The 243793-nt window shown below is 48.5% G+C and overlaps 10 protein-coding genes and 2 pseudogenes across 18 annotated transcripts; 8 read left to right on the top strand and 4 right to left on the bottom strand.

Annotated features, from left to right (window-relative positions):
- Window positions 1–262: 262 nt before the first annotated feature.
- MED1 (mediator complex subunit 1) lies at window positions 263–27679 on the bottom strand. Its single transcript, XM_016202284.2, has 17 exons — window positions 27436–27679; window positions 25043–25149; window positions 21019–21097; window positions 18910–18964; window positions 18669–18801; window positions 17934–17962; window positions 14993–15064; window positions 14104–14178; window positions 13426–13499; window positions 12774–12863; window positions 11701–11812; window positions 10844–10968; window positions 10481–10599; window positions 9276–9477; window positions 7345–7440; window positions 7121–7226; window positions 263–5742 (listed from the first exon to the last, which is right to left on the bottom strand). The coding sequence occupies exons 1-17, from the start codon at window positions 27458–27460 to the stop codon at window positions 2514–2516; spliced, it is 4728 nt and encodes a 1575-aa protein (XP_016057770.1). The 5' UTR covers window positions 27461–27679; the 3' UTR covers window positions 263–2513.
- A 6152-nt stretch (window positions 27680–33831) lies between these two features.
- On the top strand, window positions 33832–105769 carry CDK12 (cyclin dependent kinase 12). Of its 5 annotated transcripts, XR_001602416.2 has the most exons (18): window positions 33832–35422; window positions 39839–40717; window positions 48366–48542; window positions 50109–50248; window positions 50798–50968; window positions 54838–55027; window positions 60547–60603; window positions 60921–61022; window positions 66240–66317; window positions 67536–67652; window positions 68122–68253; window positions 69712–69923; window positions 71337–71789; window positions 88450–88558; window positions 88998–89139; window positions 92672–92769; window positions 96250–96902; window positions 105636–105769. XR_001602416.2 is itself a non-coding variant. In XM_016202281.2 (14 exons), the coding sequence occupies exons 1-14, from the start codon at window positions 34374–34376 to the stop codon at window positions 76586–76588; spliced, it is 4443 nt and encodes a 1480-aa protein (XP_016057767.1). In that variant the 5' UTR covers window positions 33835–34373; the 3' UTR covers window positions 76589–78544. The 5 variants fall into 5 exon arrangements, 2 of the variants coding, with proteins under 2 accessions (XP_016057767.1, XP_087682269.1); XR_015715871.1 differs by lacking the exon at window positions 96250–96902; XR_001602415.2 differs by lacking the exons at window positions 88998–89139; window positions 105636–105769 and having other exon boundaries at window positions 96250–102183.
- A 6758-nt stretch (window positions 105770–112527) lies between these two features.
- LOC107528948 (small ribosomal subunit protein eS1 pseudogene) lies at window positions 112528–119379 on the top strand (annotated as a pseudogene).
- A 1675-nt stretch (window positions 119380–121054) lies between these two features.
- On the top strand, window positions 121055–121907 carry LOC107528947 (large ribosomal subunit protein eL18 pseudogene; annotated as a pseudogene).
- A 13583-nt stretch (window positions 121908–135490) lies between these two features.
- NEUROD2 (neuronal differentiation 2) lies at window positions 135491–136636 on the bottom strand. Its single transcript, XM_016202200.2, has one exon. The coding sequence runs from the start codon at window positions 136634–136636 to the stop codon at window positions 135491–135493; it is 1146 nt and encodes a 381-aa protein (XP_016057686.2).
- Window positions 136637–156323: 19687 nt separating this feature from the next.
- PPP1R1B (protein phosphatase 1 regulatory inhibitor subunit 1B) lies at window positions 156324–165376 on the top strand. Its single transcript, XM_016202225.2, has 7 exons — window positions 156324–156509; window positions 158220–158280; window positions 158594–158616; window positions 159045–159120; window positions 162328–162531; window positions 164359–164478; window positions 164566–165376. Exons 1-7 carry the CDS (start codon window positions 156429–156431, stop codon window positions 164613–164615), a joined length of 615 nt encoding a protein of 204 aa, XP_016057711.2. The 5' UTR covers window positions 156324–156428; the 3' UTR covers window positions 164616–165376.
- A 578-nt stretch (window positions 165377–165954) lies between these two features.
- On the top strand, window positions 165955–186270 carry STARD3 (StAR related lipid transfer domain containing 3). Of its 2 annotated transcripts, none has more exons than XM_016202278.2 (15): window positions 165955–166039; window positions 177188–177460; window positions 180135–180212; window positions 180580–180657; window positions 180775–180828; window positions 181201–181318; window positions 181520–181618; window positions 181834–181889; window positions 182283–182375; window positions 183007–183069; window positions 183216–183311; window positions 183644–183723; window positions 183816–183920; window positions 185006–185099; window positions 185540–186270. In XM_016202278.2, exons 2-15 carry the CDS (start codon window positions 177239–177241, stop codon window positions 185642–185644), a joined length of 1341 nt encoding a protein of 446 aa, XP_016057764.1. In that variant the 5' UTR covers window positions 165955–166039; window positions 177188–177238; the 3' UTR covers window positions 185645–186270. The 2 variants fall into 2 exon arrangements, with proteins under 2 accessions (XP_016057764.1, XP_016057765.1); XM_016202279.2 differs by having other exon boundaries at window positions 165994–166039; window positions 177329–177460.
- A 103-nt stretch (window positions 186271–186373) lies between these two features.
- On the top strand, window positions 186374–189036 carry TCAP (titin-cap). Its single transcript, XM_016202280.2, has 2 exons — window positions 186374–188182; window positions 188409–189036. Exons 1-2 carry the CDS (start codon window positions 187971–187973, stop codon window positions 188800–188802), a joined length of 606 nt encoding a protein of 201 aa, XP_016057766.1. The 5' UTR covers window positions 186374–187970; the 3' UTR covers window positions 188803–189036.
- Window positions 189037–191044: 2008 nt separating this feature from the next.
- On the top strand, window positions 191045–192482 carry PNMT (phenylethanolamine N-methyltransferase). Its single transcript, XM_016202224.2, has 3 exons — window positions 191045–191246; window positions 191732–191939; window positions 192041–192482. Exons 1-3 carry the CDS (start codon window positions 191045–191047, stop codon window positions 192480–192482), a joined length of 852 nt encoding a protein of 283 aa, XP_016057710.2.
- A 1542-nt stretch (window positions 192483–194024) lies between these two features.
- On the bottom strand, window positions 194025–206235 carry PGAP3 (post-GPI attachment to proteins phospholipase 3). Of its 3 annotated transcripts, XM_016202272.2 has the most exons (8): window positions 206025–206235; window positions 204727–204824; window positions 203782–203934; window positions 196953–197015; window positions 196294–196355; window positions 195883–196019; window positions 195427–195631; window positions 194025–195249 (listed from the first exon to the last, which is right to left on the bottom strand). In XM_016202272.2, exons 1-8 carry the CDS (start codon window positions 206203–206205, stop codon window positions 195198–195200), a joined length of 951 nt encoding a protein of 316 aa, XP_016057758.1. In that variant the 5' UTR covers window positions 206206–206235; the 3' UTR covers window positions 194025–195197. The 3 variants fall into 3 exon arrangements, with proteins under 3 accessions (XP_016057758.1, XP_016057759.2, XP_087682268.1); XM_016202273.2 differs by lacking the exon at window positions 195883–196019; XM_087826142.1 differs by lacking the exon at window positions 195883–196019 and having other exon boundaries at window positions 195129–195249; window positions 195427–195533.
- Window positions 206236–216007: 9772 nt separating this feature from the next.
- On the top strand, window positions 216008–238446 carry ERBB2 (erb-b2 receptor tyrosine kinase 2). Its single transcript, XM_087826141.1, has 27 exons — window positions 216008–216134; window positions 222455–222606; window positions 223450–223663; window positions 224026–224160; window positions 224685–224753; window positions 224940–225055; window positions 225183–225324; window positions 225939–226058; window positions 226366–226492; window positions 228254–228327; window positions 228411–228501; window positions 228719–228918; window positions 229285–229417; window positions 229504–229594; window positions 230310–230470; window positions 232437–232484; window positions 233776–233914; window positions 234002–234124; window positions 234417–234515; window positions 234789–234974; window positions 235104–235259; window positions 235373–235448; window positions 235764–235910; window positions 236270–236367; window positions 236572–236760; window positions 237047–237299; window positions 237419–238446. Exons 1-27 carry the CDS (start codon window positions 216062–216064, stop codon window positions 237787–237789), a joined length of 3783 nt encoding a protein of 1260 aa, XP_087682267.1. The 5' UTR covers window positions 216008–216061; the 3' UTR covers window positions 237790–238446.
- Window positions 238447–238951: 505 nt separating this feature from the next.
- MIEN1 (migration and invasion enhancer 1) lies at window positions 238952–240270 on the bottom strand. Of its 2 annotated transcripts, XM_016202271.2 has the most exons (4): window positions 240182–240270; window positions 239983–240080; window positions 239488–239564; window positions 238952–239404 (listed from the first exon to the last, which is right to left on the bottom strand). In XM_016202271.2, the coding sequence occupies exons 1-4, from the start codon at window positions 240268–240270 to the stop codon at window positions 239321–239323; spliced, it is 348 nt and encodes a 115-aa protein (XP_016057757.1). In that variant the 3' UTR covers window positions 238952–239320. The 2 variants fall into 2 exon arrangements, with proteins under 2 accessions (XP_016057757.1, XP_016057756.2); XM_016202270.2 differs by having other exon boundaries at window positions 238952–239564.
- Window positions 240271–243793: the final 3523 nt, after the last annotated feature.

Genomic DNA, 243793 nt, shown 5'->3' with positions numbered 1-243793 from the left:
TTCATGTACATCAGAGCAGGCTTTAACCAAGGACCCCTAACATGAAGCCAAAAGACAGAAGAGGAATCAAGTCAAACAAAGAATACATAAGACACCAGCAGCAGAAGACAGGTAGAAGTTGACTTCATGTCCTTGCCGTCTTTTGAAACAGGAGAATGAGTACACCTAGACAGGAGGGAGGTGTCCCAGGCTTGGTTTATTCTGCCTCTTCTCCTCCACCCTGTGGAGAAATGCAGTGCTCCCTGGTTCTCAGGCAGGGTGAAGCAGTTTAGCCCCGGCTCCCTGTTAAGCAAGTTCAGATGCTGGGTCAGTGTGTGGGGTGTGCCCATCGACAATTCAGGGGCTTATCCTTCATCCAGATCCTAACTCGGGATCCTTTGATCTGGGATGAAGACAGAAAGAGAGAAAAAGCTTCCCAGTTTACTCATTTTGGTATTTGTTGGCTCTGCTTGGGGGAGCTGAGCCCCTGATACTATGCAGTACATTCCCCATAAAGTATTCCCCACCCAAAACAAACTTAAAACACCATGTAACTTTTTTTTTTTTTTTCCTGCAGAAACCAATGGGATAGGATTCAAAACTAGGTGAGAAACTTGTGAGAAATCCAACCTGGTTGTATGTCTGAGAGGCTGCTACTGTATCAGCATCACAAGATAAAGCACTCTGGTATCACCTTGCCCATGTCCTCCTTAGTGTCACCCAAGACATTTGACTCTGATACGGTAACCGATAACTTTTCTTGCTCCACTTTGCAATGTTTCGTTTCCTACTTCTTATTACCTTGGGACACAAAAGTGGCAGAGTTGTTGAGAGCTGATGACCAGAAAAGGGAGAACACTAGAGGAAATCAGAGACAGTCAGGAAAGAAGCCAAAGCTGATTTTCCAACTCTATATGCTAACTCCAACCTGCAGAAAGAGCTGAATATAGAAATCTTCTTCAATATCTGATGAAGTCACTCCATTTATAACACACATACACAAATGAATCACCTGGCTTTTTTTTTTTTTTTTTTTAATCCAGAAGAGTTGTGCTGGGGACTGTGCCCCGTCCTGCTGATACAGATCCTGAATGGAATCATCAGGAATGGCACAGTGCAGGTGTCAAAAATCAAAGTAAGGCCGCAGAATTTTGAGAGGACCCTCCAAATACTGAGAACTTGTGTTGCACTCAAATGGTCTCCTGGATTTTTATATTTATGAGAAGGGCTTCTTATTGATGTCCCCCAGAATCCAGACTCAGACCTATTCCTCCAAAAAGGTCCAATTGTGTTGCTACACAGTAGCAAGGGTTTATCTTCATGCCCACCTAGCATTCCAGGCCCCCTTACTTGAAGTGAGCTTGAAATTGTTTTAAGTGAACTATGGCTGCAAATTTTTTACTGTTTTACCTAAGGGAGCATGAGTGATTAAAGTCTGGACTCCTTGTGAAGAGAAAGGAGTCCAGCTCTCAGGAATGGCATCTGTTCTCCTACAAACAAAATGCTGGGGTGTGGACTTTTGGCACATTGTGGAAATAGGAGAACTACTAATTCTGCAATGGTTTTCATGCCACTGGGTCAGGGAGGCTGTCCCACATTAAACTTTACTGCATCTGAAAACATGTTTACATCTCAAAAAGCCAGCCCAGCTTTTGTGTAAAGGAAAGAGAGACTATAAATCAATACCTCCACAGGGAGGTACCTCCTAATAGTCCTATGATGTCTGAATCCAATGAAAAACCTCCTAAAGCAAAAAATACCATTTTGGTTTTTCTCCTTAACTTCAAAGGTGGGCTGGGACTAATTTGCTTGGGCTTGATGCTACATTACCAGCACAAGCTGCAAGCTCCCTACAACCAAATAAGCCTTGCTCTTCTACCTCCCATCATTTTGAACCCTGAACCTCATAGAATTAGAAAGAAATACTGTATAAAAACAGATAAAGGGTTAAAATATTACAAATAAATAGCTAAAATTATCTTCCCTCCCCCAAACACTCCTAAGAAACAGACACCAAACATTACTTAAGTGTCCAAAGTAACCAAAGTCCTTCATTTGCCCATGCCTCAAATGGACAACTACCCAAACAAAGGTGAACAACCTTCATGCAAATGCATCAAGGAATGTATTGCTTTTTCACTTTCTGCCCAGCCCTTTTCATACATGCACTAAAACTGAGTTTAAAACATGGCCTAAAAATGGAAAACGGGAGAAAAAATATATATGAATATTTCCCACAAAACTGTTTCCCGCCCTTCCCTCTCCCTGTGCCCCTCCCACCCACTCCCTTTCATAAGTATTTTAACTTTTTTTTCTGGCAAAGGAACAGTGATTCTTAGTAATCAAACCCTAGACTCAAACTTATGATCTCTTTAGTAGGGTCTGGCTATGCCTTTCTAAATTCACCCAGCTGTCAAAGACATGTCATTTAACATTCTTAAATACAACCTGTCTGACTCATCCCTTATGGTGGTTTGCCTATAAACTTAGTAGTTTTTCTCTGGCCATGTTTTTTATCTTAAAAAGTAAGGTTCCTAGTTGCCAATCAGAGCCACATCCATAAGATCATCATCTTCCTCCCCAATCATAAAGTCAGGGCTGAGCCTCGAGGGCCTATCTGTAGATAAGATTGTATTACTTGTCATAGACAAGGACTGGTCTGAAGAGATGGGTGATTTAGACCAACTCTCTGGCTTGATGCTATGAGATTTTTTCTTGTCTCGGTCTTTATCCCGATCCCGATCTTTGTCTTTTACTTTCTTCTTTTCCTTTTTGTGCTTCTTATGCTTCTCTGTGCTGTATTCTGGAAGTGGTCGGATGCCATCATCTGAGCTGGGACTGTTCTGATAAGATTTCTCTGCTATGGAGGAGCCTGACTCACTTTCACTGTCCAGATTCTGGGGGGTATATGCTGGTGACTTACTATGGCTGGGAGAGCCACGCTCATGCTTTGGAGTGGAACCACTAATGAGTGGAGAGCCATAGTTTTTGGAAGAGGCCATCTGAGGCCTAAGCCCTTCTCCACTACTTTCCCCAGGTTTCTGCAAAGTCACTTTGGCTTTAATGCTGGGGGATCCCCCATCATGCTTGCTGATGATAATTTTTGCCACACCCGTGCTCCCCACATTTTTTGACTCTGAAGTCTTCTTAGATGAATCCACTGAGCCCCCCGAGGTGGAAACCTTTGATTTATCTTTATCACTTTTCTCACGCTTGCCCTGAAACTCTCCTCCTGACATGTTATGTTTGGAGGACATAGGATGGCTAGAAGAATTTGTGCTCACTCCCATCTGGCCATCCATTGGGTCTTCACCTCCAGGGCCACTGGTGACAACCCCATGCTTCAGTTTATCTATGACAGCTGTTAAGGACGGCTTCTTATTTCTGCTGGGAGATTTCCCTTTGGAACTCCCATGCTGGTTCTGAGAGGATGACATGGAAGAGCCACTTGAGGAAAAGGAAGATGTACAAGAATTAGATGATGGGGGAGTTTTCAATGAGCCTGAGGATCCTAATCCTGAAGATGACTTCATGCCAGTGCTTGAACCAGTTCCAGACATATGAGAACCACCAGAACCTGAACTGATAGGGGACTTGGCTTTAGAGGATGGGGGAGTCCCAGGAACAGGCTTCATTGGAGAGGCAAGCTTATCAGAGCCTCCAGGTGGCCTTGAATGAGAAGGGGATATGTTTGGTTTACTTAAAGAAGGATTCATAAGTGAGGATGGCTTCCCTTGAAGTTTCATCTTGGTGCTGCTGGAACCACTGCTCAGTCCATGCTTGGTAATGGGAGAGGAACCTGGCTTCCCCCCAGACTGTGATGAATTTTTGGACTGGCTAGACCCAGAAGGCCCTTGGCTAGAATATATACTGCTACTTAACTTAGAACTTGATGAACCTTCAGATTTACTGCTTTTCATCTTGCCTGAGTTGGAAGCAGATGAGGAAGAGGAGGAGGAAGAATGACTATGGTGGCTTTTACTGCCTGAGGAAGACACAGAACCACTACTAGTATACTGACTGTGTGAAGAGGGCTTGCCCACCATCACAGTTCCCTTAGGAATCTGAATAGTGATTTTGGGAATGGGTGGTGTGGCAACGCCTGGAGGAGTCTGAGATCTTCCTGAACTGCCTGGAGATTTGGATCCACCTGTACTGGTAGGTGGAGTGAATGGTCGGTTAGAAGAACTATGAGATGGAGACTTTCCCTCATTGTCTGCCTTCTTCCGCTTTGGAGGCTTATCTTTGCTTTTGCCATCATTAGAAGGGGTCCGACTGCGCTTCCCTGGTTTGCTATCTACTCCTGGCCCTGACAGACTACTATTACTGGTGCCATTGCCTTCCTTTACTCTCTTTTGAGTCTTGTCTTTCCCTAAGTCCCCAGTAGTCAATAAAGGACTCTGGCTACCACTGTGATGCTCCATAAGATCTGCAGAACCCAAAGCCTTACCAGCCACTGCTATAATACTGAAATCAACTGTGTCAGCTTGGCTATTGCCTTTAAACTTAGTCTCCCCATTATCACCTCCAAGCATTGGCACCCCCAAAGTATTTAGTGCCTGAGATGCAAATCCTTTGAAATCATCATTATCTCCACTTTGGCTGCTTTCATCAAAGTATTCTTCTCCAAAACCACTTTGGCTCTGACTGTTCAACAAATCAGGATTGAAATCTACTCCATCAGAAAAAAAATGATTGGTAGGAGAGTCGCTACTGGGGCTTCCAGCAGCATCTGCAATAAGGTCAGCTGGATCAGTGTATGGATTTTCATTATTATTAGTTTGAAAGACATCAGGGTCAAAGAGGGCACTCTGAGAATGCCCAGAGCTTGAAGAATCTCGAACAGGGGTGCCAATGGGTGGGCAATCGTCACTAGTGCTGGGAAGCTTAGAGGCTTCTTCTGCAATGTCTGAAAGGATATCAGTTACATCTGGGCCAATGCTGTCTGAACTGGATAATCGGACCATCCTTTGAATACTGGGTTGGGGATGAGGTACTGGTTGTGGGTAAGTTGTCGGGGGAGTGCTACACTGGCTTGGAGCTGGAGTGATATGTGGTGTATCCAGTGTGTCAGCTGTCATATTGACATCAAAGATAGGGTTCTGTGAGTCAACATCCATTGAAAATAGCTCCCTCTGAAAGTCATCTTCAGTCTGGTGCTTGGGTTTTTCAGGTGGTAATCTTGATGACTTCTTCTTCTTCGTCTTGTTGCTTCCCGAGCACATTTCCATCCGGGGTGAGCCGGAAGAGGAGTTCTGCCTTTCTAAAGGACTGCATCCATAAAGGGTTGAAAAATCCTGGGCAGGATTATCTTTAAGAAGGTTCATGAGCATCGGGTGATTCTTGGTGTTGCCGGCCATCGAAGAGACAGGTGGCGGCGTGTGATGAGGAGGGGTCGGACTCGAGCCAATGGTAGACCCCCCGTTCCCTGTGATTTGCAACAAACTGGTAAGAATTGGGTTCTGAGACACCTTGCTGAAGTCCTCCCCATGGCCCACCGACTCATGCCGATCTTTGATGCTCATGCTCATATTAAACAAGGTGGTAATGGGACCCCCCGGAAAGGTGTTGGTTGGTGTAGTGGTACCACTCATTGGGTTGTTGCCTGTGGTCATGCCATACCCTGGGCTGCTAGCCGGGGGCAGGTTCTTTTTCACCATGTCTTCAACTGTCTCTGCAATGAGGGACAGTGCTGGGGTGTCGGCCTGAATGGTTTCAGCCTTCCTCCGAATAGCCCTCATCGTCACAGGGATGGACATACATCTGTAAGATAAGGTGGAAAAAACAAGGTTAACATTGCACTAGCTGCTGAATGAAAACAAGTTTTCATTAGAGAAAACAGGCTTTAATTTTTCCTGAGATTTAGATATGTCCTCAGAGGTTTGCAGTAATGCAGTTTTCAGGTAAGGCAAATAACCCAAAATGCAGGAACAGTTCTATGAAATGCCACAGCTTCGGATAAATTTACTCAAAAAAATCTGGACTGGTAGGCAATCGTCAGCCTCTTTTGAAGTACCACCAAAAACTAACCATAAAGAAGAGTCCAAATAATAAGATAGTATAATGAACTAAAATAAAACTGGTAATAATTAGTAACAAAATGCCCTCCTTTTGGAGCTTGACATGTGATTAATGGGATATATGCTGTATCTTAACTAATGAACCACTAGAAAGTCTCTTGACCCATCAAGTTTAAACCTTAATGGCTTAGATCACTCCAAAACAACACTGTGAAAAGTGCTACTACTGGTATGAAATCTTGTATTTTAAAGCAAAGCACTTTCTATCTTATAAATTTATGTTTTAAACCTATGTTTGAAAACATTTTGCTCTAAAACATGTCGGCAACCTTTCTTAAAGGATCAGTTAGTAATGGTTTAGGCTTTTGAAGATCATATAGTTTCTGTCGAACTACCCTGCCATCTTATCTCAAAAGCCACCATAGATAATATGTAAATGAACAGATATGGCTGTGTTCCAATAAAATTTATTTACAAAACAAGTCCACTAGTATCTTCTCAAGAAAATCTTAAAACTACACTTAATTTTTTTTTAATATATCTTTATTAATTTCAGAGAGAGGCAGGGAGAGGGGGAGAGAGAGAGAGAAAAACATCAATGATGAGAGTCACTGATCAGCTGCCTCCTGCACACCCCGCTGGGGATCGAGCCCCCAAAACCTGGGCAAGTGCCTTGACCAGGAATCGAACCGCAATCTCCTGGATCATAGGTCAGTGCTCAACTGCTGAGCCATGCCAGCTGGGCTTTAAACTACATTTATTGTTTCTGGAAAGCAGACTGGCTTAAGTATCTTCCCACATAGGGCGATTGACGTTAGATATGTTAAAACATATGTAACAGAGAGGATAAGTGAAAAAGGACCTACATCTTATTTCAGCTCTTTCCCTCTTATAAGAACCCTAATGCCGGGCCTGAAGTTACCTACCTTACTTCCTATTACTCTAAAAATGATATTTTAAAAACCAAAGCTCATGTTGCTTTTGAATTCAAAAGCAGAAAAGGGTCAATTCAAAGTAGTGACTAAACGCTTTCCTCCTAAGTTTCCAATTCACTCTAATACTGAAAAAAAATCCCTTATACACCTCTTACTGGGACTCTGATGGAAAAGGGCCAGTGCTACCTTTGAACAACTTTGGCAATGAAGTCATCTGTGCAGATGAGTGCATCTGACAGCCCCTTGTAGAGTTTACAGCTCACATGTGTTGAGTCCTGCACATCCATTACCACTGAAAGACAAAATATATAGGAGGTATTTCAGTTAGATTCAGCTTCTGACTTTTCAAAAAGAGATAAAGGAACCAAAGTGCTATCCTGAAAGAGGTGGTAGGCACCCATACAACTCACCACACACCAGGGAGTCATTCACAGGGTGTTGAAAAGATACACTGAAACGGGACTCTGAGAGGGGACACACTTCAAATTGGAGGAGCCCAGGAGAATCTAAAAGGCAAAGAAAATATCGTAAGATAACCAAATACAAGAGGTGAGACAAGTAAATAATAATCCCTAAGTGTAAAGAATGAAATTCTTTCTTACCCTTGGAAACTAAATCCCACACCTACTATATCATCCACAGGTAATAGAATCTACCAGTTTATGTTATAAATACTTCAAAGAACTAAATTTCAGTTTTCTAAAATGAAGGCATTTAATCCCTAAATTGTTAAAGACCTTGACAAATATAAACACCCTGCCTTAAAAGTAAATTCTAAATATAAATCTGGCCAAGAGTAATTTCTTATTCTGTTTGATAAGCAGACATCCAGAACCACTGCCATAAACCCTGCTTTCTATCAGTGTTTGCAGCTGTTAGCTGTGCAACCCATAATCTGGTGAGCAGGGATATAGGGCTACAATCTAAAATGACATAGTTATGCCAAATATACACATATCTGTCATATGTTCCTAAGCAAAACACTCTGGCAGCCCAGAAACAAAGATCACATACTTTCTTGGCAGAAAGCATCTCTACAGGACTAACTTCATAACTACCTTACAAAAACTCATTTTTAGCCGGGCCAGGCATGTCTTAGCAGTTGACCGTCAGCCTAGGACCCAAGAGATCACAGTTTGATTCCTGGTCAGGGCACATGCCCAGGTTTCAGGCTTGAACCCAGTCAGGGGCGTGCAGGAAGCAACAGATCAATGACATTCTCATCATTGATGTTTCTATCTCTCTTTCTCCCTCTCCCTTCCTCTCTCTGAAATCAATAAAGATAGATTTTTAAAAACAAAACAAAAAACTCATTTTTAGATGCCCTGAAGCTATTTGGAGAATTCTCCTAGGATTCAAATACATGAAATAGAAGGGCCACAGGCACACTTGCGTACGCTCTCTATAATTTCTCATTTCTAACATAATTCTTATTCCCATAAAAAATAACTCCTGATTTACCTTTCCTGTTCCTTTTTGCCTAGCATTTGCACTGATACATCTCTATAACTGAAGTGCTTTACAACTAACGTAAAAAATAACTGGCTAACTACAGCAGCCAAAATTCACATCAAAGCTTCTAATAGCACTGTTTCAAAAGCACCAGCATTCCAGAATCCTGGGAGAAAAAGAAAAGGGCACAGGTCTCAACCCTTCTTAAACTATATGATTAAGTTCTCCAAAGAATGGGGGGAGGAAATATACTCAGGACTAAATGCACCGTCCTAACAACCTAAAATTTAGATATCAAGAAGTCCTCTCTTCCTACAGCATCCCAAGTTCTACCTTATATTCTACTGCAGGGTTCAGGCCCTTAGCTACCCAATTATATCATTGTATGCAGAGAAAGACTAAGTCCATAGCAACGCCCCCCACACAAAATAAAAACAGTGGTCTCCAAATGCCAATTCATAGATTTGTTCCATCGAATTATTTGTGGAGCTTACAATAGATTACCAATGCCTCCCACTGAGGTTCTAATTCAGTTCATGTGGGTGTGGAAACCAAATATATGTATTTTTAAAAGTTCCATAGGTTATATGATGGGCTACCAAATTAGAAAACCACTGCCCAGCCAGGTGTGGCTAAGTGGTTGAGCATCAACCTAGGATCCAGGAGATCCGAGGTTCGATTTCCAGTCAGGACATATGCCCAGGTTATGGGCTTGATCCTCAGTCTGGGGCATGCAGGAGGCAGCCAATCAATGATGACTCATCACTGATGTTTCAACTCTCTCTCTCCCTCTCCCTTCATCTCTCTGAAATCAATAAAGATATATTTAAAAAAGAAAAGAAAACCATTGGAGTTATCAGCTTAAGTATATCAAAAGGAAAGACAGTACCTTCTTTCAGAATAGTTCTTTTGACACAGCTTCCAATTAGGGTATTATAGGCCACTTGGTGTCTGATCAGATTTAGGATAAGAGGAACCCGGCCGGGGTGCTGAAAGGTGATTTTGCTAACAAGGGTTCCCTGTAGACTTCTGCCATCTGGAAGAGGAGCATCCTTGTTGAGGAAATAGCAGTGCTGCTGACCTGGAAGAGCCTAGGTAAAAAGAGCAAAGGAAATGAATGCTATTTACTCACCCATTATACTCCAACCACAAACTATGCAAAAAAAGCAAAACAAAACAAAACAAAACCCTGAACCTCAAAACTCAGTAACAGAACTCTACTGAATTATTTGGTCAGCTGTTATAAATGCTAATTACTCACTTGGCTGAAAAGACCCTTTTTTTGTAAATGTTCTGCTAGTGGTTTTATAACCTAGCTAACATAAAAATTACCTCAGAAATCTGTATAAAAGAGGGTCCAGAATACTAAGTGAAAAAATCTATATTTTTAATGAAGTACTCTATATATTTATAATGCAGCCAGAATTTGGGACTACTACTTAATCTAGACTATCATCATTCCAATAAATTCAAGTATAGATGAGGTTTTGGAACCTTCCTTAATTCATTCCAACACTTCCTTTTTTTTAAAAATATTTTTATTGATTTTTAGAGAGAGGGGGAGAGAAACATTGATGTAAGAGCTAAACATAAACTGGCTGCCTCCTGCACGCCCCCTACAGGGGATCAAGCTCAAAACCTTGGCGTGTGCCCAGATCAGGAATTGAACCAGCAACCTTTTGGACGGAGCATGGAACAACACCCAACGAACTGAGCCACACTGGCCATGGCATTTGAGAACTTCCTTCTCTGTATGTACCTGAATGAAGGACCTTTCCAGATTATAAGCTCATGGCACTTAAAAAATTGAACAAGAATACTTAATAATCTACTTATAAACTTGTAAAAGTTCAGAATACCATTAATAGGCTTTCATCTGAAATTTCAACAATGAAATTTATGTTCTTTCCTGAGTTAGCTCATGCTCTTTCTTCAGTATGTTCCAGAGATTTCTGTAATGTCCTGCCTGTCTGAGTAAATAGAATATGATCCAGCAGTCCAAAAGAATGTTACTTGACCTCAGTAATCCTATAAGGAAAGATTCTCATTTTGGGTACAAACATAACCTAAAACAGTCCATAAAGCCTTACTTACAGCATAAAATCGCATGTTGTGATTCAAAGGTATGGGGTCAGGATCCTTTGACAGCTCAAACTGAGTGATCAGTTCATAGAGGGGTACATAAGTTGGTTGAGTTTCAAACAATGGAATTCCTGGAGGGAAAAGGATCAATATAATGATCACAGTAAGTTCAAAACATTGACACCTCAGTTTTCCCTTCATGACTTCTACTTTGTCCATTTATTCAAAAAGTACTTCAGTACCAAGTACAATAACATCTATACCCATCAGTACTTTTTTGAGGCCTTAAAGACCGAAAGAGGTCCAAAATAATCTGAATTTGAAGTTTGCTTTTCACATTTATAACAGGATTAGCTCCTGATACTTAAAACTCACCTGTGCAGTTCTGAAGTTTCTGAACAAATGCTCTAGATACTGGGATTGGCTGGGGAAATTTCAAGAAGAAACACGCAGGAAGATCAACACTGTTGGCACTGGTGATTGAGGAGAAAGAGGGGGTCCTTCAAACAAAAGAAGGGAGGGTTGGATTTTGACTTGAAATGAAAATTAAAAATCTAAACACCCATTCTTACACGTCTGCATCACATTAACACATACTCACAAAGCCTATCAAAACTCACTTCCCCCAATTCTGAAACATCTTATCTGTTAACCCTAAAGAATTTAATCAAACCTCTATCCTGAGGCATGTTCTCTAGTTATCACTCCAGCATAACTGCAAACCAACATAAGTCCAATGAGAAAAAAAGGAGCAATTATTAAACCAGAAGAATTAGCACTGTTGGCTTTTCTCTCTCTCTCAGGACAGAGACTGTGTTCTATGAGCAGACTTCAGAGAGGAACATTAAAATAGGCATTGAGCCCAACCAGCGTAGCTCAGTGGTTGAGCATTGACCTATGATCCTAAAGATCCCGGTTTGATTCCTGGTCAGGGCACATGCCAGGGTTGCAGGCTCGACCCCCAGTACGGGGTGTGCAGGAGGCAGCCAATCAATGACTCTCATCATTGATGTTTCTCTCTCTTCCTCTCTGAAATCAATATAGACATAGTTTTAAATGAATAAATAAATAAAATAGACATTGAAAAAAGAAATTAAATGAATAAAACAAAAGGCCAATCTCTAGAAAGTCAAGTGAGGGAAGAGCCAAGTGAAAGTAATACTTGTTTCATACTGGGATTGAAGGTGAAAAAATGGACTTTGCTACCCTAGAATTAATTATGTTTAACTTACCATTTGTTGTCAACTGGATGTGACCCCATAATTAATGGTGCAATTGGGAGTTTATACATAGCAGATGTTCCTTCAATTGTCACTGATGCATTCATGCCCAACGATCGAGGAACTGGGAATAGAAAAGAAAAAGGGTATTCTCCAAAGTAACACAAATTATAAGGATCTTAGCATTAAAAAAACAGGCTAACTTCTGCATGATTTGTTAGCCATATTTTGTTTATCAGATACTGTAATATTTGTATAACTTAGAAATGCTAGAAGTTACTTTTCTAACCAACCAGCATTTCTCTCTGTAAATAAAACAAAATACAGGAAACAATGCAGTTCAAGGGGGAAAAATATTTTAAAGGCTCATTACTGATATTTGCTTATTTTCTCCAACTTCAGAATGAATTTAAATAGAATTATGATTATAGGATAATCAATGATTAAAGTTAAGTTACAAGAGGACCAAATAAGGTATTAGGCCATTTCTCATTTTGTTTTAGTGTATTAAAGTGCAAATAGAAAATAACATCCATTATTCTAATTCTTTAGTAAGTTGGCCAATTTCTTCACCTTTAAAGTAATGATTAAAGGAGATTATTTGCCCTGGCTGGTTTGGCTCAGTGGTTAGAGTGTCAGCGCACAGACTGAAGGGTCCTGGGTTCAATTCCGGCCAAGGGCATACACATGGGTTGCAAGCAATCGATGTGTCTCACATCGATGTCTGTCTCTCTCTCCCTTCCACTCTCTCTGAAAAGCAATGTAAAAAATATCCTCAGGTGAGGATTATAAATAAAGGGGATTATTTCAAGTCAGGGTGGTTTATATCTTTTCATTCACTGATTTACTTATTCAACAGTATTTATTAAGCTTTTATTATGTATGTGTATATATATGTATGGAGATATGTACGCATATGTGTGTGTGTATGTGTGACTGTATCAGGTGCAAACTTCAACAGGGATGGCAAACTTATTATGGAGTAGCAAACCAGAAAGTACAAGCAAGCCCAGGCATTCAAACTTTTAAAGATATTTTTTAAATGCTGAACAAAACCTTCAGTTGCTTTACAGTTAAAGTCTTACCATTATTCTCATGCAAAATGATGGGAGATGTAGTCTTATCATCCAGCAGGTCAGAAGGAGAGGCATAGTACTTCAAATTCATTAAATGACCTATGAAAAATAAAACTTATCACTACATCTTTATCAGGTAAATTATAAAGAAAGAAAAACATTCCCATTTCTATAAACTTATATACAAGGAAATAGTTTCACAAATATGAAAACTCATGCTCCAAAGTAGCTTATGAAATATGACAAAAGCATAAGTATTGATTATAGTGGCAACAATTTACTTCACAATTAAAAAATAAAATGAAGGGAAGGCAGGTGTTAATACCTTAGAAATGACTGATAATTTTCTCCCTCTACTTATAAACCCAAGGTGAAATTTTAAGTAATGACCCCTCAACTAAAATTAGACGTGCCCGGCTGGGTGTGGCTCAGCGGTTGAGCATCGACCTAGGATCCAGGAGATCGAGGTTCGATTCCCAGTCAGGGCACATGCCCAGGCTGCGGGTTCGATCCCCAATGACTCTCTCATCATTGATGTTTCTGTCTGTCTCTCTCTCCCTCTCCTTTCCTCTCTCTGAAATCAATAAAGATATAAAATAAATTAATTAAATAAATAAATAAAATTAGACATTTTTCTAAATAAGCAAAATAGATCACATACCCCCACTTCTTGGAGTGAGATAGCCAACACTTCCATGAAGAATCTTATCTAAGGGACCAGCATTGGTTGCTTTCCTGCAAGACAAATGATCTATGTTTGCTTGTATTTAAAGCCTGAAGGTACTAGTGCCATTGTGAAAATTAGTTCAGCTCTTAAAAGACTTATAATAATGACTCTGTCTTATAATTGGGCATATACCAATTGTATTTTACCTTCAAAGTGAAAGGATTACTTCCAAATATACAGCAATATATAATGTGGCAAAGAAAAATTACAACTAGACTATTATTTATTAGATAGGAGGCCAGGTTTAGCAAGACTTCAAATAAAACCTAGGGAATACCAACCAACTCAGGGATACTCACACTCAGAAAATGGAATGCAATCATCATTTGGGAAGTGAGAGAGACAAGATGTATAATATAGGTAAAATATAGATGTATAATAATATACATCTATCATATAGATATATACAGGGTGGGGCAAAAGTAGGTTTACAGTTGTGAGTACACAAAAACAGTTTATTCGTGTAGTATTTATTATTGTATTATTTTCCATACAAACTATTGTAAACCTACGTTTGCCCAACTCTGTATAATAGGACCCTAGTAATGCCCTATATAAAAAAACTTTAAGAACAAGGTACTCATATAGAATTGACACCTTAGTCAGTCTTACCAATACATGACTGCCATTTTAGATAGATCCTGTTCTAAGGATTGGAGAGCCAAGTACATTTTAGTCTTCAGTTTGCTAGAAAGTAAATGAAGAGAACAAGAGATAAATCATTAAAAATATATATATACCCACACACACACACATTAAAGGATACAGAAAGCCTAGAGGGCAAGTCTGTATTGGAGGCAACTAAACTATCCATTATAAAAACTTTTTTTAAAATGTTTTTTTTTAAAACCCATAGTTATATTCCTAGTGCCAAAGGTTCAACTAAATGTATATGCCTGAAAACCCATGCATTTGTGCTATTTTAATAGTGCTTGAAGTAAAACAGCCCATCTTCTGCAAGTTCATCTATGTTGTTCCTTAGGCATTCTATCTTTGCTTAAATTGTTGAAGGATGGTGTTTTTGTATTTGAGTATAATGGACGTTCTAACATGATAGAGGCAATGCATTATTGTGTAGCCACAGTTTTCTGGAGAAATCAATATTTTATGAACAGTATTTCAGATCTTAAATGTGTTTCTAAATTTAAAAGAAAAAAAAATCCATAGTGATCTATCAAAGCTAATTTTTATCTCTATTTAAAAGAGGCAAGCAGGTTAACAGAATCCCAAGTAGGATAAAAGTAAAAATGACAAGCCAGTTCTACAACAACTAATTTCTTTTAGCCCAGAAATCAGTATGTTAAAGACGTCTCAAGGATTATAGTCTCATTTAGCATGATAATGCATTAATGCAGATATTTAAAATACCTTTAAAAAACAGAGTTGGAAGCTGAGTTGTCAGCAGTATTAGAAATCACAAATGAGATAGGGCAAAAGGCTTGGCAAATTTCTAAGCAAGAGACAGTTTTTTCCAACAAAAGCAAAAAATATAAATACTTACTTGTCTCCTGGAAGGTTATAAAGATTAACAAGACCCTTAAGGTGCTTAGAAAATTCATCAAAATTTTTTTCCCTATAAGGAGTTCAGGAAAGAGGGGAGAGGGAGGAGAATAAAACATATCATTACTACTCAATCTTAACAGCAAAGTACCAAAAATCATGGCTATATAAAACTAATTTTCATAATTTGCTCTACTCTTTTTCCCCCAGCCAGGTTTCTAGAATCAATCAAAAGTAGCAAAAGAAAATGAAAAGTTTTCTTTTTTCTGGAGGTGCTAATAAGACATTTTATTTATTATTTATTTATTTTTTTAATCCTCACTCGAGGATTTTTTCCACTGATTTTGAGAGAGAGTGGAAGGGAGGGAGAGAGAGAGAGAAAAACAAACATAGATGTGAGAGAGACACATTGACTGGTCGCCACCCGCATCCACTCAGACCGGGGCTGGGGATCGAATCTGCAATCCAGGTATGTGCCCTTGACAGGGAATTGAATCGATGATCCTTCCTTTCCCAGTTGATGCTCAAACCACTGAGCCCACTAGCCAGAGCAAATCAGACATTTTAAATAAGTCACTTCCTTTTCCTCTTAATACATAACTGAGATGACAAAATGTCATGAGGAAAAATCACATTTGATTGGAGAGGAAATGCAAGTAAATAAATTGAGAATATAGAACAATTGTGGGTATGTGAAAACATAAGAACAGTGAGAATAAATGAGCACTAGGAGAGAGAGAGATGGATGACCTAGAGAAAAAGGCATGGGTACTGTGGAGGCAAATCACATGTTTCCAAGTTCCTATGACTAGATCTACCCCAGGAAAAAAAAAACTAGTACTATCATGACTCCTGACTTTCCAGAACCAAATAGTCAGGCTTGGATTCTTAATCAAATAGGCTTTTGTGGGCAGGCTTAGGAATCCAACACAATTCAACAATTCTTAACTCTGTATCTCTTTTCAAACTTAAAAAAAAAAAGTCTCTTGAAAGCTAAATTGCTCTGACCATGTCAGATACTTGGTCAGGCATTTATTGAACACTTACTGCTAGAAGTGCTATGAAGACAGTAAAAAGAAACAGGAGCAGCAGCAAAATATGCTCAGTACCTTAAAATTACAATCTATACAAAATGACTAAAAATATCAGGTATAAAGGCTAACATTTTTTCTGAGGTTCCCCTTCCAAACATGCTCACAAATTAACTTTATTTTATTATTTTCATTTTTTTATTTACTGATTTTAGAGGAAGGGAGAAAAACACCAATTTGTTGTTCCACTTATTGAGGCATTCATTGGTTGCTTCTTGTATATGCCCAGATAGGTGATCAAACCCACAACCTTACCCTGGCCGGTGTTGCTCCATGGTTAGAGCATCGGCCCTGGAACTGAAGGGTCATAGGTTCGATTTCCGGTCAAGGGTATGTACCTGGGTTGCAGGTTCAATCCCCGGCCCTAGTTGAGGTGCATGCAGGAAGCAACCAATCAATGTGCCTCTATCACACTGATGTTTCTCTCTCTCCTCCTCTCTCTCTCACCCCCTTCCTTCCCTCCCTTCCACTCTCTCTAAAAATCAATGGAAAAAATATCCTTGGGTGAGGATTAACAAAAAACCATACACAAAAAACCCCCTGCAACCTTGGCATATTGGGACAATGATCTAACCAACTGAGCAACCTGGCGAAGGCACAAGTTAACTTTAGAACACACTAGTTCATAAGTTGGAGCAGTCTCCTACTCCAGATTAGAACCAGAAATACTGGCTTGATGGACCAATGTCCACCTTGCTGGACAAAGGTGATAATATAGCTTTGCTAGACTTATTGATTTAATTAAATCATAAAAAGGTTATTTTTATGTTGCACTGCAATTTTTTTAAAGCTGGTTCAAATTTGGTGCATTTGGCTATAAGCACATTAAACTGATCACTGAAAAACCTGAGTGTAAAACTTAGTTCCTCAATATTACCACCCTTTCTAAGACATGTCCATGTGGCATCTGAGAACTTCACTATATTTATTTATTTGTTTTTACTTATTGATTTGAAAGAGAAGGAGGAAGAGAAAGAGAAACATCAATTTGTTGTTCCACTTTATTTATGCATTCACTGATTGATTCTTTTATGTGCCCTGACTGAGGATCGAACCCACAACTGTGGCACATCAGGTCGATGGTTTAACCAACAGAACTATCCAGCCAGGGCAACTTCACTATATTTAAAACATAAAATTGATGTAATGACTTTCTCAAATTCCTAGAAAGTTAATTCTGGGTTTAAATTTAAGTATGGAAATTTCTACTCAATTTCAAAGGGAAAAGATAAGCCAGGAGGAAAAAACCATCCACTGCTGAAAGAGATTCTTTAAGCCTAGCACTATACTATGATGGGAGTTTATCACACATATGCCTTAAATGTAAAACAATTTTTCTCAAAATTAAAGTGAAAAGTTATTTTTATAGTATAGACTCAATTTTCTCAAGCCTTCTCTGATTCAATAATTAGATGCTATTTATTTTTGTCCCAGAATTCCAAAGGCTAGGGAAGTAGTCCTCAAACAAGAGTGATTTTTGACAATACCTAGAGATTTTTTTCTCCCCTGGATATTTTTGATTGTTGCAACACAGGAGATACTACTGGCAACTAGTGGAGAGACACCAAGGATGCTGTTAAACACCCTACATGCACAGGGCAACCCACTAGAGCAAAGTACTTTCCAATCCAAATTGTCAATACTGCCAAAGTTGAGAAACCCTGAGCTAGACTGAGTAGGGTAAGAAATCAAACTAAGTCAAGTCTGAAAGTCAACAAGTATAGACTCTGAAAAATCTTGACCCAAGAAAATAAATTTGTTCCTCAGGAAGGTAACTTTTGACGGGCCTCAAAACCTAGCTATAAAGAACATCACTGTCTGCCAATATTAGGGACTGTGTCACTTGCTTACCTTAGCTGCTGTACAAGCTCTGGACAGCTCTGAAATTAAAGAAATTGTGTTAAAACTTTAAATTACTTTAAGACCTTTGAACACACCAAGAATTTTTCTCTTATTAGCAGCACATGCTTTGTAACAAAAACATTAAAACTTCTATAGAAGGTCCTTATTATTAAGATATCAAAAAACATCTTCTTCCTACTTAGTAAACCATGGGATTGGGGCAGGAAATTAAAGATCAAAATATATAAAATAGTTTATAAAAGCATCAGCTTTCAGTAGTTTGTTTAAAACATCAGGACCTCTCTTTAACACAACCCTTGGAATCCATATCCAATTAATTGGTTACACACATTTTAGATTCATCTCTTTTACAGGATTTTTCAGAGACATCAGCTATATACAAGAGTATCTGTCCATCTTGATTATAAGTTCTTTGAGGGTAGGAACTTTGTTATTTATCTCTGAAACCCCAGCACCTATTGTTCAATTGCAGCTCATTTGTTTATATGAAATGAAAAGGGTTCCTCTGGTGGTTCCACTTGTCAAAGCTTTTGAATGATGTTAGAGATGGACCCATGTTTCTCTAAATTCCAGGCTATAGCTACTGATGTAGCCCATCACATCACCTCTACAGTGGCTCATGAAAAAATCTAAACCCAAACTATTTCAAACCCCAACAATTCATTTTAAAATTAATGCCTAAGTAAACCCCACAGATTCCAGTGAAATATCAACAACACATACCACAGGATTCTCCCCATGGTGAGCCACTTTTACATCACAAAGCTGTCCTGCAGGATCTAACTGCACTTCCACATAGAACATATCTGACGTGATGTAACATTCAGTGCCACTGGCACTGAGATGAGAGCCCAGTCTAGCAGGAACAAATCAAAACAAAAATTAATAGGAGACACATAAATAAAGCCACCCAAAGTCAACACTAAGTTAAACATTTCTGCCTACAGATAGTCTGTCTACTTACCCATTCTGTCTTGCTATAGATTCCAAACGGTCAGTCATTGCTGGTAAAGATGTTACTATGAAAGGGTGAAAAAAGGAAATCACAAAGGACACTCCAAATAACTTAAATTTTATTCTTCAAAGACAGAAACACCCTGAGGATTCTATCCATCCTTTCAAAGTGATAAACACATTCAATAGTTCGAATGCTTATAATTTGCACAAAGGTCATTGGTAAGGGTTAGCTGTGACCTACGCAGTAAAAAAGAGCCCTAGCTGCTTTGGCTCAGTGGTTAGAACATCAGCCCGTGGACTGAAGGGTCCCAGGTTCAATTCCGGCCAAGGGCACATATATCGGTTGCAGGCTTGATCCCTGGCACTGGTTGGTGCGCAAGCTGGAGGCAACCAATCGATTTGTCTCCTTCACATCAATGTTTCTCTCTCTCTCTCTCCCCCCCTCCTTCCCCCGCTTCCACTCTCTCTGAAAAGCAATGGAAAAAATATCCTCAGGTGAGGATTAAAAAAAAAAAAAGAGTAAAAATAAAACACCTATTTGAGCTCTGGCTGGTGTAGCCCAATTAGTTGGAGCATCGTGCAGTACAACAAAAGGTGGTGGATTTGATTCCCAGTCAGGCACATATGGGGGCAACCTATCGATGTTTACGGATGTTTCTCTCCCTTCCTCTCTCTAAAATCAATATTTTAAGAAGTATTTTAAAAAACTATTGGACTGTTCTGTTCTCCCTTTTCACTACTCAACTGGAACAAGTTAGCTTTAATTTAAAGACGACACAGTTATCTCCTAATGCTTGAATAAGGAAGATTAACATCAAAACCAACATAAAAACAGGCACTCTCCCTCTCAGGCATGCATCTCCTAAACTTTTAAGGTCCCCACGAGACTTGCAACCAGGGGAGCAATGGGCAGGTAACCCCCTGAACTTATCTCCAAGGCCCCTTTTCTCTGACTTCCCAGTGAGCCAAAGCAGCCCCACCTAGGCTCATTTCTTTCCTATAACACTTCTAGAGAACAAAAGCAGCCCCACCTAGGCTCTCCTGTTGCTTCTTCTGTCCTAAGCCCTTCCTTGTTTCACTGTCCCCAGCTTTAATAAATGCACTCTCAAAATAAAATAAATAAAATAAATACTCAAGTGTTTATAGTGGCAATATTTATAATAGCCAAAAGGTGGAAATAGCCCATGTGTTCATCAATGGATGAATAAAAATGTGGTATACACACACATTAAAATATTATTTAGCTTTCTTAAAAAGGAAAGAAATTCTGATACATCCTACAAAATGGATGACCCTTGAAAACATTATGCTAAATGAAATAAACCAGTCACAAAAGGAAAAATACTTTATGATTTCACCAATATGAGTAATCAAAATCTTAGAGTAGTCAAATTTTTACAGACAGAAATTAGGATGGTATTTGCCAGGAGCTGGGGAGAGGGGGAAATGAGAAGTTATTGTTTAATGGTACACAGTTTCAATTTGGGAAGACGAAAAAGATCTGGAGATGGATGGTGACAACAATTGCACAACAATGTAAATGTACTTAATGCCAATGAACTGTACATTTAAAAATAGTTCAAATGGTAAGTTTTATGTTATATATATTTATCACAATGGGGGGAAAAACAATATTCAGCTGAGTAAGTTTCATTTATGGTTAATCAGAATAAAATCTGTTTTTACTTTCATTTATCCCAAAAACACATTAAGAGGTAGTTACAAGCACGAATAATCAAGCTCATGATTTAAATTTTGTTTGCTTTCCTGAAAACATTGTCCATAAACATAGTAAAAATCTTTTAGCATTAAAATGTCCATCTTCTTATTGAGATTAAAAGAAAACGTGTAAAGAAAAAAAACCAGAACTTTCCCCTGCTATCTATAGTTAAGCTTCATCAATTATCTTTTGAGTCTCTACCAACCTCTAAAATAGGATCAAAATAAATGTTTCAAAAGTTCAAGAGCTCGTATCAATTCCATAATGAAAGCAAAACCAACTTTCTAGCATAGAAAGTTGACATATCTCAAATTATATTTCTAGTGTAAGTATAAAATAGTCTTTCTTAAACAGGGTTTTTTAAGAAATCAGCGTATTTCAAAGATGATTACAAACCTTTGAGAGCTTTTTGCAATGTCTCCAAACAGCTGACCAAATGTTGGTGTCCTCCAGAACTCATCACAACCCTCTTCTCCTGTATTAAGTGGGAAAACATTTGAGGTAAAAAATAAACCAAGCCAACAATCTTTCAGATAAACATATATATTATCCTAGCAGTAATACTTCAGGATACTCTATAGACTATATCCTACAGTCTATATACTATATATTTTCTATGTACTCTAGATAGTCAAAAGACTTTTTAAAAATACATTCTTAACTGTTAATCTGACCATCCAGCCAAAGGGGGAAAGTTCATATAGTACATGGATATATCCATATCTATATCCATGAAAGTAGGAAAAGGTATTCCCAGATCCAAAATAGGATAACTTTGCCCTGGACAGATAGCTCAGTTGGTTAGAGCGTTGTCTCGTATACCAAAGGTTATGGGTTCAATTCCCAGTCAGGGCACACACCTAGATTGCAGGTTTGGTCCTCAGTTGGGGTGCATACAAGATGCAACCAATCTACGTTTCTCCCTCACATCGATGTTTCTCTCTCTTTCTAAAAATCAATAAAAAACCAATCCTCGGGTGAGAATTAAAAATAACAACAAAATGAAGTAATAAAACCTTCAGGGAAAAATTAGGGAGAATCAAAATGTAATAAATGAGACCAGCCTCCTATAGAAGTAACTACATCCTATGATTTACTCAGTTAAATAGGGTGGCTCATAAGATTTTGGCACTTCCCAAATTAATCTAAGAAATACAACCACACTGTAGTCAAAGTAGGTTGACTCTAAGAAACAGATTATGTAGTCCAGAAAAGGGATTCCCAAAGAGAAAAAAAAAAATTGGTATAGAATTTTTTTTTTTTAGATGTTTTTATTGATTTGAGAGAAAGAAGAGGGAGGGAAAGAGAGAGAGAGAAACATCAATGATGAGAGTCATCGATTGGCTGCCTCCTGCACACCCCCTACCAGGGATTGAGCCCACAACCCAGGCATGTGCCCTGACTAGGAATCGAACTGTGACCTCCTGATTCATAGGTCGACACACAACCACTGAGCAATGAGGGCCGGGCTAGCATCAATTTTATAACCCCATCCAGGGAAGAAGCTTTTCTCTGCACAACATTCCAATCCCCAGAAATGTGAACAGTTTTATGATATAAGGATAGTTTTTCAGGCTTTTCCATGTCCTAAACCCATATCTTTTTTTTTTAATATATCTTTATTGATTTCAGAGAAAGGAAGGAAGAGGGAGAGAGAGAAAGAGAGAAACATCAATGATGAGAGAGTCATCATTGATCGGCTGCCTCCTGCATGCCTTTAACTGGGGACTGAACCTGCAACCCGGGCATGTACCCTGACCAGGAATCGAACAGTGATCTCCTGGATCCTAGGTCCATGCTCAACCACTGAGCCACACCCGACCCAGCATCTCTCTTTAATCTAATTCCAACCTCACAAAACAAACATATGATTAATTAATAATCTTGCTTCCCTTGTACCTTGAATAGGCAAGGGGATGCTAGGGACAATGGATACCAATATTTTGGTAACTGGAAAGAAAGAACCTCTGTTGTAAATAAATAAATTGGCATTGAGATTTGGTTAGTATGTCAGTTGTTGAAAACAATTCAAAGTCTTGACATACCAATAAAATCAGGTTTCTGAATCTGCAAAAGTGAAAAGTAGACAACAGAAGTTATGGTGACCAAACCAAGGCACTGGTATACCAAAAAAAGGGGGGGAGGGGTGTCTTAGTAGCCACCTGAAATTCCTCTATCTTATGATATCTCTCTAATGACAATATTACTTATATAGAACATATTTCAAACTAGAATACGGCTGCCTAATAGTATAAAAAATGACAACCTCTGAGTTCCCAGACTGTAAAAATTACCATTCTTTTATTTAAAACATTTAAAAATATATTTTTTTATTGATTTTTAGAGAGAGAGGAAGGGAGGGAGACAGAAAGAGAAACATCGATGTGAGAGCGTAACAGCGATTGGCTCCCTCCTGCATGCCCCCTTCCAGGGATGAGCCAGCAAACCGCAACCTGGGCATGTGCCCAGACTGGGAATCCAACCGGCAACCTTTTAGTGCATGGGACGAGGCCCACTCAACTGAGCCACACTGGCCAGGGCAATTTAAAACATTTTTAATACCTTTTAAGTACAAAACCCCGAGACAGACTATGTACATACGTTTGTAGAATTTACAGTTACAAAAATATTTTAGCAATGCGACACTTTAACATCCATTATCTGATCTGATCCTTACAACAGAACTGTATCACGTCCTCGAATAACTTCCTCTCATTATGTTGATGAGAAAACAAAAATAGATTCCTGGCTAGGACCACTGTCTGTGTGGAATTTGCACATTCTACCCATATGTCTGTGTGGGTTTTCTCTGGGTTCCCACCCATGTCCCAAAGACATACACATTAAGTTAACTGCCATGTCTAAAGTGTCCCAATCTGATGGAGTGTGTGTGCATGTGTGTGTGTGTATATGTGTGTTTACCCTGCAATGGAATGACATGCTATCCTGCATGGGTTCCCACCTTGACCCCTGAGCTGCCAGGATAGGCTCTGGCCACTCAAGACCCTGAACTGGAACAAGCAGGTTGGAAATAATTATCTTACTTGTTTTTATTACTATTTCTTAAATGGATGTATAGCTCACATTTATTTTGATGTTTATTTTTATTTTTTGTTAATCCTCATCCAAGGATACTTTTTCCATTTATTTTAAGGCGGGGGGGAGACAGAGACATCTATGTGAGAGAGACACATCAATTGGTTGCCTCCCACATGTGCCCTGACCAGGGCCAGGGATCAAACCTACAACCCAGATACATGCCCTTGACCAGGAATCAAGCCCAAGACCCTCTGGTCCATGGGCTGATGCTCCAACCACTGAGCCAAACCAGCAACAGTTTATTTCAATGTTTAATATTAGAAGTGTTTTGGGTCTTTATTCAGAAGTTCAGTGATGTTTTTGTGACCAGAACTATGCCATAGGAACTTAACTCTTGTGTATATCAGTTAGCCTATGATAATACTGGTTTCACTATATATCATTTCACTTAAAGTTGCAGTTTCCAAGAACTTATAAATGTTAAGGACTTAATATATGTGGAAAAGCAAACTGCTATTGTGTGCCTCTACTTTCCGAATGAGTAAACAAACTCAGAGATATTAAATAATTTATCTAAGGTCATGTAAATAGTAAGGACTTGCATCAAGTCTAAAATATAGGTCTTTTGACAACAAATTCAGTTCCTTTGCTAGTGCTATACTGATCATTTTATACACTAACAAATCTAAACTGAACTTACTCTGAACCCAAAGTAAGATTTGGTGGGGAGGAGAAGGTACTTTCATTGAAGTATAACATATATACAGAAAAGCATACAAATCTGAAGAGATCCATGAATTATCACAAAGTAAACACACTACCAGGAGAACTCACAGAAGTAAAGTTTTCCTACAACACTTAACTAACACGGAATCATATGGGTGAACTTTTAACATCCAGCCCCCCACCCTCCCCAACTCCCTTGTCTTTCATTTAACTAAAGTTTCGACATATTGGTGAATGACTCAGGAAGGAAGAGTACTACTGTAGAAAAAGAGGTTGACAGAGTGAACAAGTGAAACTAATTAAGAATGAATTGCAAACTCAGCTGCTAGATAGACAGATACAAAGAAAGTACTATCACATTAGTATCAGGAGTTTGACAAGAAGTGAAGAATAAATGTCTCTATTGCAGTCTATTATATATGTCTGTTATTGGTGTATTTCTTAGCACCTTTGCCTAAAGTACCCAGTGTACTATAACTCATGATTAATACAATTTTATAAATATATCTTCTTCTTAGGTAGACTCTTAAGTATATGGTGGCTATCAACTTTATGAAAAGTAAAACCAAAGGCACTATAGTAGCTAGTTTGAAAATTTTGACAGAGGGAGCTTAGCTTTTTAAATAGTTATCAAAGCACACACCACAATCCTCACCATGACTTGACGCACAAGCTTAATGGTTTCACTCCAAGGTCTATTTTGGTTAAATTTCGCATGGAGCCGTTCCAAGAGAGAACTCATCTTACTCAGCTTTTCCGACTCTACGATATAAATCAGAAAACACTGTTAGAAACTCTTCTTTCAAGACCTTACAGTTTTCATTTTTTTTAAAATCCTCACCCAAGGATATTTTTTTCCATTGTTTTTCAGAGAGAATGGAAGGGAGAGAGAGAGAGAATCATAGATGTGAGAGAGACACATCAATTGGCTGTCTCCTGCACACCCCCCGGCCTGGGCCGGGGATCAAGCCTGCAAGGACGTAAGTGCTCATGGCCAGAACTGAACCTGGGACCCTTCAGTCTGAGGGCCGACACTCTGACCACTGAGCCAAACAGGCTAGGGCCCCTTACAGTTTTTCTTGCAAACAACCCCCGACCCACATCATCCTGATAAGAACTCGGTTAAAATATTTTTCAATATCATTTACTTCAAAACATGAAAAGAATTTATTTTTAATGACAAGAAGACACATAAATTATGGGTCTAACCTAATGAACACCACAGAATGGGACTGCTTTCTATTCAAACTTTTAATAAGAACCACCTCTAATCATGTTTTAAGATCAGGACTACAATTTAGTGACAAAATCATTTCATATGTATGAAATCCCTTGATGAGATATGTAGAACCTACATTTGAATATGGCCTTACTATGGTTAGCTGGTTTTCAATGTGAAAATAAATACAGACTTTCTTAATCTTTTTACATAATTTTAAGAGATCAATTTACAAATATTATCAAGAAAAAAGGCTTTGTCATTCATATTTCTCCTATTTGAATTCAAACTAAAACTATATAGACAGGGAAGATGTCAATATCTAAGGATTAGTTTCCAGCAGAGGTAAGAGAAAGGCAGACTGGCTCCTGAACTAAGTGTGTGCACTAATCTTCTATGCCCTTAAACCCTCCTTTCATTCTTGTACTGCTATGTATGAGCAAGGACCTGTGCTACAAACTGCTGGCAATGCAAAAACACAATATGTCTGAGTTGATATCTGTGAAAGGGTGTGGATAAGTCAATGTGGAAATAAATAACCATCACACAGAGCAAAATGAGATATGCTCATATAGATACAGACGCAGCTGATCTCCCTATGGGGAACAGACAGGTGCCTTTCCCTTCCCCCTCTTCTTCCCCCCAGACCCCCGATTTTTGCCTTTCCCTCTCCTAAGATCCAAGGGCCCTTCTTCTGCTTCTGTAACTTGTTTCCTATGCCTAGCAGCCCAACTGGCTCATTTCTACTACTGTAACTTTCTAAACAAACTTTTTCTTATTAATTAGTTGCAAAATGTTACAGAAAAGGTGTCACTGAAAAATGAATAGAATGTCAGCAAAGTTGAGGCAGTGACATCTAAATCAAGATTCAAACTCCTTCCTCCAATGCCCTCATCTTCTGGAAAACTGGCTTGGGGGCTATTTCAGCCAGTTTATATTCTGGACACATTTCCGGGAATTCCCACTTTCAAGACTCATTCATTCAAGCACTATTTTATGTGCTGGGGGATATGGCAGTGAGCAAACTAGACAAAATTCCTGCTTCATTTCACACTCGTCATTCCTCTGCACCCAAGGAGTAAACCTTTTTTCCACCCTCTCCTTCAAAACACATCCTCCTCCTTTTCCTTGAGAAACCTGATGATAAATATCATTACATGAATGCTTAAATCAAACATTTTTTAAGCAACTATACAACGGTGAGTAAGGCAAGGTCCCTGATCTACAAAGCTCAGAATAAAGTGGAGAAGACAAGTAAAAAATAATACACTGGAGTGCATTAACTTTAGAGAATCAAAGTAAGGTTGCACAGAAAAGTTGTTTTTCAATTCAGAGTTAGTCCAGTTATTGAAAGGCTGAAAATCAACGCATTTTTAAAACTATACAATAGTACAAGACCTAAACACGGTGACGTTCTAGGGAACTGCGGCTTTTAATATCGTAAGTACCTAATCATTTCACTCATGCCCTAACATCCTCCAAAGTACTTTGACACAGCACTGAATTATTGTTCTTATGCCATTATTCAGACGTTTTAGATTCGCCTGGTCTTTCATAACCTTAGGATAAAAATGCCCTGAGGCCCAACTGATTGCCCACAGCTAAGCAGGAAACCTTCACAGAAGTTGGAGTCCCCATCACCACAAAGTCGGAGCTCTCCTCCACCAGGGAAAGCACAGTTAGAATCTAAAATTCACACAAATCCCGCCCCCTAGACTCTGTGCCCTGAGGAAAGTGGCCTCCGCAAAGGCATCAGACCCCAGCTTCTCTCACAGATTGGCTCCCCCCAGGTGTGTCGCGCCCCCCTGCCTTCCCCTTCAGTCACTCACCCTCGGTTTCCCCCTGAGCCTTCATCCTGACAGTGGGGAAGGCCTGAGTCCTACACAAGAGGATAAGCCCTTCCCCACCACTAAGGGGGCAATCAAGTTAGTCCGGGCTCCTAGGACGCAGGGCACCAGCAGTCCCTACTCTTCCCGGGAAGGCTCAGTCTGAAGTCCCTGGCGGCAAGAAGAGAAGGGTGCTCCCGGCCGCCGCCATCTTCCCCAACGGAACTTCCCAAAGATCGCGAGATTAACCGTGACCTGCGAGAGAGAAGAAAAGGGAGGGACGCCAAACTATCGCGAAAAGGGGTTAATGCTGTGATTCTCGCGAGAGTCTTCAAACCCAGCTTTTCCCGTAGCTTTCGGTTGTCTCAGACTTGCAGCAGTTAAGTATGCTGCTCGGCAGGTTTTAGCGATTGGCTCCTTTTCTGAGGCAGGCATTTCGTTTTGGCATTTAAGCAGTTTACAAGTTAAAATCCCCTGCTCTCTTTAAGGAAAAACTAGTTTTTCGACTAGTGGTATCAGGAATATTTTCTTTAAGATAATACGCTTTCTTGCCCTTGCTGGTTGCTCAAAAGTTAAGAGCACTCACCCGCAAACCCAAGGGTCACGGGTTCAATTCCCCGTCAGGGGCACGGCAGGGACCTGGGTTGCAGGTTAGATCCGGGGACCTGGCCCGGGGTGCCTGGGGGAGGAAACCAATGGATGTGTTTTTCTCACGCGGGTATTTCTCTCCCTGTCTCTCCCCCTTCCACTTTCTGAAGAGCAAAGGAAAAAGTGTCCTTGGGGGAGGATTAAAAACAAAAATTAAGTGTAGAAAGCACTTATCCAAGTGAGAATTTTCAAACATAACTTTTTAAAAAAATTATTAAAGCTGGGGACAGTGAAACAAGGAAGGGCTTAGGACAGAAAAAGCAACTGGAGAGAGCCTAGGTGGGGCTGCTTCTGCTCTCTAGAAATGCTATAGGAAGGAAATGAGCTTAGGTGGGGCTGCTTTGGCTCACTGGGAAGTCAGAGAAAAGGGGCCTTGGAGACAGGTTCAGGGGGTTAGCCCAGGCCAAACTGCTACTGCCCATTGCTCCCGTGGTTACGAGTCTCATGGGGACCCTGAGGGGGTGAAAAAAGGCATGGGCGTGCTTCTGAGAGGCAAAGCACCAATAGATCATATTTTATTTTATTTTTAATGTTTTTATTGACTTTTGGAGAGGAAGGGAGTGGGAGAGAGGGCAACACTGATAAGAGAGAATCATCAATTGGTTGCCTCCTGCACGCCCCTCACTGGGCAATTTCCCTGAAGGGGAATTGAACTAGTGACCTCTTGGTACATGGGAGGCCGCTGAACCACTGAGCCACACCGTGGGCTGGGCAATAGTTCATATTTTAACTGCTGATTCCTTTTTTGTTGTCAAACAAAGTGTCCTTCATTGAACAAGCATCTATGGAGTCCTAATACTTGTGTATTAGCAAGTGGTAATATAAACATGAAAAAACAGCCCCAGCCTTTGATTGGGTCATCTGATTTAGAGTTCTGAAAACACAACTGGTCACAATAATCATAGGTATTCAAAAAATTTTGTTAATTTATTATTATGGCAAAAGTAGCAATGTTAGATACACAGCTATGCTTTCTCATGGAAGTTCTCTGTACAGATAAACAATAATGTCCATACTAAATATAAGTAGAAAATTTTAAACGTTACAAAGCTTGAAAATAGAGTAAACTTTACCAAATTTGGGTCACAGAATAGAATAGAATAAGTTATAATTTAAAAATGCAAATGAAGTGACACTGTTGAAAATTTGTATTCAAAAAGCTAGGAGACATGTCATTAAATAAGAAATGCATAGGAACAATCTTCCTATATGGCAAGAAGGGAATAATGGGCAAATTTTAAATGACTAAGTTTTGAGGGTGACTTCAGAGGAGTCTTTTTTTTTTAAAAAATGTGTTTTTTATTGATTTCAGAGAGAGGAAGGGAAAGGGAGAGAAAGAAACATGGATGATGACAGAGAGTGATTGATCAGCAGCCTCCTGCACGCCCCCTACTAGGGATTGAGCCCACAGCAACCTGGGCTTGTGTCTTGACCAGGAATTGAACCAGGATCTCCTGGTTCATGGGTTGATCCTCAACCACTGAGCCATGCCAGCTGAGCCAAAGGACTCTTTAAACCTAAAATCTAAACTAACAAATTGGTTTGTAATGGATAAGAAATTATTGTAACTTTAGTTAAATATTTCCTTTGTGTACAGCCTAAAGAGAAGCTTTCTGACCTGCTTTGGGATTTACAGGGAAAGTATAGTAATCAGTTGACTGATCATCTTGGAGTTCATGGAGTTGCACTGACTTCCTGCACTGGGAAAAACTGCAAATAAACTAAATCGTGCAGTCGTGGAATTTCTGAGTTTAAGTTTTTCTGTACAATGAAGCAACCCTTATTTTACAAAAGTACTATTCTCACTAGTTGTTGGGCCAAACCATGCAGTTTAGGGTAGATTTTGTACTTTAAAATTTGGACACAACCTGAGGTTTCTTAGAACAGAATTTTTTCCAGCTTTATTGAGATATAATTGATATTACAATAGAATTTTATCCACCAAAACCAGAAAGTGTAGTGCAACAGAAGGAGTGCTGCCCTGGCTGGTGTTTTCAATGGTTAGAGCGTCAGCCCTCGGACCCCTGGGGTTGGCGGTTTGATTCCTGGTCGAGGGTGCGTACCTGGGTTGCAGGTTCGATCCCCAGCCTCAGTTGGGGCATGTGCAGAAGGCAGCCAGTTGATGTGTCTCTCACTTTTCTTTCTTTCTTTCTTTCTTTCTTTCTTTCTTTCTTTCTTTCTTTCTTTCTTTCTTTCTTTCTTTCTTTCTTCCTTCCTTCCTTCCTTCCTTCCTTCCTTCCTTCCTTCCTTCCTTCCTTCCTTCCTTCCTTCTTCTTTCTTTCTTTCTTTCTTTCTTTCTTTCTTTCTTTCTTTCTTTCTTTCTTTCTCTTTCTTTCTCTCCTTCTCTCCTTCTCTTCTTCTCTCCTTCTCTCCTCTCCTTCTCTCCTTCTCTCCTTCTCCCTCCCTCCCTCCCTCCCTCTCTCTCTCTCTTTCTTTCTCTCTCTCTCTTCCTCCTCCCTCCCTCCCTCTCTCTCTCTCTTTCTTTCTCTCTCTCTCTTTCTCCTCCCTCCCTCCCTCCCTCCCTCCCTCCCTCCCTCCCTCCCTCCCTCCCTCCCTCCCTCCCTCCCTCCCTCCCTCCCTCCCTCCCTCCCTCCCTCCCTCCCTTCTTTCTTTCTTTCTTTCTTTCTTTCTTTCTTTCTTTCTTTCTTTCTTTCTTTCTTTCTTTCTTTCTTTCTTTCTTTCTTTCTTCCTCTTTCTCTGTCGCTTCCTCCCACCCTTCCACTCTCTAATATGCAATGGAAAAATATCCTTGGGTAAGGATGAAAAAAAGAAGAAGAAGAAAAGAAAGAGTGCTGGCCTAGGATTAAAGAAAGAGTGTCCCTGCTCCTGATACTAACTACACTTAGTGTAAACATGCTCCAACTCCTGTGTGTCAGTTTCATCGGTAGATACATATAATAATATCCAACCTGGCCACCACACCAGGTTATTTATTTGTTCAGCTGATATTTGTTGACAGGCTAAAAAGACTTCTGTCGAAAATTGAAAAGTGCTATAAAAATATAAAAGGCCCTGACTGGTAGCTCAGTTGGAGCGTCATCCCCATATACCAAAGTTTTGGGTTCGATCCCTGGTCAGGGCACATACAGGAGTCAATCAATGAATGCATAAATAAGTGGAACAACAAATTGATGTTTCTCTCTCTCAATAAATTTTAAAAAAATTTAAATATAGAATATAAAAATTCAGTAAAAAACTTCATTCATTAGGGGATCTCTATTCTGCTTCAATAGGTAACAACCAGATAATTAATAATTATAAATATAATTAATGCTGTTTAATTTGAATGATGAATATTATTTTCAAGAATTTATTTGACACATTGCCATAATTCCTTCTGCCACCCCCACTTTTTCATTTTACTGTGGGTGTGTGGGTGTGGGTCAGTCACTTCATCTAATTGGCCCATTAAGCCATCTTCCATCATGTCAGACATTGGTGGGAGCCTTTATATCCAGGCCCTCTTGCAGCAATGATGGGAAGTTACCACACCTGAGTTCCAGTACTTAATTCTATCTTTTTCTTTTTCCTTTATTTTTCCTTGAAAGCATTAATTTGACTACTTCCATAGATGGTTAAAAAGTTGTCATGAAAATCTAGGTCTTTTTCATTTGTAATCAAGATTCACGAACTCAAACATTTAAGTAAAAACTTTTTTTAGTATCCATGTGACCAAAAGCAATAAGACTATTTTCAGGGAGTGATTTTGAGAATGGGTCTTTCTATCTTCATTTAGAATGTTTTCTTGCTCCTAATTTACTGGTTGATCTGCCCACCCTTGCATAAACAAATTATATCTACTCTTCTTGGGCCAACTTAAATGCCCTTTATAAAGTTTTCTCTTAACACTCCCAACCTCCTTTTGAACCTAGGCAGTACTCTGTATCATCCTTATGACATTTATCACCTTATATCTTATTGTATAAATATATTGTCTACATCCTTTTTAAGGGCCCTGAGTGGGCACTATCACACAGAGAAAGGCCTTAACACTTCACAGATAAATTCATTGAGGAAAAGAATTAATAAGTTTGGAAAAGTCACAACTTCCCTGTGCCTTAGTTACCTATCATACACAACCCTATTTCAGAGGGTTGTTATGAAGATGGAATGAATGAATGAATGTGTGGAGTTTCAAAAAGTGAAAAATGAGCCCGCCTGCCATGGCTCAGTGGTTGAGCATCCACCTATGATCCAGGAGATAGTAGTCCAATTCCTGGATAGGGCACATGCCCGGTTTTCAGGGCTCGATCCCCAGTGGGGGACATGAAGGAGACAGCTGATCAATGACTCTCTCATCATTAATGTTTCTCTCTTTCTCTCTTCCTCTCCCTTCCTCTCCCTGAAATCTTATTAGGCATATTTTTTTTTACAAAGTAAAAAATGAGCCCTACCTGGTTTGCTCAGTGGTTAGAGCGTCAGCCTGAGAACTGAAGGGTTCTGGGTTTGATTCTGACCAAGGGCACATACCTTGGTTGCAGGCTCAATCCCCAGCCCGGGTCAGGGCAAGTGTAGGAGACAACCAATTGATGTGTCTCTCTCACATCGATGTTTCTCTCTCTCTCTCCCTCCCTCTCTGTCTCTTCCACTCTCTCTGAAAAGCAATGGAAAAAATATCCTCAGGTGAGGATTAAAAAAAAAAAGTAAAAAATGAGAGGCAGTGTAAGCTACTGTTTTTGTCTTGTGCATAAATATCATGCTTTTCTTGTTCATAATTATAATCTTCTGTGTGAAGGTAAAAGGCTAAATAACTTCAGAAGAGCCATAGATGATCCCAAGAAGTGATAAGCTTTCAGGTTCTTAGGTTTGAAGTAGACTGGGGAGAGTGCCACACAATGAAAGTGCTTGTGCTTTAGTGTCAGACATGAATTTGAATCTCATCCTTAGCACTTTCTGGACTAGCTTTGTTACTCTGAGTAAGTTATTTAACTTCTCTGAGTCTGGGCTTCCTTATCTGTAAAATAGGGATGAGGATATCACATTTTGCAGGGTAGTATGAGAATTAAAGATAATGCACTTAATATAAGTTGCAAGCATTGTTAATATTTAGGGACTTGGGTTGAAATATCCCCACATTTGCCGTGCCCTGTTGACAATATTTTTATCCCTACAGAACTCAAGGGGTTTGCTGCTTGAAGTGCTCTATTCAAGGAGGGGTGGTTTTATTTAGTTGCAACAAGTAGAGGAGACAGGAGATTCATATCCCAGGCTCTTGCCTCTCCCAGGGAAGGCTTAGCCATTGCTTATATTCACTATTTTGTCAATTACACTGTTGATTTCTTCTTGCAGTTGGCTGGTTGAGTTCCTGTCAATCTCATCCTGTTTACAGCTCGTTTGCAAAATACTGTCCTACATTTTAACAGCAAGAAAATCCTTTAGTAACAACCACTCAGACCTTGAGGTCCTTGTCCTATCCAACAATCCTAGTAGTTGAAAAAATTAGTTTGCGTTGGAGCCTGAGAGTATTTGTTCAAAGAGTTATCAATAAAGTTTTGAATAAAAAAAAATTCTCCTAGCTCCGTTTCCACAAAGCTGATCAAACGCAGAGCGAGGAGCTTATCGCGAGAAAATGGAAAATCGCGTTTCGTCCTCCGGCCCTGTTCTCGCGTTGTTTCATCAAGCAGTAGAGAGAAGTAAAAGGGAGCACGAAATACCGCGAGCTTAGTATTCTCGCGATATTTCCTGGGATTGCCCCTCCCCCTCTTCCAAGTGCCGTTTCGGTTTAACCTAGTGTGGGACTGAGTCTGTGTGAGGGAGCGGGTGAGTGTGGGGGGCATTGAGGTGAGGCGGAGGCAAGAAAAGGAGCTCCCTCAAGAGCGAAGGACAAAGGGGGTGTGAGGCACCTAGGCCGCGGAACCTGAGCGACAGGAAGCCACCCCGAGCCGGGCTACCGGGTAGGGTTAAGGCCCGCGCAGTCCTCACGGCTCCAGAGCCGGAGTCGGCCGCGCAGCCCCGGGCCGTCGGCTTCCTACTTCCTCGACCTCCCCGGCCCCGGGGCCTGAGGATTGGCGCAGCGCGGGGAGGAGGGCAAACAGACTTGAGCGGCTGCCGGTTGTCTCGAAACTCCACTGCTGAGGAACTCTCATTTCTTCCCTGGCTCCTTCACCCCCACCTCATGTAGGAGGGTGCCGACGAGTCGGGAGGGAGGAGGAGCCTGCGCTACGGTCCCTTCCCTCCCCACCCCCTTCTCGGGGCGCTTTGGTAGGCGTGGGGTTGGGGTTGGGGGGAGGGTGGGGGTTACTTTTTGGAGTGCTGGGGAACTTTTTCCCCTTTTTGAGGCCAGGGGGAAGGGGATGCCCAATCCAGAGAGACATGGGGGCAAGAAGGACGGGAGTGGAGGAGCTTCTGGAACTTTGCAGCCGTCATCAGGAGGTGGCAGCTCCAACAGCAGAGAGCGTCACCGCTTGGTGTCGAAGCACAAACGGCACAAGTCCAAGCACTCCAAAGACATGGGGTTGGTGACCCCCGAAGCAGCACCTTTGGGTACAATTATCAAACCTTTGGTGGAGTATGATGACATCAGCTCTGATTCAGATACCTTCTCTGACGACATGGCCTTCAAATTAGACAGGAGGGAGAATGATGAACGTCGTGGAACTGATCGGAGTGACCGCCTGCACAAACATCGTCACCACCAGCACAGACGTTCCCGGGACTTACTAAAAAGTAAACAGACGGAAAAAGAAAAAAACCAGGAAGTTTCCAGCAAGTCGGGATCGATGAAGGACCGGATATCAGGAAGCTCAAAGCGGTCGAATGAGGAGAATGATGACTATGGGAAGGCACAGATCTCCAAAAGCGGCAGCAACAAGGAATCCAGGTCATCCAAACTACACAAGGAAAAGGCTCGGAAAGAACGTGAGTTGAAGTCTGGGCACAAAGACCGGAGTAAAAGTCATCGGAAAAGGGAAACACCCAAAAGCTACAAAACAGTGGACAGCCCCAAACGGAGATCCAGGAGTCCCCACAGGAAATGGTCTGACAGCCCCAAGCAAGATGATAGCCCCTCGGGAGCTTCTTATGGCCAAGATTATGACCTTAGTCCCCCAAGATCTCACACCTCCAGCAATTATGACTCCTACAAGAAGAGTCCTGGAAGTACCTCAAGAAGGCAGTCAATTAGCCCACCTTACAAGGAGCCTTCAGCCTACCAGTCCAGCACCCGGTCACCCAGTCCCTACAGCAGACGACAGAGGTCTGTGAGTCCCTATAGCCGGAGACGTTCTTCCAGCTATGAAAGGAGTGGCTCTTACAGTGGGAGATCACCGAGTCCCTATGGTCGAAGGCGATCCAGCAGCCCTTTCACCAGCAAACGGTCTCTGAGTCGGAGTCCACTCCCCAGGTGAGTTATTTGTCTAACAGTCCTTTCTTTCTTAGGGTGGGTTATGAGGAACTGGCAGTTAGTAATGTTTTGTTGAAGTTCCCATTGTTCATTGACTAGAACCCTTTACTATTGGCTAATCATTCAAGTGAGTGACTGGTCTCCTCTTAACCCAGAATTTGAAAAGTGGAGAGTTAAACTGCTAAAGGTAGGTACTTCCAGTGACAGGATCTTCAGCTGTAAGCTGAAGAAAAATCATGCATAGAGTTGATACTGGTTTCCAAAACTTATCTAGCTATTTCTGTTGCTTTGTTTAAAAATTTTTAAAAACCGCTTGGTATTAGTGCTTGAGACCTCATTGAACCTGATTAGAGATGTAAGAAATTAGTTTTCATTTGAATTATCTTAAGGCTATTTGCCTAGGTCATCTACCATTTGTTCTGCCCACTGAGTGTTCAAACTTGTTAAATTCACTTATTTCCTAATTGACAATGTTTTAGTGTCTTACAGAAGACTCCTGTCTTTTCACAGATATTTCTAGTGGAAATTCAGCTGATTCATGCTTTTTCCCTTTGATGGTAGAGCCTAGCAGAAATTGGTTCCAGTGATAATTTGATTTTCTTTACAGCACCACCATTGACCTACCCTGTGACCACTGACAATTTTCAAAATCTTTCTCTAAAAAAAATGGTAATAGTGCCTTTACTGTGTTATTTTTGCAAGAAAGGCATGTTAGTTTGAAATTTAATTGTTGGAGTGAATTATCTACTGGAAACTGTTTTTCTTTGTAGGATGTACCTCCCTTTTTGTGGACTCACCTTTGTCCACAAGAGCAGAACATGGGCTTTGGAGTTATACCTGAATGGAGTCCTAATCTTGCTTTGTGTCCTTAGGCAAATAATTTTTCCACGCCTAGGTTTTTTTTATGTGTAAAATGGGAGTAATAACTACCAATTTCTAGAGTGGTGAGGATTAAGTTAGTAAATATGAAGTGCATAATACAGTGACTGGTACCTGAAGCCAATCAGTAACTTCTATAAGTAAGGAAAATGTTGAATACTACTAGTGAAATTATTCTAATTTGAAAAAACGCATGCATATCTTTAAATGTCAATGCGAGTAATTTTTGTTGATTTAAAGTTATAATTACTTATAAACTAGTTTGAATTGATCAAGCTTCTGAGTTCCTAGTTGTCAGGGTCTGAAATTCCTTAGTCTTTTCTTCCATTTTATTGTAATTTTCAAACACAGAAAAGTCCATACATGTACCACCTACATTCTACAATTAATATTTGCTATATATTTTATACGTATCCATCAATTCATCATTTGCTTTATTATTATTTTTTAACCCATTGCTTTTCAGAGAGAGTGGAAGGGGGAGAGAGAGAGAGAGAGAGAGAGAGAGAGAGATTGAGAATAAGAAAGAAAACATTGATGTGAGAGAGACACACCAATTGGTTGCCTCTTGCACTTACCCCGACCGGGACAGGGATCAGGCCTACAGCGGAGGTAGGAATCGAACTTGGAACCCCGTCAGTCCTCTGGCTGATGCTAACCACTGAACAAAACCAGTTAGGACCATCTTTTGTTTTGATTTATCTCAAAGTTGCTGACATCAGCATACTTCATTATAAATGCTTTAGTATATATATCATTAGCTAGAGGTCATCAGCTAATGAGGGGTAAAATTTATATACAGGGAAATGGATAAGTCTTAAGTGTACCATTTGTGAAGTTGTTTAGTTTTTTAAGGAACCCTAAGAAATGAAATATTCTCAGAATATTTGGGTTTTTTCCCTCTTTTGTTCTTTTTTTAAGTGAGAGTTTAGTGAAGCAGTAAAACAGAAAGTGGCTACTCCACAGACAGAGCAGTCAAATATTTGTTTTCTTGAGTAGTTTAATAAGGATGTTCTGAGAATTTTTATTGTTGTGGGGTTTGGGAATATAGAAGTGCATTGAGGTTAAAACACTAAAATGAGTTCCAGTAAGACCTACACTGCAGCTTTGCAATGATTCCTTTTGGAATCATAGCTGAAGTTTTTTCTTCCTCTATTTACTTAACTGGAACTAGTGCAGAAATGGTAAAAATAAGTCAAAGAATTGGAGACACCTTATGGTATTATAGGACACAAATATAAGCACTGCATAATAATCCTAGAGTCACACACACATTTTTAGTTGGTTTGTAGAGAGCATCATATGTTTGTATTGTGCATTATATATTTTTCCTTATATGTTGGAGTCCCAAACAGTAAGTACAGAACTTTAATCTTAGAGTCAGAGTAGAGGAACATACAGATCCCTTCTCTGGTGTTCTCTGTGTTTTTTCCTTGGTAGAGAGTCAAAATTAAGTAAGCAACATTGTTTTAAAAGACAAAATGCTTTGGCAGAAATGCAAGGTCTTTGTATTTACCAAATTAATAGTGATTAATAGTAGCAATTTCAGATGGGTGCAACCTAACTTAATTCAGAGGAAAAATATGTTTATTTTTTAAGACAATTTTTTTTATTGTTGCCTGAATTTACCTACTTGTTGTCTCCCCCCTTTTTTTTCCTTGAAGAGTGGATCTGGATCATAAAAATACCTTAAGTATATGGCCATTCAAATGTCCCATTGACAATAGGCTTGTGTTCAGAAATTCAAGGGCTTTTAGCAAAGTTTCTTAGGAAGATTTAGTCATGCTGAAAGATTATAGAAACAATGCTTTGTATAGCGTAGTCTCTGACACTACTTAGTGTTTGGGATTTTAGAAGTTTTTCCTGGGATAGAGGTGTTAGTTTTATCCCAGCTCTAATTTAATCTGAGAAAACCTCTTGTTTTAGCCAGTTTTTTACAAGAGAAGTATTTATTTTAAGGGTAAGTGGATATTTGGTGAACCCACTTAACTACTTTCAATAGTTTATATACTCATGTTTATATATATATATATGTGTGTATATATCTATATATATGTTGTTATTGTTGTTTTGAGTACTTTGATTCTAGTAATGACTATATTTTAACTAAGTTTTGGGGGCAAACTTCCAAAGAGCAGTATAAGAAAATCATGGCTAACATCATGTGAGTTGTTTCCCCTACACACATATGCTATTTATTTTGAAACTTTTGATTCATGTCAGTCTTACCAGTGATCAAAGATAAAGGGGGATATTGAAGATCTGGAATGGAAACAATTTACAATTTGTTTTAGATTCCTGGGCAAATTATGTTTTGTCCAGTTACAGTTTTAGTGCTAATTCTCCCCCCCATCCCCCTTACCTTAAAGCCTAAACACATTAGGCTTTATTAAAAAGCAAAAAGAATTAATGAGGGTTGGGTGTCAATTTAGAATAATATGCCTCATAGATTCTAAAATTTTACTTCCCGCCCAGCCAGGCGTGGCTCAGTTGTTGAGTGTCTACCTGGGATCCAGGCGATCGGAGTTCTATTCCTGGTCAGGGCACATGCCCGGGTTGTGGGCTCGATCAAGGACTCTCATCATTGATGTTTCTGTCTCTCTCTCTCCCTCTCCTTTCCTCTCTCTGAAATCAATAAAGATATATTTAAAAAATAAATAAATAAAAATGAAATTTTACTTCCCAATCCTTCTTTAATAATGAAAATAAATTGAACATGCAATAATACCTTGCTTTTTGAGTTCCTAAAAAGTTTATTAGAAATCATTTTATATTTGAAAGTACCAGAAGCCGTTATAGTTTTGAGAACTTCTAATTATTTGGTAAGACAGTTTCTCCAGTTTATAGTTTGTTAATTCCAACTTTTGTATCTTGGGGCTTTGTTTAGTAGAGGCACAACTTAATTATAAACTTGAGGATACAGGAACAAAATCTTTTCCTAGGATCTGTCAATTAAATAGTTCTCTAGTTAAAAGTTTAGATTTTGGCGAAGCATGCTAGTTACTTTTAATTTCTTGATTGATATAACCCACCTTTAGTATAAGGTTTGATTTTTTTCAATCATGTTTTCACTTTATCAGAAATTTAAACCAAAATTCTAAAAGTAAATATTATGACTATAGGTATTTTCTAACATGGGGAAAAATATCGATCTGTCTCCCTTCAGTTAAATAATTTTTAGTTTTATATGATTGAAGTATATTGTCATACAGGATTTAGTTATAATCTATTTCTTAAACTTTTTTAGAATAGTTTTAGATTTACAGAAAAATTGTGAAGATAGCGCAAAGAGTTCTTATATCCCCTGGTACCCAGCTTCTCCACTATTAACATCTTACATTAGTATGGTACATTTGTTATAATTAAACCAATTAATGAACCAATGTTGATTTATGATTATTTGATACCTAATTATTTTTAAGTTTGCTAACTTACTCAAAGTGGTTTTTTAAGTTACAGTTCTCCATAATTTAACTGATTTATTTTCCTTTGTTGCTATAGCCTATTCATTAAATTGCCGTTTTCTTTTTCCATTAGGAAATCCATGAAGTCTAGAAGTAGAAGTCCCGCATATTCAAGACACTCGTCCTCTCACAGTAAGAAGAAGAGATCCGGGTCACGCAGTCGACATTCCAGTATCTCACCTGTCAGGCTTCCATTGAACTCCAGCTTGGGAGCTGAACTCAGTAGGAAAAAGAAGGAAAGAGCAGCTGCTGCTGCTGCAAAAATGGATGGAAAGGAATCCAAGGGTTCACCTATTATTTTGGCTAGAAAAGAGAACAGTTCAGTAGAGGCTAAGGATTCAGGTTTGGAGTCTAAAAAGTTACCCAGAGGTTTAAAATTGGAAAAATCTGCCCCAGATACTGAACTGATGAATGTAACACATCTAAACACAGAAGCCAAAAATTCTTTAGATACAGGGAAAATAAAGGTGGATGAGAACTCTGAGAAGCATCCTGTTAAAGATTTGAAAGTACAGGGATCAAGAGACTCTAAACCCATGGCATTGAAGGAGGAGATTGTTACTCCAAAAGAGACAGAGACATCAGAAAAGGAGACCCTTCCACCTCTCCCCACAGTTACTTCTCCTCCACCTCCTTTACCAACTACTACCCCTCCACCTCAGACACCCCCTTTGCCACCTTTGCCTCCACTACCAGCTATGCCACAGCAACCACCTCTGCCTCCTCCCCAACCAGCATTTAGTCAGGTTCCTGCTTCTAGCACTCCAACTTTGCCCCCTTCTACTCACTCAAGGACATCTACTCTGTCCTCTCAGGCAAATTCTCAGCCCCCTGTACAGGTTTCTATGAAGACTCAAGTGTCTGTAACAGCTGCTATTCCACACCTAAAAACGTCAACGTTGCCTCCTCTGCCCCTCCCACCCTTATTACTTGGAGAAGATGACATGGATAGGTAAGTCCTATAGTTAACTGAGAAAACTTACTCTCTCAATCTAAGTATAATACATTTTTCTCAAACTTTGTTAAAACTGCTCTAATTCATTGCTATTTAGAATGCTTTTATGAATAGGAAATGCCTTTAATGTTCCGTTTTCAGTGGGAAAGTCCTTATTTATGACATTACTTAGGAAGAATTACAATTTGAGGCCCACTAACCCTTTTTCTCATAAGTTTATTTACTGATAAGGCTAATTTGGATTCAGATTCTTAAAAATCAATAGCACTTGTCAGATTTTTAGTTGAAAAATTTAATAGCTATAGAAAAATTAAAAGAATGATACAGTTAACACCCTTATACTTTTCACCTGGATCTACCAATGGTTAACTTTTGGCCATATTTCTTTAACTGTAGGTATTTGACACTTCTGAGTTCTTTAGTATGTCTCTAATAATAATATCAGTAACATAATATAAATAATATTAGATATCACCAGTGGTCCCCAAAATGTCTTTTATATATCTATTTTGTTTTTTGTTTTTTCTCCTGGTCGAGGAGAAAAATAAGCCAGATTTATTTCAAAAAGTTCTGCTTAAAAAAAATCAAATTATTCTGTAAGAAGCAGAAGAACAATATGTAGAATCGTTACTATTTAGAATATAAATTCACAATGGGGTGATGGGAAAAACTAATTTTAATGAGTCCTCTGAGTATTGAGAACTGATTAAGTGATTATGAAGCATGAATCTGATTTTATGGAAGACATTAGGAAATAAATTTAATTTCTTGGCAGGACTAGCTAGGCAAGTACCACCAAACATGATTTAGCAGTAACATATGCCATGACAGCATTTGTGTTACTGTTTTTTCTACTGAGGCCCTCTGATTTTCTAGGATATGAGTTTAGTTTACTGCATGGAATTTCTGTTGTAAGCACAAAAATAAGTACCACTTATCTTGCATCCTAGACCAGTTCTCAACCCTCCATTACTTTCCAAGTGACATAGGGGATTCAAACAGTGATACATTTCAGCCCTTTAGGTATATATTTTTCCTAACTACCCTCTGTGCCTTTTGGGAAGGTGTAAGTGCAATAAATCGGCAGGGGTGGGACATGACAATGAGTATTTAAAAAAATGGCTCCAGTACTGTTCATGGTAGTATATCTGATTTTTTTTTTAAATTCCACATGCTTTTTCTAATATTAATAGGTATTTATGAATTCTGCCACATCCTGAGAACTACAAAGGAAAATAACAACTGAAATTTATGTAGAAAAATTTGAGGTACACAATACATTTATAGATACAAACTATATGTTTTTATAGTTTTTGTTGGAAAAGGAACATAGTCAGTTTAACGTCATCTAAAAGGACCCTAGGCCATTATCTACCCACATATCTACCCACAAGAACCTCTTTTAAATATTAGTTTATGTAGTGGCTAGAACAGTATTAGTGTGGCGCTAAGAATCTTTATTTTGAAATGTTTATTTAGCTCACCAAATAACTATTGAATCTACCTACTATGGGTCAAGTAGAGTACAGATTTTCAGAGGTGGAATGATGTTGACAGATGGCACATAGGGATTTCTATATTTCAGATTGGGGATGAAAGGTAAAGTAAGACCCATTCAGTGCTTATTTAAGTATGTGTGGCTCTCTTTAAGAATGTGTATAAGAGAAAATAAAGTGAGCAAATTGTTTTTGTTATAGATCAATTTTGATTCTGAAAGTATAACTATATTTTATTTCATAGTCCAGTATAATTATTTTTAAAGGTATGATTATTAGTTGTTTTTCACATATAATACAAGTAAAGTATGAAAGGTAGAAAAATGGAAATGAAGATTTCTTTCACTATCAATTTTCTTTTTTCACTGTCAATTTTAAATTCAAGATGATTTTTTTGTCATATGTATGTGTATATATATATATATATGTGTGTGTGTATATATATACATATGCCACTCTATCCATGTACCAGCTATATCTATTTTTCATGTGAAAAAAAAATTTTTTAATCCTCACCTGAGGATATTTTTCCCATTGCTTTTCAGAGAGAGTGGAAGGGAGAGAGAGAGAAACATTGATGCGAGAGACATGTTGATTGGTTGCCTCCCGAATGTGTCCTGACCAGGGCTGGGGATTGAGCCTGCAACTGAAGTATGAGGTACTTGCCCTCGACCGGAATTGAACCTGAGACCCTTCAGTCTGCAGGTCAACACTCTAACCACTGAGCCAAACTGGCTAGGGCAGTACTTTTTATGTAAGAACACTTTTCAGGAAGAAATCTAAAAGTTTCATATGGGTCTCATATTCTTCTGTATTTTCTCATGTGAAATGGCAGCAGGTTAAATGTTGAGAATAGGATATACATCTTTTTATTGCCAGCGGTGCTTTAAACACAGAACACAGAATGTAATCAGTAGATAGTGGTTATTTGAATGCATAAGTAAAACTGCTGAAGGAGCCAGAGTCAGGGTTTGTGTAAAATGACACTGGGCATGTAGTTAAGTCATTTGGCACATGGATGACATAAAACTTCCATTTGTCTTCCTTTTTTTATTTGAATACATCTTTATTGATTTTAGAGAGAGGGAGGGGGAGAGAGAGAGAGAGAGAGAAACATCAGTGATGAGAGAGTCATTGATTGGCTGCCTCCTGCAGGCCCCCATACTGGGGATTGAGTCTGCAGCCCTGGGCATGTGCCCTGACTTGGAATTGAACTGTGATCTCCTAGATCCTAGGTCAAATCTCAACCGCTGAGCCACGCCTGGTCGGGCAGTATTTGTCATCTTTGAGTTAAAATCCTTTTGGGAAAAGAATAAAACTTTTCTTTCAAACATATAGATTGGGCAGGAGTATATTAACCCAGGTATCAAATGCAGGAGTGAATTTAACTAATGGTATTGTGTAAGCCTTTCTGATTCATGGTTTACATGACTTGGTTTCAAGAAACAAAGGCTGACCAGTCCAAGTGGCTCAGTTGGTTGAGCATTGTCCTGTGCACAGAAAGGTTGCCAGTTCGATACCAGGTCAGAGCACATTCCTGGGTTGTGGATTTGATCCCTGGTCAGGGCTCATACAGAAGGCAACTGATTGATGTTTCTCTCTCACATTGATGTCTCTCTCTTTCCTCCTCCTTCCCTCCCCTGACCCTTCTCTCTCAAGCATGTCCTCTGGTGAGGATTTAAAAAAAAAAAAAAGAAAAAAAAGCCCAGCCAGTGTGGCTCAGGTGGTTGAGCCTTGACCCAGGAATCAAGAGGTCATAGTTCCATTCCCCAGTCAGGTCACATGCTCAATCCCCAGTGGGGGGCTGTGTACGAGGCATCTGACCAGTGATACTTCTCTCTCATTGATGTTTCTATCTCTTTCCTTTCCTTTCCTTTCCTTCCTCTCTCTCTCAAAATAAAAATGGCCCTAGCTGGTTTGGCTCAGTGGTTAGAACGTCGGTCCTCGGACTGAAGGGTTCCAGGTTTGATTCTGTCCAAGGGCACATACTTTGGTTGCAGGCTCGACCCCAGGTTGGGGCACATAGGGAAGGCAACGAATCAATGTCTCTCTCTCATCGATGTTTCTCTCTCTTTCTCTCCCTCCCTCTCCCCTTTCCTCCCTCCACTCTGAAAAGCAATAAAAAAATATCCTCAGGTGAGGATTAAAAAAAAAACATTTTTAAAAAAAGCAAAGGCTGCCCGGCCAAGCATGGCTCAGCGGTTGAGCATCGACCTAGGATCCAGGCGATCGGGGTTCGATTCCCGGTCAAGGCACATGCCCAGGTTGTGGGCTCGATCTATCTGTCTCTCTCCCCCTCCTTTCCTCTCTCTGAAATCAATAAAGATATATTTAAAAAAAAAAAAAAAAAAAAAGCAAAGGCTGCCAAACACACACTTCAATATAGTATATTCTTCATGAACATAGCCATTCATGAGGATCTCTTGCTTTTAAAGAGATCATCTGACCTGGCCAGGCATGGCTCAGCGGTTGAGCATTGACCTGGGATCCAGGAGATTGGGGTTCAATTCCCAGTCAGGGCACATACTACCCGGGTTGCGGGCTAGGCAGCCGATCAATGACTCTTATTATTGATGTTTCTCTCTCTCTCTCTCTCTCCCTCCTTTCCTCTCTTTGAAATCAGTAAAGATATATTTAAAAAATTAGTAAATAAATAAATAGATCACCTGTGTACTCTTTAAACTTTTAGTTAACCACTAGGGTTTTTTAATTCTTTTTCTTTTTTTTGATAGCCTGGTTCATTTGGAGTTTATTAGACTTCTATAGAGTCTACACTGTTCTTAAAGGCTGTTTATTTAAAGTATTGAGCTCTTACAGAAAAGAAAGGATCTGTGTGAGCATTCACATTTGACTTAGGATTTTGTTAATAGAATGCTTGGTTCTAATTTTTAATGTATTTAACTCGAATTTTTTTTTTTTGAGAGAGAGACATCGATTTGTTGTTCCACCCATTGATGCATTCATGGGTCGATTCCTGTGTGTGCCCTGATGGGATCAAACCGGTAACCTTGGTGTATCAGGACAGTGCTCTCTAACCAGTTGAGCTACCCAGCCAGGGCTCAACTCAAATTTTTAATTGAAATTTATAAAAATAAATCACTTTTTAAACAACTTACTTTAAGAGGAAGAAGATAGATTATAAAGTTTATGCTATGGAATTTTTTAAATTATGAAGAAATTCATTTAAAAAAAATAGTTCATATGTAAATTCATACTTTCTTAACAATAATGACTTATTAGAGGTGTTTACATTGTACAGATTAAATCTCATTATTATAAATTTCTTTTAAAAAAAAAATATATCTTTATTGATTTCAGAGAGAGGAAGAGAGAGAGAGGTAGAAACATCAATGATGAGAGAGTCATTGATTGGCTGCAGCCTAAACCTGGGCATGTGCCCTGACCAGGAACCGAACCCCAATCTTCTGGATCCTAGGTCGACACTCAACCACTGAACCATGCCTGGCTGGGCCCGTTATTACGAATTTCAAGAGGCTATTAAACTTTGGGCAGTCCTGGAGCTTGGCAACTTTAAAAAAAATTATACATGACTGTTATGCAATATACTCACCATATGTGAGTTGTCTACAGGTATAAATGGGGAACCAGGAAGTACTGATATTAAGATAGTTCAGTACTAATTGGTACTGAATCTTTAAGTAATGACTTAGGTGTTCAGTATCTGCTTCCCTACGTTAGAACATCTCAATATCCGTATGTCCTGAGCACTATATAGAACCATATTTTACTGAGTGCCCTACACTAAAGGCTAACGACCGTAATGTTAAGCATTGCAATTTTATGGGCCATCATTCCAAGGTTTTTGGAACATTAGAATTTGTTGAAATAGCATTTGACCTCTATTCAATTTGTATGCCCTGAATTAATAGGGAGTACACATTCTGTTTCTTGAAAAAAACATCCTAATGTGATTTTTTTTCCAGAAGCAATGTACATTTTCACAGTAGCAAATTATATTTGAACCCGTAAAGTAAGCCTTAGAGAAAACAAGACCTAAATATAAAACGTAGATTAAACTTACATGAAATGATGATGAGGGAATTCAGATACAATACTTTGATTCTAGTGAAGCAGGACCAAGAAGTAATATATTTCTGAATCATGAGGAATTGAAAATATGTTGCTAACCACTATGCTGTACACCTGAAACTAATACAAAATAATATTGAATGTAAACTGTAATTGAAAAATAAAAATTTAAAAATAGTTTCTCAGGAATAAAAAAGAATTTCTGACATTAGTTGAGGAGTGAGGAATTTTCTTTACCTGAATGTCTTAAAAATTGGGGAAATTTAAAAAATCTATCTATTATATCCTGACTCAAGAGAGTTTCCTGGTAATAGGCTTTGTTCCCAGAGTAGAAAAATTGTAGTGCAAATTGTAATGTCATAAGTTCATCTCATTCAGTAATTTAACAAAGTTTCAGGTGATCATTTTGCACTCCATTTCTAATTGATATGAGTACAAACTAATCTAGATTTTATTCTGTCTGATTTACAAGAGATTAAAATGAAAATTGATAGGAAGTAGCTTTTGAGATGGTTTCACACACAAGGGGCAGCAGTATGCTTCAGAAAGTTACAATACAAGGGAGAGAACTGTTCTTTATGGTTCTGTGGAAGTATTCATGAAAGAATATCTTTCATCTTCTGAGATCTATTTTTAAGACTTCCATCCTCTATAGTTATCAACTGCATGTACCTGGCCTCCAGAAATTAGTATGTTAAACTGAACCAGCTTAATGGGAGTAACTATCCATAGGGCTTGTTTTCCAAAGAAAAGTATTGCTTAGAGTAGCAAAATTATAAGCCTGTCTAGGCACGGTGGAAAGCTGTTCAAAAGTAACTCAGAGCAATTTTTGTGAATGGAAATGTAGTGCTCAAGTCACAATCTGCTTTAAAAAGAAAAAGAGTATCTTTTTTATAATCACTTGTCAAAAAAGTGGAGGAAGCTTCTAATGTGGTTAGGACTCTCAGATCCTTTTCAACCTACTAATACTGTGATGGAATAGAAAAGGCTTACTGTCTAACATGGTTTTATTTGTAGGCATGAATTAGTATGCTGCACTGTCTTTTCTGAGGACATGCATGGCACAAAATCCTTCCTTTACTCATAAATTAAACTGATATAGTTTAAAATTTGGATCTCAAAACTGAGATTTCTAATCTATTCCAGAAAAGCCATCCTTTTTCCCCACTGACTATAATTTGTTGATTATCATGAGAGACCTGCTTCACCTGCTTTAACAATTCTGTAATAGTTGCTTGAACGTTTTCTCCTTAGATTTTTAGTTTGAGGGTTATTTATCCATTTTGGCAGATCAAGATATGGTTGCCTTTTGCTTCCAAACCAATAGAATAAGTCAGGATATTTTTCACTAGTCTTGATTTCCAGCTTAGCTTTTTTTCTTTTTCCAAGTTCTAAAATACTACTTCCTTTGTCCAAGTTCTTCCCACATCTTTAGCAATATAGCAGTGCTACATTGTTCAGCTTTCATTCCCATTTAAATTTTTGCTGGTTAAAATATAGAATAGGTTTGATAACTCCATGAGTTGTAGTGATACTTTGCAAATTTAAGATGAATACTTTCTGCATTTTATTTCATCTCAGTAAAAATCCAAATAGAATCTTGGGAAGGACATTAAAAGAAGGGGTTTGTTAAAGAACCTACAAGTAATAGTCCAAAATTTTTATTTTTTATTTTAAAATACATTTTTATTGATTTTTAGAGAGAGAAAGAGAAAGAGAATCATTGACATGAGAGAGAAACATTGATCAGTTGCCTTCCATATGCACCCTGACGGGGTATTGAACCCACAACCTGGACATGTGTCCGGACTAGGAATTGAACCGGCAACCTTTTTATTGCACAGGAGGATGCTCAACCAACTGAGCCACACTGGCCAGGGCTATTGTTTCTTTACTATACTATAGATTTCTTTTTGCAAAATCCAAGTATCTTTAACTTTACTAAACCTCTTTGTCTTACCTTGTGTTATGGGTTATTTTCCTTTAAGAGTAAAATCTTTGTAGTCTTTTAATAGTCAGACATTAAAATCTTTGAAAGTTTTATTTGCATATTCTTTAAGTAATTGTGATCTTTTCTTCTCTCCATCTTTATTGTTTAGTCCAAAAGAAACTCTGCCTTCAAAACCTTTAAAGAAAGAGAAGGAACAAAGGCCACGTCACTTACTCACGGACCTCCCTCTCCCTCCAGAGCTTCCTGGTGGGGATCCATCTCCCCCAGACTCTCCAGAACCAAAGGCAATCACACCACCTCAGCAACCATATAAAAAAAGACCAAAGTGAGTTTTTGGAGGGCCCTATCCTTAATTAGAGCTTTTATTACCGTGAAGAACCATGGGGCTTAAATTTCACACTTTGTTCTACGACCCACACCAGTAGGATCATAGAAGATTGGGCCTAATGTGTATCTATTATTTTATTTTAATGGATAAAAACCTACATAGGAGACCCATTCATCTGCATTCACAGATACCTAGCCGTGTTATTTTTTTAGAAAAGCAATAATTTCCCCAATTTGAATATACCACAAACTTTGATCCCATTGTATCTTTTGAGTTCATAATTAGAGTATCGAAGACCAAAAAAAAGCCCTTTTTCTCAGAGTGTGTCAACCATGTACCCATTAATTAATAGATGTGGGATTTTTTTTTTCTCCTTTAATTGCATAAATTACCATGCCATAAAATGTGGTGGAATCTGGGTTTGATCTTCTGATTGTTAGCATTCCTCTCTTTTTTTTTTTTTTTTAATATGTTTTTATTGATTTCAGTGAGGGAAAGGGAAGAGAGAGATAGAAACATCAGTGATGAGAGTCATTGATTGGCTGCCTCCTGTACGCCCCCTACTGGGGATTGAGTTTGCAACCCCGGGCATGTACCCTGACTGGGAATCGAACCCTGACTTTGTGGTTCATAGGTTGACAACCACTGAGCCACGCTGGCTGGGCTAGCCTTCCTCTCTTAAATTTTTTTTTTAATCCTCTCCGGAGGATATTTTTTCCATTGCTTTTCAGATAGAGTGGAAGACGGAGAGAGACATTAATGTGAGATAGACACATTGATTGGTTGCCTCCAGTACATGACCCAGCCAAGGCGGGGATCCAGCTTACAACCCAGGTACATGCCCTTGGCTGGAACTGAACCTGGGACCTTTCAGTCCTTGGACTGATGTTCTAACCACTGAGCCAAACCAGCTAGGACAGCATTCCTCTCTTAATAAAAAGTAACTTTTATTGAGCATGTATGTATTGTCAAAATTTTATTTATATACATATATATAATATATATGTATACATATATAATACATATATATATGTATACATAATATATATATCTTTATTGATTTCTGAGAGAGGAAGGGAGAGAGAGAGTTCAAACAGTAATGATAAGAGAGTTGTCATTGATCCACTGCCTCCTGCACGCCCCTGACTGGGGATCGAGTTTGCAACCTGGGCATTTGCTCTGAGTGGGAGTCAAACCACGATTTGGATCCTAGGCCAATGCTCAATCGTTGTGCCACGCCTGGCCGGGCCAAAGTTTTATATTTTTATTGTAAGCCTATAATGTAGGGATTCTTTTCCTATTCTATAGTTGAGGACGTGAATACTCGAGAAGTCAGAAACTAAGCAAATCTATTATGTCTTCCTGAAGTAAAAAAAAAATCTATGTTTTAGCTATTGTGAGAGACTGTTTAAACTATTTCATAATATTCAGTTCCTGCCTTTTTAATAAAGAAATTCATAAAAGATTCAGGAGTTAGTAAAATCATAAAAGAATTGTTTTCTTTGACAGTGCTGAATTTTTAAAATAACTTTTTATTTTTTATTTTTGGTTTGCCATTGTTAGAATTTGTTGTCCTCGTTATGGAGAAAGAAGACAAACAGAAAGTGATTGGGGGAAACGCTGTGTGGACAAGTTTGACATTATTGGGATTATTGGAGAGGGAACCTATGGCCAAGTTTATAAAGCCAAGGATAAAGACACAGGTAAATATTGCCACAAAATTCTAGATGTCACATTAAAAAGTTAGCAATACTGATGTCTTAACTGGATTTAGCAAAAGTAAATTTTGAGTCCCAATTTGGTCTCTAAAAGGTACTAAATAGACTGAAATTTTCCAAAAGAATAGTATAACTATTACAGTTTAAAACCCTCCTCTCTTTTGTTGTTTATTGTAAATGTTTTATAATAAGCTTGCTTGGAATTTAAGAGAGGATAAAGATAAAATGAGTAAGTTGCTCTTTGTTTGGTAAGGGGATTAGTCCTTGAAGTTAAAATGATGTCGTTGAATTATTGGTCCATTTTAATAACCAAAATTTTTAGGCCTAACTGAATATGGAATTTAAAATTTTAACTCTTAAAGAAATCAAAAATAAGGAACTTGGGGATTTGTTTTTTAAGATATAAAAGCATCTGTCATAAAGCATTAAAATAGGCATTAAGTCTTTCAGAGCAAGGGCATATATTGGTTGGTTCATGATGGTAGCCAAAAAAATGCTACTTGATGCTGTAACAGTTTGAATTGATTGTGACAGGAGAGCTAGTGGCCCTGAAGAAGGTGAGACTAGACAATGAGAAAGAAGGCTTCCCAATCACAGCCATTCGTGAGATCAAAATCCTTCGTCAGCTAATCCATCGAAGTGTTGTTAACATGAAGGAAATTGTCACAGATAAACAAGATGCACTGGATTTCAAGAAGGATAAAGGTACAAGCAAAGAACTATGTACTGGGTAGATTAGTACATCTTATTTTCCTTTCTTAGCTTGTTTGCCTGTTTGCATTGTTTAACAGTTTTTACTAAACTCCAGTTTCTTTCTTGAACCTATACCAAAATTAAGATGTTAGTTAGCAGATTGCTTTTTGCTGTATAGTACTTATTTATAAAATGTCCATTCTTCATTAGTGTACTCGTATACTTTTAGAAATTATTGTTAATTATTAAAATTAGAGTTTGTTGTACCACCTAAAGTCATTTTTTTTTACAAATTATAATAACAATAATGGAGATTAAACCCAGATTTATCAGTTACTTTTCACTTTTTAAATTTATTTTTAATGATAGTTTACAAACTATTATATTACTTTCAGGTGTACAACAAAGCAATTAGACATTCATATGCCTTATGAAGTGGTCACCGCAAGTTTAGTAACCAGCTGTCACCATACATAGCTATTACAATATTACTAGCTATATTCCCTATGCTGTACGTTATATCCTCGTAACTAATTTTACAGTCGTCAGTTTGTACTTCTTAATCCCCTTCACCTTTTTTGCCTATCTGCTCACCCCTCTCCTCTCTGACAACTATCATTTTGTTCTCTGTATCTATGAATTTGTTTCTTACTCTCATTTTTATATCATCCCTTCTGGTTACATCCATATTTTTATGTGCATCCCTATTTTTACGTAGTTCTGCACTGATACAGTTTAGAATTCAAAGCCAGTATTTCTAAATCTTTGGGTTTGTTTTCCTGGATTTGTAACTTTTGTCTGTTTGAGGGATAAAATTGTTTATTTCCATACTTATGTTTGAAGTAGCCTGTATATGACATCTAATCTAGATTTTTTTTTTTTAATATCCTCACTGAGGATATTTTTTCCATTGCTTTTCAGAGAGTGGAGGGGAGAAAGGGAGAGAGAGAGAAACATCAATTGGTTGCGTCCTGCACACACCCTGACCAGGCCCTGGGATTGAGCCTGCAACCGAGGTACATGCCCTTGGCTGGAATTGAACCAGGGACCCTTCAGTCCTCGGGCCGATGCTCTGCCCACTGAGCCAAACTGGCTAGGGCCTAATCTACTTGTACTGAAATAAATCTGAAGGTTTAGAGATGAGCAGCTGTGAAGAGATGACATCTGTGAATATAATCTGGAATGTTAGGAGAGAATATGATTGGGAGAAAAAGGGAAAGGGGATTAAGAATATACAAACTTCCAATTATAAAATAAGTCAGGGGGATGTAATGTACAGCATAGGGAATATAGTTAGTGGTATTGTATTAACTATGTGTTGTAGTGACCAATGATTACTAGACATACTGTGGTGGTTACTTCATAAAGTATATAAAAGTTGAATCTCACTATGTTGTGTACCTGAAGCTAATACAATATTGTATGTCAACTATAATTAAATATAAATTTTACAGCCCACCCGGCGTGGCTCAGCGGTTGATCATCGACCTTGATTGAGATCGAGGTTTGATTCCTGGTCAGGGCACATGCCTAGGTTTCAGGCTTGATCCCCAGCAGGGGGCGTGAAGGAGGCAGCCAATCAATGACTCTGTCATCATTGATGTTTCTCTCTCTCCCCCTCTCCCTTCATCTCTCTGAAATCAATAAAAATTAAAAAATTTACAAAAGGAGGATACCATTGAAGTACATAAATTTAGAATGTAATGGATAAAGTTAAGCTGGACTTATGTACAGAGCATCAGAGATACTAGCTCTAGGGGAGTAGTACCTCTTGAATTTGTTAGAAGTAGTTTTAAGGCAGTTAAAAGGGAATTCTGCCTATGTAACAATATTTAGATAAATTTATGAAAGTTAGATCTGATACTAGGTTTATTTCCTGGCATGTGTTAACTTTTTCTGATTATAAATATAGTACAGTGTATAGCTAGTTTCTGTAGGGATGCACAAGAAAATCTTAATTGATTGCTTCTGGAGAGATATTTTTCATCTATGCCGTTATGTACTATTCAAATAATTTACCATGTACTGTTTAAATTATTATTTTTAAATAATAAAATAATGGATGGATGAATGGATGGATGTAATGCATGCCCATTGTGGAAAAATAGAAAATATAGAAGAATAAGAAAAAGAAAATGGCAATCACTTCTCACAATCACTTCTTTCTCACTCCATACTAGTATACCACTATCCATAGAACAACTATAGTATAACATTACTGGGATCAAAGTATATTTAGTGTTTTATAACTTGTCTTAAGCAATTTCTCACATCATTAATGTACTTTAATGACTGTGCATAAAGATAGATGAATGCAAATTTACTTCACCAGTCCCTGTTGAGCAATTAGTTGCCAGTTTAAAAAAATATATACCAATACTGCATTGAGCATCTTTGTGCATAAATCTTTACATTTAGATTTATTTCTTTTTTTTAAAAAATATATCTTTATTGATTTCAGAGAGAGGAAAGGAGAGGGAGAGAGAGACAGAAACATCAATGATGAGAGAGTCATTGATCAAGCCCACAAGCCGGGCATGTGCCCTGACTGGGAATCGAACCCTGATCGACTGGATCCTAGGTCGACGCTCAACCGCTGAGCCACGCCCGGCCGGGCATAGATTTATTTCTTAATATAGTTTCTGAGAAGTAGAATTATTTGGTCAAAGGGATTTTCACATTTAATGTTAATTGCTTTTAAGAAAGAGAGTAATAATTTATGTCCCACCCGTGAGTGTCCATTCCACTTTATCTTTTCTAACACTGAGTATTATTTTTTCTTAAATTGTCATCTTGATAGGTGAGGTATGATATTATTTTGAATTGCATTTCTTATAGTACATCTGAGTTTTTTTCCATGTTTATTAATTTTACTTACTTTCTCTTTTTTGAGTTGTCCTTTGTCTACTTATCTTTTGCAGTTTTTGTATTTTTCTTGTTAATTTGTATAAGGTTGCAGCCAAATCTCTAAGATACTCCTTTAATGCAGTGGTTCTTAACTTTTTGGGGTCGTGACTGCTTTAAACATGGATCCAGTTTTCAAAAAAATACCTTTAAAATGTTGCATACTAGTTCTGAGAGTTCAAAGAGTACTTGAAGCCTACCCCCTAGATTGAGAATCCTTGCCTTTATGTTACTAGGAGACAGGCTTTTAAACTGGATAGATCATTGTCTCTAACTAGGTCTAGTATTTTTGTTACGATATTTGTCTCTATCATGCACCCTTTTGAAAGTGGCATGATAGTGTGGATTTCAAATATTTTTACAGTTCTCTTAAAGTGCTGCTTCTTTTTTATCTACTTCTAAATTTAGGGAGTTTAGTGAGATGATTCACCTTCTTTCAATTCTATGAATTTTATTAACAATTTCTACTAAATAGACTGTGTGCTGCCGCCCCCCCCCCCCCCCGCCATAATATGAGAGTCCTGTTAATGAAGGTAAAGACTTCTACAAAAGTAGTCATAGACAGTATATAGCAAATGGGCATAGTTGTCTGTTACAAATTCACTTTTAAAACTTTATTTATAAATAAACAGACAAGCAGACTGGATTTAGCCTAAGGTCTATAATTAGCCAATTGACTTACATCATAAAAGACTAGTAATAATACAACATGATCGGGCAGTTGTCCTCCTCAAGTCATAGTAGTCTAAAGAGCAGTGGACTAGGAGGCAGAAGATTAATTCAAATAGTAGTTCTGTTACTTGTTTTTAGAAAGGGCAAGTTATTCAACTACTCTGAATTTTAGTTTCTTCATCCATAAAAATAAGCATTTGTTCCAGAGAGCCTTATGGTCAGTTACAAAATTAGATTAAAATTTGAAGCATTGTCATTTCATAATCCTTTTTTCTATTTTTAATTTTTTCTTTTATCCTATGTAGGTGCCTTTTACCTTGTATTTGAGTATATGGACCATGACCTAATGGGATTGCTAGAATCTGGCTTGGTGCACTTTTCTGAGGATCATATCAAGTCATTCATGAAGCAGCTAATGGAGGGATTGGATTACTGTCATAAAAAGAATTTCCTGCATCGGGATATTAAGTGTTCTAACATTTTGCTGAACAACAGGTAATATAGTAAAACTAAATAAAGTTAAGCATTTTCTCTCTTCTGAGCCCCTTAGTTTCAGTTAGTTAACTGGAATTATAGGTAGACCAAATAATACAGGTATTTAAATACATATCTGGTGTTAGTACTTTAGGAACAACTTATGATAAGGGTGTCCTGATCAGTAGTCTCCAGACTCGGTGTTGATAAGGAATTAACAGAGGTAGGATTGTAAATTGCAAACATTTTAGGGGATCAACTCATATCCTATAGGAATATTCAGAGAGCTTTTTCCATAGTTAGTAAATAATATTGTTGTGGTCCTAGGCAAATTCCAACAGACATTGAATTCTTAGTGAAATTCTCCCTTGTTTAGTGGGAAGAAACGTGCCTGCTGGTTTAGGTGCTCTTGAGACTTTCTCAGTTACCAAGTTTCAGAGTAAACACAGATGTATAATTGGTGATTGACCTTTCTGACCAGCACTTTCATGTTTTAACTGTAGACAGACAATTTAGTGAGGAACAGCGCTAATTCTTCAGAAGTTTTTATCTGCTTTCTTCCTCTCTGGCTAATTGCCTAAACTTCATTGGTAATATCAGATGTATTATGCACAGTAGTCTTTGGTGATAGCCCTATCGAGGAATAAAAAGCAAGTTTGGTACTATTGAAATCAGACCAATGTTTGGTTCTTTAGGAACTAGGCTCTTTATAGCCATCTTTGTCTGATTCACCCATTGTTTTAAATATTTCTGTTCAATTAATATTTGACAAACATTACCTAGATAGGAATATGTGATGATTATGACATACTTTTTTGTCTTTGTGGAGTGGGGTGGCCAACCATCCAGGATTACCCAGGACTGTCCTGGTTTTAGTACTGAAAGTCGTGCATGGGGTAGGTGGTTGGTCACTAGAGAACTCTGAGTTTAGTATGGGAGTTAAACAAATAAATTGATCAGTTCAGTAAACATTTATTTTTTACTTATTTTTTAATGCATCTTTTATTGATTTCAGAGAGAGGAAGGGAGAGAGAGAGAGAGATAGAAACATCAATGATGAGAGAATCACTGATCACCTGCCTCCTGTACGCGCCTGCTTGGGATCAAGCCCACAACCCGGGCATATGCCCTGACTGGGAATTGAACCTCGATTTCCTGGATCCTAGGTTGATTTTCAACCGCTGAGCCATGCCCGGCCAGGCAGTAAACATTTATTAAGCCCATTTTTTTCCTTGAATTTGGAAGCATCTGGGAAGATGCAGTCTAGAGGAATGAATAGGAATTTATCGGAAAGACTGACAACAGAAGGATGAGTTTCTAGGCAAAAGAAATTGCATGGAGAAAAGTGCATAAATGTGAAAATAACATAGCATGTCTGGAAAACTAAAATGTCAGTGTTGCTAGTGCAAGAAGGGTAAAGCTGGACAGTTGCAAGAACCAATTTAAGGATCTTGTATAAGTCACTAAGGAGGTTAAACTTCATAGGTGACAGCCACTGAAGGATGTTGGTTCAGTTAATTCTTTGTTTTTAAATTACATAATTAAAGCATTATTTTAAATTTAAAAAATATGTAAGCTGTATATATTTGTCCTTAAATATCTTTATGAGACAAAACATGGTGTTAAGAGATTATTTCTTTTTGTTGCTATCTCCATGACCCACAATTCTCATTAATGCTGGACTTGGTTATTCTACATATGTAGTAGTAATGCTTCAAGAACTTGATGACGGCTATCCTCTTGTAGCTTTCTGGACTATAGTATTATCATACTTTCTTCTTTTCCTTTTGCTTCTTCATGGAGGATGTTTCAGGCCAGGGAATAACTGCAGTCCTGCTCGGTGTCCTTTCTGGTTGATGGGTCAGGCCCCTTCCTGTTCCTGCATTGCCACATTCAGGAAATTCAGGAAGCTAAGCGGGATGTAGGAGTCTCAGGGTCTAGTCTGATCCATCTAGCTTTTGCTCTTGTCCATTTAATTCTGTCTACACAGAGACTTCTGGGTGAGGTGACTTGGAGATAATGGTAAGGGGTCCTCAGCTGGACAAGAAAGAGAAAGCAGTTGATGAGAGAGGGAGGAGAGCAGGGCTAATAGGTCATGTGGGAGTTCCACACTAGCAACATACCTAGATTCAGGAGTTACCAAGCATGGAAAAGATGTTAGAAGATGGAACCTAAGGGAATGGTCAGAGAAAGAGGAAGAATATAAAGACTATCATGAATGCAAAATAGGCAAGTTTCATAAGTGAGTGGTCATACATGTCAGATGATGTAGGCAGATTATAAAACAAGAATATGAAAATTAAAAGGTCAGTGGTGACAGTGTGGTGTAAATGGGTGAGTAGCAGTTAATAGAAAGGTGACAGGTGTGTCTTTAATTTTTAAGTTTTATTTAAGAATGCAGAGGTTTGAGCATATTTAAGTGCTAATGGAAAAGACAATCAAGAAGTTGAAGATTCAGTAAAGATCCAAAACAATTTAAAAGAGTGATGTTTTAGAGGAGATGGGAATCAAGGTCACAGGTGGTAGTAGCCACAAGTGTAGGTGTTGATTATCCTTGAACAAGAGATTCACATACTTGTTCTGTAATTGAAGGAAAAGAATAAAGGAAAGTTATAGATGCAAAAAGTTTATAGGTAACCTAATTCCTGTTTTCAGTGAAGGTCATTTACTGACAGTGAGTGGGGAAGAGGGTGGATTAGGATAAATGCTAGGCGCTGGTGATATTTAGGTCTAGCCTATTTTTCCATAACTATGCCTATTGCCATTTTAACTTTCAGTCTACTATGTGTCTTGAGTCATGGATCATCTCAGGCTATCAGAGTAAGGATGCCAAGAAATTTGAGGAACCTGTTTTTTTGTCTCAATATAAAGCTCAAGTCAACTATTCCTTTCCGTTTTGCTTTTCTCAGAATTTGAGTATAAGTTGAACTTTATTTTTCTTCTTCTTCTTATTTTAAATATATCTTTATTGATTTCAGAGAGAGGAAAGGAGAGGGAGAGAGAGAGATAGAAACATCAATGATGAGAGAGTCATTGGTTGAGCCTGCAACCCGGGCATGTGCCCTGACCGGGAATCGATCCCTGATTGCCTGGATCCTAGGTCAATGCTCAACCGCTGAGCCATGCCCGGCCGGGCTATAAGTTGAACTTTAAAATATAATTATGTTTGGAGCAAGTAGGTAAGATGCCCATAATCTTCACTAGGAATGATTAGAGCTGATTTAATGTATACTTTTGTTGTTTCAGGCATACTTCGGAGATATTACTAGTTTGGTACCAGACCACAATAAAGCAAATATCGCAATAAAGCGAGTCATAAGAATTTTCTGGTTTCCCAGTGCATGTAAAAGTTATGTTTACACTACACCTGTAGTCTCTTGAGAGTGCAATATGTTTAAAAAATGTACATACCTGAATTTTAAAAGTACATTTTTTTTTTAATGTCTTTATTGATTTCAGAGAGAGGAAGGGAGAAGGAGAAACATCAATGATGAGAGAGTTATTGATTGGCTGCCTCCTGCATGCCCCCAGCTGGGGATCGAGTCTGTAACCCGGGCTTGTGCCCTGACTGGGAATTAAACCTCTATCTCCTGGATCATAGATCAATGCTCAACCACTGAGTCACACTGGGCAGGCTGAAAATACTTTGTTACTAAAAAATGCTAGCTATCATCTGAGCCTTCAGTGAGTCCTAATTTTTTTTGCTGTTGGAAGGTCTTGCTTCTATGTTGACAAAAGCACAATAAAGCAAACAGCAATAAAACATTATATGCTTGTAGGAGTTACTTTGTCTTACTGTTCTGTCCCATTGCTGATACTTTGCTCAGAGCACCTCATAGCATAGCCTCTTTTTCCTATCTCATCTTTCTGCCTGATCTGAGCTATCACACACCTGAGATAGCCCCAGTCCTTAAAAAAAAACAGCTGGCTGTTCATTCCCCAAGAGGTAACAAGCTGTAAATGTAAATAAATAGGCTATGTAAGAATTTAAATATGATTAATCTGAAATAATAAATGGTTTTGGAATAGTTTCCCAACATTTTGTGTTGACATTTATTAAAATATTACTTGACGTCACTATCAAAGACAAAATACTTAGCAGAGCGAAATGTGTGTGTGATCCCTTTAAGGGAGTGGTTCTCAGACAGCAGTGCTGGCATCACCTGTGGGCTTGTTAGAAATTCAGATTTTGACCCGGCCAGTGTTGCTCAGTGGTTGAGTGTCAACCTATGAACCAGGAGGCCACGGTTTGATTCCGGGTCAGGGCACATGCCCAGGTTGTGGGCTCGATCCCCAGTAGGGGGCATGCAGGAACAGCCAATCAATGACTTTCATCGTTGATGTTTCTCTCTCTCTCTCTCTTCCTTCCTCCCTCTGAAATCAATGAAAACATTAAAAAAAAAAAAAAAAATTCAAAGAAAGAAATTTTGGGGTTATGACTTACTGAATCAGCATCTGTGGCAGTGGAGCCCAGGATACTTTTAATAAACTTTCCAGGTGATTTTTTTTTTTTTTTTTTTCATATTAAAGTTTGAGCCCCGCGAGGCATGGCTTAGTGGTTGAGCATCGACCTAGGATCCAGGAGATTGAGGTTCGATTCCCAGTCAGGGCACATGCCTGGGCTGCGGGCTCGATCCCCAATGACTCTCTCATCATTGATGTTTCTGTCTCTCTCTCTTCCTCTCCTTTCCTCTCTCTGAAATCAATAAAGATATATTAAAAAAAAAAAAAGTTTGAGAATCCCTCTAAGGTCATAGTTGTATATTGTTATGGTGTAGGAAATGATGGCAATATGTTGGTAGAAGGCCTCATTCATCATAAAAAGCATTTATTCAGATCAAAGCTGTGTTCTTTGTTTGAAAAAAAAAATGTGATAGCCACAGTGTTTACTTTTTATTATGAAAAATGTCAAAGTACAAGAAAAAAAATTGAGACACTAATATAATTACATATACAATTAACATTTTATTGTACTTGCTTTTGTTTTTCTGCCTGAGTTATTTTAAAAACAAATTATGGACATCATTACATTTTAACCCTAAATACTCTAACAAAATTATTACCTATTATCTTCTAACACTCAGTCCATATATTTTTTCAGTTGTGTCAAAAATGTCTTTTGTATACCTAGTTTGTTCAAACCAGAATCAGTCAGGGATTATGAATTGGATTTAATTGTTAGACCTCTTAAATCTCTCTTATTCTAGAACAGCCATTTTCCGCCCAATAATATGTATTTAGTCTTGCAGGTTCTAGCCACTGTTGTTTGCCAAGAAATGAAGGAAATACTTAGTTGAGTCAAATCCAAAATGCAGTAGTTTTCCCCCCAAAAAACACCTATGGTTTGGTAAACCCTAAGGCTTTGTAAACTGAAGTAGTCAAAAGACAACCTGGCAGAGTGACCATTGAGAGGGAAACTAGGAGCTGAGGTTAAAATTAATTTTTGTAATTCCTTTAACTCCTAAATTAATGCTTGACTTTTAGGTATAATTTGGAGGTTGCTGCTGTTACTTATGAAAATAATTGTTTTTGTTTTACAGTGGGCAAATCAAACTAGCAGATTTTGGACTTGCTCGTCTCTATAACTCTGAAGAGAGGTGAGACATTTATCAAAATTACATGTGGAAAATAGGAAAGAATACTTTTTCTTCTTGGATATCCTGGTATCCTACAAGTTGTTACCACCTAGCTTATAGACAGTAAATTCTATCTAAATTCTTGGGTCAGCCTTAGACTGAAATAAATCAACCCAAATTGGAATGGAACTACTACTTTTGAACTATTAGGTTGCTACAGAGCTGTTTTGATAGTCCCATCTTCAATTAGCAACTATTTCTATTTGCATTTTATTGTACAAGTATTTTGCATCAGAAGCCATTGTAAATTTATGTCATGGTTGTTTTTCACATTTCAGTCGCCCTTATACAAACAAAGTCATTACTCTGTGGTACCGACCTCCAGAACTTCTGCTGGGAGAGGAGCGTTATACACCAGCCATAGATGTTTGGAGCTGTGGGTAAGGCTCCCTTTACTTTTTCTTTTTCTTTTCTTTTTTTCTTTTTTAAAGTCTTTATTGCTGAAAATATTACAGATATCCCTTTTTTAACCCCATTGATCCCCTCTACATCGCATCTACCTCACCCCCAGGCCTTCGCCATACCAATGTCTGTGTCCATGGGTTATGCTTATAAACATATAAGTTCTTTGATTAATTTCTCCCCACCCACTCCCCCATCCCCATCTTCCCCCTGAGATCCCTCAGTCTGTTCCATGCTTCTATGTCTCTGGATCTATTCTGTTCTTCAGTGTATTTCATTTATTACATCCCACATATAAGTGAGATCATGTGGTACTTGGCTTTCTCTGACTGGCTTATTTCACTTTTCTTTGTAACTCACACTTTGTTGAACTTGTACATTGGTTTTTGCAGCTTTTTTTTTTTTTTTTAGTTCAAAAGGATTGGGATAAACTTTTAGGCAGATTTCAGAGAAATTTGTTGGGTATTTCTTAATGTCAGAGATGCTTTTTAACATTTCACCAATTGTCTTTTTATTTCTTTTAACTTAGTTTGAATTGGGATCCAGAAACATTCAAATAAGATCCATAGATTGCAATTGATTATCTCAAGTCTTTTAATTATAGATTCTTCCTCTTATCTATCTTGGGTCCCTTTATCCCCCTTACAATTTCCTTAGAAGAAACTGGGTCATTTGTTCTATAGAGTTTCCCACAGTCTGGATTTTGCTGATTGTATCCTCATGATGGTATTTTTTAGCATGGTTCCCTATTCCTTTCATTTTCTGTAAATTGTAGGTGAATTCAGGTTTGATTCCCAATCACCCACTGACCCTGAAACTACAGTAGGTGGTTTTGAGTATTTCTGACAGATTATCTAGTGAATGGTACATCAGAGTTGGGGGTGGGAGGCAGTATGAACCTCTGTCCAGAGGACAGGCAATAAGTAGGTACATTGTCTCTAAAGAATTGGAAAACAATAAAATAATTCAGTACAGATTAGTCTGCTTTATATTTTCACCTTATACAGGCAATTCTAAACAATGTCTGATAAAATATTTATTTTTACTGTGGCAGATTTACACACATACACCACTTTACATAATATATAATTGTCTCTTTTTGAAATGGTATTGGCTATTAATGATCCACATCTGTTAATTCATTTGTGGTTGTTTTGTGATGGTGGTATTCTAATTATATCACTCCTTTCTGGAGTAAAGATAACATCTGTTTGGCTAACCTTAGTTACAAATGATATGGAAAAGGTAGGGATAAAAAGGTTGAATTCTTTTATTTACCATTTTCAATATAAAGAGGTGGTTTTCTAGCATTCCCTAAAGGTGACTGAAGAGAGGGTTTGTGGGGCTTGTTTTTAGTTTCATTACAAACTCGTGGAACTAAACATATTTGATGTATTTTAATCCATTATGGGTATTATCCTTAGTCCTGTTCAAACTGTCCAGTCTTTGGCCAGTGGGAGTTTATTCAGGTTAATTCTTGAGTCTTTTTGATACATTCATAGTAGCCTTTGATAGCCTTCCTTCTTTTCTGGTCCCAGGCTCATCCTGTTTATTTCCTGCTCCAGACCTGGTATCAGCCATTTCTCTAAGTAGTTTTAGTTCCTTTTTGTTGAAAATTATATTTACAATTTGTTTGTTAGAGGAGTGGACATTTTACATGGGCCATGTTCATTAATTGTTTCTTATGCTATATGACTTACGCATTCATAACACTGTCCTTGACCTGAATGCTTTAGGATTGCCAGTGGAGCATATCACTTTTCCCCATTCTTTCCCTCTATTAATTTCATTCTTTAAAAGGAACACTGCAGGGCTTTTATTTCAAAATTCAAAAGGGTGAGGGAGAAAGTGAGCATAATTTCTGTGGTATCTTAGCCAACTCAAATGAAGTTTTAGTTAAATATTACTGATTCAAGCTGGGTGTGTTTGTGTTCTGGACTGTTTGCCTTAACAGTATTAGCATTTAAATTGTCACCACTAGACTCTATAGGTAATGCCCCGTTAAGATGCAGGGTGGGGGTGTAGTTCATAGCTCTATTGTACTATTATTTCAGTTTCTGCAACCTGCCACCTTAGTGTAGTAGCAGAGTGTTGGTTACATAGTGATGTCTTTCCCACCAAAGGATTGGAAACTGAAATTTAAAAAACCACAAAAACAAAATTGGAAATTAAAATGATAGAAAATTCGACTTTCTTTAAAGCCCAGTGACTCATTGAATTGAGATTTTATTTTACTTTTGATGTGAACTTACTACTTTGGTGATCCATGGTAGTCTTCTCTGAAGATACTTTTGTAGGATATTCTTTTCAGAGAATTGCTGGAGCAGTTCAATTTGAAATTCTGGGGAGAAACTAGAAAGCCTAGGACAACAAATTATACCTGGAGTCTGAAAACCCAGCTGAGTTTGTTTGTTTTTTCTTTCAGCCTTTTATTTTATCGGTTGTGACAACACTATATTTGGAATTTGATTTGACACTTAATGTTGGAAACAGATTTAAACTTTATTTTACTTTTTTATCTCTGGATAAAGTTCAAGAGAATAAAGAAGTAAGAATTTGTCATTTGAGGTTAACAGATACTAATAGAAAAAAGTGCTAATAAATTTAAGAGCTAGGTTTGTTTTGTTTTCTCAAATTTTTTCTTTTTTTAAATATATCTTTATTGATTTCAGAGGAAAGGAAAGGAGAGGGAGAGAGAGAAAGAAACATCAGTGATGAGAGGGTCATTGATCGAGCCCACAACCGGGGCATGTGCCCTGACTAGGAATCGAACCCCAATCGCCTGGATCCCAGGTCGACACTCAACCGCTGAGCCACGCTCGGCCGGGCTGCTTTCTCAAATTTAATCAAGCTAAATAATTTCAAAGTGAAACTACATAAACATTGGTTTTATGAGTTTTTTGTTTTTTAATTCTCATTTGAAGGTATTTTTTTCCATTGCTTTTCAGAGAGAGTGGAAGGAAGAGAGAGAGAGAGAGAGAGAGAGAGAGAGGGGAACATCGATGTGAGAGAGACACATTGATTGGTTGACTCCTGCAAGTGCCCCGACCAGGGCCAGGGATCAAGCCTACAACTGAGGCACTTGCCTTTGTATGGAATCAAACCAGGGACCCTTCAGTCCACAGGCCAACTCTCTAGCCACTGAGCCAAACCAGCTAGGACCTCACCTTTTTTTTTTTTAATTCCCACCTGCGGATAGATTTGTTGTTGTTTTTTAAATCGATTTTAGAGAGAGAGGAAGGGGTAGAGACAGAGAGAAACATTGATGTGGGGGAGAAACATCAATCATTTGCCTCTCATATATGCCCCTACCAGGGTTTGAACCCACAACCTTTTGGTGCATGGGATGATGTTCCAACCAACTGAGCCACTTGGCCAGAGCGCCCCACTTTTTAAAAAATGAAATATTTCACACATACAAAAAAGTATAAAGTATTCATATAATTTTTTTCTTTTATCTTTAAGTTTATTTTGAAGTAATTTTAAATATACAGAAAAGTTACTAAAATAGTACAAAGAACTTTAGCCTTTATTCAGATTCACTAAGTTTTTTTTAACCTTTTACTTGTGGTATATAATAAACTGTATATATTTAAAGTATACATTTTGTATGTACCAGTGAAACCATTACCTCCAAGATTATATCACCTCCAAAAGTTTCCATGTGCTCCTTTGTAATCTCTCTCCTTTCCCCACTATCCCATTCCCAGGCAGTCACTGTTCTGCTTTCTATCACTATTGATTAATTTCCATTTCTAGAATTTTATATAAATGGAATCACATAATGTATGCCCTTTTTTCCTCTTGCATCTTTTACTCAGCATAATTATATTGAGATTCATTCATATATGAGTCATTAATTTTTAACATCTTGCCACATTTGCTTGTGTTATATATGTATATATATCATACAGTATACATTATATACATAGAATAAAATGCGTGTGTTGATAAATATACTACATATTTTTTTCCAGAACTATTTGAAAATAGTTGTATATATCATGCTCCTCTCCCTCTTAATATTTAATGTACATTTCCTAAGAACAAACATACTCTCTTAAATAATCAAATTATCAAATTTGTACAGTTGGTAAGTACAATTATCAAATTCAGGGAATTTAACATTGACACACTATTGTTATTTAATAGAGTACTTTAGCTTCTCATTTTGTCAGTACCCTAATAATGTCCTGGAAACAGTACCTCACCTGATAGAGGATCCAGTCCAGTATCATGTATTACATTTAGTTGCCATCCTTTAATCTGGAACAGTTCCTTAATATTTCTTTGTCTTTTGTGATATTTACATTTTTGAAGACTACAGACCACTTACTCAGTAGGTTTAGATTATGAATTTTTGGCTGGAATACTCCATAAGTGTTGTTCTCAGGTATCACATTTGTTTGCCTCTTAATGATGTTAATTTCGGTCATTTGGTTAAGATGCTGTCTGCCTGCCGCCACTAAATAGATAACTAGTTTTCCTGTTGTAATTAATAAATAATATGTGAAGGGAAATTTGAAGACTATAAATATGTCAACATAGTTTTGAAAGGCGTTTTCAAAATGATAAAGGTCAGACAGTAGACAGGTGAAGGCCTGGGGTAGGGTGGGAAATGGGTGGAGGAGGGCAAAGGAGGGGAAATGGGGGCATCTGTAATACTCTCAACAATAAAATAAATTTTAAAAAATGATAAAGTGTTTAAGCATAACGTATTTGAAAGTCCTATTGAAACTGATCTTGGCTGATGACAATAACTTTTTTTTTTTAAAACCGTGCCAAGAGGGCTGTAGTACAGTGTATATTCCATAGAGCAGATAAATGAACAATGCTAATATGTATTCTCTTTACAGGAACTGCTGAGCATCCTTGTAAAATTGAAGTGTGGGTGTTTTAGTCTTTAGTTATTTTCTTATTTACAATGGAATTGTTAGAAAAGGACTCTTGACTCCCTTTCTCTGCTTATATATAGACTGTCTTTTTATAGGTGGCAAGGGTTTGACCTGCTGGCAAATTTAAATCCTTTATACTGTCCATTTTCACAGCAAGAAATATTTTCTTTTACGGAACACACACACTGCAGTTTTGGGCTAATTTACAACATGGTATATATACCATAAAAGTTTATTGAGACACACTATAAATAGGCTCCAGGGATTTCTCTTCTGACCTCTCAATTTTACTCTTTCTAGATGCATCCTTGGGGAACTGTTCACAAAGAAGCCTATTTTTCAAGCCAATCTGGAACTGGCTCAGCTAGAACTGATCAGGTACAGCTGTGCATGTGCTCTGAGTGCCCAGGTGTGATAGGTAATCACATCTAATTTCTAACACTTTTCAGTCATTCTGCTAAGTGATTTTATGCTCCTTATGTCCAAGTAAGTTTCTCTTCACTCAATCAGGTTTACCATATTTTTTTATCATGTGTTACATATGTAAAGAAGTTGTTTTCCATCTACTTTTTAGGTCTCACTTTTCATGTTTTTTATTCTTCATATAAAAGCATTCCTTTTTCAGGATAGTTATTCCATTCTTAGGTTAGATTAAGATCAAATATACTCAGCACACATTTTATTGACCCTGTTTTGCAACAGTTCCCTTTCTCTGTTAAACTTTGGGATTCAGAGATAGGATAGGTCCCTGCCTTCAAAGAGCTCAGAGTTTAGTAAGTGATACAACATGTAAACAGATAACTATAAAATAGAACCCATAATAGAGGGTTTCAGGAAGGCCTGGGGTTGGGATAGAATTTGGGTGGTTTTATTCAATAAAATTAAAGGAAAGAATATAGCAGGCTAATGTGGACTTTTTATTTTTTATTTATTTTTTAAATATATCTTTATTGATTTCAAAGAGAGGGAGGGAGAGAGAGATAGAAACATCAGTGATGAGAGAGTCGTTATTGATCGGCTGCCTCCTGCACGCCCCTGCTGGGGATTGAGCCCGCAACCCGGGCATGTGCCCTGACCGGGAATTGAACCTCAGTCTCCTGGATCCTAGGTTGATGCTCAACCACAGCCACTGAGCCATGCCTGGCTGGGCTAATGTAGACTTTTTAAAAGGTGGTATATAACTAATTGATAGGCAGTAAACTCAATTTTCCATCAAAATTTTTAGTCTTAGGTTCTCTTCTGCCAGTTTTTCTTATAGGGACATTATAGGACCAGCTCAGTCCTTTGTAGTTAACACTAACTGAACAGAACAAAATTGGTAATAAAAATCTCTGTGGAGGATTAAAAACATGTTTTACAGAACCAAATATGTGGATCATTTTAGACTGTTGAGCGTATTTTCTCTTTATCTTGTAACCAGTTCTTTCTGTCCTATTCCTTCTGTCCTTAAAGTAGTGAGGTCAGATTTTCCTTTTTTGCATGCCCTCTAAAATTTAATAAGCCCTTGGGAGGTAATCATTTCTGCTTCTAGAATCTCCAGAATTCATGATGCTGACTCACTCACTTCCTTGTTCTTGCTTTCTGCTTTGTTTTCAGTCGACTCTGTGGTAGCCCTTGTCCAGCTGTGTGGCCGGATGTTATCAAGCTGCCTTACTTCAATACCATGAAACCGAAGAAGCAGTATAGAAGGCGTCTACGAGAAGAATTCTCTTTGTGAGTTTGGCAAAAATGTGCATCTATTTTCTGTGTTTGACTGGTGTTTGGTTTGGACTTGGCTTTTTCCTGGCTCAGGGAGTTAGTGTTGTCCCAATTTATTATGGCAACACACCATAGGAAAACATTTTACTTTTGAGCAAAGTTTTGTCTCAGCCTTTTGGTAATTTTCTCTTTTGAAGTCTTTAGATGGTAGAAAACCATTTTATTTTGAACAATATATAAATTTTTTCAGTCTTTTTGATCTTCACAAGAGGGAATGTAATTGCTGGCTTCATGTTTTCTACCTGTTATAGCCCTTCTTAAATCCTGTGTGGAAGAAAATCTGCTTGCTTGTTTAGCCAGCTTCCAACTTCCTTTCCACAATTTTACGTGGAACTGGAAATTCAGAGACTTTTGACACAAGGTTACAGGTTTAAGAACTGTGCGGTCATTGAGAACTTGTTCTTTCTTTTCTTCCTTTTCACAGCATTCCTTCAGCAGCACTTGATTTGCTGGACCAGATGCTGACACTAGATCCTAGCAAACGTTGCACAGCTGAGCAGACCCTACAGAGTGACTTCCTTAAAGATGTCGACCCTAGCAAAATGGATCCTCCAGAGTAAGTGCTGGTGGCCATGTAGTGACCCTAACCCCCACACCACCCTCACCTCCATCCCCAGGCCTAGGAGATGAGAAACTCAAAATAATAGATTTTTAAGAGGAACTGCAAGTGGCCATGTCCCAGATGGAGAGGTATCCTCAAATAGTATTATGATTGATAAGAGGTTTTATTGCTTTATGGGTTTTTTAAAAAAAACATGGGATAGATTTAGATATGATATTTATTCTAATTTGACTCAAGCTATCTTCTTGTGTTCCTGGATCCCCAGCAGATTGCCCTATAAAACCTCTTTGAAGGTATTTCTTCTAGTTTTTGCTCTTAACTATCCCATCTGTTTAAATCCTTTATGTCTATGGTGACCATGTATATCCCACACTTGCAAGGACAGTCCTAATTTTAAATAGTTTTTATCACTGTAAGGTCATATGTCCTGAGTTTTGATGTAGAAATTGTTGCCTTTGAATGTGTCTGTCTTGCATTAGAGTTTTATGAATTTCCTATATTCTCTAAGATCCTCAGAGGTTCTACATTCACATCTCACATTCTAGCAAATAAGTCTCTTCACATTTATCACTGACAGCATTGTAGCTTTTATGTCATAGTTTTTGGCATTTCTTTTTTACAGAAAGACTGTATCCTAAAGAAATGAATAGGATGTTAGTACATGAGTAGGTAGTAACTACAAATCTGATTGTTCCAAAGAAATTTACTGCACTAGAATTTTGATATGTTGAATGTGGCTTGAAATACATAAAGCTTTTTACTGAAATTTAGGAACTCTTGTAATAGTGAGCTTTTTGGCTATGGTAATCTTTATTGTAGTAAGATTTAACCTACTGGGATTATTTGCATTATCATGGGAAAGTTGGAAATATATTAAATATATTAAAATATCCTAATGAACCCCACAAATGAAAATATCCAGTCATGGAAATTCAGTGGGCAGAAAGAAGAATGAACCGGTTTTTTGGTCTTTTCTTCGTAGACCAAATAACACAAAAATTGATTTTACACAGAGAGAATTTAATCATGATATACTTAATGTTGTTCCAAAATTTAAATCACCACTTTGCCTGGACTTTTTGTAGCTATTAACAAGCCAGTCATCTGTGTGCTATTTGTTCCCAACTGAAACTTGACCAAAAGTTCTCTTTTACTCCTATTATACCAAACAAGAACAGTTATAAGACTTAACTGTTTGGCAGGAATATGGGCATTTTATAGCAGGTGTGTCTCTGGTATTAGCAAGATCCTCATTTCTCATTGTAGAAATCTTTTGAACTTCTGGACTTTTATTTCCTCAGACTGTTATGTGCCATAATTCCTTTTACACTGCTACTATTTATTTACTAACTTCTCTGGTTATTTTTATGTTTTCCTTATCCTTGCCATTTCCTCTATTTACTCACTACCACATTCCCACACACATTTCCCCTTTGCTTTGTCTTTTTTCAGCCTCCCCCACTGGCAGGATTGCCATGAATTATGGAGTAAGAAACGGCGACGACAGCGACAAAGTGGTGTTGTGGTAGAAGAGCCACCTCCATCCAAAGCCTCTCGGAAAGAAACTACCTCAGGGACAAGTGCTGAGCCTGTGAAGAATAGCAGCCCAGCACCACCTCAGCCTGCTCCTGGCAAGGTGGAGCCTGGGGCTGGGGATGCAATAGGTCAGTGCTGGCACAGAGACTTTGTGCTTCTTTAAGCACATTTTGGCAGTTTTTGAAGGTTAAATGCAAGGATGTGTGTGTATGTTTTAATTTTTAGCCACTGGAGCATTAATAAAGAGGTCGGTGTTCTCATTATAGGGAAAAGGAAATAAACCAAGTTTTGTACATGTAGTCTAGAAAGCCTACAATAGATTATTTTCCATTCCTACAATAAGGAATACTATATCTCAATTAGATCTGTGGCATAAATTAGTGAATTAGGTGAGCCAAATTTAATTTAAGGTTAGTTCATCGTGGATCTCTAATACACATAATTTGGAGCCCTGTATATGTTAGATTTGATAGGACCTTAGAATCCAATCATGTTAAATAACAATTGCTAAATGTAATTACTTCTATATACTGTTGTTTGATTTAAATATATTCAAAACTGAATAATAATGAACTATTATAACAAAGTAGTTCTCTTGTGGTAACTACAATTTTTCTAAACTACAGATATTCTTTCCTTGGCTCACTTTCCTGTTCCTGTCCACCTACACCAGTGGTTTTCAATGCTGGCTGCACATTAGAATCATCCAGGAAGCTTTAAAAATAAACACCCCTGAACAATTGCCAGATCTCTAGGGATGAGGCCTAAGCCTAGTAATTCTGATATACAGTAAGGGTTGATAATCACTGACTTTGAAAAATAAAGGTAAAATGAAGTAACCTTTACTCACAATATAGAGATGTTGAGTTAGTCCATGTATTTTTATTTTTATTTTTAGAACTTTTTAAAAAATACATTTTTATTGATTTTAGAGAGAGGGGAAGGTAGAGGGAGAGAGAGATAGAAACATTGATTGGCTGCCTACTTCCCACCCCCTACTGGGGATTGAGCCTGAAACCCGAGCATGTGCCCTTACCAGGAATCGAATTGTGACCTTCTGGTTCATGGATCAGCACTAACCATTTAACAACACTGGCTGGGCAAGTCCATGTATTTTTAAGCAGTAATATAAAGAGTATCAAATTGTGGCCCTTCTGGGTAGCTCAGCTGGTTGGAGTGTCCTGATACACCAGGGTTGTGGGTTCCATCTCTGGTTGGGGTATGTGCAGGAATCAACCAATGAGTGCATAGATGGGTGGAGCAGTAGATCGATCAGTGTCTGTCTCTCTCTCTTTCTCTCTCTCTTTTCTCTCCTCTCTTCTCTCCCTCCCCCTGTTTTTCCCTTTCCCTCCCTTTCCCTCTCTCAAATAAAAATGAAAAAGAGTAACAAATTGTGTCATGACGATTTGAGGCATGAAAAATGATTCGTTCAAAATGAAACTTCATTCACTGGATATTATAAGTTGCTATTGCCAAATGAAGAATGCAGAGGTCTTTGCCCTGCCTCATCCCCTTATATTGGCTTCACTCTCTCTCCACAGGCCTCGGTGACATCACACAGCAATTGAATCAAAGTGAATTGGCAGTATTATTGAACCTGCTGCAGAGCCAAACCGACCTGAGCATCCCTCAAATGGTACAGCTGCTTAACATCCACTCTAACCCTGAAATACAGCAGCAGCTGGAGGCCCTGAACCAATCTATCAGTGCCCTAACGGAAGCCACTTCCCAGCAGCAGGACTCAGAGCCCATGGCCCCAGAGGAGTCTGTGAAGGAGGCACTTCCTGCTCCAGTGGTCCAGCCTTCAGCAGAACAGAAGACCCCTGAAGCTTCAAGCACACCAGCTGACATGCAGAATATGTTGGCAGTTCTCTTGAGTCAGCTGATGAAAACCCAGGAGCCAGCAGGCAACCTGGAGGAAAACAACAGTGACAAGAACAGTGGGCTACAGGGGCCCCGAAGAACTCCCACAATGCCACAGGAGGAGGCAGCAGGTAAACAGACCGGTCATGAATCTCATTGAGCTCAGGTGCTGTTGATCCTCTTAAAAATCTCTTTAACATTTTCTTTTTCACATCAATGGCCTCGATTTCAGTTTTTCTGTAACCTAGTCTACAGGAGAACATACCAACAAGTGATGTATTTCTTGTCCGGCTTCTTTTATTTAAGTCTCAAAGCTTCTCAAAGCACCTTTCATATACTGATTGTTTTTCCATTTCTTAGGAGGTAGGTAAGTAAAGCCCCTGTGTTCTAACTCACAGAAACCACAACTGTAGCTAGTGATGTATTTGAACTACTGTGTGTATGGTGTCCAACTAGTACTAGCACTTGAAAATCTGCCTTCCAAACCATCAGATTGTGCAAATAGTCAGTGGTACTCTAGTGTAGTGGATGCTAGATAACCGGAGTCTTGCCTGAAAGGTACATTCAAGAAAACCCTAATAAAATATCATTAATCTCCTAAAGAATAATTTGGGAATATTTCTAAATAGATAGTTAACACCATACATTCCCTTTTCAAAAACTAATAGCGTATAAAAATGATTGCTTTAAAATATATGTTCCTGAAAGAGACAATTGAATGGATTTTAGATTAGGATATGAGCATTATGAAGAAAAAATCTTACAAATGGAAATATGTTTGTTATACCTTGATGTCACATGACTACAGCATGCAATTTATTAGAAGGAAAAGAAGTTTTTCTCATCAATTCTGATTCACAGTCTGTTTGCAAAAAATTATCTAAAAGTGTTTTCAACTCCTTGAAAATTTTTGCTGTCCGTGAAGACCCCATGAATTGGGGAATGAGAAGAGGTACAAGGGTTGAAGAGATTCACTAACCTTCAACTTCAGGGTCCTGCATTCACATTTCATATGGGATGTTGCAGAAAGTATATGCCTTATTTCCATTGTTATAGGGTCAAATATAGAAGCTATTTTTCATATGTAAAGCTTTTTAAAACTAGAAGGTAACATAAATAAAATTAACCCCCATGCTTTATAGATAGGGAAACTGCGATCCAGGAAGTTTAAATTAAAACAAAAATTAGCCTGTCTATGGTCCCACTGCTGGAACCATATTATTGGCAGAGCCAGAATTTAGAACTCATATACCCTTTTGATGTGTTTCTTATTTCACTTTGCTATTCTGTCATCCGATTTCAGTTGGCTCTAGGACATGGAATAACAGAGAAAGCTAATCTAGAATTAAAGCAGGCCTCTTTGTATCATCTCTCATACCACCACCACCACCCCAACAAAATCGACTATAATCAAAATTCCTGAAAGAAGTGGTTCAAATTAAATAGCATAGTGGTTGAAAGAAATTCACTCAATAATTGAGCCAACAAGCTGTCGGCCAAATGATGAAACTGAACTAAAATCAAGGCCTGGCCTATGGCCAAAAATTGTTGGATTTACTTTTCAGAGGAGAGTAAAGATGCCACACCCAATTATTATAGTCACCCCTGGATTAACCAGTTGGTGTCTCCTGTGTTTCTCCCATGCTGCCTCTTTCTGCCATTTTACTGTTCATCAGCACTTCCACCAGAGGGCAGACTAAATAAGCCAAAGAAGGTGAAAATCACTTTGGCTACTGTTGAGCTACTCTATACTTGTTGGGAAAGGGTTATGGTTGGAAACTGATGAGTCAAATAAAGTTTTTAAGTTACTTGTACATTTCATTAACACCTCCCTCCATTAGTACAGACTGTTAAGGATTGGCAATATTGTTAACACTAGATCTTACAACAGTATGATGTTTTAAATGTGATCTTTATTTTTCATTCCTTTAAGGAGTTTTATTAGCCCTGGCCGGGTGGCTCAGTTGGTTGGAGCATCGTCCCGTACACCAAAAGGTCCTGGGTTCAATTCCCGGTCAGGGTACATACCTAGGTTGCAGGTTTGATCCCCTGGTGGGGCGTGTACGGGAGACAACTGTTCAATGTTTCTCTTTCTCTCTCTCTCTCTCTCCCCTCCCCCCTTCCTCTCTAAAATCAATGAAAGCATGTCCTTGGGTGAGGATTAAAAACAAAAAGTTTTATTAACCTTACTTTAATAGTTTTTTACAATTCATCTGCTTTTACTACTTTGAAATAGTTGTCATCCTCTCATACATGTGAAAGATTTTACGCTAAAGAATTAGTTCTATTAAAACAACTAGGCTAGTTACATAAAAGACAAAGTTTAAATGTGAAAAGCAGTATACCTGGAAGAGTGTAAATTAGTTTTGCCCACTTTTGCAGTTGGATATTTTTAAAGTTGTTTTCCCTCAGCGTTAAAAAACAACAACAGCAACCTGGTGTTCCATTTCATGTATTGTCCAAAAAATACTTTAAAAAAAATAATTGGTACTGTGAAGTCTTTATGTAGCGAGATATGTATCACTGACAGCAAAAACTTTAAGTCTGTAGACATTTGTATGTAGTTCAGTTAGCTCTCCCTTTTCAGGATATCTACTTTTCAGGTTGTGAATTTTCCATAGCTAATTTTTTGTCCTTAAATTCATTTTTCCTTACCATCTAGTCAACCATCCAGTTTGTCAACAAGTTACTTGGGCAGGTACTGTATATAGGGTGACCAAGTTGTCCCTGTACAATCCTGGTTTAAAAGTGAAAGTTGGCAATTTAGGAATCCTCTCAGTCCTAGGTAAATTGGGACTATTGGTCACTCTAGTATGTTAGATATAGCATCTGACTTCATCCTTCCACTGCATAACTACAATTTTGTAGTGTTTTCAGAGTGCTTTGATCTGCACGCTAAGGGAATGCATACTTACTTTATTGGTTATCTTTGCAAAATATAATTGTGGTAAATATGCTACCTTAATACCTAATTATAACTAAAAACTACTTTTTGCTTGTCTGAGTAATGACTTTATATTACTAGCTCAGATAAATAAGAATTGACTATATAAACATTTCAAAATATGCTTTCTTAGGGGACAGAAAAATTGATCATTTGGAAGATATCCCAAAACATTAAGCCTTTTCTTCAGCAGGGTGACTTCCAACTCTCTAAATGCACTGTTTTGACTGTACTTGGTTTTATATGTTCTCAAACTAATGCCATTTTACATCTCTACTCTGCTGTCTTGGCAGGAGTTCATTTTCAGACAATGATTGGCATGCTTGGGCAAATTTAGCCAGCAGTGGGGGAAAAAGTCTGGGGAGTGGTTTGAAAAAGACAAAGATCTTTGGAAAGACAGAGTGTAGGATTAGTTTAATACATTTCTGAATACTCAGTTCTTGTTGCTATCTCCAAGATAAACAGATGTTTATCAACAGCTCATTTTGCATGACATTGCTATAGTAATTTTTCTCATAGCATGGAAAAAATGCAGGAGGTTGGAAAACAAAAAAGAAAATTATAGATTATTTTAGTCTTTATAATTGCTGTAACATAGGAAGCTGAATGACAGTATGGTGGTTAATATTCCATTCTTCAGAATGTGGTTATGGGGAGAGGGACTGAAGTTTGGAGAATCAAGTGTATATTTATACATGATGGTAATGAAAGGTTTTTTACTTTTATTTCATCTCTCTTGTATGTTCTTTAAGTTCTATTTCAGGTGTTAACCTTATTATTATTAAACATTCTGTAAAATGTGTTAGCTAATTCCATGCAAGGTCTCCTTTTGTACAGCAAGATTATGTCCTAGAAATGTGACCACAGCATGTGTATTGTTCCCTCTCATCTTCCTTCTTTCTCCTTTATTTTCATTAATGTTTTGATCCAACAGCAAAAAGGGGCGGGAAGGCTGCCAACAGCCTACATATTAGAACAGTTCCTTAAGGAAGGAAATGGAGGAAATCTCAGACAAAATCAGAACAATATTTGAAACATGATCTTTTTACACCAGCTGTTAGATCCAGAATGCAACTGTTTTGCTTTTAATCACTTGATTTTATTTATAAATTGAAATTTCCTGATCCCAAGATTTTATTCTTTATATATAATTTGGTTACTTGTATTGATATATGTTTATGTTGGGCAGTGTGTGTGTGTGTGTGTGTGTGTGTGTGTTTATAATCACATGTGATTTTTAAGATGGTGTTTAAAAGAAGTAACCCTTCCACAGCATGTCCTCCTCACATTCTTCCACCAGAGAAGAGGCCCCCTGAGCCCCCCGGACCTCCACCGCCGCCACCTCCACCCCCTCTGGTTGAAGGCGATCTTTCCAGCGCCCCCCAGGAGTTGAACCCAGCCGTGACAGCCGCCTTGCTGCAACTTTTATCCCAGCCTGAAGCAGAGCCTCCTGGCCACCTGCCACATGAGCACCAGGCCTTGAGACCAATGGAATACTCCACCCGACCCCATTCCAACAGGACTTATGGAAACACTGATGGGCCTGAAACAGGGTTCAGTGCCACTGACACTGATGAACGCAACTCTGGTCCAGCCTTGACAGAATCCTTGGCCCAGACCCTGGTGAAGAACAGGACCTTCTCAGGCTCTGTGAGCCACCTTGGGGAGTCCAGCAGTTACCAGGGTACAGGGTCAGTGCAGTTTCCAGGGGACCAGGACCTCCGTTTTGCCAGGGTCCCCTTAGCATTACACTCAGTGGTCGGGCAACCATTCCTGAAGGCTGAGGGAAGCAGCAACTCTGTGGCACATGCAGAGACCAAATTGCAAAACTATGGGGAGCTGGGGCCAGGAACCAGTGGAGCCAGCAGCTCAGGAGCAGGCCTTAACTGGGGGGGCCCAGCTCAGTCTTCTGCTTATGGAAAACTCTATCGGGGGCCTACAAGAGTCCCGCCAAGAGGGGGAAGAGGGAGAGGAGTTCCTTACTAACCCAGAGACTTCAGTGTCCTGAAAGATTACTTCCCTGTCCATCTTCTATCCAGTCCTCTGAACCTTTAATGAAATCATTTGCCAGAGCGAGGTAATCATCTGCATTTGGCTACTTCAAAGCTATCCATTGTATTCCTTGCTCACTTGCTACTAAGCAGGCGACATGATGTTGGCAGCATTTCCCCCCGGATGGGTTATAGCCAGAACATTTTCTTCAACTCTACCAAGTAAATATAAGTAGAGGATATGAAGAGGGTCATTAAATTGAAAAGTAAATGCTTTATTAGTTCATTGCCTGCACTTCTTGAGCAGAAGGAAAAAGAACAGTTTCAGTTTTGAAATGGCCCAGGAGAGGCTCTTTAGGTTTTTAAAGCTTTGGGGTTATTTTTTTATGTTTTTTTCCTTTTGGATTTATTTTTTTTGTTTTTTTGTTTTGTTTTAAAGAGAATAGTGTTCACAAAATTTGAGCTGCTCTTAGGCTGTTGCTGTAAGGGGAGAAGAGTGACTGGCTGATTTAAATAAACGTTTCCTTCCTCTCCACCTCATACTTTTGCTTTCAAGTAAACTCTTTTTCCCCCATTGAGCATCTTAAACATTCCTTTTTTCCAAATAAATTATTCATGCTTAAAGCTTGCTCTGCTTTGGCAAAAGATGTGCCCCTTCTCCCTGCATATGAAGCAGGTTGTAGCAAGTGGCATTCTTGAGCAAGAGGGAGACTTTACCCCATCTTTTCCCTTTTTTACCCCATCGTTACAGAGTTTTCTTTCTCTCTTTTTGAGGCATTTGTTTGGAAAAAAATTGTTGAGATGCCCAATAACCTGGGATAATTCTTTACCTTTTTTGAAATAAAGGAAAGGAAATTCAAACTCCTTTATTGTTCTCTGTAACTCTTCAATTCTATTTTTTTTTTTTTAAACCATGTTCTGATGGTGAAGTTGATTTCTAAATGCAGACAGCCCAGGCCATTGCTGCTGAGCTGGGGTTAGAGATGATGCCTTCATATCTAGAGGGCTAGTAAGAGCAGTTAGCATACTGTTTACACATATATTTTTATGTCAAGAAAAACCCCCAAACCTTTGAAAGAGCATTGTAGGATTTTCAAAGAGAAAAGAAACATTCTGAAAATACATGGAAATGTAACTTAGTTTAGGGTGGATATTTTTCTGAAGATATTTCAATACCTGAGACCTTTTTAAAAAATAATTTTGAAAGAGCAGACCATAAGAAAGAACAGTATTGACATAAACACACATCAGCATGTATATCCTGCCAATTCTTTTAGGGATTTTCCTCCGGAGAAACTTGGTTTTGGTAAAAGGGGTTAAAATGTGACTTCATGGCAAGAATTTTTCCTTATTATAAAAGAGGAAATGGAAAAGGGAAAGGCTTTCAGGGTGGGATAACTTGGGAGGCGTCTCATTCTGGCTTCCATTTCTATGTGAGTACCAGCATATAATGTGTTTTAAGAAACATACACATTTATATAAATTATCTGCACAGACTTAGACATTTGTGAAATGTAGGTTAGCTCCCTTTTTTACGAAGAAAAGGCAAATGTGCTTCAGCATCTTGAAGAATAGTTTCAGAACTAAAGTGAAGTTTCATGTTTCAATGCCAAGCTCTTATATTAAAAAATTAAAAACTACTTGTAAGAGAAAGATGCACTAATAAAAAACTTTAGAGAAATGAAAGAAGAACCCTCTTCAGATACTTACATGAAGATTATTTTTCCCTGTCACTGAAGTAGGTAGATTTCTGGTGTGTGTATTTCTTTATTATTCTCTGGGTTTTGGTCTGGCCTTGCCTTCAGGCCCAAATGTTGATTAGAAAGAACCTTCTAGCCATTTTGGCATTGATGGCTTTTTATACCAGTATGTCCAATTAGATTTACTAAGCTCACTGACGTGGTATTGGTAAATTGCATTAAAGTTCATCTGAACCTTTTTTTAAAAAAAAGATTTTTTATTGATTTTTCAGGGAGAGGGAGAAAGAAAAAAACATCAATGTGAGTGAAACATCGATTGGCTGCCTCTTGCACCCCATCCCACCCCACTCCATCCCCAGCTGGAGTTTGAGCCTACAATCTGGGCATGTGCCCTGACTGGGAATTGAACCGGCAACCCTTTGGTGCACGGATGATGCCCAACCAACTGAGCCACACTGGCCAGGGCACCTGAACCTTTTGTCTGTTGACTTCTTAGTCCTCAGACATGGGCCTTTGTATTTTAGAATATTTGAATTTAAGGCACTGAGCCCTACTTTCCCTTTTTTTTTTTTTTATTAAAAAACTCAAAAGTACCTATTCAGTGGGGAAAAAAAATGGTTTCCCATCAAATATGAATAAAATTCTCTATACATTTTAATTATACTTGGGTTATCAGCAGTCATCAATAATATTTTTCCTTCCCCTTCCAACCCCTTATTTTTAATTATGCCAAATATTCTAAATGATATACTTAGGTGTCCATTCATCCATCCCTGCTACTAGGGAAGGGGGTGAGTGTATGTGTGTGTGTATGTGTATGTATGATCTCATTCTCACCCCCAGACCCCCATTTTGGGAGTCTAACCTTTAAAATGAAAAAAAAAAGTTTGGTAATTTTGACTGTTTCTAAAAGCAGAGGAAAAAAGGAACTCACTTAAATATCCTGGAATCTGTGTGGAGGAAGAAAAGGTATTTGTTAATTTTTCAGCTGTGTTATCTATAAACATGATGGAAGTAAAGGTTTGGCAGAATTTCAACTTGACTATTAGAAAACTACAAATTCAAATAATATTCCTAAGTGGTTTTGTTTTAAGTATTGTACCATGAGAGATATTAAGTCCATTAAATACATTATTTTGAACAGATGAGAAATCTGATTCTGTTCATGAATGAGGCAAAACTGGTTTGACCATGGTTATTTTTGTGGTTTTGAAAACAAATTTGACCCAGTTTCCTTAGTTTTTTCAACTGTCTATAGGAATGATAAGGATTTGCAAATGACATCAGATCTCTATGTTGAAAAGCAGGGCAGTTAGCACAAATTTGTAAGTAGGACTTCTGTTAGCTTATGCCATAGACATCACCCAGTCACTTGTGTGTGTGTGTGTGTGTGTGTGTGTATATATATATATATATACACACACACAAGATACATCTATAGTTCTAGTACTAAAACGGTTACTAGCAGGTTTTGAGAGAGAAGGCTGCATCAGAGAAGTGTCAGGTGCCACCTCATTCTCCCTGACAGGTTTCTGACACTGTATTCCTTTCTCTCTCGTTTTTGCCCCCCATTGGGTGTACGTTGTTTATGTACAGATATTTTGTAATATATTAAATTTTTTCTTTGAGTTTATAAAAATGGAAAGTGGAGATTGGAAAATTAAATATTTCCTGTTACTATACCACTTTTGCTCCATTGCATTTACTTCTTAATCTGTACCCTCTGAGCAAATCCAATTAGGTATAAAAGGCATTTTTTCCCTCCACTTTATCTTAGGGGTTCTTTGTCTCAGAATTGCTGTAGGTTCATAAACTACCCAAAAAAAGTCCTCATGGTTTGAAGAGGTGCTTCAAAACACTAGACTAGGAATGAGAGAATTTGAAAAGTTGGGGAAAACTAAGGTGTGATTTTTTTTAAAGTAAAAAACAGTTACACAAGTAATGGTAGTCCTAGGCCATCAAAAAAGTTGAGCTTCATGTACCCTGACTCCTCCTGAAAGGAGAGGTAAGTGGTTTTGAGCTCAACTGTCATCAAGGGAAGTTAGTAAAAGGGAGTTTAGACTGAAGAATAGTCTCTTAAATCAGGACCACTACCACCAATCCTGACCAGTCCTATGTTACCATGAGTAAGGTCAGCATGGGAATTAGTCTTCTAGCTCTGTGTAGATTTCCTGATACTTTGCCAATCCGGGAAGTGAGTCAGAGTTGTTTATAAGGCTAAAATTCCTGTTGTCTCCAAAATCTTTACTATTTCCACTTGAGATGATTGCCTTCCCTTCTCTTTCATGGTTTAGGACACTGAGAACTAATTGTTTTCTTGGAGTATGTGTTGCATTCCTGCTAGTTATGATACAAGTAGGCAGAGAGCAGATAAAGCCCATCAAGAGACAGAAAGGAAGAGGGGAGATAGAGGTATCAGGAAATTAGGAATGGGGTGAGCAATTATACAAAGTTAAGGGGTACACCAGAACAAGAAAATTAGAAGTTGAATTTTCAAAAACTGCTGGTGATGAGGGTTGCCAGCTTGCTTTTGAATCCCCAAAGTTTAAGTAGTATGTTCCCGTGCCTGTGGGCTATCACGTTTATCCAGAGGAGAATGGAGAGCTCAAGATTGTTCCAATTCCTGGAATCCTATGTTCCTGGTTACCCTCCAGAGAAAAGGAATTCGTTTTCAGTCTTTACATAATTCAAGTTCATGACTGAGAGTGTGAACTTCAGCCTATTAGAGAATATTGCTTCCACTTCATAGCAATGGCAACCTTTTCAATTTTGGGCCTAAAGGCTGAGGACCTAACTAACTGGACTTGACTTTTTTTGTATTACACCCAAGGCTGTTTCTAACTAGAAACCATACAGTTCAGTGCCTAAATTTTTTAGGCACTATCTTTTCCCCAACTGGCATCCTTAATTGTATGGTATGGTTAATTCCTCAAGGAAGTTAATATTTTTGGTGCTGAACTGGGATTTCCATTGTTATTTAAGATTGCCCCATAGCTTGACTGTTTTGGGGGTATTGAGTTGCTTCTCTATTCACAACTTAGTCACCTGAAGGGCTAGGTGGAGTGGAAGTGGAGAGTTCCCTAAGTAAATATTGAACCATTCTTAGGCAGACATGGAACTGCTAAGTCTTCTGGTTGTCCTGAGAGGCAAGGTGAAAGTTCCTGGACTCTTGGGTTAATTTTACTGTCGAAGTGTAGCATTCCTTACAGCCTTAGGAATACTCTCAAGTTAGTTTACTCCAAGCCAGGGTTGAGACTGGGGAAAGTATGACACCTGAAGGAATTACTAGTGATACTCGACCACTCGTCACTATATGCAGCTGTCTCTCCATCTCCTGTCCACCTACTTTTTTCATTTGCTATTTTTCTCTCTCCTCCCTACTCACTACCCAACTCTCATGCTTCAGGCCTTACCAGAGGTATTGGTTGCTTAACTTGTCAGGGTGTTTAGAGTGATTACCGCTTCACAGTTTTGAAGGGTAATGAGAGGTCATTCAGAAGACAAATGGCTCTTCCAGATCCTCAACTTTCAGGGTGAAAGGTGAGGGAGAAAGCAAACTAACCATGCTTTTTTATTGCTCAGGCTGTGAAAGGAGCTTTTATGTTGTGTGGGGGATGAGAGATTTTTTCACTGGTCCAGGAAAGATGGAATCTCAACCTTCACTTCCTCCTCTTCCCTCAGATCCTGGGACTTGCTTTTGCTGCTGCCATTTCTAAGCTCAGTTGCAGATGGTGCCTGTGGGAAGTAAGGCTTGGTGAGAAGAGGGCCCTGCTCTCCATGAGAAAGCAGATGAGGGCTGCCTTGATGCCCTGATGATTAATCACTAGAGTGGCAAAACGCTTTAGCCCCTGAATTGTCTCATTATATCTCTATTTCAAAAATTAGTAGTGCAAGGTTGAGAGAAAGAGGCTGATAGGAAGTTAGTCTCGAATACTCTTGATGGTTAGTTGTTAGCGAAGCTTTCTGAATATATAGTCCTCAGCTGCAGCATACTTCTCTGGAATAAGAGGGTACAGCCATGATGTAAACGGACTTAGACATGGGCTCCATAGGACCTAGAAGTAGATGGGGTTTGGGATGTTTTGTTCTGCCATGGCTGTATACTGAAGGTAATGTTGATAGTTCTAAAGGAATGAAGGACATTTTATCCAGACCATCCCTGAGGAGGCAGCATGGAGGGACCTTTAAAAGGCTACAATATAACAGTCATAGCTAAGTAAAGAAGGAAGCCTGGGTCTTGGAGGAGGGTGCCTTTTCCTTACTTTAAAGAGCCTATCTGACCGGCTGTCTCCAGGAGAGGATCCTTCTCCCTCCTGTGTCTCAGAACTACAACACTGCCTAATTAGGGTACCCTTGGTGAGGATCAGCTTATAGGCAGACAACCCTCTTCACCAAGGTTAATGCAATTTTGAATGCTTTTGGCCATGGGGAAAAGAGCTTGAATTCAAAGACAGAAAGCTTAGGAGCCTGATCCCTTTTATAAATTCAGGAACTTCTGAGTTTGGCCTTGTATCAGTATTTGCAGTTTCTGTTGGGGGACCATAAGTTCTCATAAAATGAAGCAATATGAGAAGGAGATGGAAAGAAGGGGAGAACTAGACCAGTCTGCTGACTGAGCTGTAGAAAGAGACTTAGGGTATAACTGCTTTAAAAAAAAAAAAAAAAAAAAAGAGTGGTATAAGTGGAAGGAAGAAATGGTTGGGTTAGTGAAAGTTTGGGGATAATGCCTTAAAGGTTCACAGTTTCAGGGAGGCCCCGTGAAAGCACCACTGTGAGCAACAGTAGTGTTAACTTTATGGGTGGAGGTTGGACCTAGAACCCTTAGTCTGGGGGATGTTATGGAGACATTTTCCCTAGGGAACCTAGATTATATTAAGCAAATAACTTACATAGAGACATTTTGCTTAGTGCTGCTATCTACGTAGTTCAAGAGAGAAATTCAGGAATAAGGAGGGAATGATGTGGATGCATCACAGTAAAAAGCTGTTTGTATTTTTGGAGTTTTAAAACCCTCCTGCAAGTGTCATGGGGGTTTTTTGTTGTTGTTTTTGTATTTTTAGGTCAACCTAGAAACTAGTATTATCCTCTGCCCTTTGTTTTAGATCCAAGTGAAAGGCAGTACATAGAAGAGCAAACTAACCAGAATGTTAGAACTACAAAAGGACATTAGTTTAGTTCAGCACCATCTTTAGCCAGTGAAAAAACAGGCCCGGAAAGGAGAAACCTAAGGTGTTGGCAGGAAGAAGGGAGAACCAACAGGAACTAACATTGTCAGGAAACAATTTTGTGCTAAGAGCTTTGCTTTTATTACCTTGATTCTTAAGCACCTTGAAGCTAAGGGATGGAGAGATTAAAAAGCAGATTCATCTTACTATCCTGAACATCTGTAGGAGATCCAGGGGAGTGGCAGATCACTTTTTCCTGTCTAACCACATAGGGCCTAACTAGAGGAAGTGAAGAGTCAGGTTTAAGAGTGAGGTTAATTTAAGGAAGTACTAAATAGTTGAAAGAGACTCTTTAATAACTTCTCTATTCCTAGAGACCTTTCAAAAAATGTGATGGTCAGAAGTAGTCTAGAGGCAGAGAACAAGATTACTATTGGCTCTTGGATTGATTTGCATTCTATAAAATTAGGTCATGACCTGAGAATATACGATTAATCTTAGAAATAGGGAACAAAATGGGGCTTCTCATCATAAAGAGTCTTCAAAGAAAATAGAGTTTATATACTATGAATCAAGGAGATAACCAAATTCTTCTGGTGGCTGTGTTTGTTTTGTTTGTTTTGCAATACACTGAAGTCATGAAACAATTTGTAATTTTGAAAAGACTCAGTGCCAAGTTCAGTATTGGTAGGGGCAGGTGACAGCCTGAAAATGGACACTGAGAATAAGAAAGTATTCCTTGTAGTTGTTTGATATATACCCCCAAGAGTTATACCACAGGGGCTCTTTCAGTGGGGAGCAGTAAAGTCATTAGCCGAGGCATGTCCTGAGTACATGGCAACTTCTGGGGGGAAATTAGGGGAGGGCCCCACCTTTAGGAAGCTTCTGGGTCTAGGGTGAGATAAGTCTCATACCTGGGTGGGAAGTGGGGAGTTGGTATTTATTAAGTCAGATTATAAAATAAATTAGTAATGGGGATCCAAAGTAAAGGAATAATCGGAAAAAAATTGAGTTAACCAAAAAAGATTCTTTGAAGGTAATGAAGGTAGGGAACATGGAACAGAGAGAGAAGGTTATGGGGAAAACTTATGGAAGAAGGTTTTATCTTTGTTTTGTGCAGAGGGCGTGAATGGACTAGTCAGGGTGGTACGGGAAAGGAGTGTTAGGAAATGAAGTCAGAGGAACAATCTTTATAGCCAAATGAGGAATTTAAATTTGATTTGGTAAGTAGTAACAGCAGAGCATGATGAGATGGATATGATGTTGAAGACTTTTGCAGCTGTATTGGGTGAAGGAAGCAGGAAAGCTTGCCTAGGATATCATTTTTCTGGTTCAGATATAAAGCCCTGAGGGCCTGCACTAGAGTAAGACTAAATGAGAAGAAAGGAAGTGTGTCCATGGGAATTAGCAAGGCTTGATGATAGTTTGGATGTGAGGGGAGGGATAAAATATAGCCTGAAGATGATGACCCCAGGACATATTTATGCTGTTGCTGGTGATGAGAGCTTGGAAAGTGGTACCTGCTTTGTTGTTGAGTAGGAAGTGTTTACTTCCTACTTGACCACTTGATGAGATGTGTGTATGTTCAGTATTGCAGAGTCTAGGAGGGGGCATTCCCCCTGGAAAATAGTTGTGTACTTGATGTGTGCCTAGAGGATCACCTGCACTCTGCCCTTTTCAGGCTGGAAACCAGGTAAAAGAGTTGCTGGGATGTGCCCATAGACTTGAAGATGCTATCCCACTCCACATCTGGGAAAGAAAATACAGTTGTTGTTTTTTCCAGTTTCTTCCCCTTTAATGCTTTGAAAATGGGATGTGACTAGCCTGTGGCAGCATGTGCCTGTGGATGCACAATTCTCTGGCTTGATTCTTGGAAGGCCTTTTTCTGTCCCTCCCTGGGGGTCATTTGTATCTCTGGTTCCTGCTCCCAGAGCCATAAAGTGGGAGCCCCCATTTATTAATTGGGTTGGGACTGGGGAGGGGGTCGGCGGGGGACTCTTTAGTGCGGCAGGCGGGGGTCTTCCCGAATGAGCCCATTAGCCAGCCCCAATGGCAGCTGAAACGGGGCTGCAGCCAAGTCCTCTTCGTTTCAAAAACCCTCCATCGCCTGCAGCAGATCAGAACAAGGCCTGCGGGAGCCCTTACATCTGATTGCAGCTGTGAGGAAGGACAAAACAATTTATAGGAAGCCAAGTAGCTCCTGTCTCCACTGTCTCTTCCTTTCTGACTTTGGGGAGGGGGAAGACTGGGATCTGGTTTCCTCCTACCATAGCTTCTTACAAGGCATATATAGGCCTAGAGTAGAGAGAATGGGTATACGTGCATTGACTGGACATTTATGTTGATGCTCTGAATGTGTTTACACATGCCCACACTCAGTTGTATTGGATAAGCAGCCACTACTCATATGGGGCTCTCTAGGGCAAAGCCAAGTGTGTGCTCAGACTCTTAACTAGTTCAGGCTGTGTGTTGTGAGGGGCATGCTTATTATACCCTTTCCTGCCCGTTATACCTGCCTTGTTTCCTACCTGCTTTATCAAGATTCATGGTTAGAGTTAGATCACCGTCTTAATATCTTCATAATTGAAGGAGTTTGGCACTTAAAAGAAGGCCTCCCAACTCACTTATTTGTCCCCTAGTTAAGCTAGCATGAGGAAGACAGGCAGCTACAGGGGAGCTTCTTATTGCACTGGCCCAGAGAAAGGGTGCTAAGGGCAGGAATGTCTCACTTCCTGATGGAAAGATACTTATGTCTTTTCCCTTATAGAATTATAAATGGCCAGAGCTAGAAAGGGATCCTAGAGATCACCTAATTCAACCTCTCAGTTTACAGAGTTGGAAACTGAGGCTTAGGGAAGAGAAGTGCCTTGTCCACAGTTTCATAGTGAGGTAGGTAGTGGCAGCCAGCCAAGACTAGAATCCAAGAGGCCAGAATCTTAATCTGAGTATAGAGCCCCCAAGCTTTAAAATCACCAACTCCTGAGAGCCCTGAGCTTTCTTAGGAATGGAAGGTAGGGCTGTTAGATTTTGAGGGGAGAGGGGGAAAGGGAAATATGAAAAAATTAGCAGAAAAACTGAGAAGAGGCTTTATATGTTTTTACCTCAAAAACTAACATTTCAATGACATGCAAATTATACAAGTGTAATTTTTATTTAGAGTTAAGGGTTCTAGTTTATTGGGAAGCAAGTAGCAGCCATGGCCAAAGATCCTAATGCAATCAGAGTTACCCCAAGTTAGAGGAGCACTTTGCCACCATCTCTGGGGGTTGGATAGCCAGAAAAGATCCTCTGAGGCAATGTGAGGAATTTACCCTACATCTCCATTCAGGCTTCTTTGCATTACAATACAGCTATATTAAAAAGCAAAATCAGAAGGAAGGGGGAAACAAAACACATCTCACCTGCTGGGAAACTAAGGGGAGTCTCTGAATGAGATGGGGGGATTATAGAACTCTGAGTAAAATGGGATGTTCTCTTAAAGAGAAATTGGGGGTGGGGAACTTTATTATTTATGTAGAGTTTTGAGCTGTTGGTTTTCTCTCGCTGTGGTGCTCCACAGTGACCTAAGCCCTAAAGAGTGTGCTCAGTGGGCTCACAGGCACAGCAGGTTCTAAAGTCATCTTACTCTGATGCTGAGACTGCCTTCCCTTCTTTGGACCTCCCCTAGATATATCTATAAGTCCCTCCAAAGCTTATGCATCTGACCCTGGGAGTCACTGATGATCAGAGAGGGGAATGCTGAAGGGTCCCTAAACTGGAAGCAGAATCTTGGAGGGAGAAAGGCACCACTTGGCTACTTAGAGATAGAGTTATGTGACCAGGTCAGAGGGGCAGCAGGTCTGCAAGATGAACATTGCTGATGACAAATAAATAGATCCTAGTACAAAGCCTTTACATTTTCTCCATCACACCCTAACTGACAGCATAGGAGGAATGTGGAGTTGGTCCGCATGCAAATTTATCTTTACCTAGGGCAGCGATTTTCAACTGGTGTGCCGCAAGAATATTTAAAACATGCAATACCTGACTATTTAGTCAGGGGCACTGACCTCTTTCCCCTTAGATTGTTAAATTAAAAAATGATAACAGCCAACACAACAATTGCCATTGGTGTGAATGAATCAAAGTTATACCTATTTTATTTGTCAGATTGATAAAAAATATATTTTTTGGTGTGCTGCAGAATTTTAGTAATTAGTTTATGTGCCATGAAGTGAAAAGGCTTAAAAATCGGTGATCTAGGGAATGTATGATAGACCTGCGTACTATAACTCCATCGTGTCTGCTGTCCTGCAAACATCTTTTCTGTCTCACAGGAAATTTCTTTTTTTAATATCTTTATTGATTTCAGAGAGAGATAGAAACATCAGTGATAAGACAGTCACTGATCGGCTGCCTCCTGCACGCCCCCCACTGGGGATCGAGCCCGCAACCCGGGCATGTGCCCTGACCTGGAATCGAACCGCCATCTCCCAGATCCTAGGTTGATGCTCAACCGCTGAGCCACGCCCTGCCAGGCAGGACCTTTGCTTTTTTGCCTCCAAGTTCTTCTTGAAGAAGCAGTTTTGGACAAGAGAAACTTGAGTTCAAGCTGTTGATCTTATCTGAAACTAAAGGGCCTTCTCCAATCACCTTCTTGCATTAACTGCTTTCACCCTGAACCTTCATTGCCTTTTATAATTTGGAATTTCACAGCTTCTATTTCTATTGAATTCTTAATTTACCCCTTCAATATAGGAACCGTGGTTTTTACTTTATCAGACTGGGAACTAGTTCCCTGGAGGTAGGACTAAAACTCTCTCTGGGAAAATATTTAAGGTTCATGAATATTTCTGGGCTTCATGTTCAGGTTGGAGAAAATTGGAAGAATGGTGACTGTCATCATTACTGTAACCTACCAAAGCCATGCTCCTAGGTAAAAAACCAGAGACCCTCTTTGGTGTCTAGTCCCTTGTCTCATGTCTAATATATCCTGTCATTTTCTTTTACAGGTGGCCGTAGCAGCAGGAGGGATGGCCCCTGAGGAATTTTGTGATGTCCATCAGTCACCTGATACATGGAGCCCTAGAAAATTCAGTGTTTTTCACAGACTAAAGCCAGGTAGGGACCTAAGATTAATCAGAGGTCAGCTTTTGTAAGGGACTAACACATCACACACCACACACACACACACATTTTCCCAAAGATCTCCAGAGGTGTTTCCTTAGCTTTTTGTTTGACCCTATTATGGTATCCTACCTTCTGATTAACAATTTCTCCCTCCTGGCTAGAGCGGGTAACTCCCTTTATTAACATCGACAGTCATTTCATTTCTATTCTTTTCTCTTGGCCAGCTGTGCTAATGGATATTCCTCTACAGTGGGATGCTGATGTCAGTTACTCTCAGCTTTTCCTCTGCAACACCTGCTCCACTCACCCACTACCTCACATACACATAGCCCTGCCTTCTTCCCAAAAAGCTATTTTCTCTCCCTTTAAGTCAGGATAGGGCAATGCTGTCCCTTCTTACTACCTCTTATCAGCTTCTCTACCTCCTCAGGTTAGATGTGAGATCCACCTATCCAAACATTGTGCTAGACACCAAAAGTAGAAGCCTACAGGGTGCTTCTCTCCATCCTCAATGTCCAGAACTGGGCAGGTGACCAGCCTCCAGTACTTACCTCCACCCTTCCTGCTGCCAGGTAGGTGTGCTCCTCTCCCTGCTCACCAACCCCGAGTATTTCTCTCTGTTGTGAAATATCTTCAACAAGAGGAAGCCCTTAGTGACTCAGTTCTCTGCCTGCGTGGCTTCCGACCCTAATCTTTAGTGAGAACTTCCTGTTAAATCTCCATCCCCTTTCTGTGGTTCAGAACCATTTTTCCCATTTAGGGGTTGTGGGAAGAAGTGACCAGTAAGCAGATGGTATTTGACACTGGAGGGGAAACGTCTAAAACAGGCAGCCCTTCTTTTGGGGCTAGAAGTCTAAGCCCCAATTGTGCATTCTGCTCGGGGGCCTGGCATACTTAGAGAGTTTCTGGATCTTTTGAGGAAAGGTGTTTTATCTGTGAGGATAGGATCTCAGACTCTGAAGATTCTCTCTCTATTCATTCCCATGCCTCCTCAGGGAGTGGAGAATGGATTGCTGTAAGGCAGAATCCACCACTAGGTGATACTCTATCTTGAGCTCAGATAGTAGCTCTTGTCTGGTGCCTATAGAGAGTTGGCAGGGGTGCCAGAGCCTCGCCTGCCATTGGAGGTGACATCAGTTTACCCTTTTGACCTTAGGTCTCCTCTCTCAGCAGAGCCTCTTTCATGCCTGCAATCCAGACAGCACAAGCAGCAGGCTTAAACAGGTGCCAGCTCTGGGTAAGGGGCTCCCTCCCCTTATAGGTACATACCTTGAGTTGGAGTTAGGATGGGATAGATGGAGGGACAGGGCAGGTGTTAGAAAGCAGGAAATGCCCCTGGCAGTGGTCGAGCAATAAGTATGCATGGGGTACATTGATAGCACAGAGAACACCAACATTTATAACCCTGCCCACCTGTCTGTCAACCTGGCTGATGCCCCAAAGCTGCTGGGCCACTTGGGCAGCTGCAGTCTTGGTGTCTGCCACACGAGGGTGCTGCTGACCAATTAAAGCTCCTGCCCCTTAGCAGATAGGGTTTGGGCAATGAGGGCATCCTTTCCCAAGACAGAGAGAGGTCAGAAAGATCCCAAGAGAGCCTGAGACTGGGGCCTAAGAATCCAAAAGAATTATAAATACCACTTGTTCTTCCTTAAAAATGGCCTGCAACCCTGAACATTTTGCCCTAGTCACCTGATATCTCAGTAGTATGTCCCAGCTGAACTGGGGAAGCCCCCTAGCTCTAGGCACTGAACACCTTGCACAGGTGCTTCTCTCCCTCATGGTATAGCAGCCTTCAGCTGGCCACTCCAATCTCCCCGCCTCTAAGACAGTTACATTTTAGGCCAGAGGGTGAAAGTACCTGTGCTTTTCAGAGAGAAAAATCTCTTACAGTTGTTTTAAGAGAAGTATCTTTGTTAGTGAGAGAGTGTGGGAGAGAGGACCGAGAAGACAGAGAGTGGGAAAGTTCAGCCCCCAGAGCTCAAGATGGTCTGGTAGATGTTTGTAGCCTGAGTGGGTAGAGGATACCTCGGGACATTCCAGGGCTCTGGGCCAAAAATGGTGTCAAAAAAACAGGATGGGGAGGGAGGCCCATGAGCCTCATACTGACCTCATACTGTGTAATGGCTCTGCTAGGGATTCAGGTGGCCATGGAGCCCTTATGGGGATGAGGTACCCCACAGTTGATCCTCAGTCTCCATGAAGCTCTTCCAGGCTGAACAGGCTAAGGGAGATGACAGAGGTTCTCCTCCTCCCTCCTACCCCCATGCCCGAGGGCCCCTCCCCAGGAGGACAGCTTGATTAAACAGTCGGTGCTGCTGGAATTACTGCACAGCTGGCGCTCCCCCCAGCACCCCGAGCAGAGCAGCAGCGCAGATTAAAATCTCCAATTAGCGTTAAAGTGAAGTGAGGAGGTACTGAGGCTGCCAAGGAGGCCAGGCGGGGGCCCTGGGTCAGCAAACCACCCCCATTCCTGCCTGGATCCTGAGTGCCACCCTCAGTCATCCCTTCTTCCCTAGCTCCTCTCCCAACAGCTTTCATTAGCTTTGCATTGCCTGGGGCCAGAGGACTTTACCAGGAGTGGTAGGGACAGGGACAGGTGCTGACAAAATGCTGGGGACAGTAAGTATGGAAGAGAATGAGAGTTATCAGTGCTCGCCAAGCGAGATACCCTGCTCACAGCCTTCCAGGCAGCCAGGTCAAGGTGACTTCACACTACTGCTGTTCCTCTCTGCCTGAGAAAAGGCAAACGGAACATCTTTCCCAACCCTCTTACCTATAAGGTGTTAGTAGTAGTGCCAACACAAACCTTCATCCTTGTGTATTTTACCCTCTCTGACCCATTCGCTCCCACCCAAATTATGGCTCCTTCCTTCCTCCCTCCCTCCTTTCCTTTCTTTTCTCAGTTTTTCTGTGGGCAGGGGGAGGCACAGCCTGGCTTGGGAACATTGCCATGCCCTGCCACCTGGGTCCCAGCCGCCTCTTCTTTATCTTCTTTGCAGTGTGGGGAAGAGCAGCCACATGCCAAGAATGGAGGCCTCAGACTCTCCCAACCCCTGAACATCACACCCCCACCTAAGGGCCCTTTACCAGTTACACTTCTGCCCTCTACCCACCAAGCCCAGAAGGAAGGCAGCACAGCTAGCCATGCCCTTTGACTTCCCTCTGCCCCTTTAAGGGAAATGGAAGTAGGTACCCAGCTGACTGAACCTACTCACACCTCTAGAAATTAGACACTAGGGCACAGTGCCACCCTCCCAGGCTGGCACATGCTACCCTGGCAGAGGTTCAAATAGCACCCCCTCACCATACCCCCCCATGTCTTCCTCTTCTCTCTCCCTCGTTCTTCCTCTCTCTCTCTCTCTTTTTTTTCTCAGCTCAAAGCACAGCTGAGCCTTAAGGGGGGGCGGGGGACCAAGCTGGGGCAAGGGGGGTGGAGAGCTCCAATAGCACGTTTTCACCTGCCATTTAATTGGATGTATTTTTAATTAATGGGACCTCAGGGACCAACATGAGACAATCTGATCTCTGAATAGGGACAGGGGAGGGATTGGGTAAGGGAGGAGGATTGGGCCACTGGGTGCGGTTACCGGGAACCCAGGCCCATCAATCACTGGCCACTTTGCGTTCTGGCATGGAGAGTAGTGAGGTGGAGGAAGAGGGGAGGCACTGAGGAGAGGTGCCAGGATTTACCCCAACTGCCAGGAGCTTCCAAAAGGATGGAACTGTACCGGTTGACTCAGGTCTGGGGCCCAAAATTGCAGCCAGAATATTAGGTAAGGCTGTTTTCTTGCTCTTAGGGTTTTGTCCAAGTGGGCTTGTCCCAGTGAGTGCTATAACATGAAGTGAAAGGAAGGTGGGGACAGAGCTTTGAAGAGAGAGGACAAGAACTAGGGACCATGGAACCAGAGACTGTGGTGAGAGAGAGAGGAGAGGGGCAGGGTTCAGAGATATTTCTGTACAGTTAGACATGAAATAAGTGCCATGGAGATTACATCAGAACAGCATGCAAATGAGGCCTGGTGCCTTTGGGGTATGAATCATAGAACCTTACTGCTGCAAGGAAGAGAACTTGGAGCTCATCTTGCTGAACCCTTCATTTTGTAGATGTGGAAACAGAGACCAGGAGATGGGAAATCAGCTGAATCCTGTCCTGGTGTTGCTTTGTGTTCCTGGAGTTGGAGACTTCCTGGGAACAGGGAAAGGTAGGGAGGTAGGGTGTGGGGGGAAGTCAGGGGAAGAGTGTGGGCAGAATATCATTCTCTACTGCTTGGGGCCTCATGTCTCTGGACCCTGAGTCTTGGAAGCAACTCAGGGGAGTCAGGCAGGGGCACTACTCGGGGACATTTCCCTTATACAGCCTATTCTAAAGATTATCTCATGCATTCCCTTGCTTCCAGGCAGACAGATCCCACCCCACCCCCACTTCCATGGGATTTTACCATACTTTATAAGGTCCACAGAGAATGAAATGCACCAACTACCCCAGTTCCTTAACCTAGAAATAAATCCCCCAATGATGACTAAATATTGAGGGGTTTTTTGAGATTTTATCACAAGTTTCCCTGCTGTAATATAAGCTACTAGAGAAAATTAAGCTAAAAAAAAATCCTGAGGAGTGGTCTTATTCCTCTTGTCCATGTCTGAGCTGAGAACAGAGATGGAAATGAAACTCCAGGCTCTGAAAGCGGAGTCAGAATCACCCCCGTATTCATGCGGTGCCGTGGCCCCAGCACTCTCAGCCAGGCCCCGTCTGGCTCTGTGTGGTGTTGGCGCACACTGGAGAGAAGGGCACATTTCCCCATCTCCTGCTTCCTTCACTTTTCAGACTCAAGGGTTAAGAAGGGAGAGAAGGAGAAAAGGGACTTTCCTGCCAGGTTACCAAAGGTGGCATTTCCTGGCATCTTCATCCTTCCTCAAAAAATTTAACATTCTTTGTTCTGTGCTTCATGAGACTGAGTTGGGGTTAGGGCAAGGATGGGTAGAGAGCTTGGAAAGCAGTGTGGGTAGAAGCTTTGTCACACTCTCCAAGCCCGCGACACCTTTCCCCCACACCCAGAATTGTCCTCTCTTCTGTCTTAGTGCCCCATTTTATATCCTCAAAGGCCCTGGTCAAGAGCAGGATGTGCCTCTAAGTGTCCCCAGCCTCACCCTGCTCTGTTCTTAGACCCTCAGGGTCATCTTCTTGGCTCTCTGATTCTCCGCCTTCTCTACTGCCAACAAGATAAGAAAGGCCCTCTCGCATCCCTCTAAACAGTCCGGAAAGAATTCTTCTAGCTCCGCCACTGCTTCCGAGGACCTGCAGGGGTGGGGGTAGGGTAGGAGAACTGTGCCAGGGAGTTGCAAAGGAAGAGTCACTCGTCGGGGAGCTCAGGACGAAGCCTGAAAGTGAGGAGAAAAGAGGGAAAATTTGTGAACTGAGAGTCCTGTAGTCCCGCCTGTGGGGCTGGATGCCTAACACAGGGCAAGCTGTTCATATTGAATATTTTTCAGGGGATTTATTAGGTGGCTCCTGTTTACAGAGCCTGTTTCTCCTCCGAACCATAGAGCAGTGGAGAAGAGCATGCAGTGAAGAAAGTGGGGAGAGGATGTCACTCCTTGTCCACCCCTGCTCCAACATTGGAGGCATGTTGGGGGAGCTAAAGGGCCCTTAAAACATTCAGTCTAGATTCTGGACATTTCTCTAAGGAACAGGGTCTCCTTTCCTCCTTTCCCCCAAGCCCCACCAGTCCTGCCTCATATTACCAAAGTTTAGCCAAGAGTGCCAGGTCTTCAGCCCTGGAGTCAAGTCTGGAGCCAGCTCTGGATTCCAGAAGAAACCCTGAACCTTTGCAGGGAAAGAGGAATAGACTTAAAGTGGAACACAGAGGTAGCAGTACCGAGAATCCCCTGCACTCTGGAGAAAAGAGAATCATTGAGGGACTCAGTATTGGCCCAGGGTTTAGCTTTTGCTCTGGTAGGACCCTTTTCTTCCTCCCTCGGTGTGTCTCACTGGATGGAACAAGATCTGGATATCTGAACCTACCATTTTGACACCTTGGAGGTTGTCACGCAGATCCCCTCTAGCTCCCGGGGGAAGGGGAAGGAAGGCATCTCAGAGGTGGCAGTGCCATGATGTCCTCAGCACCCAGGGAGAGAGGTCAAGGAGAAACTGACCAGAGAGGGATCCAGGAGGAGATACCTGCTTCTGAAACAGCCTCCTTACCCCATTCTTTCCTGCGCCCCCTCTCACATGCCAACAAGGCTGTATGGCCAAGTGTGTCAGATCTCCTGGTAGGTAATCCTGCTTTCCGTGCAGGCAGCTGGCTCTTTGCTCATGCATAGAGCTCATGCCGAGGTCCCTTGCACTCCTTTGCTCACTCATTTCAAAGTGTACATGTGTTGCAGATTCCTAGAGATAAAGGAGGGGGCTCTACCCCTGTAAGTAGGAAGGTGGCGGGCTCTGGAGCCTTTCGGGTGCATATTTGCTTTGCTGGAAGAGTGAGGAGGGAGAAGGCTGCTGGCAGCTCAGCTGAGCTCAAGGTTTTGGTGACTCATAGTAGTGGGGGTGGCTCATGAAAACAACAGAGGGGAAGGGGGCCCAGGCCTGTTAGAGCTCTCTTTTGTCCATTTCTCCCCCACTCTGAGCTCTGTGGATAAAAGTCTCTTATCTGGATTGTGGGGCAAGGAGAGGTCAGCTATGAAGGAAGAGATGGAAATGGAAAAGAGAGCAGGGGAGGCTGAGCATCCTAGTACAAGGCTGCCCAGTGAGGAAACGATAGGAGAGGCCAATTATACTTGCTCTTACTGTAACCATTGGCTGCACAGAGGTGCTGGGCATCCACATGTGCTGGGGCAGCTCAGTGCTCCTGGGCACCTTCCAGAAGAGAAGCTTTCCAGGCAGACACAGCTCCTTCTCCCTGCCCTTACTTTCCTGCTCAGAGCTCTGGGTACCCAGCTGACACCACATGACTTAGGGATTTTTTTAAAAACTTTATTTGACACCACATGACTTAGGAATTTTTTTTTAAACTTTATTTATTTATTTATTTACTTATTTATTTATTTAAAATATATCTTTTTTTATTTCAGAGAGAGGAGGGAGAGGGAGAGAGAGAGTTGAAACATCAATGATGAGAGTCATCATTGACCGGCTGCCTCCTTCCTGCACACCCCCGACTGGGGATTGGGCCCACAACCCGGGCATGTGCCCTGACCGGGAATCAAACCGTGATCTCCTGGATCCTAGGTTGACGCTCAACCACTGAGCCACACCTGACAGGGCTAAAAACATTATTTTAAGACCAGTTGGTCTCTATACTCTCTTCCCTGGAAACAGGCACCATAGATCCTCAAAGGTGCTGATTCTCTCTCCCCTTACAGACCAGGTTGGCAGTGTGCATCTCCTCCATCCTTTCTGAATCGGGAGGATGATAGGGTACTTTATTTGAGATCACACCAGCAGGAAGGGACCAGAAGATGGACCAAGAGAACCAGCCATGCCTTTGACCACAGTCCCAGGGGCCTCCTTCTTTCAGCAAAGGGAAGCAGGGATCTTGGATACCAGTGTATCCAGATACATAATAATAAATACCCTCCCTCTAAACTGGGAAGGATTGGCTAAGCGGAAGGGACTTCTCCAATAGAGTCCGAGTACTCATTTGCCTGTTTCTGTTGCTTTCATTGCTGGTGGCTCTACTCTCCAGCTGGGGTGAGGGGCCCCCTGCTGAGATGCTCCTGAAGATTCAGAGACGGATTTGGTTGGAGAAAGAGACAGACCAGCTGCCCTTCATGTAGGAACATGGGACCAGCTCCACTTCCCCAGCTCTCCCTGACAGCATCAGGAGCCCAGGCCTCGGCTGGAATACCCGTAATAAAGCTCAGTCCTGAACTAAAGCAATAATTACCTGGCTCTGGTATAAAAGTGGTGCTGTGAGGGGGTGCACCAGCTGTGGTGAGATGTAAGAGTGAGTGAGTGAGTGAGTGAGTAATATAAGAATCACTCCTCAGTAGCACATGCCCTCCTCTTTCTCAAACCTCTCTCTCCTTGGCCCCCCTGTTTCTTCCACCTTCCTTCAGCCAACTCCACTCCTGGCCATTTTATCCCCTCCTGTCTAAGAAGACATGGTAAGTAGTTGTCTGTTTCCTGTCTATACTTTTCTCTCTCTCACTCTCCTTCTCTTCTCCCAACGCCCAGCCAAGAGTTAACCCATTTGAATTCTTTCCACCAGTGAATGCCATCAGGATCTGAACCCAGAGTCCCCCGCCTCTGCCACTCCCCTGACTCTGAGACTGCCACTCTGACTGAGACTGACTCGTCAACCCACGTCCTCCCACAAGTACAGCCAGGCCAGGACTGGTATGTCCACTGGTACCAAGGGCCCTGACCCGAAGCAGAGGGCAGCCCTAGGGGTGCTGTGGAGCCTGGCCCTAAATGCGTGTATGCCTGTGCATTGGGCACACTGGTTTATTAGTGTTATTTCAGCATTGTGATGCAGAGAGAGTAAGTGTAACAGCTGCTCCTTACTTGCAGTGTTTATTGTTACCTAGAGACAACCTCCTGGCTTTTTCCCAGCTCCCCCTCCCCCCCCAGCCCAGCCCCCTTCTTGCCAACAGTCCTACTCTCCCCACACTGATGGGAAATTTATAGCTTGCCCATACCATGCCTTTAACCCTCTCCTCTCCGTAGGGTAGATGGTAAGGGAAGCCAAAGAGAGCAGTGGGCATGCTTGGGCCCCAGCAGGTAGACTAGTGTATGGAGGAGGGAAGGACAGAGGGAGGGAGGGATGAGACCTCCCCTCTCCTGTCGATGTGTCCAGACTCAGGCCCCAGTTGTCCTCCTGCTTCTCATGTTGAGATAAAGAGCTTTCGACCCAGCCTTGGGATCCCAACATCCTCCTCACATGATTATTCTCTTTCTTCCCTGGGCATCTCTAAGGCCCCAGTTGACTGCCTGGTCCTGAGCAAGTCCAGCAAGGTAGTACTGAAACAGGATGAATAAATACTGAGTGGCAGAACCTCCACCCCCCCTCCTTTCTATAGAGATGTTATATGGAAACAGATACGCGGCTCCGACATGAGGAATACTGGCCAGACCTCCACAGCTAGGTAGATGTCAGGCATGAATCTGGCTGCTGAGCCTGGTGGGAAAAACTGCCCATGGTAACTTCACCCTGAGCCTGGCACTAAGGTCCTGAGGGACTCCCAGGCCATTCTTCAAGCTGCTCTCCTTGGTCTGACTAAGCTATTCCTTTCTGCTTTTCTTCCTGGTCCATTTTCTCCTGCTTATCTTTGGTTTGATACCTTGGGGCAGATCCAGGAGACCAAAGGGACTGAAGTTTCCTAGTCATGGCCTGAACAGAACTGGGGAAGGAGTGTTCCTCTCTCCCCTCCTGACTTAGGACCTTTCATGGAGGGACACTATGCCATATATTCACCATCTCCACTGCTAATGAGAGGGAAAAGGGTCATATTTTAGCAGAAAGGATAGAGGTCAGACATGGAAAAACTCGTGAATGTAAGACTTCAGAATGGGACTACTTCTCTTCAGAGATTTTGCTTCTGCCTGGATGGATTTAAGTCTGTGCCTACCCAAGGGGCATCAGAAGAACAGGGTTACTTTTCTGGTGCTCCTTCAGATGTGGGCCTCAGTGCAGGCTTCACACACTGCACCCCTCCTCAGTCCTTCTAGATGTAGTGTGTTAAGCGGCCAGCCTTGGGTCCCAGTGCTAGCGCTGCCATTTATCAGCTGCGCTATCTTAGTAAGTCACTTAACCTCTTTGAGCCCTACTTTCCTTGTCTGAAATGCAAATGAACAACCTCTTAAGATTGTGGAGAGAATGTAGTGAAATAATGAGTGTAAAGCACCTAGGACAGTGCTTGATACTCAGTAGGTGCTCATTCAACAGGGGGTGATGCAACAGAGTCTATTACGTTTATCGCGTCAGCAGGGCTGACATTGCTTCAAAGACTCCATGAGTCCCCTGAAATTATAGTCCAAATATGTGTATATATATATGCTGGGGAGAATGTCCATAGTTTTCTTCATGGTGTGGAGCCAGGGGTGACAGTCTCCGGAAAAGAAAATAGCCCCAATCCCTTGACTCAGACTCCCCAATGAGACAGTTCCCCATTCCCATTCCTCTCCAGCCAGGAGCACCTTAGGCAGTGTTCTGCCGGAAGTACATCTTTGTCTAGGGTGGAGCTGGGAGAAACAGACATTAGGATAGCAACACCTAATATTTGCCAGGCACTTTACACTTGTTAAGTACATTTACCTACATTAGCTCTTTTGACACCCATAACACCTCAGTAAAGTCCACTGCCATTTATTGAATGCCTACATTGTGCTGGGTGTATATTTTTAAAGTATGTTTCAAGTCTATAGAATATTTCATTACCTAGATATGTCATGATTTATAAGGCTCATCTCCTATTTTTAGTCTTTCAGGTACTTTTACTGTTCTAAATAATACCACAACAAACATCCTAACACATAAAACTTCATGGATTTTTTATAGTAAATTCCAAGAAGTGGAATTATTGGATCAACAGATACAAATACCCCCCCCCCCCCCGCATGCTTATGATCATTTTATTGGTGTGCCCTAATGAGAATAATATTTTTTAATCTTTCTCTTTGGAATTCTGCAATGGAAACACAAGGGCAGCCCCTTCTCCTTTCTATACCCAGCAGAGACATTAATAATCTATCATAGCTTTTTTTTTCCATTGAGGTAATTATAGATTCACATGCAGTTATAAGAAATATTACAGACATCCTTTGTACATTTTTCCTACTTTCATCCAGTAGTGACATTTTGCAGTACTACAGCATGTCACAACCGGAATATTGACATTGATACAATCCACCAATCTTTTTCAGATTTCCCGTTTTACTTGTTCATGTGTGTGTATGTATGTGTATTCTATGCAATTTTATTACCTGTGTAAATTTGTATATATCTACCACTACAGTCAAGATACTGAATAGTTTCAGTACCACAAGGATTCCTCATGCTACCCTTTTATAATCATGCCCACCTACCCCCTCCGCAATCCCTGGCAACCACTAATCTATCCTCTGCTTCTAAAATGTTGTCATTTCAAAAATAGGAGTCATACACTATGCAACTTTTTAGGATCAGCATTTTCTACTCAGCATAATCCCGTCCAAGTTTTTGTATGTATCAATAGTTTGGTCCTTTTCTTTATTCCATGGTGTGGAAGTACCACAGTTTAACCATTCACCTGTTAAAGAATACTTTAGCCCTGCCGGAGTAGCTTGGTGGGAGCGTTGGCTGTGCACTGAAAGGTTACCGGTTCAATTCCTGGTCAGGGCACATACCTGGGTTGTGGATTCCATCCGTGGTTGGGGCATGTACAAAAGGCAACCAATCGATGTTTCTCTCTCTCATGGGTCTTTCTTTCTCCCTTCCTCTCCCTAAGCATGTCCTCAGGTGAGGATTTAAAAAAAGAAAAAGAAAAAGAATGCTCTGTACTTTCACTTTGTACTCACTAGGAATTAATGAAGTAGCTCATTTTACTTGGTGTGCTGAGTGGTTTATATTCACAATTATTAAGCTTCTTAACCTTTTAGGTAGGGCACTGTTATTTCCATTTCATAGTTGAGGAAAATTGAGGCTCATAGTAAGTGATTTTCCCACTATCACATTCTATTAAATGGCAAAGAAGAGCCTGGAACCCAAGATAATAGGGCTCTTGCACTACACCAGGCTTTTCTCAGGCCTTTCTGAGGTTGCTGAGAAAAGGGTGTGGTGGAAGAGAGATGTTGGAGGTGGGAAGAACATTGGAGCAGCCTGGGTCGATTCAGGTCATCACAGCTAACTTTGGTTCATAGGTTAGAAGAGCAGCAGTGTCAAGGAGCGGGGACAGTAAGGCCCGTGTCCTTGAGATTGCTTCCACTTTGCCAGGGAAGAACAAGGCTAAAGTGGGTGGAGCCCATAGGCAATCTGCCCACAGACCTGCGGCCTGGAATGGGAAAGGGAGGATCCGACCTTTGGGTTGTCTATCAGAGAAGGAGTGGGCAAGATCCTCCTTGGAAACATGAAGTTGACTGTATCTCTGACAGGTCTAAGGAAATTGAGGCCCATGACAAAGAGTGAGCTCTCTATTCTGGAGGGGTAAGAGGTGTAGCACCTTTTTATTTGGTTGCGGTGAAGGGAACTACAGTTCACTTACACATGTATGACACCTTGGGCAGGCTCTGTGTCTGGAACATGGTACAGGGGGAAGCTAAAATGCCAGTCCAATGTTTAGTTCTGACTTAAATATTGCTCTTCCCCTCCAACTAAGTCAGAAGGAGTTGCAGAAATCAGTTGGTCTGTCCCTCAGCCTCTGGGCACTGGTTGAAGCTGACAGGTGGAAACCTAGAGTTGGCCCAGACATGATGGTGGTAGAGGTGCCAACTTGCAGGAGAGAAGGTTTGGCTCCTCTCTTGGGAGCTGTGTCTGGCCAAAGGCTGCCTCCTCCCCCCTCTTGCTGAAACCTGCTCTTTTATAGTTGATGTTACCATTGCTCCCTCCCTTGGCCTATTCCAGTGACAATTTTCCCTATCTACTTATGACTCCAGAGCCATATCACTCCATCTCCCTTGGCCAGTCAAAAATGGCACATGTTGTCCCAGTGGCACCACCATCCTTACCAAGTAATTCCAGCCATGAGAGGAAACACAGAGACCATCAGGATTTATAGGGACTGCATTGCATTGTTGAAACTACCAGAGATATCTATTCTGCATCTCTGTCTTTTGGTTGGAAGTTCTTAGACACAAGGGAGACCTCTCTTTACCAGCTCTTATCCCCGCTGAGATTTCCTAAGTGTCCTGACTGTGGCTAAGAGACAGCTATCTTCCCTTGGAACCGAGATGGTTTGCAACCGAAAATCTCAGGACCCCTGCTTACTCCCTTTCCTTGGATGCCTGTCTGTTCCAGGTCCCCTTCCCTGTTGCCACCACTCCCTTCCCATTCCTCCTTTCTCCTCTCTCTCTCTCTTTCTCTCTCTCTCAGCAAGTTTTTTATGTGATTACAGGCACTGCATGGTAATTAGTGCTAAACTCATTTGCACAACTACAGTTAATTGGCTACAACAATTAATTAATGTGTTGGAAATTTGGCACTGGAAAAAAAAAGTTTGTCATCAAAATAAGAGCAAAAAATTGTAGAGTAGGGTACCCATAAAAATTGAGGGCAGGCTTCAAAAGCCCAGCTGGGCCCCAAACTTCCGGCTGGCCTCAGATGCCTTCCCACTCTCAACTTCAGCATTTTCCTCTCTCCTCTCATTTTTTCCCTCTCCCTTTCCCCCTCTATTTCTCTTCCCTCTCTCTCTCTTTCTCTCTCTACAACTTAAGCAAACTCATTTCCCTGATAAAATATAGCATGACTAATGGCTAGAGCATGTAAAAATCATTGGGAAAATGTCCTTGGAAGACGAATGCATTTTCAGCAGAATAATTAACTTAATTAACAAATTCACATGCATATTCATCAGGCTATTAATGTCTTCTCGGCTCAGCTTGATGAACATTGCGGTAATAACCATCTCATTTACATACTGCATTCTACTGCGATCCAAAACAGAGACAACATACAGGCGTATACACACACACATACACTTGCACAAATACACACAACATGCCTGGGCTGCTCTGATTTCCAGGTTGGCTAGGAGCGTGTGTGCGTGTGTGTGCGCGTGTGTGTGCATGCGTGTGTGTGTGTGTGTGTGTGTGTGTGCACGTGTGTGTGCAGGAACCCCGACGGCGCGGTGTGATCTTTAGAGGGTCATGAGTGAGGGGCTGGGGTGTCCATATGTGGATGTCTAAGAGAACTTTAATTCATTCATTCTCTCCCTCGCCCTCTCCCTCCCTCCCTCGCTCTCTCTGCCTTTTTCCTTGTTTCCTTTCCTCTGTGTCATTTTCTTCTCCACCCCCCCCCCCCAGTGTCTCTAGGGAAAAACTTGGTATCTGTGCCAACTTTTTCCCCCCTCTCCTCCTCCCTCTCTCTCCTCCTTCCCTTCTTCCAACTGCTGCCAGCCGGCATCAGCACCGAATTGCCATCTCCTTGAGCTCTCTGCGGAGCAATCTCGGGGAGCAGCAAGGTGTGACGCGGGCTCTGCCGGCTTCGCAGCACCGCCTGCGGAAAGAGCGCAGGATGGCGGCGGAAGATTAAGAGAAATCGCGCGCGGGGCTCCGCTGCCATTGGCGTGTGCAAACGCCGAGGAGGAAGGGAGAGGGGGAGCGAGGGGGTGTAGGAAGGGCGGGGGTGGGGGGACCAGCAGCTGTCGGCCTAATTCTTCTAACACTCTGCTTGTGGTCATATTAGAAAAACAGATTATGCCCCTCGGTGCCACTCACTTATACTTGACATACGTTAATGCTCTGTATCTCCATTCTCGGGTCCTGACAACAGTGGACTTCAGGTCAAGGAGGACGGGGGTCTGGGTGGCCAAGGGGCACAAAAGACCCCACCCCCCTCATTCTCTCCTGACCTCCAACCCCAGCCTGTGCTGCATTAGCCCTTTAGAAAGCGATCCTGAACCCAGAAATTGTATCCGATGCCGCCATTCGGCCCTGCTTCGTGCAGCCCCTGAGGGGATCAGAGGTCAGGACACCTGGAAGCCCTTTCCCCTGAAAAGTCACTGCCCCTTCAGGCTTCATAGGTCCATTAGGGCGAAGTAGGACCGGCTTTGTGGCACCCCTTCCTCTAACCTTTCTATGGGCCCTCCTCCCCAAATTAGAAGTCGGGGGTTAGAGAAAGGGGTCCATGGTAGTGCTCCACGAGAGGGCTACAGAGCCATAAGCAAAACAAGGCCAGGGTTGTTTCTGGGTTGCTGTGGAAACCAGGTTCCCTCCTCCTGGCGGGAGGGAGGGCTGCCCGGGCCTTCCTCTTCCACCAGTCCTGAAGGCTTGCCAAGGCCTGGGAATGGGGCTGGTCTTGGAGGGCACACCCGCCATCCCCGCAGCCCTGCCGCCCGATCACAGCCCTTGGCTTCCGCCTTCCCTACTCTCTCACCCAAAATTCAGTCAAAGGAGGCTTTTCCTCTCAGTGCCTTGTCCTCTATGGAGACCTGTTGCTTAGCAACCACTAGTGCCTTCATCCTAATAACTTGCAGGGACCGAGAGATATAATATCTGTCTCTCTATTCAGTTCCCCTCCCCTGTCTATTTATATTTAATAACCGAAGCCCTGTCTTGGGCTCCCTTGGCACCTGTTTTAGAGTACTTTTAGAGAGAGTAAGCTGCACCCTGAAAAAAGTTACACCTGAGGAACAACAACTGGACAGGGAAGAGTGGGAGAAGAGACTGGAGTAGGTAGGAAGCTGTGGAATCCTATTTTTAAAAGTGTAGGTAGAGAGAGAGGGGAGAAAAAAGCATTTAGAACCTGAGAATGTCCACAGTGATCCCCAACAGCTTGTTCCAGGACCTGGGGTAGACCCCAACAGCTGCTTCCCGAACTGGCATCTCCACCCCCCACGCCCTGTGCTGCCCCTCCTTCCTCACAACGTTCAGTGTAGGGCGCTCTCACGTTTCTGCCTGTGGGAGCCCCATCCCTCTGGGGACGTCCAGTCTCCTAGGGTCTGTATGTTGGTATCCAGGAGGGGGTTCTGTGTCGATGTATGTCCAGCAAGGCCTGAGTATCTCCCAAAGTTTTTCAGTCAGTCAGGAAACCTGGGTCTGAGCCCCCCTTCTTACTCCCTGTGATCCTACTTATCCACTTAATCTATTCCTTGTTGCTCCATCTGAATAATAATAATAATAATAATAATAATAATAATAATAGTTACCTCCTTGGACATTAGTGGGATCAATTAAAAGTAATAGGTAAAAGGAAACACTCTGAAAACTGTCAAGTTTAACTAAAATATTATTTTAAGGTCTGGAAAAGGTCTGGCTGCTGGGAAGAGGGAGGCATCGTGAATCTAGTCTAGCCCTGGGCTTAGGAACGCCGTTAGGTTTTTGGCCAGAGGAGAATGATTCTTTGCCCTCTGGTTGGGGGTGAAAGCTATAAATCAAAATCAAACACAAAGCTGTCTAGGAAAAGTAGCACACAGTGTCCCCATCATCTCCCCCACCTCCAGACCCAAACCCTGACCTCCAGTCCTCAGTGGCCAAGACAAAAGCCCTGCCGACACCCCACCCTGAACCTTCCATCCTCCTGGGTCAGCACCTTCACTGCATCCATGCTAGCTCACAGACTGTACAATTTCACCCTTCATACCCCCCTTCTCAGCACCTCCTCCAACCCGAGCCTTCTGTGGGAGACAGATGGGGTGTCTGCGATGGAAAAGGCTCTGGGCTCTACGCCGCCTTGGGTGGGCAACCCCCCTCCCCATCTCCCCACTACTCCCCCTCTCCCTACCTAAGACACTCAGATTCACCCCGGGCAGCTTTGGGAGCTGCTGAGGATTCCAACTCTCTTCCTTTCTCAGACTCAGCCCCAGAAGCAGAGCCAGAATGGCATCTTTCTCCGAGACCTAGACCTCAGCCTCTCTTCGGGGAAGACCAATGCGAAGGAGAAATTAGGTTAGGGAATGGTAGGGCTCCACATGAAGGGACTAATGTAGAGAGGCAGGGAGAGGCCTAGTGTCCCTCACTGAGGACTTGATGGCTGGGATTTGGGGCCTGAGTTGACAGAGGAGGCTGAGCCTAAGCAGCTCCTTTGTTCTAGAAATCTGGGGTCCCTGGAGGGAGGCTTAGCTTGGAGAGGGGGAGAAAGGGAGCTAACATTACAGAGCACCAACTGTGAGCCAGGCATGATGCCAGAGCCTTTCCATACCTGTAGTCACAACTAGCAGGTGAGGAGTCAGGACGAATAGGTGCCTCATGAGCTCTCAGCATCTCTCGACACAGCTGACCGCCTCCTCCTCTGATCCTATGATGTCACTGCCAATTCTCCTACCACTCTGGCTGCTCTTTCTCTGTCTCCTTTGCAAGCCCATCCTCAACTCCTTAGACTCAGCCAATTCCCCTGATTATATACTTTCATGGTACTATATATCCTTTCAGAGCATTTAGCACAGTTACTTCACACTTACTTGTGCAGCCATTTGAATAATGATCCTATTTCCCCACCAGATGGAAAGTTCCATGAGGACAGTGACCACGTCTGTCTGTACTCACCACTGTGCGCCCAGTACCCAGCACAGTGCCTGGCATAAAGCAGCTGTTTGGTAAATATTTGTTGAATGAATAAATAAATGACAAAATGATATCTCTCTGGCCTAAACTCAGCTTCTTAGCCACTCCCTCCCCACAGAGCTAGCTCACCTCCAACGTGTGGGCCAGAGAACAGGGTGCCTGGGAGGTCATCTCATTCTCCTTGGAAAAAGCCATCAGGATAGGACTAGTCCAAGTTCCAGGATATGGGGCCTCTGCCCTCCTAAAACTTGGCCCTGCCTGCCCGTTCTCCAGCTTTTCCAGAGATTGAGAGAATTCAAAGTCCCAACAACTTCTCCCCATATTGGGGCCTGAAATCACTCGTGAGCTGGAAGGGAGGAGTTCCATCTGAGAAGGGTGTCCCTCTTTTTCTGCCTTAGCTGAGATTGCAGAAACCATCTGCTGCCACCCCTCTGTTTGCTTCTGTCCTCTCCCCTGGACTTCAGGGATGGGGATGGTTTGACCAAGTGGGAGGGATAGATGATAAGAGCGGGACAGGCTGCTTGTTTTTTGACAGGGCTGGTGATGAGCCTCAGCCAGGTGATTGGAGCAGAGGAACACAGGATCCAGCAGCCTCAAGTCCTTTGGGGCTGTACTCTAGACCATGGGAAGCAGGAGTAGACAAAACAACCTCTGGGAAGTGGCCAGCTTTCAGGCCAGGCCTTCATCTGACCTCAAACAATATTCCTGAGTATACAGGAAGTTAAAGTTAGGCCAGCTCCTTGCTCTCCCTGGCCACTCCCCATTCTAGCCATCTGCCAAGCCCAGAGCATCTCTCCCGCCCAGCTCAGCACCAATATCTAGTTCTCACAGCTGCCTCTCATCCAGGCCCCTTATCCTGATTGTGCCCCTCAGCACCCAGGTATCTGGGGTCATAGATCTGGAATCCACTCTAGACAGTGTTGCTCTCTCTGACCCTACCTGTTCGTTGGGCCCCTAATGAAGGAGGTCAGCTCAGGATGTGGGCCAAGTCCTTGTGTCCTCATCAAAGGCAACGTCTGTCTCTTCCAAGATGATAACCCTATGGGGAGGGGGATGAGACAGGCACAGGGGAGAAACCCCAATCCTGCCTAGGCCCTCACCCCAGATTCCACTGCAGGGACAGATTGAGGGGAAGGGCTGAGACAGCCACAGAGGCCTACACTCCTACACGCTCCTGCACAGGCCTTCATGCCTCTGAGCCCCTGAGTGTGTGGGCCCCTCCTGGGCTCACCCAGCTACCTGTGCTGCTGCTGCTGCCAAGCCGGCCTTCTTTTATTCATGCGTTGTTTTATTGCTGGCAAATGCTGCTGCTTGCCGCTGTTAGAGGCGTTCCTGCCAAATCCATCCCAACATCTTGGCCTGGCATCAGGGCGGCATGCTAATGTGGAAATTTAAAGAGCCGCTCAGCTTTAAATCAGAATTTTAAATGAGCAGCAGTGCTCCTGAGGGACCCGGGCAAAATCGAACAGTATCTGATCCACCCTTCCTACTCCCACTCCCATAGAATCACCCCACTTCCTCCCACCTCTCCCCTTGGACACAAGATGAAGGAGTGTCATGGGACATGGTAGGGGAAGAAGGAGCTACCAGGGCAGAGGAATTGGTGTAAGATTGAGTCATCTAAGCCAATAATGGGCTGGGATTCCCCCCACTGCTTGCTATCATGGGAAAATGGAGATAGGGACTCTCTACTCAAGGGAGTAGGGCTGGGGATGGTGAAACTGATGTGCCTACCCCATTTCCCATTTTACCCGAAAACAAGAAGAGAAGGCCCAGAGCAGAAAAGAGGGAAGGAAGGTGGAATTCCATGAAGACACTCATGTGCAACATGCAGTGTTGGGATATGTGCACAGAGCTGTGCATTAAGGTCAGGATGCTTGCTGAGGTGCCCTGTAGCACATGTACATGCAGCTCACACATCACCTATGCATGGAGAGGAGTTATTCACCTATGCAGGGCAGTCTTTCTTCCCATATCCAGGCCCCTGTCCTAACCAGAGCAAGCTGGTTTCTGCACATTGCTAGCCTGAACTGTGCTCCAGGTTTTTCCATAAATGCTAATGCACTAACATCCCCCAGCTCCTCACACCTACCCTGAGTCAGCTATGGTGGTGATGGAATCCTACAGCAACTCTGGGGCATCTGAGCTCATTTTGTGCATTGTCATGGCTACAGTATGGTGCCTTCTCTGGTGACCACCAGATGACAGGCTTAGACCTCTAATCTGGGAGAGGTATCCTTGGTTTCAGAGGGAAGAGGGGGCTAACGGGAGGTGAGAGAGGCAGAATCTGTGCCTGTCTGTGACCCCCTTTCCTCTTTACCTGTCCCCAGGAAACAGGTGACCCCTTATTATCAGAAAACATATATTGAGTGCCTACCCTCAAGGAGACAATGTGCTTAGTTTAGCACAGTGCCTCACAATTTTCTGTGCTGGGTTGATGACAGTCCCAGGAATCTGGATGCGCTTATCCCCATTGGAGGATCCACAGTAACTTGCATGGTAACCTCAACCTAACCAATGTTAAGCTGCCAGGCCAAAGAATACTCCCTGACCTTCCCCAGAATTTCCTCTCCCTCAAAGAAGGAGCCAGCTCCTTCACAGGCTGGTGTGGCTGCCAGCCAAGAGGCTTGGGGCAGGCCTGGGGCATGCAGCTGGCACCTGCCCACCAGATCCCCAAGGAGCACCTTCCTCCCCCACTCCATAGCCCCATTCAGATGGCCCCTGGGCTGCAGGGAGTCAGAGCTCACTGTTCCCCATTCCCAGAGTAAACCTCAAGCTGGAAAGCCCATCATCTTCCTTTCCACTGTGACCTGCTCCAAGGTCCTCCACCCAGGTACTTTTTCCAAGCAGGACCAAATGCTTAATACAGTAGGGGTTGCCCTGGGACTAGGTAGGGGGCCTTGAGGGGTGATGCCCTGGGCGGGAATGATGGGAGAAGTTACTGAGGTCAAGAGATGGATGAAGAAGAATCCAATGGGAGCGAGATGGAATGGGGGATGGGGGATGGGGGTAGGGACATGAAGTGAAGGAAGGGGCTGAGTGAATCTGCCTCCCATCTAATTAGCAACATGTAAATAATATGCAAATCACCCCCTCTTTGTTTAGAGACTAGAAGGTCTGTGCTTTTTGGAAGTAGGCTACAGAGGGACTACCAGGCAGTATCTCTGAGACCCTCAGACATGGGACACTCAGGCTCAACAGAGAGGCTGTGGTGCAGCCATCTGGTTCTAGCTTATTTCCTGGATGGACTCACTTTCTATAGGCCTCAGTTTCCCTATGTGCGGGATGGCAGGGCTGTACTGGATGGACTCCAAGTTCTGTCCAGTACTGACAGTCTAGGGTTCTCTGATCAGGGCCAGCACAGGGCAGAGGGATTAATTCCATCCTAGGGTGGAAGCTACGTGGCTCTCTTGCCCCTGCTGCCCATCTCAGCAGTTCTGTTATGATACCGCCACATCCCCATGCACCTGCCATCCCAAATGTGTGAGAAGTTTCCTGAAAGCAATGTTCTCTCCTACTCGGTGCCTTTACCCACACTGTGTTCTCTGCTTGGAATGCCCTTCCTGCTTTAGTCCCTTACCTGGATAACTCCTTCTCTAACTCCAACAGCCTTACCTACCTTCTTACCCTGCTACCTTCTGGACATCCCTATGCATTGTTTCCTTCTCTTATTTCTCACTAGACTGTGAACTCCTCAAGGGCAGGTACTAGGTTTTGTTCAGGATGAACTCTCTGCCCTGGCCGGTAGCTCAGTTGGTTACAGCGTTGTCTCAATACACCAAGGTTGTAGGTTCAATCCCTGGTCAGGGCACATACAAGAACCAACCAACGGTGCATAAATAAGTGGAACAACAAATCAATCAATTTATCTCTTATCTCTCTCCCCTCCCCTTTTCTCTCCCCAATCAATAATAATAATAAAAAGACAGAATCTCCAATGTAAGTGTATTAGTTTTCCAAGACTGCTGTCATAAATTACCACAACCTTGGTGGCTTAAAACAACAAATTTATTCTCTCACATTTCTGAAGGCCAGTAGTTCAACCTCAGTTTCACTGCACCGAAATTAAGATGTCAGCAGGACACTGCATGTTCTCTCTGGAGGCTCTAAGGGAGAATCTGTTCTTTCAGCTTCTAGGGGCTGCTGGCATTCCTTTGCTTGTAGCCACATCACCCCAATTTCTGCCTCTGTCTTAACATCTCCTTCTACTGTTCTGTGTGTATATAATGTCCCTCTGCCTCTCTCTTACAAGGATAGTTGTGGTGGCAGCCCAGCCAGATGATCCAGGCAGGGTAATCTCCCCATCTCAAGATTCTTAGCATAACAAATCTGCAAAGACCCTTTTCCCAGACAAGGTAACATTCACAGGTTCTGGGGATTAGGACGTGGACATATCTTTGGGAGCCATTAATAGACTATCAAAATAAGCAAAGACATCTTTAAATTTGTTAAGCATCTACCACTTGATAAGCATCTACCATGTGCCAGACACCATACATATGTTTTTCTCACTCCCTTTAAGTCTCCTAATAACCCTGACAGGTAGGTAATAATGCCTCTACTCTACAGAAGAGGAAACGGAATGAGGCTCAGAGAGATTGAGTCACCTGCTCAAGCTAACATAGCTGCTAAGGGACAGAGCCAGGATTTGAAACCAGATGGGCTTGGCTCCAAAGCCAGCATGCTTTTTGCCTCACCAATAGCCTCCAAGCCTACCCCAGGCCCTGGCACACATTTCTTACCTGAATGAATTTGCAGAAACAGAAACAGAGGTGGACAAGAGAAGGAAAGATGAGGCCCAGCCTTCCTAATGATATTGACTCAGGTTTTCTTTTGCCAAAGCCCTCTTACCACCCCATATAATCTTCCCCCACCACCTCTGACCCCTGGTTTAAGAAGCCTGGAATCTCCCCCAGTGTACAGCCCCATGCCAACTACTGCTGCCCAGAAGGGTGGCACAGTGCCTGGACTTCAGGCAGAAGATATCGAATCACAGGACCAGAGGGATCTCTGGAGGTCAACTCTTCTACTGCTCTGCCCATATATATATATATATACAGGCCTGCAGAACAGGGCAGACAGGTTCAGGGTAGTGGGCAGCAGAAGGAAAAATTAGCCATCTCTGCCTTTAGCTACCTTTTCTCCTCACTTCTTACACAATTTGTATTGGGAAGTCCTCACTCAGGTCTAACCTGCCAGACATCATGCTATAATGAAAGCTGGCCAGAGTCAGATTGTCCAAGACTGTCCAAAACATAAAACGAGATTTTGGCTAAGTACCCTCACCTCTCTGGGCCTCTAATTCTTCATCTTTAAAATGGGGTCGATAACGATGATAATGCCCACCTCACGGGGCTGTTGGGATAATAACACAGTCCAGGAAAGAAGCGTCTAACTCACGGCCTGGAGCAAGGGAGGTGCCGCAGGAATATTTTCTAACAGCCCCTCAGCCTTCCAGCCGAAGCCCCTTTATCCTGGGTAGCACAGGGCTTTGCTCACCTCTGCCAGTCTGGTCTGCCTTGCGCGCTAGACTGTGAACTCCTCTTGGCAGGACCTTGTTCATGTTTTAATCACCGCCCGTTCTCCTCCCCATTGTCTAGCCGGTGCTTGGGCACGTAGGCTCGATCTACATTTGACAAGCAAGTGAGGGTATCAGTCGGACCCGCAAGTCCCGAGAGGCGCAGAGCCTGACTCCCACCAACCCTTCCGGGCAGGACCCTTTCCCCTGGGGTCCGGGAGCCGGCCGCGGCGAGGAAGCGATGCTCTGCCGCTTTAAGATTCCTCTCGGGCGTCCCGGTTGCCAAGGCGCGGTTGCCAGGGGCCTGCGCGGAGCTGCGTCCGGCCTCCGCGCACCGGCTCCGCGCTTCCGCCGCTGCGGCCGCCACCGCCGCCGGGCCGCGCCGGGCTCCGCTCTTCCGAACCGTCTGGCGGACTTGGCACCGGCCCCGACTTCTCAGTGCCCCCGCGGTGCGTGGCAGGCTGCGGCTTCATTATCCTGATTGATTCCTCCTGCTCCCCGACACCGTGGGGGCCCCGGCCAAGGAAGGGGGGCCGGGGCGGCATCTGCGGGCCCCTTTCTAGGCCCTCGCCCCCAGCCGCTCCTTGGGCTGCCCCCTTGGTGTTCTGCTGCTGGCTGCCGGGCAGGGCAAGGAGGCAGGGCCAGGCCGGCCTTTGCCCCCACCCCTGCACCCCCAAACCCGACGGGTAGGGAGGGCGCCGAGAGGAGCGGACCTGCCTGGGCTCGGTGTTCGGGACCAACGCGCCAGCCCCGGGCTACCGACGCCGCGCGCGGGCTTGTGTCTCGGGGCCTGCCCTCTGCAAAGGCTTTGGGCCTTCCCCAGGAGGAAATGGAGGGCTTGGGGTGCGGAGGAAGCACAGTGATAGACCGAGACGTTCGGCAGAATAAGCCTTGGCCCAGGGGGAAAGGTGACATCTTTGAAGAACACGGATCACGTGGGCCAAGGCCCGGGGGCACCTGTCTTGTCACATGGCTCCTAGGTGGCCTTAGGTGCAGCTCTCTGGGGAAGCAGGGACAGGGTCTGTCAAAGCAAAAACAGGACACAGCAGGAGTTGAACTTAAAGGAAGGCCAGAGGCCCCTATAGTTAGAGAACCTGTCCCCAAACCTAGCAGGGGGTGGCCTGGCCACCAAGTCCCGGCCCCCCAGGAAACCAAGTACTGAGGTGAGGCCTCAGTGGAAAGAGCATCTGGGAACCAGGCCTGAGATCCTAGTTCTGCTACTTGGTTTCTGACCTGGGCAGGTCACTGACTATTCTTAGCCTTGGTTTATTCATCTGTGAAATGGAGTTAAGACCTCTCTGACAGTTGTCAATGGCTAAACGGGATAATGATGGCAGGGCCCCACCTAAGTTACCTGGCAAGAAGGAGAAAGCGAGGTGAGAAGCAGGCTTCTATCTCTGTTGCTGTGTTGGGTACCCTCCTCTCTCCTTGAAGGAGGTAAGTCTTCTCCGTATGCTTAAATCTCTTTAACTAGAAGATGACATGGAACCTTCCAGCCAGAGCTGCTTCCTTGTCAGGGCAGCGGGGCAAAACTGCTCTCAGCCTCATTGGGATGGCATGGATTTAATTTCTCAGTTCACATCAGGCTCTCCACCATTCCTATCTCTCTGGCACTTTGTGGGACCTTTCTTTCTACAAGTTCTAACAGTCTCTCTCTATTGCCTCAGCCCTTCCCTGTTCAATGGCCAGATCTGGGAAATTTCTCATATAGGCTTGGCCCTTTCGGCTAACTCCAACGTTTAGCTCCTGCCAGTCCTGGGAAAGAGGGAGCTGATGGAGAATTTGAGGCCAGTTTTTCCAGACCTGTGGCAATCGTGCTTGTGAATATGATCTGGGCCACTGAGGCAACTAAGTGTCTGTCTCTAGGTCTGTTTCCTCACCTGTGAGTTCATTAATTTATTCTTCCAACCCATATTTCCTGGGTGACCACACTGGGGCAGCATGGTGCACCCAGCAGGAACAACAGAGGGAGTGGGAAGAACTGCACTCTGAAGCCACCGGTCCTCTGGGGGAAAACAGACAGACACACGTGTCAGCCTCTTCAGTACAAGGGTATTTGCTGCAGGAGGACCTTCCGGATTCTAGAACATTCCACAATATTGTGATACTTTCCCCCTTTTTCCTGAACATAGCAAACTCTTGCCCTGGACTTTTCAGCCAGAGGCTAATTGCTTTCCTGGGAAAAAAGACAGATTATAAAATTTGAGTCTGGAGCTTTTGTTCATTCCATTTTGTTGGAATTATCTATTTTTATTACAATTATGCATTACTTTTATGTTAAAGGTAAAAACAATAAAAAACCATTTCCAGGGTTTTTTTGAGGGGGTGTCAGAGAGGATTTTTTTTTCCTCTGGTGACCAAAGGCAGGTGACCACTCATATCTAGACATGTCATGCCCTTGATTAATGTGGCCCTGTGAGTGGCTTCCTTAGTCTACCCACTGGGCTGGCTGCCCACCCACTCCTGGCTGGCCTGCTCCATCGTCAGCATCTATATGCCTGAACTCCCCTTCCTACTAATACAAACCACATGGGACCCTCGCTGTGGCGTCTCTAGGCAGAAGAGGGAGCCACAGCCGCCTAGTGGCTGCCAGGGAGGCTGGCAGGAAGGGGCATCTCCACCAGGCGTCTCCTGGGAAACAGTGAACTCCACAGAGAAGGGACATTTGGAAATAAAATTCCTGCCACTGTGTGTTTGTATGTGTGTTGGGACGGGAGAGGGAGTAAAGAAACCTCCTCAGCCCCCTCTGCTCTGCTCTCTTCAGGGAAAGCCTCTCTCAGCAGCTCTTCTCCCTCCCTCCCCAAACTCCAGCCCCCTCCCCAGAAACAGCATGCGCTCTGCTGGGACTGGGTAATAGCCTTCAGATTTATGAGGCAGGTAGAGAAGAGCACTGGACTGAGAGCCAGAGGCCAGTGTCCTTGGCTGCCCTGCCTCATCCTGTCGTTGGACAGTATACCTCCTTCCTGAGTTCTGGATTCTTCCTCTGTACAATGAGGATACGGGGTGAACTTTCCCGGTTATCCTTAGCACACTGGGGCTCCTCCACAGGGTCAAGATACAGTGGGGGCATTTTAGGTTATTTCCTGCACTTGGACCAGATGCCTGATAGGACCTAATGACTCCTTATGTGACCTTGACTGGTCACTTAAACCAGCCTCTGTCCTTCACCTGTACATTCATTCATCGGGCACTTGTGGGTGCTTATGGAGAGTGAAGTCTACACTTACAGGGTCCAGAGACTGCCCAGATTTCCATGAAAGAGGCACCTCAGCCCTCCCCATGCTGTCCTGTGCCAGAGGCCAGCTGCATGCCACATTCCTTCCATGATGACCCCTCACATGAAACTGGAGGGCCCTGGGACCTTCTTCCCTTCCCATAGGACCCAAAAACAACCTAAGATAGAGGCCATTGTGCCTCCTGGGGAATAGAGGTGGGAGTCCCTGCCTCCTCCCCTCTCACACCCACCTGGTTCCCTTTGCTCTCCCTTGCTGTTGAGGGGCCGAGCCCCCATTTCCAGCCTAATCCACCTTTCCCCTGTAAAATACGGGCTGCTTGAGTGAAAGCAAGTGGCTCTCTCCCAGCTGGAGTGCCCCTCCTCCTGACCTCACTTCCTAGATCGCCCCTTTCCAGGAGATCCCCCTTTCCAGGCAGAGTGGGGTTTGCTGAGAGAGCTCTCCATATAGCAGACAGCCCCCACAACTTTTGGAGGAGATACAGGAGCTCCAGGAAGAAGAGGGTGGGGGAGGGGGTGCTGCAGAGACCCTGGAGGCCCAGGCCTCCTTCAGGTGTCCTTTTAGGAGGAGACATTAACTGGCCCTCATGGTCTGATTTAACCTTGTGCCTTCTGAGCCTATGTCTGCTCTGGGAGACCAGCCAGGGGATTGGAGGTGGGAGAGAAGAAGGTGAAGGGGAGAGCAAGGGGAGGGAGAAGCAGCAGAAGTGGGGAAGGGAGTGAATGCCACCTTTATTGGGCACCTACTGTGTGCCAGGCTCTGTCCCAGTTTTACCTGGATTATCTCATCCAGTTCTCACCCCAGCCTTGTGTCAGTGTTATTATCTATCCTGCTCTGACACAGAAGGAAACTGAGACTCAGAGGTGTTATGTAACTTGCCCAAGGTCACACAGCTTGTCAGGAGTGAAGCCAGGATCCCAGCCCAGGTCTGTCTGCCTCCAGTGGGTTCTCTCTGCTGCCAGAAAGTCCTCCTGGAAAAGCAGGTCTGGGGTTGGGGTTTTCAGTCAGAGCTCATCAGGCTCCCCAGAGGCAAATCTATTGTCATCTGCCCTCCTCCTCCTCACCCATCTGCCAGGCAAGTCGCAGGTGAACCCCCTGCCAAGGCCCCTGCCCCAGCCCCAGGTGCTAGCTCGGCTTTGCCTGGCTCCTCGCCTCTCCCCCTGCCCCCAAGGTGGCTCTGAGGTCACCTCACACCCCAACGCCTTAAATTCTGCATTTCCAGGTCGCAGAGTGTGTAGGAAAAAGCAGGAAGAGAGAGGAGGTCACTTGAAGGTTGGAAGCAGGGGCTCCTGTCTTCAGCAAAAGATTGGGGGTCACGGTTATCTCCTTCAATTCAAATGAACCCTTTCCCTAACTCCCACCCCTCACCCCCAGAGACAGCCAGAGCTTTGCTTAGTTAATGAAATACAAAAGAAGGAATCAGGAGGTGGGGGTGGCTCGAGAGCTCTGGAAAGCAAGGGAGAGAGGAAAAGTTGGGCCTCTTCCAAAGAGTTAATGTTCCACAGTATGATCGATTAGGTGTCAGATGTAATTTCAAACCAATACAAGATGAATGGCATAATTTTCCCTCTCTCATTTTAGACAGAATTAAGAATCCATTAGCTAACACAAATTTTTGGCAAGTTTAATAGGAGCTCAAATCTACATTCAGAGGAAATGCTCCCCAAAGCGTGTTTCAAGCTTTTACTCCTCAGGCCCCTGGCCTCCAGCATCCTCCGGACCCTCCTAGGCCCTCTGTTGTCTGTCCGCGCCACGCAGCCCCCTCTCCCTTCCCCTGGTCTCTCTACAGGCTCCTCCTCAACCCAGCCCAAGATTAACTGGCCTGACCCCTCTCACAAAGGCCGGGCCTGCCCACCATTGTCTTCCAGTGGCAAAGGGTGGGGGAAAGGGGCGGAGGGGCTGGCAGTGGGCCCAGGAAAGGGGGGGGGAGGCTGCTGAATTGGCCCCAGGCTCCAGACAAACCCTAGGGAGAAGGGTGAATTGATTGGGGCTTTGGGGCTATTTGAGTCTCAGCTACTCCTCAGTTTCACCCCCAGATTAGTTCTTGTTCTTACACAAAGCATTACCTAGTTCATAAGGGGGACTAAACCCCCTTCTTTCTCTTAATTTACATACATTCACTCAGTGAACCTGAGAGAGGGGAAGAACAGCTGTCGGTCCATTTTATAGATGAGGAAATTGAGGCTCCAGGGAGTTGATTGGAGTCAGCTGCGTCCAAGGGTAGACCTCAGCTCTGCTACTTGCTTGCTTACTAGGGCCTTAAGGCATTTCCCTCAAGGTCTCAGTTTTCTCATCTGTAAACTGGGAAGAACATTAGTACCAGCTCATAGGATTATCCTAAGGGACAAATGAGAAAGCTCTTGATAAAGGAGAACCTTCATGACTGGCCATCCAGGCAGAGGTGCCAAATGTCCATTCTGCACCAGCCCCTACCCTCCTAGCTCACAGCCTGTGGGGGAGACAAATGTAAACTGAGCCCTGACCTGGAAGGAAGAGAAGCTGGAATAATAATCATGGCAGCGTACCCTTACTGGGCACTTTGTGCCAAGTGTGGGAGCAAATTCCTTACATATAGTAACTCATTTACTCCTCACACCCTTAGGAGGCAGATACTATTCATTTCACCCCACTTTCCGCATCAGGAAACAGGCACAGACAGATGAAGCATCTCGCCTGAGGTCACCCAGCTAGGTAGGGAGTGGCAGAATTAGAATTCCATCCCAGGCAGTCTGGGCCTGTGGCTTTTAACCTGACGCTAAGCAGAGGTAAAGGCTGGGATGGTGGAATGCCAGGCTGGGATGGGCCCTGCTCATCTCGGGAAGGCTTCGCCGAGGACAGAGGCTCGAATTAGTAGTTCACCGGGTGGGCAAGGAGAGAAAGAGCGCTCTAGGCAGTGAGAACAGCATGTGCAACGGCACCAAAAGAAGTCTCAGGCCCTGGCTCAGTCGGTTGAGTGTCATCCATGCACCAAAAGGTCACTGGTTCAATGCCCAGTCAGGGCACATGCCCAGGTTTCAGGCTCCATCCCCAAGAAGGGGCAGGCAGGAGGCAACTGATCCATCATCAATGTCTCTCTCTCTCTTTCTCTCTCTCTCCCTTCCTCTCTCTCTAAAAATAAAACAGCCCGGCCAGGCACCCAAGAGCTGGGCCCCAGGATGGGGCATTTATTGTCGGCCCCTAGAGAGTGGATGCCACATTTGAGATCCTTGATCTCAATACTTTTATTATTGAGTCTGTTCATTCATTTACTGATGCAGCATTTGTCTGTTGGGCACCAGGATGCACCTGGTCCTGTCCTAGGTGCCGGGAGCGCTACCATAAAGCCCACCCACAGGGGGCATGTGTGAATGTGGGTTAGGGGGTAGACGATGAACATAATAAATGTGTAACATACATAGCATGTTAGATGATGACATGTACTAAAGAGAAAAGTAAAGAGGGAGAGGGAAGGGGGTGCAGTTTTGGATGGGGCACCCAAGAGAAGCTTCTTAGATAACGTGATATTTTATTTTGGTTGCTTGTGACGAGAGGGCACGGGGGAAATGGGGAATGACTGCTAATGGGAATAGGTTTATTTTTGGGGTGGTGAAATGTTCAAAACTGATTGTGGTAATGGGCACACAGCTTCATGAATATACTAAAAAACATTGAGCCCTAGCCGGTTTCTCAGTGGTTAGAGCATCAGCCCTCAGACTGAAGGGTCTCAGGTTTGATTCCGGTTAAGGGCAGGCACCTCAGTTGCAGGCTCGATCCCAAGTTCAGTGGTCTGGGGGTGGTCGGGGTGCATGTGGGAGGCAGCCAATCGATGTGTCTCTTTTACATCGATGTTTTTTTTTCTCTCTCTCTCCCCCTCCACTCTCTCTGAAAAAGCAATGGAAAAATATCCTTGTGTGAGGGTTAAAAAATAATAATAACAACAAACATTGAATTGTACACTTTAAATGAGTGAATTATATATTTCTTAAAAAATTTATTGGGGTGATATTGGTTAATAAAATTAGATAAGTTTCCACTGTACTATTCTATAATACATCATCTGTATATTATATTGTGTGTTCAGAATTATAGCTTAATAAAGCTGTTATTTTGCCTTTTGGCTCTCTGAGCAGCACCGTGACCACAGTGGGCAAGAACAAGCGCCTTATGAAAGGCAGCAGAAAGGGATCCAAGAAGAAAGTGGTTGATCCATTTTTAAAGAACAGTTGGTATGGTGTGAAAGCACCAGCTATGTCCAATATAAGAAATATTGGGAAAACACTAGTCACGAGAACTCAAGGAAACAAAACCACATCGGATGGTCTCAGGGGTCTTGTTTTTGAAGTGAGCCTAGCTGATCTGCAGAATAAGTTGCATTTAGAAAATTTAAGCTAATTACCGAGGATGTTCAGGGAAAAGACTGCCTAATTTCCATGGCATGGATCTTACCCGTGACAAAAGGTGCTCCATGGTCCAAAAATGGCAGACCTTGACTGAAGCTCATGTTGATGTCAGGACTACGTACGGTTGTTTGCTTCGTCTATGCTGTCCTGGTTTTATTAAAAAACACAACAATCAGATTTAGAAGATCTCTTATGCTCTGCATCAACAGGTCCCCCAAATCTGGAAGAAGATGGTGGAAATCATGACCCGAGAGGTGCAGACAAACGACTAGAAAGAAGTGGTCAATAAACTGACTCCAGATAGCATTGGAAAACACATAGAAAAGGCTTGCTAATCTGTTTATCTGCTCCACGTCGTTTTTGTTAGAAAAGTCAGAATGCTGAAGAAGCTCAGGCTTGAACTGGGAAAACTCACAGAGCTTCACAGGGAAGGTCACAGTTCTGGAAAAGCTACTGAAGCGGAGACAGGTGCTAAAGGTGAACAAGCTGCTGGATATGAGGCCCCAGTCCAAGAATCTGTTAAAATTCAGACATTTAATAGTGACAAATAAAATATCCTATTTGTGATATTTAAAAAGATTTATAATAAAATAAAGCTGTTATTTTTTTAAAAAACCACTCTGGCTGTGGTACAAAAATAGACTGAAGGGGACCAAGGGCAGGACCTGTGGTCTCCAGGAGAGTCCCAGCAGCTCGGGCCAGGGCGGTAGCAGTGGGGTGGTGAGAAGTGCTCAGATGCTGGATTTATTCGGACGGCAGAACAGACAGACTTGCTTTTGAATCAGGTGTGGGGTGTAAAAGAGCATCGTCAAAGATGACTCCAGAGTTTTGGGCTTAGAAAACCACAAAAGTTGAGGAACTGGAGTCTCCTGGAGAAGCAGAGGGGTTGGCCTGAGGGCACCAGTCACCGAAGGCTGGGACTCTGAAAGGGGGCAATGTTATTAGTTAGGATCTAACACACTGGCCTTTTGATTCAAATTCTAACCCTGTTATATTGCAGACTTCTCGAAGACAGGTTTCCTCAGCCTGTCTTCAGGGAGCTGCAAAGGCTGATTGGGGCAGATCCGACTCATTTAAGGGGCTAGGAAAGCATTAGCTCCTTCCCTTTCCTCTTCCTTCCTGACCTGCCACCTGAAGGGGCTCTGAGCCAGGAGCCCAGGGGAGGGGAACATTGCAGACGAGGCCAGAAGGCTGCTGGGCTGGGGGCTCGGCGTTGCCCCCCGCTGTCTGCGTCCTGCGGTGGGGACAGAGGACAGCGAACACGCTAAGCTCCTGAGCCCGAACTGTGGGCAGCCTGGGTTTGCGCCTCTACCTTCTCTGCGGACGGGAGGGCTGACGCCTACACATTTGGGGTTGGCAGAAGACGATCTCTGAGCCAGTTCTCCCCAAACCAGTGGGAGATTCTAGGAAGTCTTTAATTACTGCCTCAGAGTGGATGCTAGGTTAATGCGATGATTCGAAAGGTATGTTTTTCAATTACATTTAACGGAAAGATTTATAGTCAAGTAAAATATAATTAGGAGGCTGCCAGCAGACAGGCCTCCTGAGAGGAAGAGGGAGCGATGAGAGGGACCCCTAATGGGGCAGGTTGGAGCCCAGGCTACAGGACCGGCTTGCCCACCCCCCTTGGACGACATCAAAGCACTCCTCAATCCAGCCAATTAACCCTCCACTAAGGAGCTGCTCCGAACTGGGCCCAGCGCTTTCCATGGGGACAGAACAAATCCCGTGGCCTCTACCCTCAGAGAGCTTACAGACCAGAGGAGAGGCAGACAAAGAACAAGTCACCAGTTAAGTCAATGGGATAACAGAAGCTGAACTAGAGAACAACAGGAAGCCCTCTGTGGGTAAAGGCATCAGAAAGGGCTCCTTGTGGGGTCAGGGGACAAACTGAGAACAGAGGAATGAAAGGAAGCAGCTGAGAAAAGAAAGGGAGGGAGGTGTGGGAACTGTCTGGGTCCAGAAAGCAGCCTGTCCCTGGGGTGGGGAGGTGATCTTAGGCTTGCAGGGTGGAAAGAAAGGCCAGTGAGGCTGGCCATGGAGAGGGAGGGGGGAGGGGGAGGGAGAGGCAGAAAATGACACTAGGGAGAGAGGCAGGGACCAGCTCCAGCTGGTAAGGAGTTTGGGTTTTATTCTGTGTGCTAAGGAAGCTGGTACAAGTTTAAATCAGGGAGTTAAAAGGCCCAGCTTATATTTTTAAAAGGTTACCCCAGATGCTGTGGGAGAATGAACCAGAGTGGGGCAAGGTGGGAGGTGAGGGCAGAGACTCAGATGAGAGGTGATGTGACCTGGCTTGGGGGGCATGAGAAAGGAGAGAAGAGCCTGGGCGTGGGGTACATCCTGGGGCACATCAGCGGTTCCTGGTGGGAGAGTAGTTGCGGAGAGGGAGAGAGGGAGACGCAAGGCTGATGTCCAGGTTTTTGGCTTGAGCAGCTAACCTGGTGCTGCCATCCATGGAAATGGGGAGGCCAAGAGAAGAAACAGGTGGGGAAAGTGCTGACTTGGGCCCGCAAGGGGCGCCATCGTGGGAGTTGACATTTTCCACAACAAAGACCAAAAGGTTCGGCACAAAGAGCCCAAGAGCCAGGACAACTACCTAAGGCTGTTGGTCAAGTTGTACAAGTTTCTGGCCAAACAAACCAATTCCACCATCAACCAAGTGGTGCCGAAGAGGTTGCTCATGAGCCGCACCAAGGCCAACTCTGTCCCTTTCCAGGATGATCCAGAAGATGAAGCTTCCTGGCCAGGTGGGCAAAACTGCTGTGGTTTGGGGACTATAACAGATGATGTGCATGTCCAGGAGGTGCCCAAACTGAAGGGGTGTGTTTTTTGTGTGAGCAGCAGTCCCCCAAGCCCCATCCTCAAGGCCAGGCACAAGATCCTCACCTTTGACCAGCTGGCCCTGGACTCCCCTAAGGGCTGTGGCACTGTCCTGCTTCTGTCCCTTGAAAGGGCTGAGAGATGTACAGGCATTCTGACAAGTTCCCCTCACAGTCACACCAAACCCTATGCAAGCTCCAAGGGCCGGAAGTTCAAGTGTGCAAGAGGCCAAGAGGCCAGCCAAGGCTATAAAAACTAACCCCAGGTCCTACTTTGTTATTTAAAAAATTTTTGACATTGAAAAAAAAAGGGAGTTCAGACTTGGAATGGAGGTCCCCCAGGGGCTTGCCTGGCCCTGAAGGATAGAGATCTGGATGTCCCACCACAAGGGGGTGCTCTCACCACCCCAGGCTTGCTTCCCAGTTTGTCCTTCAGTTTTACGCCTCTAACTTTCATTCCTCCTGCTGCACTTGGGAGCACAGGCCTCTCGAGGATGGAGAGAGAACTCTGTCATTCTCAGCTCCCTTTCACTGCCCAAATCCCCGAAATTCTGCCACCAAGTTCATACTGTACTTGTACTCACTGAGCACCCACTATGGGTCAGATACTGTGCTGGAAACTTTGGCTACTTCACCTAATCCTGCTAATCGCTCTTTCCATAATATTAATATAGCAATACTTACAGTGACCACTTAATGACAACTCTCTTCAGCTGGGCCCTTTACATAAATTGTCATATTTAAGTCTCACTGAGAAATAAACTGCCCAGGGTCACAAAGTCAGTTAGTATTGAGATGGGGATGAGCCATCTAGGATTTCTCCAGTATGCGAGACTCCCTCCCTCACACACGAGACTCTCTGGGGGGAAGAGGACCGCATGGGTGCTGGAAGGGGGAAGCCATGTGGTTGCCTTTCCCCTGCCCCGCACTCGGTCTTTCCCAGATGAAGCCCAGAGGCAGCATTATCTTCCCAGACTTCCCTGAGTGCAGAGGGCAGCCCTCCTGATGACAACCCCAGGGCCTGCGCTGTGCTGGAGAAACCGGCCCACTTTTAGGGAGGGAACAATGGTCATAGAAGCTACCAGTCCCTTAGTCTGGTTGCCTGGTATCACAGGAGGGAAATGCCCACCCAGGAAATGAGTGAGGGGTCCTGTTCTGTGACACAAAGGGGTGATTCTTGCCTCCCCCCTCCTCAGGATGGCTTAGGTGTTTACGTGTATGCGTGTGCATTTGTGCAGGAGCTGGGGTGCAAAAGGTGATTCGTATACGTGTGCAAGCCAGCACAGGCCCGCCTCCCGTGCATTTCCCTTGGTATGTGTGTGTGAGGTGAAGGTTGTTTGGTTCTCTGGGCCCTCACAGAGGCAAGTAACTTGTACATTTCTTCATGCACGTGCCTGTGAGCAGAGTTCACGCAGGATGGAAAGGGCCTGGCCCTAGAGTTGAATTCTGAGCTCAGCTCCCCACCTCTCCTCGCCTGTCTCCACCTCCCTGCATCCCCCCACCTCCTCCCATGCCGGGCAGCATGCCCTCAGCCTGTGCCGGCTGGCACACATGCCACATGGTGCCTGGCGCGTCTGGGCAAGGATGACGCCCCCAGGCCCGGCTGGGATACTAAGCCACCCGCTGCCTCCCCCACCTCCAGAACGGAGCGTCCCCATCCTGTCCCCTTTCTCAGCCAGGGACACAGGGAGCAGGCAGGGACACGGCACAGACAGACACAAACACACAGATGCAACTGGAGACGCCCACAGGCTGTGCCCCAGAGAGGCACAGGCACAGGCACGCCGGCTCAGTACACTCTCATACACACTCGCACGGTATTAGCACGCCCGAGAAACTCACGGGCAGGCACCGCTTGCACAGGTCCCGGCAGGAGCAGGGCCGTTAGGCTCCCACCCAGTCCCTTAGGCTCCCACCCAGTCCCTTAGGCTCCCACCCAGTCCCTTAGGCTCCCACCCAGTCCCTTAGGCAAACCCACCAGGGGTACCTTTTGGGGTGATGAAACCTGTCCATACTCCTTACAGCAGGTTGAGCCCTGGGCTAGGGGGTGGGTAAGAAAGAAGGAATGGAGGAGAGAGAAGAAAAGGGAGGGAGAAATTTCCAGAGAAAGGAGGGGAGTGGAGAGAGGGACAGAGACAGGGACCTGAGAGGATACCGAGGGGAACACTGGGAGGTGCGGATGGAAGATCATCTCAGCCTCCCCCATCCCTGCCAAAGAGCAGGCTCAGGGCCAAGGATTGATCCATCTTTGCCCTTCAGGGCCAAAAATGGGAAGAGTTTGGTAAGGGTGCCATGGCAGGTGAGGGATCCTGGATGTGTGGCTCCTGTTGGCCTCCAGTTGTCCCTTTTCGGGTGCCTCCTTGTCCAGGGGGACCTCAAAATAGTAGGGGAAGAAGACAGACCCCAGGAAAGCCTGTCATGAGCCTGCAAATAGCTCCCCATCTGATTTCTTATCCCAATTTGTGTTGGACAAGTGCACAGCAATGTTGATCTGGATTTGTTCTGGGGATTGCGGGGATTTAGTGACTGCCTAATTCTTACCCACAGGATTGGATTACGGGTTCCTATCTCCTTCTCTTGAGATGAAAGCTTCCCTCAGGTGGGGTTGCCTAGTATGAATGGCTCCCCCACCATCAGCCCCTTCGTTGTGAACTTTATGGAACATGAGTCAAACCTACACTCCTTGGGGGGGGGGGCAGTTCAAGGACCAAAGGGCTTGTCATATAACTAGGCAAGAGAGGATAAAGGGGAAGCTGAGAGAGAACAGAACGGGGGTGGGAGAGAATTGTGAAGATGAATGAAAGAAGGAAGGGGCGAGGAGGGCATTTGGAGAAAGAGGAAGGAGAGTGGAGGCGCAGATGGCAGGAGCAAGAGGGCATGAGTGGCCCAGACAGACTTCAGTGTCCAGGGAAAGGTCAGGGGAAATATGCCAGGTGCAGCAAATTCCTTCCCTTGACCTTTCGTGGGGCCCAGATTAGACTGGAAGCCCAGCCCGGTCCCCCAGCTGTTCAAAATAACATCCTGCACCCAGAGCTTCGGGCAGAAAGACCCTAGGGGCCAGCAGCTGCCCTCGCAAAGAAGGGGGGGTCAGCTGTAGTCAAGTCTGTGCACGTGGGTCCCTCATGGGTGGGGCGGGAAGAGTGGGTGCCTTTGGGGGATGTCTCCACCTATTTGTATGTGGGCAGCAGCAGGAAGAGGAAGCCCCGCGTGTGGGTGCTGGGTGGGGAGTAGATACTGGGTTGCCCGAGGGTGAGGAGCGGGCACAGGAGAAGAGAGGCGGAAGAGTGGCGTCAGTAGGAAAGGAAGGATGCTGGATCTATTAAAAAATTTCTCTCTTTTTATACCAAGAGAGAAGAAGCCAAGCCTAAAGCCTAGGACGCGAGCTGGGTATATGTGTCCCAGTGTCCTTGTCTGCAGTGGAATGAAAGTCCCAACTTCATGGGGCGGTCAAGGTGATTATCAACTTATGTAAATGCTTAAGTCAGTGACTGATGCCTAATGGGCTCCAAATACATGTTAGCTTCCATGTTGTTGGGTCTTGGTCTTGCACTGCGACCAGCTGGGAACTGCTTCTTCATGTTTAATGGACCTTCTTTTCTGGAGTACGGAGGGGAACCCATGGTAAAGGAAAGCAACAGGGCCTAGGGAGCAAGGCACCCACCAGGGGCTGTCAGGGGTGTTTTCCTGGATTCCTGCAAAGGCTGAATCCCTGGACCTGCATCCGCGCCTCCCAGCCCAGACTGGAGCCTCAGTGCTCCACCCTGATCAGTACGGGAGTGGACATGAGGGTCATTCCTTCTAGACTGTTCTCCCAACTATGACCCCTGCCCCCTTTCTACCTGTCCTGCTCCTTTCCTGTCCTGTTCCTTCTCAGGAATCTAGCTGGGAGGAAAGGAATTCCCTCACTACTGAGAGGGGCGGGGTGGCCCCACCCTGCACAGGCAGAACGAATGGTCTCGGCCTGGAGGTCAAGGCAGCGTGTGGGGGCTGGCGCAGGAGGGGTGAGGGGTGGCAGGGCAGCCCCGTGCCCTCCCATTCCCCCCAGCTCCTGTCTCATCACTGTCACCATTCAATCATAGCAGATGGGCTGCAGCTGTGAGCGCCAGCCCGGCACACAGGCTGGTCCCTGCCACTTGGGAGAAAAGGAAGAGAAAGGGAGGGAGGGAGGGAGGGAAGGAGGAATGAAGGGGGGGGGAGAGGAAAGGGAAGAAGAGGAGGAGGAGGGAAAGGAAGAGAGTGGAGGAAGAGAGAAATGGCTCCAAGAGAAAGGAGACTTGGTACCTCTCCTGCCTCTCACTTCCCAGCAGGAGAGCAGAGGCCAGGGCTGGGCTCACAAGCTGGGCAGTGCCAGGCGAGATGGGCATATGCCCTTGATTACTACCAGGACCGCAGGCCAAGCCTCCGCAGCCGCCACGGCCTCATAAATCAGTTTTTAAGTAGCAACCACATGGACATTTCCCAGCTGAGAGGCCTGGCCTCTGGCGGCCCAGCTAGGGCAGCCCTGGTGGTGGTGGGGGGGCAGGTGCCAAGCCAGGGCACAGGAGAGAGGCGGTCATGGAGGCTTGGTGGGAGGGGGGATGGCCAAACCGGGGGGCGGGGCTCCTGCCAACAGGGAGTGGTTGAGAAGGTGAGGAGTGGCTGGCAGTGGGTTCAGAGCCCCCTGTTGGGGCTCCCAGGCCCTGTGCGTTTCCGGAGGAGTGAGGTTGGCGTTGCTACGGGAGCTCCCTCCCCGCGCCCCCGCCCATGAAGGGCAGAGCCTGTGGCCCGGAGGGCGGTGCGTGCGCCCCTGCGCTCGGCCCCGCGCGCGCTCGCAGCTCCGGGTGGGTGGGAAGGAACCTCCCCGGACGCGGCGCGGCGCCGCGCAGACCGCGCCTCCAGTAAAACTGCTTGATGAACAGGTGCCTGCGTGTGAGGGGTGCGGGTTGTGTGCTCCCAGGAATGGGAGGGCCCCTGTCTGAGCGTGTGTGACCGTGGAGTCAGTGTGTGTGCACGTGTGGGGGTTCTCCGCGGGTGCTCCGGGGCGCTCTACTCCGACAGACATCCCTCCACACCCTCCTTTTCGGGGTCCCTGCTCTACACTCCCCTCCTCTGAGCCCCGCTTCTCCCCTCCTGAGGAGCCTCCAGCAGGACAGCAGGTCCTGAATCCCACACCCCAAACCCCACCCCACGCTCGGCGCCCCCTCCCCCCGGCTCTGCCCGCCAGCGCCGGTGGCTGTGCGAAGGGGAATGGGGGGGAGGGGTGCGGGAGTCCCGCCCCCCGAACTGCGGGCAGAGCCAGCGGGGTGGGGGCGCCCAGCCTTCTTGCGCCCGGTATCTCCTCCCCGGGTGAACAGATGTCTCGGAATTTTAGATGTGCTCCCCGCCCCTCCTCGCAGCAGCCCCCTCCCCCCCCAGCTGGCACTGGCTGCGGCGTGGCGCGCTCCCCTCGCCCGTCTCCGACGGCGGAACCGGCTGATGGATCTGGGAGCGCGCCGGGCCGGGAGGCGGGGGAGGCCCCGGGATGGGCCCAATCCCGAGGCTTGGGCGCCGGGAGAGCCGGGTGGGCGCCCCCGGACTCTCGCCTTCTCCGCTCCCTCCTGGCCTCCTTGGGCATCTCCTCAGCCCTGTCTGGTTTCCGCGCCCGAGATCTCGGGTCTCTGTCCCTCTCCGGGTCCGTCCCGCCCCACGACCCAGCCTGCAGACGCGTCTACGCGAACCCTCCGCTCAGACCCTCACACTTCGCCGCAGAAACTCCTCCTGGCAACTTCGGCGGAATTCTTCGCTCCAGAGGCCCCTTCCTCTGCATTCCGCGAGCCACCCACCCCCAGCTGGCCGCCTGCCTTCTCTCCCTAGAAACCCCGAGTTAATCCGGGAAGGGGGGGCAGGAGGGGAGAGGGGATCGAGATTAGGGAGGCCGAGGATACCAAGTCTCCCGGGCTGAGAGACACCCAAATTTTCTAATCACTGCTAATTAATGAACAATCCAATTCCGTGGACCCCCAACTCGGGGAAGGGGGCTGAGGGCAGGAGGGGGACTTGGCAGGGCTCGGCAGCAGGGGTGGTGCCAGGCGCCCTCCCCCCCACCCCCACCGCCAGCATTCCGAGGTAACAGGCATTTGTTACCCAGCGCGTGCCAGGAGCGATTGGCAGGTTCGAGTAGGCACAGTCATTCCGAACACAGATGTCCCTGCGTTCACTCTTCTGATATGAATTCTGTCAGCTCCGAATCTGAGGGAGATGAGCAGACAGCCGCACAGACAGAGTTACAGACAGACACAGACACAGACAGAGCAATTGTCTAGAGGACGCAGAGCTCCACGGGTATTTCTTTTTCTCCCCTGGAAAAAAATTAATGAAAGAAAAATAAGAGAGGCTGCCACTAATTTGGGGGGACATGTCTGAACCCCTGAGCGTGGTAAGGGCCTTCCCCTGGTTGCTTGCCCAGACTTTTACAGCCCCCCCCCACACACACACCCGCAGCCCCACAACACCCTCCCTGAACTTCAAGTTTGAGTCGTTGCAACCAGAGCCACCAAACTCTGGGAGGTCTGCTCCCTCACACAGGATCCAGAATCCGCAAATCCCTGCAAGTCCCAGGATGCCACCAAGGTGCAGGTGCCAGGGCTCTAGACTCTCAGAAATTTGAAATTCCAGAACTCCCACACCTGGGCAAACTGTGCCCAGCATCCAATGCTTGTATCACCCTCTCCGTCAGAGAGGAAAGTGGGTGTTGTCCGGTACCCCAGAATGGAGAGCCCCGCAAGCCTGGTCCTCGCCAGCTGTCCCCAGCCTTGGCAACCAGCCAAAAGCGCAGCGGTGCCCTTTGAATTCCGAATGCGAAAAGGTCAGGCCGCCTGACTCCTGGCCCTTCCCGGCTCCCGCCCAGCTGCAGCTCCCAGCCTGACCCGCACACCTGACCTGGCCGCGGCGCCCCGGGGGCTGCGCAGCGAGCTGGCTGGTCACCGGGCATCTGTGAGCGGGCTGGGCATGAGGCGCCGCTGGGGTTTGGTGTCCCTGGGCAGCCCTGCTGGTGGAAGGGAAGAGGCGGGCAAAGGGGGCAGACAGGCGCCAGCGTCGGAGGAGAGGGGCACAGAGGGCTTTGGGTTGTGGATTGTTGGGCTGAGTTTTTTAATCTTATTTTTTCTTTTTCTTTTTCTTCTTTTTTTTTTTTTAGAAAAAGCCCCCATCCTGTGTCATCATTTTTATGGGATCTGCAATTCTGGCAAAAATCTGTCTTTAATTTAGCTGTCCATATAAAAATCCTCACTGTGTAATAATGAACAGATGCCATGGAATTTAAGCTGGAGCTTCGGCTCCTCCCCGCCTTCCCCCCGCGCCTGGCACCGGGCACCGGGCACCGGCTGAGTGGCACAGACTGGCACCAACGCGCGAGCGAAGGGTGGGCAGGGGGCGACCTGGGCTCCGCGCCAGGGCGCTGAGGTGGCGAAGGGGTGTCCGGGCGCCGGGCTTGGCCAGGCGGGAGCCGTTTCGCGGCGGCACCAAGGGAGAACCGTCTGAGAGATTTTTCTGATTTGTAACAAAATGATCAGTAGTTAAGGGTTTGGGTTTGGTTTTGCTTAGGGGGTTTGTGGTTCTTCTCAGACTTTTTTTTTTTTTTTTAAAGCACCGCCCTTCCCCAAATATAAACCCAAACGTTTGCGGCGTTTTAATTGAGCTGTTTCAGCCCTCCCCCTGCGCGGCGCCCGCCCGGGCTTCGGAGCCCCGCGCGCGAGTTCGCCGCAAGCGGGACCGCTCCTCCTCCCGCCGGCCCGCGGCCTCCGCGGATCCCCGCGCGGCGCCTCCGGGGGCTCCCAGGCAGCTCCCGCCGGGCAGGGGCACCCTGTTGCCCTCCAGGAGCGAGGCCCCATGTGGCACCTGATTGGGGAGCGGGAGAGATGAGGGCAAGAGAGAAAACCCCACTCGCCCCACACCTATTCTCTCTTTTCCCCAAGGGGCAAGAAAAAAGTAGTCGAGTCCCATGTCCCCTGCTGCGCCCGCCTGCGGTCGAGAGGGCAGGCGTCCGCTTGGGACCCAGGGGCTGGATCTGAGCCCCCACCCCCATCCCTCGCCTTTAATGCGACTCTGGCGAGAACAGATGTCCCAAAGCGGGCGGACTGCCCAGACCCCGCCCAGCTGTGCCCTTGGCGAACACTTGGCTGAGGGTAGGAACTGGCATGCGGGTCCCCGAAAAGACTTGAGGGCTCCCTCTGCCCTGGCGGGACCTGACCTCGCAGCCTTGGCCTCCTCCGGGCCAGCGCAGCCTCCGGCGAGAGGCTGAATGGTCCCGGAAAGACCGGTTCCTAATTCAATTAATTCCGAAAAGAGGAAGGAGACGCGGACCGAGGTGGAGCGAGGCCGAGAGAAAGATTCGAGTAACCGAACACCACGCACACACTCCGGCTGTGGAACCTGCGGCCCCAGCCTGTCCGGGGAGACCGAGCTGCGCTTCTGCGCTGGGGCTGGCAGGCGAGTTGGCTGCGCTTCTGCGCTGGGGCTGGCAGGCGAGTTGAGTTGGCAGCGCCAGAACCACACCCGGCGCACATCTGGGCAGCTTCTCCACCCAGCGCAATGCCTCAGCTCCCTTGGCACAGCCAGCACCTAGGGGTTTCCTCACCCTCTCCCACCGGCGCCCCAGTTTCCCCGCCCCGCACTGGGGGGCTGAGGCCCCCAGAAACCCGTTGCTCTCCTGCTTGTCGGGGTTGGCAGGGCGCTCCTCTCTCTCTCGGTGCTTTAGGATGGAGAAAGTTGACCAGAGCAGAACAGCGCTCCTGAGGTGTCCCTGCCCTTTCTTACCACTTCTCACCCAGGAAAACTGTCCAGAATTTTTAAAGATGCAGGACAGAAGCCACTTCAGGATTTGGAAGGGGGGCAGGGTTTTAAGGTTTCTCACAGTCCAGGCGGTCCCCTCCCCTCTGGGCCTCTGGCCAGTGCCTGGGCACCCTGGTTCTAAACAAAGAAGAGCCTGAGAACCCTGTTTTGACGGCCCAGGCCTTTCTGCCCCTCCCCACACCTGGGAAACAGAAGCTTTCTCCTTTGAGCTCCTAGGAGCAGGTCAGGTGAGGAGTCCTGGGCTGACCTGTGGTACATGGGGGACCTGGGAGTGGAGGCCGAAGCCATTGCTGGCCAGGCCTGGCCCGCAGGTCCCTTTCTTCCCACTTTCCTTGACAACTAAACTATGGGATCTAGAACTATCCTTCAGTTTCAGTGTCCCCTCAAATCAACAGATTCCTCTGAGGATCAGGTAACTTTTGGGTTACAGATTCCAGGGGAAAAGAGAAAACAGAGGTCACCCAAGAGGGAACGAAATCTCTGACCTGTGTGGGAGATCCTTTCACCCACAGGTTCATGGACTTTCCCATAAAAGGAAATGGGGGGGGGGGAGAGAGAGAAACACAACCCAGTAGAGTCTAGGGAGTGTCGGGGCTTCCTCTGGCTCAGTTTACCGGGATCATACTCAGTGGTTTATTTATTGGGCTGAACTTCTGGGTGATGAAATCAGAGCTGGGGGTTCACTGGGAGTCAAGAGCATATGATGGAATTCATCTCTGGAATGGGGTTAGATGGAGAGGGAAGAAACAGCGGGGGCTTTTCCTCCCTTTCTCCCTGATGGACAAATGGCCTGGACTCAGAGACATCTCTGCTTCCCTGTCATTTCCAAACACCGGCCTCTAGATGGGGTGGGGAGATCAAGGGAAAGGCACCCTCCGGATAGACCCCGGGCCCCAGCCGTCAAGTTCGGCAGCCCAGGGGTTGGAGCTGAGCCAGCTGGTGCATGCCTGGAGATCCCCGCTGCTCAGGCTGGGGCAAGGAGGGCGTCTTTTCCTCGACTTCCCCCCTAGTCCCCTCCCTTCCACCACTCCGGCCCCTTTACACCCTCCCCCCACCTCCTTCTGTTCCTGGAGCTTCTCCTGTGTGTGCCCACCAGCCGGAGAGCATGCGGGAGAAAAAGGCCCGTGAGGGGGAGTTTGGGGCCTCACGTCTGCACGCATCTTCTTCTCGGGCTCGTCTCACCATCTCGCCGGGGAAGTTGAACTTCGGGAGGAGGGCAGTGGGAAGGCAGAGGGCAGCCGGAGTGCAGGGAGTGCGGGGGAAGGGTCAGGAACTGGGGAAAGGCCCAAGTACTCAGGATCCCCACCCCAAGAGGGGTCCAGGTGTCCACACCCACCAGAAGTGACCACGAACACAATGGCTCCAAAGTCATCAATATCCCTCAAAAGGAGCCAGAATCAGGCTTTGAAAACAGAACTGAGCCGTGGGGAGTAGCCTCAAGAGCAAAGCTTAGGAGCCTGTGTGGTCTGACCAGGGAGCCACGTGGAGGGAGCAGTTACTTCTAGCCCCAAGCCACCCGGATGCTGGAGGGTCATGGGAAACAGGCTGAGCAGGAGAGCAGCTCAGTTCACCTTGCTCCCAGGGCAGGCTAAGACTCAGGGCTCAGCGTGGATGCTGAGTTGCTTTTTTCTCCGGTTGCCCCTGGCAGGCCTTGCCCCATGCCACGAGCAGACCAGATTTGGGTCTAGGATGTGCCCCTTGCTCTCTCTTCCACTCAAGAAGTGGGGGAGAAGAAAGGTGGGTCAACTCCTTTCTCCCAAGAGTAGGGGTGATTCAGAGGTCGGTAAGGCCCCTTTGGATAACGACAGGGGCAGATTCTGGGGATGAAGGCCCGGTTCTTAATCGCACTCCCGAGAGGCGATTTTATGAGAATTCCAGAGAAGGCGGTGGATTTTTCAAAGCATTACTGTGAAACTCTCTGGAAAATGGGAAGCCCTCCGTTCAGAATTCCGGCAGGTCGTTGAACGGGCCTCACCCGGCTCGGTGCCCCCGGTGCTCCCGGGCTCCGCGGGCGCGGCCTCCCCCGCCGAGGGCAAGCGAGGCTGCGCAGGAGTCAGCACCGGCGCTCGGACAGCTCCCGGCGCAGGCCCCGCTCCGCCCGCAGCCGTCCAGGGGCGAAGGAGGGAGGGTGCCGTCTCTGCTGAGGGGACTGAGGGCTTGGGGGTGCCCATTTAGGGGAGCCACCCGGCTGAAGGTCAGCATCATCCGACCCACTCCTTTGCATGTAGGGTTGTCTCCTTTGGCTGTCTTTTCTTTTCCCCCTTTGTCAGGGCGCTGTCGTTTTGGGATCTTGGCTCCAACCTTTAAAAGCCTTAGCACGCCTGATCTCAAGCTCATACCCACGCTACAGCCTCCATTGCAGTCCTAAAACAAGCAACACTGTTTTTTAAAAAATAACTTAAGTAAGCAGCATTAGAGACAGTTGGGTTCCAGTGCTCCTGGGCCTATTCAGGCTTTGGGGTGGGGGTCTTTAGGATGTAGCCCCCTTTCCAAATATTCCAGGGGTCCAGTGGGCACTGGTGTCTGGGAGGGGGGAATCCTTTCAGGGAAATTAATTCACAGATGCCTCTTCCCCTGCGGCTCAGAGAAAGGGAATGGTGAGGTTACCTTGTCTGAGATGGGGAAGCGGCTAGGGCAGGACAGGCTCCTCTGAGGTGCCCTTCCTCCGCCTCCCTAGGTTGGGGACTTCCCTCTGTGAGGAGCTTCATCAGGTAGCAAAGAGGCTGGGTGCCAGTGGGGTTCCCACTGCCCTGTCAGGGGGAGCTCCTGGCTAGGTCAAGCTCCACTCTACCTAGTGGGTGGCTAGGCTTAGGCACCCTCATGGAGTTCTGGGGTGTCCCATCAACCTCACCAACACCCCTACAAACATCAACATCCCTGAGGCTAAAAATGACCCATTCCCTTGAGTCCACTGAAACACAAATTTATGACTGAAAAGATTTCCTCCATTAATATTTCATCCTTATGACCTTATAACTTTTTTATTTAAAAATGTCCCTGTCTGGCTTAAACGGTTGTCTGTTTACCCCTGCACACTTGTTTTTTGCAACAGTGGGCAGAGGGTTATAAAATAACAGGCTGCTCCCAACTCGGTCATTTTTCAGTGATGAAAAGATATTTTGTTTCCACGGAGGTGCCGGTGCATGTTTGGGACCTGAAGGAGTGTAAGGAGATTAGTGCAGTGCTTTGCGCTGGGGGCGCGTGTGTCTGTGTAAGGTCTGGGAGGGGCAGCGAGTGCAGCTGTTTCGGTGCCCAGTGGGTGGGTATGAGGGGGTTGGGAAGGTGGGAATCCTACCCAGGAATGTCCAGGGTCCCTGTACCTGGCCTCTGCACAGTCACTTGACCGTCTCCATCACCCAGAGCCCCAGCTCAATCCCTGGAATGAAACGAGGCCACCGTGAGAAACCGGTCCGGCTTTGCATCTCATTTACATAAATATTTATTAATCGTCATTAAACTGAACAGAAACACGCAATGCACTTCGGGTGTCCGACGGGAGTTTAATCTTCGATACAAGAGGAAGGTAACATTGCTGTGAGTGTGGGTGAACGTGTGGGTGTGTCGCCTGTGGGTTTGCATTTTGCACCGTGTGTTTGGATGCCTGGTCTCCTGCCCCCGGTGGGGAGAGGTTGTCCTTTTGCCCTTTTTGGGAAGCCTCCAGAAGGAGCCCTCAGCCCTCTCCCTGCCCACCTGCCAGCCTGAGCCAAGAGGACAACTCGGACAAGAACCCCTTCTCCAGCCACCGGCACTCCTGGGCCGCTGGCGCCCCCCGGGGCACAGTCGGGCGGGGCGGGGCTGCCCCCGGGTGTCGGCCTCCACCCCGGCCCCGGGAAGGGGCACAGGTGCCTGCGGGGAGGGAAGCCACGGAGCTCTCCTCGCCCTGCCCCCGGACGCCCGCGCCCGGCGCGTGTGTGCGTGCGGTGTGGTGTGCGTGTGTGTGTCTCTCATGCAAACCCTCCCTCCCCAAACCGACCCCCCCAACAGTTTGCCATTCCATACAAATTTGGAAACAGGTTTTTAAAAAACAGCGTGACGCACAACGGGGATGGGGCGGGGGGAGGGCAGTGGCACTGGGGCCCCAAATCTCCGAGTCACTGATTGTAAGAACCTGGGGAGGAGGAGCTGGCGGGCCGGCCCCACTTCACCAAAGTGCACAGATCCGCGCTGGGGCGGCGCGCCCCGGGCCGGGAGGGGCACCCGGGGCGGGCCGGGCCGCTAGGCTCAGTCAGAACCTCCTTGCATAGATATTTGTGTCTTTTTATTATTGGTAGTAGTATTTTTTGCCTTTTATTGCTTCTAAAAGTTCTTACTGCGTTTTCTCTCCGATCCGGACTTTGCGTTCGGCCTCCGTCGCCTCTTAGCTTTTTTTTTTCCTTTTTTTTTTTTTTGTATGTTTGTTTGTTTGTTTAAAAAAAGGGAAAGGGAAAAACTGATTCTAGTTACAAATTGTCTTGGCTTCTCTCTTTCCTCTCAATCCACACTCCCTCCCGCCAAAATTAAAATCACAAGACGCTGAGACTAAGGGTTGGGGGTGAGGGCGGCCCAGGTCCAGGCTCGGGCGCCCTGACTTCTGCCCGCTTCAGGAAAGGGGGAAGCCCGGCTCCTTTCTGCCTCGGCAGCTCGGTGTCTGTTTTAAAAGTAATAATAATTACTTTTCCTTCTCAGAGAGGGGGAAAACTATCCCGCAGCTCAGCTGCCCCCTCACCAACGCCTCGGGGCCTGCGGGAAAAGGGAACAGGAAACCCGAGTGAGCATTGAGGGTGGGGGGTCTCCAGGGTGCGCCCGAGGGAGGGTCCCTGGGAAAGAGGAGGAGGGAGCCCCTGGGGAGAGAGAAGGCGAGTCCCCTGGGGGAAGCGAGGCCCCTGGGAGCGCCACCCACTGTTAAGAGGACCTCGCTGCGGGAGAGAGCGGCGGGCCCGGCGGCCCGCACCCCGCGCCCGGCGCCAGGGTAGGTGGGGGTGCCCGTGCGCTCGGGGGGCTGGGGACAGGGGTGCGGGCAAAGGCAAAAGAAACGGAAAGGGGCGGGCGCGAGGTCTCAGTTATGGAAAAACGCGTTGAGCTCCTCGTACATGGGGCCCCGGTCGTGGTGAAGGTGCATATCGTAGGACAGGAGGTTCTCCGAGTGGACGCCCCCGCGCACCGCGGACGAGCCGAAGACCAGCCCGTGGCCCGCGGGCCGCGAGCCGGGCAGCGCTGAGTAGTGCATAGAGTAGTGGTAGCTCTTCTCGTGGTCGGGCGACGAGTCCTGCTTGAGCGAGAAGTTGCCGTTGAGACAGAGCGGGGGGCTGAGCGGGCCCTCGTACTCGGAGCTGTTGTAGTCCGGGCTCGCGCCGCCGCCCGCCGCCGCGTACAGAGTCTCGTAGGCGGCGCAGTAGCCGTGGGTCCGAAGGGCGTGCGCCGCGCCGCCGCCCAGGCCGCCCGCCGCCTGGCACTGAGCGCCCGCCAAGCGCGAGCACGGGTACGGGTAGGGATGCATGGCGAACGGGCCTCCGGAGCCGTGGAAGCGGCCCGTGCCGTCGGCGCCCTGCTCCGTGAGGAAGTTGCGGGAGTTGAGCTGCAGGCAGCCGGCCACCAGGTTGGTGGTGGGCTGCGACAGACCCTTGCACAGCGTCTGCACGTAGGACACCAGGTCGGGGCGTTTGCCCGAGCGCAGGATCTCCGAGAGCGCCCAGATGTAGTTCTTGGCCAGGCGCAGCGTCTCGATCTTGGACAGCTTCTGCGTCTTGGAGTAGCAGGGCACCACCTTGCGCAGGTTGTCCAGCGCCGCGTTCAGGTCGTGCATGCGGTTCCGCTCGCGCGCGTTCGCCTTCTGCCGCCGCAGCTTGGAGCGCTCCAGGCGCGCCTTGGTCATCTTTCGCTTCTTGGGCCCGCGCTTCTTGGGCCGCTCGCCCTCCGCCTCGTCCAGCCCTTCCTCCTCCTCCTCTTCCTCCTCCTCCTCGCCCCCCAGCTCGCCTTCCTCTTTGACCTCGGCCAGCGCGGCCTCCGGCACCTCCTCAGCTCGGAGAGGGACCGGCTTGGCCGCCCGGGCGGGCCCTGGAGCCCCGGGCCCCGGCGGCGGCGGGGGCTGCTGGGGCGCGTCGCCCTTGTCACTCCTCGGCTCGTCGTCGTCGCCGTCGCCCCAGCTGGCGAACTTGGGCACGTCGGAGAGGAGACCGGGTTCGCTGAACAGGCGGGTCAGCATGGTGCCTGAGGGCGCCCCGCGGGCGGGAAGGGGAGACATAGCACAGAGTGAGGGGCGCGCTGGGGTCACAACGCCTTCCCCCAGCCCAGCTCCCCGAAGTCTAGGGCAGGCTCCCTTCCAGGGGGCCCTGGGGGCCCACCTCCTCCGCCTGCCCCGCCCAGAGCCGGCCCGACCCGGCCCGCCCGCCCGCGCGCCCCGGATCTCGGCTCAGGCCCGGGCCCCGGCGCCGGGCCCCGGTTCCGCCCCGCGGCTGAACGGGGGGCCGCTCCCCACGCCCGGGGCTTCCCGAGGTCTGGCCAGGGACGCAGCAGGGGCTTTAGGGAGCAGATATCTTCGCCCGGGGACGCGGCGCGCTCTCCCCGGAAGCCGGCGCTCCCGCGGCGGCGAGGAAGGCTGGGCGGCCGCGGGTGGGGACGGCCGCCCGCGGCCCCGGCCCCGGCCCCGGCCCCTCGGCCCGGCCCCCGCCCCTCCCGCGGCTCTCACCCCCACGCTCCCTAATCCAATTTGCAACTTGGCCGCGCGCCGCCCTCCGCTCGGCCCCCACCCCCGCAGCCCGGGCTCCGGAGGCGGGAGGACCGGCTCCTCCAGCCGTGCGCCCCAGCTCCCGGGGCCGGCTCCGGGCGCCGGGGACGAGGGACCCGGCGTGGGGATGAGACTGGGGAAGGCGAGCCCCGTCCGTCTCCCCCGCGGTCAGGGACCCCCCTCCTCCCTTCGAACCGCCTCCCTCCCACATAGCTTTTCAGATCTCGTTGTATTTCGGGATCGATGGGGGAAAAATCCGAATTTGTTTGCTCCCCTCTCTCTCTCTTTTTTGGCTGCGGGGAAAGGTCGCAGGCTCCTCCGAGACAACCGCGGGGTGGTCCCATCTCAGCCTCTTCAGGTCCCCTCCAGGGTCCCGCTCCCCGCCCCCAGCCCAGCGCCGGCGGAGTCGGCTCCCTCCGCAGCCCCCGGAGCCGCAGCCCCTGGGGGACAGAGACCCCCGGGCGCCTCCGACGCCCACCCCGCGAGGGGGCATCTCCCAGGGAGGGGGCATTCGGGGCCCTTCTGCCGGCTGGAGCAGCCGCCCCCCTCCAGCCGGCGGGTCAGATCTAGCTGCCTTTCGGACAACTTACCTCGGAGAGGAGTCAAGGGGAGAGGGGAGGGGAGGGGGAGGGGGCGAGAGAGAGAGGGGGGAGAAGAGGGATCTTCTCGCTTATTTCATTGTTCCCCCATCTTCAGGGAGCGGGGGCAGCGGCTCCTCAAGGCGGCGGGCACCGGCGTCTTCAGAGCGCCATGCGAACCGCGGAGCGAGTGTGGCATCTCTACCAGGCGGGGTACCAGCCTCTATGCCAGGCCATATGGGCTTGGCACGTCACGGGCAGCAGCTATCACATGAGAGACGGTGATTGGCATGCGTCTGCATTGGGGGAGAGCCGGCTCCCCCGGGACCCGCCGCCATCTGTCACTCTCTACTCCAAAAAAAAAAAAAAAAAAAAAAATTAAATAAATAAAGGAAATAAATAAATATCTGTGCCGCCCTCCCCTCCCCGCCCAAAGCAGGGAAAGCAGGGATTGAGAGGGAGGTGGGAGGAGTTGCCCCCCCTTGGATATAGGGCCCCCCCACATGGGAACAATGGGGTGGCAAGACTGGAAATTGCGGGATTGTGGTGGCCCCAAATTCTGTGCTCCCTCCTGGGTCCTGCTCTGTCCATTTTTTCCCTTGCAGGCCCCCAAAGGTGGGTCAGGGACCAGACCCTCAAGTCTGGAAAAGGGACCTCTATGCTTGTCGTCCCCGCCCCCCCTCAGGAGAATCCCTCTGGCCACAAAAGGACAGCTGAGGCCCCCTCCCAGGGTGGGTGTGGGGGGTGTCCCTGGCCCAAGCCCCATAGGTAGATGTTGGCACCATGCCATCCCTCTTCCCTGTCTGCCCCTCCCCCACCCACCCTCACGCACACACAACATATGTGGCTGAACGAAATTCAAACCAAGGGAAAGACAGAGAAAAGAAAAGACTTGCCCGGATGTCTGTGCCTCTGCATGGGCGTGTGCGTGTCTGTGGGGACATGTGTATATATCTGTGGAGTCAGCCGATAGAAGAGGCTTCCTTGTGTGTTTGGGGGCATATTATGTTGGGGTGGAGTAGACAGGAATCCCTGGGATGAGCCTCTGCATCCACCATCTGGGGGTGGGGGCAAGGATCTCAGTCTGGATTCCTAACCCAGAAACCTCTCACTCCTCACCCGCCAACATCCCCACCCCCTGCTAGACAAGTGACCACCCCACCAGCATCTTTCTCTCCTGGCCTTCGGACTGGCTTATTTGGGGGGGGAGAGGGCTGGGCTGGGTATTACCTAAAGTTCTAGAAGACTCAAGCATTCTCCTCCCCCTACATAAAACAACACACACACACACCCTGAAAATACTAAAGCCAAGTCCAGCAGTCCTAAGAGTGACCAAGGGAAGGTGGGTCAGACAGTGTCTTGATAAAAAAGGTAGGAAATTGCTGTTTTATCTTACAGCTCACCTTTCAACCAACCCTCTCGCTGGCTCTCACTGGACCAGACACAGATGCAAATGGCAGGGGTTGAGGGAGGTAACTTTAGACACACACACACACCTGTTCCTTACTCTGTGGTGCAGAAAATTGATACACACCCCTACTCAGCTAGATACCTGTGTGTGAGCAGGTAATCATAGCTAGGTGTAGAGAGACCCTTGCCCACACCCTGATTCAAGCATTTGTGTTTCAGACCCACATTTCCTGTCCCTCTCCCCACCCTCCAGATTGCATATGCACACACAGCTTCAATTATCTATTAAGCACACACACACTTTGATGTCAACCATGTGCCAAGCGCTGTGGTGGTGCAAATACTTAGTTTTCTCCCTCTAGGAGCCTCTGGAGGATTTCTTGGGCTGGGAGGACACTGATCTGGTGCATGGTAGGATGAATTTGGTTCTAAATAGAGGCACGTAAATAGAGGCCTTGGAGAAAGGGGGCTGGTGCTGTCTTGAGGCTCTCAGAGGCACTCCATGGGAACCGAAAGGAGTCTCAGAAAGAACAGTCCCAACTCCTCCTTTCACAGAGCGGGGAACGGACTTGCCTAGGGACACACAAGTGGAGAGCAGAAGCCTGGGACTTGACTCCCAGCCCGGTGCTCCTTCCACAGCCCCACAATCTGCCTCTGTGGTCTCCCAGAACTAGAAGCTGATGGTGAGTTTCCTCCCGCTCATGGATCTTGGGCCTGGGAAGGTAGAATCCCACCTGTGGCAGATGGTCTGGGGCATTCTGGCCATGGCAGAGAGAGAGGCCAAAGGACAGGCCCCGGGGGGTGGGGGTGAGGGGCAGAGACTCAAGTATGCTGGCCAGGACCCCATCCAAGTTTGGGAACAGCCTCAAGAGCTTTACTGTCCCTTTATTGCAGGCAGAGTCTTCAATCCTGACACTCGGCCCTTCTCGAGGCCCCCAGTTGTATGGTAGTTTGGTCACCTGCACACGCTTTGGGCTCTGATTCCTGGCCAACCCCACTTACCAGCTTTAAAGAACACTGAACGCCTTGAGCAAGTTACAGTCTTGATTTCCCCATCTATAAAATGGGGATGATTATGCTACACCTCACAGAGCTGTTGTTAGTGCTAAATGGAATAAGACATGTAATGCGTTTCGCACAGGGCCAGCACTACAGTGAGCCTTCAGTAAATGCCAGCTCTCGTTTTTATTAAAGCACCTTGTAAATGGTAACATGCTTTACAGTATTAATTTCATGCACATACCCCCCCCCCACACACACACACACACATTTAGAATGCTTTGTCTGTGTAAGAACTGGGTTTTTGTTGAGTTAATGAGTGAATGAATGGATGAGTAAGTGAACGAGGCGTCCCCGGGGTAGGAGGATATCCCCTGCGCCTCCTTCGGATGGGACGCTGAGATGCGGGTCAGGCCTCCCAGGCGCCTGCCGGCCTTGCTGAGGAGGAGGGAGCCCCTGGGAGGCTCCCCTGTCCTTCCCGGCTCCTGTCAGGAGTGGGCTCAGCTCTGCGGGTCTGAGGAGCCCCCAGCCCCTCGGAGGGGGCTGCGGGCTGGGGGGGGGTGCCTGGGAGTAGGGGGACCGCCATCCCTGCCCGTTCCCTGCCCCTGTATTTTCTTCCTTCAGAAAAAATGGAACAAGTTTTTCTCACTCAACACATTTCAACTTTTTTTTTAGAAGATACAATAAAAACCCGGGGGGAAAGTGGAGCAGAGGGAGGTGTGGGATGGGCCCGCCTCAGACATGGCTGGAAAGAGGCGCCACGCACGTGTCCGCGGGCGCGGGCGCCGGGACACGCTCCTGTCTGCGCGCCCGGAGACGCAGCGACGGCGACAGAGACAGAAAGAGCCAGAAATGGAAGGAAGGAGAGGAAGGAGAAGGACACCCAGAGATGCCATCTGTTCCTCCCCCTGGCACTGGGGGAAGGGAGTTGGTGCGGGGCCTGGTCCCCGGGTCTCCGCGAGGGAAAGGGGGCCGGTGGTCACCTCGGCCGGGCCTGGAGACTCCCACTTCCGCGGCCCACCCGCGACCCCACGGGGGAGCTGGGCGCTGAGGGTCTCAGTTCCCATGGAGACACAGGCGGTCCCGGGGGAGGCCCCAGCCTGGGCACCTAAGATGGCTGCCTCCAGGGGCGGCGGCCATTTTGTGCAGCCCGGGTCCTGGGGGTGGGGCAGGGGCTGGGGGGCAGGGCAGGGGCTGGGGGGGCAGGCTGGGGGGGTATGGCAGGCCTGGGCGGGGGTTGGGAGGGTGGGGGGCAGGGTATGGCTGGGGGGGAGGGGGGAAGGCAGAGCAGGGCTGAGGGGGCATGCAGGGCTGGGTCCTGGGAGCTAGGCAGGGCCGGGTGGGGGGAGCAGGGCAGGGCAGGGCTGGGGGGGCAGGGCTGGGTGCAGGGCTGGGGGGGCAGGGCAGGGCTGGGTCCTGGGAGCAGGCAAGGGCGGGGGGGGGGGGGCAGGTCTGGGTGCAGGGCCGGGTGGGGGGAGCAGGGCAGGGCAGGGCTGGGGGGGGCAGGGCAGGGCTGGGGGGGCAGGGTTGGGGGCAGGGCGGGGGGGGGCAGGGCAGGGCAGGGCAGGGCTGGGGGGCAGGGTTGGCCGCAGAGGCGGGGAGGGAGGGGTAGGGCATTCCTCAGCAGTCTCGGGGAATCTCGCTCAGGGGACAGGATGATGTTCTGTAAATCCGCTCTCATTACACCCCTGCTCCACCAAAATAAATACAGGCACGCATAAATCTGCACAGGCTCCACGCCGTCCTGACGCCGGAGGACACCTAGCCAGACGCCGCCGCCACCAGGCCGCAACTGAGATGGGTGGGGGCGAGTGTGCTGGGGACGGAGACTCGATTTCCCCCCGAAGTGCCAAGACGGGGAGCAGGTGGATTAGGAGCGGGGGTCCATTCCCTGGCCGCAGCCGGAACTCCATCTCCTGGGCCGCCCCGGCCGAGGCGGGCAGACAGGAGATGAGGGTGGGAGCAGGGGGACGGGCGGCCTGTGCTCACCCCACTGCCGATTTGAGGGGAAGGGCAGGAATCTGGAGATCCTCTGAGGGCCTGTGCTCCTGGCATTAGCTGTGCTGTGGGGGAGAGGCAGGGGAGGGGCAGGCTGGCACTACCCAGACGGTGCCTGTTCCATCAGTTGGGGACGCTCGAAGCTTCCTCCTGAAGCAGCAGAGCACCTGCCACCCCCTTCCCCAGCCCCCTTCCCCACCTCAAGTCCTAAAGGACCTTGGGGGAGGGGGACCTGCCGCTTCTCCCTGGCTCTGGGGTGGGCACCTGCCCCGCTGCCCCCCCCCCCCCCCCCCCCGCCCGCTGCAGTGTGCTGGGGAGCGGCGGGCATGCCAGATGGCGTGGCTGAGAATGCGGCGACGTTGCCGGGAGGTGAGGGCTGGCACGGGTGATATGCGGCTGCGTGCCTTGTGGTGCCATGGGGGAGGGGGAGGGGGAGGACCAGTGAGGTGTAGCCCCCCTCCTCCCTGCTGACCTCCTGTCCTGACCTCCGGCACACTATCAGGATTCGCCTCCACTTCCTTTGCCTGTGCCCTGGGCTCTCACTCTGGCTCCAGGCCCCACCCAAAGGTGAGTGGGCACATGCCCATGGGGCCACGTGTGATGCTGAGATTCCTGGATCAGACTCCTGCTGCACCCTTGACCTTCTTTCCCCCAACCCAGGACAAAGGGTGACGGAGGAGACCTGCTAGTCCTTCAGCAAAGCCAGCCCCCTCAGGATTATTCCCTTGCTCCAAAAGTAGAGTGACCTTTGCCTCATAACCTTTGACTTCTGGCTTCTGAGACCCATTTTTCTGGTAGGAGCTCCTTTCCTGATGGGTACTTGTCCCTGAGTCTCCCTTTTGTCAAATGGTTCCTGGGTGGACACCTCCTCCTGAGAGCCTTCCCTGACCTCCCCAAGCGGTGCAACTTCAGCACTGCCACCCTCTGTTAAGAGGATCCATTACCCATCTGTCTCCCTGACTTGACCATGGTGGTGAACATATATATCTCAATAGTCCATTGTTTCACACAGGTTGTATTGAGTTGGTGCTCAATAAATGCTTGTTGCATTAATGCCTGGCTGGCTTAGAGGATTTGGGGTACTTCGCTGGAGAATCTCCTAAAGCAGTAAGGCCCAGGGTCCCAGTTCAAGCCCAGAGCCCCCTCTCCTGTCTTTTGTACAAATTTCAGTTTGGGAAGGTGGACTTGGGGTGTGTGTGTCACAGATCCATCCCAAAGTGGCCTGCCCCCCTGGTTCCTGCCCAGCTAGAGACCCCCTGTTTGGGCCCCCAACCTCTCAGCAGGCTCAGAGTCCCTCCCCTACCCCACTCCTACCCTGCATTGGGTAAAAGAACTCCCTGAGGGGAACGGTGCGGAGGTGCAGAGGTTCAGGGACACAGCTGAATCTCACTCAGGCTACCTTTTTCTTTGCTGATGCTACTCCTCAAAGCCATCCTCCAGTATCGCAGAACCCCTCTGTCTTATGGGCCTGGCTCACCTTCCTCCCTGGGAAGGCCTGACTTCCCACAGGCCCCCACTCCTCTGGTCTTACACAAGATCAAGGCTGCCCATCCTACCCTCCTTCCTGAAAGGCAAATCTGAACATGGTATTCTCCTACTCAGGCACCTCAAATGGCTCCCTATAACCCCTAGGATTAAGCCGTGGTCCTTAGGGACACCCCTGATCTGGCTGCTGTCCAACACTCCCTCAACACTTATCCCTGTCTTGAACTCTGCCCCTCAGATGCTCTAAACTCTGACTTTCACAGGCCTCATGCCTATGAGCCTTTGCTGAGAGTGTCCCCTCTGCCTGAGCTGTGCCCTCTCCCCTTTTCTCACCTTTTAAGCTGAAGCATCACCTCCTCTAGGAAGTCTCTCTGGGTTAGATGCCTCTTCTTTGCTCACCTCTTCAGAGGCACAGGTCATGACCTTTGACTCATGGGTCTCTCCAACCTGACAGCACATTCCTGGAAGGCAGGAACAAGACCCAGACCCCGGCACACAGAATATCTTCAACAAGTGGTTGTGGCACCAAAGGCCTCTCTTGCCACTTTGGAGGAGATGCGAGTTCTACCCCAGAAATTGAAGGCTGCAACCCAGGGCAGTACACCTGCCCCCAGGAAGCCCCTCCTCTGCCATCAGCCTCCCCCTCCCCCCAATCCCAGCACTGATGTGCAAGTCAGGCTTCCCTCCTGTAAAATGGGACTGCCTGTCATTGTGTTAAAGGAGCTAACAGGTGTGAAGATGCTGCCTTGGCCCACAGCCCTGTCCAGATGTGGCTGATTTCGCCTAATGCTCCTGATCAACTTTATTTTTTAAACTTGTTCCTGGAGTTCTGTTCATTGCCACTTTTTAAAAAATCCTCACCCGAGGATATTTTTTCCATTGCTTTTCAGAGAGAGTGGGAGAGAGAGACACACTGATGTAAGAGAGACACATCAATTGGTTGCCTCTCGCACGGGCCCCTGCCAGAGCTGGGGAGAGAGCCTGTAACCAACGTATGTGCCCTTGGTTGGAATTGAACCCCGGGACCCTTGAGTCCAAGGGCCAATGCTCTAACCACTGAGCAACTGGCCAGGGCCACGTCTTTGTTCTGCCTTTCTTGTCAGTTTTCCAAGTGAGCAGTTGGGATGTGCTGCCGCTGCCCCTCCAAGGGTCCACACCAGGAGGCAGTCAGACCAAGAGGGAGCTCAAGGTGCCCAAAGAGCTCTGGGCTTAGCAGGGTCTCGACCTTGGTCTAATCACATGACCCTCTGCTTTCTTATCTGTAAAATGGGCACAGTGACTCCTGCCTACCTGCTCATTTCCCTAGCACTGACAGGAGGACCAAAAGGACAGCCAGTTACGTAGTGCACTCAGGTTACATCCTGAGGGACAATGGGCACCTGATGGGGCACTGCAAGGCAGTGGGAAGAGCATAGGACAGGCATGTGTCCTGGGTTCTCCTCCCTCCAGGTGGCTCTGCTATGAACTCCCCTGCAACCTGGGCATCTCCTGGTTTCCTCCCCTGGAAATCAGAGCGAGGGACCTGAGCTGGGGGCTTCTGGGGGCCTGACTCTGGACAGTTCTCTGATGCTTCCCTTGAGCCTAGCATAGGTAAGGGGGCAGTGGGCACAGAGGACTCACAGCTGCAGTGGTGCTGGTGCTCATAGGAGGACAGTTCACATCAAGGGGACTGCCAGGACAGGAGGTCACAATTTGACCAGAGACCTCTTGTCTCAGCCCCTGGGAGATTGGAGCCCAAAATAGTGTGACTGAGACTTAGCCATTGCTTCCCTGCTTCGTGACTCTGAGGGGCCAAGGTGGGTATGGGGAAGAAAGGGAAGAGTCTAGGGGTGGGGGCATCAGGGACCAATGCCTCATTTTACAGAAACCAGAGCACAGAGAGGGGAAGCACCCTGCCTGGTGTCACACAATAAATGAGCTGGGACTAGAAATTAGGACTCTGATTCCCTCTTTGGGGTCCTCCTGTCCCTGCGGCTGCAGGGCTCTCTGTAATAATGTAGTATGTAATCCACAATGACAATGGCGAGCATTAGCCATGCCAGGCACTGAGCTTCACAGGCATCATCTCACTTCATTCTTGCCATGACCTTGAAGGTGGTATTACTATTTCCTCCACCTAAAGGCAAGGACATCGAAGCACAGAGAGGTTAAGGTTAAGGCCAAGGTCACACAGCTAGTAAGCGACAGAGCCTGATTTGAACCGAGCTCTGACTCAGAGTCTATATGCTCTTATTCATGATTACAAACTGTGTTCCTTTCTCCAAAACCCCCATGATCTCCACACTGTGGGACCAGCACACTCTGCAAAACAGAGGGAAGGAGCCTGCCCTGGGGAGCATTGGTGTACAAGGTTTGTCCTCTGTCTAGGTCCCCAAGTCACGGGAACCAATGCCCTGGCCGTGGTCTCTGCAGTTCTACTGATGGATGGGTGGAGGATCCCTCTATACACCCGGAGGACTAGTCACATTAAACATGCGGTTTCTCTGCTCTGCACCCCTCTTCCCTCAACTTCTTCAGAAGGTGTCCTCCTCAACACTGCAGACTCAGTGAGGTGCTTCCTCCACCAGGAAGTCCTCCCTGGTGTCCCCTAAGGAAATGTCACTTTCTTCTCTGGCCCCTGGGTTGAGCACTTGGGCTGGACAGGCCAGTTGGAACCCCAGCTTTACCGCTTGATCACGAGCCACCTGCCACACGGTTCTGTTCTTCTGCCTGCAGAACGGGAACGAGGAGCCCGACCTCACAGAATCTTTGCGAGGATTCCAAGCAAACCGTTGTCCTAGGAAGCACCTGGCACCAAGTGGGACCCTGCCACTCTCTCCTTCTACTCCTTGCCCTCCTCCTAGCTCGCTCCCGGTGTTCTGCTCACCACCCCCGCCGCGCGCCTGGCACGGAGCCCCGCGCGCCCCACCGCCCCGCCGGGCTCGCGGCCCGACTTCCCGCGCGCCGCGCTCCCCGGGCGCACGCCCGAGCCCCCCGAGGCCGCGCCGCCTCCCGGCCTCGCGCGCCCTCTCGCCCGGAGCCCGGCTGGAGCCGCTGGTGCCTCTAGGAAAGGGGTCCAGCAGCCAGCTCAGAGGCGGAGGCGGGGCGGGGAGGGGAAGGGGCGGGCCGGCGGGGGCGGGAAGAAAACGCTGCCCCTTTAAGGTGCCACCGCCGCGTGGCAGGGAAACAGCTTGTGCCAGCCCCATTCCGCTCGGCTCCGCTCGCTACAAGAAACACAATGCATAACAATCAGGCGCACGCTTGGAGCCCTGCCACGCGGCGCGGGCGGGGCGCGGGCGCGGGCGGGGCGGGGGCGCCGGGGTCTCGACCCGCGACCGGCGTCCGGCGGCCGCGGGCCTGCCCAGGCCTGACGCCACCTGCGCGGCCGCCGAGGTCCCCGCCGGGCGCCCCCGCCCCGCCCCGCTCGCCTCCCCTCCCAACCCGCCTTCGCGCTCCCTACAAAGTTCATTCCCACTAACTCTTTTCCAGGCCACTTCCCCCTCACATCTGACAATCCGGGGCCCCTCATTCTCCCAGTAATCACTCCACTGCACTAATTGCACATGCAAATATGCAAATGCGTATTAATTAATTACTATACTAATTAGTTCTGTGGTATTTGCGAGTAATAAATCATTGGATGGGAGCGAGGAAGCTGGAGACCTGGCCCATTTTCATTCTGCATAAAATTTTAATGGTCTCTCTGGCTGATCCGGGACGGCGGCGCGCGGAGAGGCTCTTAAAGGGCCAGTGGCGGCGGGCAGGGGCAGGGGCGGGGGCGGGGGCGGGGGCGGGGGCAGGGGCGGGGGCGGGGGCGGGGGCGGGGGCGGGGGCAGGGGCAGGGGCGGGGGCGGGGGCGGGGGCAGGGGCAGGGGCAGGGGCTGGGGCCGGAGCGGGGGCGGGGGCGGGGAGCTCCGGGCGACCCCGGCGGGGCGGGGCCTTGGGCGGACTTGAGAAGCGGCCCCAAACCCCGCTGAGGCGGTCTCCAGCCTGGGGTCGGCTTGCACCCGGCCCCTCCTGGGCTAAGTGTCCTTCTGTGTGGCTTCTAGGGAGAGAATTCGGCGGGTAGGAGGAGGCCAAGGTCGGTTTCTTTAAGAAAGGAAAGGGAGCAAGGAGCTGTGAGAGGCCCATGCCCAGGCCTTGGGGAAGGGGGGAGCAGGGAAATAGAAACGAAAACTCCACCTGCAGGATGGCGGAGTAAACTGAGGCACCCCGCGGGCCAAGTTTAGCTCTCACCCCTGCTTGTCCCAAGGGGAAGGAAGTTACTAGAATGTCCTGGGTGCCCCAGTCCTTTCTTGTCTCTGGTGGGGGCCACCAAGGCTGGGGGTGCCTCCAGCTTTCCCTTTCCACATGATCAAACTGCTGCCCCGCCCCCATGGGCACCAGCTGGCACCCTGGCAGAGCAGTCCCCGGCGTGAGTGGGCCCGGGGGACCCTGCTTTATTTCCAGGAGGTAGTCAGGACCTGGGTAGAGGGAGGAGGCTGGCTGCTTTGCAGGACCATTGACTCAGAGAGGCAGAGGGTTGTGCCCCCTGACTGTGCCCAAACCAGAATCTAAGGGGATGCCAGAGGTGGGAACACTGAGGAAGTGGAGGCTGTGGGCCTGCCCTGAGCCGAGATTCCCAGTTCCAGGGTCTCCAGTCTGGTTCTGCTCACCTCTGCCAGCCTCTGCCATCAGCAAGCCTGGGTGGAGCAAAGCCTAAAGGGCAGCAGTGCTCTAGTGGGGGCAGATAACAGTAACAACAATGAACAATACTATGAACCTGGGCAAACATTTATTTAGCCGGAGAACTATTAGGTGAGCTCTAGATGTCTCACAACCACACAGTGCCTAGGCTCCATTACAGTCCTCATTTTAGGGATGAAGAAACAGGAGCACAGGAAGGTTAAACCCAAGGTCACTCAGCTGGGAGTAGTGGAGGGGACTTTGAACCCAGACAGTCCAGCTCTGGAGACTTTCCACCACACTCTGCCACCTCTCTCTCCACCACCATGTCCTCAGCACCTGCTGAGAGCCAGGCCTGATGCTAAGAATTTCATAGGCAGTGTTGTTTTCAACCTTCACAACACCCAGGAGGTAGCTTCTAGGAGTCTCCCCATTGTAGAGCTGGGGAACCCAAGGCCCAAAGAGGTCGACTAAGTTGCTCTGGGCACACATTGGCCTGTGTGACAGAAGAGTCAGCAGGCTGTCTGATGTCTCTCCATCCGGATGGGCGATGGGCTTGGGGCAGGAAAGAGTCCTGGCAGCCCCTGATGACTAGAGAACAAGAGAAGAAGTGGACAGATTTCAATTAGACAGACTATGGGAAAACCTTAATTCTAAAGAGGTGGGGGCTTGCCCTGGCTGGTTTGGCTCAGTGGTTAGAACATCCGCCCACAGGCCAAAAGGTTGAGGGTTCGATTCCCTGTCAAGGGCACGTACCTCGGTTGCAGGTTCCCGGTCCCAGTTCAGGACATATGCAGAAGGCAACCAATCTATGTGTCTCTCTCACTTCAATGTTTCTCTCTCTCTCCCTCTCCCTCCCTCCTCTCTCGCTTCCACTCTCTCTAGAAATCAATGGGAAAAAATATCCTCTGGTGAGGATATAAAGGAGGTGGGGGCTCCAGGAGCTGGAGTATGTGTAAGCTTTCCCTTCTTTCCCAAGAAACAGGCTGGGGAAGGGCATGGCTACCAGAGTGGGGGTGTGTGTGTGAAGGCGTTGTGGGGGTGGTGGAAGAATGGCCTAGAATGAGAAAGCCCAATTAGAACCATATAACTCAGGAATCCTGGTTGGCTTTCTTGGTAATTTTGTCCCCAGCACTCCTACCTACCCCCTGAAAATCTCCTGAGCACCTCCACCCTAAGATTTACTACTTGGGGGACTCAGGAGATCTGGCAGGAGGATGAGAAGCTAACACTCCGTCACTTTGCTTGTTTGTTTGTTTTTTAAAATATATCTTTATTGATTTCAGAGAGAGGAAGGAAGAGGGAGAGAGAGAAACACCAATGATGAGAGAGTCATTGATCGGCTGCAGCCCGCAACCCGGGCATGTGCCCTGAATGGGAATCGAACCCTGATCTCCTTGATCCTAGGTCGATGCTTAACCGCTGAGCCACACCTGGCTGGGCACTCTGTCACTTTGTAAGCACTTCCTATGTGCCAGGCACTGTATATGCATAAACTTGTTTAATTTTCACAACTCTGTAATTATTATTCCTGTTTTATAAATGGAGACAGAGGAAGGAAAGAGAGGTTAAGTTACTTGCCCAAAGTCACACAGCTAGGAAGTGGGAGACTGGGATTTGAACCCCTGACCTGGTGTGCTTTACCATCCTGCTCCCCCTTTTCTTTGGAGCTCCTTGTGGCTACATGGGCATGGCAGGATTGACCTCTTGCCCAGAGGAGTCAAGGATCCCAGTACCAGCAGGCTTTCACTCTGGGTGCCTTTGGAATTTGCAGATGCAAAGAGAAAGAACATGCCTGTGGCCCTGGCTGGTGCGGCTCAGTTGGCTGAGTGTCATCCTGTGCACTGAGGATTGCTGGTTGGATTCCTGGTCAGGGCACATACCCGCATTGCGGGCTCAGGAGGCAGCAGATCGATGTTTCTCTCTCTCTCATCCCTTCCTTTCTCTATACCAAAAAAAAAATCTTAAAAAAAAAAAAGAACCTGCCATTCAAATGGCCACCACCCTGCGTGGATTTTCATGGTGAGTTCTCTATGTGGGAGTTGGCAAAGTGAATGTTCAGGAGGCCCAAATTCCTCCTCATTATCTTGGGGATGGGTGTGTGTGGGCATCTCCCCAGCATTCCTTGCCCCCCTCCCAGCCCACCCTTGAGAGAACAGCAGGGTCAGAGAGTTGGTTAGCATCTGTCAGGGGGACCACCCTGATATGGGAATTGAGATTCCAGTGCTCTCACGGATGAGCCCAGAGTCCCTCTATCTCCCAGTGGCTCAGGGAAACTTCTCTAGGGAATCTGTACACGCTCATCTCCCTAGAACTAAGGAAACCTTTGACACCCACCTTTTGGGCCTGGGAGTCCCAGTGCATGGAGGGTTGTAGGGCATTGGGAGGGGTGGCTTTTGGGCTACAACCCACTAGGTAAGAAAACCCATCCTCACTTCTCCACTCTACTGAAGCCCAAAGAAGCTGGGTTCATCAGGGTTTCCCCCACACCCACCCACTTTCTGGAAAAATGGGGGCAAGTTGGGGAGTTGGGGGAAGGAGGCAGGAGGGGAGGCTGCGGCTCTGAGCTTCTCCGTGCAGCCCTCGGGGCCGGGTGCCTGGGCAGGAGGAGGGGGCAGAGCAGCTGCTGGCGATTTATTAAGCAGTCACGGAAAAATTGGTTTATAAATTAACAGCTGTTTTAACTTTAGGGCCTCTTCTTCAGGGAATGGAAGCAGCCGACTGGACCGGGATTGGAGTGTGTGTGAGGCTGGCGGAGGGGGTGGGAGGCAGCGGACTCCGGCAGCTGGCATTCTTCGGGGGCAGCCTCAGCTGGCACCTCGGGGGGCACCAGGCAGTGGCCAGAGCAGGGGGCCTCCAGGTGCCCGCGGTTGAGGCTGCCCTCGCTGTGGGCTGCTGACTTGGTTGCTCTTCTCAACAACACCCCACCTGGGGGCGCTAGCGGGCACAGATGCCTCTGTACTCATGTGTGCCACCAGAGGGCAGCCTCGGCACATTGATTTCTGCTCCCCCCACCCTTCCTCCAACCCCAGATCCGTCCAAACTAGGCTGGGTGAGAGAGAAATCTGGTCCAATGCTGAGCAAGAGAGAAGGTCGGTTCAGTACATGCAAGCGATCTTCCACTTGCCCATCCTGAATGTATTCAAGGCAGCAGTAAAGAGTGAGAGCTCTGGGGTCGGACTGTCTGCGTTTGAACCCAGGTTCTGAGCCTCATTTGCCTCATCTGTAAAATGGAATGATACTAATGATTAAATGAGGTAATATATATATAAAGGACCTAGCCCAGTGCCCAGCAGAGTGTAAATGCTCCGTATATGTCACCCGTAATCAATTTCTTTGACTTATGTATTCATCCATTCATTCATTTCTCAATTCATCCCCTCTATAGCATGTAGTGCCTACTGTATTCTGGGCACTATGGCAGGCAGATGATGATGCCAAGACAGATGGTGGGAAGGATACATCTCAAAATAGTGTGCTAAAACTAATGATACACCCAGTGAGGGGAGAGGGGAGCTTGATTTGCATGGGGCAAAAGAGAATATTTGGGGGTGATAAAAATGTTCTATATCTGTATTGTGACAGTGGTCATATGTTATAATTTTTTCAAAAACTCATAGAAATGTGTATTTAAAATTGGTACATTTTATTGTATATAAATTCAAACTCAATAAAGTTGGTTTGTTTTAAAATAGCACCCAATGGGAAATTATTGAATGAGCAAAGGGATGCATAATGGGTGAATGAATGCGTGCGTGAATGAATGTCTCAGATGATTGTGTGCCTGTCCTGGTGCCACCATTGTCCCTGCTGAAAGTGCCCCCTGCCCGCTCCTCCCCAAAGGCAGGACTTGGAATGCTCCCCCCTTCCTGTCGCCCCATCACCACCACCAGGGACAGAGAAAGGTGCCCCAGTGCTCCCCAGCTTCTCTAAGTTGGCTTCCGGGGCTTCCTGGGGCCTCCCTTCCAGCTGCCACCTGCCAACCCAGCCAGCTGGGTTCAACTCAGTGGCGGCAAGGTCACGGGTGTGATGCCTAACTACAGACTCAACGAGCTAGCGGTGCAGCCGCCCAAACCCTAGCCGACTCCGCCACCTGCTGGCCCTTTTCGGACTGTGCCCCGGAGCTCCAGAGCAACCGGCACTTTTCTTGAAGACCTACCAGGAGCTGGGGCGTGTGTGTGTGTGTGTGTGTGTTTGTGTGTTCCTGCAATTGAGTCAGCTCTAACTCCTGGTGACCCTGTGAATGAGTGATGTCCACAGGGTCCTGTTCTCAACAGCCCTGCCCAGCTCCTGTAGACTCATGCTTATAGTTTCTTTTATGGAGTCAGTTCGTCTGGTATGTGGTCTTCCTCTCCCTGCTGTCTCCTATTCTCTTCTTATTGAATTGTCACAGCTATATATGAAGTGGGCTTTGAAACACAAGGACACTGGGGCCCAGAAAGGCTAAGAAATTTGTCTAAGGTCACGCAGTAAGTTATAGACCTAAGATTCTTCCTCAGGTCTGCCTAGCTCCCCAGTTTAGATTCTGTCCATGAGACTGTTTCTTGCTTGGGGGAAGGGATGCAATATTCTCGACTGTAGACTCTCCCCACCTCCCAGAAAGAGGGCAAAGGCCTCACACCATCCTCCAAAATTCACCTTCCAGAGACTGACTGTAGCCTCTCTTGCATGCCCAGCACTGTGGCAAGCACCAGACAATGATGTGAAAAGAAATTGTGTGCTCAAAGTAGTCAGGCCCTGGCCAGGGGGGCGCAGCTGGTTGGGCATCGGCCCATGCACCCAAAGGTTGCCAGTTCGATTCCCAGTAGGGGGCCTGCAAGAGGCAGCAATCGATGTTTCTCTCTCTTCCTCTCTCTCTAAAAAAAATCAGTAAAAAATCTTTTTTAAAAAATAGTGTGCTTAGACCTATGGTACATTAATAGGCACCTTGTGATAAAACTTTGTCAGTCCAAGTAGAAAGACCCAAAGTTCAACTGGAGTTATGTCAAACAAGGTCTTGAATTTGTTCCTTGGACCCAATCGCCTATGCTTCTAACTCAAGAATAATACCCGAAGAGTGGCATATTATTTTTATATCTCATTTGCATATGATTAATTCTAAGTCACAGAGAATGGAGGTCACCCTGGCCCCTTGCTTCTCAGCCCCTCTGGGATGTGCCTCACACCGCTGCCTCCCCCTGCTGGCTCCCCCACCCTCCCCAGCCCCTCTCCACTTCTTGCCCCTGCCCACACCTCCCCCAGCTCCCAGAAGTCCTGTTCCCTTCCTCTGTCACCCACGTAGCCCCCGCCACCTGGCCGCCCACCTGAAAAACTTTTCCTTAAGTTCTTGAGAAGTCGCGTAGGATCCAGGGAGAAAAATCAAAGTAATAAAACCTCATTTAATTCCTAACGGAGGGCAGAGCTGTGAGCTGCAATTATCCTAATGCTGCGCTATTTTTACTCTCTCCCCATCTCTGTCTCCTGCCTCTCTCCTTCGTGACGCTCTCTCTTTCTCCCTTTGTCTCTCCATCTCTCACATGTGTTTTCTCTGTCTCTTTTCACTTTTTTTCCTACCTGCCCCCCCCCCGTCTCTGTCATCCTTCCTTCCCTTCCTCCTCCTTCCTGTCTGTCTGTCCCTTGTGCTTGTACCTCTGTCAGCCAGGCTTGCCCACCCCTCTTAACCCCAGGGTTTAGCTGTGGGAGCCAGAAGAGCTGGGGAAGAGGGCATAGACCCTCTCCTCCATCCCTGAACGCTCCATCTTCCAGGCCTGGCTTCCCAGCTGCCCCAGCCTGGGTCAGGGGCACTTTTCCTGATCCAGGGCTTCCTAGAGCTTTACTCCTTTTGGCAGAACCTCCATAAACAAGTCCTCCCTGGTCAAATGAGCCTCAGTCCTTGTGGTCCCCAAGGTCATCTCCGCTCTGATGGGCTCCAAGGTGCAACTGGTGGTGATGCCTCCTTGTGCCTGACCTCTCATTACCTACCCAGCTGTCAGAGGACAGTTCTGTCCCCTTTATCCCACTCCAGGACCCTCCCGCCCTCCAGCACTGGAAGCCACAGGCCCCTCACCCTCACCATGGGCCAGTAGCCACTCAGATTACTGTCTGAGTGGCTGTCTGAGTGGTCATGTTCCTCCTGACTTTCAGAACCTCCTTATTTACCCTCCCAAGGCACTGCCAAACTGGTCTTTGCCACTCCCCACCACACCCCATCTGGAAGAGGGGTCTGGGCCAAGCCAGGGGCTGCCAGAGATGCCCACACCCCTGGGCCAGCAACCTGGCATCCGGCTATTTCCCAACAAGCATGTAAGTCAACAAACATAGCCGGACTTGAGCCAGGCCTGGCGTTGAGGGGTGTGGAGCTGAGTAGCCAGGGTTTTCAGCTCCCATGAGCAAAGCTCTGCTCTCCTGCCACCCTCTTCCTCACCCCGAGTGAACACTGACTCTGGGGCACAGCATCATGCCCTTGACCCCATTTCCACAGGTCTCCTCTGGCCTCCTGCTCCCCCCTTGCTCTGCCAAGGACCCAGCATGCTGGGGCTAGAGTGGAAATGTTGCTGGAGGTGGGGGGAGGGCTCCTGACTGATCCAGGCCTGAGTGTGACCAGGAGAGAACACAGCCAACACAAACAGAGCCTCGGGAACACGTGCAACGGACACATCTACGCACACTCCCTGTCAGCATTACAGGAGGCATTCAGACCCTCACCCACAGGCCCGCACAGGGAAACATGGGCTCCTGCGAAGACACCCAGGACCTGGACAGATACACAGGGACAATCCAACCCACAGGGCCAGCACATCCCCTTTGCCCCTCCTGAGACACACACAAACATCTTGAGAGAGAGAGAGAGGCTCACGCCTTGGAAATGAGCACACACCTCTCCTCTCAGCTCTGCTCCTGAATGCACCCAACTCACACACGTGATGGCACGTGTACAGGTACAGGCAGCCCCCCGACACCCTCAACTCTGTGCCCCTGGGCTGGTTCTGTCTCCCTCCCATTCGCTCTGGGGAGACAAGGAAGGCACGTGAATCCAGTGTACCTGGCAGAGGCTCACAGCCTCACCCCCTCTACTGCACAGGCTAGAGCTGTGGATACAGCTCCCCCACGCCCCTGCAAGCTGGCACACCCATGCCCATCACCCTGACAGCCTCTGACAACCTCCTCCACACCCACACCCTCCCTCACACACACGTAGTCCTCCCACACCCTGCCACTCACACTGCATCCCTGACACTCTGACACACTTACTCACAGACTAACATGCACTCACCCCCCCCCCCACACACACATTCCCCAGCTATAGGCACCGCAGGGCCGCTGGCACTCACACACTCCCTGCATGGTGACTGACACGTGTCCTCCCACGCACAACCCGCTCCTTCACGCTCACTCGATTTCCAGGACACCCCCATTCACAGCGTGACATGCTGGTGGCACTCTCTTCACGACCTCACAGGCCTCCCCGTGAAACTCCAAGAACCCCGGCCATGAAGGGGTTAAAGCCAGAGTCCCCGCGGCCCCTCAGCCTCCCCACATAATCCTCCCTGCTGGACTCCATCAATAATGCAGCTTCAAGTTCTGGGGAGACGGCAGGGGGCCCCCAACCTGCTCCCCGCCCCAGCCCTGGTGCCCCCCCCCCCCCCCGCGGCAGGGAAGAACACGCTTCTCGGTGCTCATTGGCTACTTTCTCCTGAGCCCTCCCACCAAGCCCCTGGGCGCCAGTCCCAGGTGAGGGGACGGGCTGGGGACCCCAAGGCTGGGGCAACAGGGGCGAGGCCGGGAGAGAGCGAGAGAGGCCGAGGCAGAGAGGCGCGGAGAGGTGGAGAGGGGGAAGTCGAGGAAGCGCGAGCGACGGGAGAGACGCTCAGAGACGCACCGAGAGCGAGCGAAGGGGGAGCGAGAGACACCGACCCCCGCGAGCCGGGGCCCGGGGCAGCGCGAGGGGACCCCGCGCCGGCTGAGCGGCGGGCGGGCCGGGGGCGGCGGGGCGGCGGCGACCCCTCCTCGGCGCGCTCGCCTCTCCGCGCGGTATTTTTATCGGTGCGCGCACGGCCCTCCCCTCCTCCCGCTCCTCGCCGCGCACAGCGCTGCGCCCGGAGCCGCGCGGGCGAGCCGAGCCGCGAGCGCCGCCCGGGACCGCAGTCGCGCACCCAGCCCCACCGACCGCCCCCGCCATGGACCCCAAGGACCGCAAGAAGATCCAGTTCTCCGTGCCCGCGCCCCCCAGCCAGCTGGACCCCCGCCAGGTGGAGATGGTAAGGGGGCCGCGCCCCACCCCCGGCGGCGCCCACACGCACCCCGGCCCCCCTGCGCTCCGGGCGCAGCGGGGTCCACGCCGGCCTGGAGGAATCGGGGTGATGGAGAGTCCCGAGCCGTTTCGACCCGGCGGGGCAGCGCCCAAAGTTCGCTGGAGACTCGTGCAACTTTTTCCCGGGGCCTCCATCCTGATCCCCGCGCCCGAGAATTCCAGGAGATGGGCGTCTGAGCGCCCGGGCAGACCATTCCAGGCGCACGGGGAGGGCGCCGTCCCCCTGACCCCCTGGTGTCCTCCTAACCCAGCCGCCACCGGGACCGCTGTGCCCCGGACCCAGCCAACACCGGTCAGATGTGACAAACCAAGTCCTCTGACCCGTAATTATTCGGAGCGGAGGCCCCAACTCCGCTGCCCCACGGCCCTCCCTCCCCCTCTAGTCCCACCCCGTCTGCTTCGCCTGGGGTCGCCAGAGCCTTGTTCTGACCTCCTGCTGTCAGACCCTGGACAGAGCCGCAACATGGGGGCGGGGGGACCAGTCGTCACTGAAGCCAGACCTGTTCACAGGGACAACTGAGGACTCTGGGCGAGCCTTTTTGGTGGCTGGGAGGCCTCCAAAGTTGGGGAGGGGGTGGGAGGAGGGAGAGGAGAAGAGGGCCCCGCCCCCCACAGCCTAGCTGGATTCACTTGTTGCTGAGTCGCAAGGGGCTCCCAACTGAGCAGTGGGAGCCGGGCCAAATCATTCGAGGGGGAGATAGGAGACCATTGGGGGGGGGGCGTGGCCTAAGCAGCTTTTGGTCTGCAGGGCAGTGTTGGGAGCCTGGCAGGGGAGGTGGCAGTTTCAGCTTAATTCACCTGGTTCTCTTTGTGCATTTCCCTGGAGCTCAGAGGGGACCTAATTAACTGACGGTCTGATTGCCAAGCTGGGGGGGTGCAGTTACTGGGAGTGCTCTGTGCCCCCTCCACCCCACACCCTTACTATTCAGCTTGGTTCATGTACCAAGGAGGGCAACTTTTAGGGGGTTTTTTTGTTTGTTTTTGTTTTTATGAGGATTGGGCTAAGAGTTCCACAGCCTGAGAGAGACTGCTAGGGGTGCCAAGAGCCAGGCCCCCAGAGATACCCCCCAGGCCCCTGTTGGTCTGTGGTTCAGGCCCACACCTGAGCCTCTGTGTGAGGTTGGAGGTGCCTGCAGTGCTCTGGCTCAGCCTCCCTCTGCAGCTGGATCCAGTTTCTCTGGAGCCCTTGAGCTGACCTTAGGGGCAGGGCCACGTGGGTGCCATGGCCCATTGGGGCACCTTCCACAGTCAGCTTCAGTTGCCAGGTCTGATGTTTTTAAAAAGTGGAAGAGAAAGGGCCTTATAGGGGAACAACAGAAAGGGAGATGCCCATTGTGGAGTAGCCGTGGAGTGGGATGGGCATGGGGTGGGAGTCAGCGACAGGTTTTTCTGTCATCCTTTCTCTGCCTTGGCATTGCTGTGTGGCCTTGAGCACTTTGCTGAAACTCTCTGAGCCTTGAGCTTTCACCTGAATAAAATGAGGGGGTTGGGTGAGCTGTAGAGTTCCTTTCAGCTCTGACAGGCTTTGATTCAGAGGTTCCCTGGGGACTCCAAAGCACCATTTGTTCCCTGCTGCCTGAGGAGGGGCAGCGGGGGTGGGGTGGGGAGAGGGGGCTGCAGGTGCCTGTCCTCCCCCCCTCTTTCTTCATCTCCATAGATCCGGCGCAGGAGACCAACCCCTGCCATGCTGTTCCGGCTCTCCGAGCACTCCTCACCAGGTGGGCCCCTTCCCTGTCCCAGCCCAGCCCTGGCCCCACCCTAACTCTGATGCCTTCTTGGGGCCCTTGCCAAAGTCCCAGGAGTAGGAGATGGAGCCGAAGAGGGGCAGGGAGTGGGTAAAGTTTGGGAGGCCAACTCTCCCTGGTTTCATTTATTGACAGGCACCTTCCAACACTAGGAAGGAAAGGGCACACTTTCCCTTTCTCCAGAGATTGACACTTTGGGGAAAGTAATTCAGATTCTTTCTCTTTTCCCCTTCTTTCCTCCTCCTCTTGGTTCCTCCTCCCTGCGTTCATTGACGGCCTCCCTCAGAGGAGGAGGCCTCCCCCCACCAGGTGAGTTTCCGGGGGCGGCTGGAGGAAGGGATATGGTGGGATGGCTGGGATTACTTCCCTACGAACACAGGGTACCACCCAGGAGGACACATTAGCATATCAATCAGCATATCCATCGGCACCTCTGGTGAGAGTGCCTGGTGCAGGGTGTCACGGGAGATCTTCCTCTGCTCTTATCTTTGCTCAGACTTGGGTGAGGCGTCCAGAATCTAGGGTCTCCTCCCTGAGCCAGGCCACAGCTTATGGAGGCCCTTCAAAGCAATGGGTGGCCTCAGCCTGGTGCAGGACCTGAGGGGCAGCAGCACCTAAACACATTAGCAGAGGCTAGACCAGTCTGCCCCGGTTGCTTTGGGTGAGGTGGAATGGAGGGAGCGGGGAAGTGAAGGGGCCTGTGGTGAGCCCATTTAACCTGGCACTTTTCCTGGCAGAGAGCCTCGGGAGAGGGGCACCACCTCAAATCGAAGAGATCCAATCCCTGTGCCTACACACCCCCTTCACTGAAAGGTACTATCTTCCCACCCACCCGTCAGCCTGGCTGTCCCTGCGACCCCTGGAACTGGGCTGACTTTGGGGGAGGGAGGTGACATGTTGCACTTTTGTCAGTGGGGAGGGGTTGTCTTGTGTTCCCCCAGTCCCTACTTAGAGACCAATTTGGTCCTAATTTGGTCTTGTGAAAAAGAAGGCACCCAGAGGCCAGGAAGGGTGGCTGTGGGGTTGAAAGAAAAGGGGTGGCTGCCTAAAATAACAAGCAGGCATCACTATAAGAGACTCAGTCGTGTACTTCCCTTATGCAAGTACAGCCGACCACCCCCCACCCCCCCAAAGGGCACCTCCTTCTCTGGGCTGCACCCCTTGCTCCCCTCTTCCATTCGCATAACATTTGCACAGGTCTGCACACTGGGTGCTTCTCCTTGCTTTTCCTTTCTGTGTTAAAAGGCAAATCATTTCTCTAGCACAACACCTAGTGTGTGCCAGGCTTCAGTGTGGGGCACTGGGCAAAATAAGTGAGATTTGGTTCCCCTGCTCCTGGGGCCCTTACCTCAAAGGGTCAGGGAGAGTGACAGAGGAGAGGACGTTTAAGCCTGGATTTGAAGGTTGAGTAAGAATTCAATGGGCAGGCAAGGCCCAGAGCATTCCAGGAAGAGAGGAGGGTGTGCGAAGGGGAGGAGGTGTAACATCCCTGGGGGCTTGAGGGGAGGCCTGGAGACTTGGCTTGAAGTGGGGAGCTGTGGGAGGTTCACCTGGAAGAGAAGGAGGGGCAGATGGGAGTGTGGAGCTGGTCTCTTCCTTACTAAGCCTTAGGGTGCCTTCCCACCCCCACCTCAACTCCTGCCTGAGGCTCTTGCTGCCTGGCCAGCCCCCTCCTCCCGCAGACCGAGGGAGGTAGGGAGACCTGAAGGGTGTGCCCAGAGCTCCCTCGTGGTGGGTTTAATGGGTTCCCAGCACTAGCCAAGGTCAACAGGTGCACCTGTCAGCCACTTGCCAGGGTTGGGAGCAGAGAGGAGAGGCCAGGAGGAGGGGCGAGATGGGCAGGGGCCCTTTCTCTTCCCTCAGGGCAGGAATATGAAAGGTCAACAAGCAGGCAGTGTGGTTGAGCACCTGGAAGGACTTCTCACCTGTAGGCATGTGGGGAAGGCTGACCCCTGAAGCGGCATTGGGGGTGGGTGGCAACTTCTGAAAAGAGAATACAAGAAGTCTCTCCTCCCTGCCCTGGGCTCTGGGGGCGGTGAGTGGACGTGAGGGAAAACGGCCCCTTGTGCTCTTGACTTCGAGCTTGAGGCAGAGGGCTGGGTGAAGACGATGGGCCAAGGCTTGCTGGGCACCCTGCAATGGCCAGAGGTGTGCCCCCCCACTGCCCCTTTGGGCTGCACCTAGGGGAGTCTGAGTGGGGAGAAGCAGGGTGGTTGGAGGGCCAGCAGAACACGGGGATTGGGGTCTGTACTGGGGACCTTTGAGTTCAATAAGGGAGACCTGGTGGGGGCAGGGTTCAGGGCCCCAGAGATGGAGATGGAGAATGAAGGGGACAGTGGGGAGGGCGAGGGGGAGACCCAAGAGAACCCTGAGAGGCACGAGGCGCTGTGCACGCGGGAGGCTCACGGGGTGCCAGATTGGCTCTGAGCACACCTATTGTTGTCACTGTGGCTCACGAACTGAACTCTCCTCCTCCAGTTAGGGGAGAGGGTGGCTGCTGGAGCTGCCACCTCCCCTTCTCCCTTCTCCCCTCCATCCAACCCTCAGAGGACCCTTCTGTACCTAAAGGGCACTGTTTTGTAGGCTCCGACCCCTTTCTGGGCAAGGGAGAGCGCCTGGCAGGGGCAGGGCTTGTAGGGGGAGACGCCAAGGGCCCCCGGGGGAGGGTGGACAACACTGAGTCTTGGCTTGAAGGAGCCTCCCCAAGGCCCAGCTCTCACACTTGGCTCAAGGTGAAGCTTTGCTGCGTCCCCAAGGCCAGGGCAGGGCGATTTATTGTGCTTTTATTGCCTGGGTAGCTTGCCCAGAGCCAGCGGGAGGCACCAGGCTGGGAGCTTGGGGCAGGGTGGGGCAGCGGGCACACACAATGCACCCTCTGTGCCTGTCCCCCAGTTGGCAGGACTTCGGTGCCCTGCTCACTGCACCGGAGGTTTCCAGCTTGGATCTACTCCTCTGGGCTTTCTGAGGGCGAGGGGCTGCCTGTAGACCAAGAAGTAGCTGTGGCAACCCCAGCCCTAAGCTCATCAGCATCTTGTCTGTGGGCTATGAGTTAAGTGACCTGAATGCTCTAAAATCCCACCAGCTGCTGTCCCCCTGTTGCCTCTGCCCCAGCCACTCCTCACAGTGTCCCTTCAGCCCCTGCCATTCCCCCAGAATTGCCCAGCCCTGGCCCCTTTCTCAGAATCGCCTGGTCCTTTCCATCTTTTGGAAATTTGTCTCCATCTGCCCACACGGTTCCCTTCCTAGGCCCTATCCCAGCAGGCCTTGGTGGTGTTGGGGGGTGGGTGGTGTTTGCCGCTTTCTAGGTCACCACAGAGGGAGCTGGAAGCCTGGGGATGTGGGTCAAGATTGTGGGGGCCGCGTTGAGCACACCGCATCCCCAGGCACAGACTTCACTGGCTGCAGACTATTAAGTCCGCAGTCTCAGAATTGTACCTACCTCTTAGAGACTGGAGAGTGCGTCTAAGATGGGGCAGTGCCAGGGGGTGTCGACCAAGCCAGGCAACAGAGTGATAGGGGTGGGCAGGATCAGGGTGAGCAGTGAGCCCTAAGCCAACTGGGCACTCCCCTAGAAATTGAAAGGGACAAATCCCCTGGGCTCTGGCCCAAGGGCTCTGTGCCTTTTGCCTGGGGCTGTAGCTGGTGAACACTATGTCCAGTACCAGGTCCTTAGAGAAGTAAGCTCCTCAGCCAGGGAATGTTAAGCTGTTGTTATGCCCGCCTGGTCTTGTCCGACTTGGTACCCTATGGCCTGGTGCCAGCCTCTAGGGGGCCAGCACCTTTGGACAGTTTAAGAGCTAAATATGATCAAGAGTCTACCCCCTGCTGCTTCAGCCCTGGCCTGGCCCCCAGCAAGCTGACCTGGAGCCTTCAGCTTTTGAACTAGACCCCTGAGGGGGGCTAGCTCTGCCTTAGGCCCATGGAAGGAGGCTGGGGGCCGGGCAGCATGCCTCTCGGGGAGCTCCGGGGGCTGCTTCCCGGGCCCGGCTGACCCTGCCTTCCTGGGTGCCCCTGTGGCAGCCGTGCAGCGCATCGCCGAGTCTCACCTGCAGTCCATCGGCAACCTGAGCGAGAACCAGGCCTCGGAGGAGGAAGACGAGCTTGGGGAGCTGCGGGAGCTGGGCTACCCAAGAGAGGAAGAGGAGGAGGAAGAGGAAGAAGAGGAGGAGGAGGAGGAGGAGGAGGACAGCCAGGCTGAAGTCCTAAAGGGCAGCAGGGGGCCTGGTAAGCTGGAGGGGCTGTGCAGCCTGGGTCCTACTGCCACGGGTCAGGTGGAGCCCTCCAGTGTCCTGGGACACCCCTCCCCAGTTCACAGTTTCTCACACATGCAAACTGCGATCACACTACAAGGGCCTTCCTATCCTTTCCCCCCACAGGCTGCCTCACACTCAGCGTCACCCGACACCCGGGCTGCTCCCATCCTTGACTCAGTCCGTCTCCCAATCAGGTTTTTCCTAATAATTCCTCTCTTCCCAAAGAATTAAGGCAAGGCCACAGGAATTTTGGGACTGGACCCAAGGAAGGACTTCCCATCCATGGCTGTGAGGGGATGCAAGGAGATGCAGGGGTAGAGGAGGAATAGTATCCGATGTCCCCATCGCTTGCATTTCTGAACGTAGGGTGTGGTCTCTGTTGGGAGGCAGAGGGGGCTGGCTGGTAAGTCCTCTCCAGGACTCAGTGACTGTTTCTCCTCTTTCATTTCCTAGGCTGGGGTGAGAGGGTGCCCTCTAGTGTCTTGATGGAGAATCTAGGATTCAAGAACTATCTGGTCCTCCACACCTCCAACCCCAGCTACCTGGGAAGAGAGGGACTACGGAGAGGACTAAGACCTGCTCAGAGAGCTACAGAGCCAGAGGCCCCAGATCCAACAATCTCCACAGACTGTCTCAAAGCCCAGAGAATTTCTAGGCAGGAAGATCTCAGACCTTCATGGCTGCTTGTCCCATGCCTGGCCTTAGAAGGCTGCACCACCTCTATTCCTCCTAGTGTACACAAAACTTTTTGGTCCCATTACTTACTTATTTGTTCATTTGTTTATTTATTTTAAAACTATATCTTTACTGATTTCAGGGAGAGGAAGGGAGAGGGAGAGAGAGAGACAGAACCATCAATGATGAGAGAGAGTCACTGATCGGCTGCCTCCTGCATGCCTCCCACTGGGGATCAAACCCGAAACCAGGGCATGTGTCCTGACCGGGAATTGAACCGCGATCTCCTTGATCATAGGTCAATGCTCAACTGCTGAGCCACGCCGGTTGGGCTGGTCCCATTATTTAAATATGTTTTTATTGATTTTAGAGAGAGGAAGGGAGAGGGAGAGAGATAGAAACATCGACATCAACATCGATTGGCTGCCTCCTGCATACCCCCTGCTGGGGATCGAGCTGGAAACAACCAGGGTATGTGCCCTGACTGGGAATCAAACCGGGACCTCCTGGTACGTAGGTTGACACTCAACCGCTGAACCACACCGGCTGGTCTGGTCCCATTATTTATGGGGATGAAAACAGTTGATCACCCCTGCTTGATGTGTCCATTCTTTACACCCCAATGAAATGTCTTGGGCCTCCTCTCTGCATTGGCTGCTAGGACATCAGTCATGGGAGTGAAAGCTCTAACTCTAAGAGTTAAGTCGACTCCCACTGAGACCCCCCAGAACAGGTAGAGAGGAGGTGAGAGGAGACTGTTGCCTCCAGAAAAGCAACAGGGCAGTGGATTGAATGACAAGAATACTAAGGAGCTATATAAATTGCCACCATTCCCAGAGTGGCTCCTGGGTGCCAGCGCTGGGCTGGGCAGGTCCCATTATTAACTAGTATCTTATTTAAGGTAATTGACACAATTTTCCTCTTACCATCCCCTTCAGAGAGGTAATAAACTGAATCATCTAAGTCGTATGGCTAGTCATTGGCAGAGCTTAGTCCAGTCCTCTCAGCTATACCATAATGGCTTCAGAAAGCTTAGCCTCAGCCATCAGACTCAACTCATGATCCAAGACAGTCAGATGGACACGGAGAGTCTGTGGTTTCATGCTTTTTTCCCTGTCCCCAGTTGGGCAGAAGACAACTTGTGGCCAGGGTCTGGAGGGCCCCTGGGAGCGTCCGCCCCCTCTGGATGAGCCCCAGAGAGATGGAAGTTCTGAGGACCAAGTGAAAGACCCCGAACTAAGTGGTGAGGCTTGGGAGTGGGGTGTGGGAAGGCGGAGCTGGGATCTTGGTAGATATGTTCAGGCCCTGAGTCCCTTTGCTTGTCTTGCAGAGCCCGGGGAAGACCCACAGCGCCCTGCCCACCCAGTGCCTGACACATAGGCACTCAGCCCTGCATCTCCCAGAAGAACGTGAAGGGGGCATCACTATTCCTCAGAAACCCACTCTGTCCTCACCCTATTTTCTACCCTTCCCCTCTCCTGCTAGGGCTGCGGCTTCTGACTTCTAGAAGACTAAAGCTGGTCTGTGTTTGCTTGTTTGCCCACCTTTGGCTGATGCCCAGAGTCCTGGTCACTTGCTGCCTGATGCCTACCCCTGCCAGTTATTCCCCTATTCACCCAGTGGGAGGCAGGATGTGAGAGAGCTTGCTTGGAAAATCCAGTAATCGAGGGACAAAGGTTCATGCTTCACAATTCTACTCCCAGACCCTCTCCCTTGGGCACAGGAAAACCACAGGGCAGGACCCTAAGATCTGAGGAAAGGGGGTACAGAGAACCTGTAGGTGTCCTAGATCCTTCTCCATCCCCTTTCCTCCTACGGGGGATTCCCAGTCATCATCCCTCTTACTGGCTTCTACCAGGGCCGAGGATTCAAGCATCCTTTTCCAGTCTCTTCATTTTGGAAATCTTCCCCTATCACCCCTGCTCCCCAGCCTGGGTGCCTGGAAGATGGGCTGGCAGAGGCTGCTTTGTTGCATTTTGTTTGTGCTTTGATGCCAGGAATGCCACCTAGTATACATCCTTAGTGGGGGGCATATGTTGAGGGGAGCCAGGTTCTTGTCCTCCAGCTGCTCTGCCCCCTTCCCCTCTTCCCTGACTCCGGACCTGAACCACTCCTGTGCTGTAATAAATCTTTGTAAATAACTGTGCTGAGACTCCTTTCTTAGGGGGAGAGGAAAGTGAGGAGGAAGCAACAGGTCCTCCCCCTACAGCATATGTTCAGGCCCTGAGTCCCTACAGCATGTGGAAGACCTGGTTGGTGTTCATCCAAGAGTCAGGGCCTTCCCCGTAGTGTCCAGTCCTCTAGGAGTCTTTCCTGCAGAAAACAAGCTCGGGGCACTCTTAGGAAGGACCACAAAGGTTCTAGATCCGGCGAGGGGCGGCTGAAAGAGGCTGGGGAGGAAAAGAGAGCAAAAGTGCTTCAAGAGTGATTGTGGATTCCTCCAAATCCTGTCCCCCTGGCACCAAAGGCCTCCTCTCAGGAGGTTCCCTTTTTTCCACTGTGCCAGGCCTATGTGGTCCAATAAAGACGATGCCCCGGGGCTTCTCGCATTCCCCCACTCTCCGGAGGACCCTCTTGGGGTCCGCCTTAAGCAGCAGCCCCCATTTCCGGGCCTGGCGGCGGGGGGCTGGAGGGCGAGGGGGCGGGGCTGCGGTCCTACGCCCGCCCCCATTTGCTCCGCGGGGCGGACTCAGCGGCGGAAGTGGTGCTGCCTCGAGATCCCCTTCCGCTCGGAGGCGCTGCCGGGGCCGCGGAGCTGACTGTGGCTGGGGAAGAAGAGCCGGCCGGTGGCTGACATGCAGCAGGTGGGTCCAGCAGAGGTCACTGGAGCTGGGTAGTCCCGCGAGGACTGTGCTTGCTGGAGGATCCCGCCTTTGCCCGGTGTCCGTTCTTGGTTCCGTCCGACCCTTCCCGCACCCCCCGCGCCCCAGGTTCCGCCCCCTTCCTCTGCTCCGCCTCGCTCGGTCTGGTGCCGGGTCCGGCGCCTCAGACCCTCTGCCGCCCGCCCACCCTTGAGGGCCCGGAGAGGGCGTCCCGGGTCGCCCCCTAGAGCCTCCCTGTTCACTGTGAGGGGAGAGGCGAGGGGGACGGTGTCTGGGTTTTAAGGGCAGGAGTTGGATATGGGGAGGGGTCAGGGTTTCCTACTGAGAAGGGAAATATGTACGCGTCCCGGGAGGTCTGCGTCTCGCTGACATCCGGTCTCCCTCAACTTCCTTTGGAATGTTTTTCTAATTGACATAAAAAGGGCCCTTTAAAGTATCTCTCTTGAGTTCGTAGAGGCGCACAGCAGCGGTGACACTCGTTCCTGACTGCATAATTGCACGTGCCCCGGCAGCAGCTGACTCCCTGCCCGCTGCCGCGACCGTGGGAGTGCCTGTCCCGTGCCGCTCCGCTGCGGCTCCTCGCTCGGAGCACGGGCCCGGCTGGTCTCCGCGCCCAGGGCTTCGGCTTTATACTGCTTAAATACCCGAAACGCACCCAGATCCACAGCGTAAGGGCAGCCACTCCCTGGAACCCCCCGGTTTGGCCATCCGGCTGCCGACCAAGTGGACAGTTTCGCTTTAGCCAGAGCTCGCTGTGTTTGAACTTGAAGTCGTCTTTTCCCCTGCAGACTCATTCTTCCCTTGCCACACCCATCCCAGCGAAAAACCTCGGCATTATCTCAGTTTCTTTTCTCCCTCAATTCCCACATCTAATACCAGACCTTGCTCAGCTAACTTCTTTCTGTTCTCACCTTTGTTGACGTGTTTCTCACCGAGGTGATTGCAGTGGCTTCCCAGCAACTTCCAACCCTGGCTGCCTGCACCCAGTCTCCAAATAGTAACTCCTGTGATCCTTTTAAAACACAAGTCTCATAGTATCACTACCTTGCTTAAAACCCTTTGATGGATTTCCATTAACTATGGGAAAGGGTGATTTCCTAGCACAATTTAGAGAACTCTCTGTGATCTGAATCTCCTTTGTGCACCCTAAGGTGCAGTAATATGGCACTGCAGGCTGCACTTGCCCATACCTTGCTGTCTCGTGCTTCTATGTCTTTGCACACAAGCCTGTCTACCTAGAAAGCCCCTTCTCCTCTTATCTGCCACACTACCTTCTACTTGTCCTTCGGAGTGCTCTGCCCAGGCAACACTGCCTCTGCATCACCTTTCCCCCAACCCAAGGCTAAATACTCCTATGCCCCTGCAGCACCCTGTTCGTAATAGCATAGTGGTTGAGAATGCAGACTCCTGAATCAGGCTTCCCTTCATCAGGTTCTGATGAAGTCAGTGCCTCAATTTTCTCATTTGTAAAAGGGAGATAGTAATGTGCCTACCTCACAGAATTATTGTGAAGATTAAATGAAACAAGGTGTATATAGGGCTTAACACAGTGAGCACATGAGTGCTCAGTAAATAAGTGTTACCTATTATTGTTTATATAAGAACAATATAGAGCAGTGGTTATAGCTTTTAATTTCATAGGCTGCTTGAGGACAGTTGATGTGGTTTATTTATTCTGTCCCAGAGCCTGAAAGCCTGGCTTTTTGTCAATAAGTAAAATGCTGTGGTAGAGGGCATTGGGGGCAGGGTCTGGATTTATCGAGTGAGGATTTAAGAGTGAAAAAGACCCAGACCTGATGTCAGTCTGCTCAGTAAATGAATTTGAAAATGGATAATGTTACATGGCAAGCATTAATTCTAGAGAAAGTGCACAGAGCTCTGGGAACCCAAGTCAGAGAAAGGCCCACAATTGCCGAAAATTAATGAGGGGGCCTCAGTGCAAGAGAATGAGTTTACCAGAGGGAGGTGGAAACTCTGGTGGGCTCAGAGAATGAAGAGCTGGGTCCTCTGAACTGAGCTGTTGGGGGGTGGTTCTGAGCTGGGCAGGAGGGCAGAGGCAGCCTCCTCTGCTGAGATTGAGGATTCCTTTCCTCAATTGGCCATGAGGAAGTGCCCCTTGGGTTAGGAACCTGCAGGCACCATTCCCTGGCATGGTCTAGAGGCCTGGTACTGGTACCAGTTGTTTGGGGGCAAGCCCCCTGCGGTAGGCTCAGTCTGTGGGCCGGGTCTGTGCTTTAGACCAGAGGCTAGGCCTTTGCTCCCTGCTGTTTTGTGTGCCTGGAATGCTCATCCTCCTTGCCTCCAGGGATAGATGCAAAGATTCTTTTTTTTTTTTTTTTTTAAATATATCTTTATTGATTTCAGAGAGAGGAAAGGAGAGGGGTAGAGAGATCGAAATATCAATGATGAGAGAGTCATTGATCAGCTGCCTTCTGCACGCCCCTGACTGAGGATCGAGCCCGCAACCCTGGCATGTGCCCTGACCAGGAATGGAACCCTGATCGCCTGGATCCTGGTCAACGCTCGACCGCTGAGCCACGCCCGGCTGGGCTAGATGCAAAGATTCTTGAAGGCCTAGATCAGATGGCTCCTCCTCTTTGTGGCTTTCCCAACCTCACACACTCCAGTCTGGGTCAGATGTTACTTTTTCTGGGAGCCTACAGTCCTTTTTGTTTGTTCCTCCCTAAAAGCGCTGATCTCAGCATAGCACAGTTTATTATTTATTTGTCAGCCTCCCTTACCAGACCGGGAGCTGCTGAGTGTCCCCAGGGACTAGCAGTGTCTGGCACATTGTAGGCTCTAGTATGTGTGTGCTGCGTTAATTTGTGTTCTCATACACCTAGACTTGTGCAGATGACACCAAAAATCCTGTACATTTGACAGCTCATACTTGTTCCATTGAGTGGCAGAGATTGTTGGCTCCATTTTACAGATGAGGAAGCTGAGACTTGGCAGGTAAGGTCAGGGTCACTGAGCAGGGACTTAAGAGCTGTCTCCTGATACCAAGTCCATAACTGTGTCCTGAAACTGCCTCAGAGTCCTAGCCCCCAAAGGGGCAACTGGGACGTCAGTGAGACAAAGGACAAGGAGGCCACCCCTTCTGACCAGTTGTGTATCCCAGCTGTGAACTTTTTCTGGCTGGGAAGTGACTGATCCTGGCTTTCGTCTCAGGGCTGGTGCTGGGAGGAGTCTGAGTTGAACCACCCCTACCCCTACAGGGGACCTTCCCTTGCGTGAACTGGTAAGACTGAGATCCTTCCGGAAAATGACTGGCCCTTTCCAGACTGACTTCGGGAACTTGTTCTCATTAGCCCCGGGTTTTACCCAACAGCAATAAGGGCCGGAGTGGGGCCTGACTCTCCACCCCTGAGTGGGCCAGGGTCATAGAATCACAGAGCTGGGGGCTTCCCGACACTTAACATGGCCTAGCCTGTGGACGCGCGGGAAGGCTGAGTGGATCTCAGTTTGTTAGGCTTTTCCAGTAAACTACCGCAGAACCTCCTGGGCTGGGGAGGGGAGGGGAGGGGATCGTGATGAATACAGTTTCTGTTTTGGCTTGACTCTTCCCTTTCCACTTCCCCAGAAGGAAGGGAGAAACAGGCTCTGGCCTTGCTTTGCAATCTCATTTGTCACTGCGGCGGTGCCCTCTCTTTGAACTTTTACTTGTCCAGGAAACTTCTCAAACCCTCTGTGGGTGGGGTGGAGTAGGAGCCAGGCAGCCAACTGGGCCAAGGCTGATGGCAGGAGCCACTGAGCCTTGAGTTACGGAGAGCCTTATATGTGCCATCCTGCGTCAGCTCCCTGAGACCAGAGCTCATTCCTCAATCCAGCAGTACCGATGGAACCCTCAGTGTGGGCAGAAGTGCTGTACACTGGACATGCCTAGGCATGCCTGGCCCAGGTCCCTGCCTCTAACACTGTACCCATGGCCCCTAATAGTAGTAACAGTTACTGCTAATTAGGCATAGGCACTTTGCATGTGTTACTTCTAATCCTTTTTAATAGCTCTGTGATATGGGCACTATACTGTCCTGTCCCCATTTTATAGATAAGGAGACTGAGGTTCAGAGAGTGATGTGGTCAAAGGCACACAGCCTAATGAAGAATAGCCTTGGGGTTTGGACCCATGCCCTTTCTCCTGTTACAGGGTAGGCATTGTGGATCCACAGACCAGTGAACTTACTGGATATGTGCCCTGGCCAGGCAGTGTGACCTGGGCCTTAAGGGCTCCAGGAGAGATGACTTTGAGGCTCAAGTCGTGTAAGGGGAGTGCTGAGCCAGAGTTCTGAGATCTGGAGCTGGGGAAGCCTAGCGGGCCAGGGAGGCGTTGCCCAGGAGGTGATGTCTGACCTGTTCTCATCAGTCAGAATTTTTCCCCAAGGGGAGGAGATGGGTCTAGAATGAGGGAACAGGGGGAGTAGAGGCACAGGAGGAAGACCAGCCGGCCATATGGTGTCCTGGGAGCAGTTAGTGGTCAAGAGAGTACTGGGGTAAGGGTATTACCCCACATAGCAAGAGAGAAACGCTGGTGTCTTGCTGAGCCCTTCCTCCATTGCCTTGACCTTTGCTCTCCAAGGAATTTAATTCACTTCCAGTCTTCTTGCAAGTCCAGGTTCAGGGAAGTGGAGGGGAGCAGCCACAGCCACCCTGCCTGAGGGCATCCAGGAAACCAGTTCCCCATACCAGCTAGTGGAGGAGGTGTCTGGGCTCTGGACAGGGCAAGATACCAGCAGAGGGTAAAACCCAGCTCCAGGAGAGATGGTCTGGACTTGGCAGGGTGTGAATGTGTGCATGTGCTCCAGTGGGGAAGGGTGTAAATAATCCTTCAACACATTTCCTGAATATCTACTATGATCCTAGCACTGTTCTGGATCCTGGGCACATAGCAGTGGACAGAGCACTGAGAGTTCCTGCTCTCATGAAGTTTGTGTCCCAGTGGGAGAAGATAGGCAGTAAACACAGACTGCTAAACAAGTGCTGTGGAGAGAGAGTAAGCAGAGTGAGCGGTTAAAGGGTGGGGCTAAATAGGGAGTTCAGGGAAGGCCTCTCTTCAAGGGGACTTTTACAGAGAGACCAGATAGAGGAAGGGAAAATGCAGAGTCCTAGAGGGGAGCTCCAGACGGAGGACAGTAGGTACAAAGTCCCTGGGGTGGGCGCATGCTTGATGTGTCCAAGGAACAGAGAGGGACTCATACTGCTGCAGCAGAGGGTTCAAGGGGAAGAGGCCAGGGGAAGAGGGGGCTCAGAGGCCAGGGTAGGTACTTTGGCCTTTACTCTGGGTGAGCTGGAAGCCATTGGAGGTTTGGGGCATTGGGGAGGTATTGTCAGACTTTTCCCAGATTGCTCTGGCTGCTGTGTTCAGAATAGACTTGGAACAAGGACAGGGAGGTAGTCAGGAAGCTATAGCAGATGAGAGATGAGGCCTGGGGCATGGTGATGGTGGTGGTTATGGTTAGCAGTGGGCAGATGCTGGCTGGATTTTGAAGGAAGGGCCAACAGGACTTGCTGATGGTTTGGATGTGGAAGGTAGAACCCTGGGATCTTCACAGGCCCACCTGGGTTGCCGTTAACTTCTTTGGGGTCTTTTAACACCTGCTCCCTGGCCAGCAGAAGCTCTGGAGGCAGCAGCTACTTTTGGGTTTAGTGGGCCCCAGTCCAGCACAGAGGGAAGCCTGCATGCCTCTGGGGTCAACCCTGCTCCATCCTGGCTGGTAGAGTGGGCAGGCCTCTCTGAGCTTCAGTCTCCCCATCCCCTTCTTATCTCCATAGCTCCTGGTGGGGGATATGATGAGTGAAGGAGAGGGTGCTGCAGGTTGCCACACAGGCCACTGCCTGGATTTGTTTCTTCTGTGCTGCCTGTCTAGATGGTCTGCAGAATCCACACTGCCCAGAATGTGGATTATTTCTGGATATAGATGAGACCTGTTCCCCTACCCCGGGGTCACAGAACACAGTTCTTTGGAACAAAGGAGCCAGAACTTGCACAGTTTGGCCCAGCTCTTCGGAGGAGGTTGGGAGGTAGGAAGGGCTAGAAGACTCAGAGGTGGCAGTGGTGGCAGTGGTGAATGTGTGTTTAGCACTTACTCTAGTGCCAGGCACTGTTTTACACTCTTCCTATGCATTGCTATCTCCTCTGATGTCCTAGACAGCCCAGGATCGAGAGAGGTACCCCCAGTTTCCAGATGTAGCCTCTGAGGCTTGCACAGTGATTAAGAGGCATTATTCAAATTGCTGACTTGCCTTGGCCAGGAAACACTGGCCAGGAGCTATAGGCTACTAGGTGTAGAGCTGCAGAGATATGGCTGCACCTTCTGGCCTGGGGTGTGACTGAGACCTGACAAGGACCCCTTCTGTACCCCTGCTACCTAAGAACTGTGGAAATTGAGACCTGGGGGTGACTGGGAGAGGGAACGGGAGCTTGGAGCTGCAGTGGGGCCAGGCACCAGTGGGAAGGGGTATCAGAGATCAGTCCTGGCACTCCCTGAAAGCCTTTGCAGGCAACCAGGACAGCCTCTCACTTCCTTCCCCACACCCCACATGGGAATTCATCTTGGCCTGGAGTTGGAGTATCTAGGCCTTTTTTTTTTCTTTTTTTTTTTTAATTCCTTACCCAAGGATATGTTTTTATTGATTTTAGAGAGAGAAAAACAACAGTGTGAGAGAGAAACATCAGTTAGTTGCCTCCTATACATGCCCTGACCAGGGATCAAACCTGCAACCTGGGTATGTGCCCTGACCAGGAATTGAACCCACAGACTTTTGGTGTATGGGCTAATGCTGCAACCAACTGAGCCACCTGGCTGCCTTGGCCTTTTTTATATATAGATGAGGGAACTTGGACTGAAGGCTCCAAGAGCTTGCTCTGGGACACCTAGAACACCTGGCAGGTGAATTATAGAGCTCAGATTTTAACAAAGGTTTTTGGGGTGATTTTATTACATGTCACTATAGTGTAATAAGTCCCCCCTACACACATACACTTAATTTCTCTCTCATCTGAATGGTCTTGCCAGCTATTTGTTCCATCTCAAAGCTCCTGCCATATAGATGTCACATATGGATGTCTGCCCTAGGAGGTAGCAATTATTGTTGCCTTTTTTATTGTGGTAAAATATATACTTACCATTTTAACCATTTTTAAGTATATAGTTCTGTGGCATTAAGTACAGTAGGTCCTCAAATAAACGTTATTTGGTTCAATATCATTTCATTATAACATCGCCGCAGGAACTTAACTCTTGTTTATATCAATTAGCCTGTGGTAAAATTAGTTTCATTATGCACAGTTTGGTTAAAGTCATAGAACATTTTGAGGATGTTAAGTGAAAACTTACTGTATTTTATTGTTGCTTTTATTTAATGCAACTGAAGAAACCAAATCTCAGAGTGGTGATATTTGGCCCAGATCACAAAGCTGGTTAAGGGCGGACTGAGATTTGAACTGTGATTTCATAGTCCAGCTCTCTTTCCGGGATATCAGCTGCCTGTTGTCTGCTGTGAGTCCTGGACCCCACCCAAAGCTCCTGCTGCACTGGCAGTACTGGCCTTTCCTGGGGACCTGGGGGGTGGGGTGAGGGCTTTTTCCTTAGCTCTCCACCTTGCCTGGAGACCTGACTTGCCTCTTCCTCCCACCCCTCTTCCCCTTCTAATCTAGGATGATAAGACCTCCAATTTCCTCCCTCCCTCATTCCCTCCTCTCCCTAAGCCTTAGCAGCTCAGCTTCCATAAATACATTGAATGTCAAGTCTGCAGCCAACTCAGGCGGACTCCTTCACGCCACACATGCTGTTCCACTCCCAACACCTCTGAAGGCGACTGGGAGGGGCCGGTGACAGCAGGTGGTGGGCTTGAGAGGGAGGTGTTGCTCCCAAGGGGCTGGATGTCAGCCCTGCTTGTCTCCAGCTCACAGCACTTACGCCTGCCTTCCCCTCATCAGGAGGGTGGGCATGGTGGCACGCCTAGCTGTTCTGCTGGCTCTGCCACCTTCTGCCCTCAAGGGCCAGGGGGCCAGAGAACAAGGGCTTTGGGGACTGTTAAGGGCAGTTCCAGGCCAGGATGGTTTCCACCTCTTAGACTGACAGGTGGTCTGAAGGAGCTGAAAGGCCTTTTGATGTCCTTTGACTGAGTGTGCCAAGGAGTCACCCCGAGTTTGTAGAAAGTCTGACTGGTGGGGCTTTCTGTGGCCACCTTCTGGGGAGGACCCATAACAGTCCTGTTTTTATGTTTCATATATTGAGGTTCCAGGTAGGGTTTTATTTTATTTTAAAGTTTCTCTTGCTTAAAAAGGGTGTGTGTGTGTAAAAAAACCACTGACCTTTTTCCTTGGTGAGAAGGATTTGCCCAAAGTTACTCAGGATTAATAGCTGCCCCAAGACCTGGGCTCAGGTCTTAACTTCTGACCGGGGCTCATTCTACCACAAGCTCTCTCTTATTTGGGCTTTGAGCTACTTTCATGGGGGACGGAGATAGAGAAACACCCCCCTCCAGCTCTGTCCAGCCACCCCCACCCCTGCTTCAGAGCCCCCATGCTTGGCTCCCACACACCCTTGCATCTGTAGCTCCCAGGCTCCCAGCACCTCTGCTCTCAGCCCTCATCTGTGTCTCTCGCTTCATCAGGGTTGTCTGCGTGTGTGAGTGTCAGTGCTATTGCCACTCTGAGTGCGTCTCACACCCAAGCTGCTGCCACCCAAGTCCTGTCCCCAGGGAGGGAGAGAAAAGCCAGGGGGAAAGACAGACACAGGAGCAGGCTGGAAGCAGGGAAGCCATAAAGCCCTGCAGTGAGATAAAGAGATAGGGCACAGGGAGAAAGGGACAGGATGAAGGCAGATAGAGACAACGGACAGAAACACAAGAGAAAACTAGAGAAGGGGAGGGAGAGACTGATCTGATGGGAGTGGAGAAAAAGACTCATAGATGGGAGAGAGATGGGGAGGAAGACCCAGAGACAACATATGGGCCGCGGGGGGGGGGGGGGGGGGGTGGTACAAAGCCACTTACAAAGAAAAGATAGAAAGGTAGTGTGTGAGATAGGAAAGGGGAGAGATGGAGACAGGTCTGACAGGAGACAAGAGTGCTATTAGAGATAAGGAAATGTCACTTGCCCTGGAGCTGAGGCCCTGTCACGGTGAGGGATGCGCTGAGCATGCAGTCTGGCACGCACCAGATCTGGCTGATAGATGTTGGGGGGTCCCATTGCCAGTGGCCTGTCACATCCCTTCTCTGACTGTCTCTTTCCAGAGCTGGGCTCAGCTTTCCTTCAGTACTCTCCGGATGAGCTTTGATGGGAACCCCAAGAGTGTGGTGTTGAGGGGTGGCCTTGGGTTGGTGCCTCTGCTTAGAGCCATCTTTCGGGCTTGCGCAGAGGCAGAGGGATGGATGAGCTGGCTTGTTCAGAACCTCCTGCCAGCCACAAACTGGGGCCTTGTTTTGGACCTAGTAGATTGAGGGGACTGTGGCAGGTAGTTGATACAGCAAACATTTAGAGGAAACAGTGAATCAAGAAGAAGACTGGTTAGATCTTACCTTCCCAGCGTCAGGGTCAAACATCTAGGGCTCCCCTTCCACTGGCCCCCAAATCTGTCCACTGGTGCTGGCAGGTGAGAAGACTCAGGGAGACTCTTAATCAAGTCCTAGAAGCTCAGGTCCCACCACACTGAGTCAGCTCCTCTCTGGCTCTAGACTGAACCTTTTCTTCCCCCACCCAGGAGACAGGGCCTTTTAGGGTCCCTTGCAGCAAATTGGTGGAGCAGGGATCTTAGGCTTGGGGGCCACAAGGGCCATGCCCCAGGGAGGGAGTGCCCGGGACCCCTTTTGTCTCTAGGGTTCACGAGAATTTTGGCAGCATAGCTGCACGGGCAGCTAAGGGATGGGTAAGTCCATTCTCTCTGCTGCGCAGCGTGTTGCTGAGGGCCAGGAGACCCTCTGGATCATCCATTTATTCAACAATCAATTATTAAGCACCTGTTAGTTTCCAGGCATTGTGCTGGGCACTAGGAGACAGCAGTGACCAAGTCAAGTAAAGGCCCATGGAGTTTGCAGAACAATAAAGAAAACATTTCAGATAGTGATGAATCCACTGAAGAATGTACATACATGGCACTGTGACTGGGGACAGGAGGCTGGGAAGCTCCGAGGAGAGGGCTTTTGAATTGTCATTTGAAAAGGCTGGGAAGAACATTCCACACAGCAGTGGGACAGAGCTAGGTCCAAGGTCCCAAGGTGGGACAGGGCTGCCACATTAACGGACCTGAAAGAAGGCCAGGGTGGCAGTGATAGTGAGATGGGGGAGACCTTCTGAAAGGAGCAGGGCAGAACCTCACCCCACAGGGCCTGGACTGCAAGGGTGTGTGAGCAGGGTACTGCTATCCTCTGACCGGTGGGAGCCTTTGGAGGTTGTAAGTGGGGATGCAGGGTCTGATTGATGTTTTGAAAGGCTTCTCTGGCTGTTGTGTGGAGAAGTGGCTGTTGCAGGGTCAGAGAGGCAGCCTGGAGACACCCATTAGGAGCAATCTGTAGTGTCTAGTTAAGAGACATGGTTGGGCGTCAGATGGGGGTGGTGGGGGTGGCACTAGAGAGAAGGGACTAAGATGTCCTCCCTCCACACCCACAGAGCACTAAGAGAGACTGCTCTAGGAAGTCTGTCCCAGTTGCCATGGATTAGTGGGTGGAGGGCAGGGCTGGCTGCTGGGAGGGAATGTGGCTTTGTGCTTGGAAAACAAAGAACAGAGCTTGGGGCCCTCTTCTCCTGGGGGTGGGGGTGGGGGCAGGCGAGAGGAGAGGCTGTTGACAGGACCAGAGGCTGAACCACTGGGCTGGGCTTGGCAGGAGCAGGCTGTGCCCCCAGGTACTGGAGAGGACCTCAGAGCCCTCCAAGGGTGAACCGTGGGGCTGCTGGGCTTTGCTGGGGGTGGTGAGGAAGGAAGACAGATGCTCAAACCCCTCTAGCCTGGAAGTCAGGCTGCTGGAGGGAATTTGGGCAGAGAGGGCCCTGGGCTGTAGGCTTAGGGGGTGTGTGGCAGAGGTGTTGGGGAGTGAATGGGGCCCCTGGGGCCCGTGTGAAGGGTTGAAGGTTAACCAGACCTCCAGGACCCTAATGTGCTTGACTTGACCCAGCTACCCTCCCTCCTCCAGCTGTGCCGCTGAGGCCCCACCCTCCCTGCCTTGAGGTGGGGGCCCATCAGGATGAACAAACTGTCCAGGGATTTGGCCTGTGACTTGGAGCGCAGCCTGCCAGCCGTGGCCTCCCTAAGCTCATCTCTGTCCCACAACCAGAGCCTATCATCGCACTTCCTCCTGCCACCGCCTGCGAAGCGCCAGGCCATCTCTGATGTCCGCCGTACCTTCTGTCTCTTTGTCACCTTCGACCTGCTCTTCATCTCCCTGCTGTGGATCATCGAGCTGAACGTGAGTGGGCTCAAGGCTGGGGCACAAGCTGTATTGTGGGGCTCACCTGGGCCTCAGTTATTCCACCTGCCATATGGGAGGGTTGATTTCCAGGTAAAATGAAGATTGGGAAGAACAGCTCTTCTCACCTCCCAGAGAAAGAATATGGAGCTCAGAGGGGTTGAGTCATTTGTCGCAGGTCTCTCAGCAAGCACGGAGGCCGGATTTGAACCTGCCTCTTGTTCCAGAGTTCATATTCTTGATTTCTGCAAAAGGAGGAGAGACCCCAGCTAGCTCTGACTGAGCTATTGAAACCTTTGTCTTCTTTCTGCCTTACATTGCTCTCTGGCTTCATTCATTCATTCAGCAAGTATTTTGAGCCAGTACTGTGTCCCAGGCACTGTGCTAAAAGCAGAGGGTACAGTGGGGAGCAAACCAGTAAAAACTCCCAGTTTTCAGGAGCTCCCAGCTCTCCCTCCCCATTTTGGACACTCCTCCAGGCCCCCCCCCCCCCCCTCTATTCAGCCTCTCTGGGTTTGATGAGATGCCACCTAGCAGCCTGGTGATGAAGCTGCCTCTCAGTATAGGGTCGGCACCCCCTCCCCGTGCAGTGCTTGGCCAGCTGGCAGTGAGGCCTGACCTCTGGCACTGACCGGGCAGAGCAGGACCTGACCACAGAGGCAGGAGCTGTGGGAGCAGGGCTTCCTGGACTCCGCCCTATCCCAGCTCCTCCTTTGAATTAACTGTGACCTCAGCAAGGGACTCAGCTCTCTGAGCCTCCCCTCGTTTCCTTCTGTAAAGTGAGAGTTCTGGATGGCAGATCCCTTCCTCCAGGTCCCAAGCTCGGGTGACAGGAAAATGATGACTTTGTTGATAGAAGTGAGGGGTTTGGAGAAGGGACTGGTTTAAGGTGAAGAGGATAGGTTTGATTCTGGGCATGTTGAGCTGGAGGGCAACTAGGGCTCTGAGGACGACTGTCCTTTGTGCACAGAGATGAGCTGGCACCTTCAGCGACAGAGAGCCACAGCCACAGGGGACCTTGGGGACCATCTTACCAATGAAAAAGCTGAGGCCCAGCAAGATTCAGGGCAGTTCAAAGAGCTTCCACAGTCTTAGCAGTCTTCCTTTTGAAGGTCCCATCCAACATCAAAGCAGGCACTGAATTCCACCCACATCCTTCATTCAATATATATTGTCTTGCCAGAAAAGAGTTGAAAATATGTTGATAATTTTACTTTTGAAATTATCTGGCTGTATTGGCTGTAATAGCTCAGGCACACGTGGGAATTCTTGCAAAGTGAGAAAACCTAACCTCCTAATTGTTTTCAAATGTAATGAAAATGTTAAAAATGCTGGATTTAGCAATTAGTAGAGTCAATATAATGTTTCACTTGGTAGACACTTAAAGTTTTATTAATTTTCAGTTTTGTAGCTTTTATTTTGTATTTTGGAGCATGTATATTTTTCATTTTCTAACGGACTGTCTAGTGCCCAGTGGCTGCAAGGACCCAGCAGGGTCATGAGGTCTTGCTGCCAGAGACTGGCAAAGTGGGACTGGAGCTCAGCTCTCTTGAGTCCTGGCAGGTGTCCGGGCTGAGGGAGAGTTCTCTGTAAAGAGAAAAGGTGGGGCAACAGCAATTGTTAGGGGTGGGAGGGGCTGTAGAGCCCAAGAGGGAGCAGTCTGAGGAGGAAGAGTAGGGCCTGGGTGGGGTAGGGTGTCACGCCAGGGCATGGTGTCATCAAACTCTGCCGGGATCAGGGTAGTCTGGAGGTAGACGCCCGTGGTGGGGATGTGCAGGAGGGGGCTGTTCTAGTGTCAGTGGGGGTGCTGTCCAGACTGCTAGCTCCCTATCTCAGCACCAGAATCACCAGGAAGCGTTATAAAGATTCCAGATGTTCAGTTCGCTCTAAGATTCAGACTCAGTGGTCTGAACATCTGTATCTTTGGTCCCCGGCCCCAAACTTGGATCATCTGCCAGAGATTAGAAGCTCCTGTCTAGGTGGTGGTGAAGGGTCTTTCCACTCAGGCTTCAGTCTGGCTCCTGGCTTCCATCCAGGCCCCCTCTCTCCCTAGCCAGGGTCTCAGGGGTCCCATTGATAGTGTGTGGGTGGCTAGGGCAGGGATAGGGGCGAGGACAAGTCTGCTTACTCTCTATGCCATCCTCTCTGGCAGTGTGATGGATTTTGCCCATTAAGCCCAAACCTGATCAATTGGTTTGCCACGTGGGGCTCTGTCTGACATCACTGCCCACCTCTGGCCCCCATCACCCAGATGGGTGATTGACTGGGAAGACAGAGCACTGAAGTGGTGGGAGGGAGATGAAATGATGTGAGGCAAGCTCCCAGCACCCAGTCTGCCAGCCTTACCTACTGGCATAGGGCCCAGTGCCTCCCTTGCACGGTCCCGAGGCCTCCGCATATACCCCTGCCAGGGTGGTATGTCGACGATCATCAGTGCTTGAGCCCTGCTTGCCTAGGCTGCCTGGATCCTTAGGGGGATGATGTTAGTGCTGGGGTCCCAGGCCTCTGCCTGAGCTCTCTTGGTGCTTGGGGGCCCCCTTGGGTGGTGGCTTAGCAGCTACAGCCTCTCTTCTAGATTCCACCCTCCCTCTGCCTCCTCCCCATCCTGAGAGGTAAGGGGTAGCCACAAGAACTGGGTTCTGCCTGTAGAGCTGTTCGTATCTTTTTCTTTCAGACCAAAACAGGTATTCAGAAGAACCTGGAGCAGGAGATCATCCACTACAACTTTAAAACTTCCTTCTTTGACATCTTTGTGAGTGACCTTAGGGTTCTGGGAGCAGAGAGGGAACAGGGACATGTAAGACTCTCTTTTTACTGCAACACACATTCTAACCTGACCAGGGAGACTCTGCTCCCATTCCCAGGGAGGCCTTAGTCTTTACAAAGGTTGCTGAATGAAGTCCCACCTTCAGAGCCCCCCCAGTGGGAGGGAGAAGACAAGACTCGGGTCCAAGGAGGTCTCATCCAGGTTGTCCCCAAAGAAACTCTGACTCAGCTGTTGTTTCCTAAGTTGTGCACACCCATGGGGAGGGAACCTGGGGACGCAGGACTGGAGGGGGAGGTCAGCCTTCAAGGGTAGGGGGTACTGGCTTGCCTGTGATGGCTCCCCACTCCCCCAGGTCCTGGCCTTCTTCCGCTTCTCTGGACTGCTCCTGGGCTACGCGATACTGCGGCTCCGGCACTGGTGGGTGATTGCGGTAAGATGCCACTTTTCCGACAGCTCTGGGGGCCCTGGTGGAGCTGGTGCAAGGGATCGGATGGAGGACTCATTCCCTAGCCTCTGTTTTCCCTCTTTCCTCCCTTCCCCGGGGCAGGTCACCACGCTGGTGTCCAGTGCCTTCCTCATTGTCAAGGTCATCCTCTCTGAGGTCAGTGGCTCAGGGTCTTGCTGGTCTGGTGGGCATCTGGCCTGAGGGATGGGTCTCTCCTAAGAAGGGACCATTTCTCTGGGTTGGGCTGAGGAGGTGGCTTCTCCTTTGATATTCCAAGGAATCCTCTTCACTGGCTTCCCCCACTTGCCCCCCTGTAACACCAGGAACAGAAAGTTCTTTCTCCAGCCTAACCTCAGTTTTTCCTGCTGCAGAATTTATTAATTTATCTCAGAGGCATGTGCCACAGAGAGTCCCCTAGCAGCTGGTACCAGGAGTGGGATATATGCCAGAGTTGGTAGTCCCAGGAGGGAGCCTGCTCTGGATTTGTGGTGACCCCCTGCCATGGAGCTCAGCCCCCTCTCTCCACAGCTGCTCAGCAAAGGGGCATTTGGCTACCTGCTCCCCATTGTCTCCTTTGTCCTTGCCTGGTTGGAGACCTGGTTCCTTGACTTCAAAGTCCTACCCCAGGAGGCTGAAGAGGAACGATGTGAGTGCCAGGGGTAAGGGGAGGCAGTGAGGGTCATCCCAGCCCAGCGCCAAGAGAGGAGTTTTTCAGGCATGAGAGCCAGTTCTGAGTTGTCAACCTGAGTAGCTTCCAGGAGCCTAAGAGTGAGCCTGGGGCAGGGGGACTCCAGTATGCTCAACTGTCCTTGGTGTAGAACAGTGGCTGCCCATGTCTGCTCTCCAGGGTATCTTGCTGCCCAGGCCGCTGTCGCCCGAGGACCCCTACTCTTCTCCGGAGCTCTGTCCGAGGGCCAGTTCTATTCACCCCCAGAATCCTTTGCAGGTGAGGGCTGGTGGGTGGGGGAACTGCCTTCAGGGAGGGGCTATGTGAGGAGCGAGGTAGGCTGAGTCTGTTCTTTCTATTCCTTCTATGGTCTCCCTGGGGAAAGCCAGCAACCCTCTCCCACACACACTTCTATCCATCCCCCCCACATCCGGCTTTTGTACCCCACTCTCTCCCCACCTCTTCCCATCGTCATCTGTGCTTGTTCTCTGCAGGGTCTGACAATGAATCAGATGAAGAAGTTGTTGGGAAGAAAAGCTTCTCTGCTCAGGTATTTGGTGCCCCCACCGAATAACCCCCCCCTATTTTTGGAGTGGGCATCCCAGAGAAGGGCAGTGCTGGGCTCAGCCAGGGTGGGCAGGGGCTTCCCAGCAGAGGGTAGACCTCAGCAGCTTGAATGCTACTCAGTGCCCATTTGAGTGTCAACCCCACTGTCTGTCAGGCCCACTGGTCTGCCTCATGCCTGGGAACCAGTGGGAGCAGCCAGAGCCACAGCTCCTGGCCCCAGAAACCCTCAGGTCCTGGAAGACCAGCTCACACTCCATGTCTGGCTGGGTCAGGCTTCCATGAGCAGTGCGTGGAGTGTCCAGAGAAAGAGCCAGCCATGAACAAGGTAGGGTGCAGGGCCCAGGCTGACCCCCTCCTGCCTCCCACCCCTGACCAGGAGCGGGAATACATCCACCAGGGGAAGGAGGCCATGGCTGTGGTGGACCAGATCTTGGCCCAGGAGGAAAACTGGAAATTCGAGAAGAGTAATGTAAGAAAGCTTTCTCCCACCTGCCCTGCCCATGTGTGTTTGGGGTTTTCTCTCCTTTTTCTGAGGCCTGAGAAATAAGCCCAAGGATTACATGGGTTGGAACCATATCCCTGCCCCAGGAGAGGGGTCTGAGCTGGGGTTGGCCTCTTGGCAGGAGGTCAGGCTGGATTGGATGTTTCCACTGCCTTTCCCCCTTCTTCCCCCTCATCTCCCTGCTGCTCTGCTTCCTAGGCTCAGCTTTGAAGGGGAAGCCAGGCTTCTGCCGTGTCTGGTGTTTTGTTTCATGATCAAAACAATATTATCTAAAAAGATGGCAGAGAGCTTGGAAAACAGAGGGGAAACATCCCTGTCCCTGTCTCTGGCTAGTTCCCCTGGCAGCACTTGTCAACCTGGAGACGTGGTTCTTCGTGCTTACGGCCACAGCTATGCTTCTGTCTTTTAACTTGGTATCAAAAGCCTTTCTCTCCTTGTTGTGGACATTTGTCGAAACCACTGTTTTTTTTTAACTGCTGCTCAAATATCCCCAGACTCCTGGAGTTTTCTGCCCTGAGCTGTTAAAAACCTGAAGTCACCCATTCCTGAGCCACCAGCCCACCCCCTATTCACTGTTCTCCTTCTGTCCCTCCCACAGGAATATGGGGACACTGTGTACACCATCGAGGTTCCCTTTCATGGCAAGACGTTCATCCTGAAGGTGAGGGAATTGGGTGTTCTGGAGCATCCTGGAGCCTCCTGCCCCATCTGGGACTCCAGGCTGAGGGGCCCTCTGGCTGATTTCTCCCTGCCAAGAGGAAAGGGCTGCTGTGCCCGAGCACCCAGCCCTCTCCTGCCCTGCCCCAGGCCTTCCTGCCCTGCCCTGCGGAGCTGGTGTACCAAGAAGTGATCCTGCAGCCCGAGAGGATGGTGCTGTGGAACAAGACGGTGACTGCCTGCCAGGTGAGCCTGACTGGGAGTCACGGCCTGGTCACCTCTCAGGACAGAGGCCAAGTGACATGGTAGTTCAGGGGCAGTCATGCCCTAGCATGACCAGTTACCCCAGGGGACCTGGATCATGTCATTGAACTGCTCGGTGTCTCAGGTTCCCTATCTATAAAATGTTTCCTGGAAAAGGTTGGGAAAATGGACAGAGCGCTCGGCCCAGGCCCCGTGAATGGGAATGGCTGTTAGTAAAGGGACCTGAGCAGAGAGCAGGCTGGGCTGGTTGTTTCCTGAGGTGCTCAGTTCTGCTGGGGTGGGCTGCACCTCATGTCTCCCCTAATGGCTCGCAGATCCTGCATCGAGTGGAAGACAACACCCTTGTTTCCTACGACGTGTCTGCGGGGGCTGCAGGTGGCGTGGTCTCCCCCAGGTGAGTTCCCACCACATCCCCCCACTCAGGCAGGCCTCCTGTTCCTGCGTCTTGGGCTTGGCATCCCCCTGACCTAACCCTCCCTCCCCCAGGGACTTTGTGAACGTCCGACGCATTGAGCGGCGCAGAGATAAATACCTGTCATCAGGCATCGCCACCACCCACTGCGCCAAGCCCCCAACGCACAAATACGTCAGGTGAGCCTTGCCTTGCCCAGGGTCCTCCCAGCCAGCCCCTCCCTGGGTGGCTGTGAGGACAAGGCTGGGTATAATATGTACAGCTGGGGACTTTCTCCTGCTGAGGCCCCCTTCCTGGCCCCTGCCCACCGGGCTTTCCCCTTCCTGGCCCCTAATCCTGCTGATCGCTGCTCTGTGCTGGAGACTGGGGGGGTAGTGTCTGGATCCATGCCACCCACTCTGAAGGGTAGCTCCAGGGGTAGACTGGGGATAGAGCCAGACCCAGGCAACCAGAGCAGGAGACTTGAGTCCCCTTTCCCCTTCCTCTCCCTGTCCCTCTACCTTGCCTTTCTTCTGGGGCGCTCGAAGCCCTGCCAGAGAAAGAGGAGGTACACTTTTCCTGCTGCCTATTCCAGGCATCTTGCAGCTCTCTCCCTGTCTAATCCTCGACTCCAGTGCCACAGGTGGCCTCCTCCCAGAAACCTCACCCTTCCCCTTCCTTCCTGGAGTTTGCAGAGAGCACTGTTCTTTGGGTATCAGACTGGGGCTCTGGTCTCAGCACTACCACAAATTTGCTGGGCAACAGGCCGAGCTCGTTTCCTCTTGGGGTGCCAACTTCCTTACCTAGGGAGTGGGCTTAGGAGTGCTGGGTGGAGCTGTGAGCAGATTAAATGGGGTGGGGTATGAATACAGCCCATGCCCTGGACATCTGAGAGGGCACTCCCTCCTGGAAGCCACCGGTATTGCACTGCTCCCCGAATTGAGCAGGGGTGAGAAGTGCCTGCCCAGCCCACCCCCTCACAGCTAGAGTTGACCTGAAATCGCTGGACATAGTAGTTGAGGGCTGGGAGGATGGTGAGCTCCCTGGGGGTGTGCAGACGCTGGCAGGCTGTTGTAGGAGTGTGCGAACATCCCACAGTGGGTGGGGATGGAAGCTGTGGCCTCTGGGGCACCTGTTCTGGCCCTGCTCAGGTAGGGCAGCAGTTGCTAGACTAGCAGATCCCTTCCTTCTTCCAGCCACGTCCAAGATGGGCCAGGAATGGAGGGGGGCAGGTCAGGGGCCTTGCCTGACTTCGAAGTCCCCCCAATGGTGCCTCTCTCCTTAGGGGAGAGAATGGTCCTGGGGGCTTCATCGTGCTGAAATCGGCTAGTAACCCCCGTGTTTGCACTTTCATCTGGATCCTTAACACAGATCTCAAGGTGAGGGTGCTGGGCTGCAGGGCAGGCTCGGTGGAGTAGAGGGGCTCTACTGTATGATCTCGGGGGTTCCCTGCTCTGCTCAGGGCCTCCCCTGCCCTCTGCCTCCTTTCTTACTCTCAGATTTGGGGCAGGGTCTGGATGGTCTTGTTGCCCTCAGTTGCTGGAGGGCCTGTGGCTCTCGTTTCATACCTCTCACTCTTGAGGCCCTGAGGAGGGGTGGCTGGCTACCAGCCCAGCCCCTCCTGGGTCTGTTTGTGTGGCTCATGCCAAGACCTGGGCACAGTATGTTCTTCCTGCCAAGGGGGAGGGGTCGAGGGTGGCCCAGGCGGCATTCCAGAGCTGCACCTGCATTCTGGCCCAGAGCACTCCCTGCGGTGCCAGTTGTTGAGGGAGCCCTGCCGAGAGCAAGCTGCCCTGGAACTAATTCCCGCCTTCCCCAGGGCCGCCTGCCTCGGTACCTTATCCACCAGAGCCTCGCAGCCACCATGTTTGAATTTGCCTTTCACCTGCGGCAGCGCATCGGAGAGCTGGGGGCCCGGGCATAACCATGTCCCCTCACTACCCTGCGGGCCGGGGTTCTGTCGCTACGGCCTCCAGAGCCAGAGGGGACCCATGGGACTGCCCACAGAGGACCTGGCCTCAAGCAGTGGGAGGAGGAAGTTCCCTCCCATGGCAGCCCCCTGACCCCAAGCTACCACGCTTTACTGTGCCTGTGCCACAGCCGTGAACAGGTTGTGGGGTCAGGCACCTAGACCAGGCTCTGCCACTGAGGCAGGTAGAGTCTGTCCTGCTGATGTTTACATGGCATCCCTGCCTCCTGGAAGGGGAGATCCACTGTGCCCTGCCTAGCCAGGGGCAGGGGCTGGAATGGGAGCCTCAGACCTGGTGGGAGAGGCCCAGGTCCTAGGCAGGATGGCGGCCCCAGCAGCCTTGTCACCACTGTTAAGGTGCAGGAGCCCCTTCATCTGCCTGCTCTCTCATCATGGTTTTGGGGGATTATTTAAAGGGTCTGGAACCTTTTTCCACATGTACTTTTGGGGGAGTGGGTGGCAGGTGGGGATGGCGGATGCTGTCAGTGAACTTCTGCCACTCCCAGGTTCTCCCCCACCCCCAGGGCCTCCTTGGGGACCTTTGTAATTTGAGCCAATTAAAAACATGGAACTCAAAAAAAGCAACCATCTAGCCTGGCCTCTTGAGGGAAGGGCAGGGTAGCACTGTGCAGGTGGGGAAGGAGTGAGCCACCACCGTGGCCAGATACATCACAGTCTCTCACACCCTGGAACCAGCGGGGGCTCAGTTCCTGGACTCCACCCCCAGCCCTCCCTGCACACACACACTCCCCTGAATGGTTCACTGGGCGGATGACTGGTCAGAGAAAAATGGCCCACCGCCCGCCAGGCTTCCTGTGAGGGAAGGTCAAGTTAAGGTCTCCAGTCCAGGGCTTGGGAGGAGGTAGGAGAGACCCAGCGGTGCCCATAGCAGGCTCTGGCTGTTTCTGGGATCCCATGACTGGCAGGGGGCTTGGAGGTGGGGCCTGGGCTTCCTGGTCACTGAGGCACCTCTGTGATCTCTGCTCCAGTCACATACCCCTCTGCCTGGCCACACTCTACTAGAGTCAGATCCCAGGTGAGCGCCAGGATGCTGCCCTCCCTCCCTGCCTGCAGGCTCCCAAAGGAGCCAACTTACTCAGAGTGGGGCCCGTTTTGGTCCTGGCTGTGTGTGACCCTGGGCACGTCTGCATCTCAGCCTCCATTTCCTGCTTTGTAAAATGAGACTCTTGGGTCACAGGGCTATTATTAGATTAAAAGATACCAAGACTCAGGTATAATGCCTCAGTAATCAAGAGTATGCAGTTTTGCCCCAGGTAGGTGCCAGCTGTCCCCACAAGATCCTCATCTCAGCTCCTGTCACCGCCTGTTCTGGTGCCCTTTGCTTCATCCACCCAGTGATTCCCATGTTCCTCCTCCCCCCGTGCCCACCACCCTATGTGCCAGCTTCTTGCACCACGAGGCTGTCCCAGCAGCCATCCTGCTCCCTGTGAATGAGGGCCAGGCCCCGCCCAGGTGGCACATTGGAGTTGGCAGGCCCCAGAGCTCTGGTCAGGCTGTTGTGACCAGAAAGTGGGGAAAAGGAAGCCCAGAAAGGGGCAGGGACTGTCCCATTGTCACATCCATTAATGGTTGATTTGGGGCTAGAGCCAGATCTGCTGACTGCCACTCATCGGAGCCCCTGGATTGCCACCTCACCCCGTTTCACCCCACTTGGGGTATTGGGAATAAAGCTGGGGGCCACTCCCACACCTACTTGCTCCACCGTGACTGGCTGGATTTGGAGACCACTCCTCTGACCACTGGCTGTGGAGAAGGAAAAGGTTTGTGCCCAGGCTCCCAGGTGTGGAATGAACTGCCAGTGTGTGGTGGTGGCCATCGAGAATTGGGCCTTTAGATGCAGACACCTGAGGGTGTGGTTGCACTGGCCCTTTCTGTGGAGGGACACAGGGATGTGTCCTTGAACCTAGGCAGCAGAGAGCAGAGGGCAGGGGCCTGACCACCTGGTACAGAGCTCAGAGGGGCCTCAGTTCCTGTACTTTCCGACTCTGTTTATAGACAAGCCTCTGTCCTCCCTGGGTGAGGGGGAAGGGATGGAGCAGACAGCAGGTGCCAAGGTGGCACGAGGCTGGGCATGTGCCTGGTCTCAGACAGTGTCCAAGGAGTGTCAGACATTTGAGGTGTTGCTCTGAAGACCCCTGCCCCCACCAGAGTATCTCAATCTTTTCAGAAGCTGACCTCTGACCTGGTGCCAGCCCAGAGTCCAGGTGCCCCAACCCCCGCCCAGGGCCCAAAGTCCCCCATCAGAGTCTTGGCTCTTCTTATGGCATCTGACACCAGAGGGGCTGAAAATAGCCCCTGGAGGAGGGGGAGGAGGGGCTATTTAAAGGGCCTGGAAGGAGCAGAGCTGAGGGAGAGGCTGATCATGGCCACTTCTGAGCTGAGCTGCCAGGTGTCTGAGCAGAACTGTGAGCGCCGAGAGGCCTTCTGGGCTGAATGGAAGGATCTGACACTGTCCACACGGCCTGAGGAGGGGTGAGTGCTGGCGAGGTGGGGGTCCCTCCTCCCTTCCCCTACAGCACCCTGCCTGAGCCTTAGGGAGCAAGAGCACACAGTTTCCGGGGGTGGGGGCAAGGAGAGTGCCCACCAGGCAGAGCGAGGTAGGGTCACCCCTCTTGAGCCCAGGGGGTCCTCTGCCCAGCTTGTGAGTGAAGGGTAACAGCTCTCAGGAGCTCAGTGCCCTCTCCCCTCTCCTCCCCAGGTGCTCCCTGCATGAGGAGGATGCCCAGCGGCGTGAGACCTACCACCGACAGGGGCAGTGCCAGGCGCTGGTGCAGCGTTCCCCCTGGTTGGTAATGCGTATGGGCATCCTTGGCCAAGGGCTGCAGGAGTACCTGCTGCCTTACCAGCGAGTGCTGCCACTGCCCATCTTCACCCCCACCAAGGTGGGCACCACCAAGGAGGAGCACGAGGGTACCCCCATCCAGCTGCGGGAGCTGCTGGCACTGGAGACAGCCCTGGGTGGCCAGTGTATGGAGCGCCAGGACATGGCGGAGATCACGAAGCAGCTGCCCCCTGTGGTGCCTGTCAGCAAGCCAGGCACCCTTCGTCGCACTCTGTCTCGCTCCATGTCCCAGGATGCACAGAGAGGCTGAGAGGGACTGTGACTCAGCCTCCACTGTGCCCACCCTGGGCTGGGCCCTTCCTGGCTAGGATCATGGAGGGGAGCTGCTGGCCATGGATGCTTTGTAGTTTGCCCAAAGTTGGGGGCTAGGAGAGGAGGGAGCCAGAGGCCAGGATGCCTGGGTCTCCTGAGTTCCGAAAGGGAGGGGAGCAAAGACAGTGGGCACGAAGTGTGGACAGCTAGGGGCCAGCATAGCTGAATACCCCAAGCCCCAGGAGAAGGGACAAAAGATGCCTGAGTGGGTGACCCAGCTTCAGAGAAGGATGAGGGGAAGGAAGGAGATCTGGAATGCTATGGGAAAGAGGCTTGGAGAAGAGAAGACCGGGGGAAGGGGGATGTGAAGAGGGCAGAGGCAGGGTGGAGCCCCCAGCACCCTCTTAGCGCTGCAATAAATGCTCAGTCGTGTTCCAGTTTCATGTCTCCTTGTGGTTGTAGGGCCAGCCCATTGGTGTCACCTCCCCCCCTCCCCCCCATGCTCCCTTCTGGGAACAGGCCCTGCATCTGAACTAAATATGGCAGAGCTAGTGGGTACACCCCATGTTTGGGGGGAACAGAGCTGTAAACAGGGGGCTGTCTGTCCAGTCACCCTTTGATACTCTTGACTGCTGTGCAGTCCTGGACTCTATGTCCAGTCGCCTGGCACAGGGCAGTGCCCAGGAGGCCAGCTGGCATCCAGGGTTTGTTTGATCTCTTGGAGAAGATGGAGGGAGCTGGCACTACGACTGTCCTTGGCTGTGCCTCAGTGTGTGGATGGGGTCAGTGACCCCAAGGCTGACCTGCCTCAGTTCTGAATCCAGACAAAAGCAATCTTGGTTGGGGTCAGGTGCTCCAATCCCAATCCCAGGGTGGGTTAGTTGGGGGTGAGGTGGGAGTCAGGTTCCTGTCTGTGACCCTTGCAGCTGTTGTGGTGACTCATGTTCCAACCTGGCTGCCTGGCCCAGCAAGGAGACACTTTCGCCTTAGGACAAGGTGGTGGGGTTAGGGCGGAGGCAGAGGGGCACAGAGCAGGCCAGGGAACGGCAGCCTGCCCAGGGCAGAGCAGCACTGGACTGTCCCACTCCAGGACAACCCTGGAGATGGCCCTGCAGCACCCACTTCCTGTTGGGAGTTTAAGAGGCATCTTAGCCTGGTATCTGGAGCTCCAAGCTGGACCTGCAGGCCGGGCCTGGCCTGGCCACTCCCCCAGAGGGGGCTGGAGTGCGGGCTGGGAGAGGAGAGGGGTCAGAATCCCAAGACTGGCGGGACCCCAAATCCCTTGGCACCAGAAGGCTGAGGCCGCGCCCCCTGGTGCCCCTGGCAGCCTGGCGAATGGCCCTGCGCCCTCTGTCCTCACCTGGGTCGTGCGCCCTGGACGTGGCCCGAATGTCCCGAGCCGTCCGCCTCCGCGGGCTCCGAGCCAGCGGTGGAAGAGGTCCGGCTGTTCCGTCTGCTAAGTGCATTAGGCCGCCTCGCTTCCCTCCCTATCGCTGCTGCCATCGGACGGGTGGGGCGAACTCCGCTCTGGGGCCTCGGGGCGACCCTGGCGGAAGCCAGAACGCACTGTCCTTTCTGCAGTGGGGGGGGGGGCGGTGAGGGGGGGCGCTGGAGGCCCCAGGTGGCGTAGGAAAGGACGAAAAAGAGGCTTGGGGGAGGGGCGGAGAAGGGGAGTTGGGGTGACCTTCCTAGGGAAAGGGGTGGATGTTGGACAGGTGTCCCGGAGGAGAGGAGCCTGGGGGAAGTGGGGGTGCGCTGGGCCCTTGGGAGGAGGGCGCTGGGAAGTGGCGACTGGGGACAGGGCTAATTCGAACTCTGCCAAAGGGGAAGGGACGGCAGGCTGGGCAAAAGGGGTGCATGGCTGTGGGAGCCGGAGGAGAGCCACGGGAGTTGCTGGGGGCTGGCGCGGTCGGGGATCTAGGGGTTACGGGGTGGGAAGCTGGGGCGGGGACTTGGAGCAGCCCAGGTGAGGCGCAGGGTGGGAGGCGACCGGAGTCGAGGAGCAGGGGCCGGGACAGATGTTCCAGCGGCGGTCGCCGCCCACATCCCCGTGTGCCTGCGTCCGCGGCCAGGACGCTCCAGGAGGTGGGTGGGGTGGGGGAGATGCAGCGCCCAGTGGCCCGGGGCGGATCGGAGCTCCGCAGCCCCCGCCCCCGCAGCGGAGGGGTCGGGGCGGGGGTCCAGCCGCACATAAAGGGACCGCGAGGCCAGCGGGGCCCAGGGTGGGCCGCGGGAGCAGCATGAGCGCGGCAGACCCGAGTCACGCGGCGGGAGCAGCCCCCGGTTCGCACCCGGGCCAGGCGGCCGCGGCCTCGGCCTACCGGCGATTCGAGCCCCGAGCCTACCTCCGTAACAATTACGCGCCCCCGCGGGGGGACCTGAGCAGCCCCGACGGCGTCGGGCCCTGGAAGCTGGGCTGCTTGGCGCAGACCTTCGCCACTGGTGAGCGCGGGGAAACTGAAGCCCGGAGGACAAGAAGTCGTCAGGGAGCTAAAGGGGCTCGTGAGAGAGCCAGATGGGGACCAGGGAGCAGGGGGGGCGATGCTCAGGATTGAGAGGTGAGGTGGGCGATGCAGGAAAGGGATCAGGATCAAGAGAGATGCCGAGGAAGAACCGGAGACAGAGACTGGGGAGACCAGAGAGACAACCGGGAGAAGCTGCCTGGCACCTCAGGATTTCCCCACGTAATCCTCACTGGTAGGTAGAGCTTTACAGTTAAGTTCCTTTCTCAAGGTAAGTTTGTAGATGTTGAAGCCAGGACTCCGACTCTGGTTCGTCCTACTCCAGAGCCGATGCTTTTTCCAGATAGAGACACACAGAGGAGGAAGAGAGGGAAGAGGGCGGGAGAAGCAGGTGAGCGGGGTGTGACTGAGGCAGGGGCCGCCTGGACGGCGGGCATCGGGACCCTCTTCCTCTGCCCCATCCAGGTGAGGTGTCTGGACACACCCTCATCGACATTGGTTCAGGCCCCACCATATACCAGCTGCTCAGCGCCTGTGCCCACTTCGAGGATATCACCATGACTGACTTCCTGGAGGTGAACCGCCGGGAGCTGGGGCTCTGGCTGCGGCAAGAGCCTGGGGCCTTTGATTGGAGCGCGTACAGCCAGCATGTCTGCCTCATTGAGGGCAAGGGGTAAGGGCTAAGGGATGAGGGTCTGGTCTGACAGGGGGCCTCCCATGGGCCTGGGGCAGTCTTGAGCCCTGGCCCTGACGCCACTGTCTGTCCCTGCACAGTGAGTCCTGGCAGGAGAAGGAGCACCAGCTGCGAGCTAGGGTGAAGCGGGTCCTCCCCATCGACGTGCACCAGCCCCAGCCCCTGGGCGCTGGGAGCCTGGCGCCCCTGCCTGCCGATGCTCTGGTGTCTGCCTTTTGCCTGGAGGCGGTGAGCCCTGACCTTGCCAGCTTCCAGCGGGCCCTAGACCACATCACCACGCTGTTAAAGCCTGGGGGGCACCTCCTCCTCATTGGGGCCCTGGAGGAGTCGTGGTACCTGGCTGGGGAGGCCAGGCTAGAGGTGGTGCCCATGCGTGAGGAGGAGGTGAGGGAGGCCCTGGTGTGTAGTGGCTACAAGGTGCGGGACCTACGCACCTACACCATGCCTGCCCATCTTCGAACAGGCGTGGATGATGTCAAGGGCATCTTCTTTGCCTGGGCCCAGAAGAATGTTGGGGTGTGAGGCTCCAGTGCACCCAGCTCTGGGAGTCCTCAGCCACCCAGATTTCCTATTACTGGAGGTGGCCCCTAATAAAGAAATGTCTGTCCTGCTGAGTGTCAGTGCTGTCTGTGGATCTCTTGGGAAGCAACAAGGGCCCAGTGCTCTCTCTTGTGTTGTGGGGGTGTGGGAGGCACCAACGCTAGCCCTTTCCCGCAGAAGCTTCCATGAACACAGATTTCTGTATCACTCCTTCTCCCCAAACTAAGGCAGGCTTAGGTCAGAGGGACCTCAGTCAGCATGTGCTGTGTGCCAGGCACCTACTAGGTCCACCCGTCCTCACACTCAGCAACAGGTCCTGTTATCCTCTTTGCAGGTGAAGCTCAGAAAGGTTCAGACCAGAGAGGAGGAGGGGTGGGGAATTAGGAGACTAAAGTGGAATTTGCAGGGGGCAGGGTTACAATCCAGGCACAAACTGAGGTCCAGGGAAGTGAGAGGAAGAACAAGCACCAGCTCCCTCCCCCAGACTCCCACAAGCCAGACTGGAGGTCCACCCAGCTCTGCTGTGGCTCTATATCTGGTCCCTGCCATCCCTACCCCTACATGCCTAGGTAGAGACCCCACCTATCTGCTGCCTCCAGCCAGCGATGTTTCCTCCTTCCCTCTAAGCCCACCCTACTCACACAAATGGGCTGAACAAGGGTGGGTGAGGCTGAAAATTGATTTATTGAGAAAGTCTTTTGCTACCCTCCAACCATAAAATAGTTCTCAGGATCAAAATTAATTAACTTGGGTCACCCATGTCCCTGGAGTTGGAGTCCTAGCATAGTGCCCTCAACCCCAGGGAGGGGCAAGGCCACAGGGAAAGAGCAAGAATTGAGACTCCTACTCCACTCACAGGCTGCCTTTGAATGGAAAGTTTCTGGAGCTCCACATTCTATCCTTGTGGAGCAGGAATGGATGGGGACTGCCAGCAACTAGCAGGGGTCACCTTTACCAGGGTGCAGGCACAGTGTGGCCCCTGCCAGCCACAGCCTTTCCCCTCCTCCCTCAGATTGTCTTTCCTCCTGCCAAGGGTCCAGGCTCTGGCAAAGGAGCTTAGCAGGCAGGGCTCTGGGGTGGGGGAGGAGACCCGGAGTTTGGAGGGACCTCGAAGATCCCCATTTCCCTCCTCCCTCTGCCTCCCAAAGGGCTGGTTCTGGAGGGTGATCTTGAGTTGTGGGGGGTCCCTATGTGGTTTGCAAAGGGGGGGCAACAAACAGACATTTGCAGCCTGGATACCCATACCCCCAGCCAGAACTCGGAGCTACACTGGCTTTCTGCCAGGCCTGGGGCTTTGTGCAGAGTTGGTTGGGGCTCAATAAATGGTTGTTGATGGTGACTTAATTCCCTCATCCTGCTCCAACCTCCCCTCACTGTACGGCACACTCACCTGCACTCATACTCATCTCAGAGTCTATGTATATTCCCCTACCCACACTAACCCACCCGCCCCCAACACACACACTTTATTTATTTTTAATTTTTTATTGATTTTAGAGAGAGGAAGAGAGAGAGAAAAAAACATCAATTTGTTGTTCCATTTATTTATGCATTCATTGGTTGCTTCTTGTGTGTCCTGACCAGGGATCAAACCCACAATGTTGGCATATCAGGACAACGCTTTAACTAACTGAGCTGCCTGGCCAGGGCTTAACAACACATATACACACACACTTTAAAACCACTCACACCCTCCTCTCCACTGTCCAGACTGCACCAGGCCAGGGCTCACACACACTGTCCCACCCAGCATCCCATACATCCCAGGGCTATGCCAACCACCATGTCACCTACACACAGTCTGGTCTATACTCCCTTACACACTTGTGTGTAGGCTCCCAACTAGAAAAGCCCAGCCGGTGTGCTCAGTGGTTGAGCTTCGACCCATGCATTGGTCCGATCCCAATTCAGGGCACATGCCTGGGTTTGGGGTTCGATCCCCAGTGGGGGGCGTGCAGGAGGCAGTGGATCTATGTTGATGTTTCTCTCTCATAGATGTTTCTCTCTCTCCCTCTCCCTTCCTCTCTCTCTAAAATCAATTTAAAAAAACATGGGCCAGAGGGATTTCTGTCCTGGGTTCTTTGGGGTCCTGGTCTCAAAGGGGGAGTGTGGTGAGGCCTCCTATGGGTCTGGTTGGGTCAGTAGAGTGAGACTGCTCCCCAGTCCCAACAGGTTGGTCTCTTAAGATCCCATGGGGTGGAATGAGACCGGCCTTGAAATGTGGGCAGCCAAACAGCAAGCGTCTAGTGCCACCTAGTGGTCCCTGGAGGAGGGCACAGGGGATGATGGAGGGGGACCCCACTACATCCAGGAAGGCCTGGTACTTTGTCTCCCAGCGAGACAGAGGTCTCTGGGAACCATCCAGGTAGTGAGGGGGTGTGAGCAGGTGACTAATGGGGAAGTAGAGGCAGCCTTTCTCTTGGTGGAGCTAAGAACACAGTTCTACCCCAGTTCAATTGAGAAACCAGAGGGGCTACCCATCCTCTAGCCCTAGATCCTCAGAGACCAGGCCCAAACAGATGCCAAGACCTGTCAGGGCCACGTGGGGGTGAGCAAGGTAGTGGGCCAGTTACATGATTCTGGGCCTATACCCTTCAGGTCTAAGTTCAAAAAATAAATCATCTCAAGGACTGGGGAAAAGAGGAGCCAGCGGGAGGGGGCAGAATCCCCAATAGGGCAGACTCGCTCCCAGGGCCTTCAGTCCAGCTTTGATTCCTTCAACAGGTACAGGCTGTCCTCTTCCAGGAAGCTGTGAACAGAGGAAGCAGCCCACTGAAGCCTGGCTCGGGAGCGCCTCCTGGGGGCGGGGTGGGGTGAGTGCAGGCGAGCGGGCAGGGGGCGAAGCAGCAGAGAGCTCAGCCTCCCCTCCAGCGCCGGAGAGGAGGGGCACAAGGAAGGTGAGCTCTGGGCAGGGAGCAGTACTCACCTGAAAAAGAGGACGTGGACAGGGATGGTGCTGATGTGCCAAATGGCGTGGGCATCCAGGACCCAGAAGAGAGGTGGGAAGTCCAGCAGTTCCAGCAGGGACAGGCCCTGAAGCAGCAGGACCACCACCATGCACTTGCGTACGTGAGGCAGCTGCTGCTGGTTCCACAAGCACCAGGCCAGCCACCACACCAAGTTCACCAGGCCTGGGGGTGGGGTGGGGAGAGGCTCACTCCTGGACCCCCCCCCCCCCCCCCCCCCCGCGCAAAGCCTCCCCTATCCCACACTTTGACCCCAGGAACACCTCAGACTTTCCTCCCAGTCTCCCCTCTCCTACCCATATCTTTTCCCTTCCTCCACCCAAGGATCTTTCTAGAACCTCCTTCTCTAGGAATAGCACCAACACCGCCACTTCCACCCCAAGTCCAGCCCCCCCGGGGCCCCAGTCCTGCCTCACCAATTGCCACATTGGCCGCCAGGTTGTAGCCGTAGTCAAAGCGAACAAGGCTCAGGTATGAGATGTGCGCCGTCAGCATTAGCAGCAGGAGAGCCCGGAAGGCACTGGCCACAGTTGGGCGCTGTAGCCCCACAGTCCTGCCCCATCATCCAGAGCTGCTCAGATGGAAGGTGGTCCATCCCCAACAGCACTCCCTGAGGCACTGCCTCACCCCAACATCAGTACATGGAAGCCACTGCCCCTCTCCCCCACCAACAGGCCAGCTGGGCAGGTCTCCAATACCCCCCTGGGGCCAACTCCTATAGCTCCTTGGAAAGAGCCAGGGCCCCAAGTCCTACTCCAGGTGGCTGGGTGGCCCTTTTCTGCCCCCAGGGCCTGATTTTGCCCTTGCAGCAGCCGAAGTGGGCTCACCTGACACAGCACAGATAGATTGAGTGTAGGATGACGGTGGAGGCACAGAAGTAGTCCATTTTCTGAGGACAGGGAGAGCTGGATGAGGGGCCAGTGGAAGGGGAGTAGGAGGTGGACACAGCTTCATGGAGGGCAGGGCCCAGAGAGGACCCACCAGGGATGGGGAAAAGGAGGGGTGGCAGAAGACAGCCTATGGTGAGTGGGGTTGGTGTCTCCCACTTCTTCTGCCTATTGCTGTTTCACTTCTAAATTTAACAGACTGAACCTTGTATTCATATAACACAATTTTTAAACGCTGCTCAAGCAGTGAAGCTTTAGAGGTACTGGTGGAGGATGCCTGCCAAAACTCTGGAACATGAAAGCATGCCCAGAATTCAGAGTGCAATCAGAGGTCCACAGCTGTGGGCTCCAGTCTGACTGCACCCCTTTACTGGCTGGGTGATCCTGGGCAAGTGAATTCTCCTTTCCAAGGCTCAGCTGCCTCATCAGTTAAGAAGAGCCAATAATAGTGACACCTACCCCACGAGGGTTAAGTGAGGCTCAAGTGCACTAACAGGTTTACAATGCCCAGCACAGAGCATACGCTCCCTAAATGGAGTCAGCATGAAACCTAAGAGTCGGCTCTGTTCTACCCCTCTGGGAGCAGGAGGGGTGCTCACCTCTGTGAGGTCCGTTTCCTTGGTGTGGAAGACTGTGGACCAGAACCAAGCATTGAGGGAGACCTGAGGAGGAAGGTGGCTGGTAAGTGTGGCATCCCAAGGTGGGAAAGACCCCCCCAGAGGGATCACACCTGTCTCCCTTTTGGGAAGGGGCTCTTCAGGGCAGAGAAACGTGCTTCCTCTTGTTCCTGGAGCCCACCAAACAAATCTGTGCCCCTCCACTCCCACCTGGCTCAGCTTCCCACCACTCTGAACCCCCAAAGGGGGTGGGGGGCTTGAAGCCTCCACAGGTTTCCGGCCTGGCCTGGGAACAAGTTCTGGCCAAGTCAAATTCCCTGGTTACTCATTCCTAAGACAACAGCCCCTGGGGGGGCCTCGCCTCCTTCCCCAACTGGCAGGTGATGACAGCCCCACCTGGGCTGGGGAGCCAGTGACCTCAGCCTCTGGGGGCGGGAATGAAGTGGGTGGGGTGGAGGGGCTCGAGCCAGCTTGGGGTGTGTCTGGAGCAAGCAAGCAAGAGAGGAGATCAAGCAGATCCTACTGGGGCCAAGTCTCTGAGGAGGAGGAGGAGTCTCTGCCAACTGTGCCCAGCTTCCTGCTGGCTGGGCCGGCCCGACCCGCTGGACCAGTGGCTGCTGCTCTTAGCTCCGGGAGAGGAGCAGGGCTGGAGGGGCTGTGGTGGGCAAGGGCCAGGGGCGTAGTTGATGCCTTCTTCCTGGAAATTAACTGCAAAGAGACAGTATACCTTGTCTTACAAATGAGTCCTAGATCTTGTGGGGTTGGTGATGGCACTTTTTTTAGGGACTGCCGCATCCATGCAAAGGCCCAAATTACTAAAAGAAGGGTGGGCTGGGGTGGAGATACATACTTGGACTGGGAGGAAGGCCTGGGAAACCAGTGACAACCAGTAGTCAAAGGAAGAAACAGCCAGCCTGGATGCCCTGGAGGAAGGGAGCAATGCAGTAGGGTGGGACAACCCTGCCAGAGATGGGTAAAGGCCAGGAGCAGCTTACTTGGATTGGGTCCAGTACACCAGGAAAACAGACCAGGCGGGGGACGAAGGGGACAGGGGACCAAGGCGACTGAGGGAGCTGGGTAAGAAGCCACTCTCCACCAGGCACTGCAGCAGGAAGCTCAGACAGTAGGATGAGTTCCCTCATGAAGGACTGAGGGGGCTTCTAAGAGAATGGGAAGGACAGTGGAGAGGGGGCCAGCAGGGCTCTCCTTGCAAAGCTAGGAAGTCTCCGGAGACTTCTGTACTAGCCTGTATGGCCTAGGTCCTGGGCTCAGTCTTGCTGCTTATGCTCCTCAAGACCTCAGCAAAGGCCCGAGCTTTCCCCTGGGACACATCAGGCTGGCCTGGGTACTCCTTCATCCTGTTCCAGCCCCGAGCTCAGGTGATTATTCTAGGTCCAGTTGTTTCCTCCTTTGGGGACAGCCATCCTGTCCCATCCCTCGTGCTGTCCCTTTCCCAGAGATGGTAATGGAGGCATGGTCTGGAGGCTAGAACATGGGGCAGAATAGGGTGGCTTTTTGGACACTGCTCAGAGTGATGCTCAGAGTCAGCGTGGGGAAAGGAGCAGGCTCAGGGCTGGAGACCCAGGTGATCACGTGGGCCAGGTCTCCCAGGCAGGCCTGGAACAGGGACTTCCTTGGGGAGAATGGCCCTGAAGCCAGTGTGAGAGGGAGGCGGAGGGGAAGGCAGAAGGGACTGGAAGCCAGCCAGGCCTCCTTGTCACCAGGCAGGAAGAGGGTGACAAAAGACTGAGCTAAGTGGCAGTTGGAACACTGAAAGCATGGAGGGGGAAGCACAGGGCCAGGGCTTAGCTGTAGGGCTCAGGGGTGGGAGCTGCTTGGTCCCCTATTCAACTGCCCCAGCACCCCTGAAAAGTCCCCTCTCTACTGGGTAGTATCTCATTATTGGGGGCTCCTCTTCTGACCTTCTCCCAGGCCTGGGAGATAGTGTCATTAAGAATGTAGGCCCTGGGGCCAGACTGCCAGGGTTCAAATTCCAGCTCTGCATTCCCTGTGTGTCTTTGGGCAGGTTATTTAGCCTTTCTGTGTCTCAGTTTCCTCATCTGTAAAATGTGAATAGCCATAGTGTTGATAAGGAATTAAGGAGTAATGCAGGTACAGAGTACAGCCCAGTGTGCAGGGCAGGGTAAAACATCAGGTGTTATTTCTCCCCACCTCGTTGACCAGCATGGGACCCTCACACCTCTCCAAAGACCTGAGCAGCCAAGTCTGCCTCCCACTCTCCCTACAGGCCCAGGAAGTCTAGGTGGGAAAGGGGTGCTCTCCCTACAGCTGCCCAGGCCCATCCCACAGCTCCAGGCTGGGGACAGAATGTCAGAGCCTTTATAAAGAAATGGACCCTTGGTTCAAGTCCTGACTTAGCTCCTAAATAACTGTGTGATCTTGAGTGAATAATAGCTTCTCTGTGCCTCAGCTGCCTCACCTACAAAACAGGGTTAAAAACAGTACTCACTGCCTGAGAGGGTCATGAAGATGATGTCTGCGAAATGCCTGGCACAGAGAAGCCATTCAATAAATGGTTGCTGTTACTGTCTCCTGATATACAGTAGGTGCCGCATAAATGGCAGTTTTCTTCATCATGTCCAGCAAGCTGACCTCACAACATTTCCCTTTACCTGACTCCACCTTCCTCTTCCTTAAGGGTCACAATGTACTAGGTCAGACCATGGATCTCTTGATCCTAGAACACAGACACCTCAGCTAGAGGAAGAGCTCCCTCCTCCTGGCTCCTGGGCTACTATCCCACCAGAAGCAAGGAAGATATACTAGTGCCCTTCACTAAATTTGTAATCAAGATTCAAACGAAGTGGACAGACAGGGAAGGAAGGGAAAGCCCCCAAGATGCAAGTGTAGGGCTGCTCCTGGACTCCTCTGCCAAGCTTGAGTAGAATGGGAGGCAGATGGGCTAACTGGCCAATCAGACAGACCAGGAGGCCGATGGGCTGGCCCAGCAGGCGCCAAGAGCTTCTGGTAAACACTGAGGAGAGGGGGAGGCCAGGGGCAGGGTGCCAGTGAGGGTAGAAGTGAAGGGGACAGGGAAGAATGGGTGGACGGAGAGCAGGAGGTTGTTTCAGTCTGTTGGAAAATAGGAAAATTGAGACAAAAATATCATAGCCGTGAAACTGGTTGGATGCCAAGTGAGCCAAATCTGTCAGGAATTCGACCCCTGTGCTAAGCCCCAGTACTCGGGGCTGTCACTGACACCGTGGCAGTGGGGACAAGTGGGTCTTTAAATAGCTCAGTGTCTCAGAAGTGGGGGAGGCAGAATGTTAAATATGACGCCTGCTGCCATTCTGGCCTACCCCCACCATCCAGAGGCCACGGTGTCTCACGCCCTGCCTCACACAGGGCAAGCCTGCGCCAGTTCACTCCTGAGAAAGATGGGAAAGAGGCGGATGGAGATGGGAGGAGGTGGGCTTTTTACACCATCCAAAGGATTCTTTGATGTCCTGCCATTGCCTGTTTCACTGGCTCTTGTCTCACTATTGGGAGGTCCTTCCTGAAGTCTAACCATCATCCTGCTGCAGCCTCACTCTATTATCTCTTCTTGAAGTCTCCTCAGCAGAGGCAGAACACAGTACGTCCCCACCTCCACAAATCATCCTGCAGAGATGGTTTGGGCTACTCTGGCACCCCTCACCTCTACCCCTGAAGACCTTTCCTTGCTGGACGAAGGGGCAGGGAACTGGTTTGGCCTCCTAGCTTTGGCAGAGAGCAGGGGCTCCCAGTTCCATGAAATCAAAGGTCTGTGGTGTACAGAGCTTTGGGGGGCTCCCCTAAAGCCTGCCCGCTGCCCAGCCCGTGCTCAGACCTAAATCTCAAAGCTTCATTAGCCCTGCTGGGGGCAGGGTCTCCTCATTTCCCAAAGCAAAACTGAGACAACCCCCTTCCCCCAAGATCTAACCTGGAGCAGGTGAGGAGCCTTCCTACCCCACCCCAACAGAAATCAGGAGCCCCACTGCTCCAGAGGGCCGAGCCCAGGACGAAGTCCACTGCCACACCCTCCATACAGGGAGGATGCCTCCCTCCTGCAAACACTCACAGGACGAAAGATCGGGTGTAAAATCCAAACTGGATCATCAAAGGGAGCGTGGACACTAACAGTCTGTCCCTCAAGGGCCTAGCGGTGGCATGAGGGGATTCCATGTCCCAGAACACCATATCCTGTAGGGCGCCCTAAGACACAGGCCCCAGGTGTCTGCCTCTCCCAACCTAACAGCTCCTGCTCTGTCCCTGAGGGTCCTTGGATACCCCTGGGAAGTGTGACACCCCGCCAAGAAGGAAGCTGAGTGGCAGACGATAGTGAGATGAAAGATTCGAGAATCAGGAAGATGAAGACAAGAGGCGTGAAATGACCACTGGCTTCTGGTACATGGCAGGAAGACAAGCTGGGACGCTCTAAGGCCCACTCCCCCTATGTGTACATGCTGAGGCCTGACCAAGCCTTCAAGTCCCAGCTGAAGCCTCTCCTCCTCCCTGGGCTTCCCTGACAGACTTCTCCACGTGGTCTCCATGACATGACTCCCAGGCTTTCTACCCGAGCCCTCCCCAGCTCTGCCTGCACTCTGCCTCCCAACCTGGCTGGGCCTGTCCCTCCCACTGGGCTCAGCATCTAGGGCAGGGGCTTCAACTCCCACCTTGCTAACCCGTCTCTGCGCACAACAAATGCTCAACCAACATTTGTCATGGTCCATGGAGACAGCCCAGAAGAGGGGCTTCATGCTTGGGCCCCAGAGTCAGACAGCCCTGGATGTTAACCTGTCTCCACTATTCGCTAACTTGCTGGCTGGTAACTTTAGGCAAAGTTTTTCCTTATAGTGGTCGTAGGATTAAATGAGAAAATGTAGGTGAAGTACTTAGGACCATGTCTGATCACCTGATTTTTTGGTTCCATAATTCATAATAATAATTATTAATATTTGTTGACTGGACATTACTAGGGAGGATCAGAATTTCCCAGAGGCCTAATGGCATCATTCTCTGCCCTCCTCCTGGGCCCCATCTCCCAGGCTTCTCAGCACCCCCACACTGTCAGTTTTCCTACCATCCTCAGTTCTCATCTTCCTTGACTGTCCAGCAGAATTCAAGAGAATGGCCTGCTCTGTCCTTCCTGTGCTTGTCCTGGGATTCTCCCGACCATACTATATGCTGGTTTTCCCCCTGCCCCATGGGTCAGTCCTGTCTCCATGGCAGGCTTACCCTCCTCTCTCCGGCCATTACGTGTTGGGGTCCCTTAGGGCCCCGTCCCAGCCCCCTTCCCTTCTCGCCGCCTAAGCTCTCCCTGCTGATCTCATCTGCACTCACAGCTTCTAGCAGCCTCACAAGCAGAAACACAGGCGTCATCCTTGCTCCTCTCTCCTCACCTAACCCACCGCTGAAGTTTGTCAGCACAGCCCGGGTAATAAGAGTGGACTCTGGAGCCCCTCCCAAGACCCGTGCAGCCTCTCTAGCTACTGTGCCCTATGCTAAAACTACCAACCAAAACAAACAGACAAACAAAAACTACCAGTTAGTGCCCCGCATCCACTCCTGCCCCCTCCAATCTGTTCTCTATACAGTAGCCAAAATGAGTTTTCCAAACAATCTATTCATGAAATTCCTTCTCTCTGACCCTTATTGCTTCCTGACGCTTTGCAAGATCTAAAGTGCCCTAATGTACCCCCAGGCTCTTCATGGGCTGGCCCTGTCCACTGCCCACCTTCTCACCAGTCTCACCCCCCATTTCCTGGCAGACCTCCTGGCTGTTTGGGTCTTCATATAACCAAAGCTCTCTCCTGCCTGAGCACATTCTAAGTCTTTTCAGTAGGTGACTCCTCCTATTCTCCCCGAATTCACCTAGTTAACATGCACTCACCATTCTGATCTTTCCTTGTATGCCCCTTCCTCAGGGAAGCCTTCTCTGATTGCCCTATACTGGTCTAGTCCCCCATCACTCGCGCCCCACTACAGCACCTCTCTTCCACTGCACTTTTACATTCAATTGTATGACTGGTACCAGAGGGCAGAGAACCATCTGTTTTTATATACTTTTGGATTTCCAGCACCCAACAAAGTGCCTAGCACACAGTAGGTGCTCAATATATGAATGAATGGCTGCTTTGATGTCAGGAAGGTGAGTGAGTGGGGACTGTTTCCCTAAGGCTTACAGAGGGAGGTCTCATTTAAAGACCTCCACAGCATCCTTTAACTCTCACACACTCCCCCATGTTCTCACAGTGCAGATCTGTACCACAGTCCAAGCTTCTCACACAATTTCTGGCCGTGGATGCTGGCTCTTCTGACCAGTCACACTGTGAAGCTCAGACCCCTCTCTGGATACTCAGATGGAACATATTTCGGCTTCTCCCCGAATGGTCTAAGACCAGGCTGAGCTCTATCGAGATGGAGTGTTGTGGCTGCCACTGCTTCCAGGCCTGGGTTAGGGTTGAGACTGCTTCAGGTTCTCCAGAGGGGCCCTTGGGGTTTCAGCATGCTCCCTACCACCCATTTCCCTTCTATGTTTGTAAATCACCCTATTGGGGCTTTCAGCGGCTTCCTCCTCTAGGCAAGAACAATGTTTCTTTCCTCTCTCCCTCCTTACCAAACAGCCTGGCCTAGGACTCTGCTAGGAAGGTAAGGCCTGATCCAGCACCTTCCCTTTGTCTTCCCATGCCTGACCGCCCTCCAACTGCAACTTTAGCCCTGGGAAACAGGGGAAGCTCAGTGGGTGGAAGCTGTGCAGAGTGAGTGGGGATCTCAGAGTTCCTCTTTCCTAGATGTGGGTATAAAGCAGGAATCCTGCCAGGTTACCTACCCAGGCGAAGGTCATGCAGGTGGGGTACATAGGAGAGGAGGATGGCACAAGGGTGCGGTAGCGACAGAGCATCACCAGGCTGGCCAGTCCATTGAGGAAAGAGGCCACGGCAGAAGCTGGCTCTTGGAAGAACAGGAACCGGGAGAAGGGCCACTGAAAAAGGAACACATGGAGGGGGACTGAGGGGCAAGCAACCCCCAGCTGGCCCAACCTGCTCTTTCTTGACTTGCTGCATCAATAGGTCCTCAGCTGGGTCCTCAGCTCTGGACCTGGCCAAAACCTCAGGTTCAGTCCCTCTTCAAATCAGTGAGCTCCCCTTCAGTCCCTGGCCGAAGGTCATCCCTCTGTTCTGGCCAGTACTCAGCACTGTAAGCCTGGTCTCTGGGAAGACCAGGTGGGCAAGTGTAGATGGCTCAGTATGGCCTGGTAGAAACAGCATAGACCTGCCTATGCTGGTCCTAATCTCTCCTCTACCACTGATCACAGCCCTCTGAGCCTCAGCTTACTCTGTGACAAACTGGGGAGAATTCTTGCCAATAACTGGCTGGAACAAGATCATTACTGGATCAAAGGCACCACCAGCAAACTGTTTCTTGCTAGGCAATCTGAGGGCTCTAACTATTTTAATCCAGACTACTGAAGAAGCAACAGAGCACATGCTGGGATGGGTCAGGGAATTTGTCCTTGTAGCAAGGTGGGCATCCAACAACCCTAGGAAGCCCAACACCACTCTCTGAGGAGACCCTAGATCTTACTCCAAATCTAGAGGCAGGACATACTAGTCCCATCTGATTCCCATATAAAAACCAACAGATTTTGAGAAGAACAGGAACCCACCCCAAACAAACTCTCATTACCACACACTTCAGACTGTGGGGTCCAAGTGGGGGGTATATTTCCCCCACCACACTACCACCATCTACCTACCCTGACCCTCCAACTCACCTTGCCATGGAACTGAGGCACTTTGTGACCTTCCTGGAGGTAGAGGCCAACGGTAACCCACATACACTCATACTTACAGTCGTCCTGACAGGTCCAGCCTGAAACAGATAAATTGGTCCAGTGAACTACTTGGTATGGGAGGTACAGAGAAAGATTGCATGGGGCCTAAACTTGACTGCAGGCCAAGAGGGCCTGCAAGTTGAAAAGAACCAGAAGAAATCTCAAAATTCTAGGTTCCTACTTGGATGGATAAAAGATGGTGGGACATACACATAAGGGAAGGGGTATGTGTGTGTTCTAGGAGGCTGAGGTGTATAGTGAACAAACAGAGATGTTTCTTCTCTTCTCCTTTCACCCAAGACGAGGATCTTGGCATCTGACGGACTCATCTATGGACAGCTGGGTTTATGTTTACCTTTCCTGAACACAGGATTTGTTCTCACTCTCCAGGGAGGAACCCTTGCCATCTTACCCACCTCCTATAAAAATAAAGCCCAAATTCTTCAGTCTGACTTTTAAGGCCCCAAATTGTCTTCCCAACTTTATTTCCCAATACTCCTTTTCATGTACCCTGCTCCCTGAGAAAACTAAGCCTCTGGATGTGCCCACATCTGCCCAAGGCCTCCACTCTCTGTTCCCTCTCTCGAGATTAGAAAGGGATAGCAGAGAGAACAAACTTGTGAAACAGGCCAGAACTGGAAACTCTACATACCACTTACTGGCTGTGTGACTTTGGGCATGGCACTTAACTTCTCTGAGTTCCCCATCTGTAAAATCGGAATCTACCTGAAAGGGTTGTTAAAACTGACTGTTTCGACACCTGTCACAGAAGGTGCCCTGTATGGCCACAGGTCCAAGTTTAAGGTATCCATCCTGACGCCTTTCCTTCTCAAAATGTTCCAAGATGATTGCTGCCCCCAAACCCTCAAAGCTATAAACGATTCCCTCCTCCCCTATATGCTCCTGTTGTTTAATCTAAGGACCTTTTAGGGCTGGAATCATCCTCTACCTTGCTCTTAAGAAGGTTCATGTTCCCATGGGGACTGTGATTTCAGTGTCATTCCAGGGCCTGAACCCAGCAGTATTAAATAAATACCCGTTTGGCTGAATAGATAAAAAGTAAATGAAAGTTGCTGGGAAAATAAAACTGGCTGATGGGCCTCTCATTACTCCTGGTTTCCACTCACACTCATAAGAGATCCTGGGCAGGAAACTAAGGTTCAGAGCTTGCAGAGGGGTATCTGGGCGCGAAAGAGGCGGGGCCAAGGCGAAGGGCGGGGCTTACGGGCGGGGCTTACCTGCTAGGCTCATGTAGATTGGCTGGTGGGAGCGGAAGTGCTTCAGTGCGGCCCCTGAGCAGTTCCGCTCCTCACACCGGAGTACGCAGTCGCGATACACCGGCTCGCGGTCGCCCAGGGAGCCGCTGGCTAGTGCGGCCGCCCCGGCGAGCAGCACCAGCCGCGCGGTCCTCCCGGCCATCCTTCACCTTGGCCTCCGCCGGCGGAGAAGCTTACGCGCCTTCACATCCGGAGTAACCGGAAGTACCTTCGTTTTCTATTTCCCTGCTGACGTCTACTTTGTTTAAATAAAAAGTACCCGGATTTTCGTGGGCGTCTGTCCCGCCCCTTGTTTTACTGTCATCTCCATATATGGAGGCGACAGGGTTAAGGGAAGGAGGACGCCAGGTGGGTTAAGGCGCAAAATAAAGTGGTCTTTTATCAACATCCGTCTTGTTTCTTCCCCAGGGTCTCTATTTGAGGTAGGGCTATTTTTCTGTCACCAGGCTTGTTGGGTTTCACTTCCTAATATACCTGGAACTGTCCACTCCTCTCCTCCTGGGCACCACCACGCTGGTTAAAGACCATCTGTCGCGAGACAGCCTCAGTGGCCTCTTACCGAGTCTCCTTGCCTCTTCTTTTTCCCCCTCCAGTCCAAACTCCATTTCCAAAAATTCAAATTTGACCATGTCACTTTCCTTCTTTACTGGTTCCCAATTACCTCGGGATAGAATAACCACCAGCCCTGCACGATTTGGCCCCTGCCCACTGGTCTTCCTCACTCCCCTGCCCCAGACCTACCTCAAGGGGCCCCGTCTCTCCAGCCTCCTGGCTTTGTCTCCTCTATATCACTCTAACTCTCACTCCTTTTTATTCTTCTAGTCTCCATTTAAACATCACTTCTGACGGTGATAACACGTGGAGGATGATAGAACGTGCACTGGTCCGTTTTCCCCAGGCAGTCTTGTTTACCACTCCCAACACTAGCACGTAATTTGGCTCCTGGTAGGTGCTAAGAACGTGTTTTCTTGTTTGTTTGTTTTTTAAATGAATGAACAGTGTAATTAAAGGTAAGACTCTGGGTGCAAATCCAGGGTTGTCAGATCACCAGCATAGTTCGGACCACACTGAAAATAGGAGAGGGGTAATATTTCAAGGAAAACTAAGAGGAGGACCTTTAGGAATAGGATACTTTCTTTAGCACTCCCTCCTTCCGCACTACTACCATCAACATACACACACACACCTCAATGAAGCATGGCAGCCTCGCAGTTAGATGCATAATTAGTGTGTATAGATTAATGACTGTCTTTCCTCCTCCCCCACTCTCTTCACCCCAGTCCACTTTTCTTTTTTATCTTAGGTGAAATGAGCAGGAAGTAAAATTGGATTCCATTCACTTACACATTAAGGAAACATTTCCTGAGCCCTTAGGTCTAGCACCATTCAAGACAAGGCACAACTCCAGGAGGCATCATTCATTTTTGTATTTGTATAGTGTCCCCTGGAGTTGAGCACTGGTCGTTACTGATTGGGAAGCTGAACTAAACAAAAACAACCCCTCAGCCCCTCCAGGAGCTAATCAGAAACAATCAGGTGCTAATACTACTTTGCATCTGTTAGACCAGTCCTTTTATAATACATTATTTCTTTTGTCCTTAGCGTAACTCTGAGATGAATGTTTGCATGAGGAAATATAGGATTAAAGAGAATGAGATACTCACAAAGCAGGATTCTCCCTTTGAGAGAACTCCAAGCGAGCTATGAGGCTTTTTCAAAACACTTTCAAGTTTCCAATTTTGGAGACCTCATTCTATATTATATCAAACACATTAATATAAGGTGTCAATACCCCGAATTAAGTAAAACTTATAAACAACTATATATAGTTGAGTTGCTATTAATAGTTGACATATTGTTTTATTTTGTATACATTTAATAAAATATTAATTTTTATATTTTTCTTATATTTTGGAACTAACAAATTAGTTCAGGTCTCAAATATTTTATAGGTTCTTGAAAACTCATGCCTACATGCCTGATGGAGAAAACAATCCAAGGGTCAGGTGGAGGGAGACAGTGGAGACTTCTGTCACGTTGTCCTGGTGAGAGATGCAGTGTTGTCTCTCTGGGACATCGTCTGTGGGTTTTCCCACTCAGCACAGCCCTGCATCTCTAGACAATTATGGGGCTTCTCTTTCTCCCAACTTTTCAGTCAAGAGCCATCTCTTCCCCACTGAGCCCCCTTAGCTTAATCTGCTTCCTAACTTGTATTCGGTTTCCTGTGTGAGTCACAGCTTTCAAAGTCATTGATTCACTCCTTCCACTCAGGCTTATTGAGCCCTACTCGGTGTCAGACATTGCACAAGGAAAAAGAAAGATGAACCAGCAATGGTTCCCAGTTTAGGGAGGAGAAAGACAAACAGTTCAGTGTGCTGAAGGCTCACAGGCAAACTGACTGTATTCTTAGAACAAAAATTGGGGGACAGTTTACAATGAGGGTTCTTTATTCATCAACTATTTATTGCAGTTTACCATGTTCGAGGCTGTAGAGACAGTGATGAACAAGGCACTGTCCTCATGGTCAGAGAAGGGAGATAGGCAATTAACAAATATCAAGCAAAAGACCAAGATAATTTCACTGCTAATGTAAGAGCACATTGGTATGATCACTATGTAAGATCATTTAGCACTATTAGACTATAAATTATACATAACTCTTAATTCTGCAATTTGCACCAACCCTCAAAGCAGCAATTTCTCTCCTAGATATATCTGCACAAGTGCAAAATGGTGTAAGTACAAAGCTATTCATTACAACATTGTTATTTTCAATAGAAAAAGAAAAGGAAACAACTAAATGTACATCAATAGGGAATGAATTACATTATTGAGAGAGATCCATATAATTGCAATGGAATGCTGAACAAAAATTAATAGGAATGGAGCAGATTTGTAATGTACTGACATGGAAAAACCTTCATATTCTTGGTAAATGTGAAAAGCGAGATGTAGAACAGTATGTGTGTGTGTGTGTCTATACATGTTACTTCATGTGAAGGAAAATAAGGTGTATAGTGTATATTGTTTGTTATTTTAGAGAATATATCTAGAAGGACATAATAAGAAAGTGAAAATAGCCCTGGGCGATGTGGCGCAGTGGTTAGAGCATCCACCCCCACACACTGAAGGGTCACAGGCTCGATTCCCGGTCAAGGGCACAAACCTTGGTTGTGAGTTCGTTCTGGCCCAAGTTGGGGCACATGGGGGAGACCAGCCAATCCATGTGTCTCTCTCACATGCATGAGGTTTCTCTCTCTCTCCCCCTCTCCCTCCCTCCCTTCCATTCTCTCTAAAGATCAATGGGAAAAATATCATCAGGTTAGGATTAACAAAACAAAAAAAAGAAAGTGGAAATAGTTGTTGCATCTGGACAGAAGTAAAACTGTGTCTGGGTGACAGGGAAGTGAGGGACACCTTTTATCCTTGTACCTTTTAAATTTTGTACCATCTGTATATATCATCAATTAAAAACAAAGAAAAATGTTAAAAGAACAATTTTATATAGTCACAAGTGTTGAGTTATGTGATTGGATAATGCAATAGTGAGAAAGTTAGGGAATGGAGAGGGAGGGAGAGGCTACCCTGGGTGGTCAGAGAAAGCCTTTTTGAGAAAGTAACATTTGAGCTGAAACCTGCATGACCAGAAGGAACCGGCTCTGCAAACACCTCAGGGCAGATTGTTCTACGCTGAGAGAACAGCCAGTGCAAAGGCCCTAAAGCAGGAACAAACTTGGCATCTTTGAAAAACAAAAAAAGGTCAAGGTGAAAGGTTTAGGCAAAGGGAAGCCCTTGAGAGGTGTTTTAGCACTGAAGTGAATTAAGTCATCTTATTGTTATTTAAAACATTCACTTTGACTATTGTGGGGAAGAAGGAGGAGGGCAGAACTGAAAGGGACCAGAGCAGCCCTGGGAGCTCAAAGGCTCGCGTTTCCACCCAAGGACAACTGACAGCAGCTTAGACTAGCAGGTGGTGGCAGTGGAAAAAGTGTAGACGTATTGGAGGAGCAATTGATAGATCTTAAAGAATGATTCGCTATAAAGGGCAAGATAATAGAAATTAAAAATGTGGGTTCAGTGAATAAAATTATTTGAAACTAGAATTGTCCCCCCCAAATCAGATCTTCATGATTGCCATAGTTTTATGCTTCTGGGAGCTTATTGGTGTCAGGGCCAGAGAAACTTTTAGTTCTTCCGGTTGGTCAAATAATTCAAAAGACATACAGCATTAGCCCTGGAAGTTTAGCTCAACTGGTTAGAGCATCGTCCTGATATGTCAAGGTTGTAGGTTCGATCCCCAGTCAGGGCACAGACAGAAATCAACCAATGAATGCTTAAATAAGTGGAACAACAAACCCTTGTTCCTCTCTCCCTCCCTCCTTCCCTTCCTCTCTTTCTCTCTAAAATCAAGAAATTATATATAAAAGAGACATACAGCATATTAACAAGAGAAAATCAAATTTTAATATGTCCTCACAGGGAATTCACATAAGCATGGAAATTCTAAAAACGATCAAAAGGAGGTATGTATGTCATTTTGGACTAAGGAAGGGGAGGTGGGCAATTTATAGGTAAACAAAAATGAGCAAAGATTTGGTAAACAAATTCTTTCAGGGCCACCTAGAAACAATGGGGCACAGAGGGTAATCTAACAAACAGATTTTTGCTTGGATCCTCCCAGTCTGCCACACTTCATTCATAGGCACTAAGGTGATTATGTTAAGTTTCCCTTCCTGAAGCAGGATCTTCTAACTGAATCTCTTTAGGCAGGTGAGGGGGAGGTAAAAACAAACAAACAAAACTCACAGGATTTGTTGGGCTTTGACTGTTTTCAGCTCAAAATTATCTGCCTGCCAGGGTGGCACATTCTGGGGAGACTTTTTTCCAACCCCCATACTAGTCTCCTTTTCCTCAAACCAAAAGCCAGAAGCAAGCAAGTCCTCATTCAAACCCCAGTGGTCTGTATCTCCAGCAGAAGGGGGTTAAGCTTGGGGTCCTGAAGGGCTAAATGGAGCAGGAAGAACCAGTGCTTGTGAAACAAAGAATTTGAAAATTGGCAAAGAGATGGTTCAATAGGGCTTTAAGGGATAAGCATGAGGTTTTGAAGGGGTCACTGTCCTCACTCCAAATCCTAAAACACTGTGACCAAGAACCATTCAATCCAACTCTCACATTTCAGACCGAAAAGTGAAGCCTTGTACAAGGCCACACAGTCCGCTGTTAGGAAAGACCCCCAGCGCATATTGAGTGGCTGGCACAAACACTGACATCACAGGACATAGGAACACAAATCCTGACAACCCTGTATGCACATGCCAGGATGAAAGCCATGTGTACTTTATGTACATGCATTAAAGCCAGGTGAGCCCTGGGTGGTGTGGCTTGGTTGGTTGGAGCATCGCTTCGTACACCAAAAGGAGGTGGCAGGTTCGATCCTGGGTTAGGGCAAGTAAGGGAAGCAGCTGATCGATGTTTCTCTCTCACATCGATTTTTTCTCTCTTCCTCTGTCTAAATCAATTAAAGCCAGGTGAGGCTGAGAGTAAAGAGTGTTTTTTGTCTTGGCAAAGCAGCATAGGGAGAGAGAAAGGCCTTGGGCATGCACACCTGAAATGGGGGTGAGAGGGGGTGAGAGTGGCTGAGAGGGGCTGAGGGAAATGATCAGCATGCCCAGGGTCAGCTTGTTCGGTGTGCTCCTTTTTTAACTCCGGGAGTGGGTCTAACCCTGGGCCCAGGGAATGACCTTCCAGTAGTTAGGTTGCAAGTAGTCTTAAAAAGCCACCTTTAGGAAGTACAGATTTTGTTATCAAAATCTTCCAAATTACTCTCCTGTGGCCCCAGGGAGGGCTGGTGCCTGCTTTCTGAAGGCCCTTTCCAAGTAACTAATTCAACAGACACTTCCCCAGCAATCCATATCCCAGGCTCGAGGCCCGGTGGGGTAGGCCTCAGTTTGTGGCCTGGACCTCGGACTGTGGACCGTCTCCTCCCTTTTTCTGTTTGTTTTCAGTCCTCTGACCCAGGCTGGCTGAGGAGGTAGGCAGAGGGAGGAGACTGGTGCACGCGTGCGCGCGCGCGTGCGCGCGCGCGCGCGCACACACACACACACACACACACACACACACACACACACACACACACACACAGCGTCTCCGGTGGCCCCCCAGTCTCAGTGACTGGTCAATGATTGATTGGCATTTCACAGGCCACTGGTTCCAGATCCCAGTTTGTTGACCCTTAGAGGTCACCTTCCCCTAAGCCAGAGCCCCTTCCTGCCTCTCTGGTGCCAGTGGTCACCTCCACTGCCCACAGGCTGGGTACCTGTTGCCCAAAGACCGTCTCATGCAGATCTCATGCGTCTGTCCTCTGCCCCTTGGTTGGCTCCCCTCTGTCCTCTTGTCTCCTTCCCCACAGTCCTTACTGGACCCCGCTGGGAAACTCTCAGGCTCCTCCAGCAACCACGTTGGTCCCCCAGACCCCTCCCTCCCCGTGTGTCCCCCTCCCAGCCTTTGTCCCTCTGACATCCTCTTTCCTGAGCTCTCCTGCCAGGCCCTGCTGGAAGGGCAGTGGAGGAGAGAATCGAATCAGCAGCACCCACCCCTGCCCCCCTTCCTCTCCTCTTGTCAAACAGCAGACAAGGTTTTTCCCCTTCCTTCCAGGCTCTGAATGGGCTCATTCTCTCTGGGAGCCTCAGCCCTTCTCTTGCCTCCTCCCCCAGGCGTGAGTTCTGACCTCCGCTCCTCCCCATCCCATTCTGGGCCCACTTGCTCTGCCCCCTCTTGGCAGCCCGCTGGGACTGACCATTGTCTCCGGTTTGGGTTTCCTTCAGGGATCTGAGATGCTGAGAGGGTGGGCTTGGTTTGGCTGGGCAGGAGAGAGGGGTGGGACTGGTAGTTAGTTACTCAGATTTCTTGGAGGACCCTCTTCTGGATCCCCTGCAGGGGCGTGGGGTGAAGGTGGGTTCATGGCACCCTTGATTCCGGGCTTTGGAGCAGAACGGATGAACCTCAGGTTTCTTCTTCTGCAAAACAAAGACAGTTAACACCCACCTCCTCTGGCGCCCTAGGACTCAGTGAGATGAGGAGTATGACTCTAGGACAGAGTGGCACAGAGTAGGGGGTCCAGTAAAAGCTGGTGACACAGCAGCTTTCCTGGCTGGAACAGCCCTCCTGACTCAATGTCAGGGGAAGGTGGGCCTGGAGGAGAAGGGACATCTATAACCCTGACCCTAACACCGAATGCACACAGGTCCAGGTGCAAGCCCTCCAGCATGTGACCAGCAAGTGACTCTTGGAGCCAGGTCACTGTCTCCTCACCCTGAGGGGCTGATAGGCATCTTGACCAGGTCTTGGGCTGTGTGATGTGGTGAGAGTGAGGGGGTGATTTTGCTGGCTGTTCAACTTTTCCTCATTAGCCCTGAGAGGGTCCTGGGAAAATTGGTTAACTCGTTTGAGCCTCTGTTTCCTTGACCTTCACCCTCTCTAACTTTTAACTTGAGCCCTAGAGAAGATAGGGGTACTGATGCTCATCCTGAAGGGCAGCTGTGTCCCCATACACAGCAGTATTTTTTGAATGTTTGTGACTATCATCCATGGAATAAATCCATTGGACCTCATCACCAGAACACACATACCATTCCTCACACTTACCCTTACTGCATATGATGTTCATGACTCTTTTCTTATCCCATTTTATTTCTTTAAAAAAAAATTATTTATTTATTTTTAGAGAGAGAGGAAGAGAGAAACACCGATCTGTCGTTCCACCCATCCATGCATTCACTGGTTGACTCCTGTAGTACCTCTACCTGGGATCGAACCTGAAACACTGGTGCATCGGGACAATGATCCAACCAACTGAGCTGCCTGGCCAGGGCACTCCATTCTGTTTTTAAGCAAACAAAAACCTTGTCTAAGTTATCTAAATTGGGTTCATGACTGACCTAATAGAACCTGACCTGTAGTTTGTACATCACTGGTTAGAACTGGAACATGTGTCAAATTTTGTATTCACAACTTCATATGCTCCTTTTCCTAAGGAGAGGCTCCCAAATTTCATAAGCTTCAGGCCCCACAAAACCTAGATCTGCTGCAGAATAAACTAGACCTGAGACCATTTATTGAGTAATTACTATGTGCCAAGTACTGTGCTGAGTGCTTCAGTAGCATTTCTCCTTTAACCCCCAGCACAGAAAGCGAGATGTTATTTTACAAGTGAGCAAACAGACCAAGGAAGGCTCAGTCACTTGCCTAAGGTCACACAGCTAACATGTGGTGGAGATTTGAATGCAGGTCTTTCTGATCCTAGAGCACCCTATTCTCAATGCCCACTACTATGAAAGTGCCTGCCTGGCACTATGCTCAAGGATATGGAAGCAGGTTAAGAAATGCTGCCCTAGCCAGTTTCGCTCAGTAGTTATAGGGTCGGCCCTCAGACTGAAGGGTCCCGGGTTTGATTCTGGCCAAGGGCACATACCTAGGTTGCAGGCTCGATCTCCAGCTCCGTTCAGGGTGCATTCAGAAGGCAACCAATCAATGTGTCTCTCATGTGGATGTTTGGCTCTCACTCTCTCTCTCTCTCTCCCTTCCACTCTCTCTGAAAGAGCAATGGAAAAAATATCCTCAGGTGAGGATTAAAAAAAATAAAAATAGAAATGCTAGTGTCTAGCCCTGTCCCTGTAGCTCAATTGTTTGGAGCATCGTCCACATACGCCAAGGTGCAGGTTAGATCCCCACTCACTCAGGGCATATAAAAGAATCGACCAATGAATGCATAAGTAAGTGGAACAGCAAATCGATGTTTCTCTCTCCCTCTCTCAAATCAATAAATTTAACAAAAGAAGAAGAAACAAATGTGTCCATTCTTCAGTCCCCGGTAGGTGCCTCTGACCCCCTCTTGAGCTGCACAAGCATGCTCTTGGCTGGGGCATTCCAACCAGAGTGGCCAGATTTAACAAATTAAAAATAAGGATGCCCAGTTAAATTTGAATTTCAGATAAACAAGAAATAGTTTGTTAGTGTAAGTTGTATGTCCCATGAAACATTTTGTTGGAATTTCCAACCAAAACATGCCCCCCCCCATCACTGGGCCTTAAGTGCAGGTTCAGGGGCTCCAGGTGGAATGCAGGGTAGGGAGGTGGAATTGAGCAGGCTAATGAAAGGCAAGGGACAGAGAAGAAACCTTGGATAAATTCCTTGGATAAATTGGTGCTGAGTGGCCCAGTAGTAAAGAAACAAGAGGGATAGTCTTCAAATTGGAGGTCCCTCTCTCCCCAAACTTGTAGACCCTCTTAAAACCGTGCTTTTCAGACTAGGCAAGATACCTAAAAGATTTGGGAAGGTAGTCCAGGGAGTCCACAAATTAAACAACACACGCCCCTCCTTGACTACCAATGTTACTTAAGGATGTGGTGGGAAAACTATTATTTGATATTAAAACGAATAGGCATGTGATGGAGTGGGATGCAAACTCGCCAGGAATGTTTACGATAAAACCTGCGACTTAAAAGGGGATGGAGGACCCCCTAAAGCATTTGCCCCAGACTCCTGGGGGAGAGGGCGCAATCCCCTCCTCAGCTTTTAGGGGTTCCCCACGGAGACGGGCGGGAAGGGCTGCGGGCACCCAGCGCGTCGCGGCGCGGGGAGGGACGCACCCGGGCCTGCGCGCGGGGAGGGAGAAAGTGAAGGCCGGAGCTGCCACTCCCAGGGACTTGCTGGAATGTAGTCGGAGGGGGCGGGGGGGCGAGCCGAGAGCGCGCTGGCTCCCAATCACGGGAGGAGGAGGCGGTGTAGGAGGAGGGCTGCCTCGAGGAAGTACAAGAATGAAGTTGTGGAGCTGAGATTCCCCGCATCGTGCCCTGAGAGCCGACGAGAGCCCCCACCCCCGAGGCAGCTGCCCGCCCCTTCGCGGGGAGCCCTTTCTGCGCGGAGCGCCCGGCCCCTCCGCCCGCCGCCCCCCAGCCTGGTCCAGCCGGAGCCATGGGACCCGAGCCGCAGTGAGGACAATGGAGCTGGCGGCCTGGTACCGCTGGGGGCTCCTCCTCGCCCTCCTGCCCCCCGGAGCCGCGGGCACCCAAGGTGAGCCAGGGTGGGGAGGGCAGGGAGCCGCGACGGGACCCTGCAGCCTGGGACCCCCGCCGAAATCCCCGGGCGGGCGGAGGGGGCCGTGCCGGCGAGTTTCGGACTGTCCCGGCGCTCGGGGCCGCGGGCTCTCGGCGGGGAGGGGGCAAAAGAAGGCGGGGCGGGGGGCAGTTACGGCGAGAAGCGCCTCTCGAGGTCCCATTCGGGACACCGGCGCTTTCCAGACTCCGCGACCGCTCCGGGAACTTGTCAAAAAGTTCTCTGAAATTGTTCAGAAAGTTTCCCTGAAAGGGTGTATTGCACGGTGTGTGTGGGGGTGTGTGTGGGGGGATGTGAGGGGGTTTCTATGGTATGTGGGGGGGTAAGGGGGATTTGTGTGGGGTGTGTGTGTGTGGGGGGTGTGGGGGGGTAAGGGGGATTTGTGTGGGGTGTGTGTGGGGGGGGGTGTGGGGGGGTAAGGGGGATTTGTGTGGGGTGTGTGTGGGGGGGGTGTGGGGGGGTAAGGGGGATTTGTGTGGTGTGTGTGTGGTGTGTGTGTGTGTGGTGTGGGGGGGTAAGGGGGATTTGTGTGGGGTGTGTGTGTGTGGGGTGTGGGGGGGTAAGGGGGATTGGTGTGGTGTGTGTGTGGTGTGTGTGGGGTGTGTGTGTGTGGTGTGTTTGCGGTGTGTGGGGGGGTTCCCTCTTGTTGAGCCCCCTCCGCTTTCTCAAAGCCTTTCCAGTTGGCAGCCTCCGCCTCCGGACTGGACTGGGCTGGATTTCTCGGGGGTCCCTCCAGCCCCGGCCTCCCTCCCCCCTCCCCGCCTCTCCTCGGCCGACTGGGTTTAGTTACTGCTGCTTGAGGCAAGATCTGGGCGTGGAGGGGGAGGTGGGAAAGCAACCTGCCCAGCCTGAGCCCCGAGGAGAGGGTGACCAGTCGGGTGGAGGAGTCGCCTCCCGCTGGAGTCTCGGGTGGGGGAGGGCGAGACGTTTGTTTTGAACAAGTTTCTTTAGGGCCAGCTCGGGGACTGTGTGCTTTGTGACTTCGGGGAGAGCACCGGCGGCACGGTGGGCGGCATGAAGTGGGAGAGTTGTGCAGAGTTGTGCAGGAGGGATACCTGGGCACTTGGTCAGGGGAGGCTTAGAGAGAGGACCTGGTGCGGCTATGCAGAGGGCCCGGTTGTCCTGCCTTTTCCCTCTGTTGTGTGTAGAGAAGGGTGACAGGGGGAGGACAGTGTCCTGCCCGGTGTCCATCTGTATGCAATACCGATTAAACCTGGAAATATGTTCTGTGCCAAGCTCTCACACGAGGTTTTGCGGGTGTTCCCTCTTTTAATCCTCAGAACCATCCTGTGAGAGAGGTCCTTCTGGTATTCCCATCTCCAGGTGAAAACCTGGGCTTGAAGAGGTTCGGCAGAATGACCCCCAACCACACATTTGAAATCAGGGTTAATCCACCTTGAGCAATAGGAGACACTGCTCCCTGCATCACCAGGTGGTGGGGAAGACACTGAGAGCGTTCTGGGAGTGGTGGGTGGTCTCCATAGGTCATGGAGCCGGGAGAAGGGGTGGTGTCATCTTGTCTGTGTTGCTGGAGGGCCCCTCTGTCAGAGCTAGCTGTGATATGAGGGGCCTCTATGCCAGGGTGTTCTTGAATTGTGTGGTCTGTGTGTTTGTGTCTGCGCTGTGTGTTGCTAAACAGTCTCTCTTTGCTGACTTGGGGACTTAGTTGAACTCTGCCCTCTCAAGGAACTCCCTCAAGGTGCTGGGCCAGCTCTGCCGTAAACAGCGGGAGGTGGCCCCACGCCTTCTCTCTGAGGTGGGAGGCTCCTCTCCTTTGAGCCCATCCTTCCCCTTCCTGTTTCCCAGGCTGGCATCTTCACCTCTGACCTCCTGAGAAGGGTGAGACAGGCTGGGCTATCAGACAGAGCTGTTGTCCTCCTCACCTGGGTCTGGGAGTTGAGCAGGTGGGGAGTGGCTGGGCGCTTCTGTGCTGGGATCTGAGGGGTCCGTTCTCCGATGACTGGGGTCTCCAGTCTTCCGCACTCCTGCTGGGTGCAGAGAGAGATGTTGGGTATGTTGTGCAGGGAATGGTTAAAATGGCAGTATCCCACCCAGCTGCCTCTGGCCACCCCCATTACATCTCAGTACTGCAGGCTGGGGTAGGAATGTGGGGGGAAGGAGAGCTTCGGGAAGACCCAGGATTTTGCTGAGATACTCTCTCAGAGGACCAGGTTTTGTGAAGTGCAACAAACACATTCTTTTTATCTTGCAGAGCTCATATTTAATTTCTGTATGAGTCTCTCAATACTCTCCTTCCTTCTGTTTACTAAGGGAAAGTAACCTCATTTCAATATTCACAAGAAAACAATTGAAAAGATAGGGAAAGAGAAAATACTGTTGCTTCCAAATACAAAGCACTTTTTCTCTTCTCTTGGTTGGAAATTACCCGTACTCCTGCTACATGAACTTCCCTTGCCTCAGCTTTTCGAAGTTGTACAGCCTGCTCCGTATATGCCAGGTTCTTATTCATAGATAGTTCGGTTTCATCTTTGCAACAATCCTGTGAAGTAGCTGCACAAAGGGGAAAACTGAAGGTCAAAAGAAATGAAGTGACTTATCCAAGGCTTCCCAGCCACCCAGTAATGTCCAGGGCATTTTTGGACTCTGGTGAGGAGGTATTAAGAGTTGACCAGTCTTACTCCATTTAACAGGAATGAGTTGAGCAAAGCCTCAGGGGCAGCCAGGTGGCCAGACTGGGGTAGAGGTGCTACTCTGTTACTGGGGTGAATGACCTTCCTTATCTAGGCTATAGAAAGTGGGGCTGAATGGGGCATCCCTCATGCCCCAGGCACCTCTTGGCTTTGGAGTCATCTTTCCCTGTCCACCTCATGTCTGCCTTCTTCTTGGGCCCTCCTGGAATGGCAGGGGACTGAAGGCAGGAGTGGGGTGGAGGCCAGTGGGACCTGCAGGGCTGTGGGGAAGCGGACAGATGGATTAGAAACAAGAGGGACCAGTGTGGGGCTGGGGCTGGGGCTGGGGAAGCTGGTGTAGGGCCCAGGTAGTTGTGTCTGTCCCTGGGAGCTGGAATGATCTGGAAAGAGATCCCCGCCCTCTGCCTGTGGGAAGCCCCTCTGGGGTGAAACCTCCATCTTTTGCTAGGCCACCTTTCCTGTCTACCCCTGGGGAGAGAGTGGAAGTAGGGGGAGGGGCGTGCTCTATCTCAAGGAGTAGGAGAGTTATAGCCAATGTTTGTGTTGCCCCCGCTCTGTTTACCAAGCCTTGTCATGTTTACAGACTGCTCTTTATTCACTCTCTCATTTAACTCGTTCAACTTCTCTGCAGAGAGGAAGGGTTCTTATTTTTTTATTCCCTCTTTGTAGCCCAAGTTCAGGTCGGTAAATGTTCACTGAGTGCCTACTAAGTCACAGGCTCTGCTGGGCATAGAGATGAGGTCCAGGACTCAAGGTCACAGAGTGGCCCAGCTGGGTTCTGGTCTGATGACCCTGAACCCAGGCCCCCATCTGCCTGATCACCGGGTGTGTGGTGGGTGGGTCTAGGGGAGGTGAGCTTTGGGAATGCAGGTAGTGTTCATGGAAACCAAAGGAGGTATTGGCTGGTGAGCAAGAGAAGCAACTGGGCCTGAAGGCTGGCGGGAAGGAGAAAACCCATTTGAGAGCACCCCCAGAGCTGCGATCAAATCCTGACCACTGAAGTTTAGTTGGAGGGACATAAGGGAAGGACCATGACCAGCTTCTCAGCAGTGGGATGGACACCATGACCTCAACTGGTCCCTTTTGGTTTGGAGACTTGATTGGACTTCACTCATTCACTCATTCATTCACTCTTTCATTCAATCAGCAAACAACCAGTGCTCACTGTATTCCCTGCTCTAATTGTGGCTCCTAAGGGGCAGCTGTATGGAAAAGGACCTCCTACACCCCCCCCCCCAGGAAAGAGGAATGAGGAGTGAGGAACTGGTGAGGAAATGGGGGAGGAGGAGGAGGAGGAGGAAGGATGGGGTGAAGGGCAGGGAGGTGGAGGTAAGGGAGGTATTAAGGCCTTTTTGGCTTCATATCAGGTTCGTGCGTGCTTGTGGGGATTAGCACACAAGCTTTCAGCTCACTGGGAGTGGGTCTCGGGGCACCAATTTTACCACCTGTTGCAAACACTTAAAAAGTCTTAATCAGACTCAAATGAGCCACAAACGAATTCGCTAGTGGGGCGGGGCTGCTACTCTTTCTGCTCCTCCTGCCCAGCCCAGCCATTCTGCCCTACCCAGCACTTGTAATGTTTCTCTGTGGCATCAGTAGAGTTGGTGTGTATTTATGTTTGTGTGGGGTGAATCTGTGTGTGCAGTTAGGCCTAGTGGAAGAAATGTAGAATCTGAAGTCAGACAGACTTGAGTTTAATCCTGCCTCTCACAGGCTTTATCATCTTGGGAGAATAACCCCTGTCAGCCTCAGTTTCCTTCTTTGCAAAATAGGGGTCTCAGTCCCAGCCTCTGCAGGATGTTGTGACACTCCACCCAGAATGCCTACTGAGCACACAGTAGGCCCTCAGTTAATACAGCTGCCCCCAGTGTTCCATTGTTGTTGTTTTCCTATTGCCTGGCTGCCACAGCTGGTGTCCTTCGGAAGCAGCACAGGGCTACAGGGGGTGGAGACAGCCCCTGCCCCAGCTCTGCTGGTCCCTTTCCCGGGCTTGGGCCAGGGCCTTGGGGTCTGGGCCTAGAGACAGCTGTGACTACAAAGCAGCTGAAGCTGCGGAGGCCGAGGGGGAGGTCCTTGCAGCGGGGCGTTATTTTGGGCCTGGCCTGCCACCCCCGGCTCCTGTTTCTTTTGGGAGCCTGGGGGCAGGGACCCTTGATTCTATTTCTAGGCCCTCCCCTTCCTCCCTGTTTGCTTCCTTCGCTGTCTGCCCAGAGGGGTGGAAACACAGACCACTCTGGATGTTACTAGGAGGCCCAGGAAATAACCGGGGGGTGGTGGTGGGGGTGGTGGGGGGGGGTGGTGGGTGGCCTGCCCCACAAACCTTTCCCCAGCTTTCTGGAGGCAGGGGGTATTTCTTATTACTGCCTCCCCCCCTCCTCCCATGATTTCATCTCCAGCTCCAAGTTTCTGGGAGAGCAGGAGCCCTGGGGTCAGACCTTGAGGTCAGCCACTGTGCTGTCCCTCTGAATCTGCACGTAGTCCATGGGAGGTGGAGTGGGGACCAGCAGGCATTCCGGGCAGCTCAGGCACCTGTGGGCCTGTGTACCTGGAGGTGCCCTCCACCCCCCCCCCCACCCCCTGGCACGCCCTCCTGGGCAAGAAACACCAGGTGATTCATCTTCTCACCAGAGCAGAAAAACAAGTTCAACTGGACAGTTTAATCTCTCCCTTGCTAGCAGGCATTGTGCCAGCTGCTGCCCCCAGTGCCCCCTCACCGGGGATAGTATACCCTTCCTATATTTCTGGGCTTTGTGGGTATTTCTGGTTTCAGGGACAACCAGCTAGGGTCCAGGTGGGCCTGGGGGCAGTTCATCTTGATGTCCCTTGGCTGATAGTTGGCACTGGGCAGGTACACAGGGCTGACGTAGTGCTCTTGTGGCAGGAGTTTCGTGGCATAGATTCTGCCAGCTACTTCTGGAGTCTTGCCCTGAGGAGGTGGCAAGGGTGAGGTACCAGAGTAGGAGCCTTCTGAGTAGGCATCATTCTGGCCCAGGATCTGCAGCCTGGGTCCGGATGCCCATAGATGGGGTCTGATACTCTTTGTCTCTGCCTAGGGGAATTCTAGAGGTTGCTGGTGGTCTCCATGTTCCTACTATGACTCCAGCTGACCCTCCTTCCCCACTTTCTGGGTGGCATTGTGGGGGTGGGTATCCCTTGCCAGGAGGTTGGCATGTGGGTGGTGCTGGAACGGGGTGGGGAGAATACCCTGAGTTTGTTCGCTTGGGAGAGGGATAAGGGGGTATCCAGAGGGTTCATGATTCATCATCACCTCTCGGGGGATTTTTTACCCCTTGGCCCTGAGTCGTGGGTTTGGGACAAAGAGAGGCTTTCTTTGCAGCCAACCCCCTGGATTGGGAGGGCAAACTCCCTAGGGCTGGCACAGTAGGGCCCCCTCTGGGTGTTCAGAATGGGCTGAGTCAGACAGAGTCTCTCCCCTGATTTCCCTCCTCTTCCCAAACTGGCAAACTTTATTTTGCTGTTGCACCTTCAGCAGGTGCAAAGGACATAGGAGGAGGGGTCCTTGCTGTCCAAGATGGCATGACTCTGGGGAGTGAGTGTGGAAGAGGCAGCTGGGTTGGAGAAGCTCACTGGACAGTGCCCTCTGACCCGCCTCCTCCCTCCTGCCAGTGTGCACCGGCACAGACATGAAGCTGCAGCTCCCAGCCAGTCCTGAGACCCACCTGGACATGCTGCGCCACCTCTACCAGGGCTGTCAGGTGGTGCAGGGTAACCTGGAGCTCACCTACCTGCCTGCCAATGCCAGTCTCTTCTTTCTACAGGTGAGAGCCCTGGCAACCCAGCCAGTCCCTACCTCCAGCTGGGCCTATATTTCCTCTCATGGTTCCTCAACTGGAAGTCCTTTTTGACGTCTAACCCCTATCCATTCTAATGCAAGACCAGTTGATTACCTCTTTATAGCCTGGTTGGCCATGGACATCTCTAGGTGGAATGCATCTCTCCCTTTGCTAAATTTTTGCTTTCTTGCCAGCATGATCACCTCCCCCTGTTCAACTGCCCAGCCACTGTCCCTCTCCCACCTGGTATAGTGAAAGGACTGTTGGGAGATATGGGTTCCAGGGTCAGTTCTGCCACTGACAAACTATGTGAATGTGGTCTAGGTTCTTGTCTTCAATGGGTCTCAGTTTTCTTATCTGTATATTGGGAGCAATAGGCATGCTTTCACTCCCCCAGGGGGCCCATTTTGAAGAAAAATGGGAAATGTATGTGAAAGGGTCATGAGCAGGAGAGTGGAAACCAGCCTGCTGAGCTATTTCCATGGTGCCCTGCAGTAGGGTCATGTATGCAATGAGCAGGTGTCATCTTGTCCAGGCCTTTCCTTTTATAGTTGAAGAAACTGAGATGCGGAGAGGGTGGGGCATTTGCTTACAGCTCACAAAGTGCTCCCCTCCCCATTATCTTTCTTGATCATACAGAATCTGGTTTGGGGAGGTGGGGAGTGGCCTTGATTTCCATTTTACACACGAAGAGATCAGGACTGCTCAGGGGATAGGGGCCTTGCCCATGATCTCCAAGCACTGGGTAACCCTGAGGAGGCCCTGGAGGGTGGTAGTGTTCTAGGGCCCAGGCCTGCCTCAGCCCTAGCCTGCCCTGTGCCCTCCCAGGATATCCAGGAGGTGCAGGGCTACGTGCTCATCGCTTACAACCAAGTGAGACAGGTCCCACTGCAAAGGCTGCGAATCATACGAGGCACCCAACTCTTTGAGGACAACTATGCTCTGGCCGTGCTGAACAACGGAGACCTGCTGGACGGTGCCACCCCTGTTGCAGGGGCTGCCCCAGGAGGGCTGCGGGAGCTGCAGCTTCGAAGCCTCACAGGTGGTCATCTCATCCCTGAAATCTGGTTCTTGACAGCTGATTGGGGCCTCTGGTAGCCATGGGGAGGCTTTGTGTAAATTAGAACTTGCATCCCTTCTGGATGGATGCAGGTGGAGCTAGGAAAGTTGCCCTCGTGAAGATTAAAACAAGATTTCCCTTATTCCCGGGAGTCACAGCTTGTTCCAGCCCACACAGTTTGATAATTAGGATGCTGGGTGGGTTTTGCCTACTTCTTGGCTGAGTACACATGTCTTCTCTGTTCCCTGGGGACCCTGGGGTGTGTTTAAGAAGCCTACTCCCCTTTTAGAAGGCTGGAGTGTGTGCAGAAGTTGACAGACCCCTGGTTATTGTCCATCCCACAGAGATCCTGAAGGGAGGGGTCTCGATCCAGCAGAACCCGCAGCTCTGCCACCAGGACACGATTTTGTGGAAGGACATCTTCCACAAGAACAACCAGTTGGCCCTCATGAAGATAGACACCAACCGCTCCCGGGCCTGTAAGCATGCTTTTCCCTGCCTACAGCCTCTTCTCTCTCAGATAGCCCCTGCCCCAACTCCTGGTTACGTCCCCCAACCCTGGCACTAACACCACCCATTTCCTCTTTCCTGATGCCTCCTGGTATCTCTGTGTCTCTTAATCTTTCTGGCCCTCTGTCCTGTCTCCCTCTGTTTCTTTTTTTAAAAAATATATTTTTATTGATTTCAGAGAGAGGAAGGGAAAAGGAGAGAGAGAGATAGAAACATCAATGATGAGAGAGTCGTCACTGATTAGTTGCCTCCTGCATGCCGCCCACTGGGAATCGAGCTCGCAACCCAGGCCTGTGCCCTGACTGGGAATCGAACTGGGATCTCCTGGATCCTAGGTTGATGCTCAACCGCTAAGCCACACTAACCCAGCTCCCTCTGTTTCTTGATTGTGTCCCTGTGTTGGAGTCCCCTTTGCTTGCCTAGGTCTCACCCTCACTGTGCATTGTGCCTCTTGGTCTCTGTCTTTCTCACTGTCTCTCTGTTCTCTCCCCAGGCCAACCCTGTTCTCCAGCTTGTGAAGCCTCCCGCTGCTGGGGAGAAAGTTCCAAGGATTGTCAGAACTGTGAGTCTTAGGAAGGCACAGAATTTGGGGGCCAGGGCCAGGTGGAATAAAGGTGACAGGGGAGGAGTGGGCTACAAGGCTTCAGGTGTGTTCCCTGGGGCAGGGAATCTTCCTCAGAAGGTGATGCTGGTGAGGGTCTGGTGTCTGGGTGGCCACCCAGCCCTCATCCTGCTGTTTGCCTGACAGTGACTCAAACTGTGTGTGCCAGTGGCTGTGCCCGCTGCAAGGGCCCGAAGCCCACCGACTGCTGCCATGAGCAGTGTGCTGCTGGTTGCACGGGCCCCAAGCACTCTGACTGCCTGGTATGTGCCCACTGAGCCCCACCCCTCGGGGAGCTAGGGAAGGGGCACCCAGTCTGGCACTGCCCTATTGCCCCTGGCACATCAAGGAAAAATAGCCCAGTGACTACCAGCTGCCTGTCCCCCCCAGGCCTGCCTCCACTTCAACCACAGTGGCATCTGTGAGCTGCACTGCCCAGCCCTGGTCATCTACAACACGGATACCTTTGAGTCCATGCCCAACCCAGAGGGTCGTTACACCTTTGGTGCCAGCTGTGTGACCACCTGTCCCTGTGAGTGCCAGGGAGAAACATTGTTTTAGTAATTCTGCTGGGGAGGTTAGTTTATGTAAATGAGAGCATATTGTAAGTATGGTCTGCCCTTTGCTTTGGAGAGCTGGCCATGATGGTTCCTGTCCAGCTGCATTGTTTTTTCAACAGCTTTGAAGCAGGTGGCAGCAGCAAAGAGTAGAAGCTAAGAGCTCAGGCTCGGCAGCCAGACTGCCTGGGTTTGAAACCTGGCTCTGCTGCTAACTGGTCATATGACCCTACTATGTCTCAGTTCCCTCATCTCTAAAATGGGTACAATAATAGTCCCAACCTCATAAAGTGGTTATAAAGTTTGAATGAGTTCAAATCCTGGCTCTTCCACTCACTAGCACAATGATCTTGAGTAATTTACATAAAGTTGTGCTTTGGTTTCCTGTTTAGCAAAATGGGACTCTCACTGTGTCTGTTGCATGGGTTTGCTGTAAGGAGTAACTGAATGGTAACTGCTCAGACCTATTGTAGGGACATTTCAGTACTGGCGGATGTCATTCTTTTTATACCACTTGCACACGGTGACACTGCTCATGGTGGGGTGTGAAGGGCTGGGGCATGTGGACACACAGTCCTGGTCTCCTCAGACAACTACCTGTCAACGGATGTGGGATCCTGCACCCTGGTCTGTCCCCTGAACAACCAAGAGGTGACAGCTGAGGATGGAACACAGCGGTGTGAGAAATGCAGCAAGCCCTGTGCCCGAGGTATCCACTGCCACCCCCCAAACCATGCTGCGGTTCCTGTCCTTCCTCACACCCAGCCTGGCCTCGCCCACTGTCCCACCCTTCCTCAGACCTTCCCGGGACTCAGGCCTTGTCTGCCCCTGCCCCTCCCCAGATCATTCCCACAAGCTCCCCCATATCTTGCAAGTGTGGGGAGGGGGCATGTGGCCCTAGGAGGGACTGTGGACAGGACCCAAGAGTTTGAGTTCGTGATGCTCCATGTAGGGGCTGATCAGTGCCAATGTGGGGGCTGAGATGGCCCCTCTACCACCTGCCCCACTCCCCACAGTGTGCTATGGTCTGGGCATGGAACACCTGCGGGAGGTGAGGGCGGTCACCAGTGCCAATATCCAGGAGTTTGCCGGCTGCAAGAAGATCTTTGGGAGCCTGGCATTTCTGCCAGAGAGCTTTGAGGGGTAAGGATGCTGAGTTAAGGGCAGGCGTAATGGTCTGAGACAGTATCAGGGCAGTCACTGATTCCTGAAGACCCAGAAGTGGCAGCATCTGGGGGAGGGGGGAGGGGGGGGCAGGCAGGAGATAGAGGTGGGAGGCCAGGAATTTAGAGAAAGCAGGTGGGAAACCAGAGGGAGCAGGGACTCCTGGGAGGGGCGTCATTTCCATAAATGACATGTTATCCGTGAACGTGCACTTGTATGGAGGCCAAGCCATCCAGATAGAGTTACGTTCTCCTTGAATTCATAGTAGCTTTATTCCTAAGAGTCCCAAACTGGAAATAACACAAATGTGTATCAATAGGTGAAAGAATAGATGATTCCCTACAATTCTTCCGTACAATTCATTCTATCCATATAATGAAATTCTCAGTAACAAAAAGAAACAAACTGATACACACAACATGAGTCTCAAAAGCATGATGTTAAAGCAAAATAAGCCAGTCAAGAGAGTCCACACTGGGATTCCCTTCTGAAGCTCAGCCCGGCAGAACCACCCTGGCGACAGCAGTCAGAGCAGTGGTTGCCCTGGGGTGGGGGGACTGGAAAATCACACAAAGGAAATTTCTTGGATGATGGGAATGTTCTGTATCTCGACTGGGTGGTGGAGCTGTGAGTGAGTGCATTTGTCAAAACTCATCAAACTGTATAGTAAAAACCTGTGCACTTTACTGTGTGTGAATTATAGTTCAATAAAAAAAAATCCCTTTCAACACGTCTTCTACCTTTACTCCCCTTTCCAGAGGAGACAGTTAACAGGTTGTGTGTCTTCTTCTAGACCATTTATACCCACATAGATATGCACAGAGAAACAGTTTAAATTTTTTTAAATTTATTGATTTTGAGAGAGAGAGAGAGAGAGAGAAACATCACTTTGTTGTTCTGCCCATTTATGCATTCATTGGTTGATTCTTGCATGTGCCCAACCTTGGTGTGTCAGGACGACGCTCTCACCAACTGGGCTTCCCAGCCAGGGCAAGAAACAGTTTTCGTAATTGTGCTGGGGAGGGGGTTGGTTTATGTAAATGGGAGCATACAGTGAGTATTGTCTGCCCCTTCCATTGGGGAGCTGGTCAGGACAGTTCTGCCTCATTCTTTTAACAGCTGTGGAGCAGGCAGCAGCAGCAAAGAATAGCAGCTAAGGCCCAGGACTGGGAGCCAGACCACTTGGGTTTGAAACCTGGCTCTACCACTTACTGGTCATGTGACCTTGCTGTGCCTTAGTTTCCTCGTCTTTAAAATGGGGGCAGAAGTAGCCCCAACCTCATAAAGTGGGTATAAAGTTTGAATGAGTTAACATGCATGAGCTCTTAGAACAGTGAGCGGCACATACTTAGTGCTCCCAGATGTTAGTTTTTGTCTACAGTCTGGAGAGATCAAGATTATATTTAACAGCTCTCCTATTTACTGGTGAGTGTTTAGGTCATTTCCAATTTTCGCTTTTACAAACAGTTCTGCCTTGTACGTGCCTCAGAGGCCAGTGTCCCTCTAGGCCACATTCCTAGAAGTAGAATTTCTAGATCAAAGGATATAAATACTGTTTTGATAGATCCTGCCAAACTAGGGTCTGGGCTTTGTAGCTCAAGATGGGAACAGCCGGGCTTGAGCATAGGGTTTAAGTGAAGTTATTAATAGAGGAGAGGGTGGGGAGGGTGCAGGGCCAGCCCTGGGGGTTGTGCTCACCCCCTTCCTGGCCCTGCTGACTCCTCTCCTCATCTTTTTTAGGGACCCAGCCTCTAACACTGCCCCCCTACAGCCTGAGCAGCTCAGAGTGTTTGAGACCTTGGAGGAGATCACAGGTGGGCTCTGCCTCTGTGTCCTGCTCTGAAGGGCTGGGGGGCTCATCCTGTCTTCACACCCTAGCCTCACCCTGTGCCTGCAGGTTACCTATACATCTCAGCGTGGCCAGACAGCCTGCCTGACCTCGGTGTCTTCCAGAACCTGCAAGTGATCCGGGGACGTGTTCTGCATGAGTGAGCATCTGGAGAGGGTGCCTGATGGGGAGGGGAGGCCTGGGAGAAGCTCTGGGCATGGTAGGTCCTCCTGTTCCCCAGGGGCTCCAGCGGCAGCCTTGCTGTGGGAGTTTTCCTAGCGTGCTGGGGACAGGAGGAAGGTGAGGGCGGCCCTTGGCTGACGGGAGGAGTCAGTAATGCACTGTCCACTCTATAGCTGAGCGCTCCTCTCCCACAGTGGTGCCTACTCGCTGACGCTGCAAGGGCTGGGCATCAGATCGCTGGGGCTGCGCTCGCTGCGGGAACTGGGCAGTGGGCTGGCCCTCATCCACCGCAACACCCACCTCTGCTTTGTACACACGGTGCCCTGGGACCAGCTCTTCCGGAACCCTCACCAGGCCCTGCTCCACAGTGCCAACCGGCCAGAGGATGAGTGTGGTAAGAAGGAGCCCAGTGCTGCCTGCTCCCCGTCTGCCAGCACACAGGAGTGCCCATGGGCCCCTACCAGCAGCAATCTGGGCCTTGTGCAGACTTCCCGGCCCTGGTGTGCCACTCTTGACACAGCTCTGGCTGGCTTGACCACTTGGCATGGCTTCTGGCTGAGTCCTGCCTCACTGCCTTGGCATCCCTCCCTCCCCTTTTCTCTGTTGTTCCTGGAACCTCAGGACTCTTCTTTCTCCCTGCATTGCCCAAGCCCTATTCCCACCCCTCCAACCCAGAGCCACCACCACAGCCCCTTCCCCTGCTTTACTTGACCCGAGCCTCCCTTAAGAGTCCCCTCTGACTCTTTCCTCCTCACTGCAGTGGGTGAGGGCCTGGCCTGCTACCCGCTGTGCGCCCACGGGCACTGCTGGGGTCCGGGGCCCACCCAGTGTGTCAACTGCAGCCAGTTCCTTCGGGGCCAGGAGTGCGTGGAGGAGTGCCGAGTACTGCAGGGGTATGCAGGGTGGAGCAGGGGGCGGCCGGAGGGGTGCACGGGCTCCTCTCCTTCCAGACCTCCTCACCAGCCATCGCCTCTCACAGGCTCCCCCGGGAGTATGTGAAGGACAGGCACTGTCTGCCGTGCCACTCCGAGTGTCAGCCCCAGAATGGCTCAGTGACGTGCTTAGGATCGGTGAGGCGCTGGTGGGCTTGGCGCTAGGTGGAGGGAAGCAAGGGTGGGTTGGGGAAGATTGCCAGGGACCTGGCCAAGTCTGGTAAAATGTCTGTGGAGAGAGCCCCTCGCTCAAACCTGAACAGCAGGAGGGTGGAACAGCAGGAGGGTGGAACAGCGGGAGGGTGGAAGGAGCCTCCGATGCTGGGGACTGTGTAGTGGACCCTGAGACCCTTCAGACTGTGCCAAGTCCCAGGGAAGCCTGTGTTCTTGTCTGAGGCTGTGCCAAGGTGGTTAGACTTGTGGACTTAGGCATCAGACTACCTGGATTTAAATCCAGGTCCTACTTCCAAGCTCATTTGTAAAATGAGTATCATACCTAGTATCTGCCTTATTAGGGTAGAGTAAGAATTAATGTAAAATAAGGTTTGGCACAGTGCCTGAGCACAGGAAAGGCTTTCTGTATGTTAGCTATTATTGCTGTTATACTTTAAGTAATGAATTCCCTTCCTTGGCTTCCAGTGCTTTATCTGAAGCCCCCAGCTCAGGGATCAAGCTTTGAAGTGGGGGTTGGGGGAATGGATCTGGGTGAAGAGCAGGGGCAGTAGACACAGCAGGTCTAGGCTGTCCCAGGACCAGCGTGAAAACTGCCGCTGAGTGGCAGTCGGAAGCTCAAAGGGGGCCCAGGTGTCTGATCCTACTGTCAGCCCCCCACAAATCCTTCCTCCCTTCCCAGGAGGCTGACCAGTGTATGGCCTGTGCCCACTACAAGGACTCTCCTTTCTGTGTGGCTCGATGCCCCAGTGGTGTGAAACCTGACCTCTCCTTCATGCCCATCTGGAAGTTCCCAGATGAGGAGGGCACATGCCAGCCGTGCCCCATCAACTGCACCCACTCGTGAGTCTGAGGGCCTTTTCTGCAGAAACGAGGGCTTTGTTCCAGGAGCCTCTGCAGTTATAAAGGGGACACCTCTGCCTTTGCTTACACTGGGACTTGGTTTTTCACTTTTTTGTGTCTGATCACAAAAGTAACATGTTAAAATTTTTTAATTAAAACATAAAATATAGTGTTGCTAGCAGTTCTATTCCCACTGTTAATAATTTGTAGTGTTTTTCCTCTAATTTTTATCTGTGTACACACTTACATATATATTATTATAACATGTTATACTCTCCAGTTTTTTATTTTTATCTGTGCATTCTAATATATATTATTATAACATGTAATATATATGTTAATATATATTATTATTCTCCAGTTTTTATCTGTCTATATTCTAACTTTCTTTTTAATCAAAATGGGAGCATAGACCATATGTATTATTTGCAAATGGCTTTTTTTCACTTGACAGAATCTTACAATGTTTTTTCATGTCCTACCACAGTGGTATACCCTATTCTTTTTATTTTTTTCACATAGTTGTCTTTAATTATATATGAAATATGTGAATACATCCTTGTGATAAACATTCAGCAATATAGAAGTATAAACATTCCCTGCCCCTCCCTCCACCCCTCGCTGGGGAACCACCGGCTTCACTCTGGTGTGCATCCTCACAGGCTCTTCTCTACACATTCACAAAAACATGTTACGTTTATATTAGGTTGAGTCAATATGAGATTGCTGGTTTGTAGGTCAAAAACAGCAATTTCATATAGTTCAACTCATATATAATCAGTTTTGGGTTTTGTGTGTGCTTTTTTATTGTAAATGGGTTCATAGTTGGGATATTGTTCTGCACTTTGTCCAGCACCCCTCCCCGCTTTGTGTGCCTCAGACACCCTTTCTTGCAAGTGCACATGCATCTACCCCCTAGCTTTTTGAACTGCTTGAGCTGTAGCGTGGATGTAATATTATTTAACCATGCCCCTGTTGGAGGGGTATTGATTAAGCTTTTCTTTTTTTCTTTTAATTTTTTATTATTTCTCTTTTTTTTTTTTAAAGATAATTTTATTTATTTTTATCCTCATTTGAGGATATTTTTTTCCATTGCTTTTCAGAGAGTGGAAGGGGGAGAGAGAGAGAGAAACATTGATGTGAGAGAGACACATCCATTGGTTGCCTCCCGCACGCACCCAGATCAGGGCCTGGGATGCAGCCTACAACTGAGGTACATGCCCTTGGCCAGAATTGAACCCAGAACCCTTCAGTCCTGCAGGCCAACGCTCTAACCATTGAGCCAAACCAGCTAGGGCTATTGATTGTTTTTTAGAGAGAGAGGAAGGGAGAGGAACATCAATTTGTTGTTCCACTTATTTATGCATTTATTGGTTGCTTCTTGTATGGGCCCTGACTAGGAATCAAACCCACATCCTTGGCATATCAGGAGGATATGAGCTAACTGAGCTAACCAGCCAGGGCCTTTTTCCCCTCCTTTTTTTTTCAGTTTATTGCACTTGAGCTCTATGTACAAGTGAACATCTTATACAGGCCCTCCCCCTAGTGTTGGCATTTTGGGGGTACATCCTGAGAGGTGTTTTTAGTGCACATTTGGGCATCTAGGCTACACCCTGAGAGATGGAACTGCTGTGTCACAGACATTATTTAATGGGTGTTGCCAACTGTCCTCTTCAGAAGTTGTGCCAGTTTACTCCCCGGCTGAGCTTTTGGACTTGGTGCTCCTTTGGGTACCCCCACAGGGCACACCACAGGGAGGTGCAGGGGAGCAGGGGGAATGGGTTCGTAGGCTGGAAGGGATCCCCTTGTGGGGTGGAGGAAAGATCGATGGTGACCTTGAGCCCAGTTTCTGCCTTTGTCCATGGGGATAATAACACAGCCACACCTACCCCCGGGGTTGCTGGGAGGCTGGAGTGAGCCCAGGAGGTGGTTCCCAGCCTTGTTGACAGGACTCTCTCTCCCGCAGCTGTGTGGAACTGGATGACAAAGGCTGCCCCGCAGAGCAGAGAGCCAGGTCAGCTTGGTCCCCAGGACATGTCCCACATTGCCCCTCAGTCCCCCACTGGCCCCTGGATGGTCACCCCTGAAGTGGGGGGGTTTCCTGACATGACACATGTCCCTCTCCTGCCCACTCTCCCACTGTTGATACTCCTTCCAATTCACTTCAACAAGTGGATGGAGGACCTGCTCAGGATGTTTGCGGGGTGGGAAACAGGAAAAGACGGCACAGATACCCAGTACCTCCCCACCCTTGAGTAGCTAGATGTCTCTTAGGGCACCCTGGTACTTGAGGAAGATTGAGAAGAGAGTGCAGCTGCAGCACTGAGGGAGAGAATGGTGAATTCTTAACAGGGGTGGAGGCAGGCTTCAAGGAGAAGGTGGCATTTGAGCCAGGCCTTTAAAGAGGGGCAGGTATGTCACTTGCATTAGGGGGAAGGTAACTAAGTGGCATCGTGAGGAAAGGATTGGAAAAATCTAGGATTTGTTTGCTGGAAGGTTCTGGTGTGGTGCACTGTTAAGTAAGCACAGAGAAAGGAGTAGAGGGTGAAGTCTGAGTCAGGTTCGAGCTGGATTTGGAGGGCATAGGCCCTCCCTCACCACCAGGCCACAGGGTTGGACTTGGTTTCTGGGCAGTGGAGAGCTTGGGGAAGGGCTTGGGGGAGAAAAAGATTGGAGTATGCCCTAGGCAATCATTTGTCCATGAAACAAGCATTCATTAGAGTTCTGCAATGTGCCAGCACGGGAGGGGACAAGGAGGACATGATGGAGGGTCAACACCCAGGAGTGTCATCTCTCCTAGGCTGAGTCTTGAAAGATGATGCCATGGAGAAATGGTGATCCAGGCAGAAGTAACCGCCATGTGCAGAGGTTGGGAGGTGTGGAAAATCATGACCTATAGGTGAAAAACTTGGCTAGAACATCGGAATCACTGGGTACACATTCCTGAGCCCCTCCCCATTACCACAATCAGAATTGCTGGGGGTGTGGCTCCAGACTTGTGCACGTTAACAAGCTCAGTGATTTTTGTCAGGAAGTTTGAGAATCCTGGGCTAGAGCCATGGGTAAGAGCATAGAAAATTTGGAGATGTGGGTAGTGAGAGCTTTGAATGCCCGGCAAGGAGTTTGGATTCCATCCTGGAGGCAGTAGGGAGCCAAGGGAGTTTTTAAAATAGTCAAGAGAGGATAGAAGCCTGTGGGTCACCCTTCCAAATCCCCTTTCCAAACACCATGCCCCTCCATGGGGCCCCTTCAGCCCTTCTACCCAAGATTGGTCCCCAACCCATGACCTTGGCCCCTGTCTGCAGCCCCGTGACATCCATCATTGCTGCCGTGGTGGGCACTCTGCTGGTCATGGTTGTGGGGATCGTCCTCGGCATCCTAATCAGGAGGCGGCGGCAAAAGATCCGGAAGTACACGATGCGGAGGCTGCTGCAGGAAACGGAGGTGAGCTGGTCTGAGGGCCTCCCTACCTGCTCGGGGTCTGCAGCCCAGCTCCCCAGGCACTGATGCAGGGTCACCCCCTCACCCCAGCTGGTGGAGCCGCTGACACCTAGTGGAGCAATGCCCAACCAGGCTCAGATGCGGATCCTCAAAGAGACAGAGCTGAGGAAGGTGAAGGTGCTTGGATCCGGAGCCTTTGGCACAGTCTACAAGGTCAGGGGTGGGACCAAAGTCCAGGGTGGGTGGTCCCCGAGGATGCATTGGTGTGTGGCCCAGGGTTCTGTTGGGGAAGGCAGCCCTGAGCTGGGGGTGGCGGTGTTTAGTAGGGCAGTTATAGAGGCTCCAACAAGGGGAAAGGGATTGGAGTGTGGGGCTAAATAGTGAGGTTGTTCCTAAATTGTGCGGTTGGCTCAAGGGTGGGGACCACAAAGGATGGCTTTGTGGATGGCTGCAGGTTGGATCTGGCTGGCCTGTCTCCTGCTCACATGCTCCTCTTTCTGCCCAGGGCATCTGGATCCCTGATGGGGAGAATGTGAAGATCCCAGTAGCCATCAAGGTGTTGAGGGAAAACACATCTCCTAAAGCCAACAAAGAAATCCTGGATGTAAGTCCCTCCAACATCCCCAGCTGGGAGTACAGGAGGGACACCTGGTTGCAGGTCCAGGATCTAGGCCCCTCTTCACTGGGATTTGAGGAGACACTATGTTATCCCCAAACCTCGACTCTTAACCTCCCCATTCTGTGGGCTGTGGTTCTGGTTTTTAGATGGGGCCAGATCCAGTGAGGGTTCCAGTCACACCTTGGCCCTCAGGAGCAGCGTGTGGTGGTTGGGGTTTGTGGTCTTCCACACCCTCTTAGTGTGTACCCTTGTCCCCAGGAAGCATATGTGATGGCTGGTGTGGGCTCCCCATATGTGTCACGCCTCCTGGGCATCTGCTTGACCTCCACGGTGCAGCTGGTGACACAGCTTATGCCCTATGGCTGCCTCCTAGACCACGTCCGAGAACACCGCGGGCGCCTGGGCTCCCAGGACCTGCTGAACTGGTGCGTGCAGATTGCCAAGGTATGCACCAAGGAGGTCTGGATTCTATGGGTGCTCTTGGGAGCAAGCCTGCCCCCATGCAGGGCTAGGATCAGGTTTCCTGGGAGAGTGTGGCCAGAGCATCATTAATAAAGATGCTTCCAATCCCAGGGAATGAGCTATTTGGAGGACGTGCGGCTCGTGCACAGGGACCTGGCTGCCCGGAATGTGCTGGTCAAGAGTCCCAACCATGTCAAGATCACAGACTTTGGGCTGGCTCGACTACTGGACATTGATGAGACAGAGTACCATGCGGATGGGGGCAAGGTTAGGAGGGAGTGGAGTGAGGCAAGGTGGAGTGGGGTCTGGGCCCTGGGAGAACTCTGAGAATGGCCACTCCCAGCATACCCAGTTCAAGGACTTCTTCTCTGCTCTTCCAGGTGCCCATCAAGTGGATGGCGCTGGAGTCCATTCTCCGCCGACGGTTCACCCACCAGAGTGATGTGTGGAGCTATGGTGCGTGGTAGGGAGCATTGGGAGGGGTGGATGAGGAACCATGGTCCTGTCCATGGCGGGGATGTTGGTGAAAGAATGAGGAGAATTAATGGAGATACCTTAGCATAAATGTGGGATGGAAGGGAGGTGCTGCAGGACTCAATCTGTCAGGGTCTATACATGTCCCAGGGGCTGGGGAGGGACTAAAAGTAGCTGCTGCCTTCTGGCAGCACATCCCTCCCTGTCTTCCCCATGGTGCCTGGCTCCTGGACAGAGCCTGGGGCTCATATACTAAAGCTCCTTCTGTTGCCCCATCTCGATCCTGTCTCTGCCCAGGTGTGACTGTGTGGGAGCTGATGACTTTTGGGGCCAAGCCTTACGATGGGATCCCAGCCCGGGAGATCCCTGACCTACTGGAGAAGGGGGAACGGCTGCCCCAGCCCCCTATCTGCACCATCGACGTCTACATGATCATGGTGAAATGTACGTGGTGGAGCTGTGCTGGCTTTTTGGAGGACGAGTGGGAGGTCCTGGGAAGAGCGTCTACAAGGGGCACGGGAGGAGGCCAAGAGCAGAATGTATGTGGACCCAGGGGCCTCAGTGTGGTTAGAGGAGCCTCAAAAGGTCTCAGTTTCCTTTCACAGTACCAGTCCAGGGAAGCTCCAGAGAACCAGCTAGAAAGAGACTTAGATGCAAAATAAAAAGGGCAAACTTCAAGAGATTCTCAAAGTTTCTGGTACCTGGACTCTAATCACTAGATAAGCTTGGAGAGGGAGGGGGCAGGGCAGTCCACAGGCTGCTGCTGGGACTGTGGCCCTGAGCTTTCTTTCTCCTGCCCCCAGGTTGGATGATTGACTCTGAATGTCGGCCTCGGTTCCGGGAGTTGGTGTCTGAATTCTCCCGCATGGCCAGGGACCCCCAACGCTTTGTGGTCATCCAGGTACTGGACCTTCCTACCACATCCCTGCCTATAACTAAGCACTCCCCTACAGAGGGTGGAAAGGGAGATGACGCCTGGGTCCTCAGGCCACCAAGCCCAGCCCCTTGCTGGACTCATTATTCCTCTGTCCCTCCCTGAGCCTTCCTCAGGAGGCTGAGTCCTGGGCAGGGAGAGGCTGCCACACTCTGTCTCCCTTCTCCCCAGAATGAGGACTTGGGCCCTGCTAGCCCCTTGGACAGCACCTTCTACCGATCACTGCTGGAAGATGACGACATGGGGGACCTGGTGGATGCTGAGGAGTACCTGGTACCCCAGCAAGGCTTCTTCTGCCCAGACCCTGCCCCGGGTGCTGGGGGCACAGCCCACCGCAGGCATCGCAGCTCATCCACCAGGGTCAGTTCTCTTGGCCACACTGTGGTGGGTGTGGTTACTTCTCCTAACCCTAATGGACTAGGGTCCCTTTCTCTGATATACCTCCCAACCATCACCTCTCATGGGGATCCCATTTTCCTTACGGATTCCTACTGCCTCCCAACCCATGTCCCCATTCTCCCCGTGGTGACTGGGCCACATGCCAAAGGTAACCTCTCTTTATCTCCTGTGACCCTGTCACCTCCCATAGAGTCTCCATCTCAAATCCATGAATGACCCCCATCATGACCTTTTCTCTTGTCCCCAGAGTGGCGGTGGTGATCTGACACTGGGGCTAGAGCCCTCTGAGGAAGAGCCCCCCAAGTCTCCACTGGCACCCTCCGAAGGGGCGGGCTCTGATGTGTTTGACAGCGACTTGGGTGTGGGGGCAGCCAAGGGACTGCAGAGCCTCTCCCCACATGACCCCAGCCCTCTACAGCGGTACAGTGAGGACCCCACAGTATCCCTGCCCTCCGAGACTGATGGCTATGTTGCCCCCCTGACCTGCAGCCCCCAGCCAGGTATGGAATCCAGGCTTGAGCTGAAAGATTGGGAGTTGGGGGCCCACTGTGGGGCTGTGGTAGTGGCTGGGACACATGGGTTCCTTTCCCTAACAAGCCCCCTTCTTTTGCCCTTTCAGAATATGTGAACCAGCCAGAGGTTCGCCCGAAGCCCCCCTCACCCCTGGAGGGCCCTCTGCCTCCTCCTCGATCTGCCAGTGCCACTCTGGAAAGGCCCAAGACTCTCTCCCCCAAGACTCTCTCCCCTGGGAAGAACGGGGTTGTCAAAGACGTTTTTGCCTTTGGGGGTGCCGTGGAGAACCCTGAGTACTTGGCACCCCGCAGCAGGGCTGCCCCTGAGCCCCACCCTCCTCCAGCCTTCAGCCCAGCCTTTGACAACCTCTATTACTGGGACCAGGACCCACCAGAGCGGGGCTCTCCACCCAGCACCTTTGAAGGGACCCCTACAGCAGAGAACCCTGAGTACCTGGGCCTGGATGTGCCAGTATGAGCCAAAAGGCCAAGTCTGCTTAGGCCCTGCTGAACCCTCGGGGAGTGGGGAAGGCCTGACTTCCGGCCTGTGTCGGGATGATGTGGGGCAAGGGCCCTTGGACCATATCCAATGGAGCCTGCCATGCCAGGAACCTTCCTTCCTATTCCAATTCCCAGGTGGCTAAGAGGGGCCCAGCCTGGCTGGAAGAGGAGGCAGCAGTGGGAAGGAAGTCTTCATTAATTTGGAGTCCTGTCCCAGCAGACTAGGGTCCAATGGATGCCACAGCCACAGTCTCTTCACCTGAGGGAGCAGCCCAGCCTGGCTCTCTTCTTCCAGATCCCGGGCACTGAAGGACTTAAGAGAAGCTGGGCCTAGGAGGGGAAGAGGCCCGAAGGGAGTGTCTAGACCAGAGTAATCCATTCACAGACTGTTTCTGAATCCTAGCTCTGTCCCTAGAAAGAAGGGAACAGCAGTAGTGCCCAGGTCTAGTCCTTGTACAGAGTGCTTTTTTTGTTTTGTTTTTACTTATGTTTTTTGTGTTTTGTTTTTTTTTAAAAAAAGCTGAAATAAGGACTCGGGGAGAGTGGGTATTGTGGAAGGGGGGTGGTCCCTGGGTTTGGGGATGTCCTTTCTCCATACCCACTTTCTCCATCTGAAAATATATTTTGGAAAACAGCTGGGCATCAGCCTATGTCTGGGGGTAGCTCTGTACCATCCCTTACTGCTCACCTCCTAACCTACACTCAACTCATCTTTTCCTGGAGGGAGTGACTAGTAATCTTTAGGAAGCTTGAATGAGGAACCTATCTTCCATCTTCCTGGCTTTTGGGTTGGGGGGGATCTGGGAGTTGGGATTCTGATCTGAGAGCTCTTTGCCAACCAAATCATTCTTGCTTAGGAAAAAACCCCAAATTCCTAAGGCCACCCACCCACCATAATGGGCTAATTTCTTCCTTATAGGTGGGGGACGGGAGGAAAGAAGAGGCAGTGTCTACTGTGTGACTCAATTTTCCTTGCCTTGGCTATGAGAGATCATTGAACCAGAAGTAGCTATCCAGAAAAAGCCCACCCACCCAGCACAGCCACTCTGGTGGTATTAAGGCTGGGCTGGCCTCTCTGCGCCCCCTGCTCCTCCCCCCATACTCCCAGACTGGACATAATGCGCACTAGTTGGCACAGGTGTTTGTAGTGCCAGTTTATTGCCGATAGCTGACATTGCCCGGGGCTAGTAGAAAATAAATTAGAACTACAGTGGCCTCATAGGCGTGGCTAGGCTGGAGCTGGGAGCGAGGGCTTTTGTGGACACTGATCCCGGGAAGGAGTATACAAGGTAGCTGTGGTAGTATCAATAGAGAGGCTCTCCCACCCCCCAGGCCAACAGAAGTTTCTATTCCCTCCTTGTACCCAAAGGGGCACAGTGGAGGCTAGGGTCTCTTAGCTACCTGGTGCTAAGTGAGGGGAAAGAGGCAGTGGGGAGCCCTCGGCAGGACCAAAGGGGAGACCAACGCGTGGATCCCAGAACAGAGCAGGAACCCGGAATCCCATGTAGTCACAGGATGACGCAGGGAGGACGGCTGTTGGTGATCTTTTCTAGGGGTTCTCCATTACTGGCTCTTCGGATGGCCTCAATGAGCTAGAGGGCAGAGATACGGAATGGGATGATACACTGCAGAGGCACGGTGAACCAGGGGCACTCCCAACATTGCAAATACTCACATCTTTCTCATAAGGGAAGCCCCCATTCTCCAGCTTGGAGAACACCAGCTGTCCATTGATCTCGATCTCAAAGGCCCCTGGTATTAAATAAACCAATGAATGAACTGTACGCTGAGAACAGGCAAAAGTCAGGAGGTCCTCCACACTCATACTCTGCACAGGCTCCTTCATGTCCTCCACAGGCCCCATTAGACTTGTTCTCTAAGCCATTTCCCAAGCCTGGGTCAAGTCACAGGAACCTACCGAAGGTGTCAAATGTGTGTCCTTTCTTTGAATTCAACGAAGGGCTTCCTCCCCTCCAAATCTATACTACAGTCTCGCCAGGTTTTCCCTGCAGGATTCATCTGTGACCCCCCTCAACTGTGGAAGGGGAGTCAAGCTGTCTGGACATTTCACTATGCCAGATACTGCTGGTCACTAAAGCAGCCAATGGCAGAGATAGCGGTGTGGCTGGGATTTAGAACCCTGACTCAGCAGGTGTTCCGCGGGCCTCACCTGTGCCCCCCAGGCGCGACTCGATCTCGATGCCCGGATACTGCTCCTTCACGGCACTCGCCAGCTCCAGGTAGGTCGCCTCGAAGCCGCAGGGTTCACTAGGGAGGCGATACCTGGGGTTCGCTGGGGTTTCGGGTTAGGGACCGCCCGTGGACCCACCCTCGTCCGGACCGGAACCTCACCGGCCGGAGCCGCTCACCAGTACTCCACCACGATGCGGACCCCGCTGCCCGGCTCGATCTCCCCAGGATGGGGCGCTGCAGACGTCGGCCCCAGGTCCCCGCTCATTGCTGCCCGGCTCCGCTTCAGCCGCTGCTTCCGGGTGTTACGTGACGCCGCGGGCACGTGAAGGGGCGGGGCCACGCGTTACGTCCGGGCGCCCCCTGCAGGCTGCGGCTGCTGCTGCTATGTTTTGATCCTACCCTTTGTCAGAAGGCTCTGGGCTGGGTGCACGAGTCCAGACCTCCTTCCGAGCTCCTGCGCTTGTCCTGCACCTGGTGTCCGCTGGACTTCACGGCCTTATTTAATCTAATGAAATATCCTAAACTGCAAGACGCTTTCCAGGAAGAGTGGGGTCTCAGGGCTGGGGGTCCACCGATGGTGTGGAATAGTTGCCATTTCTTTCTAACATGTGGATGGCATTTTATTTAAATATATTTTTATTGATTTCAGCGAGAGGAAAGGAGAGGGAGAGAGAGAGCTAGAAACTGATGATGAGAGTCACTGATCGGCTGCCTCCTGCAACTGGGGATCAGCCGGCAACTCCGGCATGTGCCTTGACTGGGAATGGAACCCTGATGGCCTGGATCCTAGGTCCACGCTCAACCGCTGAGCCACGCGCGGTGGGGCATGGATGGCATTTTAAACCACCCCATAGTCACACACTCGAGTATTTATGACTCTTAAACTCTAAACTGTTGATACAGCCTGGGGCAGTGACCTCCTCTCCCCTTGCATTTGGGAACCAGAAGTTTTGGGACTCTCACTCCTTAGGTTCTATGTTCCTATCACGTGCACCCAGTTCCTGCATCTCCTGTCATGCCAGCCTCACTACAGCCTGACATCATTATTCCCATTTTGCTACTCTAGAAATGGAGGCTGTCTCGCTGCCTCTTCCCTCCCTGGAGTCCCACCATAGTATACTAACAGGTCACCTACTCTACATACCTTTAAACCATTCATTTTAAAACAATGATTTATAGATTTGTGCAACTATGGCTACAGAACATTTCCATCAACCTCAAATGGTTCCTCTTGCCTGTTTGCAGTCAATCCAGCTCTCAGCTCCAGTCCTAGGCAACCACTCATCTGCTTTCTGTCTATAAATTTGCCTTTTCTGGACATTTCGTATATTAAATGGAATGATACAATATGTGGTCTTTTGCTTCTGGCTCCTTTCATTCAGTATAAAGTTTTTGAGGTTCATCCATGCTGTAACATGTACCAGTAGTTTGTTCCTTTTTGTGGCTTAGTATCCCATTGTATGAATATGCCACCTTTTGTTTATCTATTCAATACCAATTGATGGGCATTTGAGTTTCCAGTTTTTGGCTGTTTTAATGCTGCTATGAACGTTCATGTTAAGTGTCTTTGTTTGTATGTGCATTTTCATTTCTCTTGGGTAGATTCCTGGGAGTAGAATTGTTGGGTTGTATGATAAGTTTATGTTTAACTTATTCAGAAACTGCCAAACTTTTTCAAAGTGGCTGTACCATTTTACATGCCCACTAGCAATATGAAACAATGGGGAAACAATGGGATTTGTTTTCCTGTATCTTTGTCAACACTTGTCTGTCCCTTTGATTAGAGCCATCCTGGTGGGTGTGAGGTGGTATATCATTTTGGTTTTAATTTGTATTTCTCTAATAACTAATGTTGAGCACCTTTACATGTGCTTACTAGCCATTCATATATCTTATTTGGAAAAACATCTAGAATATTTTGCCCATTTGTAATTGGGTTGTTTGCCTATTATTGATTTGTAAGAGTTCTTTATATATACTGGATACAAAGTTCCTAATCAGATATACGATTTGCAAATATTTACTCCCAGTGTTTGACAAGTTGTGTTGTTTTTTAAAATTTTCTTAGTGGTGTCTTCTTATATATATATAAAAGAATTGTGTGTGTATATATATATATATATATATAATGTTTTTATTGATTTCAGAGAGAGGAAGGGAGATGGAGAGAGAGATAGAAACATCCATAATAGAGACATTTATTGGCTGCCTCCTGCACACCCCTACTGAGGATAGAGCCCTGACTGGGAGGATCGGATCTGTGACCTTCTGGTTCATGGGTCCATGCTCAATCACTGAGCTACACTGGCGGGACCTAGTGGTGTCTTTTGAAGGGCAAAAAATTTAAATTTTGAAGTCTAATTTACCAATATTTCATTTGTCACTTGTGCTTTTGCTGTTGTACCTGAGATACGAGGTCATAGAGATTTTCTCCCATTGTTTCTTCTAGACATTTTTTAGTTTTAGCTCTTATGTTTAGGTCAATCTATTTTGAATTAATTTTTGTACATTATGTGAGGTCAGGATATTCAACTGTCCCAGAACCATTTATTGAAAAGTCTATCCTTTCCCACATTGAATGGTTTTTGTAACTTTTTAAAAAATCAATTGACCAGAAATGTAAGGGTTTATATTTGGACTCTTGATTCTGTTTCATTGATCTATAAATTTATTTATTTTTGTTGTTTCTTTTTATTTAAAAAAATTTCAGATACAATTTATGCACAGTAAAACTCACCCTCTTGAGTGTACCTTTCTGTGAGTCCTGACACACACAGTTGTATATCCACCATCAGGACCAAGATACACAACAGTCCATTACCTCCCACAAGTCCCTGTGCTCCTATTGTCAACTCCTCTCCCCCTTCCCCACCCCGAGATCTGCTTTCTGTCTCTAGTTCCACCCCCTCCAGACATCCATATAAATAGAATCTTACAGCTCTCAGCCCTCTGAGTCTGGCTTCCCTCTCCAACCTATCCTTCAACATCCAGAGTGATCTTTCCAAAATATAAATCTGCCTGCTCCTCTGTGCCTCTACTTAAGCCCAGATAGACCCTGAAGGGTCTGGCCTCTCCCCATAGTTCCTGCAGATCTGGACAGACAGGATGGATGGCTCTTAAACATGGTTTACAGAACAACCACCTGAGGGCTTGTCAATACCACACATTCCTGGGTCTTGGCCCCAGAGACAGGTTCATTAGGTGGGGAGGAACATAGGGATCTGTTTTTCATACAAGCCTAGGAAGATTTGGAGGCAGGAGGTCACAGGCCACACTTGGAAAAACACAGATGAGTCCAAAGCACTTGCCCTTCCCTACACCTTGCACATCCATTTCCTTGCTCCACACAGCTTCCCCTCTGCTCAGTTGTCCCTTCCATGAGAAGTAAGTCTTACCTAACTCCCTGGGTGAGTCATTCTCCCAGCATAGTTGTCACCTATCATTTCTTATTATTTGTATGATCCTTCGATTAACATCAGTCTCCCTGACCGGGCTGCTTAAGGACAAGGGCGGGGTTTGTTTTTGTTGCTCACTACTGAATCCCCAGTACCAAGCATGGGGTTGGCATAGTAGGTACTTAACAAATATTGAATGAATGAAGGAATTAGTGAAGGAATTGTCTATTGTGCTTTGCACAAGCTGCTCCAGGACCCAGGTGACCTTGTCCCTCCTCCACTTCTTGCTTAGTCCACTCATACTGGTTTTTCCTAGGAAAACCCAGTTTGGAGAAAGTTGAGGCTGGAACCATTTCTCAAGGTCTCCCAGGGCAGACCTCTTATCACCCTATG

Source organism: Miniopterus natalensis, chromosome 17 (assembly GCF_054644295.1).
Source record: "Miniopterus natalensis isolate mMinNat1 chromosome 17, mMinNat1.hap1, whole genome shotgun sequence".
In the NCBI taxonomy this organism is placed as follows: domain Eukaryota; kingdom Metazoa; phylum Chordata; class Mammalia; order Chiroptera; family Miniopteridae; genus Miniopterus; species Miniopterus natalensis.
Note: the sequence above shows the minus strand (reverse complement) of the source record. Positions and strands in the feature narration are given on the sequence as shown.

Excerpts from the sequence above, each read along its gene's own strand:
- MED1 (XM_016202284.2), bottom strand. The coding sequence starts at position 27,460 with ATGAAGGCTCAGGGGGAAACCGAGG. Across the intron at positions 21,098-25,042 it reads AGCTTGTGCGTCAAGTCATG|GAGAAGAGGGTTGTGATGAG; the intron begins GTGAGGATTGTG and ends CACTTAATACAG. Across the intron at positions 7,227-7,344 it reads GAATGACTCCCTGGTGTGTG|TGGTAATGGATGTGCAGGAC; the intron begins GTGAGTTGTATG and ends TTTGTCTTTCAG.
- CDK12 (XM_087826143.1), top strand. The coding sequence starts at position 34,374 with ATGCCCAATCCAGAGAGACATGGGGGCAAGAAGGACGGGAGTGGAGGA. Across the intron at positions 50,969-54,837 it reads GGATTTCAAGAAGGATAAAG|GTGCCTTTTACCTTGTATTT; the intron begins GTACAAGCAAAG and ends TATCCTATGTAG. Across the intron at positions 71,790-75,875 it reads GCCACAGGAGGAGGCAGCAG|CATGTCCTCCTCACATTCTT; the intron begins GTAAACAGACCG and ends ACCCTTCCACAG.
- NEUROD2 (XM_016202200.2), bottom strand. The coding sequence starts at position 136,636 with ATGCTGACCCGCCTGTTCAGCGAACCCGGTCTCCTCTCCGACGTGCCC.
- PPP1R1B (XM_016202225.2), top strand. The coding sequence starts at position 156,429 with ATGGACCCCAAGGACCGCAAGAAGATCCAGTTCTCCGTGCCCGCGCCC. Across the intron at positions 159,121-162,327 it reads CACACCCCCTTCACTGAAAG|CCGTGCAGCGCATCGCCGAG; the intron begins GTACTATCTTCC and ends CCCCTGTGGCAG. Across the intron at positions 164,479-164,565 it reads GAAAGACCCCGAACTAAGTG|AGCCCGGGGAAGACCCACAG; the intron begins GTGAGGCTTGGG and ends CTTGTCTTGCAG.
- STARD3 (XM_016202278.2), top strand. The coding sequence starts at position 177,239 with ATGAACAAACTGTCCAGGGATTTGGCCTGTGACTTGGAGCGCAGCCTG. Across the intron at positions 181,619-181,833 it reads ACCCCCAGAATCCTTTGCAG|GGTCTGACAATGAATCAGAT; the intron begins GTGAGGGCTGGT and ends TGTTCTCTGCAG. Across the intron at positions 183,921-185,005 it reads CCAACGCACAAATACGTCAG|GGGAGAGAATGGTCCTGGGG; the intron begins GTGAGCCTTGCC and ends CTCTCTCCTTAG.
- TCAP (XM_016202280.2), top strand. The coding sequence starts at position 187,971 with ATGGCATCTGACACCAGAGGGGCTGAAAATAGCCCCTGGAGGAGGGGG. Across the intron at positions 188,183-188,408 it reads TCCACACGGCCTGAGGAGGG|GTGCTCCCTGCATGAGGAGG; the intron begins GTGAGTGCTGGC and ends TCTCCTCCCCAG.
- PNMT (XM_016202224.2), top strand. The coding sequence starts at position 191,045 with ATGAGCGCGGCAGACCCGAGTCACGCGGCGGGAGCAGCCCCCGGTTCG. Across the intron at positions 191,247-191,731 it reads GGCGCAGACCTTCGCCACTG|GTGAGGTGTCTGGACACACC; the intron begins GTGAGCGCGGGG and ends TGCCCCATCCAG. Across the intron at positions 191,940-192,040 it reads TGCCTCATTGAGGGCAAGGG|TGAGTCCTGGCAGGAGAAGG; the intron begins GTAAGGGCTAAG and ends GTCCCTGCACAG.
- PGAP3 (XM_016202272.2), bottom strand. The coding sequence starts at position 206,205 with ATGGCCGGGAGGACCGCGCGGCTGGTGCTGCTCGCCGGGGCGGCCGCA. Across the intron at positions 196,356-196,952 it reads AGGAAACGGACCTCACAGAG|AAAATGGACTACTTCTGTGC; the intron begins GTGAGCACCCCT and ends CCCTGTCCTCAG. Across the intron at positions 196,020-196,293 it reads ATCTATCTGTGCTGTGTCAG|GACTGTGGGGCTACAGCGCC; the intron begins GTGAGCCCACTT and ends ATGATGGGGCAG.
- ERBB2 (XM_087826141.1), top strand. The coding sequence starts at position 216,062 with ATGGAGCTGGCGGCCTGGTACCGCTGGGGGCTCCTCCTCGCCCTCCTG. Across the intron at positions 216,135-222,454 it reads CGGAGCCGCGGGCACCCAAG|TGTGCACCGGCACAGACATG; the intron begins GTGAGCCAGGGT and ends CCCTCCTGCCAG. Across the intron at positions 236,368-236,571 it reads AACGCTTTGTGGTCATCCAG|AATGAGGACTTGGGCCCTGC; the intron begins GTACTGGACCTT and ends CCTTCTCCCCAG.
- MIEN1 (XM_016202270.2), bottom strand. The coding sequence starts at position 240,270 with ATGAGCGGGGACCTGGGGCCGACGTCTGCAGCGCCCCATCCTGGGGAG. Across the intron at positions 240,081-240,181 it reads CGCATCGTGGTGGAGTACTG|TGAACCCTGCGGCTTCGAGG; the intron begins GTGAGCGGCTCC and ends TCGCCTCCCTAG. Across the intron at positions 239,565-239,982 it reads GTCGCGCCTGGGGGGCACAG|GGGCCTTTGAGATCGAGATC; the intron begins GTGAGGCCCGCG and ends ATTTAATACCAG.